Source organism: Bos taurus, chromosome 19 (assembly GCF_002263795.3).
Source record: "Bos taurus isolate L1 Dominette 01449 registration number 42190680 breed Hereford chromosome 19, ARS-UCD2.0, whole genome shotgun sequence".
NCBI classification, from domain to species: Eukaryota; Metazoa; Chordata; class Mammalia; order Artiodactyla; family Bovidae; genus Bos; species Bos taurus.
In genome coordinates, this window is record NC_037346.1 from 38,818,710 (window position 1) to 39,055,722 (window position 237,013).

A 237,013-nucleotide genomic window follows, 5' to 3' on the forward strand; every position below is an offset into this window, starting at 1 on the left:
AGTCCAGTTCATGGTAATCAAAATGTGTGGCTAGATAGCCAGGCAGTGGTGTATAAGGTTGCAAATGTTAGTTCCAAATATAGTGCAGTTCACATGGCCAGTGAGGAAAGAACATTGAGTGAATTCATTACATGAACCACTTAAACTAACTGAACCCAAGAGCTTAAAGCCACATTCTTCAAATACGTACACTCCACAGAACTGGCACTTAGCGTCAGGCAGTCAGGCTGATGAAAACATTTGTGAACCAAAGAATCTAAACAAGGAAGATTTTCTCAAGGTGTGCATTTGCCAACTGTCTTTGTTTTCCAGTCATCTTTGGTGGTGAGTTCCATGACTTAGAGCTTGACATCAGGGGTTGCAGGTGTATGCCTGGCATACTTAGATGCATAAGGCAAAGACTGAAACTCTGTGGCACTGGTTACAAAGGGGAACAGGCAAAGAGGGCACAGCCTGTCTTCGTACTAAAAATAATTAGATGCCTAGTGTATAAAAACATAGCTGGAAGAATATGCCCCAAACTTATCTGGCAAGCATGATTGTCTTCAGGAGGTGGATTTATAAGAAGGGATAGTCATTCTCTGGGATGGTTTTTTTTTTTTCATTTCAAAATTTGGAAAATGGATATGTATTACATTTGTGAACAGAATTAAAAATTTAAGGGGATACTTTGTTAGATGAATAGCAAATTGTTACAATGAGGTTGGTAAAAGCATGCATGCGTGCAAAGTCACTTCAGTCCTGTCCGATTCTTTGTGACCCCATTGTAGCCCATCAGGCTTCTCTGTCCATTGGATTCTCCAGGCAAGAATACTGGAGTGGGTTGCCATGCCCTCCTCCAGGGGATCATCCCTACCCATGGATCAAACCCATGTCCCTTATGTCTCTTGAAATGACAGGCGGGTTCTTTACCACTAGCGCCACCTGGGAGGCCCAAAGAAGAGCATGCTGCTGCTGCTGCTGCTCAGTCGCTTCAGTCGTGTCTGACTGTGTGAGACCCCATAGACGGCAGCCCACCAGGCTCCCCTGTCCCCGGGATTCTCCAGGCAAGAACACTGGAGTGGGTTGTCATTTCCTTCTCCAATGCATGAAAGTGAAAAGTGCAAGTGAAGTCGCTCAGTCGTGTCCGACTCTTCGCGACCCCATGGACTGCAGCCTGGAGTGGGGTGCCATCGCCTTCTCCGAAAGAGTGTAGACCATCTAATTATTCTCTACCATACACAAAACACACATTTGCACATACTGGGTATAGAACAGGGTGCTCAAATAGAACTGTCTTCGGCTATGGATATGATCTATATCTGTACTGCCCAACATGGCAGCCATGACTGAAGCGACTTAGCAGCAGCAGCAGGAGCAGCCATGGGTGGCTACTGAGCACTTGAATGTGGAACTTACTTTAAACTTAAATAGCTGCATATGGGAAACTTAAATAGCTGCATATGGCTGGTGGCTACTGTATTTGGACACACAGGTCTAGAATTTTCCATTTATAGGGAGCAAAATGTCAGCAGAGGCAGGGAAAGACCAGCTTTGGTAGCCAAGAGATCTTCTATAAGACATGCTGTCCATCCAGTGGAGATAGAGTCTTTTTGTTTCGAGGATGACATGAGAGGAGGCACTTCTTTACACTTGTAAAGGCCACAGCATTAACTTCATCCTTCTACATCCTTCATAGTCTCCTGACTTTAAATGCTCCATTGATAGAAGAGCCACTGACCTATTAGGAAAGCAGCAGTCATCTCACGCATCTTCATTCATGTCAAATATTTTTAATGTTTTGTATTTTTTTTCTTATAAACTGTTTCTCTCCACCTCTCCTCCACTATCTGGTATCCTGTGTTGTCTTAAAATTTCTCCTATTAAATCATCAGCCATTCAGTGTACTGTTTCCTTCTTAATGTCTTTAAAAGTCTAATAAGCATGAAGAAGAGTATATCCATAAGGATAGTATACATAATACAAGGTAATCAACACCTTAATGAAGCAGAGTGGGTTAAGATTGCAGTGTAATGTATACCTGTACAATTAGTCAAATTTATGATAAAGGTTAAGGTTGTTTGGAGGTGAGAGGAGGTGGATGTCACAGAGGACCATACTGGTATGATCAGCCAAACTATGGCAAAACTGTTTTTCCCTTCTTGGTTTTCACTGTAATTGGTGTATAGCATATCTACTGTCAGCTGGCAGCAGCTTCCTGAGAAAGCACAAGTTACAATAGATAGTAAGCTATGTTCTTTCTCTGTTGCTAGTTCCACCCCAGCATTGTACCAGGAGCTCAGGAGTGAAAGCTACAGCTGCCAGGTATCAGCAATTAAATGAGAGAAGCAGAGTTCTCTTTGGCTACCTTATGTGAAGAGCCAACTCATTGGAAAAGACCCTGATGCTGGGAAAGACTGAGGGCGGGATAAAGAGGTGACAGAGAATGAAATGTTTGGATGGCGTCACCGACTCAACGACATTCGAGCAAACTCCGGGGGATGGCAAAGGACAGGGAACCCTGGCTGCTGTGGTCAATGGGGTCAAGAGCCGGACACGACTTAGCGACTGAACAACAGCAAGACTTATGTACAAGTGGCAGTAACAACCCAATCAACTTTCCTTCCTGACACTACCATTCATCACAAAGTTAACCATCAAACCATTAGAAGGACCAATCATCCTCTGACTTGGTTTCCTAGGGAAAGGAAGTTATTTGGCCCACACGTTTCCTTACTATCAGGGTCCCCTGTCTCACTCTTGGATTAGAAACCAAACACCTTGACCACTTCACTTGTACTAGGATTGTTCTAAGAAGGCAGGTCAATTTGGGGTGGGTACTAGGATTGTTCTAAGAAGGCAGGTCAATTTGGGGTGGGTATTTTGCATTACCAGAAAAGATGCATGCTGAGTCATGCACTCTTTGCTATCCTACTCCATGGACTGTAGCCCACCAGACTCTTGTGTCCATGGGATTTCCCCGGCAAGAATACTGAGTAGGTGGTCTATCCCTTCTCCAGGGGAACTTCCTGAATCAAACCCGAGTCTCCTGCATCGGCAGGTGGATTCTTTACTACTGAGCCACCTGTTATAAGCCCACAGAAGGCAGAGTCTTATTAAAAACAACTCTGAGATCCTAAAACTAGTATCTAGTAACAGCAGATTTATTCTTCAGTCATGTATGATACTGTAAGTATAAAGTCAACATTATATTACCAAAAGCTTATTTTCTTGCTGAGAAAAAAATCACTAGCCCTACAAATGTGGCTCCAAGTCCAGGACTCATTTGGATAACAGAGTTGAAAGACTTGATTTAAAGCTATAAACCCCCTCATACTCCCCAAATTGCACACTACAGAGATACATTCTTTATAAAGGGGTTCCTTACTTCCTGAAACTCATTCTTAGAAAATGCCAGATAAGAATTCATCCACCGCTGCCCACTGTCCCAAAAGCCTCTACTGCTTCCCATGAATATAAAATAACATTTTCTATAAGAAACTAACACTTTTGTGTTTCTTCCCAACTTCCTCATTTCTAAAAATTTTAACCAAGGGATATTACAGAAAAGGGGTTTCCCTGATATCTCCATTGGTAAAGAATCCGCCTGCAATGCAGGAGACCCCAGTTCGAGTCCTGGATCAGGAAGATATGCTGAAGGGATAGGCTACCCACTCCTGTGTTCTTGGGCTTCCCTTGTGGCTCAGCTGGTAAAGAATCTGTGTGCAATGCGGGAGACCTGGGTTCAGTCCGTGGGTTGGGAAGATCCTCTGGAGAAGGGAAAGGCTACGCACTCCAGTATTCTGGCCTTGAGAATTCCATGGACTACTGTCCATGGGGTCGCAAAGAGGCAGACACAACTGAGCAACTTTCACAAACATTAGAGAAAAGGAGAATCACTAAGTATTTTTAAAGCTATTGCTTGTATCCATTGTGACTGCATGATCTTCTAATTGTGGAAACCTAACAATCAGCCGGAAGAACACAGGTTTGTGCAGACTGGCAAGCTTGAGTTGACCACTAGGACTGAGAGTTATTTGCTGTTTAACTAGCTAATTTTTCTGAAAGCTAATGCTTTCTCATCTGTAAAATGAGTATATTACCTAGGATAGGGAGCTATTTGGAAGGCAAACAATAAACTAAAACATCTGACAGGGAATTCCTGTGCAGTCCAGTGGTTAGGACTCCATGCTTTCAACTGCCGAGGGCATCAGTTCAATCTCTGGTCGAGAAACTAAGATTCCACAAGCTTCACGGCGCAGCCACATAAAACAAAACAAAATATCTGACATGGAAAAGGCTGGATTAAGACCTTTAGAGACCCAAAGCATCAAGACTATGATGCCCAAATCAATCAAGATATTAGTGGAAAACAGAGAATACACTTAAAACTGGGTAATTTGAGGAAGGTTTAATAAAGGGACTGTTCACAAAGACATGGGCAGAGTTCAGGAGCTAGTAAATAAGTGGTCCATTCTATCCCTACGTCTGGAAGCTACGGAGGGCTGCTTGTTAGGAGTCACAGTCTTTGGTAGAGGAACACAGACAACCTATGTGACCTGGCGACTTAGAAGCCAGGGAAATAAATACCCAGGCTTCTAAATATCCATTCCTCAGCCTTTTGATCTTCTGAGGGTGTTACTAATTGGATCAACACAACCTGAAGTCAGAGGCAACGGAACCTGTTGATGCAGTCCACGGGGGTCAAGACCTGGGACACCAAACAGGACGAGCAGCAGTTCTGAAGAGGAATGCAGCCAGCACCATCTCCTCCCCAACACGATTCAAACCACTCAACTGTTATATACACACAACTTGCATGTGTGCTAAAACTGAGACAACTTCTTTCCAGCATTTGATTGAGTTCTTTCATTAAAACAATGTCTCTTAGTCTGTTGGTGTCTTTACTTTGCTGGTACCATAAGCACATGCCTAGATAAAAGGAAGCCTCAGGACATAGGAACTGGCAGGCTAAGGTTAGCTCCTTAATGCTGACTCTAAGGAGCTATAAGAAGTTTCTGAGTTAATCCAGAAGTAATTTAGGAGGAATCTTAGGGTATTTCTGGCTAGGTACTATTCATTAGAAATTCAGCCACTGGATTTTCTTAGACTCAAAAAACCCCTATGGTAGTAAAACTTCTTATAATCCTACTGAATGACAGAAAAGGTTTTAGTTGCTTACCGAAGAGAATAAAGGACATCAGGACATCAATTTCACATTGACATTTTTATTAACGCCAACTGTTTTTTAATTATTATTTTTTTAAAACAATAGCACAAAAATGTTTCAAGGAAGCAGTCTCACAATCTGATGACCTTCTGAAATACAGTTAAGCCACACCAAATATGAATTCCTGTTAATAACACACAAAAATATTTTTTTTTTTTAAAGAAAAAGAAAAGAAAAAAAGTAGGGAAAGAGGAAAGGAATGAGATTTAGAGTTAAAAGTCACTGGATTAGGTTGGTGAGGCTTGTTAGTAGGATACACTGTGGAAGCAGAGTGGCACACACAGGCTTACAGTCTTTTTTTTAAATCAGTTACCACTAATACATGGGCCCTGCATCAGCAACCACTGACTTCTTACAGGCCGAACTGAACCAGAAGCCAGTGCTGATACTGTCAGAAAGAGGGTCAACAGTTGGCCTGTCATTTTTAGCAGAATAACTCCTTCAGAAAGGCCTGGCTGAAAACTTTTCATTTCTATTGTCTCACCTATATGCATTTCAGGATTCTTAAAAGTCATCTTAAAAAAGAAAGAAAAAATAATGTATATCAGTTTCTCTTATTTAATGTGGCTATAAAAGATGTTTCCTTATTATTTATCTCTAAGAAGGACACCGGGGTGGTGGGTTGGGATGGAACTAAGGGAAGGAAAAAACCCAGACCAGGATAGGTTTTGTTTTTTTCAAACTTTTTTTTTTTTTTCTTGCCAAGGGGTCACACAGAAGGGAAGGCAAGGAGGAAAACTACAATCCTTGGTTCAGATTGAGTTATGCAGGAAAATATATCTTCCTGATCAGTCCCCATGCCAAATAAACAAAAAACAAGAAACCCCACTTGAGATTATGCACAGACTCTATATTATACCAGCTATCAGCCTTTAATGTTAACCATTCCCAGCAATGGACACTTGGCTTGTAGGCTGCTTGGAGAACCCACTTCACAAAAATCCTCTTTACAGAAGCCTCTAGTTTCCTTTTCGTAGGTTATAAAAACAGAACATCTGTCATTAACAGGAGAGTGTTAAATACTTTTAACCACTGACAAGGCTTCAGGAAGTTTCACAGTTTCGTTATGCTCTATTTTATTACTATCATATTTACATTTTTATTTTTTTGCTGAATTGCTGATTTTCCTTTTTCAATAGAATTTAATTCTGGAGTGTGAGCAGGAACCAGTTAACTACATTCATTGTCCAACCCCCACTGGCTTGAAAGAAGACTCCAAATTCTTGGCGTGTGAATCAGCTGTCAGCCGCCCCACCTTCTCCCTGCACAAAGCAGGACCGCAGTGGCGGTGTGCTCAGGGTCACGCTGTGGGCGGCGAGGCCTTGCGCTGCAGGAGGTACTGGTGGATGCTCTCAGCATCGCGCTTTAGCCAAGCAGCATTCAGCAGGATATTTTCACAACACTGCTGGATGGTACGCTCAGCTGAAGGAGCTGGGTGACTCTCGAAGAAAGCCTGGCATGAGACAATCCAGAATGTAGGATCATTACTAGCAATAGTAAGAAGCTAATATCACAGGTCATGAAAAAATACCCACCGTCTATGAAGGATTCATAAGCTTCACTCATGAAAACTGACCACTGCCAGGCTAAAAGAAAACAAGCTGCACCTTAGACCTGCAGATTCTTCCCCTAATGTATTATATGCTAAAGAGCCTAATCACAGAGAAAGAACCTATATTCTTTAAGGTTCATTGTCCAAGCAGCAAAAAACAAAACAGAACGTTTATCAAGGACCAAGCCCCCTGTGTTACTTCATCTAAATGACGATCTTATCACCCAATTCACAGGGGTTAAAAAAACCTACTTGAAGTCTAGACTTTGAAATCAGCCTTGGGACTTGATCTAGCCCCCATTATGTACTAAAGTGTGACTGAGTAAATTAACTGCTCTGTTTTATCATCTATGAGAAAATATAATACTTGGCAGAGAGTAGTTAAGGATTCAACACATTTTGGCTACTTCCAATAAAGATTAATTTGTAAGGGATAATAAAACTAAGAAACTTACATTGCTGCCATATTCTAATAATTTAAAAATTTATAGACACATTTTCATACAGTAAACTACTTCAGAGTTCATTGTAATTATTGCAGTGCTTATTGATTAAAGGTTGAATAAACCATTTTCTAATGAAGTACACCTGGTTTCATAGAAAATATCAACCAGCAAAAGGATGGGGACCGGGGGGCGGGGGGGTCTTTCCTTTGAAAGAGTCATCACAGGTCTATAAGAGAGAATGACTAATTCATCAGATTAAGTCTAAACCTCTTAGAAATCAGTTACTTTATTGACATGGATGACAATGGCTCCTGCTCCAAGGCTCCTATCACAGTTGGGTTCTTAGGGCCTGAGTAAGACTTCTCATTCTATCTCAACAAATAGTACCACTGCTTACATATAAGAAACCCTTGACTACTTCCCTCTTCCTCCCCCAGATATGTTCACAATACAGACAAAACATTCAATAAATACTGGCTGTATTAAAGACTAACAAAACAAGCCCTGGAATCAAGATTGCTGGGAGAAATATCAGTAGCCTCAGATATGCAGATGACACCACCCTTACAGCAGAAAGCAAAGAACTGAAGAGCCTCTTGATGAAAGTCAAAGAGGAGGGTGAAAAAGTTGGCTTAAAACTCAACATTCAGAAAACTAAGATCATGGCATCTGGTTCCATCACTTCATGGCAAACAGATGGGTAAACAATGGAAACAGTGACAGACTTTATTTTTTGCGTCTCCAAAATCACTGCAGGTGGTGACTGCAGCCATGAAATTAAAAGATGCTTGCTTCTTGGAAGAAAAGTTATGACCAACCTAGACAGCATATTAAAACAGAGACATTACTTTGCCAACAAAGGTCCGTCTAGTCAAAGATATGGTTTTTCCAGTAGTCATGTATGGATGTGAGAGTTGTTGGGACTGTGAAGAAAGCTGAGCGCCAAAGAATTGATGCTTCTGAACTGTGGTGTTGGAGGAGACTCTTGAAGAGTCCCTTGGACTATAAGGACATCCAACCAGTCCATCCTAAAGGAAATCAGTCCTGAATATTCATTGGAAGGACCGATGCTAAATCTGAAAATCCAATACTCTGACCACCTGATGCAAAGAACTGATTCATTTGAAAAGACCCTGATGCTGGGAAAGATTGAAGGTGGGAGGAGAAGGGGACGACAGACGATGAGATGGTTGGATGGCATCACCAACTCAATGGAAAAGAGTTTGGGTAAACTCTGGGAGTTGGTGATGGACAGGGAAGCCTGGCGAGCTGCAGTCCATGGGGTCGCAAAGAGTCGAACACGACCGAGCAACTGAACTGAACTGAATCTCTTTCATTACTCCATCTCCTCCAAGCTACTTTATCATTTTTGCTTCCCAATATCTCCCCTTTCCAAATTGCATTCTCTATACTGCAGCCAGATTGAAATTCTTATCATATAAACCAGATTAAGTCACCCCTTTGTTTATAAGCCATTTCAAAAAGGGCTTCCCATTCTTAGGAGCATTTTCATATGGGCTACAAGGCCCTCTTCAGTCAGGCCTCTACTTTATACTAGCCTTAACTTGGCCACTGGCCTCCCCTTGAACTAATTATATGTATTTCTCCTTCAGGAATATTTATTACCTTTACAATAAAGTGATTATTTACATAATACAATGCATAATATTGAATCTTGATCTAGACTCTCTGTTATGTACTAACCTGTGACTGAGTAAATTAACTCATAATGTGAACCAAACATTATAGCTCTCAGAATTTCCAAATCCACCCCTGAAACCTTCTTGCTTTCAAGAATGAAAGTGGAAGTGACACTTAAAGGGCTAGGAGTAGAGTCCCTACGTACTCATCTTGTCTCTCTGTGCACATAAAAGACCTCTGAAAGGTATTAGAAGGGAAAAACAACTAATATGAAAGATCTACTATGTTCCAGGCCCCCTATATTACTTAGTCTAGACATCTTATCACCTCATTTTATGGAAGAGGAGACGGGCTCATAGAGTTTAAAAAGCCCGCTTGAAGTCACGCAACTAACAAGGGGCAGAGCACAGATTTACATCCAGGTTGACTGACTCTAAAGTCCACATTCTTTCAACCACTTCAATGCCCTCAAAGATAATTCCAACTCTAAATTCTTCAGGCCTTAAGGATACAACCTATCCTTTCTCCCAGAAAAACATGGAGACACTACTAAAGTACATCACCCCAATAATCTATGATTATAATTGATTAGTATTTTTATTTTCTGGATTGAAAATAATAATAAAAGTGAAATAAAAGTGAAAAGTAAACTGTATTTTCCTTACCTTAACTTCTCCAGCCATTTTATCAACTGCAAATCCCTCAACTGATAGCTGAAAAAACAATGGTTTATAAACAGTAAGTACAACTAAGAGGTTAGGAACAAACTTCCATTTACCATAAAAACAAATCATTCCACTCTTTCCCAACTTCAGTTTATTCTACAGGGTACAGGATGGGCTATGGAGAAACTGTTTAGTAAAGCTAGTAACTACTTAAGGAAACTTTTAAAAAGCAAAGACAATAATCTATGGGTTGAATGAATCATGAATGTCTGTCAATAATATCCATGATAAGCAAACTACTCAAACATTTTCACCTACCTTTATTAGTCTAGATATTAAGAATCCTCCCTGGTATCGATTATAAAGTTCTTCCCAGTTGTCCTTTATGAATTTCCAAGCAGCCTTCCTTCCATGCTTACTGCCTCCAGCCACTCCACCAATTACTGACACAGTGTCCTGTGGACGTACCTCTTCCTAAAAAAAGAGAACTATAAGTCTAGCGTATCCAGAATATTGTCTGATGCCAGAAAGGGCAAATGCTGTTGAGGTACCCAAGTAATCCCCTTCTTGTTTCAGGAATAACTGGCACCAGAAGCTTCTAGCAAAGAGGAGAATGTTTAACCTACAGATCAGCCAAATTGAGAATGAAGCACTGAGATGGGTACAATAGATGGCTGCTCAATAGATACCTGCTCTAGGGTAAAGAAAGAAGAGCCAGGAAGTAGGCACAGGGATGTGCCAACCTTACAGTTTATTTCGTCTCCCAACTATTCTGATTCTTACCGCTAGAGGGAAATACAGTGGCTAGTAACAAAAGCTTACTCCAGTTTTTCAAGAAAGAGGAAGCCTTTAGTCTAGGATTAAGACAGATCAAGAGAATACTGAATCAAGGACACTTGCTATAGATCAGTTGGTAGTAATTCCCTCTAAAAGCAGTTTTCACTGTAACTTACTGAAAGTGCAAACGTGAGGACTTTTTGAATCAATTCAGGTGAAAGAGTAGCCCCAAGGACTCTTTCAATTCGGTTTTTCTCTTCCTGCATATCTGCTTGTTTGTGAAGCTATAGTGAAAAAATACAGAAAGAGACAATTAATTTCTCCCTGAATAAGGTGAAACTTTTGCTTTACATTCTCATTGGCTAAGATTGCAGGATATGAAATTAACAAAAGAATATTTTTCAAGAGGTTTGAGCACTAAATTTGTCCTGTGCCCCTAGAGTAAGTCATTAAGTGTTAAGTGCTCACTACATAAATAGCTTGTCATCAGTTCTGAGCAGTTCAACCTCAGGATCTAAGGGGTGAGCCCGTCATGACCAAATTCTTTATTCATTGATGTCTGACCAATGTTCTATGTTAGATAGGCAAAATGATCATTACTAATACCACTGGAAATCAATTCAACTCATCAGTTAAAAAATACAGGAAGCATTATTGAAAGTAATATTTTGAGAATATTTGATGACATAAACATGCCACTGATATATTAACTGAAAGAAGAGATACAAAGCAAAATGGTTCTAAATTTTAAAAAATTTAATGAGAAGGGGAGACAAAAACCCTGAAAACACATCAAAATGTTAACATTAATAATGGTCTCTGATCAGTAGGATTATGCAGTATCACATTTTTAACTGCAAAGTATTATGAATGCAGAGCATTAAGAAAATAGAAAAGCATAAAGAAAAAATTACTATATTTACATTAACCAAATCATGAATAAGACCATATTATACATGCTATATTTGTGATCTTTTTAAAATTACAAGTAAGTTCTATTTTCTTCTTTATACTTTTCTAGCCTCTAAATCTTCCATAGTGAGTATACCAAAATCTCTTTTCATAATTAGAAACAAAACATTATTATGTTTTTTAAAAATTAGAACTTCAAATGTATATGAGATACTTCTCTAAGACAACTTAATTTATAGACTCTCTTGACCTTTTTTTTTTCCCTCTGAAGAGTTAACACTGACCAGTGTCTGGAGACCCCATCACAGCTCCCAGTTTCCTCTTCCTTTCCTTTGGACTCTTTTGAGCAGCAGTGTAGTAAAATAGATAGGAGGTCAGAAGACCTGGGTTCTAGACCCAGTTTTGCCTCTAACTAGCTGTGTGATCTTGACTAAGTCCTTAACCTCTCCAGGTCTCAGTTTCCCCATCTGTAAAATGAGCGGGGTGGACAGATGATTTCTAAGGTCCTTTTCAGCTCTAATATTCAAGGTCTGAACTCTGGCATTTAGGAAGCATTCCCCACCCCACCCCCAAGAGGACCTGTTATAGGAGTCCACTAGATGGCACCATAACACTACATTTCAAATATACTCTGTATTAGTTATTTAGCCTGCTTCATTATTCTTACACAAAATCCTCCTCATCTCTCATCAACTGGCTTTGTTTCCTTTAATTTTATATAGTATAGTTGATTTACAATGTTGTGTTTTCAGTGTACAGAAAGTGATTCAGTTATACATATATAATAATAATTTGCACCTGCTAACCCCAAACTCCCAGTCCATCCCTCCCCAACCTCTCCTAACTGGTTTCCTGAAGAACCCTGATTCTGCCTTCATTAGAGCTCTTTGCATAGTAAAGTTGAATCATTGTGGGCTCCCTTGTGTTAAGCAGATGCAAACTCTTATTAAACAAACACACTGGTATAAATTCTTAAACGTATGCCATGACATGAAAATGTCAAACGACCTGTCATGAAATTTTCAGAACCCTTATTTTTCCCATATCTTTATGGAATAGACAAAATATACCAACTATCTCATTTCACATGCAAAGAAATGCATGATTTATAGTGCACAGGTTCACAGAATATTAAGAGTGAGAAAGAGACCTTAATGTCATTTAGTTGAAAGGTAAACCCAAAGTATAATTTTTTATGTTATTAGAAAGGAAACCCTTATACAACATAGGCAGTTAACGCAATACAATTGCAATTTAGTTTCTTAAATAAAGTTTGTGTATTTTTAAAACATTCTAGTCATTTAAATACGATTTGTTTAAAACTAAAATACCAGAAGTTAGATTTGTAATTGTGATGCACTTGGGGTCAGAAAAGTATTCTGATTAAGATCCCTAAGTGTGGATCTTTTAATGAATGGGTCTGATGGATGATTTGGGTATTTAGGCACGTATTGCATGTTTTATTTGATAAGTAGAATCAGCTCCCTCCACCTCTAATGCAACCAGGTTAGACTAATAACTGCATGGATACAGACTGGAGACAGCACTTGTTCTACAGTATTAGGACTTTCGAACAGATCACTGCCATTATAAGGACATGGAAAGTTTTAAATATATATTTTTTCTAAGTCAGAGTTTAATTATATGCCAACCACCCTGGGAAACTACAAGAGGCTATGAAAGCAAGTGAATTAATTTTCTGTCTGTTCATAAGAGGCACCAGCCTAGACCAAATCCTTGAGGCACCTATTCATCTATCCCTTTCCTAAGCACAGAAATAAACTTAAAATGGGCAGAACCCTGAGTAAGTTTGCACTGATGGGAAAATTTTTAAGAACTGGACTTTTTAATCTAACTTAACATTTTAGTATTAAGATTTAAGATACATAAACTTGTGATTTATAAAAGTGAATAAATGAGATGACTTGGCATCTGTATTGGTAGTATAGATGAGCAGATATTTCTCCTGCTGCTGCTCCTGCTAAGTCGCTTCAGTCGTGTCCGACCCTGTGCGACCCCATAGACGGCAGCCCACCAGGCTCCCCCATCCCTGGGATTCTCCAGGCAAGAACACTGGAGTGGGTTGCCATTTCCCTCTCCAATGCATGGAAGTGAAAAGTGAAAGTGAAGTCGCTCAGTCGTGTCTGACTCTTAGCGACCCCATGGACTGCAGCCCACCAGGCTCCTCCGCCCAGGGGATTTTCCAGGCAAGAGTACTGCAATGGGTTGCCACTGCCTTCTCCAGATATTTCTCCTATAGCTTCCTAAATATATGCATGCCTACAGTATGCATATCAGCATATATTTCTTTTGTTACGACTTTTTTTTTTAAACCATTCAAGGTCATACTCTCTGTGTCAATTCAACTTCAAAAGCAGAAAATAGGAGCCCTTTCCAAATTTACTCACCTTCAGCATAATGTCTAAGGTAGTGCCATCACCATGCTTCAAAACAGTCAGATAGACCTACAAGAGAATACGGAACAAAAAAGAAGGCATCTGATTATATGTAACTTATTCCAAATATTCTAATGTTAAGACAGAAAGCAAGTTAAAAAAAAAATTGTGTGGATATTACATAGAAATTATGGCAACAATCTAAGAGCCCACTTGAACAACCAGAAAGGTAGATGGCAGGTAGTAACAGCAGAGCACAGGAGACTGTGCACCGATAATCACCTTTTAGTACCCTAGTGTGGACTGAGAAACTACACAAATGAGATGTTGCCTACAGGCTCCCTAGATGGTGTGTGTTAAGAGAATTAGGCATGATTTGTAGGTCAATACTTAGGTCTACTTAGGTCATTTTTGTTGTTGTTTAATCACTGAGTCATGTCTGACTCTTTTCAACCCCAAGGACTGTAGCCTGCCAGGCTCCTCTGTCAATGGGATTTCCCAGGCAAGAATACTGGAGTGGGTTGCTATTCCCTTCTCCAGGGGATCTTCCCAACCTAGGGATCAAACCCAGGTCTCCTGCACTGCAAGCAGACTCTTTAGGTCATTTTTGGTTATTATTAAATACATTCCACACTACACAGAATGATGCAGACACCTAGAAATCAAAGTACTTTATTATGAGCCTACCGGACTCCTCAGATCAGCGGAGAGAATCTGTTTCCCTTCTACATGGTCCTTAAACCGACGACGGGCTTCTTCTAATGTTGCCTTATGTCCTGCTTTTCCTAGTTTGCCCAGGACCAAGCCCCTCAGGAGTGCATCTAGGTGACCTGATTGAGAAGTAAAAGAGATACAGAACTACTTAAAAAGCTTAGTTTTTACAAATATGCCACCTGGATATTGTATAATTGTGTTAGACCACGCCTACAATCTTGAACAAACAAAATCAATTACCTTAGTACTTGAGAGAACACTTAAATTTATCAAACAATAAGAATGAAGTACGTAACACACTAAGATAGGCAAATACGCTGACTCTATGCCAACTGTATTTATTAAATATTTATTAAATGCCAACTGTATCTATTTAAATATTTATTAAATATTCTATCTAGGTAGTTACACCTGTAAGAATTATGTGTGGAAGGAATACACTTAGATCATACAGTTTTGACCCAAAATTTAGAGGAAGGCCACATACAGAACTAGTATGCCAGGGAGATTAAATTGGAATCTTAGATTTTTTAAATCAAAATCTGATGGATTATTCCAAAGATATGCAGGTGGCTGATAAGCACATGAACCAATACCATTAGCCATTGCTGCTGCTGCTAAGTCACTTCAGTCATGTCCGACTCTGTGCGACTCCATAGACGGCAGCCCACTAGGCTCCTCTGTCCCTGGGAGTCTCCAGGCAAGAACACTGGAGTGGGTTGCCATTTCCTTCTCCAACGCATGAAAGTGAAAAGTGAAAGTGAAGTTGCTCAGTCGTGTCCGACCCTCAGTGACCCCATGGACTGCAGCCTACCAGGCTCCTCTGTCCATGGGATTTTCCAGGCAAGAGTCCTGGAGTGGGGTGCCATTGCCTTCTCCCCATTAGCCATTAGGGAAATACGAATCAAGACCACAATGAGATGCCACTTCAAACCAATTAGGATGGCTAAAATAAAAGACAATACCAAGTGTTGGCAAGGATGGAGAGAAATTAGAACCCTCATATACTGCTGGTAGGAATGTAAAATGGTGTGGGCACTTTGAAAAAAAGTCCAGTAATTCCTTTTGAGGAATTAATAAACACAGAGTATGAACCAGCAGTTCCACTCTGGAGAAATGAATTCATAACAGTAAAAAAGTAGAAACAATCCAAGCATATATACACTGATGAACGAACAAAGAAAATGTAGTATAATCATGCAATACAATGAAATATTATTTGACTATAAAAAGGAAGTACTGATACATGCTGTAACACGGGTGAACCTTGAAAATACTGTAGTAAGTGAAAGAAGCCAAATAAAAAATGCCACACAGAGTACGATTCCATTTATATGAAATGTCAGAACAGGCAGATCTGTGAGGCACTAATCAGATCAGTGGTTGCCTGGGACTGGGTTGCCAGGGAGTAGAGAGTAACTGCCAACAGGTATGGAGCTTCTTTTGAGTGTAAAGACATTTTTCTAGAATTAAGATAGTGGTGGTGGTGGTCGTTGTACAGCACTGTGAGAAAAGACTGAACTGTATATTTAAAAGGGTGCATTTTTTGGTATATTGATTATATCTTAAAAAAAAAAGTTAATACTGGCACACAAACTGATAGATTCCAACAGTACAACAAATAAATTGTGATATATTCATACAATGAAATACCACTCAGCAATAAAAAGAAATGAACAACCTATATGTATCTCTAGAACATTATACTGAGAGAAGCCAGATAAAAGAACAGAATATATATTATGATCCCACTTATATAAAGTTCTAGAAGAGACTATATTAATCTAGGGTGAAAGAAGTCAGAATAGCGTTTGCCTGCAGGGGGTGGAAGGGGAGGGGGGTGGCAGGAACTGACTGGGAAGTAACTTCAGAACAACCTCCTGTGGTGACGGAAATGTGGTATGCATTTGTCCAGTCACTGAACTGAACGTATGCGTTTTGCTGTATTTAAACTGTAACTCCATAGAAGGTTTAAGGAAACCATAAGAAATCAATAGACAACACAACTAGAGACTAGTTAAGGTTCTTAAAAGAACCAATTTATAATTCTGGTGCTGATTTGCTGTGTTGATGTAGAATCTTTATTATTTTGCTATATTTGATTCTTCCATCTGTAAAACTGGAAAACTGAAGACATTCTCCCTATTTAAAAAAGGTGTTTTTGAGCCCTTGAAGTCTCACATATTATCATCATGAAAGAAAAGTGCAACACCCATCAATTTACCTCCATCTGTGTCCATCTACTTCCTGTCTTGTTCTTAGGGATCTGCTGTTTTACAACCTAAAGCCAACTCCTCTCAAGTATTCAGCCATCACTCCAGCAGCTACCTCTCTCTTTCACATCATGAATTTTTCTTTACTGTATCATTTTCATCAACAAAGACATATTATAAAATTCCCCACCATAAAAAAAAAAAAAGTGCCTCTTTGGTCCCACATCTCTCTCCTAGTCCCTTTTATCTGATTTTCTTTTTAGCAAAACTTTAAAGCTGCCTCCTTTTCCTCTCCTTCCATTCTGGTGGTGTTCACCACCACGCCATGTGAAGCTGCTCAGTCATGTGTGACTCTATGTGATCCCATGGACTGTGGCCTACCACACTCCTCTGTCCATGGGATTTTCCAGGCAAGAGTACTGGAGTGAGTTGCCATTTCATTCTCCAGAGGATCTTCCCAACCCAGGGATCAAATCCGGGTCTCCCGCATTGTAGGCAGATGCTTTACCATCTGAGGATGGGAAGTCCTCGTGGACTTCCATCATGCCATAGAACCCAGTTAATGTAACCACCAGTTCATCATCATTCTGCCTGACTTGGTACAGTATTGGCACAGTTGATTGCTTTTCCCCCTCTACTGCTTAAGGCTTCTAGGACACTCCTCTTCCTCCTAACTCTCCTACATCACTGGCCAGTCAGTCTCCTTTGCTGATTCCCCCTCTTCTACCCAATCTTTGAATCCTGAACTGCCCAAGGACCCAGTCCTCACACCTCTTTTCTCCACCTACACTCAAGCCATAGGTGGTCTCATCCAATCTTATGGCTGTAAATACCATCTACGCACTAAATGTACTACTCAGCCTGCACCTCTAGGCATGGTACTCTACTTGGATGTCTAAAAGGACCTCAAATTTAACATGTCCAAAATGAAACTCCTGATTCCCTTTTGCACCCAAACCTGCTTCTACAGAAGTTTTCCCTGTCTCTGTATATGATAACTTCACTCTTTCAGTTCTTCAGGCCAAAATTTGATGACTCCCCTCTTTCTCCACCACACAGTCAGGCCACCACCAAGTAGTTTTAGTTCCACCCTCAAAACATACCCAGAATTTACTACTTGCAAATGCTAGTCGCAGGCAGCATCCAGATGCATTACTCAAACAGCTTTCTAACTTGTCTTCCTACTTCCTCTTTTGCCTCCCCCGCTGCAGCCTGTTCTTCACACGGCTGAGTAAATCAAGTCATGTTCCTCTGCTTCAGACTTCCAAATGAGTTTTTCATACCACTAAATGTGAAAGTCCCAAAGGTCCTGTTGGAGCTGCTCTGCTCTCACCCTCCTCTCTCCCACACTTACTCTGTCCTGACTTTACCAGCCTCCGTGTTACTCTTTGAGCACCTAAGCATGCCTCTATCTCAGGTCTCTTGTACTTGCTGTTTTCGGTTTGGACCATTTCCCTACTACATAGCCTCACAGTTCTCTTCTACAGGTCTCGGCTTATGGTTAAATATCACCTCACTGGTTTTCCTGCATTTTCCCGTCCACTCTCTATCCTATAAAACAGTGGCTTATTACTCCTACTCCTGGCCTACCTTACCTAAACTTTTTCTTCATGATACTTGCTGCCACCTAAAATATTATCTATTGAATTGTTTGCTGTGTCTTCCCCCAGAATGAAAGCCACACAGGGCAACTTTTTATTCACTGTTATACTACCAGCTCTTAGTGTAGTACCTGGTATTTACTGGGTGCATAAGTGCTTGCTGAATCAGTGGAAGAAAGATATAGAGCTCTAGACAATTTTTACTATTATTCTTATTGCAAAAGACTCCCAGAACAAGAAGGGCAGGAGGAAATACAACATTCAGTTATTAGCATATGGTAGAAAATATATCTAAAGCCTGTACTCACTATTCCTAACATTTACATGATAGCAAAAGAATACATGATTACAGAAATAAAGAGAACACATGTAGAAAGCAAATAACTCCTTTAACGCAGAAAACTGGCCTCTGTGTCTCTCAACACCATTTCAGGTCGTACACAGGTGTCTGGTATTTATGGTAACAACAAAATAATCCAAAATCCCCTTTAGCTTTTCTTGATTAAAAATGGGCCTTTGGAACTCTGTACAAGACTTATTTCCACCATTTGCTCTGTGCTTAAATCATATTTAGCAACAAATACACATACTACTGTTTTTATGTTGGTTACCCATGTAAATTCACCAGGAGGCTTAAAAGTCCTAAGTCTTAATTTCTAGTTAGCTGAATACATAGTAATGTCCAGTAGATACAAAGATGATGTTACTGTTAACCACAGCTGAGTTTTCGACTCATTAGAAAAGACCCTGATGCTGGGAAAGACTGAAGGCAAGAGAAGGGGACGACAAAGGACGAGATGGTTGGATGGCATCACCAACTCTATAGACACAAGTTTGAGCAGGCTCCAGGAGATGGTGAAGGACAGGGAAGCCTGGTGTGCTGCAGTCCATGGGGTCGCAGAGTCGGACATGACTGAGCAACTGAACAACAACAACAGCAAATAGCTGAGGTAAAAAGGACCAATTTCTGATCAATTCTTTCCGCATTTAGTACATTCATTACCTTCTCCAGGTTTGGGGTCCCAGCCCAGTCTCTCCCCTATAGGTGAAAAGACATCTTTCACAAACTCTTGGATTTCCTCATAGAAGTCTGTGTGGGACAAGAGAGTTGAGAGAATCCCCAGGTTACAGCTCAGGTCGCTCCATACAGTATAATTGGGCTCATTCACAAAAGCCTCCATGACTTTTAGAACCTCTACAGTGCTAATGATTCCAGCTCGAGCCTGGGATAGGAAAAAACATAAATCAATCTAATCTTCAAACAAAAACAAAACAAAAAGCACAAGCATGCATTTTTGGCACTGTCTTATGCTAATTAGTCATTCCTTAGGGAAGAGACTAGACTATATAAGTTCAGAACACTGTAGAATTTTATAAAGTAAAAACTGTATTATGACATTCCTTACTTTTTTGCTATTTATAAAACAGCTACTTTTTAAAAATGTTAAAATTTCACCAATTTAGAAAGAACAAAGAAGAAAGAGAACAGTTAACTTCCTATTTCTATTCAGTTTCTAGGGTCTTGGTATTGTTTGTCTTTTGAAAATTTTCATACTGTCAGAAAAGGTACAAAAACAGTTGGGGCTTTGGTTTTTGACAGAGGCGCTTTCTAAACTGGAGCTGCAAACTGTGTCAACTTCAGCCTGTCCTTTACTCATTTCTAAAAGAAGACAAACTGGAAGGTACTACAAATTCATCCCTTTCAGAATTAACTAACAGAGTTAGGAAAAAGAACTTCTGTTACAGCAGCCAACTGCACAAACACACCACTCTCCTGGGACAGGTCTCTCTCAGCAATGAGCTCAGCAGATGTGAGGTTTTGTGCATCAATGCTAATCTGTGTTTATACAAAGGAGGAATCCAAAACCAGTTACTATAGACGGGAATGAAAATTTCAAGTCCAATTAAAGGAACATTAGGAGGAATCTGACAATTTTATCACAAAGACATCTAGAAATTATCTAACCTATGTTTTGGAGTTATAAAGATAATACTACTAAGTGCTCCTTTAAATTTTTTCTTGAACAAAGCTAAATATAAATATCATTTTAGAATGATAATGGGCTATTATAATTTGAATAGTAATGGAATGTTTAAAAAATTCCAGAGTCTCCCAGCAAAGTACAACCACTATTTTAGAAAAATATAAATCACTGAATTATTTTTAAAAAATCATCAATAGAGAAATCTCTTCAAGGTTCATGTCTGTGTCTATTGAAAAGAATTTATGCCTTACAAATGATTGGTTATGTACAGTTGCAGAAAGCTGGCTTAAGAAAGTGAGATTTGTTTCTGGAAAATTATATAGGTTCAATCTTGCATATCAATTAATAATTAGTCATTTTCTTTAGTCCCAAAGGCACGCACCTCTCAGGAAGAACTATATTCTTCTAATTATGTTCTAGTCAGCCATTCCAGGAAAAACAAAACCATTTAATCAACAAAATCCATCAAACTACTGGAGGCTCACCAAGGAGAAGAGGTCATTCTGTAGTCCAAGTCGATCCACTGGGGGGAGAGAAAGGTCTCGAATCCCTGGTAATAAACTCTCCAGCATGGCTGAGCTGTACTGGGTCCGGTAAAACCCGACTGTTCCCAGGTTTAACTGAAAAGACATCCAACAGGTATTATTAAACAGTTGCAATTATTTTTTAAATCAGTTTTTTGTAGATATGAAAAGAGTTTTAGCTTTAGTACACCTGGATGAAAAACAATGAAGCTCATTTATGTTAATAGACAGGGAATAAAATGAAACAACACATAAAGATAGTAATCACTTGTCAAAGATAAAAACAGAGGCAATACAAAACAGAAACTTGACATAAGTGAGAGGCAAAGTGAGTGACAGTGGAAAGAACACAGCTGAAAAGGAGGAAATAATCGGGCTAATTTTCTAATTTCAGTGGATAGTTTTCAGTTCATAGAAAATATTTACTGTATATAAAAACTCTTGGATAATAAAGTCTCCAAGGAAGACTAAACCTTTACAAACATTGATCTGCTGAACCCAGAGTCTCAACAGAATAGCAACTGCCAGGACCTAGATTTTAAAGAATTATATGGACTTAAAAGGCAACTTCATATGATTTTTGGAGTGAGGTAATCATTGACTATCACTATTTTCTATGCTCAGTCAGTAAAGAGTCTGCTTGCAATTCAGGAGATTGCCTGAGATGCAAGAGACCAGGGTTTGATCCCTGGGTCAGGAAGATCCCCTGGAGGAGGAAATCACAACCCACCCCAGTATCCTTGCCTGGGAAATTCCACGGTAGCAAGAGTCAGACACAACTTAGTGACCAAAGCATTATTTACCAACACTCAAAAATATGTTTTATAATACTTACATACAAAATATTTTAATGATAAAATGACAGTATAAGATATACGTATTTTACTATTTATATGTATTTAAAAATCACTTCACATTTCTAATACAGTAATTGTTTTGATTCCCTGTATCTTTTACTATAGGAAGAATACCTTTATTTACCTAATTATAACCATACTGTACTTTTCTCTTATAAGAAAAATTTCATACTGCTACATATGCTCCAGGTTATAATTTCAAATGGCAATATAGTAGACCACTGAGAATATTTTAAAATATATTTAAAACAGAGTAAGAAATAGTTCTGCAAGCATGAAAGGCTGAGACAATATGTAATTCTATTGCATGTGTGCATGTTTAGTCACTTCAGTTGTGTCCAACTCTTTGACTCAATGGACAATAGTCCGCCAGGCTCCTCTGTCCATGAGATTCACCAGGCAAGAATACTGGAGTGGATTGCCATGCCCTCCTCCAGGGGACCTTCCCAACCCAGGGATTGAACCTGTGTCTCCTGCATCTCTTGCATTGCAGATGGATTGTTTACTCACTGAGCCACCTGGGAAGCCCATAATTCTTATCAGGAATCTATAATTGGGAGAAAAATTTGTAGCAGATATTTTCATTATGAAAGGTAGAGTACAGAATGATGAAAAATAATATTTACTGTTATTTTTGTGAAATGCCTTTAAAACACCAGCTAAAAGGAACTTCCCATTTCAGTGACACAAACTGATTATTATGTCTGATCTCACTTGATTATAGTTGTACACACACAATGACAACATATCACTGAAGTTAACATGTCACTACAATGACAGGGCAGTTTGAAGTTGCAAGACTACAAATGTTTTGGTTAATGCGACTTTATACAGAGACTACTCTTTTTTTCATCTTTAATCCTATCCCTTTTTAATTGCTTATTGACCACTCCCTTAACTGACATAAAGGCAAATATCTAAACAATACTAAATTTCACATAAGAAAGTTTAGAAATGTCTTTTTCTTTTCAAGTCCTAGACCAAAATGAATCAGTAGAATTTAGAGCCAGCCATAAAATGCATACAGGAAATGAAAGAAATAAATCAATTTAGTTAAGATAAAAATGGAACGGCCTTTCTGGACTCACCTTCACCCACTGGTCTGGTTTGACATCTTTTAAAACTATATTCATCTCTGGCTTGTCCATCAGAATCTTCATTTTGGCATGGCTGGAATCTTCACTAGTAGAGATTGTGATAGGAACCATCCATTGGGGACAGTCTTCTCCTTAAGCAAGAGAATAACAAACAGAAAACTTGAAAATAATTTTTCACTGGAAGAAATGTAAAGTAAGGTAGAGAGGGGACTGGTGTCCCATGTATGGGCTTGAACCTGTTAAGCCAACAGCTCCTTTTTAATGATGCATGAACTCTTCTAGGTAACCTGAGTAATAATGAAGAAAGAACTTACTAACAAAATCATAACAGCCTATAAAAAAGAGAACAACAGAATCTGTATTTGTGTAAAATCACAAATACAACGATTTTGTTGTTTTTCCCTTTTCAGAGCAATATTACACTTAGTCTGCTTAGTCGTGTCCAACTCTTTGTGACCCTATGGATTGTAGCAATAGAGATAATGATTTTAATGATAAAAGACATTTCGAGTGGGTTAAATCTCTCATACAGCACTTAAACAAACTCTAAAGTGCAGTCCTTAATAGGTATATATACTGCTAAGACACTGTGATAGGATACACCTTGGGAGCTGTTGGATTCCGTCACTGAGGAGTCATAGCTAAAAGCCAAAGGTTTTGTAAGACAAATACATATACTCTCTCAAGTATTAGCAAAACCAGATTTTGCATTAAGATGCCAAACAAAAGAAAGTCATAGCCCAGTACATTAATGGAACTATCTTAATCACTTAAATAGCTTTATGCTATCAGGCTAAACCACAAATGAAAATTCTCTCCTGATGCTAGGATAATTCAGGTTTTAATACAGCCTACAGTGGTCACAGAGCACTAGAAAAACCCGCAAAACCTGTCGGTCATACAGTGCAGACTGCTGGTATATGTGGAAAATAGCATCTGCGATATTATTTATTTAGATAATAAACCTGTCGTCGGACTTGTCAGACACATTTACTAAGACAGCAATTCTCGATGCTGGCAAGGCTAAGAGTTGAAGGCTGTAACCTTGGTAGAGTGCATCATCATTTGGTGGGTCGAACATGAAAAGGCACTGGTGGTTCTGATAAACCTCTCTCCCTGTTGACAACGATTTTAAAGGAAGTGAGAAAGGTGCATAAAAATACTTCTTAATTTTTCAATTTATCTTTAATTCCCTGGGTACAAGAGTCTACTGTCATGTAGAAATATTTGAAAAAGCACAGTTGAGTGGCAGTTAAAGAGTATAAACTTATATAACGCCTACTCTTTAACTCATTATATAGGTGATCCTGGACAATCTAACTTACCTAGCTATGCCTCAGCTCCCTCATTTGTAAAACAGAAATAATACGACCCACTTAGTAGGGTTGCTAAGAGTATGAAATAAGGATCGGCTATAGTGCTTACTAGCACAATGACTGGTACAAAATAAATCTAAATAATCATTGGGCTTTATCTGCTTAGTTACTTACTATGACCAAGAGTTTTTTTTTAAAAAGTCACTGTGTATACACTGGGTACACAAGTATACCAAATGTACTTAGCACACAGGGGCATAAGACTTGGTACAAAATTGCATACCAAGTTTTCTTTCAGGGATTCAGGCTAGAGACATCATTTCTTGATGTTCATATCTTTATCTATTCATTATAGCCTCCAATAACACAGAGAGACGCAGAATACTACAATACCCCATGAACCTCCTTTTCCTTCCCTATCATTTTTATTCTATTACCATTTCCTTGTTTCTATTTAATTCTATTATTTTTACATGGATAATTATTTATTATTAGTTTGAACACTACTGGTATAGTATCCAAATTTACTGATTAGCTCCCATGTATAGCCATTTGCTTACCAACATATGGTCCACTGGCACAGAACTTCTTTTGGGACAACCTCAGTAATCTGTCATCTTCTACCTAAAGAAGCAAAACAAAACAAAGGTTGTAGGAGCATTAACACTTTTTTTCCTTAGAGGAGACATTTCTGTGACAAAGCAGAGGTGAAACCAGTACAGCCAAATGGCTCCCGAATACACAAAATGCAATGGTGATAAACATGATGATACTACAGAATGGAAGAAAACTCACTATTTCTCAGTAAGGTCTCAAAATAACAATACTCTAAAAATAAAAGGCCAGGTACTGAGTAATATTGCCCATGAGAACAGAGATGTATCCAGATAAGAACTTCAAAATTTCAAAAGGCAGACACAGTTAACTTATGAAGGAGGGTTATATGTTTAGTCTTTTCCATTTCCAAAAAGTGGCAACATTAAATTAGCATGTGGATTCAATATTCAAAGTTATTTAGAATAGATACATGTATATGGATGGCTGAGTCCCTCCAGCTGTTCACCTGAAACTACCACAACATTGTTAATTGGCTTTACCCCACACAAAATAAAAAGTTTCAAGTTTGGGTAAAAAAAAAAGAATGGCAAACATGAAAGCAGAACACAACCTATTTCAAAGGATAAGCTTTGCAAAGAAACACAAAAAAGGCAGGGGGAGAGACTGCAATCAACTAAAAAAACAGAAGCAACAAAACCAAGTACATTAAAAAAAATACTTCAACAATACTCAATCTTTTGCTTATTGTTTGTTACTATACTGTAGAACATTTTAAATAACACAAGCTATAACAGATTTAAGTTCACCTGAATCAAATGTAAAGTTGGGTCAATGACCTTTATAAAGGGATCAACTAGAGATAGAACTGAAAACTTAAAAATCTGAGTGGGGAAGCAATGGCCACTTCAATGCCATAAAGGACCTACTAATGAACTTAACTACATCACTGATTAGTTATGTATCACACAGATTTCCTTGAAAAAGTTATTAGGTAACCTTTAAATAGATTCAGAAATAAAGCAAAAATATTTAAATTTAGGGACTATAAGGTGAGAGACAGATCATAATCAAGATGCTATGTTGCAGAGCTCTCCTATTTGTAAAAGAACTAAGTCATAGGCATGCATTTTATTGTAATGTAAGAAGGAGGATGAATTTGGCTATGCTTGCAGACAAAAAAAGTGCAAAAAAAGTAGCTTGAAAGTAGCTTGATGTTTTAAGTTCCTTGAGTCTCAATAACATTGGGAGGAAGTGGAGTATTAGTATCTTCTCTTCTGATAAATTATTATGCTCTTAAAAGTATACTCTACTTGAAAAAATTATGGCCTTAGTTTGCTTCATGTATAATCATTAAATATTTTAATAGTTTTGAGGTGTTGACAGTTTTTGAGGGATAGAAATTCCCAGAAGTAAAAGCAACAATCATCTTTGTATATTATTCTTTAAACAGGTAAAATGAAAACCATCTGTCTATCTGTATAGAGTGTCAATGTCAAGTTTGATCAAGTCATCTCCTATAACAGACTAGTCCAAAGTGGAGAAAGAAGACTAGAAAGAAACAGAATGGTCACAATGGTAGCTCACTAAAGTTTTAGATATCTTTTCCCACCAAGCAGGATTAATTGTGTTATCTAAATTGCCTTTTCAAATGCTTGCAGCCAATCTGAGAGGTCCTCCAATGTGTATACTTTATTATAAAATACAGTCATATTTAAGCTTAAGATGTGTCTCTAAAAGGTTAACTTGCAAGCACTTGGGTGCATTCTGAGAGTACACGGGCTGATTTAAATGTCATCTAGATTCTTAAATTACAGAAAAGCAAATTTACTAACTTAAACTGCCACAATGAGAAGGCTTTGTAAAATATTAGCTTTAGGGACAATGCAGAACCACAAGGACAAACACATACAAAAAAAGAGCTATGAATCTTCCTCCCTAAAAATGAATAGAATTAATTCTCTATGCAGCTCATAAAACCATGGCAAAGAATTTTTTTTTTTTTTTTAGTTCTACCAGTTTATTGCTACCAACCCGTCACCCTCCACCCTCACGCACACATGCTCAGTCATGTAACCCCATGGACTGCAGCCAGCCAGGCGCCTCTGTCCATGGACTTTTCCAGGCAAGAATACTGGAGTGGGTTGCCATTTCCTTCTCCTATGGCAAAGAAATTTAAGAGAAAGATTTCACAATTTCATACAATTAAACTAAGTTAAGACAAACTTTCTGATGTGCATTATAGGATGATGTGTAATTTTCAATCCTTCTGGAGGACAACTCATTTTGAACTACACCTGCCTGAATTCAGATAACAGTTCAACTAATATGAATGTAATTCTAATCAAAGTCACATCACACTGCCATCCAATATTAAAAACTAATTTTGAAGAATGGTATTATAAATGGGTGTTGAATTTTATCAAATCTTTTTTATGCATCTAGTAATGCATATGGTTCTTCTAATTTGATTCTGTTAATGTAGTAATTATGAGTCAATATCTTGCTTAATTTGTTTAATATTAAACCAACTCTGCATTCTTAGAACAAATCTCCTTTGGTGATTTTAGAATTATATCAACAATGTTACAGTGTTTTCCTCGAGGACAGTAAGAGCAGACAATATTTTGTTTTCTACCGTACCCATGTATAATTTTAAAGATGTGGGGCAAACTTTTGGGTACAGAGATAATAAATCACTGAGAAAAGAGTGTAAGGGCTGGTTTAAATCTTACCTAGAATACTTAAAGTACAGAAAAGCAAATTTGTAACACCGACTGAATTTCATTTAATATATCAGACAAATTGAAGAACTTGGTAGAAGTTTACCTGTTCTGCTTCTACATAAATGAGAGGGAATCCCATTTGTTTGGTCCAGGTATTCATCACAGCTGCTATAGGTTTACCACTAGCATTTTCTAAACTTTCCCAGAGATCCTCTAGAAGATAAATACAAACAATGAAAATCTAAAATGTTTACATTTTTATTTTTGTAAACAAACCAGAAATTTTATATAACTCGAAACTGCATCATTGACCAATTTTGTATTTTTTTCAGGTTCAGGAAACAAACAGTGGACCAAATTAATGTTACCCCTGCCTTGCCATTAAGTGAACTATATTATAATTTGTTCCAATTTATTAAAAAATTACAGATTATAAACAAAAGACAAACAGGTGAGTTCAAACAAGAAACAGGAACAAACAAATGGAAACATATTCAAGAATACTACAAGATGATCATTCACAAAATTAAAACCATTATACCCATTCAACTAACGGAAGTTAAAAAATATTCAATGCTGATGAGGCCGAGGTAAAGTCCATATGGTCAAACAACTCTGGTGGCTGAATAAGCAAAACAACCATACAATGTAGCATAACTATAACAGAGGAATGAACAGAGGAAAAAGTCCTTAAAGAAAAATCCAAAGAATAAAGTTTCACAAGACATAATTTTTGTTCTGAATCTTGAAGAGGAGTTGCTCATTAGACAGGGGAGAAAGGAACATTCCAAATATACGGACTATATGTACAAAAAGGAAAGTACAGGGGAATTCCCTGGCCGTCCAGTGGTTAGGACTCTGCCCTTTCACTGCTGTGAGCCTGGGTTGGATCCCTGATCAGCGATCTATTAAATTCCTGATTGGGGATTCTATTAAACATTAATGACGTTACACAAATCTTCTTGCTTTTTAAACTATTTTTGTTCATTAAGGAACTCAGTTTCATAATCAATCAACTGCTGCTGCTGCTGCTAAGTCACTTCAGTCGTGTCCGATTCTGTGAGACCCCACAGACGGCAGCCCACCAGGCTTCCCCATCCCTGGGATTCTCCAGGCAAGAATACTGGAGTGGGTTGCCACTTCCTTCTCCAATGCATGAAAGTGAAAAGTGAAAGTGAAGTCACTCAGTCGTTTCCGACTCTTAGTGACCCCATGGACTGCAGCCTACCAGGCTCCTCCATCCATGGGATTTTCCAGGCAAGAGTACTGGAGTGGGGTGCCATTGCCTTCTCCGAATCAATCAACTAGTACACCTTTATTCTTCCTTTTGACTCTAATATCTAATAAATCATAGACTATCATAAAATTTTAAGAATTTCCTTCAATGAAAATCTGCAGTTCCACAAGTTCAACTCCTACAAATGGTTAATCTGCAGCTATTTTAATGTCCAATGGTCAATTAAGGGCAACAAAACCCACAAATCACCAAAAAAGAACAAGCTATGGTAAAGTAAACAGAACTTTTCAGACTCTTCAGCAAAACATTGAGCTGTGGAAAGCAGACTACTGAAGGTTGACCAAAAGGATAATAGGTCCTGATTCATACTGATCTATGATGTAACATATCTTCAAAAAAGTCGACTTTATTTCCTATCCATCACATGGAAAATCGAGTATTTAGAAAAAAATAAAATATCGTACTCTGGATAATGTGCCGACATTCTCTCCATTTCTACCTCAAGTTATTAAAAATTACCTGTGGCAGCATTCTTTTGTTGGAACTTGGTTAAATACATGTTCATTCCTTTCTTAAAGTCCTGAGAAAACACAATTTTTAAAATCCAGGAGAGTGAGAACTCAGAATTATAGTATATTTTGACTACAGAGTACTCAAGAACTAATTTACTCAAAATTAATTGAGTATTAGATTTACTAAAACACAGTAATGTCTATTGTCTTTCGTTTAAGAATGTATACGCTTTGCCTTCTACTTTTGCTTTTAAGTTTTATACCAGACTTCCACCAACCCCCAAAATATATTTGCAAGATCATTCATTTAAGAGACCAAAACAGTCAACATAAAAAGAAATAAAGATAAGCCAGAGTAATATTCTTATAGATTCTAGAAAAATTACTTAGGAACTTAACCTAAATAAAATCAAACTTTTCTTTTTCATGTAAAACTCTGTGGGATCACCATAAAAGAATTAATTATTTTTTTTTTTTCTTACCTTATCTCCAATGTAGTCATGTAGCATTCGGATGACAGATGCACCTTTGCTGTATGATATTGCATCAAATATCTCATCAACTTCAGAAGGATGGCCCACACTGACCTGGCAGACAGTATGATTCAAGGTTATAACAGGAAGCAGACAAACTGTAATAATGAATTACATAAAGAGCTTTCTAGGAAAACTCTTCTAACTCAATAAGATACTTTTTGCCTTTAGGTGACTCATACTGTGTAATTGTTTAAAAGGGTGTAATAACTAATACTAATAAAACAGAATACATAACACAATCCCCATCATCTCTTTAGGGCCTGGGTTCCAGTCTTGACACTGCTTTGCTGGAAGGCAAGTCACTGTGGATCTCTTTGGAGATAGGGAGGTGAAGGTAAGGAAGGGAGAGATGAAAAACATTGGACTTCTTGCACTTATTGTAATGGCTAACAGTTACATAGGACCCAGGTTAAATATGTCAAAGTAGACTGTAAGTCTAGCTCTTTGGAGGCAAAATTTATACATATAAACTAGCCAAAATAGGACAGATTAAGTAAAAAGAATTAAAATATATATAAAGCAATGACAACAACAAAAGAGTATGTTTAGAATTTTCTTTGAAACAACAGAATCCTAATATTACCCAACAGGTATGGTTCCCCCATTACAATTCAGTAAAAATCTATTCAGTGAATGTTTATGGATACAGAAAACTTGCTTCTACAAAGATACAGATTTTAAAATGAAATAGAACTAGAACTTTGTAGAATTTCAAGGGGATCTCCTTTGTAGCTCACTCAATAAAGAATCTGCCTGCAGTTTCAAGATGGAAATATAAACTATAAAAGTGACATCACTCATGCAATTTTCTTTTCAAAGAAAATTTTAAAAACTACATATTTCATTGAAAGTGAAAGCAAAGGCCAATGACTGAAAATTACGTCTCACTTCAATGGGATGGCTGTTATCTAAGGCGTCAAGCTCCTGAGCTCGTGTATAATCAGCAGAAACAAACTGAGTCCAGATATCATACTCTGGGAAGCAGTGGTCTACACACAGATACTCAATCCATGATGCAAAGCCTTCATTTAACCAAAGATGAGTCCACCATTCCTAAAAACAGAAGATGGAAATATGTAAAGAAAAGAAGATGCTTGTCACTCCACTAATATAAAAAACTCTTATGTCCCTTCCATTATACTCTAAAACTCTTGATGAGCTAAAATTCAATTCAAAACATTTAGTAAATAACTCACATCTATAAACAAAAGAATTGCCAAGAACAGCCAACTGGTGACACTCGCATTATCACCACTGCTAAGTAACTTTTTGGTACTAAAGGTAGAAGAGGAGGAGGAAGGGGGATGAAAAACACCCTCAAGATGGAAAATGGGAAGGGAGTGCATAAATGTGTGTAAGAGCTACACTGTCATATAAAATTCAGTTTAATAAACAACTCTCTTTAAGAAATCAGAAAGTTATTAGGACCAAACAAAGAAAACTGGGAACTATCTCCATAATGACAGGGGAAAAAATCATTGCTGAGTGACAAATTAAACTTTCTAGATAAACAGAAAAGCAGTATTGCTTATACAAGAATTGCATGAAATTAACAAAATGTCATAGCAGTAAGTTTAAATACAACTGGTATTTAAACATTTATAGAATATAAAATTCTCATTTGTCAATAATAAGAATAGTGGAGTGGACAAAGAATATAATGGGTCACAGACAAAATCAACTTTTTAAAATAGAAACAAACTTGCTAGAAAGAGATTTCAATCTAATTTTCATTACAGTTGATTAAATCTCTTATTAAAAAAGCAATACTATATGAATTCAAGATAAAGGACAAATGTAATGGTGAAAAACAAAAGGGTATTTAAAAATTCTGAAAAGATCAAATGTTTTCAATAAAGTGATAAATGGCTATCTGTCCACATGCTTTGCGTACTTATTTAACTAACAGACTCCATTGGGATAAGCTGGTACAAAGCTAGTAATTTTCCAACTCTCTCTAAACCCCTGTATTTCAGTTAATGAAAAAACTGACATCCAATAACTAGAAGTTACTCGAATACAACAGAAAGATGTTTAAAAGCAACATGAGAATGCACACATTTCCCCTACTAAAATTTAATACTGGAAGTTTAAAAATAAAATCATAAAAAATAAAATCTGCTCACACAGCAAAAAAAAAAATTGTTTGGTAGCAACAAATTTGCTGCGTTAGGAGAAAGGAACATTTCTGACATATTTGAACACAGGAACTAGCATACTTAATTTCATGTAAAAGTATATTTCAAACAACCTTTTCTTCTTTTTTCTTTTAACCCCTAAGCAAAATTTTAAACAACCAAAGCAAAAAAGAAAGGATTTACTTTCAAGGGCTGACTTTCCTTAGGAACTCTTTCAGACACATTGCTGTTTCGGTTGCTAAGACATGTCCAACTCTTTGTGACCCCATGAACAGCAGCACGCCAGGCTTCCCTGTCCTGCACAATCTCCTGGAGTTTGCTCAAACTCAGACATTTAAGAGTTGCTAAATGTTTTTCTTTCTTGCTTATTTCTGTGACATGTGGTCTCAACTAACATCCAAGTTGGGCTCTGCTCTTTGGCAGCCTAAAATGCCATCAGGGAATTTGGCTGGCTCCACAATCTCCAGTTCTTTCTTTGCAGAGGTACTTCTAGTTCACTTATTAAAAGCTGTGCTTCCAAGCTCTAACACAGTTGGTTGCTATAGATAGTACTCATTTAGAGTAAAAGGGAAAGGTCAAGACTAGAGGATAGAGATCATTCACTACAAACATTACAATAAACAAGGACTTCAATAGGAGAGCTGGACATTTTAATATTCTTCAGTTATTCTGTAGTTTCTTTGCCTTCATTTCTATCAAATATCAGCTTAAAACTTTAGGCAATGAAGAAAATGACCCTTAAAAACATTTCAACCTTATTAAAGATAGTTTGCTATTCATCAGGTTACTTTACAGCAAGTGACATATGACACAAGAAACTTCAGTTAGCCTGAATCTCACTGCATGGAAATTGTCTATCTAAGTGGAATCTCTTCCTTTCACCCAAATTAATATCCTGACTTGCCCCATTTACAGGCAGTATTTAGAACAGTTTAGGTAGTATTTTCTGTTGAATAAAAATTACCTGTATGTTCTTAATTAACATGGATATCCTGATAAAACCTTTTCAAAATAAAGTTTTTCTATCAAAAAAACTTTTTTGGTACAAATTGCCAGCCAAACCTGAAATACTATTTAGCCAACATAAGGTGTAGCAGGAAAAAAATATATTTGAGCACTTAAAAATATTAAATACCATAGTAACAAGATTTCCAAACCATTGATGGGCGAGTTCATGTCCCACAACCAGAGCAACCCACTGGCGTGATGAAGAACAGGAGTTTTTTGGATCAATAAGCAATGCAGTCTCCCTGTGTTTAAAAAAAAAAAAAATTTTTTTTTTTTAAATAAAAGTATTTCAATAAAAGCAGGCATGCAGAAGTGGGGGAGGGAGATTCAAAAAGTAAATAAGATGGTCAAGTTAGGCTTTAAAGATGTCAAGAAAACATTTCCTCAGAGTACACAGGATAGAAAAAGCTCTGCGAAGATTAAAGACTACTCCAATTGAATTCATACAAAAGAATATCAAAGATGTGACACAAGTTTAATTATCAGTTTGTTTCTAGGATAGCTGCCTGAAATTTTAGGAAAACTATCTAAAGGAATTAGGCATTACTGTGCTAGACAGAAAGAGAAGACAGTTCTTCCATTAAAAGCAGAGAAGTGGCAAGCTGGGGGAAGATGCATTCCACAGTCCCAAAAAGAACACTGAACACAGTGTCCAAAACTTAGCTCATCGAAGAAGGCAATTGAAAGTAGAAGGCCAAAACTTGTTTACAGACACTGCTTTTAAAATTATACAACCCACATGTTTGTATTGTGGTGACAGACATGTAAGAACTTGGCTGCTTCGAAGTCACTTCAGTTGTGTCCGACTCTGTGTGACCCCATAGACGGCAGCCCATCAGGCTCCCCCGTCCCTGGGATTCTCCAGGCAAGAACACTGGAGTGGGTTGCCATTTCCTTCTCCAATGCATGAAAGTGAAAAGTGAAAGTGAAGTCGCTCAGCCATGTCCCACTCTTCGTGACCCCATGGACTGCAGCCTACCAGGCTCCTCCATCCATGGGATTTTCCAGGCAAGAGTACTAGAGTGGGGTGCCATAGCCTTCTCAGAGAACTTGACTGCTGCTGCTGCTAAGCCGCTTCAGTCATGTCCGACTGTGTGTGACCCCACAGACAGCAGCCCACCAGGCTCCCCCGTCCCTGGGATTCTCCAGGCAAGAACACTGGAGTGGGTTGCCATTTCCTTCTCCAATGCATGAAAGTGAAAAGTGAAAGTGAAGTCGCTCAGTGGTGTCCGACTCCTAGCGACCCCACGGACTGCAGCCTACCAGGCTCCTCCGTCCATGGGATTTGCCAGGCAAGAGTACTGGAGTTGGGTGCCATTGCCTTTTCCGGAGAACTTGACTAGAAGACATTAAATCAGGGGAAGTTCTTCAAGCTGGATATGTAACTATGTAACTACCAGGAGGAAGAGAAGGCACTGAAATGAGAAACTCAGCCAAAAATACATTTAGAAATGCTACTAATGCCAGATGCTCACTTTAAAATCTTACACTCTCAGATAGTAGCACCAGAGGGTGTTCATCTGCATTCTTGAAATGTTCAAGGAAATGGGGGAAGGTAGGAAAATTTATGGCAGATCATAAAGCAGAAGCTACTGAACTGTAATTAGGAGTGAAGCACTCATGAAATCAGTGATTTAAAAGACAAGGTAGGGTAATACATCATTAACATACCTATAAGTAACAAGGCCCCAGTTCTCCATGGCACCTTCATAAAATAAAATACAAACATTTATTGATATTTATACATACTTCTTCTTGAAAATCATAAAATTCAAAATAAAAGTTATTACAATTTATCAATAAAGTGAAATTTACTTTACCAGCTGCAAAGTCTGCAATAGCAATGAGATCAATTTTAGGTAGAGGATAAGGAACATTGAAGTAGTCCTTATAAAAAGGCAGAGTTTTAGCAGCAACCTATAAAAGTATAAAGAAAAGAACCATCTGATAAATCCTATTGCCATTCCTACAGAAATCCACAAAGGAATCCAGTTGCAAGCCAAATATCTCAAGTTATAAGAAACCAACCCTGGGGGACCCCACCTCCAGAGACTGCTTTAGCCCTAAGCTTTGTATATGTCAGCCAAACTTTAATCCATTTATAACTCAGTATGAAAAGTACAATTATATATGTCCCCCCTCCCACTCTCTAGGTTAATAAATTCCATTCTAATATTCTCTTAATCATTATCTTTCAAAATGTTAACATCAAAGTTGCTAGTTCCAAGATTCTATTAAAAGTAAAACCAAAGTAGCACAAGATATTTCAGATTAGATTATAAATAACTGTACTAATAATTGATCAGAAATGTAAATTCCCCAACCTGGAGTTATGGACTGTTGGAACAATCCTCTTCAAGTACATTTACCTCTAACGCAAATTTTCCTTGCTCTGCTTTGCCAACAGGGGTGTAAACACGGACACACACACCATCTTTTGACCTTGTTTCTACAAAGTCATATTCACCCACAACAAATGCCACCAGATATGTAGACATGACAGGTGTGCGAGCAAACTTCACTTCCACTACATTTTCATCATCAGGGTATGGTTTCCGATCAATTACATTCTTTAAAAAAAAAAAAGGAAAATTTAACAGATTTACATTAAATACCTTAAAGCAAACACTACCCCCAAACTGTAGGCTTTGTAACCTTTTCTTCCCCCTTTCCAGCACTGCTTACTTCTCTATCCTAATTTACCCAGTACTATTACACTCTCAAGGCTTTTCCTATTAATAAAGAAAGTGAACTGATGAAGCATACACAATAAGAAGTTGGAGCTGAAGTGTTAAAACTACCAAGGATTTGTAAGGTAAAAGAAGCACCTTTTCTTGAATACCTATTAACATAACAGGTATTGGGATGTTTTAAGACTTTAATACTTTTCAAGTGAACGAAGGATAGAAGACAACAAATATTAATGAAAATAAAATGTAGTTGTGAAACTGGACATTTCAAAAGGGCACAGATTTCTAGATTTAGAGCATATTCTATATGAAGGTTGGCTCTAAGCAAATTTGTGACAAATCTCATTTACTTTGAGAGTTCCCTAATTTCCCTCTTTTTCCTATTCAGGCTCTCAGTTTCCTCAAGTTCTTGCTATTTTTTCTTCCAAGCAAGACTTATTCAAGAACTGATCTGATAAATTCATTTGCATTAAACTGCAAATGAACATTTCAGTGTAATTTATTAGCTTCCTCTCTAAGAACATTTGAGAAAAGCATCTTTAAGAAGAGAATCTACGGAATTCTCTCCACTAATAAAGGAAGCAAAAGCCAGTTATTTCAGGTCCAGTAGGTGTTTCCAAGTTCCCTAGACTCCTATTATAGTCTACCGGCTACTCTATGTCTTAAATAAGGCAGTCTTAGACAACACATTTCAAGTAGTAAATGCTTATTCTACTATGAATGACATTCAATGACATCAGTGAAGGGAGCACATCCAAGAACACAATCAGTTAAAACCTAAATATACTTCATTATGTGGCTGTAACTTTCGGCATTTAGTAACAGTATCAGATTTTTTTTCTCTCAAGTAATAGTTATTAAGTTCATTTCTTACTTAGATTTCCAAATTAAAGAAAGCAGGTAATCTTGTTAACATAGCTTACAAGAAATTTCTTCCAGGGTGCGGGAAAACTCCGCAAATGAGGCAATAAAAAAAAAGAGGGCTTATAAGAAACTAAGAACACTAACATTTGTGCTCCCATTATGTGTCAAGTACTGTGCTGGGTGACTAGGTAGTTCCATGCTATCCCATCTAATCAGCAAACAAAGTATGCTAAATGCTTATTCAAAATATAAGAATACTCATTAACACATACATACCATGTTTGATAAAGCTACTCTGTCTTTAGGAACAACCAATGAAATATCAAAAGTTGCTTTGATGGCAGGTTCATCCCAGCAAGGAAAAGCTCTCCGGGCATCAGTAGCCTTAAAAAAAGAATATGAAATATGAACTATCACTGAATGAACCTACCGGACTATTTCACGTAACAACCATTTCTATCATTCATTCATTCACTTTTTCAAATATTTATTTTCTACTTAGCACTAGGCAATAAGCTAGGCACTGATAACAAAGAAAATGCAAGGTAGCACTTTCATATACAACACATAAAACTGTCAGCATTTGACCTACTTATTTAAAGAGATCTCATTCTTTCTGTAAACATAAAAGTAATAAACTTTAAAACAAAATAAGATTTAGTGGTGCAGCAGAATATTAGTTATAAAATAAAGAATCTTTCATAAAATAGAAATAGAACCGCTGACAAGATTCTGTATCTTGCCCCTCAGTCACGTCCGACTCTCTGTGACCCAATGGACTGCAGCACACCAGGCTTCCCTGTCCTTCACTATCTCCCAGAGTTTGCTCAAACTCATGTCCATTGAGTTGATAATGCCGTCTATTCATTTCATCTTCTGTTGCCCCCTTCTCCTCCTGCCCTCAATCTTTCCCAGCATCAGGGTCTTTTTCAGTGAGTTGGCTCTTCCCATCAGGTGGCCAAAGTATTGGAGCTTCAGTATCAGTCCTTCCAGTGAATATTCAGGGTTGATTTCCTTTAGGATTGTCTGATTTGATCTCCTTGCTGGCCAAGGGACTCTCAAGAGTCTTCTCTAGCACCACAGTTCAAAAGCAACAATTCTTTGGTGCTCAGCCTTCTTCACGGTACAACTCTATACAGACCTTTGTTGGCAAAGTGATGTCTCTGCTTTTTAATACACTGTCTAGGTTTGTCATAGCTTTTTTTCCAAGGAGCAAGCATCTTTTAATTTCATGGCTTCAGTCACTGTCCGCAGTGATTCTGGAGCCCAAGAAAATAAAGTCTGTCACTGTTTCCACTGTTTCCCCATCTATTTGCCATGAAGTGATGGGATCGGATGCCATGATCTTCGTGTTCCGAATGTTCAGTTTTAAGCCAGTTTTCTCATTCTCCTCTTTCACCTTCATCAAGAGGCTCTTTAGTTCCTTTTCAATTTCTGCCATTAGGGTGGTGTCATCTCCATACCTGAGGTTATTGATATTTCTCCCGGCAATTTTGATTTCAGCTTGTGCTTCATCTAGCCTGGCATTTTGCATGAGGTACTCTGTGTATAAGTTAAATAAGCAGGGTGACAATATACAGCCTTGACGTACTCCTTTCCCAATTTTGAACCAGTCTGTTGTTTCACGTTCGGTTCTGTTGCTTCTTCATTTTTTTTTTTTTTCCCCTGAATAGCATGTGGGATCTTAGTTCCTCATCAGGGATCAAACTCATGCCCCCAGCAGTAGAAGTGTGGAATCTTAACCATTGGCCTGCCAGGAAAACATATACTTCTGAAAAAGGATTTCTTGGGGCTTCCTTGGTGGCTCAGTGGTAAAAGAATTCGCCTGCCAATGCAGGAGACAGGGTTTGGTCCCTGATTTGAGAATATTCCATGTGCCATGGAGCAACAAGCCCCCTGTGCCACAGCTACGGAGCCTGTGCTCTAGAGCGCAGGAGCCGCAACTACTGAGCCCACATGCTGCAGCTACCGAAGCCCAGGTGCCTTAGAGCCTGTGCTCTGCAACGATAAGCCATGGCAATGCCTGCACACCACAGCTAGAGAGCAGCCCATGCGGACCACAACTAGAGGAAAGCCTGCACAGCAATGAAGACCCAGCACAGCCAGTAAATAAATATTTTTAAAAAAGGATTTCTCGAAGGAAAAATGTGACATGTCTGACTGCACTGTCAAAGAAATTAAATAAATTATGAATTCTACTAAACAGTAAATAAGATGTTTGAAAAAGTAAGTAGACTGTAAGGAAAACAATACACAGAAAAATTCAAATTAGGAGTAGCACTAAATAAAATGACACAGATAGTAAGATCTAAGTTTATTTATCTATCTGGCTGCATTGGGCCTTAGTTGCTGCACACAGGATATTTTGGTGTGGTGGGTGGGCTTCTCTCTAGTTGTACCTAGTTGTGGGTGACCCACAAACTGGAGAACAATAATACCAAAGAAGTTCTTGCACTATGGTGAAGGTTCTAAACCCCAAGTAAGGCTTCCCAGCCTGGGTACTGGACAAAGGGACTGGGAATCCCCAGGAAATCTGGCCTTGAAGGTCAGTGGGATTTGATTACAGGACTTCCACAGGACTAGGGGAAACAGAGACTCCAGTCTTGGAGGGCACAAACCAAATCTTGCACGCACCAAGACCCAGAGGAAAGGAGCAGTAACCCCACAGGAGGCTGAGTCACAACTACCTGCTAATGTTGGAAGGTCTCCTGTGGAGGTTATGGGTTGACAGGGGCTCACCACAGGGACAGAGGCACTGGCAGCATCAGGCCAGGAAGGCCCCTCCCTTGGCATAGTAAACCCTCTTGGAGTTTGCCATTAACCCTACCATAGGGCAAACAACTACCAGGGAGGGAGTGCAACCACACCCATCATCAGATAATTGGATTAAAGCTTTACTAAGCAAGGCCCTGCCCACCAGAGCAAGACCCAGTTTTTCTCACTGCCAGTCCCTCCCATCAGGAAGCTTACACAAGCCTCTTAGCCTCCTCCATCAGAGGGGGCAGATCGAAGAAGCAAGAAGCACAGTCCCACAGCAGCTAAGACAAAAACCATAACCAAACAGAAAGTTAATCTCGATGAAAAAGCAGAAAGGTATATCACAGATAAAGGGACAGGATAAAACCCCAGAAAAACAACTAAATGAAGTGGAGATAGGCAACCTTCCAGAAAAAGAACTCAGAATAATGATAATGAAGATGACCCAAGATCTCGTGAAAACAATGAAGATACAAGAAATGTTTACCAAAGACCTACAAGAACTAAAAAACAGATGCATAATATACTAGAAGGAATCAAGAGCAGAATAACTGAGGCAAAAGAAGAGATAAATGACCTGGAGGACAGAATGGTGGAAACCACTGCTACGTAACAGAATATAGAAAAAAGGATGCAAAGAAATGAAGACAGCCTAAGAGACCTCTGGGACAACACTGAATGCACCAACATTCACATTATAGGGGTCCCAGAAGGAGGAGGGAGAGAAAAAGGACCTGAGAAAATATCTGAAGTAATAGCTGAAAATTTCCCTAACATGGGAAAGGAAACAGTTAACCAAGTCCAGGCAGCACAGAGAGTCCCAGGAAGGATAAACCCAAGGAGGAGCACACTGAGACACATAGTAATCAAACTGACAAAAATTAAAGACAAAGATAAAATATTAAAAGCAACAAGAGAAAAACAACAAATAACATATAAGGGAACTCCCATCAGGCTATCAGCTGATTTCTCAATAGAAACTCCACAAGACAGAAGCAAACAGCATGATATATTTAAAGTGGTGAAAGGGAAGAACCTACAACCAAGAATACCCAGAAAGTCTCTCCTTCAGATTTGATGGACAAATCAAAAGCTTTCCAGAAAAGCAAAAGTTAAGAAAATTCAGCACCACCAAACCAGGTTTACAACAAATGCTAAAGGAACTTTAAGAAGGAAACACAAGAGAAGGAAAAGACCTTCAAAAAATAAACCCAAAATAATTGAGAAAATGGTAATAGGATCATACATACTGATAATTACCTTAAATGTAAATGGATTAAATGCACCAACCAAAAGACATACACTGGCTAGGCAGATGAAAACATGTGCATGTACGTACTTCCACTTACATCACTGTGCTTGACCCCCCCAAACTGTATGGAACTATTTTATATTGTTAAGTTAATCATGTTCCCATTATGGCTTAAAATTATAATTATCTTTTATTTTTTGTCTGGCTATTGATTGGGAAAACTGATAAACACCTTAACTATGGTGATTATATAACTATTACTCACTTTATACCACTGTATCATGATTGGTCAACAGAAAATTAATTGAACTCTGTATCACCAAACAAAACTACAATTTTACAGAAAAACCTATAATCACTTTTTAAAATCCAGATGCTTATCAGAATTATCTTGAAATTTTTTGAAAAATACAAATGCCCAGGTATTGCACTTTTTCCTCCAGAGCTCAAGGTATGCTTCTAATGAGCAGTCATGTTTAAAACAACTGGACTACATGATGATCTTTTATCTAGTTTGTTTTACTTTTTCTATTTCACATTCAGTCCTCCCATTTCATTTAGTTTATGCTTTCCAATTTCTCCATCTTTTTCTTTCTTTTTAATGTTCTTTCTCAAGCCTTTATCAAGCATAGTAGAAAAGCTTATGTATACACATAAATAGTATGTATGACATATATATTTTAGAAAACTTATGAATTTTTGCCTAACTAAAAATGTATGATATTTTGATTCCACTTGTTTGACTTAGTATGAATAGAATGCTAGATTTCTAATTAGGAAGATGAAATAAGCAAAAAAGGTTTACTGTATAGCACAGGGAACTATAGTCAGTATTTTGTAATAAATTATAATGGAAAATAATTTCAAAAATAATATATGCATAACTGAATCACCTTGCTGTGCACCTGAAACACTGTAAGTCAACTATACTTCAATAATATACATATTAAGCAAAAAGCAAACAAACAAAGGACAGGTGATAAAAGCAATCACAGGTACATTTAGGGGACAGACACTAGAGCTAAATCTATTATTAAATGATGTTCCTGAAGAAGAGATCAGAACAGAAACATAATGAAGATGCAACAGAAGAAAATACTGCTATACTGATGAAAGATCTAAATCTGAATGTGAGTAGGGTTCACCAATTATTAAAAGTTAATGAAAAGTGAACACTAGGTACAAAGAAATAATTTAACAAGCAATCACAAAGAAAATACAGCAAAATTTTAAATTGTGTTACTCTACAAAGGGATAAGACACATTTTAGTCTGACTCCTCCTATTTGACAAAATGAGATGTAAAAGACTTTAGAACATATTTTGTAATATTTATTTTTATTTATTAATTAGGCTGTGCCAAAAGACAGAGAACTTATTATTAGCAGACCTGCCTTATAAAAAATACTGAAAAGAGTCCTGTAAGCTCAAGTGAAATACAGTAAATGGTAACTCAAATCCATACAAAGAAATGAAGAACACCGTGAAGGGGAACACGTAGGAATTATAAAGACAGCATAAATATTTTTATCTGGGTTTTGTCTGTTTTTCATTCTTGGCTGCACCACACAGCTTACAGGATTTTAGGTCCCCAACAAGGGACTGAACCCTGACCAGCTCCCTGTAGTGGAAAGTCCTAACCACTAGCCTACCAGGGAATTCCCATAAACATTTTTATTTGTAATTCTTTTCTGTTTTGTCTTTACATCTGTCTTTAAAAGGCAACTGTATAAGGTAATAATTAGAAAATGACTGACAGGCTTAGATGTATTAGTACTATATAAAGATCAAATTTTTATGACAATTACAGCATGAAGGAGTCAGGAGCAACAATGAAGCAAAGTTTTTATACATTAAAAAATTTTTCATATTAACCTGAACTATATTGGGTTTCTTTAATACTTACTTATTTGGCTGTGCCAGGTCTTAGTTGTGGCATGCGAGATCTTCAGTTGCAGCACATAGAATCTAGTTCCCTAACCAAGAATCAAACCTAGGCCCCATGCATTGGGAGCTCAGAGTCGTAGCCACTGGACCACCAGGGTGGTCCCTAGACCAACATTTATGCACCTCTGAAAGAGAAAAACTGTAAGCCAATTGTATCACTCTTACTGAAGAAGTTGGGCTTGTCAAGGGAAAACTCACTCAAAAGAAACTATGGGGTGTCTCAGTTAAAAGGTAAGAAACTACTATGTGATTTGGAATTTGCCTGAATGATTTGGAGACGATTTAAGGAAGAAAGAATTCTAAGTTGAGTGCTGTCAGAAAGTGGAGGCAATTTTACCAGCAAGTATTATCTTTTCTGTTAATATAAAGAGGGCAAACTAGAGAAAGCCTAAGACTGCATTTGGTAAAAAAAAAAAAAAAACAACCAGCAGTCACTCATTTTAACCAAGAAAGGGAGTTGTTTGTCTTTTGTGATGAACAAAATGACCTTGTTTTTGTCTGTGCCTGGAGGAAATTACGAAGGGTCCTTGTTTTGTCTCACCTTATCATGGTGTCAAAGTAGTAACCTTGTCTGAGGCTGGCACTTTGTCTACATCCAACAGGAAAACAACATCTATTAGCTTCAGTGCTAGGACAACTTATGTCAGGGGCTGCTCTTTCTTCCTTCCCCCTCCTCCAAACAAATCTTTTATATGTTCAGTAAAACTGGTTGTATATAAAGGCAAATGAAAGATTTTCTGATATCCCAACACTCAGGAAGTATACCACCCACATACTCTCCCTTTAAAAATCATTTGGAGACACACTGCAACAAATCATTCCAAGATGAAGAAGTGCTCAAAAGGGCTAGAGATAAGCACTGGAATCACACTCTCACATACACACACATACACACAGGTAACAAAATTATATTTACAGATATATATAAAATCCATATATATCTGTGTCTAGCTATATATGCATACATACAGGTAAAAAAAACTTCAACACCTGGATTGCTTTTATACTTTGTACCTGTGGCTTTTCCTACTAAATGAATACTGATACTGTTATAAAAATATCATTCCCCAGCCCACATCCCTAATTCTCTCCCCTGTATAATAGAGAGAACTGAATATAGAATAAAAATTCCAAAATCATTAATACAATTATGGTTACAGGCATCTAGCCTCAAATAATCAGGCAAATAAGAGAACAGACCTTTGTCAGAATGTCTCACTGAAGATCGTGATTTTTTTTGGCTGCCCTGGGTCTTTGTTGTGGCACACGGGCTCTTCATTGCTGATATGGGCTTTCTCTACTTGTGGCAAACGGGGGCTACTCTCTGGTTACGGTGTGCAAGCTGCCCACTGCCATGGCTTCTGTTACTGCAGAGCATGGGCTCTAGGGTGCTAGCTCAGCAGCTGTGGTGCGTGGACTTTGTTGCCCTGCAGCATGTGGAATCTTAGCACCTGGACCAGGGACCAAGCCCAGGTCCCCTGCATTGGCAGCAGATCCTTTCTTTCTGTTCTTAAAACAATAATTTTATTTCATTATTTATTTTTGGTTGTGCTTTGTTTTTGTTGCTGCACGGACTTTTCTCACGTTGTGGCGAGCGGGGGCTACTCTTTGATGTGATGTGCAGGCTCTAGGGTGCACAGGCTTCAGCAGTTGTGGCAGGCAGGCTCAGTAGTTGCAGCTCCTGGGCTCTAGAGCACAGGCTCAATAGTTGTGGTGCATGGGCTCAGCTGTTCCACAGCATGTGGCATCTTCCCAGATCAGGAATAGAACCCATGTCTCCTCCACCGGCAGATGGATTCTTCACTGAGTCACCAGGGAAGCCTCTGGCAGGCAGATTCTCAACCACAGGTCCACAAGAGAAGTCCCAAGATCATAATATTTTAAAGAATGCATGCGTGCTAAGTCGCATCAGTCGTGTCCAACTCTTTGCAATCCCACTGACTGTAGTCCACCAGGCTCCTCTGTCCATGGGATTCCCCAGACAAGAATATTGGAGCAGGTTGCCATTTCCTCCTCTAGGGGATCTTTTCAACCCAGGGATTGAACCAGCATCTCTTAATGTCTCCTGCATTGGCAGGCGGACTCTTTACCACTAGCGCCACTTGGGAAGCTCATATTTTAAAGAATACCATACCTCAAACTGTGTGACAGCAGCATAGCGCACCTCTCCAGAAGGGGTAGTATATTTACTTCTATAGAAACCCTTCATTTTATCATTCAGTTCGCCAACAAAATCTATCTTTAAGGTTCCTGTACCTGTGATTGAAGATAAATGAAAATACTTTCATGGAGATATTAAGTACAAGTTATCAGAAGTATGTCATTAAGCATTAATTCATAGCTATTGACAATGTTCAAATCATTCCTTCGTTTCTCAAACACTCTTCTTGGCAATGTAGAAAATACAGTATTTACTAAAGTAAATGGCAAACTAATCCTAAAGGAAACCTTAAAGTCATGTTTAGAGTGACTGCTAAGAAAGTTCTTTAATTTTACTAGTGAGTTTCAAATCACCAATACATGAAAAGCAGGAAAAGAAATAAATATATTCAATGTATGACCGGCTATTATGCACTGGTGCTTTAAAAATATTTAGTTAGGTAGGCATTGTCTCCATTTTGTGAGATGAAGAAACTAACCCTGAAAAGTTAAATAACTTGCCCAAGGTCACACAATTAGTAAGTAGCAAGAATGAGATTAAAAACTCAGGTCTGTTTAATCCAAAATTCATGCTCTCTGCCAATTATGCCATATACATTGATCCTTTCCTGAAATCTAAGAATATTAAAGAAATAAATTTAAACAAATAAGTATTAAATGCAAATAAAAATACCTGAATACATATTCTATTGTTATATAAGAACAAAATCAATTTAGATAAAATAGGAGGTTTTTTTTAAATTGAAGTATAGTTGATTTACAATGTTGTGCCAATCTCTGCTGTACAGTACAGTGACTCAAGTTATACACAGAGACATTCTTTTTTTATATACAAATTGAGAGTTTTTACAAATATATATACAGCTGACCCTTGAATATTATGGGGGTTAATCCACCTATAATTTATAGGTGCTTAGTTGCTAAGACGTGTCTGACTATTTGCGACCCCATAGATTGTAGCCCACCAGGCTCCTCCATTCATGGGATTTCCCAGGCAAGAATACTGGAGTGGGTTGCCATTTCCTTCTCCAGGGGATCTTCCCAACCCAGAGTTCGAACCCTGGGTCTCCTGCCTTGGCAGTCAGATTCTTTACCACTGAACCACCTGAGTAGCCCCAAAAAACATGGAACGATTCACAAATTTGCATGTTGTCCTTGCGCAGGGCCATGCTAATCTTCTCTGTATTGTTCCAATTTTAGTATACGCACAGCCTAAGCAAGCACAAGAAAAGCAACTAACGCTTCCAGAGACACCACTGGGACAGGGGTCTTCCATATCTGCAGTTCCTCCACATCTCCAAATTCAACCAACCTTGGAATGTGTGGTACGCTATTTACTACTGAAAAACATCTGAGTATAAGTGGACCCATGCAGTTCAAACCTGCGTTGTTTAAGCACCAACTATACTTTCTTTCATAACAGAAAAAACCTTATCACTATTATCTAGTGTCATCTACTAAATTCAGATGCACGACAAAACAATAATCCCATTCTACATTTTATAAATCCAGTCACAAAAATCCCCCAAAATGTTGACTTTTAATTGATCCCTTTAAAGTGCCTATTTATAAAAGAATCCAGAGCATGGGAATCTAACAAATCAGAGATATAGTATGACCATAAAGTAATTAGCCACTTAAATCAGAACTTTCATATCCTAATGCTTCAAACTGACATTTTGTAATGCTTGCAGAGCAATGACACTGACATTGTTCAAAACGTTCTTGACTTTCTGACATATCCTTTTCGAGGTTCACAAAGTCAAATCTTCACCTTCCAAAACTGAATTTGCTTTTTGGAAAGGTCCAAGTCATAAAAAGTTCAAGTCTGCAGATTATGTGAATAACAAATTGCAATCTATTTTTAGCCAAAACACTAATTGTACCTATTAAGTAATTAAGCTAATTTCCTAATATGCCTCAAACTGGTTCTGAAAGTAATTTCAAGTAAAAATTTCAGACATTTGCAGCAAAGTCACAACTAAGGAAAGTACCACATTCTGAATCATGCTAGGAAAATAAAACCAAATAACTCACCTGAAGGTCCACTGAACAGACATTTGTGATAGTATTTTTTTTTTAAATCGGACATTCTGGCTGAAGGTGTCAATAAATACATTTTTTTTTTTTAAAGAGAATGATAGTTACTGGGACAGTAAATATAAAAACAGTAAAAGAACCTGAAACAATTCTGACTGATACTAAAGAATTTAGCTATAAATAATATAACATTTCTCTATTTTCATTAGGAATTCATTGATTAGGAAAAAAAGGCATATGTGTTCACAGTAATCAAGTTTTTGTTATTGTTGTTTAGTCGCTAAGTCATGTCCAACTCTGCAACCTAGGCTCCTTTGTCCAAGGGATTTCCCAGGCAAGGATACTGGAGTTGGTTGCCATTTCCTTCTCCCAGGATCTTCCCAACCCAGGGATCAAACCCATGTCTCCTGCTTGGCTGGCGAATTCTTTACTGCTGAGCCATCCCTGGGAAGCCCCAATATAGTAAAGAATATCTATTAGACTATGAAAACCTCTTTAAAAATAGAACTGTTTGATGAAATTTTATGTTACAATTCCATAAATGGAATTGGTCAGTCTGTTTTTCAATAAGTCAACTATTAAGATGTCTTCATATTCCATGGCAAATCTACTTTTGACTTTTCCTACTTGGAATAAAAGTGGATTTAAAACTTTTAACTAAATAAGAAAGTCTGCTCACATTTTTACTCAGTCTTAAATCTCCAGGGTCATTAATACTATAACAAGATATTGACAATGACCATTTCTGAAAAGTGGCAGACTACAAAATACAAATTATTGGGAAGGGTTATTACCTGAAATTAAAAAAAAACATGTTTTTGTTTTTTTTTAAATATATTACTAAATTTAATTGGTGTCACATTATACAGTACTAATTATAGAATATTTGCTATTGATACAGAATTTTAGGGCAAAAACAAGAGGAAAAAGGACTTCATGATAAATTTCATCTGTCAATTTTATACCACACTAAAGAACCAATTGCCAGAAAGTCTGATTTTATACCTATTTTCACATATAACTGACTTTGCTTCCTCAAATTAGATGCCTTATTTGAATAGCCAAGGTATACAATATTTACCTTCTTGGGGTGATAAGCCTTTTAATACATATAAGCTCATTTATTAATTAAACAACTGAAAAATTAGGACTTACTCCAAAAAACTTTGGTTTTCAAAGCTTGCTGCTACTGCTAAGTTGCTTCAGTTGTGTCCAATTCTGTGCGACCCCACAGACAGCAGCCCACCAGGCTCCCCCGTCCCTGGGATTCTCCAGGCAAGAACACTGGAGTGGGTTGCCATTTCCTTCTCCAATGCATGAAAGTGCAAAGTGAAAGTGAAGTCGCTCAGTCGTGTCTGACTCTTAGCGACCCCATGGACTGTAGCCTCCCAGGCTCCTCCGTCCATGGGATTTTCCAGGCAAGAGTACTGGAGTGGGGTGCCATTGCCTTGTTGCAAAATCTGAAGTAACAAAATTACTAAAAATTATATTATAAAAAATTTAATGCGTCTAGCTATGAAATTTAAGACAGATTACTTTATATAAAGAGAATAAGTCTCTGACTTTTTGTCACCATTTCTTATGATCCTGTTTTCTACTCCTCAAAATGTTAGTATCTTCTAGCATTTCACAAATGATTGTCACTCTACAGGATCCTTAACCACTGATTCTAAGGTTGTTAGGCCTTACAATGATCATGGGAAGTTAACCAATATTCTAAAATGGTGCCAATTTCAGAAACGAAGATGTTTTACTTTGTTATATAGTATTTGGCACGACTGTTAAGTTTGAATTGGCTAAACACAAAGGTTACTAATGTCCTCCTGATATATGCTCAGTATTTATTACCAGAAGAGAGACCACTTACTGAAATTTGAAAAAAAAAATCAGGATTTTATTCTTAAAGCAAAGAATGACTAGGTAACTTTGACCCAGATATCTGAAGAAAATGTGAAAGCCAATGATTTTCAAACAGATATTTATATATATTCAATAATTTAATACAATCACATCTGTAAATGATAACTTTTAATTCTAATATTCATATTAGTTACTTAAGTATATCATATTAGCTAAAAATCTCCAAAACTTTGTCAAATATACTTTGTATGTGTGCGCTAAGTCATTTCAGTTGCGTCCAACTCTTATTTAGAGTCCCTATGGACCACAGCCCACCAGGCTCCTCTGTCCATGGGATTCTCCAGGCAAGAATACTGGAGTGGGTTGCCATTCCCTTCTCCAGGGGATCTTCCAGATCCAGGGATCAAACCTGCATCTCTTAAGTCTGCTGTATTGTCAGGCGGGTTCATTACTAGCGTCACCTAGGAAAAAAGTATAGTGTATACTAACTATAGTGTATACTATAGTGTATACTATACCAAAGTATAGTGTATACTAACGGTCATAATCTTCAATGACTTGTTCCTGCTTTTATTAGAAATGACTTAACAATTTACCATGTCTACTGTAAAAAGTCCTTATCAAGAATGATGTAGCTCTTATATACTGATAATGCTGCTAAGTCACTTCAGTCGTGTCCGACTCTGTGCGACCCCATAGACGGCAGCCCACCAGGCTCCCCCATCCCTGGGATTCTCCAGGCAAGAACACTGGAGTGGGTTGCCATTTCCTTCTCCAATGCATGAAAGTGAAAAGTGAAAGTGAAGTTGCTCAGTCGTATCCAACTCTTAGCGACCCCATGGACTGCAGCCTACCAGGCTCCTCCATCCATGGGATTTTCCAGGCAAGAGTACTGGAGTGGGGTGCCACTGCCTTCTCCATACTGATAATAAATGACCTCTTATATATAAAGGAGAAAAGAACGGTAGAGAATACACATGACATGCTAACTTCTGTGTTCTTAAATGGTATAAACATAAATGCTTATAAAAGCATGGAGCAGTTTTGAAAGAATACATAGGAAACTGATCACTTCAGAGAAGTGGAGCTGAGAAAAAGACAGGAATAGAACAAACAACAAATTATCACTATGTATCATTTGAATTTCAAACCATGTACATGTGTTATATTTTTTTAACATTTAAAAAATAAAAGGAGCATAATGTGGTAGTTAGTAGTACAAAGTTTTGAATCAAACTGCGTGTGTTCTATGACTGCCACTATACTAGCTGTTGACCTTGGGCAAGTTATTTAAGTTAAATACATCATTTGGTGCAATAGTTTATCTTTAAAGCGGAGATCATAGAATCTATTTCAAAACGGATTAACAAATGTTTATGATGCACATAAAACAGTACATGGCACAGATTAAGCACTCAGGAGATACATGTGTGAATATATAATACACACATATATTCATATACAGGTATACATCACACACACACGTACACATATACCTTCTGGGAGTTTATGTCCTTTCTTATCTGATGAGTTCCAGCAAATATATTCTGGCTTCTTTTGATAAACACACTAATATTTTTGATTTAAAAAATTATGTCAAATTTCCTAATGCTAAACAATTGAATCTATGCTATTTTTTTTCTATACATGCTAACTAGGTTTATGTATCTTCTTCTTAGGCTATTTTAAGCCACCTTTAAATATTTTTGCTCCTCTCTTCCTCATTTTTATTTCATTAATTTCTGCTCTTAAATCTTTCTCTTCTACTTTCTTCAAGTTATCTATTCTTTTTGTCTAACATTGAGCTTGATGCCCTCTTAATTAATTTTTAGCCTTTCTTCTGAGCTAAATATCCTCTCTGAAAATAATGCTTTACCTGCATCCCACATGCTCCATATGTAGCAATTTTATTATTCAGTTATAAATATTTTCTAATTCCTGTAACAAATCTTCGACTCATTAATTTTCAGAAGTATCATTTTTCCAATATATGAGAAGGCATTTTTTGTTCGTCTTTTGCTACTGACTTTAATCTTTTCACAGTATGAACACAGAATATAGTCTGTAATGATACAGATTTTAAATTTTTTAAAAATTTCCTATCATTTCTATCAAAATAATAGTTCACAGTTTTAAACCTCATATATCTGCCTGCAATGCAGGAGACCCAGGTTCGATCCCTGAGTTGGGAAGATTCCCTGAAGAAGGAAATGGCAACCCACTCCAGTGTTCTTGCCTGGAAAATCCCATGGACAGAGGAACCTGGCGAGCTTTAGTCCATGGGGTTGCAAAGAGTCAGACACGACTGAGCAGCTAACACACAATACAGTTCTACAGGCCCACCCATATAAGCTGCAGGCACGCCCAATGCTACTTATTCCCTATACCTGCCTCAGTAACAACTCTGTGATTCCTAAATACCTTGCTTATTTAGCTATTTTTTTCACTTTTCAATTTTCTTCTTACTATAACAAGTGAAGTTTGAGCTAAATTACATCTCCACTACTATATCTTTCACAAAGAATTAAAATTGTCTATAACTTCAAAGATCTGAAAATATTTTCTTTAACTTCATTGCGTGGCTAAGCACAGAATTCTAAATTGAGAGTCAGATTCACTTATAATTTTCAAGGAATGGCTTTATTAAGAGTCCAGTTTCCATTGTAAATCTACTGCTGTTTTGATATCTGAACCTTGAAGGTAACTTCCTCCTAACTCCCTGTCTCAGGTAGAAACTCTTTGAGAGCTCACTCTACCCCCTGAAAATTCTAAAATTTGCTTTGGTGTGGGACTTCTTATATTAATTGAGGTTCCTTTTGATAGTGTATTTTTTCAAACTTAAGGCTTCTGTCTCATCAGTTCAAAAAAATTTTCATGTTGTGTGTTTTTCAAAATTTCCCCTTCCCATTTTCTATGTCCTCTCTTTCACTAGCTGGATGTCTGGTCCTGACAGATCAGTCCTCCAATCTTCCTATTTGGAAGAGGCCTCTATTTCACCTCTCAAAACTTCTTTTGTTTTTTTTACTCCTAATATATTATAATTTCCAAAGGTGTTCTTACTCTATTCCATCCTGTTCTTATTTAATGAATGTAATATTAGTAATACTCCTTAGGATACTAATCTGTTTGGCTTTGGGGGGGCTTTCTTTTCATTTTTCTTTGCTTCTTTCAATTTTCTATATTTCTATTATACTTATTGCTTTCCTTTTTGCTTTATGTTTCATTTAGAAGTTTATCAAATGTCTGGTAATTGTTGCCCCAGTGACTTTGGGATTGGCCATGCTATTTGCTTTGCACAATGAAATGTGAAGGAACATCACCATCCACGTAGAATCTTTAAATGTTTGTGATTTGTTGCTGTCTCCAGCCCCGAGCTTCTCCCCTCTGCCATATGAGAGAATAGCATGCTGCACATAGCAGCTACTCACTACAGAGCCTGGCATCAATAGTCATATGAGCTCAGTGGAGTTCAGGGACCTTGGCAATATGTCTGCAGATGATCAGCAGTCCTCAGGGCGATGTGTAAACAAGAAATATCTGTTGTAAGCCACTGATATTTGTGATCCTATTTGTGGGTTAAAATGTACACATACACTTACGTATACATAGAATATTTCTGGAAGGATTCACTAGACAGTAAAAGTAGAAAATTCACTAGACAATAAAATTTCTCAGAGAGAGAAATTCTCTATTTTCAGGTTATAATCTTCAGTATCTTTTAATACAGGTTTATGGCAAACATTTGTTTTTATAATAATTTCACACAAAAATAATCCTAGTGAGAAAAAGACAAAATGAAAGATCTTTAAGAGTACCAGGATAAAACTTCTCCAATTTAAAATTTTTCTATAAATACTTTCATATTGAGGGAATATATTCTCAATATAAAAATTATGGAAAACAGAGAAGGGTATAAATAAGAATAAAAATCATCAATTGTCAACAACCAGACATATAATATTATTCATACCATTTTAGAGATATGGTTCATCACCTTGTATGTGTAATTCTGTATTCTGCTTTTCAATTTTACATTATAATAAGTACTTTACAGTGTTAAGAATGCATAAACCTCACTTTTAACTGCTGGATGTATTCACCATACATATATGTCATAATTAGCTTAATTATTCCCTTAGTGTTGGACAAATGTATTAATTCTAATTTTTTACTATCTTAGTAATGTCTGAACAGACACTTCTAGGCATAAGGTATTTCTTGTATTTATGACTTTTCTTTAGGATACTATATTCCTAATACCAGAACTTCCAGGTCAAAAGACATGAGTATCTTTAGGCTCTTAACAAATACTGCCAGGCTGCTTTCCAAGTAAATTACATGGATTTACATTCTTAGTAGTAATATTAAGGCAGTCACATTGAGATTCATTTTTTTACTTCTGATTACGTGACAGACAAAAACTGGTATTATCAGTAGCAGTTATTTTAATATTTCTCATTACGAGGAGGACAAATATCTTCACACACTGTTATTATTCATTTGCATTTTCTTTCATATTATCTGTGGCTTTTCATATGCTCATTTATCAAAGTCTCAGTACTTTACCAACTGATTTGTATATAATTTCTTCCATTATATTAAGCTCAGAACGTCTAGTTTCTTTGTGCTTTTAAATAGCACATATAGTAATGTATCAACGAATCTTTCCTTTCATGTCCTCACTTAGCATAGCATCTCTCTAATCTCTCTAACTATACCTCAAAATCAACTGTGGAACATTTGCCTCAGATATTTGGATTCAATTAGTAGAAGAACTAGGTAGATGTAATTTTAAAAAACTGAAACCGAAAAAGTGAAAACAATGCATTATGTTCTGGAATAGAATGACTGTCGTTTTTTACTTTTTTCTGGTGGGCTAAAAGTTGAAACGAACCTGACTGTTTTAAGCTCTGTCTTAATACTTTGTTATTGTTGTTCAGTTGTCAAGTAGTGTCTGACTCTTTGAGACCCCATGGACTGCAGCACGCCAGGCCTCCCTGTCTCTCACCATCTCCCGGAGTTTGCCCAAGATCTTAATACTTAATCTCCCTAAAACAAAGAGCTTTTTTTTTAAACAACAACAACAACAAAGACATGCAATAAATTTGGGGGGAAGAAGTAAGATGTCGCTATTCATTATGGGATTTAATAAAAGCCATGTCTCCTACCTGGTTGGAGAGTACTAGGAAAAGACAAGGTGACTTTTTCATCTTCATTTTGATAGTTAAATCCTGTAGCATGTATTTCTGGAATGGAAAAAAAAAAAATTACTTCACAGATCTGACTAGACCAAATCCAGGCTGCAGCAATTAACATTTTCAAGAGCAAAATCTCAAATAAAATTAAATATTCTGAATTTAATAAATTAAGCTCCTATTAACAAGAGTGTCATTTCAAACTAACCTATTTTAGACTATGTAACCTAAGTATGCTCCTTAAAAACAACTACATATCCTACATTAATTCGCAAAACTTCCATGATATAAGGAAATAGGGCTACTATAAATGTGAAAAGGTTTTCTACAGATTCCCAGACACACTGCATCCTTCTTTGTGTGATAATGATACTGCTTTATTCGTTGCAGTCTTACTCCTGAACATTTAAAATACAGAATAGGTTGCCAAGATTTCAGTGTCAGAGATATGTTAGTGATAAAGAACCTGCCTGCCAATGCAGAAGACACGGGTTAGGTCCCCGATCTGGGAAAATCCCACATGCAACTAATTTAAGCCCATGCATGCCCATGCAACACAACTAATGAGCCTGTGCTCTAGGGCCCAGAAACTGCAACTCCTGAGACCACGTTCCGCAACTACTGAAGCCTGTGCACCTAGAGCACAGGATCTGCAACAAGATGAACCACTGTACTGAGAAGCCCTCGCACTGCAACTAGAGAGTAGCCCCCGCTCCCCGTGACTAGAGAAAAGCCAAAGATCCAACACAGTCAAAAATAATTCAAAAAAATAAACAAAACAAAGAAACAGATTTATCAGTGAAAGTTCTGTTCTCCCACTCAAACACAGGTAACAATTCCAACAAGATGTAAGTCGTATTTCCACTGAAATTCTTTGTTGTTACATTTTATAGAAATAAGGAAGGTAAAAACAGGTGTGCGGATTAAATTAAGGTTTTGATTTACTCCCTACCAGTAGTAAGAAGCGGAGAAGGCAATGGCACCCCACTCCAGTACTCTTGCCTGGAAAATCCCATGGACAGAGGAGCCTGGTAGGCTGCAGTCCATGGGGTCGCTGAGGGTCAGACATGACTGAGCGGCTTCACTTTCACTTTTCACTTTCACGCATTGGAGGAGGAAATGGCAACCCACTCCAGTGTTCTTGCCTGGAGAATCCCAGGGACGGGGGAGTCTGGTGGGCTGCCATCTATGGGGTTGCACAGAGTCGGACACGACTGAAGTGACTTAGTAGTAGTAGTATTAGTAGTAGTAAGAAGAGCCTGCTTATTTAAATGATACTTCAGAATACTTAGTTGACACTTTAGGAAAAGAGCTAAGCAGATCAACTCCCACCCACATCTTCACTCCAAAAGAAAAAGTGCCCAAAGAGGTAGCCTTAATAAGCACTTGAAAAGATGTTCAACATCTTTAATCAATCAAAACCACAGTGTGATACCACTTCATACCCACTAGGACAACTATAACCAAAAAGACAATAATAAGTTTAGGGAAGATGTAAAGAATCTGGAACCCTCACACACTGCTGATCGGAATGTAAAAATGTTTCCAAATGTTCTGGGTAACAGCCTGGCAGTTCCTCAAAAGACTAAACACAGAATTAACTGTATAACCCAGAAATTAGGTATATACCCAAGAGAAATGAATAAATATGTCCACACAAAAATGTATACACAAAGGTTCTTAGCACTCAAAAAGTAGAAACAACTCAAATGTCCATCAACTGATGAACAGATAATATGGGATATACAATGGAATACTATGTGACAATAAAAAGAAGTGTTAATATATGCTACAATATGGACAAGCCTTGAAAACATGTTAAGTGAAAGAAATCAAACACAAAAGGCCACATGTCTATATGAAATGTTCAAAATAGGTAAATCCATACAGACAGAAAGTAAACTAGTGGCTGCCTAGGGCTGGAAGGTCATGCAGAAATGGAAAGTGACAGCTCATGGATACTTTGTTTTTGGGGTGATGAAAATGTTCTAAAATTGATTCTGACGGTAGCTTAAAAACCACTGAATTGAATTCTATAGTGTGTGAATTTTATCTCAAAAAGTTTTCATTAAAAGAGAGGCAGCCTTACCAGTCACAGGCTTAAGTTTGATACGGCTAACAGTGATTCAGATTTAATAACATTCTATGAGTCAGGCAAGATGCCCACAATTCACTCTCTTCTCATAAATTACCAAAGATTAAATTCCCAATGTTTCTAATATGATGGTTCAAACATGTTTTATAAAGCCAAAATCTTTATAAAACCAATAAGAATTTATAATATGTTTTTAAAAGAACTTTATAATCAATTATTCCTCATTTTACAGATGAAGAAAATGATGTATAAAAAGTAAATGATTTACTCAAGATCACACTACTGGACTAGAACTCAGTTCCTTTGCTATTCCTATTGCCAAAATTCTTTCTACTATCGTAAGATAGCTCCTAAATTTGAACAGAAATTCAAAGTTTGGTATATATACAATACTGATGAAACAAATCTCTACTGAACCAATGACTTTTGCTGGCAAAAATCTGAGATTTGCTCTAACTTGATCCCCAAGAATAGAATATTCCTTAGCCTACAGGGAAGCTAAAAAGCACTTCAAAGATTAAGAATGCACTTTTCTAACTCAGATATAAAGTAGCATTATGGTACCTCTAAGGTACTCTGCGGAGAAGGCAATGGCAACCCACTCCAGTACTCTTGCCTGGAAAATCCCATGGGCGGAGGAGCCTGGTAGGCTGTGGTCCATGGGGTCGCCAAGAGTCGGACACGACTGAACGACTTCACTTTCACTCACTGGAGAAGGAAATGGCACCCCACTCCAGTTTTCTTGCCTGGAGAATCCCAGGGACGGGGGAGCCTGGTGTGCAGACATCTATGGGGTTGCACAGAGCTGGACACGACTGAAGCAACTTAGCAGCAGCAGCAACAGCAAGGTACTCTGATCAAAAACTATCTCTATAAAAGTTTACTAAAACTAACTTGTTTTTATAAATGCACAAGCTTCAAACTGCTAAGAAATGAAGACAGAAAAGCAAAAGAATAGCAGTTTTTAAATGGAAACAATCAAATACTGTATTGCTAGATTATATCCTACTGCATATCCTTCCAAATGTACACATATCAACTACACCTGTGTATAAAACAAAGAGCAAAATTTCCTCCAAAATTCTCTCTCAGTAAAAAGAAAGTAGCCATATATCTGAATTCTTTAAAAGTCTCCTGGATTATGGGATACTCTTCTAATTGCTTCGCATGGACAACATACTACGTTTGCAAAAGTCGAGTTTGAAATAACCTCAGTCACTTGTAGTTTTGTACATCACCACCACTATTCAGTGGCGTGAGCCAAAAATAAGAAATCATCCTAACTGCCTCCCCCTCCATCTCTCTTTGTCTCTAACACCATATATTCAACAAGCAAGTTCAACATTCTTAATCCCAGAATTTTCAAGGTTTTACTTCTCTCCTAGGTCCCTATAATAGCTTCTTAACTGGTCTGTTTCCATTTTTGCTGCCTTATAGTCTACGTTATAGCAGCTAGGGTAATCGGTGAGATCAAAGCCTCTAATGGGAGTCCTACAATATTCAGAATGAAAATCTAAATCTGCTTGAGATGGGCAATTATTTCTTGGAGAGGATCCAAAAAAAGCACTAACCACAAAATAAAAAAACTGACAGATCAGATTTCATTAATATCCTACTGTATAACACAGGGAACTATATTCAACAGCCTTTGATAAACCATATGGAAAAGAATTATATAAAAAAGAATATAAATGTAAAAAACACTTAAAACTTGTAATTATCAAAAGACACTATGAAGAAAACGAACAGGCAAACCACAGACAAAGAGAAAATATTTTACTTTGTATAGATGCAAAAAACTTATATCCAGAATATACATAAAAACTTCTACAACCCAGTGATAAAAAGACAGGTAACCAAAAACATCTTTAACAGAATCTTTGACATTGGTCTCAGGAGTACAATATCTTTCTAGATATATTTCCTCAGGCAAGGGGGAAAAAAGCAAAAATAAACAAATGGGATTACATCAAACTAAAGGCTTTTGCACAGCAAAGGAAACCATCAATAAAACAAAATGACAACCTATCAAATGGGAGAAGACATCTGCAAACAACATATCCTATAAGGGGTTAATCTACAAAACATATAAAGAACCCATACAACTAACAATAACAGCAACAAAAACAACCTGATTTGAAAATGGACTAAAAAGAGGAACTATTAAATAGACACTTTTTCCAAATAAGACATACAAATGGCCAATAAGCACATGAAAAGATGTTCAACATCACTAATTTTTAGGGAAATGCAATTCAAAACCACAATGAGATACTCCCTCATGCCAGTTAGACTGGTTATTATCGAAAAGACAAAAAATAACAGGCCAGTGCTCTGTGACAACATGGAGTGATGGGGTGGGGAGGGAGGTGGCGTTCAGGATGGGTGGGTTCAGGATGAGGGGGACACATGTATACCTATGGCCGATTCACGTTGATGTACGGTCAAAGTCGCTCAACTGTGTCCGACTCTTTGTGACCGCATGGACTATATACAGTCCATGGAACTCTCCAGGCCAGAATACTGGAGTGGGTAGCTTTTTCCTTCTCCAGGGGATCTTCGCAACCCAGGGATTGAACCCAGGTCTCCCACACTGCAGGCAGATTCTTTACCAGCTAAGCCACAAAGAAGCCCTGATGTATGGCAAAAGCCATCACAATATTGTAAAGTAATTATCCTCCAATTAAACAAAATAAATTTTTTAAAAAAGGTAACAAATGTTGGCAAGGATCTGCAGAAAAGGAACTTTCACACACTGTTGGTGGGAATGTAAACTAGTATAACCACTATGGAAGACAGTATGGATATGCCTCAAAAATTTAAGAATAGAACTACCATATGACCCAGATATCCTACTTCTGGTATTTATCCAATGAATACAAAAACACTAATTCAAAAAGATATATGCATCCCTATGTTCATCACATTTACAATAGCAAAGATGTGGAAACAACTTACGGACCCATCCACTGGTGAATGAACTAAGATGTGGGATATACAAAAAATGGAATATTACTCAGCCATAAAAAGATGAAATCTTGTCATCTGCGACTACATGGACGGACCTTGAGGCTATTGTGTTAAGTAAAATAAGTCAGATAGAGAAAGGATACATACCATATGATACTACTGAGATTATATACATATAAAGTAATTAGGGACTTCCCTGGTGATCCAGTGGCTAAAACAACATGCGCCCGATGCAGGAGGCCCAGGTTCGATCCCTGGTTGGGAACTAGATCCCATACGATGCAACTGAGAGTCTGCATGCCACAACTAAAGGTCCTGGGACGATCTGGTGGTAAGCACACCATAAGGGCATACAGAAGTAGAAATACAATGCTGTGCACGTGAAAAATATGACAAAATGCTGTTGTCGATGTGGAGCAACAACTAGAACTCATATTTTGCCACTGATGCCTCACTGTTGTTCCTCAAAGACTGCAAGCATTCTCTAACCTCAGAGTTTCTGCAACTTCACGAAAAATTCTTTATCCAGTTACCTACACATTTCATGTCATTCAGGTCTCTGCTCAAATAATTTCTTTAGAAATCTGTTCCATCACCTTAAACAACAAGCTTCATTCTATATTCTGTTCCTGTGATTTCTGAGTACTTATCACTACATTCATTACATTACATTATTTGTTACTTATCTTCCCAAATTGAATACATGTATCTGGAATGTTGACTCCTAGTTTTGTCCACCACTCTACCTCCAATACTTGAATGATTTCTGGCACACAGTAGGTTTAGTAATCATCAGCAGAATGAATAGCTCACTTCAAAAACAACATTCTAAGTGATTACATCATGAAGATCATCAATAGTACCCATATAAAATATATTAATAAAAAGTACCTTTACTAATGATATATGAATAGGGATTTATGGCTAGAGAGAAAATTTTCAATTAAAACATAATACAGTAATTCAAAAAGGCCTTAGAAGATAGTATTTGCTCTGGAACAATCAGATTGTTCAAAGTGTGGAAAGCCATTAATATAATACTAAAGATACATGAAAAGTATCAATAAATATGCTTCAATAAAGTAGAGAAAAGGCAATATTACCAAATTAATGTTTACATTAATACAGTTATAATTTAAATTGTATATATGTAAATTGAGCATTATAAGTAGATAGTTTCCTACATCATGAATAAATAGTATCAATAACCTCATATGCAGATGACACCACTCTTATGGCAGAAAGCAAAGAAGAACTAAAAAGTCTCTTGATGAGGTGGAACAGGAAAGTGAAAAAGTTGGCTTAGAACTCAACATTCAAAAAACTAAGATCATGGCATCCAGTCCCATCATTTCATGGCAAATAGATGGGGAAACAATGGTAACAATGACAGACTATTTTGTTGGGCTCCAAAATCACTGCAGATGGTGACTGAAGCCATGAAATGAAAAGACGCTTGCTCCTTGGAAGAAAAGCCATGATGAACCTAGACAGCATATTAAAAAGCAGAGACATTGCTTTGCCGACAAAGGTCCATCTAGTCAAAGCTACGGTTTTTGCAGTAGTTATGTATGGATGTGAGAGTTGGACTACAAAGAAAGCTGAGCGCTGAAGAATTGGTGTTTTTGAATTGTGGTATTGGAGAAGACTCCTGAGAGTCCCTTGGACTGCAATGAGATCAAACCAGTCAATCGTAAAAAAAATCAGTCCTGAATATTTATTGGAAGGACTAATGCTGAAGCTGAAATGCCAATACTTTGGCCACGTTATGTGAAAAAATGACTCAGGAGAAGACCCTGATGCTGGGAAAGACTGAAAGCAGGAGAAGGGGATGACAGAGGATGAGATGGCTGGATGCAATCACCGACTCAATGGACATGAGTTAGAGGAAGCTCCGAGAGTTGGTGATGGACAGGGAAGCCTAGTGTTCTGCAGTCCACGGGCTTGCAAAGAGTTGGACATGGAGTATGTCAAGGCTGTATACTGTCACCCTGCTTATTTAACTTATAGGCAGAGTACATCATGAGAAATGCTGGGCTGGATGAAGCATAAGTTAGAATCAAGACTGCTGGGAGAAACATCAATAACCTCAGATATGCAGATGACACCACCCTTATGGCAGAAAGTGAAGAACTAAAGAGCCTCTTAATCAAAGTGAAAGAGGAGAGGGAAAAAGTTGGCTTAAAGCTCAACATTCAAAAAACTAAGACCACGGCATCCAGTCCCATCACTTCATGGGAAATAGATGGGGAAACAGTGGAAACAGTGACAGATTTTATTTTTTTCGGCTCCAAAATCACTGCAGATGGTGACCGTAGCCATGAAATTAAAAGATGCTTACTCCGTGGAAGGAAAGTTATGGCCAACCTAGACAAAATATTAAAAAGCAGAGACATTACTTTGCCAACAAAGGTCTGTCTAGTCAAAGCTATGGTTTTTCCAGTAGTCATGTATGGATGTGAGAGTTGGACTATAAAGAAAACTAAGTGCCGAAGAATTGATGGTTTTGAACTGTGGTGTTGCAGAAGACTCTTGGGAGTCCCTTGGATTGCAAAGACATCCAACCAGTCCATCCTAAAGGAAATCGGTCCTGAATGTTCACTGGAAGGACTGATGTTGAAGCTGAAACTCCAATACTTTGGCTGCCTGATGCGAAGAGCTGACTCATCTGAAAAGACCCTGATGTTAGGAAAGACTGAAGGCGGGGGAAGAAGGGGACGACAGAGGATGAGATGGTCTAATGGCATCACTAACTCAATGGACATGAGTCTGCATAAACTCTGGGAGTTGGTGATGGACAGGGAGGCCAGGCGTGCTGCAGTCCATGGGGTCACAAAGAGTCAGACATGACTGAGCGACTGAACTGAACTGAAGCTTAACCAAACTTAACCTTGACAAAAAAATCTTTAAAAAAATATTTTAAATGTGAAAATAGTAACCTTATAATCAGGCATATGCAGTTATTCAAATCTGAGCCTTCACTGTCACATCTATAAAATTAAAATCATTACCTATTCTTTAGTTATTTGAAGATTATATATAATGCACTCTATGTAAAGTGCTTAGCATAGTGTCTGGTTATGACCTTCAAAAAAACGAACACTCTTTTTCTAGATCACAATATATCTGACAGTTCTTTGTTAACTACAACTAATTCATTGTTGTTGTTGAGCCCCTAAGTCATATCTAACTCTGCAACCCCATGGACTGTAGCCCGTCAGACTCCTCTGTTCATTGGATTTCCCAGGCAAGAATACTGAAGTGGTTGCCACTTTCTTTTCCAGGGGATCTTCCGGACCCAGGGATCAAACCTGTGTCTTCTATTTGGCAGAAGGATTCTTTACTGCCACCAGGAAAGCCCACTAATTCATTATACCTGTATAAATAAGGACTCTTGCTGAAATTACTTACAACAGAGCACTACATTTCAGAAAAAAACTAAACATAATTGGCATTTTGAAATATGTGGACATAAACACACATATTTGAGTATAAGCATGCATGTGTTGAGTATGTATTTTAGTAATCAAATAAACAGAAGCAAAACTTGAATATAATAATAGCATGTATAAAACCATAACAAAAAAACCTTATACCCAAAACTACTAACAATATTCACGTTGATTAAAAAAGGTTATTCATGACAATATATACCTACAAAGTTAAAAAATAATTTGATATAATTTTGACTTAGAAGTATAAAGAATTTCGGAACTATATACACAAAATGCTATCATTTATGAGCACACACACAATACATACATAGATACAGATATATAGACATACATATCTATAGATATCTGTAGATATATAGACACACATGAACATATATGTCTATAAATGCTTAGAACATCTGAGGAAGGATACACACAAACCTGACAACTTTTTCTCTAGGCAGGAGAGATGGAAGGCTGGAGAGGGGGAAAGCAGGCTTACTTAGTACTGTATAACTTTTGAATTTGGCATCATGCTGCTACTGCTGCTAAGTCACTTCAGTCGTGTCCAACTCTGTGTGACCCCATAGACAGCAGCCCACCAGGCTCCCCCGTCCCTGGGATTCTCCAGGCAAGAACACTGGAGTGGGCTGCCATTTCCTTCTCCAATGCATGAAAGTGAAAAGTGAAAGGGAAGTCGTTCAGTTGCGTCTGACTCTTTGCGACCCCATGGACTGCAGCCTACCAGGGTCCTGAACATATTAATTATGAAAAATTTTGTAATGGTAAAATCTTTTCAAAGATACTCCTTCTGAGATCCTGATCAAATTTGTATAGCATGTCCATTTATCAAACAAATCTAATGATTATGTGTTCTCATTCTGGGCTTTTCAAGTATGGCTTATTAAGGAGGAGGCACTCTTGCCTAGATCTTTAGGACTCTGGTCAATCATAATTAAAAAACCACAGTCATTCTTAGAGAACATAAAAGGTGAAGTGGCTCATCCTGTTTTCACAGTCTACCAGTGCAAAAAGCTTTCACTATAACCAAAAAAAGGCAGACACACTTAATTACTGTACCACTTCAGTTCAGTTCAGTCGCTCAGTCGTGTCCGACTCTTTGGGACTCCATGAACCATAGCATGCCAGGCCTCCCTGTCCATCACCAACTCCCGGAGTTTACCCAAACTCATGTCCATTGAGTCAGTAATGCTAACTAATCATCTCATCCTCTGTCATCCCCTTCTCCTCCTGCCTTCAATCTTTCTTAACATCAGGGTCTTTTCAAATGAGTCAGCTCTTCATATCAGGTGGCCAAAATATTGGAGTTTCAGCTTCAACATCAGTCCTTCCAATGAACACCCAGGATTGATTTCCTTTAGGATGGACTGGTTGGATCTCCTTGCAGTCCAAGGGACTCTCAAGAGTCTTCTCCAACACCACAGTCCAAAACCATCAATTCTTCAGTGCTCAGCTTTCTTTATAGCCCAACTCTCACATCCAGACATGACTACTGGAAAAACCACAGCTTTCACTAGATGGACCTTTGTTGGCAAAGCAATGTCTCTGCTTTTGAATATGCTATCTAGGTTGGTCATAACTTTCCTTCCAAGGAGTAAGCATCTTTTAATTTCATGGCTGCAATCACCATGTGCAGTGATTTTAGAGCCCAGAAAAATAAAGTCTGACACTGTTTCCACTGTTTCCCCATCTATTTCCCATGAAGTGATGGGGCCAGATGCCATGACCTTAGTTTTCTGAATGCTGCGTTTTAAGCCAACTTTTTCCCTCTCCTCTTTCTCTTTCATCAAGAGGCTTTTAAGTTCTTCTTCACTTTCTGCCATAAGGGTGGTGTCATCTGCATATCTGAGGTTATTGATACTTCTCCTGGCAATCTTGATTCCAGCTTGTGCTTCTTCCAGCCCAGCGTTTCTCATGATGTACTCTGCATAGAAGTTAAATAAACAGGGTGACAATATACAGCCTTGATGTACTCCTTTTCCTATTTGGAACCAGTCTGTTGTTGTGTGTCCAGTTCTAACTGTTGCTTCCTGACCGGCATATAGGTTTCTCAAGAGGCAGGTCAGGTGGTCTGGTATTCCCATCTCTTGAAGAATTTTCCACAGTTTGTTGTGATCCACACAGTCAAAGGCTTTGGCATAGTCAATAAAGCAGAAATAGATGTTTTTCTGCAACTCTCTTGCTTTTTCGATGATCCATCAGATGTTGGCAATTTGATCTCTGGTTCCTCTGCCTTTTCTAAAACCAGCTTGAACATCTGGAAGTTCACGGTTCACGTATTGGTGAAGCCTGGCTTGGAGAATTTTGAGCATTACTTTACTAGCGTGTGAGATGAGTGCAATTGTGCGGTAGTTTGAGCATTCTTTGGCATTGCCTTTCTTTGGGATTGGAATGAAAACTGACCAATCACCACTTAAGTCTCTGACAAAATTTGAGAACCTTTCTCATATGAGTTCTTCTAGAATACAGAGTTTATTTTCTGTTTGATATTTGTGTAGGTATGCTATCTGGATCAGTACCTTTCCTTTAAAATGCTCACTTCCACAAAGAATACCAGGATTCTCAGGTCCCTTCATAAATCTACTTTATTTATGAACCTATCTTCAGGGCAGGAATAAAGACGCAGACATAGAGAAGTAAAGACAAAGTAGAGACATAGAGAACAGAACAGAGAACTCATCTGTGGACACAGCAGGGTGGGGAGAGGTGGTGGACGAACTGAGACAGCAGCACTGATACACACACATATGCTCTACCATGTAAATAGATAGCTCATGGGAAGCTGCTGTGTAACACAGGGAGCTCAGCTGGGTATTGTGCAATGACATAGAGGGGTAGGATAGGAGGGTGGTGGGAGGGATGCTCTAGAGGGAGGGGATATCTATATTCTTATAGTGAATTCACCTTGTTGTACAGCAGAAACACAATACTGTAAAACAATTATCATCCAATTAAAAATATTAAAATTAAAAATTTCTTCATTGTAATTTTCTCCCTTTCTGCTGGCCTTTCTCATTTTATCATTTAATGTGTTAATTCTGTGCTCTCTTCTGCCATAGTAGGCCTCAAGAGGGATACAATGCTTTTTATTTAGTAAGCACCTACCCCTATGTGGGAACCTATAGCTGTTAAGGCCAATTTGCATTAACAATGAGTAACACAATGAGGAATTATAAGTAATTCCTGTTTTCCCTATTAAAAAAATCTAGGTCAGAGTTTCTCCTAACTGAAAATTTCTAAATATATCCATATGCACTTACAATCCTGTATTTCAATTTAATCTTTTATTCCATCTGTACCATGCTACCTAAATATTAAAAAGTAAAGCATTAAATATAAAAAATAAAGAATAAGTAAACAGTTTCCTTCCTATTAAGCACAGGCTTCGTACAGGTCTCACTGGTTATCTGATCTCTTTATTGCACTGACAATGTAAACATAAAACATTATCTGGGAACTTCCCTGGCAATCCAGTGATTAAGACTCCATGCTTCCAATGTAGGGTGCACGTTTCAATCCCTGGTAGGGGAGCTAAGATCCCATATGCCATGAGGTCCAGCCAAAAAAAAAATTATTTAGATGCTAAAGTGACTCACTTTTTTTTTTTCAAATTTAAATAATACCAGTAGTCACATAAATTCCATTTTAAAGTAGTACTAAATCCACAGAAGGCTGACCAAGAACTTAATCAACAGATACTAAAGGTATCATTTCCTCCATGTCATCTACTAAATGGAACACTGCAGAGCAGTGGGGAAAGGATCATGTTCTCATAAGCAGTACTGAGACAACAGAATTCCCATTAAGGAGTAAAAGCCAAGCTTTGGGATCTGGATTCACACTGCACCTAAAAAGTAGATTATTTTTCAGTCGCTCAGTCATGTCTGACTCCTTGCAACCCCACTGACTGCAGCATGCCAGGCTTCCCTGTCCTTTACCAACTCCCAGAGCTTGCGCAAACGCATGTCCATCGAGTCCGTGATACCATCCATCTCATCCTCTGCTGTCCCCTTCTCCTGTCTTCAATCTTTCCCAGCATCAGGGTCTTATCTAATGAGTCGGCTCTTCGCATCAGGTGGCCAAAGTACTGAAGCTGAAGCTTCACCATCAGTCCTTCCAATGAATATTAAGGATTGATTTCAAGATTGAATGGTTTGATCTCTGAGCAGTCCAAGAGACTTTCAAGGGTTTTCTCCAACACCACAGTTCAAAAGCATAAATTCTTTGATGCTCAGCCTTCTTTATGGTCCAACTTTCACATCCATACATGACTACTGGAAAAACCCTGATTAGATGGACCTTTGTTGGCAAAGTAATGTCTCTGCTTTTTGATATGCTGTCAAAGCTCGTAACAGCTTTTCTTCCAAGGAACAAGCGTCCTTTAATTTCATGGCTGTAGTCACTGTCTGCAGCGATTTCGGAGCCCAAGAAAATAAACTCTGTCACTGTTTCCATTGTTTCCCCATCTATTTGCCATAACATGATGGGACCAGATGCCATGATCTTAGTTTTTTGAAGCTGAGTTTTAAGCCAACTTTTTCACTCTCCTGTTTCACCTTCATCAAGAGGCTCTTTAGTTCCTCTTTGCTTTCTGCCATTAGAGGTGTTATCTGCATATCTGAGGTTATTGATATTTCTCCCAGCAATACTGATTCCAGCTTGTGCTTCATCCAGCCCGGCATTTCACATTATGAACTGCATATAAATTAAATAAGCAGGGTGACAATACACATCCTTGATGAACTCCTTCCCCAATTTGGAACCAGTCGGTTGTTCCATTTCCGGTTCTAGCTGTTGCTTCTTGACCTGCATACAGGTTTCTCAGGAGGCAGGTAAGGTGGTCTGGTATTCCCATCTCTTTAAGAATTTTCCACAGTTTGTTGTGATCCACACAGTCAAAGGCTTTAGCGTAGTCAATGAAGCAGATGTTTTTCTGGAATTTTCTTGGTTTTACTATGATCCAACGGACATTGGCAATCTGATCTCTGGTTCCTCTGCCTTTTCTGAATCCAGCTTGAACATCTGGAAATTCTCAGTTCATGTACCTTTGAAGCCTAACTTGGAGAATTTTGAGCATTACTTTGCTAGCATGTGAGATGAGTGCAATTGTGCAGTAGCTTGAATATTTTTTGGCATTGCCTTTCTTTGGGACTGGAATGAAAACTGACCTTTTGCCGTCCTGTGGCCACTGCTGAGTTTTCCAAATTTGCTGGCATATTGAGTACAGCACTTGAACAGTATCATCTTTTAGGATCTTACATAGCTCAACTGGAATTCCATCATCTCCTCTAGCTTTGTTCATAGTAGTGCTTCTTAAGGCCCCCTTGACTTCATACTCCAGGATGTCAGGCTCTAGGTGAGTGACCACCCCACTGTGGTTATCCAGATCATTAAGACCTTTTCTGCATAGTTTTTCCGTGTATTCTTGCCACCTTTTCTTAATCTCTTCTGCCTCTGTTATGTCCCAAATGTTTCTGTCCTTTATTGTGTCCATCCTTGCATGAAATGTTCACTGCTATCTACCAATTTTCTTTTTAAATACATGAAAAAAATTTTTAACTTTACAGTATAAAGAAATGCAAAGTAAAAGCAGTGCAAAGTAACAAATTTTTTACCATCAGATTAACAAAACATCAAAAAATTTGAGAAGAGAAGCTGCTAATAAGCACGCTGTTTGGCTAACAAGCTGGTAGATGTTGGTACAATCTCTATAAAGTAAATCTGACAACATGATCTCTATAAATTTGACAATATCAAGCAAAATTATGACTACACCTCCTGACCCAGAAATTGCCTTCCAGGAATTTATCCTACAGACCTATTCACACGTGCAAAATGATGTGAGATATGTATACTACTACTCATTGCAGTATGGGTTCTTAATGATTTATTATAAATTCATTCCATTAAATCATAAAAAAGAGGAAGCTCTTTATGTACTGATTTACAACAAGCTCCAAAGTATAGACCAGTTTCTCAGAAGATGCTACATTTATATTAAGAAGGAAGTCTCAGTTCAGTTCAGTTCAGTTGCTCAGTCCTGTCCGACTCTTTGCAACCCCATGAATCGCAGCATGCCAGGCCTCCCTGTCCAACACCAATTCCTGGAGTTTTCCCAACTCATGTCACAATTAACAAAAGTTGGTACTTCACCAGTAAAATTTACCAGAAGCAGTAAGTTTTAAGTTTAGAACAACACCTCTTCTTCCTTACTTTATCTAACTTTTTAATATTAGTCTTCTACATACACATATATATTCTGTCTCTCTCTCTGCATTCAGAAAGTTTTCCTATATTAATACTTGAGCATGATAATCTTGGGTTGAAAGGTAATCATTAGTTGAGCCATGAAACTAATGAGCCAAGACCTAATAGGCCTTCCCCATTTGTATAAACATAATGAAATTTTTAATCACAGAAAAGGAAGTACAAAGAGAGAACTACAAAGTGGTACACTCAAGAGACCACATTTTTAAAAAGATTGAAATGGAAAAAATTATATAAAATCAGCCAAAGTTGTCAGTGCTTACATCATCTATGAAATCCATAATGGATTCTGCCTTCATATTATATTATACAAAATTCCATAAAAACATCTATTTCTGCTTTTCTGACTATGACAAAGCGTTTGACTGTGTGGATCACAATAAACTGTGGAAAATTCTTCAAGTGTTGGGAATACCAGACCACTTGTCCTGCCTCTTGAGAAATCTGTATGCAAGTCAGGAAGCATCAGTTAGAACTGGACATGGAACAACAGAGTGGTTCCAAATAGGAAAACGAGGGTGTCAAGGCTGTATATTGTCACCCTGTTTATTTAACTTATATGCAGAGTACATCGTGAGAAACGCTGGGCTGGATGAAGCACAAGCTGGAATCAAGATTGCCGGGAGAAATATCAATAACCTCAGATATGCAGATGACACCACCCTTATGGCAGAAAGTGAAGAAGAACTAAAGAGCCTCTTGATGAAAGTGAAAGAGGGGAGTGAAAAAGTTGGCTTAAAGCTCAACTAAGATCATGGCATCTGGTCCCATCACTTCATGGGAAATAGATGGGGAAAGAGTGGCAACAGTGACAGACTTTATTTTTTGGAGCTCCAAAATCACTGCAGATGATGACTGTAGCCATGAAATTAAAAGACACTTGCTCCTTGGAAGAAAAGCCATGACCAATCTAGATAGCATATTAAAAAGCAGAGACATTACTTTGCCAGCAAAGGTCCGTCTAGTCAAAGCTATGGTTTTTCCAGTAGTCATGTATGGATGTGAGAGTTGGACTGTGAAGAAAGCTGAGTGCTGCAGAATTGATGCTTTTGAACTGTGGTGTTGGAGAAGACTCTTGAGAGTCCCTTGGACTGCAAGGAGATCCAACCAGTCCATCCCAAAGGAAATCAGTCCTAAGTGTTCTTTGAAGGACTGATGTTGAAGCTGAAACTCCAATACTTTGGCCACCTGATGCGAAGAGCTGACTCACTGGAAAAGACCCTGATGCTGGGAAAGATTGAAGGCGTGAAGAGAAGGGGACGACAGAAGATGAGATGGTTGGATGGCATCACTGACTCAATGGAGACGAGTTTGGGTAAACTCCGGGAGTTGGTGATGGACAGGGAGGCCTGGCATGCTGCAGTCCATGGGGTCGCAAAGAGTCGGACACAAGTGAGCGACTGAACTGAACAAATGTAAAATCTAAACATCTCAACTTAGAAGCTCCAATTCAACTGTACTTGTAAGGTTTCTTTATAAACTGTCTAAGTGGAACTCAGAATGTTATTTCCTCCAAGCCATTGCTGTATGTAAGTAACAGGAAACCTAGCCTAAGTAGTTCTATATAGCCTTCATAAGCCTGTATAGTTCAGTACTAGATTAAACATGTGATGAGGTGCTTTTTTTTTTTTTGGCAAGCTACCCACCATATTATGTTTGTGGTTTTAGAAGCCATTCTGCTGTATGCACAGTTGCACTTCAAGCAATACCTATATTCAAAGTTCCGTATTTTGAAATGGATTTATATAATAATCATCCTACCCTATTAAGCAATCTAAAAATTCTAAAGAGAATTAGCCATATACCAAATACACATGAAACCCAAAATGACTGCTGCATAATTAGTTAAAATGACTTATCAGCAATGCAAGTATCAGAGTAACACAAAAACAGATTCTAGGCCTGGTTCTGCCACTGATTATGTGGTATTATAATACTACTTAAATCTCTGGATCTGTTTTCCTTATGTATAAAACAATTAGAAACTTTATTTCAAATAATGGAGTAGTATGTAAAGAAACTTTCCTCTTCACTTACCCAGCTCCCTTAAAACTAAAAAAGTTAAATGGGGAGAAAAAAAATCTCAAAGGTATGACAAAGAAACAAGATAAGGAAGCCAAGATGAAGAAGAAATAGAATTCCAGAAATAGGAAGCTCTTGTATGCCAGGCCACTTTTGTTCTAAAGTCACTTGCTGATCTGGTATACATGTCTTAAAGGCTGAGTCTGGTGGGCTCCTGGGACAAAAAGTGGAATCCAGGGTCTGTTAAGATTTCGGGGTGGGGGTCCAGGTAAACCAATTCCTCCTGTGGATCTGAACCTCAAAAGGTGATAACATTACAGTAAAGATGACTAAAAAAAAAAGTCCACACAGGAAACCACTTGGACTTCAGAAAATCTAAAGCCCTTATACTGGAAAAAGATTGTAACTGAGTACTAGTGACTCCCAGATAAAGTAAACAAAAGTCTTCCCTAGATGAAAAAAATATCATCTTATTTTGATGACACAATTTTCCTAATTGAACATCCAATAATCGAATAAAGCCTGGCATGGAGGACAAGACAAATTAAATAGAAACAGTTAAAACAATGTCTTTATTACTCAAAGACATGTAACTAGCTAAATATACATATGTAGCTAAAAAAATTAAACTATACCACAATAATACCATATAAATCAGAGGATGATAAATAGAGATTAAGTGCTCTAAGATACTTGTACTACCCAGAAGGGTAAAATGATCAATTAATACTGGATTTTTTTTTCCACCTGCAAAGTGTGGCATCCAGGAATTCCCTGACCAGGAATCAAACCTTGCCCCCTGCAGTGGGAGCATGGAGTCATAACAACCAAACCACCAGGAAAGTCCCAACACTGGATTTTTTTTTTAAGTCAGGGATGGCTGTTAATTCCCAGAGTATTGACACACATCCAAAAAACAACTACAAATTAAAAAAAAAAATTTTTTTTAAACTTTTCTAAAATTACATACGTAAGAAAATGGTACATAAAAAGCCAAATAACAGTAATTACATTAAATGTAAATAGATTAAATGCTTTAGAAGACAAAGATTTTCAGACTGGATTTTAAAAGGAAAAAAAAAGTAAAAAGAGCTGTTTACCTAAAACATAAAGATTTGAAAAGAGTGAAGGTAAAGAATGAGAAAAAATTGCATACAAACATTAACCAATAATTCATAAAACAAACAGGAGGAAAAAATTGGTAAAAAATGAAGATTTAAACAAAACTAACAAACGACTTTATAAGACATACATAAAAAAATACATCCAACAGCTATACTCTGTTTCAAGTTTTTTTAATTTATTTCTAAATTTTATTTATTTATTTTTGGCTGTGTCGGATCTTAGTTGCAGCATAGAGGCTTCTCTTTTTAGTTGTGGCTCAAGGGCTCCAGAGTGCATGGCTCTATAGGTGCAGCACATGGGCTCTCCAGTTGTGGCGCAAAGACTCAAGAGTTGCAGTGCCTGGGCTTAGCTGCCCTGCAGCAAGTGGGATCCTAGTTCCTGGACCAGGGACAGAACTCCAGTCCTTGCACTGAAAGGCAGATTCTTAACCATGGGACCACCAGGAAATCCCAGCTATATAGTCTTTTGAAGCACACACAAGCATTTTAAAAGTTGACCATATCTTAGGCCATAAAGCAAGTCTTATTGAGCACATAGCACACATACAGACAGCATACAGTAAATTAAACTAGAAAAATTTTAGGTACATATAAAAATTCCATAGACTAAAAATTAAAAAATATTTTTCACTGAATGATAAAAACTGAACATCAAAAAATGTAGAGGCAGATCAGTGGCTGCCTGGGGATAAGGAAAGGGAGAGAAACGGATTACAAAGGGGCATGAGGAAATACTGTGTGGGTGATGGCTATGGTCATGACCCTTGCATTCACAGGTCAAAAAGTATCAAATTATACATTTTCTGATATGCAGCTTATTATATATGAATACTGCATATACCTTCACAAAGCTATAAGGGGGGTGGGAGGGGAGAGGAGGAAAGGAGCACCAGCAATAGCAAGTAACAAGAGCTATAGTCATTGCCTGGAGAATTTTCCGCAAAACAAACAAATCCCCCCCCCCCCCCCCCCCAAAAAAAAATCCAAAAAACTGTGGGATATAGCTAAAATCAGGACATTTTTAGGAGGAAAATTTACAGCTTCAAATGAATATACTAGAAAAGCAATTAATAAGCCAAGCATCCATCTCAAGAAATTAAAAAAACCAAAAACTTAGTTGTTTTATAAACAAAGCCAAAGAAAGTAGAAGGAAATAATTAAGGTAAGAGCAAAAGTTAAGGAAACAGAAAACAAACATTTAATTAGGATTTTTAAAAAAATCAAAAGTGAGGGTTTCCCTGGTGGTCTTGATATTTTATTATAAGGATCTCAAAGCAAAGATGCCTTGCAATTCTAAAAATCTGAAACTATTCACAGCAGAGATTTTTCACACAATGTTCTACGGCAGTTCTATAGATTACAGGTTTGCCCAAATATTGATTCCTTGGCCTTTGGGTCAGCCAGCAGATCCTGAACAATGAGAGGCTCACCCTTCTGTGAGCCTCTCCTTTCCAGTGTACCAAGAAAATATCCTTTTCTATTAATATCTTGGGGGGGAAAAAGCTAAGAAGCACTGATCTGGAGAACAATTAACTCTTTAGCATATAAGAACAGCATATATATTATGAAAAAAGACAAAAGATACTAAACAAGTGGTGGCAAGGATATGTACAAAAGGGAAACTTGGTAATACTGTTGGGAATGGAAACTGGTACAGCCATTACAGAAAACAGTATAAAGATTCTTCAAAACATTAGAAAAAGAACTACTTTATAGGGACTTCCCTGGTGGTGCAATGGGTGAGAATCTACTTGCAAATGTAGGGGACATGCATTCTATCTCTGGTCTAGGAGGATTCTACACGACGTGGAGCAACTAAGCCTGAGGGTCACAACTACTAAGCCTGAGTGCTGCAACTACCGAAGCCCATGTACCCAGAGCCTGTGCTCCACAACAAGAGAAGCCACGGCAACGAGAAACCAGTGCACTGTAATGAGAACAGCCCCTGCTCGCCACAGCTAGAGGAAGCCCACACAAAGCAACGAAGACCCAGTGCAGCCATAAATAAATAAATGAAAATTTAAAAAAAAAAAAGAGAACTTTATAATCCAGCAATCTCACTTCTGTATACATAAAGGAAATGAAATCAGTACCTCCCAAGTTCATTGCAGTTTTACTTACAATAAGTATAACACAGGAACAACGTAAATGTCTGTCAATGATGGATGAATGGATACAGAAAACATGATGTGTTTGTGTGTGTGGCTGTGTATATGTGTAAACAGAATATTGCTCAGGTGCTTCAGCTGTGTCAGACTCTTTGTGACGGTGTGGACTATGGCCCACCAGGCTCCTCTGTCTATGGGGATTCTTCAGGCAAGAATACTGGAGTGCGTTGCCATCCTCCAGGGGATCTTCCTGACCAAGGCACTGAACCCTCGCCTCTTTTGTCTCCTGCACTGGCAGGAGGATTCTTTACCACTAGCACCACCTGGGGAGCCCTAAATGGAATATTATTCAGACTTAAGAAATTCTTGCCATTTGTGACAACGTGGATGAATTTGGAGGACATTATGCTAAATGAAATAGGCCACACACAAAAAGGCAAGTATTACATGACAGCACATAAGTGGAATCTAAAATAATCAAACTCACAGAAGCAGAAAGTAGAATGGTGGTTGCCAGGAGCTGGAGGGAGGGGGAAATGGAGAGATATTGGTCCAGGGTATGAAGTTTCAGTTATGGAAGATGACTAAGTTCTGGAAATCTAGGTACAGCAATGTGTTTGTTGTACTGCATGCTTAAAACTTGCTAGCGGGTAGATCACAGATGATGATGAAAATGGTGATCAAAATGAAGCAAGGAAAAGAAAAATGGTTAACTATGTGAGGTGACAGACATGTTAATTAGCACTGTATATTGTCACCCTGTTTATTTAACTTATATGCAGAGTACATCATGAGAAACGCTGGACTGGAAGAAGCACAAGCCGGAATCAAGATTGCTGGGAGAAATATCAATAACCTCAGATATGCAGATGACACCACCCTTATGGCAGAAAGTGAAGAGGAACTCAAAAGCCTCTTGATGAAAGTGAAAGAGGAGAGAGAAAAAGTTGGCTTAAAGCTCAACATTCAGAAAACGAAGATCATGGCATCTGGTCCCATCACTTCATGGGAAATAGATGGGGGAACAGTGGAAACAGTGTCAGACTTTATTTTTTGGGCTCCAAAATCACTGCAGATGGTGACTGCAGCCATGAAATTAAAAGACACTTACTCCTTGGAAGAAAAGTTATGACCAACCTGAGTAGCATATTGAAAAGAAGAGACATTACTTTGCCAACAAAGGTCCGTCTAGTCAAGGCTATGGTTTTCCCAGTGGTCATGTATGGATGTGAGAGTTGGACTGCGAAGAAAGCTGAGTGCTGAAGAATTGATGCTTTTGAACTGTGGTGTTGGAGAAGACTGCTGAGAGTCCCTTGGACTGCAAGGAGATCCAACCAGTCCATTATGAAGGAGATCAGCCCTGGGTGTTCTTTGGAAGGAATGATGCTGAAGCTGAAACTCCAGTACTTTGGCCACCTCATGCGAAGAGTTGACTCATTAGAAAAGACTCTGATGCTGGGAGGGATTGGGGGCAGGAGAAGAAGGGGACGACAGAGGATGAGATGGCTGGATGGCATCACTGACTCGATGGACGTGAGTCTGAGTGAACTCTGGGAGTTGGTGATGGACAGGGAGGCCTGGCGTGCTGCGATTCATGGGGTCACAAAGAGTGGGACACGACTGAGCGACTGAACTGAATTGAATGTACATGTATATCAAAACATCAAATTACATACCTTAAAAATAGATAGCTTTTACTAATTATACTTCAATAAAACTGGAAAAAACAATAGCACATAATACAGTATTATATAATACTATGGAATCATTTTTCTCTCCATTTAATCTAAAAAGTATATAATTTACAATTTTTATGTTCTCCGTTTCCTTAATAGTAAAACACCATACAGAATCTCTACAATTAGTAACTATCCTTTTTTAATTAACTTTAAACTTTTTATTTTGTATTGGGTACAAGACATCTTGATTGTATTCCTCAAAAGGAAGTAAAATACAAATTAAAGCTAATGAAAAATAATCCCAAATATAATTTTGTTACACATAAAGTCAATAAATAAGCATATGAAGAAATTCATGCCTAACAAATATGACAGACTTACTCTATTCTTTTAGACTCTGCTTTAGTTCACTCAATAAAAATTTACTGAACACCAACTATATGTCAGACACCATGGAAGACTACACATGAAAAAGAATGAATCATGGCTCTTAGACCTTAAGGAACTTAGATTCTAATAGGAAGCAGCACAGACACAAACATATAATTAAAATATGGTATGGTTAAATTAATGACAGGCTGTGATTTAAGGGCATGGACCCTAGGAGCCAATTTTATGACCTAAAAGTAACCTCTCTGTAAGGAGGAGTATCTGTATGGTTCTGTATTTAGTGCCTAGCACAAAGTAAACAATGAACTCATTGTTTTTATTATCATTACTATTAACATTATCATTCTTAAGAAAAATGATACCCTTGGTTGCACCTGGTCAGAAGGCTAGGAAACCTAACAGGAAGACAAATATACCTTGTATAATCAAACAATACATCATCTAAATGCTTAAATTAATAGTCACTAAAGCAATCTATATCACCTTGAAGCTGTTTAATGTTTTAAAACTCGCCAAATACAGATGATTTTTTCATTTATTATTTTTATAATGTTTCCATGAGTTTTGCTGGCTTTTTTAAAATTAGTTTATTCTTGGTTGCACTAGGTCCTTGTCGCTGCACACTGGCATTCTCTAGTTGCGGTGAATGGGGGCTATTTTTCCTTGCAGGACATGAGCGTCTCACTGCAGTAGCTTCCCTTGTTGCAGAACACAGGCTCTAGGCGTACGTACTTAAGTAGTCGTACCATGTGGGCTCACAAGCTGGGATGCGTGGGCCCTCGTGCTCAAGGGCTCAGTAGTTGGTGGTGCGCAGGTTTAGTTATCCCTCGGCATGTGGAATCTTCCCAGACCAGGGATCAAAACCAAGTCCCTTGCATTGGCAGGTGGATGATTATCCACTGCACCACCAGGAAAGTCCCCAAATAAAACTTTTAAACTATGATACACTCATATACTTTATATTTGTACATAGCCATATGGAAAAAACTATTCATTAGTCTTTCAATCAGTCACTCAGGAGGTGTCCAACTCTGCCACCCCGTGGACTGCAGCACACGAGGCTTTCCTGTCCATCAACCCCCGGAGCTTACTCAAACTCATGTCTATCGAGTCGGTGATACCATCCAACCATATCATCCTCTGTTGCCCCCTTCTCTTCCTCCCTTCTATTTTTCCTAGCATCAGGGTCTTTTCCAATGAGTCAGTTCTTCGAATCAAGTGGCCAAAGTGTTGGAGCTTCAGCTTCAGCATCAGTCCTTCCAATGAATATTTAGGACTGATTTCCTTTAGAATTCACTGGTCTATCTCCTTGCTGTCCAAGGGACTCTCAAGTCTTCCAACACCACAGTTCAGAAGCACTAATTCTTCGGCGCTCAGCTTTCTTCATGGTCCAACTCTCACATCCACACATAACTAGTTTGGAAAAACCATAGCTTTGACTATACAGACCTTTATCAGTAAAACAGTGTTTCTGCTTTTTAATATTCTGTCTAGGTTGGTCATAGCTTTTTTTCCAAGGAGCAAGCATCTTTTAATTTCATGGCTGCAGTCATCATCTGCAGTGATTATCTGATTTTACCAATTTAAACTCAGATTTTATCAGTAATCTGAAGTTACTGATATTTCTCCCTGCAATCTTAATTCCAGTTTATGGTTCATCCAACCCAGCATTTTGCATGATGTACTCTGCATAGAAGTTAAATAAGCAGAGTGACAATATGCACTCTTCATGTACTTCTTTCTCAATATGGAACCAGTCCACTGTTCCATGTCTGGTTCTAACTGTTGATTCTTGACCTGCGTACAGATTTCTCAGGAGGCAGGTAAGGTGGTCTGGTATTTCCATCTCTTGAAGAATCTTCCACAGTTTGTTGTGATCCACACAGTCAAAAGCTTTTGGTGTAATCAAAAAACCAGAAGTAGATCTTTTTCTGGAACTCTCTTGCTTTTTCTATGAGCCAACGGATGTTGGCAATCTGATCTCTGGTTCTTCTGACTTTTCTAAACCCAGCTTGAACATCTGGAAGTTCTCGGTTCACAAACTATTGAAGCCTCACTTTAAGAATTTTGAGCATTACTTTGCTAGCATGTGAGATGAGGGCAACTGCACAGTAGTTTGAACATTCTTTGGCATTGCCTTTCTCTAGGACTGGAATGAAAACTGCCTTTTCCAATTCTGTGGCCTGAGTTTTCCAAATTTGTTGGTATACTAACTGCAGCACTTTAACAGCACCATCTTTTAGGATTTGAAATAGCTCAGCTGGAATTCCATCACCTCCACTAGTTTTGTTCACAGTGATACCTCCTAAGGCCCATTTAACTTCATACTCCAAGATGCCTGGCTATGGGTGAGTGATCAACCATCATGGTTATCTGGGTCATTAAGATCTTTTGTGTTATACTTCTGTGTATTCTTGCCACCTCTTCTCAATCTCTTCTGCTTCTGTTAGGTTCATACCATTTCTGCCCTTTATTGTGCCTGTCTTTGCATGAAATTAGGCACTCTTATCTATCAGATCTAGTCCCTTAAATCTATTTCTCACTTCCATTGTATAATCATAAGGGATTTGATTTCGTCATACCTGAATGGTCTAGTGGTTTTCCCTACTTTCTTCAATTTAAGTCTGAATTTGGCAATAAGGAGTTCATGATCTGAGCCACAGTCAGCTCCTGGTCTTGTTTTTGTTGACTGTATAGAGCTTCTCCGTCTTTGGCTGCAAAGAATATAATCAATCTGATTTCGGTGTTGACCATCTGGTGATGTCCATGTGTAGAGTCTTCTCTTGTGTTGTTGGAAGAGGGTGTTTGCTATAACCAGTGCATTTTCTTGGCAAAACTCTATTAGTCTTTGCCCTGCTTCATTCTGTATTCCAAGGCCAAATTTGCCTGTTACTCCTGGCGTTTCTTGACTTCCTACTTTTGCATTCCAGTCCCCTATAATGAAAAGGACATCTTTTTTGGGTGTTAGTTCTAAAAGGTCTCGTGGGTCTTCATAGAACCGTTCAACTTCAGCTTCTTCAGTGTTACTGGTTGGGGCATAGACTTGGATTACTGTGATATTGAATGGTGTCAGACTTTATTTTTGGGGGCTCCAAAATCACTGCAGATGGTGACTGCAGCTATGAAATTAAAAGATGCTTACTCCTTGGAAGAAAAGTTATGACCAACCTAGATAGCATATTGAAAAGCAGAGACACTACTTAGCCAGCAAAGGTCCGTCTAGTCAAGGCTATGGTTTTTCCAAGGGTCATGTATGGATGTAAGAGTTGTACTGTGAAGAAAGCTGAGCGCTGAAGACTGGAAGCTTTTGAACTGTGGTGTTGGAGAAGACTCTTGAGAGTCCCTTGGACTGCAAGGAGATCCAACCAGTCCATTCTGAAGGAGATCAGCCCTGGGTGTTCTTTGGAAGGAATGATGCTAAAGCTGAAACTCCAGTACTTTGGCCACGTCATGCAAAGAGTTGACTCACTGGAAAAGACTCTGATGCTGGGAGGGATTGGGGGCAGGAGGAGAAGGGGATGACAGAGGATGAGATGACTAGATGGCATCACTGACACGATGGACGTGAGTCTGACTGAACTCCAGGAGTTGGTGATGGACATGAATCGCATGCTGAGATTCATGGGGTTGCAAAGAGTGGGACACGACTGAGCGACTGAACTGAACTGAACTTGCATGAAATGTTCCCTTGGTATCTCTAATTTTCTTGAAGAGATATCCGGTCTTTCCCATTCTATTGTTTTCCTCTATTTCTTTGCATTGATCACTGAGGAAGGCTTTCTTATCTCTCCTTGCTGTTCTTTAGAACTCTGCATTCAGATGGATATATCTTTCCTTTTCTCCTTTGCCTTTGGCCTCTCTTGTTTTCTCAGCTATTTTATCTTCTTTTCTCAGCTCATCAGTCTTTCACTATCATTCAAAACCAATTAAAGTGAAAGTGAAAAAATTCAAGCATGTACAATTGCAAACTTCATGTTCTTTATCTCTGATTTGTACTAAAAAGGAATAAAAGAGTTGGCTAAAGCTATCATTTGTTCCTTCTAAGATTTATTCAGTCTGACTCCAGTTTACTTTCTTGCCACACAGCAGGTCTTGTAGGATCTCAGTTTCCCAAATGAGTTCTCAGTTACCAGGGGCTGAACCTGGACCACATCAGTAAAAGCCCGAAATCCCAACCACTAGGCTACCAGGGAACTCCCGAAGACTACTTATTTTAAAATGGATCCATTCTGGGAGTTCCCTGGTGGTCTAGTGGTTAGGATTTGGCACTTTCACTGCCATGGCTTTCAATCCCTGGTCAGGAACTGAGAGATCCCACAAGCCATGGTGCTGCCAAAAAAAAAAAAAAAGATCCATTCTGTACAGAAAGCAGAATACAGTTCACAGATACACTCAGAAATCCCAACAAGATAAGGAATTAAAAATGTGACGTTTTATTTTATTGTTAATACCATATATAAGTTCTCTTGAAGAATATGTCATCTGTTTATCTCTATTCTTTTTGCAATTGCTTTTAAGTTTCTTGTAGATAAAGGATACTTCAGACATGCTTTCACACTTACCACTTAAAAATCAATATTAAATAAAAACCTGAAAGACTACACAACGGCCACTTAAGAAACAAAACAAAACAAAACAAAACTTTGACACTGGGGACAGAAAGGTTTCAAATAAATAATAAACTTCCTTAACTAATTTATCTGAAAAGCAAGCAGAACCTGAGAGATAGAGGGGAACTTTCTGCACATTACTTGCAGTTCCACAATAATCAAAGGTATGCAGGTGCCTCTAACATAATTAACATAAATAAATACTTATTTACACATCAGCAAGATTTAAATAGGAAATTCCTTGGTGGTTTAGTGGTTAGGACTCGGTGCTGTCACTGATGTGAGCCTGGGTTTGATCCTTAGTTGGGGAACTAAGATCCAAAAAGCCACACAGCATGACCAAAGAGGGGAAAAAGAAAAAAAGACTCAAATAAACCAAAAATGCTAAATGTTTATAAAGCAGCCACATAATGTAGGTTTGGAACCAGTGCTTAAATGTTAGAATATATATACCTTCAGAGTAAAATTCAATTAAAATAGAAAATTGCAAAATATTGGGAGAGAAAAAAAAAAACATACTTTCCAAAACTGTCTCTGAATTGCTTACAGTTGTCAAAGCACCCAAAACACGATCTGCAGGGAATTCCCTGGCAGTTCAGTGGTCAGGAGTCCAGCTTTCACTGCTGAGGGCCTGAGCTCAATCCCTGGTTGGAGAACTATGATCCCACAAGCCATGTAGCATGGCCAAAATAAAAAAAGTATCAACAGGTAATATATCTGGACTAAAAGGTACGAGAAAGTTTTAGTTTCTACTTGAAATGATCTCACTTTCACCTTTTCAAGGAAGACAGGATAGAAGAGTAGACATCTCATACTCAGTATAGTTAGTATAACACAGGACTTCCCTGTGGTGCTAGTGGTAAAGAATCCACCTGCTAATATGAAAGACCTAAACTAAGAGACAAGGGTTCACTCCCTGGGTCAGGAAGATCTTCTGGAGAAGGGAATGGCAACCCACTCCAGTATTCTTGCCTGGAGAATCCGTGGCCACAGTAGCCTGGTGGGGTATAGTCCGTGGGATCATAAAGAGCTGGACACAACTGAAGTGACTTAGCACATTGGCAGTTCAGTGGTTAAGACCCCATGATTCCAAAGCACAGGGCTCAGGCTTGATACCTGGTCAGGGAACTATGATTCCACATGCCAAGTGACAACAAAGCCCATGAGTTGCAACTAGAAAGCCAATGAGCCACAACTAGAGAGACGGTGTGCCTCAACTATAGAGCCTAAGAATTCTGGGACCTGTGTGCCACAACTAGAGAGGCCTCAATAAAAGATTCCGCATGCCACAACAAAGATCCTGAGGGCCACAAGGAAGACCCGACACAGCCAAAAATAAGAAAAGAGATGTATACCATATTAGCTTAAAAAAAAAGCAAGTTGTGGAGAGGAGATGGGAGGGATGTTCAAGAGGAAGGGGACATATGTATATCTATGGTTAATTCATGTTGGGGTCTGAGAGAAAACAGCAAAATTATGTTAAGCAATTATCCTTCAATTAAAAAATAAATTAAAAAAAAGCAAGTTGTAAAACATTATGCATATATATCATAATCTAACTTCTGTAACTACAGGAAAAAACTTGCATGTATAAAAAAGAATTCACATCAGATTATTAATAAGGGTTACTTCTGAGACTAGTGGGGTAGTACCACCTGGTATAATAAAGTGAGGGAAGAAGACTTTCACATCTCATATTTTCTATTGTTGGATTTTATTACAACAAGCATGTATTTCTTTTGTAATATTAAAAGACAGGCAAAACAATATATTAAACACCATGTCAAGAACACAACCTATAATTGTTCATTTTAAAAATTGTTCCTGTGCAATGTTTTTGAAAGTATTTTACACTTTAATAACAATCTTCAAATCATTAAACCATCATTTTAAAACACTTCCTAATGATCATGTGTGTGTGTGTGTGTGGGTGTGAGCACGCACGCACACCTCAACTCAGTTGTGTCCGACTCTCTGCGACCCCATGGACTGTAGCCTGCCATGCTCCTCTGTCCATGGAATTCTCCAGGCAAGAATATTGGAGTGGGTTTGCCATTTCCTTTTTTGGGGGGGATCTTCCTGACCCAGGGGTCAAACTCACAGCTCTCATGTCTCCTGCACCTTTAGTACTTTAAGTACTTTAGTGCCATTAATACCTTTAGTACTACCTGGAAAGCCCAAATGATCATCTGTATCTGGCCAGTAAACCGCTGAACTTACACAATCAAGTAAAATATCACCTTCTGCTACAGATTTCATAAGTAAATATATTTCACATTTTAAAATGATGAATCTAATTCACTCCAGTATTTTGCTTGGAAAATTCCAAAGACAGAGGAGATTGGCAGGCTATGGTCCATGTGGTCACAAGAGTTGGACACAACTCAGCAACGAAACAACAACAAACAGAGAAGTACAAAGGAAAAAAAACGATGCATCTAGACTTCCACTCTGGCTATTTAGCAGCTTAGCTAGTATTAGAATAACCGTAAATACTGAATTTTTAAAAATAAGTGTTTGAATGTGAGTCACACACAGATCAGCTCTAGATTCACGGGCTCTTTATTCCCTTGTTGGCATTTGCTGACTTCTAAGCAGAACATAGAGGCCAACAGAGAAAGCAGAGTAATAAAGCTTGCAATAATTTCACTAGGCTGAGGAGATAAAACTTGGAATTCAGGACTACCAAAGCAGTCAGTCTTCATATGGCCAGAAAAATGGAATAATAGATAAAGTCTAACATTCTTCATTCAACTTCCCCTCAAGATATTTACTGCCTCCTATATTACAGTAGTTTTATGATGGTAGACAACTAGAAGTTGGATTTCAGGGCCAAGAAAGAAAGGAAAAATCTTAGCAAAAACCTCTAACAGGGCTACAAACTAGAAAGAAGGGCAAATTGGGGGCAGCGGGGGGAGATTCAACAGGACCAAGATGACCTTGCTTAGTGAGAGACTGAAAGCTCTCCCCCTAAGATGAGGAATAAGGATGCCTGATTTTGCCACTTCTATTCAACACAGGACTAGAAGTTCTAGCTAGAGTAACTAGGCAACAAAAATAGATACAAGGCCTTCAATTGGAAAGGAAAAAGTAAAATTATCTGTTTGCAGATGAAATAATCTTGTATGTAGAAAACCCTAAAGGTTATATACATATACACGTTAGAACTAATAAATGAATTCAGTAATGTTGCAGGATAAAAAAATCAATTAAAACAATCAGCTGCATTTCTATACTCTAAGAGTAAACAATCTCAAAAGGAAACTTATAAAACTGTTCCACTTGCAATAGCATCAAAAAATCAAAATACGAAAAAATTTAACCAAAGAGGTGGAAGACTTGTACACAAAAAACTACAAAACCATGTTCAAAGAACTTTAAAAAACACAAAGATAAATGGAAAGACATCCTTTGTTCAAAGATTGTGTGCGTGTGTGGGTATGCATGCGTTCAGTCATGTCTGACTCTTTGCAACCCATAGACTATGGCCCATCAGGCTCCTCTGTCTATGGGATTTTTCAGGCAAGAATACTGGAGTGGGTTGTCACTTCCTTCTCCAGGGATCTTTCTGACTCAGGGATCGAACCCACACCTCCTGCATTAGCAGATGGATTCTTTACCGCTGAGCCACCTGAGAAGCCCCTGTTCGTGGATTACAAGACAATACTGTTAAGATTGCCACAAACCTGTGTGCTGCGCTTAGTCATTAAGTCATGTCCAACTCAGCCCACCAGGCCCTTCTGTCCATGGGGATGCTCGAGGCAATAATACGGGAGTGAACTGTCACGCCCTCCTTAAGGGGATCTTCCAAACCCAGGGATCGAACCAAGGTCTCCCACATTGCAGGCGGATTCTTTACTACCAAAGGAAATCTATGTTGTTGTTCAGTCGCTCGGTCAAGACCAACTCTTTGCAACCCCATGGACTGCCAACACGCCAGGCTTCCCTGTCCTTCACCATCTCCTGGAGCTTGCTCAAACTCATGTACACTAAGTCGGTGATGCCATCCAACCATCTCATCCTCTGTTGTTCCCTTCTTCTGCTTTCAATCTTTCCCAGCAACAGGGAAAGAGTTGCCTCTTCACATCAGATGGCCAAAGTATTACAGATTCAGCTTCAGCATCAGTCCTTCCAATGATAATTCAGGACTGATTTCCTTTAGGACTGACTGGTTGGATCTCCTTGCAGTCCAAGGGACTCTCAAGAAATTTCTCCAATACCACAGTATTGGTAAAAACATCAATTCTTTGGAACTCAGCCTTCTTTATGGTCCAACTCTCACATCCATATATGACTTTTGGAAAAACTATAGCTTTGATTATACGGACCTTTGTTGGCAAAGTAATGTCTCTGCTTTTTAATATGCTGTCTCGGTTGGTCACAGCTTTTCTTCCAAGGAGCAACCATCTTTTAATTTCATGGGCATAGTCCATAAGCAGTGATTTTGGAGCCCAAGAAAACCCTTGTCACTGTTTCCACTGTTTCCTCATCTATTTGCCATGAAGTGATGGGAACGGATCATGATCTTGGTTTTCTTGGCTGTAAGCCAGCCTTTTCTCTCTCCTCTTTCACCTTCATCAAGAGGCTCTTTAGTTCCTCTTCACTTTCTGCCATAAGGGTGGTGTCATCTGCATATCTGAGGTTATTGATATTTCTCCCTGCAATCTTGATTCCAGATTGAGCTTCATTCAGTCCAGCATTTTGCATGATATACTCTGCATATAAGTTAAATAAGCAGGGTAACAATATGCAGCCTTGATGTACTCCTTTCCCAATTTGGAATCAGTCCATTGTTTCATGTCTGGTTCTAACTGTTGTTTCTTGAACCTGCACACAGGTTTCTCAGGAGGCAGGTAAGGAGGCCTGGTATTCCCATCTCTTGAAGAATTTTCCAGTTTGTTGTGATCCACACAGTCAAAGGCTTTGGTGTAGTCAATGAAGCAGAAATAGATCTCTTTCTGGAATTCTCTTGCTTTTTCTGTGATCCAATGGGTGTAGGCAATTTGACCTCTTGTTTCTCTGCTTTTTCTAAATCCAGCTTGTACATCTTGAAGTTCTCCGTTCATGTACTGTTGAAGCCTAGCTTGAAGGATTTTGAGCATTATCTTGCTAGCATGTGAGATGAGTGCAATTGTGTGGTAGTTTGAACATTCTTTGGCATTGCCCTTCTTTGGGACTGGAATGAAAACTGACCTTTTGTAGTCCTGCGGCTACTGCTGAGTTTTCCAAATTTGCTGGCATATTGAGTGCAGCACTTTCACAGCATCATCTCTCAGGTTTTAAATAGTTCAGCTGCAATTCCATCACCTCCACTAGCTTTGTTCGTGGTGATGCTTCCTAAGGCCCACTTGACTTCACACTCCAGGATGTCTGGCTCTACGTAAGTGATCACACCATCGTGGTTATCCGGGTCATTAAGATCTTGTATAGTTCTTCTGTGTATTCTTGCCACCTCTTCTTAATCTCTTCTGCTTCTGTTAGTTCCATATCGTTTCTGTCCTTTATTATGCCCATCTTTGCATGAAATGTTCCCTTGGTATCTCTAATATTTCAACAACCTCTAGTCTTTCCCATTCTATTGTTTTCTTCTATTGCTTTGCATTGTTCACTGAGGAAGGCTTTCTTATCTCTCCTTGCTATTCTCTGGAACTCTGCATTCAGATGGGCATATATTTCCCTTTCTTCTTTGCCTTTTGTTTCTCTTCTTTTCTCAGCTACTTGTAAGGCCTCCTCAGACAATCATTTTGCCTTTTTGCATTTCCTTTTTGTGTGGATTGTTTTGATCACCACCTCCTGTAAAACGTTACAAACCTCTGTCCATATTTATTTAGGCACTCTATCAGATCTAATCCTTTGAATCTATTTGTCCCTTCCATTGTATAAATGTAAGGGACTTAAGTCATAACTGAATAGCCTAGTGGTTTTCCCTACTTTCTTCAATTTAAATCTGAATTTTGCAGTAAGTATACAGTACTAAGTAAGCCTGCTTTTCCCCTCTCCAGACTTTGTACTCCAAGGCCAAATTTGCCTGTAATTCCAGGTAGCTCTTGACTTTCTATTTTTGCATTCTAGTCCCCTATGATGAAAAGGACATTTTTTTGGTGTTCACTCTAGAAGGTTCTGTAGGTCTTCATAGAACAGTTCAATTTCAGCTTTTCAGCATTAGTGGTTGGGACATAGACTTGGATTACTGTGATATTGAATGGTTTGCCTTGGAAACAAACTGAGATAATGCTGTCATTTTTGAGAATGCACCAGAGTACTGCATTTCAGACTCTTTTGTTGACTATGAGGGCTACTCCATTTCTTCTAAGGCATTTTTGCCCACAGTAGTAGATACAATGGTCATCTGAATTAAAATAATCCATTTCCATTCATTTTAGTTCACTGATTCCTAAAATATAGATTAGTGCAATCCCTCTCAAATGCCCAACAGCATTTTTTACAGAAACTTAAAAACCCACCCCAAAATTCATACAGAATCTCGAAGAACCCTAGAGAGCCAAAACAATCTTGAAAAAAGAACAAATTTGGAAGTCTCACATTTCCTGATAATAAAGCTACAAGTCTGACTCTTTGTGACCCCCACAAACTGCAGCCTGCCAGGCTTCTCTGTCCATGGAATTCTCCAGGCAAGAATACTGGAGTGGATTGCCATTCCCTTCTCCAGAGGATCTTCCTGAGGCAGGGATCAAAACCCTGGTCTCCTGCATCACAGGCAGATTCTTTACCATTTGAGCTACAAGGAAGTCCCTAATAAAGCTAGTGTTAATGCCAAAAAGTGTGGTACTGGCATTAAGACAGACATACAGACCAACAGAATAGAATGAAGAGCCCAGAAATAAACTCTTCGACGTGCGGAAACAATTTTCAACAAGAGTGCTGAGACCATTCACTCATTCAATGGGGAAAGTTCAGTTCAGTTGCTCAGTCATGTCTGACTCTTTGCAGCCCCATGAACCACAGCACGCCAGGCCTCCCTGTCCATCACCAACTCCTGGAGTCCACCCAAACCCATGTCCATTGTGTCGGTGATGCCATCCAACCAACTCATCCTCTGTTGTCCCCTTCTCCTCCTGCCCTCAATCTTTCCCAGCATCAGGGTCTTTTCAAGTGAGTCAGTTCTTCGCATCAGGTGGCCAAAGTATTGAAGTTTCAGCTTCAACATCCGTCCTTCCAATGAACACCCAGGACTGGTCTCCTTTAGGATGGACTGGTTGGACCTCGGGGCAGTCTTCAAAAAATAGTATTTGGGAAACCAGATATCCATATGCAAAAGAACGAAGTTAGATCCTTTATACCATATACAAAAATGAATCAAAATGTGGGAATTAATGCTATAAAATGGACCTAAATGTGGAACTAACACTATAAAACTCTTAGAAGAAAATAAAAGAGAAAAGTTTCATGACATTGGATTTGGCAATAATTCCAAAAGCACAGGCAGCAAAAGGAAAAATAGACAAATTAGATATCATCAAAATTTAATGTATATTCTTCATGAATGGTAAACTTTTGTGCATCAAAGGACACAGAGAATTCCAGTGGTTAGGACTGCTGAAAGCCAGGTTCAATCCCTGGTCAGGGAACTAAGATCCCAAAAGCCATGCAGTGGGGCCAAACAAACAACAAAAATACACAATCAACCAAGTGAAAAGCCAACCTACAGAATGAAAGAAAGTATCTGCATAATATATCTGACAAGGGGTTAATATTCAGAGTATATGAAGAACTCCTACACTCTACAACAAACAAACAATCCAATTCAAAATGGCAAAGAACTTAAACAGACATTTCTCCAAGATACACAATTGGCCAATAAGTGAATGAAAAGATACTTAGTATGACTAATCATTAAGGGAATACAAGTCAAAACCACAATGAGTTACCACTTCAGACCTATTAGGATGGTTATTACCAAAAAAAGAAAATAATACATGCTAGCAAGGGTATGGAGTAATTGGAACCCTTGTATACTATCAGTGGGAATGAAAAATGGTACAGCCTGTACAGAAAACAGTATGGTAAAAAAAGTAAAAATAGAATCAGCGTATGATCAAGCCATTCATTTTGGAGTATATATCCAAAAGAATTAAAACAGAGTCTGAAAGAGATATTTATACACTTATGTTCATTTCAGCATTATACACAATAGGTAAAAGTTGGAGACAAACCAAGTGTCTATTGATAAAGTATACAAACTACATTTCCTTTAAAACGAAACACGCCGCAACATGGATGAACCTTAGAGACGTTACTGAAGTTAAGTTGGTCATGAAATGACAAATGCTGGAAGATTCCACTTATATAAAGTACCTAGAGTAGTCAAATTCATAGACAGAAAGTATAATCGTAGTTGCCAGAGGCTGAGGGATAGGGGAAATGGGTGTTATTATTCAATGTGCACTGAGTTTTGGTTTTGCAAGACAGAATCGTGGAGATGGATAGTAGGAATGATTGTTCTACAAGGTAAACATGTACCAATGAACTCTACGTTTATAAATGGTTAAGACGATAAATTTTGTTTTGTGAATTTTACCACAATTTTTTAAAAAAGATGACCTAGCTGTATTCTGTCTGCAGAAGAAAAGAAAATTCCTCTCTAGAACAAGTTAAAATCTGCTGAGAGAAACTAAGGAAGATCTAAATAAAGGGAGAAATGTATGTTCTTCATGAATGGTAAACCTCAATATTGCTCTCCCCAATGGAGTCAATGCAATTCCTATAACAACATCATTAGGCTTTTCTATAGAAATTGACAAGCAGATTTTAAAATGAAAATTAAAGGGACCAAAATAATTTTAAAAAGAACAAGTATGGAGCCCTCACACTACCTGATTTCAAGACTCAAAATACAACAGAAAGAGTCTAGAAATTCAAGGGGGAACAAATAACCTCTATAATAAATATTGCTAAAAAAAAGTAGACACCCATATACCAATAACTAATCAATTAATTAAAAATAGAACCTTTACCCTTATCTCATTACGTAAACAAAATTTTTAACTCAAAATGGATCAAAATATCTAAATGTAAAAGTTAAAGTTATAAAACTTCTAGAAGATAATCATAATGTCCTTGAATTCTGCAACATCTTAAGTAAGTCATTAAAAAAGCCATACACTGTAAAAGAAAAATTCAACAAACTGGAATCCATTGAAATTTAAAACTTATGCTCTTCAAAAAATAAAAAGGCAAATCACAGAACTTTCCTGGTGGAGCGGTGGATAAGAATCCTCCTGCCAATGAAGGGGACATGGGTTCAATCCCTGGTCCGGGAAGATTTCACATGCCGTAGAGCAACTAAGCCACAACTTCTGAAACCTGCACGCTCTAGGGTCTGCAAGCCACAACTAATGAGCCCCTGTGCTGCAACTACTGAAGCCCATGAGCCTAGAGGTTGTGCTCTGCAACAAGAGAAGCCACCACAATGAGAGACCCGTGCACCACAGCTAGAGAGTAGTCCCTGATCTCTGCAACCAGATACAGCTACACATAGCAACAAAGACCTAGTGCAGCCATAAATAAATAAATTAATTTTTTTTTAAAAAAAAAGGCAAGCCACAGACTGGGAGAGTATGCAAAACATATATCCACCAAAGACTTAAACATGGAATATATGAAAACTCTTAAAATTCACTTAGAAGATAAACAACTTCCTCCAGTTGGCAAAAGGTATGAACAGACACTTCATCAAGGGAAGATAATACAAATGGCAAATAAGGACTTTACATCAATAGCCATTAGGGAAATATTAATTAAAACCACAATAAGACACTACTACACAACCACTGGAATAGCTAAAATTGAAAAGATGAAATATAACAAATGTTAGTAAGGATATGGAGCAACTGGAACTCTCACACAGTTGATGGGAATATAAAATGGTACAGAGATTTTAGAAAACTGGCAGTTTCTTTTAAAATTCTCCATTTACCATATGATGCAGCCATTTTATTTACAGGTATTTACCCAAGAGCAATGAAAGCATATGTCCACAAACGGCACAGATTGCTTTTACATCTTAAAAATAACAACCTTTTATGTTGGAAATAAAATCACCAAGAGGATTTCTGATATCTGGTCACACATGTAAACATCTTAGAAGCTGACATCCCATCCTAAGACCACAAGTAAAAAGCTGGGAACTGGAGATCACCAATTCTCCTCAGATCCACCAGAGAAGTGAGGACAAATAGTAAACCACTGCTGAAAAATTGGAGACAGGCAGAAAATCACAACTTATCAGTGCAGAAACCCAAAAGAAGAAATCACCTCTGGCAACCAGTGCTGGGGGAGGAAAACCTGAACTGTAACTGAGGAAGTGCTGGAAGCTCAGTGTGAAAAGGTTTGAGAGTTTAAAATTCCAGGAAGACCTCGTCATAGGGGGACCTTCACGCTTTTGTGAGTCTTACCTCTAGGAGCTATACAAGGTCCTAAAAGTGAATATCAGGGAAAAATCCCCTCAAGCTTTTGGCAAGGGGAGGGGAAAAGAAACCATTCTGAAATATGCTGGCATACTCTGGTTCTTCTTAACAAAACCTGCTCTCAGGAGAAACTGTTTTATCCAGAACTTAACCTGCTAGGGTTTTATCAGAGCCTAACCTAAGGGAAATGCCTAACTCCAGCCCTTCCAGTCATCCTGTCCCACCTAAGGGGGTAAGAAAACTTGAGAAGCACCAGTGAAGCTCTGCCCGGGAGTACTAGCTCACCAAAAGAGTAAGATTTAATCATAGGACTAAAGAATGTTTCTCCTCTGCTCTTACCTCATCACTGCATTATTAAAGGTCTATTTATCACAGTTCCTTTTACCCAGGACGTCATGTCTACCTTTCAACAAAAAATTGCAAGGGATACTAAAAGGCAGAAAACACTATTTAAAGAGACTGAACAAGAATCAAAACCAGAATCAGATATGGGAGGATATGGCACAAATGTTAGAATTATCAGATCAGTAACCTTTCTAAAAACTGAAGCTCCAACACTTTGACTACCTGATGCAAAGAGCCTGCTCACTGAAAAAGACCCTGACGCTGGGAAAGATTGAATGCAGGAGGAGAAGAGGGCGACAAAGGATGAGATGGTTGGAAGATATCACCGACTCAATGGACACGAATTTGAACAAACTCTGGGAGAGAGTAAAGGACAGGGAAGCCTGTTATGCTGCAGTCCAGGGGGTTGCAAGGAGTCGAACACAACTTAGCAACTGAACAACAACAATAACATCTAATGATGGATAACACAAGCAGGGAGATGGAAGTTCTAAAGAAATAGAAATGCTAGAGATCAAAAACACTAACAGAAATAATGTCTTTGGTGGGCTCACAATTAGACACAGCTGAGAAAGGAATCTCTGAGCTTGAGGATATGACACTAGAAACTTCCAAAACTGAGAAGACAAAAAATAAGAAAAAAGCAAAAACAAAACAGAACAAAATATCCAAGAACTGTGAAAAAAGTACAAAAGGCATTGCTGCTGCTGCTAAGTCGCTTCAGTCGTGTTAGACTCTGTGCGACTCCATAGACGGCAGCCAACCAGGCTCCCCCGTCCCTGGGATTCTCCAGGCAAGAACACTGGAGTGGGTTGCCATTTCCTTCTCCAATGCATGAAACTGAAAAGTCAAAATGAAGTCGCTCAGTCGTGTCCGACTCTTTGTGATCCCATGGGCCACAGCCTACCAGGCTCCTCCATCCATGGGATTTTCTAGGCAAGAGTACTGGAGTGGGGTGCCATTGACAAAAGGCATTAAGTACATACAAAAGGAATACCAGAAAGACAAGAAGAAACAGAAGCAGGGGCTTCCCTGGTGGTCCAATGGTTAAGAATCTACCTTCCAATGCAGGAGACATGGGTTTGAGCCCTGGTTGGAAAAGGGGCAACTAAGCTCGAGCACCACAACAAAGAGCCCTTATGCTGTAAGGAAAGATCCTGTGTGCTACAACTAAGACCTGATGCAGCCAAATAAATAAGTATTTTTTAAAAAAGAAAGAAACAGTATTTACAGCAATAAAGAGTAATAATTTCTCTAAATTAATGTCAGAAACCAAACCACAGATCCAGGAAACAGAAAAGATAGAGAGAATAATGGGGAGGTGGCAGGGGGTGGAAAGAAGAGGGGGGAAAAAAAAAACCAACTACACTTAGCCATATCAGAGTCAAAATTTAGAAAATAAAAGCTAGAGAAAAAAAAAATCTTAAAAGATGCTAGAGGGAAAAAATACCTTAAGTATAGAGAACCAAAGATAAGAATTACATTCGACTTCTCAGAAATTATACTAGCAAGAAAAGAATAGAATGAAGTATTTAAAGTGTTGAGAAAGAAAAACTACTAACCTAAAATCCTGTACCTTTCAAAATCGTCCTTCAAACTGTAGGAAAATCTTTTCAATCTTTTCGTGAATCTAAACTGCTCTTAAAAAAAAAGTCTTTTTAAGTGAAAAGAAATAGACTTTTTCAAACAAAAATTGAGGGAATCTGTTGCCAGTACACGTACTTTCCAAGAAATGTTAAAAGTTCTTTAAAGAGAAGGAGAATTATGTAAGCCAAAAACTCAGATTTACGTAAGAAAGGAAGAGCATCAAAGAATGAATAAATAAGAGTAAAATAAAAATGTTTCTCTTATTCCTAATTCATCTAAAAGATAATCATTTGTTCAAAATACTAATAGCAGCAATGTATTTGACTATGTTGGCTTCTGTGTGGAAGCGTATGCGTAAGTGAAATGAATGACATCAATGATACAAGGAATGGGAAAGAAGAATTAGGAGTATATTATTATAAGGTACTCACATTACCTGTGAAATATTATCTTTTTATTTGAAAGTGGACTAGATTAGAAGTAAATGTGTACTGCAAACTCTAAGGCAATCACTAAAAAAATTTTTTTAAGTATAACTGATATGCTAAAAAAAGGAGAGAAAGTGGCATCATACAAAATGTTCAATTCAAACCATAAAAAAGGCAGGACTTCTGTAGTGGTCAATGGTTAAGAATCCACCGGCCAGTGCAAGGGACATGGGCTTGATCCATTTTCTACAATCTCTTACAGAAGACAGAGGCAGAGGGAATATTTCCAAACTCATTCTATGAGACTAGTCATTACCTCACTATCAAAACCAGACAAAGACATTACAAGAATATTATAGACCAATATCTCTTAGAGACACAGATGCAAAAATTCTCAACAAAATATTAGTGAATAAAATCCAACAATGTATATGTATATGTATGGCTGTATCCTTTCACTGTTCACCTGAAACTACCATTATATTGTTAATCAGCTATACTCCAATACTAAATAAAAAGTTTAAATTTGAAAAAAAAAATTATAAAAATAATTATGTACCATGACCAAGTGGAATTTAACCTAGTATGCAAGGCTGTTTCAATGTTTAAAAATCAATTAATGTACTCCATCACAGTTAGGCTAAAGAAAAACCACATAACCAAATGAATAGATGCACAAAAAACATTTGACAAAATACAACGCTCTTTCATAATAAAAACAATCAACAAACTAGAAATGAAGATGAACATCTTTAACTTGATAAGGAATATCTACAAACACCATACAGCTAACATACTTAATGAGAAACTCTGAGTTTTCCAGCTAAGATGAAGAACGAGCAAGGATGGCTCCTCTCACCTCTGCTTTTCAAAATCATACTGGAAGTTCTAGCTAATACAATTAAGACAAGAAAAGGAAAAAGTATACATACTGGAAAGGTAGAAATAAAATTATCTTTGTTCACAAATTATATGGTCATATAGAAAATTCAAAGGAATCAACAAAAAACACTTGCAACTAATAAGCCATTAAAGCAAGGATGCAGGATACAAGGTTAACACACTAAAGTCAACTGCTTTCCCATATACCAGCAATGAATAAGTAGTACCTGAAATTTTTAAAAAAGTATAATTTACATTATCACCCCACAAAATGAAATACTTAGGTATAAATCTAACAAACTATGTATAAGATTCATACAAAGAAAACTACAAAACTCTGATGAAAGACACTAAAGGAGTAAAAGAAGAAAAAGATATTCCATGTTCATGGATAAGAAGACCCAATATTGTCAAGCTATCTGTTCTTCCCAACCTGAACTACAGACTCAATACCAATTCCAATCAAAATCCTAGAAAGTTATTTTGTGGATATTTTTAAATTGACTCTAGAGTTTATATGGAGAAGCAAACAATCTAGAATGTCCAACTCAATACAGAAGGAGAAGAACAAAGTCAGAGGACTGACACTACCCAACTTCATTCAAGACTTAAAAATAATAAAGATGATGTGGCATTGGAGAAGTAAGAGAAAAACAGATAAATGAAAAAGAACAGACAGCCTAGAAACAGACCCACATAAATACAGTCAACTGATCTTGAAAGGGGAGCAAAAGTAATACAATGGATGTATCTTTTCAATATATGGTGTTGGAAACTGAACACCCAAATGCAAAAATAATAATAATCCAGGCAGATCTTACCTGTTTTACAAAAATTTACTCAAAATAGATTACAGTCCTAAGAAAACTCTTAAAGAGATGGGAATGCCAGACCACCTTACCTACCTCCTGAGAAACCTGTATGCAGGTCAAGAAGCAACAGCTAGAACCAGAAATGGAACAACAGACTGGTTCCAAATTGGGAAAGGAGTACGTCAAGGCTGTGTATTGTCACCCTGCTTATTTAACTTATATGCAGAGTTCATAACGCGAAATGCCGGGCTGGATGAAGCACAAGCTGGAATCAAGATTGCTGGGAGAAATATCAGTAACCTCAGATATGCAGATGACACCACCCTTATGGCAGAAAGCAAAGAGGAACTAAAGAGTTTCTTGATGAAGGTGAAAGAGGAGAGTGAAAAAAGCTGGCTTATAACTCAACACTCAAAAAACTAAGATCATAGCATCCGGTCCCATCACTACATGGCAAATAGAAGGGACAACAATGGAAAAAGTGACAGACTTTATTTTCTTGGGCTTCAAAATCATTGCAGATGATGACTGCAGCCATGAAATTAAAAGATGCTTGCTCCTTGGAAGAAAAGATATGACAAACCTAGACAATGTATTAAAAAGCAGAGATATTACTTTGCCGACAAAATCCGTCTAGTCAAAGCTATGGTTTTTCCAGTAGTTATGTATGGATGTGAGTGTGGGACCATAAAGAAGGCTGAACACTGAAGAATCGATGCTTTTGAACTGTGGTGTAATCCTAAAGGAAATGAGTCCTAAATATTCATTAGAAGGACTGATGCTGAAGCTGAAGTTCCAATACTTTGGCCACTTGATGAGAAAAGCTGACTCATTAGAAAAGACCCTGATACTGGGAAAGACTGAAGGCAGGAGCAGAAAGGAATGACAGATGACGAGATGGTTGGATGGCATCCCTGACTCAATGGACATGAGTTTGAGCAAGCTCCAGATGGTGAAGGACAGGGAAGCCTGGCGTGCTGCAGTCCATGGAGTAGCAAAGAGCTGGACATAACTGAGGGAGGGACTGATCAATGACCAAAGTGTAAAATACAAAGCTATAAAATTCTTGGAAGATAACATACAAGAAAATTTAATTGACCTTGGGTATGGTGAAGACATTTCACATACAACACCACCAAAGACACAATCCATGAAAGAAGTAAATAACCTGGACTTCATTAAAATTAAAAGCTTCAGGAACTTTCCTGGTGGTCCAGTGGTTAAGAATCTCCCTTCCAATGTACGGGACACGGGTCTGATCCTCAGTCCAGGAACTAAGATCCCACGTGCTGCAGGGCAACTAAGCCTGTGCACCGCAACTACAGAGCCTGCACTCTAGAGCCTGTGCACCACAAACCAGCTAGAGAAGCCTGCATGCTGCAACAAAGAACGTGTGCACCACAAATAAGACCCTATGGAGTCAAATAAATGTACAAACAATCCTTAAAACTCAACAATAAGAAAAAGAACAATCCAGCTAATATTGTTCTATTGTTCTTTTTCCAACTAATATTGTGCCAGGCTTTCCAGGTGGCTCAGTAGTAAAGAATCCGCCTGCCAATGCAGGAGACGGAAGAGACACAGAATTCGATCCCTGGGTTGGAAAGATCGCCTGGAAAAGGAAATGGCAACCCACTCCAGTGTTCTTGCCTGGAAAATTCCATGGACAGAGGAGCCTGGCAGGCTATAGTCCATGGGGTTGCAAAGAGTCAGACAAGACTGAGCACGCATGAATGCAACTAATGTTGTGCAAAAGACCTGAACATACCCACCAAAGAAGATATTTTGATGGCAAGAAATCATTACGGTCCTATAAATTAAAATAATGCCACACCACTACACATCTATAGAATAGCTAAAATCCAAAACACAACAACAAATGCTGGGGAGTATGAGGAGCAACAGGAACTCTAATTTATTGCTGGTTGGAATCCAAAATGATAAGAGTCCTTTGGAGGACATTTTGGCAATTTCTGACAAAACTAAACACACTCTTATCATAGGATCCAGCAATCATGCTCCTTTGTATCTAGTGAAAGGAGTTCAAATCTTATGTCCTCTACAGAAAGAACCCTTATTCATAACTGTCAAAACTTGGAAGCAACCAAGAAGACCTTCAGCAGGTGAATGGATAAATAAACTTATGTAGAGACAAGGGAACAGTACTCAGAGATAAAAAGAAAGGCGCTACCAAACAATGAAAAGACATGGAAAAATGCTTATTACTATATGAAAAAAGCCAACCTGAAAAGGCAACATACTGTGTGACTCCAACTAATGACAAACTGGCAAAGACAAAACTATGGCAAAAAGATTAGTGGTTGCCAGGGAGAAAGATAAGTAAATAGGCAGAGCACAGGAAGATTTTTAGAGTAGTGAAAAGATTCTGTACAATACTATAATGGCAGTGGCAGATACACGTCATTACATATTTGTCAAAACCCATGGAATGTGTAACAGCAAGAGTGAACTCTAAACTATGGACTTTAGGTGAGAATGACATCAATGTAGGCTCATTTACTGTAACAAATGTACCACTCTGGTTTGGGATGTTGATAGTGGGAGAGGCTGTACGTATGGGTACGAGAGAAATCTCTGTACTTCCTCATCAATTTTGCACTAAATTTAAAACTCTAAAAACTAAAGCTTTTTAATTTAAAAAATAAAATCAACATTTAATTCTGAAAACAAGCTGCCCTGATAGTTACCAGAGAACCAGGAAAATATTTGGTTCCTTAATGTAGCCTGGACACTATGGCAAGCTTATGCAATAATTTATCTATTCTTCAGAACAGTAACAGCACATAATAGACTTTATGTTCAAAATTTCCAAAACTTGGGAGCTCCCTGGCTATCCAGTGGCTAGGGTTTGGCACTTTCACTGCCACGAGCCCAGGTTCAATCCTGGTTTGGAAAATAAGATCCCATAAGTAGAGTGGTGCAGTCCAGAAAAAACAATAGCAAATAAACAAGTGGTGGTGGTTTAGTCGCTAAGTCAGGTCCGACTCTTGTGACCCCATGGACAGTCTCCTCTGCCCATGGGATTCTCCAGGCAAGAATACTGGAATAGGTTGTCATTTCCTTCTCCAGGGGATCTTCCCAACCCAGGAACTGAACCCAGGCCTCCTGCACTGCAGGCAGATTCTTTACCAACTGAGCTATAACTGAAGTCCCCAAATAAAAAAAAGACAAAATAAAAACAAGTTCTCAAAAATAATGCCATTTTAGTGTTCAAAAACTCTAAAAGCTACCTAAAAAAAGATGTTATGTTACATTTTGAATTTTTAAAAAATACATACCATGGAACTCATATCGCAAACTAAAACTATTTGCTTAACATATTTAATAGTAATAGCATATTATACATAATTTGTAACAGTTTCAATTAAGAACCAAGAAGAATCTAATAAGGGATTTTCCTCTTTTTAATGATACATCTATGCTCAAGTCTTATCTTCATGTCCAAGTGATAAAGAATATGCACAACACACCAGAGTTCCCTGAAATCCCTCTTCAGAGGTTGCAAAATCAACAGCATTCTGACCCACAAAAATGTTCTGTTTGGCCAGAAAAGTTGTTTAAAATGTTAATATATTTATGTGAGATACAGACTCTTCGGTTCAGCCTCTGCCCCGATTTCTTATCTTCCTACATCCAGCCCAATTCATTCAAGTTTGTTGAATGAATTGGTTTTAGGCCCTACCCTATATTGTGATTAGTATAACTAAAGTTATATTCAGATTTCTTTAAAAATTTTCATATGAATAGTGGTATCATATTTTAGTACATTTGTACTGGAAAAGGTACCTTCCCTTCTTTCACTCTTCCCGATTTGAGAGCTAGCACTTAATTAGTCACATATGTATTTTCAGAACAATGCCATAAACAATTCTATCACAAAGAGAAAGTGGTATATTAATGTTTTTACTAACCCACACATAATTGTATGGAAGAATAAAGGTTACTAATAATTGTATAAAAGCTTATAATCAAATGCGAGGAACCTTCTTGTTTTTGAATAGTTTTACTCAAAATTAATATTTGGCAATATTTCTGTTTGTTTTATCCTTTCATGAAATACACGTGCACATATGCGTCATACTGAAATACACAATTCTACTTCAAGAATAAATGTGTTAAAATTTACATGCTTTATATGGCTAAACCAAAGTGATGCTGGTGGATCTGAAACTATATAATAGAACTTTGCGTGATATGTAACCAACGGAAAAGCTTTTTCTTACATAGCTAATTCTACAAACACATACCTGACAGAGTATACTAAGGGAAAAGTTGGTACAAAACTTTCAAGTGATCATTCTCTATGTGATTATGCCCAAGCATCAACTATTAATGATAAATTAAAAGACTATTTACCTGTCAGGACCTGAGTTCAGGCACTCAAAAGTTTCGTATTTCTCTTGCAGAAGCTGATGACAATACTAATCCCTGCACTGTGTAGGGAGGTGCATTCCTTGCACTGGCTTAAGTGCTAATGATTTCACCAACCCTTGAAGTGCAGAACAGTAAAAAAACAGTTTTCAGCCGTTTTTCTTACTGATTTCTCATTTTAAAAATTACAAAGTAAGATTTCAAATAGGTTTTAAAATAAATTATTTCTGTTTAAAAGGCAGTGCCTTAGTTTAAAAAGACATGCCAATAGATCTATCTGGATTACTGCACATATCACAAGATGGCCTTTTTCATCAATTAAAAATTTACACACAGAAGCAACAATTTCATGCCTTCAAATAATTTTCTGATTTTACCTTAAAGCACCAAGATTTTGGCTACAGATACGTAAAGCCGTCTTCCAGAAGGCAATCATAAATATTAATAGGTACTGGATAAGATTAGCTGGGTTAAAAAATCCTATCTCTCCTATTGACTCATTTATTACCCTGCCACCGGCTTACAGCCCTGGAAGAAGCTGATAGTCAAGTTCATAACTACTAGTTTCTAAAGAAACAGTGCTATAGTCTCCCAATAAGATAAAAATCAAGAAATACTTCCATATCTAAGGGCAAAATTAAGCTTTGTATATATCTGGAAGGCCAAATCTGTTTCTGTCTCCTTAAAGTATCAAATTAATGTAACTTCCTATTCTGTTATACTCTAAAATTAAGTGGGTTTACACATGACTACTGCTATGAGTTGAGAAATGTACCTTAGCTAGTTCTGAAGAAAATATTTTATGTATCTAAAAACATTTAATGTTTTATATGAATCTCTCTCCAAATCCTATTGCCTATCAATTTTCCTTAAGAATACTAACACTGCTTCCTTAAGATTCAGATCTTTATGCACTTGGCACATTGAGTTACACATATTCAAACATTTAAATTCTCTGAATTCTTTTCCTGCCACTTTAGTAGAGGAGGATAAAAACAAACCTGAGCTGAAACTAGGCCAACTGGAGGATACACATTTATGTTGCTAGTTCTATCTAGCTAAACTTAACAACATTTTGAAACCCTGCATTGAATTTAAACGCTCTCTACCTACAACAAAGAAAGCTTGCCTTGATATGCTTACCTAAGGTGCTTCCATTTTTCCTCCGTTAAAGAAATTAAATAATCTCTTTCATTTACCAAAGATTTTTTTTTAAGTTGGCACTCAAACAAAGTCCATTTGAAGGATCTGTTCCTCTAACTTAAAATGGCAGCAGTTGACCTCATTTACAATCAACTGAACTTAAGTACTTCTTGGCAATAATATGCTCAACTGATACGTATCTTATCTTTCTATAGACAAGATAATTTAAGAAAAATTGAGGAGACACATATAGCCAGGCCTTAAAATGTTACTTGTATGCTTATTTTCAGTATACTATGAAAAAGGGAAATAGCAATACAGAATGTAAATCAAAAGGTCAAATTTCTAACAATGTATAACGAAAGAGAAGATTTTCTAAGAGGCAAAGTCTGAGTAGCAAAGACTAACCAATAAGCCATTTTAACAGGGAATGTCAAGTCAAAAGTAAAGCGCAATCCAGATCCAAAACTGATATACTTGTGAGTTCATGACAAACTTGGTAACTTTTTCAAAAGCAGTTTATGTGGAATAAGAATTCAGGCAGAAATGGATTATTCAGTTTAATTCTTATTGTAATTACAAGATCTAAAATATTTCTTTGTTAAAGATGCTGAGTTCCCACACATTCTATGCTATGTTTCTTTTCAACATTTTCTTCCTCTATAACTAACTCCATCATTTAGTTTCTAACCTTCACATTAGATCTCATAAAGCAAATATTTTCTCCCAATTATGAGTAACACTATCTCAATTTTAATCTATTAAGAGAATTAAAAAAAACACTTTAAGAAACTCACGTATAAACTAGTCTGCTCGAGAAACTTTTCATGTTCAAAGTATTTAATTTTTCAAAATAACTCTTCAGATCTAGGTGAATGGTATTATATTTATTTTACACTCATGAAAATGTGATCTGCCTAGGGTCACAAAATAACTTAATGTTTGAAGTAGAAATAAAATTGTGACATTTTCTTTATTTCATATTATTCAAATATCTCCTATAACCATCTAAAGAATTTTCCTATTTTGAAGATAACAAACATTGATATCTTAATCTGAAGTGTATGTATTAAACACACACACACACACCAAAGCACACACAAAAGTACATATTATACACAAACATGGAGACAGCAAACTAAAAAGGAAAACAGCGCTTACCTTCATCTCCTTCTGGTACATATGAAGCTGTAATAATGTCAATATCAGCACAATTCATCACAATCTGATTGGTTGCCTGCCTCACCTAAGATGGCAAAAAAAAAAAGTCAGCAGTGTCAGAAATAGCCTAGATTATTAATATGTACATCTTCATCTTGGCCTAATATATGTCATAGGCAATTTTTTAAAAAATCCAGACATGACTAAAACCTAAACTAAGTATTTATGCAACAATGGTAGAAATAAATGACTAGTTCTAAATATCCAAAGCAATTCACATTTTTGTGGTAATATTCAAAGCAATAACAAATACTTAGGTATTTCACAGAATTCAAGTATCTGACCAACGAGCTAAATAAAAGCCTTTTTTCCCCCCACTTAAACCTTGATTTAAAACAACTTAAATTTTTTAATTTCAAAAAAATTTTAATTAGGAAACCTTTCTTACATGTTGCAAATAATTATGTATCTCAACCTGCATATCATACCCATCATGAGTGTACGCTCTTTTTGTAAAAATAGAGGAAGAAATCTGGTATCGTAAACTATGTCAAAACTTCATAAAACACTCTTTAAATTTTTTATTTTCCCAAAGAAACATCTTGAATGTAACAGACACTAATGACTCACCACCAAGATTAAATAAACTTTTACAGCTTTGTCTTATTTGACTTAGATCCAAAAAAGTAAAATATAGGTACAAAGAATGCCCCTTCCTCTCTTCCTCATTCCTTAGAGATAACCACTATCCTAAGCTAATGTATATCTTTCTCATATATGTTTAGTACTTTTGTTAGTTATATAAAGAACAGCAATGTTTTTAATCTTATACAAATGATATCAAAGTGTGTATAACCTTTGCACTTATTCCATTGTTGTTTAAACGAGAATTTTTCTGATCGCTAGTAACATTAGTTATCTCTTTTGTTTCTTCTTTCTCTCTCTCTCTCTCCCCAACTTCTACAACCACCCCCCCCACCTCCCTTCTTCCCTCCCTCCCTCTCTCATTTTCTTTCTTTTTTGGCCCTTAAGTTTTTCCTCTGCAACTTATTCATAACCCCTGCTCATTTTCCAATTTGGTTGTAACCTTGTTTTTATATAATTGTTCAAATTCATTTTCAGACATTTCAACAGTCTAAATCTAAAATAACAAAAACACAGATGTCCTAAATCACAAACAAATGCCCACAGAGGCCAATGAAACAGGTGAGTACAGTAGGCCAGGTGAAGGCTATGCATAAAGGAAAGCTATGTGCAAAGGAAGGAGGAAGTAATTTCCTGGAGCCAACCAATTATTGGTAAATACGGGGGAAAAAAAACAAACAATGTTGACAGATCTTTCCATTTTAAAAAGCCACAAATACAAATTTTACGTGCAATCTCCCAACTTTTAACTAATGACAATTAATTCAGATTCTTTAAAAACACTGTGTAGATCAAACAAAACCAACTGTAGCCAACAGTGCCTTGAGGTCACTGAACAGACCACAACACTAAGTAAAGAAACAGAGTAATATAAAATCTGTATGAAAAACCTACCTAAGAGTAATTATTTTATTAGGAACCAATACATACATATGATTAATATTAAATTAAAATTACCTGGCCTAAATTATAGACAGTATGTTATTAAACTTATAACAGATTGTCAAAGTCTCTAACATATAAAGAGAAACTATTTTGGCTTATAAAAAACAAAATCTTCTCATAAATCTTCCTGTTTCTAAACAAAAATACCATTCAGTGAACAGTTTTTTAATTTTGTAAGTGGTAATATTCCTTTCTTCACACTGTTTATTTTGCCAGAACACATCTAAACAACACTAAAACTTTTAGTCCCAACTGACTGTTTATAGCACTACATTTAAACAAAAAGAAAAAAACAACCTTGCCTTTTCACAAACTGACTTTAAAAAATTTTTTCAGAAACACAGGAATAAAGCATTTTCTAGCATATGCACCAAAGGGTAAAATGAATAAAAAACTTTCCAGGGTTTGAAGTTAGCATACAGAATAACAACAGTGGTTTAGTTACATGTCTTAATCTTTACCTAGGCAACTTTTATTTTCATCCATCAACATCTACAATGAATTTAATGGTAGCCAAGCAATTAATCTACCATGTCAAGATACCTGTACTACACTACATATGCCAAATGACATTTATCTCACTATTGTACCGTTTTGAGGAAAAGTGTTTGTACTTTGGAAAGGCACAGGACACAACATCCAGTTACAAGTACATTCCAATTCCTCCTGGGTTTAGAGAAAACCCACCAGTTTGTAGAAAGGACAGGGAAGCCTGGTGTGCAGCAGTCCGTGGGGTCGCAAAGAGTCAGCCACGACTGAGCAACTGAGCAACAAACACCACGACCAGTTTATACTAATGAATTAAGCTGCTTGTTGAACAGCAACTAATTTTTTTTCCAGAGTACTGCCATTTCTGGAAGGCAATACTCAAATTTCAAAAACCAGACAGTATATTCTGTCTCATATTAGAAATGCACTTTATAGACAACAGAATAATCCATAGAAAGTATTTCTTTTACCACTTAGTGCCTCACACAAGGTAATCTTTTAATAGATGTTATTATTCAGACACATGCACAGAGAACAAGACTAAATGTGCTCTACTCATAAAGATATTAATCTGAATGTCATCTAACAGCATTCACCTAATGGTTTACAAAGCACTTAATCAAAAGGATAGCAAACTTAAGAATAATGTGCTGTATTATAAAGCACATATATATTATATTGGATATCAGCATACTCTTATGTATCATCCAAGGAATGTAATTTAAAACATCCAGGACTTAAGAATGCACTCAACTATCACACTGATCTTTTTGATGCTTTACCAACAAGAGCTCTAACCTGATGATTCAGTGATTTCTCACAGGTTAACATCATCATGTTACTGAATACTGCTTGTATGTTCCACTATCAAAAATACAGGTAATAATGTAAGTCAACTATACTTCAATTAAAAAAAAAAAAACAAAACTAGTAATAAATCAAAAGAATTTCAGCATTAAGATCTTCACTTTCCAAGCTTAAAATAGAAGCAGAATGTTAAAGGTGGGCATATAAATTGTTTTGATAACAAACTTACTTTCAACCTTTCCATCTGAATAAATGGGTTATTAGTGTATTCTTTCTTTAATTCAAACTAGGGCTAGTTAAGTCTTCTTGGGGTCCCATACAGACTGTATTTCAACTAAACCAAACCACCCTAAGTAACGTTTCTACTGAAGAGACAACTTGACCACTGGTAACAATTTTGCAATGGAAGTTTCCTAAGAGCGAGAAAGGGAGCCATCTGAGACAATTTTTTTCCTGAATGAGTCTTTACCACAGTCACTCAGGAACACGCCTTACGTGTACTATTAAGACTCAAAAGGGTTTTTTCCTGATTGCTAAAACCCTGAGATTTTAGTAAAAGGAAACTTCCAGTCTGACAATTCCAAAAACCAGTCAGTCTGAAGCTTGACAAGTTTCACTTTGCCTAACAAGCAATTTCATCATTAAAATTTTGTAATAATCATTGCCTTTGTGGAACAGTACTATAATTTCTAAAGACAATAAGGAGCAAATAATTAGTAAACACAAATTGAGCCAAGTTTTCTAACAAAAGAGCCACTAAAAACAGCAAGCTGCAGAAAGTCAAACAAGTAAACATACAGAACATTACTATTTATTGTTTATATACCATAAAACTTTAAAATTATACATAGAAGTAACAGCTACCAAAAAAGATAAATTACCGCTCAGGGTGAGGGTGGGAAGAGATGGAAATGGACTTTAGTGGTATCTGTGACATATTATTTTCCAAAAAACATCTAAAGTCTAAAACAAAGGGGACAAAGCACTAACATCTGCTAAATCTAAGTGGTAGGTTACTTCTCTGTATTTAAAATATTTCTAAATTTAAAATAAAATATCAAAATGATTGCAAATGGCCAAATAAACTGAGAACTACATACTTGTATGGTGTTCAAAATGGAATCTCCAAGATCTAGAGAACTAATCTCAATTAACAACAAAACAGCTATTTGAAGGCTCAGTCCTTTGACATCGACTCACATACAGATTACAGTAAGATTTACTTTACAGTAAGAACAGTCTCATTTATGTAGCAAAGTTCAGAGACGTCTCACTGATAATTTACTATTCAAGACCACATTTATGTAGGCTGCATTGTACAATATCAATTATCAAGAACCAGGAAGTTAAAAAAAAAAAATAAAGCCTTTATGGAAACCAGAAGTGATGACACAAAGTCCATACAATAAAGCTCATACCTTTCACTCAGAAGAGAATCCATCAAACACATTTAGAAAAAAATTTTAAGCTCAAACAAGCTTGTTTATTTGGTTACTTAGAGCTATTCAGATCAAATTTAGTAAAACAGAACAGGGAAAAAATTGCACAATAGGGAGCAACAACACACAGTAAGCAGCAAGTAATAACCTGAGAATAAGAAAAACAAAAAAACTTTATAAAGAACAAATATGAAACTAATAAATTATAGTACATAGTTCTGGGTAATCTATGGTTATAAGTATCAGTGACATATTGAGAATGCTTTTCAGTATTTAGAAAACCTAGAATACGAGCAATCACAGAGTTTAAAAAGCTAAATATTTCCATAGAATCAGTAAATATTTTTTAAAGTCTGAGTGTCTCAAAGAGTAAGCTTCATTTATCTGGAAAACTCACCGCAGAATTCACTGCCAGTTGATACTGGATAAAACTTACCAAACAAAACTTTCTTATACTCGGGGGTTTCCTCAATGATACATTTCAAGAAACATAATAGAAATCTGAACAAATTCAATTCCTTATGACCAATCTTTCAAATTTACTTTAAGACCATTTAGTGATCTAGCATAATGCTGGACAAAATTGATTACTTTTATCTTTTTTAAAAGAAAAAAAAAAAAAAAAACCCTACTAAAATGACTGCATAGAAAATCTGCAAAATTTGGGCAGAAACTTCTGTAACACAGGGCTGACAATAACATCCATTTAGGTGCCAAGTTTCAGTCTGCCAAACAATCTACTGTATCTGTAACTCTCCTCAAAGTGCCAATTTAGTCATCTCCATCATGAATATTTTGTTGGCAGAGGCCAGGGATTGTTTAGTATATCCTGACTCCTATTTCTCTGGCACAGGTAAACTATTTCCATAACACAATTACTGTATAAAGCACTATACACTCATAACCAGGAACTGTCACCACTCACATAAACTTGTAATCTATTTTTAAATGAATTACCTACAAAGCAAGAGAGTCAGAATTTGAAATAGCTATGAAAGTCTATTCCTCTCACATATCCTAATGTAAAACGAGGGGAAAGGGAATGTCCCATTTTTCTAGGCCCATGATAACACATTTTCAAAACCTGCTGAACTAGACCACACACACTTATGTAAAAGACAACTACTTTTTAAATCAGTGCACACTGACTAATTCATCTTCCCCAGGAGTCCACACCCAGGCCTGGTTAAAAATCCACTAAATTTCTAACATGTAACCTGTACAAATACTCTGGGCTTATTACAAAATTTTGTAACTAAAGCAACCAAGCAACTTGCATACTTTGTGCAATGTAATTCCAAACTGTTAGGGGACTGACACAATATCAGTTATCAATTTGGCTTCCAGAGATATAATTGTGTCCATATTTTTAGACTTCCACAATCAGATACCACCTAATCCCACAGGTTAAACTTACTGCTCCAATCTATTTCAAAAACATCAATATATGCTAACAACTGTTAACTTTTTACTAATGTTAACTCCTCTTTACATTTTCAAAAGCGGCAATGTGTACAATTAAAAAGTCCATTCTTCCTTTAATAAAACCTGTTTTCTTCCTTGTATCAGAGTAACAAGTCCCTGCTAATACCTTGTACATTACCATGTGCTCCCTCAGTGTCCCGAACCAGCCTGCCATATATTTCTCATTTCTTTCAAAAAGCCAAGTAGAAAATGGGCCAAGTAGAAAATGGATAAGCATGTCACTGCTTGCTGTTCTACCCTAACACTTAAATAAAACCTTTATTAGCAATTTTTTTCTGAAAATTTTCCCTATACCTCTCAAAATCATGAACCCATTATGGGGTATACCTCTCAAAATTATGAACCTATTAGGGTATACTTCTCAAAATTATGAATCCATTATGGGGTAAAACAACTATGGAGTTAAAAAAAAATGATTTTTTCAATGTTAGCCTTTTGACATAATGCGAACTCATTCATTGCTAGGTCCTTCTTCCCGCAGGTCTGCCAAGTCACAAGACACACTACTGTTTACACTCCCTCCCATCTGCCCCCAGCCAATATATATCAAACATTCTATAGTCACTTGGCTCAAACAGTCTCCCAAATAACCCTCTCAAATCCTAATTTAGACCCAGGGTGCACTCTTTCTGATTCATATTCTCAATGGAAAATTTTTTAATCACCTGACTTTCACAGGGGTAAGTTTCGTCTTTAGATGCAGAGCCCTCATGCTTTCCTACAAGCACCCCAAATCTGACAGTATACTTTTTAATTCTACACTTTTAGACACATTTTCAACCTGAGTACTCGGCTTTCAAATACAACTGCCAACTTTCAATTCATTCCAACGCTATGCTAGTCTACATTTCTTTTATTTCATTGCTACATACACCCTGTTCTTTAAGATTGAGGCCTACTGATTTTTCCCCCTAACTGCAGTAGGAAAAGAAATGAAACAAAATATATTTATCATCATTCTTTTTCAAGGTAACAAGACATTTAAAGCTATCGTTACAACAAGATATTTAAAGGTACTAGTAAACAGTTCCCATTTTTCATCAGGAACTTCACATAATACATCACATAACACGGTATCACAAATGTCTATTGTTCCTGACCTTTGTAGGGCATCAATACTAACGATCTCCAAAATAAAACAATACTTTAGATAATCTGCGGGGGGAGGGGCGGGGGAGCATGATTCACCAAAAACTGCAATGAAGAGTAATGGAATATTTTCACCAGTGGTATACTAAAACTAATGGCTTCTTTCAGAGGAGGGTACTGCTAAGCAACCATCGCTGTAGCAATAAATCCACCTGCTTCAAAGGCTGCAAAGCCAGAAGATGGGAGGAAAAGCGGAGACGAGGGTCCTCCTTCAGCTTCTCTAGAGGTTAGGAGAGAACAAAGTCACTGCTGCACTGTCACTAGAGGGGAAGGGGGAGGGGGCGGATCATCTTAGAAACCCTGCCCCTGGGCCGGAGCAGGCGGGGAGAACTCAGCTAGGCTGCACGGGATTAACATTCCCCTTCTCACTCTCTTCCCCCTTCTAGAATCCCCTCCTCTCTTAACGCGCGGCAGCCGGAGTCCCAGATGACTGTCCCTTCCAAAGTGTCCTCCGTGGAGCGTAGGGAGAACGACGGAAAAGGCTGAGCATGGACTCCGATGACCCCTCGGGCCTCCCCAACACCCTCCAGCCTCTCCCAGACCACGACCAAGCCCAGAAGGGCCAGGGTCTGGGGGAGGCCCCACACAGGTGTGCTGGCCCCAGAGGCGCGCGGCCCGGGCCCCAGCCCAGCAGGGCAGAGCACATAGACCGGGCACCCAGCGGCCGCCCCAGAGGGGCGCGCCCGTCCCCGAGCCGGCCTCCCCAGCCCCAGGTCCGCAGCGCCCAGGCCCGCCCGCCAGGTCGGGCCCCCAGCCCAGCCCGCGGGCGCGGCCTAACTGCTTGCCCGGCAGCTCGCCCCCGGCGCCCGAGGGTCGCCGTACCTGGGCGGAGGCCTCCAGCTTGCCCTCGAAGGTGAAGTCCAGCAAGTCGGGCTTGAGGCAGAGGCTGTAGTTGATGGGGGAGACGTCGGCAGGCAGCCGCTCGAAGGGCCTCTTCTCCGGCATCGCGGCGAGGCCCAGGCTGTGGAGGCGGCGGCGGCGGCGAGAGGAGCGGCTGAGGAGGAGAAGGAGGAGGGGAGGAGGCGGAGGGCCGAGGAAGAGCAGGCGGCGAGCAAGGGAGGGGGCGGCGGCTGCCAGCCACATCCACCGAGCGCCGGCGACCGCCTGAGGAGAGCGACCGGGGGAGTCTGGGGGCGGGGGAGAGACCCAGCCCGAGCGCCAGGGGCCAGCAGGGAGGCAGTGCGGGCGGGCGGGCTGGCGGGCCGGCTGCCTACGGGGAAGGGGGCGGAGGGGAGGGAAGGGGAGGAGGGCCAGCGGGGAGGGAAAGCGGTGGCGGCGGCAGCTGCGTGCGCGGCCCCGCGGGGCGGGCGCGCCTCCGCCGATGTGCGCGCACGCGCCGAGGCAGGGGAAGGAGCGGCGAGGGCGCGGCCGGCTGGGCGGGAGGATGCGGGTTAGCGAGCGAGCCTTGGAGGCGGGAGGGGGCTGCTGGCGCTGCACCTGTCCGCGCCGCCGCGGACAGCGGACTGCTCCCGGAGCCGGAAGAAGCCCGGAAGGGTTTGAGAAGCAGAGAAAAGGTGTGAGGGCTCCCTTATCACACCCCCACGCCCCCCACATTCCCTTCACCACCCCAATCTCCACCCCCCGGCCGGTCTTCGGAGTAGAAACCTATGCAGTTGGTCAGTCCAAAATGTTAAAATACCAATTTAGAGCAAAATCCCAGCCTAGATTTTTAGCTCCAGATCAACAGAAAGCCCTGACTGGAGTCTCTTTGGCCGTAATTATTCTTGTTATTTTCAGTGTAACTTCAAGGGATGATATGAAAAATTTTGTCAGAAAATCTTTTAATAATCCAGGTTACTAAAATCAGTAAGATTTGGACCTTTGGGCAAGTGCTTTCAAAAGTTAGAAGTTTTGTTTTCATGATTTCATGTTAAAAAGTAAGATATGTTTCACTTTTTTTCTGCTTTCATCTTTGTTTCTACTTAAAAAAAAAAAAAAAAAGACCTGGGAATTCCCTGACCGTCCAGTGGTTAGGACTCTGTGCCCTCACAGAGTCTGGGTTCTATCCGTGGTGGAGGAACTGAGATGCCACAAGCCCTGCAGTGCGCCAAAAAAATTATAGTCATAAAGACCTTTTACCAATTGTGGCCTCTTTAAAGGTAAATTAGCTGTGGCTCCCTCAGTTTTATAGCCATCTCACTGAGGCATATATTTTTTAATATATATTATACATAAATGTGTATATATTTAGATGTTTTAAAGTGTCAAGGATGAGGAGATTTTATCTATCCCCATGTTCCTTTATAAAACCTTCTTATATAGCACCCCTTGTCAAAACTCAGTGCTGAAGGCTGTACTGAACCAGCATTGTCCAATAGAAATATAATGCAATCTGGCTAACTTTAAATTTTCTAATAGCCACATCAAAAACAGGAAAAAGGTGAAATTGATACATCTTATTTAACCCAGTATATGCAAAATATTATCATTTCAGCATGTAACCAATAAAAAATATTAATGAAAGAGTTCCATGGTGGCCTGATGGTTAGGATTCCTTTCACTGCCATGGCCTAGATTCAATCCTGATTGGAGAAACTGAGATCCCACAAGCTTCGCGGCCAAATATATATATATATATATATATATATATATATATATATATATATATGCATATATATATATATGCATATAGTATATATATGTGTATATATGCAACTTTTTTTCCAAAATAAGAGTTTGAAATCCAGTGTATATTTTACATTTACAGTACATCTCAATTCTGACTTGGCACATTCTGAGTGCTTAACAGTCACATGTGACTAGTAGCTATTATCAATATATTGATCAGCACCATCTTGGACTCTAGGCCTGTCCTGCTATCCTCTGAATCCTACAAACGTTTTAAGACAGACTGAAAAGCTGCAGTCCTTTCGAACTAAGATGTGAGATGGGGCCTTTTGTTGCATGGATGCATTTCTGTGACCATTTTTGGCCATAAACTAATAATTCTAATATAATTTGTTAATCTAATAATAATGTATTGAGTGCTTACTAAACACTTTACATGTACTAATTCATTAATCCATTCAACAATTCTTTTAGGTCAACACCATTATCCCCGTTTTACAGATGAGAAAACAGACACACAGAGATTTAGAGACTTGCCCAAGGTTGTACAGCTAGTAAATGGCAGAGCTGGCATTAAGACTCAGCCATTTTTTTTCCCTCCTGGAAAATTTTGTTGCAGCTTCCCTATTTCCTAATTCTTCAGAACTATACAAAAAAGATCTTAATTACCCAGATAACCACAATGGTGTAACCACTCACCTAGAGCCAGACATCCTAGGGTGCAAAGTCAAGTGGGCCTTAGGAAGCATCACTATGAGCAAAGCTAGCAGAGGTGATGAAATTCCAGCTGAGCTATTTCAAATCCTAAAAGATGATGCTTTTCAAGTGCTGCACTGAATATGCCAGCAAATTTAGAAAACTCATCAGTGGCCACAGGACTGGAAAAGATGAGTTTTCATTCCAATCCCAAAGAAAGGCAATGCCAAAGAATGTTCAAACTACCACACAATAGCACTCATCTCACACTCTGCTGCTGCTAAGTCACTTCAGTCGTGTCTGACTCTGTGCAACCCCATAGACAGCAGCCCACCAGGCTTCCCCGTCCCTGGGATTCTCCAGGCAAGAACACTAGAGTGGGTTGCCATTTCCTTCTCCAATGCATGAAAGTGAAAAGTGAAAGTGAAGTCGCTCAGTCGTGTCCGACTCTGTGGGACTCCATGGACTGCTGCCTACCAGGCTCCTCCGTCCATGGGATTTTCCAGGTAAGAGTACTGGAGTGGGGTGCCATTGCCTTCTCCCATCTCACACTCTAGCAAAGTAATTTTGAGCTAGCTTAGCTCAAAATTCTCCAAGCTAAGCTTCAATAGAATGTGAACCAATAAATTCCAGATGTTCAAGCTGGGTTTAGCAAAGGCAGAGGAACCAGAGATCAGATTGCCAACATCCGTTGGATCATAGAAAAACCAAGAAAATTCCAGAAAAACTTCTGCTTCATTGACTACACTAAAGCCTTTGACTGTGTGGATCACAACAAACTGGAAAATTCTTCAAGAGATGGGAATACCAGACCACCTTACCTGCCTCCTGAGAAATCTGTATGTATGTCAAGAAGCAACAGTTAGAACTGGACATGGAACAATGGACTGGTTCTAAATTGGGAAAGGAGTACATCAAGGTTGTGTATTGTCACCCTGATTATTTAACTTATATGCAGAGTACATCATTTGAAATGCTGGGCTGGATGAAGCACAAGCTGGAATCAAGATTGCTGAGAGAAATATCAATAACCTCAGCTATCAGACGCCACCCTTATGGCAGAAAGTGAAGAGGAACTAAAGAGCCCCTTGATGAAAGTGAAAGAGGTGAGTGAAAAAGCTGGCTTAAAACTCAACACTCAAAAAACGAAGATCATGGCATCCGGTCCCATCACTTCATGGGAAATAGATGGGGAAACAATGGTAACAGTGACAGACTGTTTTCTTGAGCTCCAAAATCACTGCAGATGGTGACTGCCGCCATGAATTTAAAAGACACTTGCTTCTTGGAAGAAAAGCTATGACAAACCTAGACAGCATATTAAAAAGCAGGGACATTACCGCCCAAGGTCCATCTAGTTAAAGCTGTGGATTTTCCATAGTCATATATGAATGTGAGAGTAGGACCATAAAGAAAGCTGAGCGCTGAAGAATTGATGCTTTTGAACGGTGGTGTTGGATGAGACTCTTGAGAGTCCCTTGGACTTTAAGATCAAACCAGTCAATCCTAAAGGAAATCAGTTCTGAATATTCATTGGAAGGACTGATGCAGAAGCTAAATCTCCAATACTTTGGCCACCTGATGGGAAGAGCTGACTCACTGGAAAAGACCCTGATGCTGGGAAAAATCAAAGGCATGAGAAGGGGACAACAGAGGATGAGATAATTGGATGGCATCACCAATTCAATGAACATGAGTTTGAGCAAGCTCTGGGAGTTGGTGATGGACAGGGAAGCCTGGCGTGCTGCAGTCCATGGGGTCACAAAGAGTCAGACACAACTGAGCAACTGATCTGTACCTGAACTTCTTTATTTTCATTATGCAAGAACCCATGAGGCTCCCTTTTTCTGTTAAAGCAAATTTAATATATAACCATTTAAGGCTCTCCATGAGCTGTCGTTACCATTTTCTCAGACTTGTTTCTCTACCCTTTAACACAGATTCTCCAGTCTTAGCAAGCTAACCTGGTTCTTAGAGCTTGCTCACTATCTCTTCTTTACCACTGCTCATGCATTATTGCTTGGAAAGACCTCCTCATCCTTCTTGGCAAACCCATGCCCCTCCCTTCCTTCAAAACTCACCTCTTCCAGAAAGTCCTCATTGACTGACTCCACCCAGCTATAACCCATTTCCCATCATCTCTCACATACTGGCTTTTGCTGACTTATTTGTACTTGTTCTGTCATTTTGTCTTATATACATATCTTTTTGAGATGTAAGACGCAAGAGCTTGACTTCTTCTCCTGTAACTGTCAGGACTGAGCCCTGCACAAAGTACATCTCAATTGTTATTGACCTGACTAACCAGTTGACCAAGAGATAATACTTTACCCTTTGTATTGAAGGGTAAAAAAAAACCCTTTGTGTTGTGTGCTTCATAGAGAAACTATGTGAACCTAAGGTTAGAGGCAACCTTCTTTTATAAAATCACAGGAATTTTTGAAAAGCAAAACAAAAAACCTACCAGGGCTAATGGACTTCATGGCAACAGAAATTGTGACCCTGCTGAGGATAAAGGGGAGAAACTTACTTGGCCCCATCCCTAGTCCCATGACCCAGAGGTTCCAATGCAGCAAGTCAAGACTGAACCCAGGCCTCCTGGGATAGAGGAATGGAAGATAGCATATAGTTCCCATAAAAAGACTAAGGATCTGACATATGTTCCAGACAGTGTTCTTTGGGATAACTTAAATGAAGTTTAAGGCTCTCAGAAATTAATTTCCTTCCAATGGGGCTTCAGAAAGAATGGAAAAGGCAATATATCTCAAGGTCATTAGCAGCACTTCCAACAGATTTCTTGGCTTCTCTCTTTAACTGATAATAATGGCCTTAAAGCAGATAAGTGCATACTGTATACTTTTCTCAAAGAAATATATAATTTCTTATATATATTTCAAAAAGTATAATATACTTTTCTCAAAGTATATTATATTCACTTGTGGTTTGAGAATTTCTAAAAAAAAAAAATGTCATGTTCTTAATATCAGAATGATCTTCATAGCACCAGTTGGAGTAAAAGGATATACAGTTGGCACCTAACTGGACAACCCAAGTTTGAACTATGCTAGTCCACTCCAGTGTTCTTGCCTGGAGAATCCCAGGGACGGGGGAGCCTGGTGGGCTGCCGTCTATGGGGTCGCACAGAGTCGGACACGACTGAAGTGACTTAGCAGCAGCAGCAGTCCACTTATACTTGGGGTTTTTTGTTTTTTTTTTTTTCATTTAATACAAACTATACAACTACATGATCTGTAGTTGAATCCTCAGATGCAGGGGACTGACTATAAAGTTATATTAAGAGACAGATTTTTTTGACAGGAGGGAGTAGTCAGCACCCCTAATCTATGCTGTTCAAGGGTCAACTATATAGGGCAAATGTAAGTCATTGAAGATGTTTCACAGCAAAGAGAATATGAAGGACCTGGGTTATGGATCCAAAATATTCCCCACATTACATGAAAGTAAATCATTATTGTAACCATTTAGTTTCACTGACTTAGAAATTATAGGCTTCAATGTCAGTTTTGAACTTGTAACTCTAGTTCCACTAAGGAGAGTCTTACCTGCGGAAGATGGTGAAGGGGTTCCAAAAACCAGGGAAACAAAAAGTTGGAGAGCAATCCATAGGTAGCTGATGCCATGAGATCCCAGCCTTCACTCTTTTCTGTAACTTAAAATGGCTGTTGGAATGACCGTTGGGGAGTAGATAGAATGTTGCCTACCTATCCTGTGTTCTTCATTAAAGAGAAGTAGATTAATTCCATATGCTTTATTTAAAATGTGGATAATAACGATACGTAACAGGTGATATATGTATGTGTGTCTGTATGTATTCATTCCTTTATTTATTTGAGGATGGCAATATGACATTATATACATCCAAATATGGCCAAAGAAAGGCCCTCAGAGTTGGAAAGAGTTTTATTTCTCTTGGTATCTTTCCATCAGGAAGTTGAAAAAGTCATGCATTTCCACCTCCACCTGTCTTACTTCCTTTATAGCGCCTCTCCTCTTTTTTTTTTTTCCTTTCCGAGTACTTCTGCGTCCTTTTTCACTAACACCAGTCCAGGATTATTTACCAATCCCAAGTGACTGGGCAACTCTATGACTAAACGCACACCCTTTGTTGATGATCTTCAAGTTGAGATGAGCCTGTTTGGCCCTGTCCTCTCATGAAGGGTCAGTCACCAGGCTCTTGCAGAACATGAGTTAGAAAATAAGGCCAACGCCCTCTGCTGCAGGGAAGAATGCATATATCTGTGTCTGATACGTGGGCCCCTGGAATGCTGCTACATTTCCCTTGAAATCATATGTCTTTAAAGGTTACAGTGTTCTTCTGGAGCTGGCATGTTAGAATTAACTTAGCAATGGTGTTGCCTTGACTTCAAATCCCAAAGAAATAAGTGAGGGCTCAGATTGAACTAGACCAGTGAAGTAGCCAAGAGCATTGTCTTAGCAACTTAGCAACAGTCACATAGCCTCAGTTTCTCCACCCTTGGCTCTATTTCTTTTTGTTTTTTAAATCCCTGACAAGAATAATTTACATCAGAATTAGTCCTCCCTTAAGTCTTGACCCCTTACCTCAAAGAGAATAATCTCACCCATGTCTAACCCTAGGTTAAGGGTGGGGTGAAGAAAAGACACTCAAAATACTAAGGCCTGCCAACCTGCCTTTGAAATTTTAGCCATATCTTAAATAACAGGATGAAAATCTGCTGCTGCCAGGCTCCCTACAGAATTTGCATTGGAGTCAAGATAAATAAACACTTAAAAAGTGTAGGGGGAGCTAGTAATTAGCTTGTGGTCTGCTTATGCACAGGACTGAACTGAAAGTTATCTTGTTCTCAATAAAAAATGAATAAGATAATAATGCCAGAGGGGAAGAGAGATTGAAAGGTAGGCATCTAGTCCCCTTTCATTTGCTTTATTCTAGGAAAATAGTCTTGGAATATGGAGGCTAGCCTTTGAGATCTGGTGCCTGTTTTTTCCAAAATAAAATTTAGAGGGTATCGTCTCTGTATTGTGGATTGACTCAAGAAGAAGCCACAGAAACAAAAAGCAATTCAGACTATTCATATTCTTTAGTCCTTGGGAAGCCATACCAGCAGATTTCTAGATATGGTCTATTTTAGTTCAAAGTGCGATCACACTGTATAAAATATACATTCACTGAGAAGGAGGCAGAGCACAGATACCCTGGGGACCTGACATCAGAAATTAGGGCAGGCCAAAAAAAAAAAGACAAAACTCTTTAGGCAAAAAGGCACAATTCAGACATTCAAGATATATATATATATATATATATATATATTTATTTATTTATTTATTTGACTGCATCAGGTTGTAGGCTTAATTGCTCCCTAGCATGTGGGATCTTAGTTCCCCAACCAGAGACTGAATCCACGTTCCCTGCAGTGCAAGGTGGATTCTCAACTGCTGGACCACCAGGGAAGTCCTGGGAACAATGTGTGTGTGTGTGTGTATATATATATATATATATATATATATATATATATATATGTTTTTTTTCTTTTTTTGTCCCAAACCTAGATTAGCTACTTAGTAGGAAAACAATCTTAGGAACTCTACATCAGGAAGCCCTGAACTCTCTGTCCTGTTCTGATATGTCTCAGTGCCAAGTGATGCCAAAATATGACATCTTTGTTTGGCCCTATGTACTTTTAATAAAGTGATTCATTACTATCTTATCTCAGTTTAAAAGGCTATCATGTAGAGGGGAGGCTGACAGGATCAAAGGAGTTGAAAAGGTAGAGGAGGGAAAAAAAAGAAAAGGTAGAGGAGAGGAAAAGGAGTTGCTATTTTACCGATAGTGCTATTCTTACTGTTTGACAGGGTAAATCACTTTCTTTGGTTTATAAGCCCCTTTTATTTTTTCTGGGAGTTAGAATACTGCAGTTCTGTCCAGGTTGGGTTCAAACTTGAAGTTTACAAATTGCAGTCCTGAAAGCTGACACTTGTTTTATACTCCTAAACAAGAAATTAAAACTAAATGGTAAAATCTTTAAAATCTTAGTTTTCTCTGGCTTTTCCCACCCTCATGGTAAAGGGACAGAGAAGCCCAATATGCTGTATTACAAACACTAGGATTCAAACTTAAAGGATAGGCACAGTAAATTGAAAATAAGTTCCTTTTGCTTTGTTCTTTTTTTATTATTTTTATAAGGGATTTCAAATAAAAAGGATCAGAAAGTTACAGAGATAGATTTTTGCAGTTAATTTGGGGGAGAAATTTGCCCCAAATTAACTGCAAAAAAAAGCCATGAAGAGAATTTCTGATTCCCGGTCCTGTCTCCTTTCAAAATATCCATGCCATCATAGGTAACTGTCAGAGGACAAGTGCTGAAATATTAGGAGGACTGACTACATGTCCTAGATTTTACTGGACAGTCCTGTTTTCAAATATTCTCCATGGCTGTTGTCATAACCATGTAAATGTCCTAAAAATTCCAAAATTCTGGCATTTGAGTTTAAAGAAAATGAAAGAAGAATTGTGGGCCTGGGAGTCAAGATAGAGAGGGCACATGATAGCTGGTGTCAAGGCCAGGTAATAGGAAGGAGACAGAAAGATCTGATTGCTAGAATAACCAGGCAGCTCACAGCTCAAATGAAGGTAACAGAATCCCACACCATGGAGCATCAGCTAATGCTAAGAAGAATGCTCCCTCCATGAGCATTCAAAGCAGACTCAGAACAATGTTGCTGTTTTCAGCCTGCCTCTGGAGTACTGGTACTCCAGCCTCCATTAAACAGGGTGAGACCTGACAGAGGGAGATCTGCCATAGTAACAAGTCCTATAAGGTAAAACAATGCCAGGAATCCTTTAGTGAAAGAGGTGAGGGGGGATAATCTCATTAGAAAAAAAATATTTTCATGCAGCAAATTTGAAGTCTTCCAGGTGCTTTACAAATCAAGTCTGTTCATTCCTCAGGACTAGCAAACCTAACAAGAGAAACAAGTTCTCTAGGTTCATAAATCCATATGGTTAATCCTAGGCTCTCAGCCCCTATACAAACAAACTCTAGAGATCCAACTGAAGTATACTCTTTACTTAGTATAACTAACCCATTACCACTCTAAATAATAGGGACACATTAAATGTTTTTCACAGTATTTTTTGTGTGAGTGTGGGAATCTGTGGAGCAGAAGAAAGGTTCAGTTCTTTTTCTTTTATCATGACCATTGTTGTTTTTTGGTCACTAAGTCATGTCTGACTCCGTGCAACTCCATGGACTCTAGCCCTCCAGGTTCCTCTGTTCATGAGATTTCCCAGGCAAGAATACTGGAGCGGGTTGTCATTTCCTTCTCCAGGGGATCTTCCCAACCCAAGGATCAAACCTGCATCTCCTGCAGAATTGCAAGTGAATTCTTTACTGCTGAGCCCCCGGATAAGCCCCAACATGAGTGTTGCTAACCTTGTAATTCCATGCAATAACCCTCAAGGTACATTCTCATCAGCCAGATTGGCAGGCATGGGTGGGGGGTGGCAGGGGGCAAGGGAGGGCTCCTGTTCTGTGGAGTAGGCCAAGTAGCTTTCCAAAATACTAGGATTGCCAGATAAAGTACAGGACGGCTATTTAAATTTGATCTTCAGATAAAAAATACGTTTTTAAAGTTGTTTTTTAGTACAAATATGTTTTAGATATTTCATCAGATCAGATCAGATCAGATCAGTCGCTCAGTCGTGTCCGACTCTTTGCAACCCCATGAATCGCAGCACACCAGGCCTCCCTGTCCATCACCAACTCACGTTCACCCAGACTCACATCCATCGAGTCAGTGATGCCATCCAGCCATCTCATCCTCTGTCGTCCCCTTCTCCTCCTGCCCCCAATCCCTCCCAGCATCAGAGTCTTTTCCAGTGAGTCAACTCTTCGCATGAGGTAGCCAAAGTACTGGAGTTTCAGCTTTAGCATCATTCCTTCCAAAGAAATCCCAGGGCTGATCTCCTTCAGAATGCACTGGTTGGATCTCCTTGCAGTCCAAGGGACTCTCAAGAGTCTTCTCCAACACCACAGTTCAAAAGCATCAATTCTTCGGCGCTCAGCCTTCTTCACAGTCCAACTCTCACATCCATACATGACCACAGGAAAAACCATAGCCTTGACTAGACGAACCTTTGTTGGCATAGGAGCTGTTAACACTAAAATATGCAATATTTGGGAGGAACACTTATACTAAAAAACTGTTTACCTGAAATTCAAATTTAATTGAAGATTCGACTCTAGAGTTTTATTTGCTAAATCTGGCAACTCCACCAGTAGTCTACTTTCAGATTTTGAAGATGGCAGCCATGGCTTTTGAACTGTTTGATTTTATTAAAGGGAATTTAAAAGTAGCTTTGTGTGTTTGCAAAAATCTTTCTCTTGAGAGTCATTGGCATTCTGTCTTGTTTAATTTTTTAGGTTATGAAACCCCTAAAAGGATTCTCTCTCTTCAAATTTTCATATTCCCCAGGGTATTAACTTTACCTGGAAAGTAAAACAGCATAGGTTGATATCAGCTGGCTCCATAAAAATCAACTTGTCTCTTCAAATATTTCAAACACTTTAAATACTTTTTCTGAGATTAAATACCCATGTTCAAAATAGGGTGGTGATTGTGCCATATTTTGTAAGAGAAATTGCTTTGAGAGTGATGTTGGCAAGATTATGTGGAATAGCAGCCAAATGCTATCTACCACACTGGGAAACCAATGATGGTTTTTTTCTTTCTTTCTCCTACCACTGTTACTATCTTAATATCCTTTTAACGTTTCCACTCACCTGCAAATGATTCAGGCAGACATTATAGACCCGATTCTGCCACTTTGGGAGAGATCAAAGCTTAGCCATTTCAATGTGGGAGGGAAAAAAACAACTGTGAATAATAAATATTTACAGAGCTGAAATCAAAGAATATCTCAAGAGAATCACATCTTGCCATAAGCCAGGGAGAGAAATCTTTTCCATAATTATTAATAATTTGGTTCTTAAGAAAAATCATCTCTTCACCTGTTTATTAAACATTTACTGAATGCCTAGAGGAACTCATTGTGTGTGTATGTGTATGTGTGCACACTCAGTCGCTCAGTTGGGTCTGCCTCTTTGCAACCCCATGGACTGTAGCCCACAAAGCTCCTCTGTCCATCAGATGGTCCAGGAAAGAATACAGGAGTGGGTTGCCATTTCCTCCTCCAAGGGATCTTCCCGACCCAGGGATCGAACGTGTCTCCTGTGTCTCCTACATTTGCAGGTGGATTCTTTACCACCGAGCCACCTGAGAAGCCCCATGTATGTGTATAACTTGACTGAAATATAATGTTCAGGAATAAAATGGACAAATCTTAAATGTTTAGGTCAGTACTTAGTGACAATTGTAACCATTGTGTAACTACTAGTCAAAACAAGATACAGAATATTTTCATCACCCCAGAAAGTTTCCTCACGGCACTTTCAGTCAATCCCCACTCCTGCCCCTACTTCACCCACTTCACCCAAGCAACCCGAGGACTTCCTGCTTTCTGTCACCATAGATTTTCTTTGCCTGTTCCTGTACTTCATGTCAGTGAAATCATTTAGTATGTGTTACGTGTGTTTGTGTGTATGTGTGGTGTGTGGCTTTATACAACATAATGTTTCTGATCTACATGTGTTGTATCTGTACTCCATTCCATCATATTGCTGAGTAGTATGGTAGGAGGATACTGGAATTTATTTATTCCTTCTCTAATTTAAATGACATTTGTATTATTTCCAGTTTGTGGCTATTATAACTAAGGCTACTTATGAGGATTCTTATACAGTCTTATACATATATGTCTTCATTTCTCTTGACTACGTACTTAAGAATGCAATTCCTGGATCATGGGTTAAAAATATGTTTAATTTTGTAAGAAACTGCCAAACAATTCTCCAACGTGGTGGTTCCTTTTTACACTCCCACCAGCACTATATGAAAGTTCCACTTTTTCCACATCTTCATGGACATGTGGTGTTGTCAGTCTTTTTTTAGCCCTTCTAGTGGATGTAATTGATAGCTCCTTATGGCTTTAATTTGCATTTTCCTGATGGTTACTGGTGTTGAGCATTGTCACAGGTTGAATTCCCTTGGAAGCAGACTCATTGGGAGATTAGTTAGCAGTAGGTTTTTTCAGGGAGAGCACTTGGGTTCAACCTCTGTGCAAGAAAAAAGACAGAAGCACTATTGGACAAGGGATGAAGTTGATTTGTTGTACAATGGAGTCTCAGAGACCTCAGCTGACCTTAATCAAGAGCACTGAAAATGCACTTGAAAAAATACAAAATATTCTGAGTTTAGGCAAGTGGCTGGACTTCTCTGCCCCCATATTAATGGCCACTGTGACCTTGGGCAAGTCAGTGCTCTTCAGCATAGGCAGTCAATGAAGTGGATTGATTGAAGGCTGTTTCCTGACAGCCTCTCCAACATTGAAGAATAAGTCCTTCATTCCAAAGGAGAAAGGAGAATCAGAGTGGCATATCATAGCATTTGCTACAAGCACTTTTCATGCCTTATTGGCCATTTATATCTCTCTTTTTGTGAGGCATCTGTTCAAGTCTTTTGCCCATTTTTTAATTGGGTAGCTCAACTTTTTGCTGTTAATTTACAGGCACTCCATAAATTATCTGGATATGACTCCTTGGTCAAGTATATACAGTGATTACTATTTTTCCCAGTCTGTCATTTGTCTACTCATTTTCTTAGTGATGTCATTTTGATGAAGTCCAATTTTTCAATTTTTTTCTTTTACGGCTAGTGCTTTTTGTGTCCCGCTCAGAAATGTTTTCCTTCTTCAAATTTACAAAGATTCTCTTCTGTATTTTTTTCTAGAAGCTGTTCTTGTGCTATTTTAAAAACTAAGGTTTAAAAAAAATTTTTTTTAAATAAGGTTTACTGTAAGGAGGTTTTTGATTATAAAAGGATTACTTGATCAATGTAGGGAATACAGAAATTTTAGATGAGCATTAATAAAATAGTATCAGTAAATCTAAACAAAATCACTGTTAATAGTACACTGACCACCTGTATTTTTTCCAGTGATACACAACACATGCACTTACACACACACTTACCATTTAGGGATCATAACCAATTTCACTTACTATATCATTCATTCATTATTAAATATTCTCCATTATGACAATGGCTATAAATATATGCGAACTTATTTAATTAACTTATAAACTACTTAACTTATTTTCAGTTCAGTTCAGTTGCTCAGTCGTGTCCGACTCTTTGCAACCCATGAACCACAGCACGCCAGGCCTCCCTGTCCTCACCAACTCCCGGAGTTCACCCAAACCCATGTCCATCGAGTGGGTGGTGCCATCCAACCATCTCATCTGCTGTCGTCCCCTTCTCCTCCTACCTTCAATCCTTCCCAGCATCAGGGTCTTTTCAAATGAGTCAGCTCTTTGCATCAGGTGGCCAAAGTATTGTAGTTTCAGTTTCAACATCAATCCTTCCAATGAACACCCAGGACTGATCTTTAGAATGGACTGGTGGGATCTCCTTGCAGTCCAAGGGACTCTCAAGAGTCTTCTCCAACACCACAGTTCAAAAGCATCAATTCTTCGGTGCTCAGCTTTCTTTATAGTCCAACTCTCACATCCATACATGACCACTGGAAAAACCATAGCCTTGACTAGACGGACCTTTGTTGGCAAAGTAATGTCTCTGCTTTTTAATATGCTGTCTAAGTTGGTCATAACTTTCCTTCCAAAGAGTAAGCGTCTTTTAATTTCATGGCTGCAATCACCATCTGTAGTGATTTTGGAACCCAGAAAAATAAAGTTACCCACTGTTTCCCCATCAATTTCCCATGAAGTGATGGGACCGGATGCCATGATTTCAGTTTTCTGAATGTTGAGCTTTAAGCCAACTTTTTCACTCTCCTCTTTCTCTTTCATCCAGAGGCTCTTTAGTTCTTCTTCACTTTCTGCCATAAGGGTGGTGTCATATGCATATCTGAGGTCATTGACATTTCTCCTGGCAATCTTGATTCCAGCTTGTGCTCCTTCCAGCCCAGCGTTTCTCATGATGTACTCTGCATATAAGTTAAATAAGCAGGGAGACAATATACAGCCTTGACGTATTCTTTTCCTATTTGGAACCAGTCTGTTGTTCTGTGTCCAGTTCTAACTGTTGCTTCCTGACCGGCATATAGGTTTCTCAAGAGGCAGGTCAGGTGGTCTGGTATTCCCATCTCTTTCAGAATTTTCCACAGTTTGTTGTGATCCACAGTCAAAGGCTTTGGCATAGTCAATAAAGCAGAAATAGACGTTTTTCTGGAACTCTCTTGCCTTTTTGATGATCCATCAGATGTTGGCAATTTGATCTCTGGTTCCTCTGCCTTTTCTAAAACCAGCTTGAACATCTGGAAGTTCACAGTTCATGTATTGCTGAAGCCTGGCTTGGAGAATTTTAAGCATTACTTACTAGCGTGTGAGATGAGTGCAATTGTGCAGTAGTTTGAGCATTCTTTGGCATTGCCTTCCTTTGGGATTGGAATGAAAACTGACCTTTCCCAGTCCTGTGGCCACTGCTGAGGTTTCCAAATTTGCTGGCATATTGGGTGCAGCACTTTCACAGGGTCATCTTTCAGGATTTGAAATAGCTCAACTGGTATTCCATCACCTCCACTAGCTTTGTTCGTAGTGATGCTTCCTAAGGCCCACTTGACTTCACATTCCAGGATGTCTGGCTCTAGGTGAGTGATCACACCATCGTGATTATTTTATTTTATTAATTTCCTATTCTTGGATATTTAAAGTGTTTCCAATTATGTTTGCTGTTTTAAATACAATCCATAAAGAACCAAATGCTAAAGTCTTTGACTGTGTGGATCAAAACAAACTGTGGAAAATTCTTCAAGAGATGGGAATAATAGACACCTTACCTGCCTCCTGAGAAATGTGTATGCAGGTCAAGAAACAACAGTTAGAATTGGACATGGAACAATGGACTGGTTCAAAATTGGGGAAAGAGTATACAAGGCTGTATATTGTCACCCTGTTTATTTAATTTATATGCAGAGTACATCATGTGAAATGCTGGGCTGGATGAAAAGCAAGCTGGAATCAAGATTGCCGGGAGAAATATCAATAACCTCAGATACACAGAAGACACTACACTAATGGCAGAAAGCAAAGAGGAACTGAAGAGCCTCTTGATGAAAGTGAAAGAGAATGAAAAAGCTGGCTTAAAACTCAACATTCAGAAAACTAAGATCATGGCATCCGGTCACATGACTTCATGACAAATAGATGGAGAAACAGTCGAAACAGTGACAGACTTTATTTTCTTGGGCTCCAAAATCACTGCAGATGGTGACTGCAGCCATGAAATTAAAAGACACTTGCTCCTTGGAAGAAAAGCTATGACAAACCTAGACAAAATATTAAAAAACAGAATCATTACTTTGCCAACAAAGGTCAGTCTAGTCAAAGCTATGGTTTTTCCATAGTTACATATGGATGTGAGAGTTGGACCATAAGGGAGCCTGAGCACTGAAGAATTGATGGTTTTGAATTGTGGTGTTGGAGAATCCTCTTGAGAGTCTCTTGGACTGCAAGGAGATCAAACCAGTCAAGCCTAAAGGAAATCAACCCTGAATATTCATTGGAAGGCTTGATGCTGAAGCTGAAGTTCCAATATTTTGGCCAGCTGATGAGAACTGACTCAGGAAAAGATCCTGATGTTGGGAAAGATAGAAGGCAGGAGGAGAAGGGGATGAGATGGTTGTATGGCATCACCAACTCAACGGACACGACTTTGAGCTAGCTCCAGGAGATGTAAAGGACAGGGATGCCTGGAGCGCTGCAGTCCATGGGGTTGCAAAGAGCTGGACACAGTTGAGCAACTGAACAATATAAAACCAAGCAGATGGGTAGCCCAAGCTAAGATTTTAAAGAAACATCATTCCAGCATTTAAAAATAAAATAATCAAAGAAAAAGAGGAAAATGAGAACAAAGAAAAGAAAAAGTAAAAAAATTTTTTTTGGCTGCACTGGGTCTCCCTTGCTGCACATGGGCTTTCTCTAGTTGCAGTAGGTGGGCGTTATTTTTCGTTGCAGTGCACAGGTTTCTCATTGTGTCAGCTTCTCCTATTGCAGAGCACAGGCTCTGTAGTTGTAACACACAGGCCTAGTTGTCTTGTGGCATAAGGAATCCTCCTGGACCAGAGATGGAACCCCCTGTATCTCCCGCATTGGCAGGCGGATTCTTATCCACTGTCCCACCAGGAAAGTCCAAGAGAAGTAAATCTTTACTCTTAAGATAAAACCAAAGGAAGATTTCACTGAAGTCCTCTCTTCTCATCTTCCTCTTTCTCTTAATACTTAACTCAGAGGACAGTTGTTTGAAACTTTCTCCTAACTCCACTTTTCCTGGTTCTTCCATTTCCTTCCTTCTTTCCCCCATGTCTGTTTGTCCCCTGACACCATTCTGATTAAATTCTTCTCATTTTCCTATAAATATCTGCCTTTTTCAATATAAATTAAGTTGAAGCTCTATTGCATTTTCTCTAGGACCCAACCCTCATTTTACCAGTCTGGTAGAAAAACACTCTTTTTGCCTCTGGGAGAAATAAAGGTTGTGAAAATTCATACTGATTATATTTTTTCTGTCGTATAAAGAACCTATGTGAACAAACTCATATAGATTATCTTTTTCCTCCTACATGTTATTGTTTCCTTAGGCTCAATATCTAGAAGTGAAACCCTGAATCAAAGAGCATCGACACTTTTAAGGCTCTTAATACATGTTGTCAAACTCCCCTCCAGAAATGTACCAACTTACCTTCTTTTTAGCAAAGCATGAGAATATCTGGTTCCATACCCTCTAGCATCAGGCTGTAAAGTTTGTTTTCTTTTATCTTTGTTAATTCAGTAAGTGAAAGTGCTATCCCATTGTTCCTTATTTGCATTTCTTTGACTCCTAGTTAGGAAGCACTTTTTTCTTTTAAAGCTGGCCACTTTAATTGCTTTGGTGAATTGCTATGCACTTGATACTATGTATTTCTTTCACTTATCCCTCCAAGTACCACATGAAGCACATGGTATTCTCATTTTGGAAAACTGAGAAATGCATTGATTAACTGATTTGCCTGGGATTGCAGTGGGTAGTTACTGGCAGACCCAGGCCAACCTGACACAGAAGAGGCACTCTTTCCACCTCAACACTCAGTCTCAATGCGGGAGACCCAGGTTCGATCCCAGGGTCAGGAAGATCCCCTGGAGAAGGAAATGGCAACCAACTCCAGAACTCTTGCCTGGAAAATTCCATGGATGGAGGAGCCTAGTAGGCTATAGGCCATGGAGTCACAAAGAGTCAGACATGACTGAGCGACTTCACTTTCACTTTCAGTTACTGGCAGACCCAGGCCAACCTGACACAGAAGAGGCACTCTTTCCACCTCAACACTCAGTCTTCCTGTGATCTCTTTCCATGAACTCCAGGGTTGGTGTGATATAACCCAAAGAATGCCTGGAACAAGACAAGTCTAGAGCTTGAGTTCCCATTTAGTTCTTCCCTAATAGATGGTGCATAATTTGGTTTTAGAAAAGGCAGAGGAACCAGAGATCAAATTGCCAACATCTGCTGGATCATGGAAAAAGCAAGAGAGTTCCAGAAAAACATCTATTTCTGTTTTATTGACTATGCCAAAGCCTTTGACTGTGTGGATCACAATAAACTGTGGAAAACTCTTCAAGAGATGGGAATACCAGACCACCTGATCTGCCTCTTGAGAAATTTGTATGCAGGTCAGGAAGCAACAGTTAGAACTGGACATGGAACAACAGACTGGTTCCAAATAGGAAAAGGAGTTCGTCAAGGCTGTATATTGTCACCCTGTTTATTTAACTTATATGCAGAGTACATCATGAGAAACACTGGACTGGAAGAAACACAAGCTGGAATCAAGATTGCCAGGAGAAGTATCAATAACCTCAGATATGCAGATGACAGCACCCTTATGGCAGAAAGTGAAGAGGAACTAAAAAGCCTCTTGATGAAGGTGAAAGTGGAGAGTGAAAAAGTTGGCTTAAAGCTCAACATTCAGAAAATGAAGATCATGGCATCCGGTCCCATCACTTCATGGGAAATTGATGGGGAAACAGTGGAAACAGTGTCAGACTTTATTTTTCTGGGCTCCAAAATCACTGCAGATGGTGACTGCAGCCATGAAATTAAAAGACGCTTACTCCTTGGAAGGAAAGTGATGACCTACCTAGATAGCATATTCAAAAGCAGAGACATTACTTTGCCAACAAAGGTTCGTCTAGTCAAGACTATGGTTTTTCCTGTGGTCATGTATGGATGTGAGAGTTGGACTGTGAAGAAGGCTGAGCGCCGAAGAATTGATGCTTTTGAACTGTGGTGTTGGAGAAGACTCTTGAGAGTCCCTTGGACTGCAAGGAGATCCAACCAGTGCATTCTGAAGGAGATCAGCCCTGGGATTTCTTTGGAAGGAATGATGTTAAAGCCGAAACTCCAGTACTTTGGCCACCTCATACGAAGAGTTGACTCATTGGAAAAGACTCTGATGCTGGGAGGGATTGGGGGCAGGAGGAGAAGGGGATGACAGAGGATGAGATGGCTGAATGGCATCACTGACTCGATGGACATGAGTCTGAGTGAACTCCGGGAGTTGGTGATGGACAGGGAGGCCTGGCGTGCTGCGATTCATGGGGTCCCAAAGAGTCGGACACAACTGAGCGACTGATCTGATCTGATCTGAATTTGGTCCATGCAAGAGCAGATGTGCTTCCATCACCTGTTTCATTTAAATATTGAGAGCTGTACACAGCAGCAGTATTTACAATAGCCAAGACATGGAAGCAACCTAAATGTTCATCGACAGATGAATGGATAAAGAAGAGGTGGTGCATATATACAGTGGAATACTACTCAGCCACGTGCTGTGCTCAGTCACTCTGTCTCTGCGGCCCCATGGACTGTAACCCATTGGGCTCCTCTGTCCATGAAGTTTTCCAGGCAAGAATTCAGAGTGGGTTGCCATTTCCTATTCCAGGGAATCTTCCCCACCCAAGGATTGAACCCATGTCTCCTGCATTGGCAGGCAGATTCTTTACCACTAGCGCCACCTGTGTATTCTTTGCTTTGTGGAAAAATATCCCTATAGTCAAAGCTACGGTTTTTTCAGTAGTCACATATGGATGTGCCAGTTGGACCTTAGAGAAAGCTGAGCACTGAAAAACTTATGCTTTTGAACTGTGGTGTTGGAGAAGACTCTTGAGAGTTGAACAACAAAGAGATCAAACCAGTCAATCTTAAAGGAAGTCAACCCTGAATATACATTAGAAGGACTGAAACTGAAGCTCCAATGCTTTGGCCACCTGATGAGCTGACTCATTGGAAAAGACCCTGATGCTGGGAAAGACTGAAGGGAAGAGGAGAAGGGGGCGACAGAGGATGAGATGGTTAAATAGCATCACTGACTCAATGGACATGAATTTGAGCAAACTCCGGGAGATGATGAAGGGCTGGGAAGCTTAGTGTGCTGCATTCCATGGGGTCGCAAAGAGTCGGACATGACTTAGTGACTGAACAACAAGCACTACCTGGGAAGCCGTAAAAATAGCAAAATAATTCCAGCTACAGCAACATGGATGGACCTAGGGACCGACTGCCGTACTGAGTGAAATAAGTCAGACAGGAAGGACGAGCTATCATATGACATTCCTTTTATGTGGAATCTAAAGAGAAATGATACAAATGAAGTTATTTATAAAACAGAAATAGATTCACAGACTTGGAGAAGGAACTTATGGTTGTCATGAGGGAAGGATGAGGGGAAGGGAGAGTTAGGGAGTTTGGGATCATCACGCACACACGCACATATTTAAAATGGATAACCAACAAGGTCCTACTGTGTAAAACACAGAACTCCGTCAATCCCATGGGGCAGCCTGCATGGGAGGAGAGTTTGGGGGAGGATGGATACATGTAAATATATGGCTGAGTCCCTTTGCTATCCACCTGGAACTGTCACAACATTGTTAGTTGGCTATACTCCAATATAAGATAAAAAGTTTAAAAAAAAAATACTTCCTTCCTTTCTGACCTGCTTTTCTGTCCTTCTCACTGTCCTGTCTCCCTGATATGTTGCATTATTTTCCAAAGGATCTCTGACTGTGTCTATCTGCCTATTTCGCTCTCTGTTCCCTGCCCCCCCACCCAGTTTTGTTTCCATGGTCACACCCTCTGTGTTTCTACTTTTACCCTCTATCTTTCTCTAGACTCTCTACCATCCTCTTTGCATCTGTTCTCTATGTTCATTTCTGTAGAAGCTACAAGATAGTCATAAAGTCTGCAAACATAGAGAATAGTTTATATTTTTACAGATTGAACCCCCTTGATTACTTCTTCTGGGATATGTATGTTTATTCAGTGAAAAAAAATCAGAGATAAATTATATGAGATAAGGCATCACAGACTCATTTGCAAGGGATGGTAGGAACAGCATTAGCACTGTATGCACTGCAGCTTGGCCCATGGCATTGAACAAGGCATCTTTAGTGAGGAACATATTGTGTAATATTATTGAACATAGCATGTTTTGTATTGTAATATTCATAAATCTTTTATTAAGTATATTCACCCATGTTTCCAAATTTTATGACCATTTGTAGTTCATCAGTGCATTTTTTTTCTTGCCTTTCCTTTCTCTTTGCATTATCTATATTTCTTCATAAATATCCTCTTCATTAGAACTAGCCCCTGCTTTAATGACTTAGCTTTGGAATAGAACAAAATCCTTAAGTGGAAGTCTATTGAGAACCAGAAGCTGTAGAACAGTCGAGTTCTATTTTGGCCCTTTTATGTTTCTATCAATGGCCAGAATTTCTGTCCCAATTAAGAAGAGGAAATTACTCAAAAGAGGCCCCTTAGCAACACTCAGCACCCATTTAATAAAACAGCATATCAACCGTGGCCTTTTTATTTTACTGAAACAATCTGAGAAATTATTTTAAAAAGTAAAATATATCCCTATTGAGTACCATTTCCTGAGGCCTTTAAATGTTTATCTATTATTCCTTTCTTTCCTTTTTTGGAATATCATTGAGGGACAAAAACGTATTATTCCCACAGCACAAATGAGAAGTGGTGTACAGATAGGTTGTGAATTTCCAAGGCTCACAAAGATCTGAAGCCAGAAACTGGGTCTCTCTGCTGACTGAATCCCTTGGCCAGGCCTTTTTATCCTACAAGAGGCTGTCTAGTTAATGTAGAAGATGTGGCTTGCTTATTCATTTGCTCATAGAAAAATGAATCTCTTTTTTCATTCCTCCCTTCCTCCTACCTAGAAAGAAGTAAGGAAAGAAAGACAAAGAGGGAATTCCCTGGCAGTCCAGTGGTTAGGACTCCATGCTTTTGCTACCAAGAGCATGGGTTTGATTCCTGGTTAGGGACCTAAGATCCCACAAGCAAAAAGAAAGAAAGAAAAGAAGAAAGAGGGGTTGCCTGGTGGTCCAATGGTTAGGACTCTTGGATCCCACAAGTTGTGTGGTGGTTGGGGTGGGGGAGAGAAAGAAAGAAATGAGGGAGGAATGGAAGGAGGGAGGGAGGAAGAAAAGAAAGGATCCACAGCAGCCTGTCAACAACTGGAATGGCTCAGATGATAGCCAGTCACCCAGAGGCAGGGAAAGGGTTGTGGTCACTGGTGATTTCAGTGATTTTTCCCACCACCAGCTACCATCACAATTTCCAGAAAAGCTGCCAAGTAGGAATTAGCATTTCACAGATGCCCCTGCCCCCACTATTATGGATCTTGGAACTTTTCCTGACTGCCCTTTGCCTCATACCTTCCTACCCACAGATAAACAGGCTAGGTATTTGACCTCACCTGCATTTGAAGAACTAGAGTACTTGCAAAGGTGCCTTCCTTCTGCCAGAAATCCTTCCTGAAGCTGAGTTACTAACTTTCTAACTTTCCCTAATCTGGATTGTTTCCTTACAATTAAAACACCAGGGATACGCACTTTATCTGTACTTTCCATTTTCCCTTTCTCCTCTTGCCCTCCCCCACTCCAAACAATGCACTCAAGGTTCAAACTATTGAGATACCATGTTGCAGGTAATTGGTAATTGAAGTGCTTATCTTCACTTGTAGAGTATGTGACTTATGTTGTACCCTTACACTGCATAGGGTCTGGCCCATTGTTGGGACTCAAACGAATGTTAATTGAATAGAAGAACTTGCCTAAGTTGGCCTCAGGCACTCCTGGATTTCAGTGTGCTGAGTTCCAGGGAAAATTAGACTGACTAAGCCAACTGCTCCCTTCCTGTCTGGGAAGAACCACCCAGAGAACAGAACAGGGAGGCCGCACCTCTGCAAAGGGAGAGAGAGGGCTTGACTGCTGTCCCCTTTGCCTGTGATTCCACCCCATACTTTTTCCTCTGTCACAGGCTAAATAAGGCGGTTCTGAAACTCATTTTTTCCAGACACGTTTGTGGGCAGAGCTACTAATAGAACCTGCTGTGGGCTAGATAGGGATCAGGGTAGAGACCAGAGTCTGATTTATACCATAGGAAGCCCTAAGAAAGGTTAGAATTTGATAAGAACCTAAACAGACTAATCTCTCAGGAGAGGAATCTGTCTGTAGGGGTTTAGAGTGTGATCTCTAGAGACATGCTATCTAGGTTCAAATAGTATTTGTGCAATTTTTAAACTGTGTGACCTTGGACAAGCTACTTAACCTCTTTATACCTCAATTTCCTTACACATGAAGTAGGGATAACAACAGTATCTGCGTCACAAGGTTGATTAAATCAGTTAATACATGAACACGCTCAATATTGTTATTACTAAGAATGATGCCTTTGGAGGGAAGCAGGTTTACTATGCTGAGGTTTGTATGTGTAAATGCAGGGCTGGGGCAGAGTTAACCATCAGGGTCTGGAGACAGTGGAATGACTTTGTACAAATGAGTGAGAAGAATCTGGAGTTCAGGGTTGGGGAGCAATCAGAGTAAGGAGGAGAAATGAGGGAGAAGGGAAAAATTAAAAGCCATTTCAAATTTCCAATAGTATAATAGCAAGATATCTTTTAAGAACAAGATCAAAATTGTTTATGTTGCTGAGCTCTAAACTACCACTGAGGTAAAATGGTACAACTCCTTGGAGAGTAACTTGGCACTACCAAAATTAAAAGCTACACATCTGGAGAAGGTAATGGCAACCCACTCCAGCGTTCTCGCCTGGAGAATCCCAGGGATGGGGGAGCCTGGTGGGCTGCCGTCTATGGAGTTACACAGAGTCGGACATGACTGAAGCGACTTAGCAGCAGCAGCAGCAAAGTCACAAGATACATGCTCGATATACAAAAGACAATTGCATTTTTGTATACTAGCAATAGACAGTTGGAAATCAAAATTTTTAAAAGTAGTATGCAAATGGCATCAAAAATAAAAGAAAGAAAAGTCTAAGGTATTAATCTAGCAAAATATAAGCAGACTTTCTTTGGTAAGAACTATAAAATACTAAGAATTAAAAGAGGTCTAATTAATAGGAGAAATATTCTATATTCATCATGAGAAGTTTCAGTACTGTTAAGATATCAATTCTCTATAAATTGATTCAATGTCATCTCAAGTCACAATCTCAGCAAGAATTCTTTAAACAAATTGACAAGCTAAATCTAAAATTTGTATGGAAAAGCAAAACTCTCCAATTAGGCAACACATTTTGAAAAAGAAAACAACTGAAGAACTCACACTACCTAATTTCAAGACTTACCATAAAAACTACAGAAGTAATCAAATATTGGTAAAGCATCAACACACATACAATAAAACAGAGTCCAGAACAGTCCAATACTTAAATGGTCACTACTTTTTAAAAAAGATGCCTAGGTAACTCAACAATAAAGTATAGTCCTTTAAAACAACAGAAAATCCATGTGTAAAAATAGTAATTGGAAATCCATTGTGTAAAAAAATAAACCTCAACCCATACTTCATACCTATATGAAAACTAACTCAATGTATTACAAAACTGTAAACAATAGATTACAGAACTAAATAAAATGACTAAAAGTATAAAACTTGTAGACGAAAACATTGAAGAAAAGTGTGGCCTTGGGTTCAACAAAGACTTCTTAGCTAGGTTAGGCAAGGTATAGGCTCTAGACCTTCAACACAATTTAAAAAGCATGAACCAGAAACCTGCCAACGACAATATGTAAATGAATGGATATAGCTATGCTCCAATAAAATATTATTTATGGATGCTGAAAAAAAATAAAAAATAAAAATAAAAGCTACATATCTTTCGATCCTTCCATTCTATTTCCAGGTATTTATCCTACCTTGGTATTTGCAAACAGACTTATGGCCTCTTTGTAATGCCAAAATTTGGGGAACCACCTAAGCGTCCGTCAGTATTGTCTATCTATGGAATAGAATACTATGTAGTCATTAAAAAGATTGAGGCAAAGTTACACATGTTATTTATGGAATAATAGCCAAGCTAAATAAAAAAAGAGCTCTATCACAGGCAGAGAGAGAGCACCAAGAGCCAAGTGGAGGAGCAATGATGAAGTCTAAGCTGGAGTCTATATCCTCGAACACAGAGACATCATGTATGGAGTGGGTGGTGCGGGTAATGAGAGTTGGGAATGACAAGTCTCTGCAGAGTTTCACAGAGGGAAGAGCGGCATGACAACAGGTGGGGAATTAGCAAATGGAGAAGTCACTGATAATACCTTTAAAAGCTGCTGGTGTTTGTAGGGCCCAAAAAGATCTGTACTTGTGTGGTGCCTGAGTGGTTCTGGTTTGCTTAATGGACTAGGAACAGATCAGAGAAAGGTAGTAAAGGAGCAGGTAGATAGGGCTAAGAAAATGAGCCTGAAGCAATGTGGGTGGATAATCACAGCTATATAGATTTTTAACTAGCTTATCAACTGAGCTCAAAGGATACTGATTTAAAAATTTGATATCAATAAAGAGAGGGACTTCACTGTCGTATTGTTGTTCAGTCACTAAGTCGTGTCCAACTCTCTGTGACTCCATGGTCTGCAGCACGTTAGACCTCTCTGTCCTTCACCATCTCCTGGAGTCCACCCAAATTCATGTCCATTGAGTCCGTGATGCCACTTCATCCTCTGCCACCCTCTTCTCCTTTTGCCTTCAGTCTTTCCCAGCATCAGGGTCATTTCCCATGAGTTGGCTCTTTGCATCTATTCAGGGTTGATTTTCTGTAGGATTGACATGGTTTAATGTTCTTGCAATCCAGGGGACTCTCAAGAATCTTCTCCAGCACCACAGTTCAAAAGCATCAATTCTTTAGTGCTCAACCTTCTTTATGGTCCAACTCTCACATCTGTACATAACTACTGGAAAAATCATAGCTTTAACTATCCAAACCTTTGTCAGGAAAGTGATGTCTTTGCTTTTTATAGGCTGTCTAGGTTTGTCATAGCTTTTCTTCCAAGGAGCAAGTGTCTCTTAATTTCATGGCTGCAGTCACTGTCCACAGTGATTTTGGAGCCCAAGAAAATAAAATCTGTCATTGCTTCCACTTTTCCCCCTTCTATTTGCCTTGAAGTGACAGGACCAGCTGCCATGATCTTATTTTTTTGGATGTTGAGTTCCAAGCCAGTGTTGCACTATCCTCTTTCACACTTCATCAAGAGGCTCTTTAGTTCCTCTTCACTTTCTGCCATTAGAGTGATATTATCTGCATATCTGAGGCTGTTAATATTTCTCCCAGCCGTCTTGATTCACACTTGTGATTCATCCAGCCCAGCATTTTGTATGATGTACTCTGTATATATATTAAATAAACAGGGTGACAATATACAGCCATGACGTAGTCCTTTCACAATTTGGAACCAGTCAGTTGTTCCATATAAGGTTGTAACTGTTGTTGCTTAAGCTGCATATAAGTTTCTCAGAGACAGGTAAGGTGGTCTGGTATTCCCATCTCTTTAAGAATCTTTCATAGTTTGTTGTGATCCACAAGTCAAATGCTTTCACGTAGTCAATAAAGCAGATGCTTTTCTGAAATTCCCTTGCTTTCTCTATGATTCTAGCGAATGTTGGCAATTTGATCATTGGTTCCTCTGCCTTTTCTAAACCCAGCTTGTACATGTGGAAGTTTTCAGCTCACTTATTGCTAAAGCCTAGCTTGAAGGATTTTGAGTGTAACCTTACTAGCATGTGAGATGAGCGAAGCTTGTACGTTCGGTAGCTTGTACATTCTTTGGCACTGTCCTTCTTTGGGACTGGAATGAAAACTGAGCTTTTCCAGCCCTGTGGCCACAGCTGAGTTTTCCAAATTTGCTGACACATTGACTGCAGCACTTGAATAGCATCATCTTTTAGGATGTGAAATAGCTCAGCTGGAATTATATCACCTCCACTAGCTTTGTTTGTAGTAATGCTTCCTAAGGCCCACTTGACTTCACATTCCAGGATGCATGGCTCCAGGTGAGTGACCACACCATCGTGGTTATCCTGATCATTAAGACCTTTTTTGTATGGTTCTTCTGTGTATTCTTGCCACCTCTTCTTAATCTCTTCTGCCTCTGTTAGGTCCCTACTGTTTCTGTCCTTTATTGTGCCCATACTTGCATGAAATGTTCCCTTAATGTTCCAATTTTCTTGAAGAGATACCTAGTCTTTCTCATTCTACTGTTTTCTTCTTTTTCTTTGCATTGTTCATTTAAGAAGGCCTTCTTATCTCTCCTTGCTATTCTCAAACTCTGCATTCAGTTGGGTATTATCTTTTCTTTTCTCCCTTTTTACTTCTCTTCTTTCCTCAGCCATTTGTAAAGCCTCCTCGGACAACCTCTCTGCCTTCTTGAATTTCTTTTTCTTTGGGATGGTTTTGGTCACTGTTTCCTGTATAGTGTTATGAACTTCTGTCCATAGTTCTTCAGGCACTCTGTCAGATCTATCCCTTGAATGTATTCATCACCTCCACTGTATAATCATATAGGATTCAATTTAGGTCATACCTGAATGACCTAGCAGTTTTCCCTACTTTCCTCAGTTTAAGCCTGAATTTCACAGTAAGGAACTCATGATCAGAGCCACGGCTGGCTCCAGGTCTTATTTTCACTGACTGTATAGAGCTTCTCCATCTTTGGCTGCAAAAAACATAATCAATCTGATTTTGCTATTGACCATTTGGTGATGTCCATGGGTAGAGTCATCTCTTGTGTTTTTGGAAAACAGTGTTTGCTATGACCAGTGTGTTCTCTTGGCAAAACTTTGTTAGCCTTTGTTCTGCTTCTTTTTGTACTCCAAGGCCAAAAAAATGAAAGTAAAAAGTGATAGTGTTAGTCATTCAGTCGTGTCCAATTCATGGAATTCTCCAGGCAAGAATACTGGAGTAGGTAGCCATACCCTTCTGCAAGGGATCTTTCCAACCTAGGGATCAAGCCCAGGTCTCCTGCATTGCAGGCAGATTCTTTACTATCAGAGCCATCAGGTAAGCCCTTGAACCATCAAGCTTGCCTGTTAGTCCAGGTATGTCTTGACTTCCTACTTTTGCATTCCAATCCCTTATGATGAAGAGGACATCTTTTTTTGGTGTTAGTTCTAGAAATCATGTTGGTCTTCACAGAAGTGGTCTACTTCAGCTTCACTGGCATCAATGGTTGGGGCATGGACTTGAATTACTGTGATGTTGAACACTTTGCCTCAAAAACGAACCAAGAACATTCTATCATTTTTGAGATTGCACCCAAGTACTGAATTTGGACTTTTTTGTTGACTATGAGGGCTACTCCATTTCTTCTAAGGCATTCTTGCCCACAGCAGTAGATATAATGGTCATCTGAATTCAATTCACCCATTCCCATCCACTTTAGTTCACTGATTCCTAAGATGTCAATGTGCACTCTTATCATCTCCTGCTTGACCACGTCCAATTTACCTTGATTCATGGACCTAACATTCCAGGTTCCTATGCAATATTGTTTGTTATAGCATCAGACTTTACTTTCACCACCAGACACATCCACAACTGAGTGTCATTTCTGCTTTGGCCCAGATGCTTCATTCTTTCTGGAGCTATTCGTAATTGCCCCCTGCTCTTCCCCAGTAGCACAGTGGACACCTGCTGACTCATAGTCCCGTGTCGTATCTTTTTGCATTTTCATACTGTTCACGGGGTCTCACGGCAAGAATACTAGAGTGTTTTGCCATTCCCTCCTCCAGTGGACCACATTTTGTCAGAACTCTCCACTATGATCCATCAGTGTTAGGGGCCCTGCACGGCATGGCTCATAGCTTGAGTTACACAAGTCCCTTCACCAGGACAAGGCTGTGATCCATGAAGGAATCACTGGTGTATTAGATATTTTTAAAATCAGTAGCTTAGATAGTGATCTAGCTGGGAAAGATAATAGAATGGATGATAGAAGCAGATTTATTTATTTATATAAATATTTATTTATTTGGCTGCATGGGGCCTTAGTTGTGTCATGCAGGATCTTCCTTTCATCATGTGGGATCTTTCGTGGTGGTGCACGGACTGTCTAGTTGTGGGGGGCAGGTTCAGCAGTTAGAAGCGAGATTTAAAATGATCTTAGACTGACAAGTATCCTATGATACTACTTATATATGAATCTGAAAAGAAATGATACAAGTGAACTGATTTACGACACAGAAATAGACTCACAGATACAGAAGACAAATTCATGGTTAGCAAAGGCAAAAGGTGGGGAGGGATAAATGAACAGATACAAAGTACTATATGTAAAATAGGGAAGAACAAGGACCTGCACAGAGAGCTGTACTCAGTATCTTGTAATAACCTATAATGGAAAAGAAATATATGTATAACTGAATTGCTGTACACCTGAAACCTTGCAAATCAACTATCCTTCAGTTAAAAATGTTTTAAAATAAACTCATCTTGACAGATTAGAACAAAATGCCAAAATCAAGCAAATGAAACTTGACAAGGATAAAATAAAACCCCAGATGTAGGGGACTTCCCTGGCTGTCCAATGGGTAAGACTCTGAGCTTCCACTGCAGGGGGCATGGGTTTTATCCCTGATAAAGGAACTAAGATCCTGCATGCTGGGTGGTGCAGCCAAGAAAAATCAATTGTATAGGAAGGAGTGGGGCTGCCTTGACAGCATTTTATATGAAAGATTTAGGATTCACCAAACCAAATGTAGTCACAGTTTCATGAAAAGACACAATGTCGGATAAAAAGAGATCTGTGCTTTAATTAAAAGATATTTTACCCAGATCTGACCGGTTCTGGGTACCTCATGTTTAAAAAGCTATTGATGGGGACTTCCCTCTTTTGGTCTAGTGGCTAAGACTCTGTGCTCCTAATGTAGGGGGCCCAGGTTCAGCTCCTAGTTGGGGAACTAGATCCCACATGCCACAAGTAAGAGTTCAAATACCACAACTCAAGATCCTGCATGCCACAACGAAGATCAAAGACCCCGTGTGCCGCAACTAAGACCTGGCACAGTCAAAATAAATGAATGAATGAATATTAAAAAAAAAAAAAAAGACACTGATGAACCAGTGTATGTCCAGGGAGAGATCAGGTTGAAAAAGGATCTAGTAACTTCCCAAGTAAGGAAGAATTTGATGGAGTTTAAAGATATTAGATATTGGGAAGAGAAGAGCAAGGTAGATAAATAATAACTGTCCTCAAATAACTGGCTTTTTTCAAGCACAGGCTAACAACATGAAATCGCCAACCATCCTACTATCTTGATTTATAAAAACGCAACTTCATTTGGTTCAACCTAATAGAAGGCAATGTCAACTCCTTTTGCTATGCTGCGGAAGGTAAATGAGAATCAATGGTTGAACAAGGGAAGCAATTACATCAGTATAGGAAGGAATTTGTCACAATCAGATGCTCAAGAATACAATGAGCTGCTTCACAAAATTCTCAGTTCTATCTCATTGAAAGAGCCCAGGCAGAGCAGTCTGTTAGGAATATTAAGCATTTCTGTATTTAGTGGGAGACTGTCCATGATCTCGCCTAAGAATCCAACCTCTCCACAGTACAGGGACAACACACCAGACCACTCTGACAGCAGCCCAGGCCATCCTTGTGTTGTCTTACACTGCTGTGTCTTGGTGCGTGTCAATCCCCATGCTTCGAATTGCACATCTTCTTGCTATGTATCCTGCAAATTCTTACTCATCTCTCCACACACTACCCGAGCATGGCCCCACCTGAACTCTAAATAATGTGTCATACTCTTATTTATTTTTGGTCACGCTGGGTCTTTGCTGCTGCACTCAGGCTTTCTTTAGTTGTAGTGAGAGGGGCAACTCTTCGTTGTGGTGCACAGGCTTCTCACTCTGGTGGCTTCTCTTGTTGTGGGGTACATGCTCTAGGTGCGTGGGCTTCAGTAGTTGTGACATATGGGCTCTTATTTGCTCGAGACACATGGAATCTTCCTCGACCAGGAATCAACCCAGGGCCTCTGCATTGGCAGGTGGATTCCTAGCCACTGTGCCACCAGGGAAGTCCCATACTCTCTTTTATACCCTGCACCTTCTGCAGTGGGACTTAATATTCTTTTGCAATGTTTTTGTGTACTTCTTTCCTACTAAATGCAAGCCGCTTGTGGACCAGAAATGTCTCTTTTCATTTTCCATAGTCCCAGTGACCAGAGCAACATCTATGGTAACTCAATAAATATTCATGAAATGAATGAGATTAGATGTTTTGATTTTATATATAAAAATAACAAATTATCATACAAATACATTTTGTATCACATTAATCAAAACTAGTGTCCTTACTACATGTGATACACATTGATATTTTCTAATTTTTTTTCATTTTAAAAAATAGAATTATTCTAGTTTCCAAAATTAACTTGGGTTCTCAGCTTTACACTGAAACACACTGAACTACAGGGTCAAGAGGCAGGGATCTGAATGGAAGATCTAAGAACTTGATTGGAGCTCTGGGCCTTCTTCCAGAAAGATGCATATATGCATTAAATTAGCATTCAATTTCAGAGGCTCTCTGGACCCACTGCAGTCCTTCCATACATCACAGGTTGTGAGAAAGTTCCTTCTAATGCTTCAATCTTATTTTTGTGAGATGCATTAAGAAGTAGTCTAGGAGTATTTTAGAGTCACCCATAGGGAGAGCACAAAACTGGAAGGGAAGTACATAAAGAACAAAGAATAGAGGGAAAATTCTGAGATGGGATAGGCAAGACAGATAAATACACGTGAAAAGTTAAAGGAATAGGGAACAGAATAAATCCTGGCTAAGGGTGAGGAGGAAGGGGAAGGTAGGAGCTGCCAGGTCAGGGTTTCAGGCCTGCAGAATCTGATATTCTTTGCAGACAATGGAACTTGGGGTTCCAGCCCTGTAGCTTTCATCTTCCCTCCCGAGGGCTCACTATGCCTTCCTCCCCTTTTTTAGGCAGACCTTATGGAAACTCTGAAACTCTTTTTCTCTTTTCTTCCAGATGGGAAGCTCTGGCAGAAAGAATGTTCTGGCCTGTGTGCAATGACTCCATTCTCTCTGCCAAAGGATAAAGCGAAAATCTGCTTTCTTGGAAACCAGCTCCTGTCTTCAGGAAGCATGACCCTAGTGAGGGAGTGACTGGGACCTTTGCGTAAAGGGGAGGTAAGGAAATAATCGTCAGCATCCGCTAGCACGGTGGCACAGAAGGACAGTAATAGGTGAACACCAACGAATGATTTAAAAATGGAATCTCCTGTCTCCAAGATCTCAGCTCACACAGATAACTTACTACATCGCTCTTTGAATCTTAAATAACTCTGACGTGTTTTCAACAGTCTGTTGAGGAGGAAACAGACATACAACTCACATTTCCACAGGACAAACAGTGAGAGGGACATGTAAGAAGTCTAGAAGCTCCTATTAAGCTCTCAGGAATCTTGGAGATTTTAAGAACTTCTGTGAGGGTCCAGAAAACCTGGAACATTACAAAAGTCCAAAAGTAACTAGACTGAGGCAAAGAGAATGGAATTTGGGGTGGGGTTAGGAGACCTGAGTTAGTCCCTATATAGAATCCTGACTCATTTTGTGATAACAGCCAGTCACTTCCTGGCTCAGTGTTCCAGTCCTCGTTCACCTCATCCACCCTTACCCCAGCCCCTTCCCCTGCCCAAGAAAAATAAAATCATAATTTTATTCTCTCTGGAAAAAGTTAAACATGATTATTTCTGTAAAGCAAAAATAGCTGATTTCTCAGGGTGAGATGATTTTGTTTACTTTATAACCAGTGTAACCTCCTGGGTGGTATATAAAGCCATGAGAACGGCAAACTTATTTGTTGTTGGGATCCTCAGATGGGCATGGAGTTCATAGGTGGTGTGCTTGCTTCTTCTGTTTTCTGGGATGACACTGTTGTGTTGTAAAGGCCTTTGGAGAAAGGTTTGGGAGATAACTGGGTAACACCCAACTAGGTCAGGGAATGAGTCAGGGCTCAAGGACTCGATACCAACCTCTCCCACTCCTGCCAGGAAACCTCTGGGGTGAGAGAGAGATGAGAGAGGAGCTGAGGGGCGGGCCTTACCGCTGCCTGCCCTGGGGCCTCTGGCTTGCGGTTTCACCCTGGTTTGCCCTGCAGCTGTAACGTGTCTGCTGACACGCAAGCCCTGACATGCTCGCCCTCCCTCTTTCCCAAACTTCTGCTCAGTCTCAGAAACAGATGGTACATTCCACCCCAGAAATGTCTATAGGAGAGATGAGAAGGGAAGAACAGAACCAGGTGGAGAGGTGGCTCTTCAGAAAACGCAGGGCAAAATACAAAGGACTTTTTGTCAAGGAAGTGAGGAGGAAGTAGAAAATAAACTCACCTCCAAGGAAATCAAGATGAGAAAAAGGCAGAAGAGTGCCATGGCTGGGCTGACACAGAGAATAGAATAGGAACGAGGGCGGAGGCTGGGCAGGACCAAGAAGCACAAGCCCGGAAACTTCTAAGACTCAAGAGCAAAATGGCAAAAAGTTACATTTCTTGTTTGGAGGTATACTCGGCTTCCAAAAATTCACCTTTCTTTCCTCAACACCATTCCCTGTTTGTGGCAATTCTGAGGACTCTACACTAGTTAAGACACAATTTTATGTACCTACTGTGTACCAGTCACAAGTTTTCATATAGGATTTTAGTGTTCACAACAGCCCTACACGGTAAATTTTCTTATTTAAAATAGTAAATTTTATTATCCCCATTTCACAGATGGGTACATTGGGCCTCAGAAAAGTTAAATAATGTGCCCATAGAATTCCAAAGTAGTGGACCCAGCCAGTTGAATTCCACTATACCAAGCTGCCTTTGATTTGATGTCAAGTTAAATCAAAATAATGTCAAGAGTGGAGACTTCTTAAGCCTTCCAGGAGCAGTAAGAAGCAGACCAGGTAAGGAATAATGAATGGAGATCTCTTAATCTCTGAATGTAAGTACTAAAAAAACCCTGTAACTGTTGGGTTTGCATAGGCCTCTTTGTGATCAGAGATGCCAGTGAAACCTTGGTACCCTCTAGTGGAAGTTTCCTGCATTCACACAGCTTCCACCCCGAAGAGCTGGAACTGGAGAGCATCCCCAAAGAATTGCCAGGTAGAAGATACATGTTCATACGTCAGGGCCCATAGAGGGTAAAGGAAAGAACAAAGACCAGAGGGAAGGTGTGTTGAGCAATTGGTTCACAAGGGTCCTTAAAGGGAGTCTTTGTCAGGCCTTTATGCATTATTAATAGGAGCTCAACCCTGGTGGCTCTCTGTCAGTAAAGAATCCACCTCCAGTTCAGGAGACTGAGTTTGATCCCTGGGTAGGGAAGATCTCCTGGAGAAGGAAATGGCAGAACACTCTAGTATTCTTGCCTGAGAAATCCCATGGAGTGGGCTACAGTCTATGGGGTCGCAAGAGTTGGACATGACTTAGCAACTAAACCACCACCACACATCAGTAGGGACTGTAGGTTTTTAGGACTCTGGAGTGCTATTTTTTTTAATGGGGAAAATTAGTGATCAGCGATATGAAGTGACTCCCAAGGCCACAAGGAAGTCAATGTCAGGAATGGTGAGACTAGAACCCATGTTTCCTGCCTCCCAAGCCAGAATTCTTTCCATTATATCACACTTTCTGTTTGTTGGGAACCCAGACTATGAGAACAAGCGCCCGGGCTCCTGAACCTCATGCCCACACTCTGCAGGCACTGCTGGAGCTTCTTCCGCAAGTTCCCAGTGCCAAGATGCAGATTTATTTCTGTCTCTCTCCTCCTGCAGAGGTAATCCCTGGGAATGGAAGTGGGTTAGAAACAGATTACTCTGATCCAGGGGCTTTGCTCTCTCCTCCCTGAACGTGGCGGGTAGGGAGCGGAGAGGGGAAGTCACAAATAGCCTGAAATTCCCTTTCAGGATTATCGCTTGATTTAGCCAGCTGGGGTGAAAGTGGAGCAAGAAGAGGGGAGGGATTAACTTGAGACCTCACTTGAACAGCAGGATGCATGGGCTTCTTTTCTGGCTGAGCCAGGACGAGCAGTATCTCTTCCTAAACATACCTTTAGAAATAAAGAGTCTGAGGCAGGCAGAAAAAGATAAAGGAGAAAGCCTTTGTCTTCAGCTTCAGGGATGAATGGAAGGATGGATGAGACAGAATAGCGAGGAGAAGAAAGTCATGCAGCACAGAAATAAGGAATCACCTTGGGGTATGGAAACAATCTACATTTTGATGGTTTTAGCTTTAACATAAGCTCTTCGCTTTTCCCTAACAAAAGAGACCTAACACAAATAAGGCTTCCTGAGGATCTCCAATTCATACCCAGGTTATGGGCTCTTTTGCTTTAGGGACACTGTACTGGGGTGGAATCTGGGACCACTGATATTATCTGTGTCAGCACAAGGGGCAGTTCCACTTACCAGGACCCTGCTGCTGCTGCTGCTGAGTCACTTTAGTCGTGTCCGACTCTGTGCAACCCCACAGACGGCAGCCCACCAGGCTCCCCTGTCCCTGGGATTCTCCAGGCAAGAACAAGGGAGTGGGTTGCCATTTCCTTCTCCAATGCATGAAAGTGAAAAGTGAAAGTGAAGTCGCCCAGTCGTGTCCGACTCTTAGCAACTCTGCTAGGCTCCATCTATCCCTTCCACGGCTATGATGGGGCTTGGAAGCAGTTACCCTAACTAACCAGAGCGGGACATGTATTAACTCATTTACTAAGTTAGTAACAATTCTATGAGTTAGGCACTTAATTACTCCTTTTCTATAATGAGGAAAAGAGGTGGAACTAAGATGTACAGTCAGGCACCATTACATAAGAGCTTTGTCAACTCTCCAAGTGACGTAAAAACTCTGCTAACGTTAGCTAAAGATCGGTTGAGACCATTTCTTAGAAAGTTAGAAGTCACGGTTTATGTCACCTTACCTTGGACAGTTCACTCCCTTTGCTCTTCATGTTCTCATCCAAGGGAGGGAAGTACAGTATAAACACATGGCAAGCCTACTGCTCACTTCAATCCAAGTGTCATATTGTTTACTGTAATCAATAAACATATTGTAATCAGATTCTTCCAATCCTCCAGAAGTATTTTCCTTGTTCAAATCAACAGTGCTTCTCCTGGAAAGTAGGTTAGTGTTTAGTTGCTAAGTCGTGTCTGACTCTTTTTGTGACTCTGTGAACTGCAGACTGTAGGGCTTCTCTGTCCATGGGATTTTCCTGGCCAAGGATACTAGAGTGGGTTGCCATTTCCTTCTCCAGGGAATCTTCCTGACCCGAGGATCAAACCCATGTCTCCTGCATTGGCAAGCAGATTCTTTACCCACTGAGACAGTAGGGAAGCCCAGAATGTAGGTCTACCAGGCAGAATTTCAGAAGTTCCAATCTTTGACATCATCTGCCACTGTGGTGGTGTGTTGGGCAGGGTGGGGAATGCAAGCACAGTGTATGTCCCACTGCTTATGGGATATCCCATCCTCTTTGGATCCATTTAGAATAAGACAATGAGTGATCCCAGGAACTCCCTATATTTGGGGAAACACAGAAATCAGCTTTGCCCTCTGCCTCATGACAGTTTATCTGGCATTCTACTGATTCACTTATTTTTTTCCCATGATCCACTTAATGAATAAATATTTGAGTGTCTACTATGTGCAAGACTGTTTCTTTGCAAGGCTGAGCCCCTAACCACCTTATTCCTTCCTCTAATTACAAAATGAGTTTCCTTTTCTTGTTCTTATCTTGATTTTTCTGAAGTGTGAACTTCTATGTTTGTGGAATTAAGAAGTACCCTTTTCATGTTAACATCCCCAGGTAGACAGCTCCCAATTTTCCATGCAGTTAATGAGACAGGAAGATAAAATGAATTTTCCAAAGAGCAGCTATAAAACCCACTTACAACTGATCTCAAAATGAATTAAAAGCAATTGACTCCCCTTATTATTTCATCCAGGTTGATATGAACAAGTTTGTGTTCCCTGAGAAACTGACCAGAGGGAAGGCGGAGACGATCTAGGACGTGTTGGCTACCATGTGAGACAAACATAAGACTCTACAGTGAAGCAGATAATTCCAGAAAGACTGTATCAATGTTCTGCATTAATAACCACTCATCATGGAGTGGGGTTTCCTCACTTTCAGGAAAAGCAGTTAAAACCAATTCATGTTCTATTTTGGGGAGCATAGAGTAGATAGGACTTTGTTAAGAAATAACTATTTTTATATATATCTCACTTAAATGCTTAATATATTCTTTAGCATATACATATAACACCTAATTTCATGTCACTATTAATGTGTCATGCTATAGGTTCAAGGCAATGGTTAAGACTTATAAGAATATTCTTAGCCTTGAAGACTATATAGGTACTTTCCTGGCAGTCCAGTGGTTAAGGCTGTGTTTCCACTGCAGACAGCACGAGCTCAATCCCTGGTTGGGGAACTAAGATCCCACAAGCTGCGGTGAAGCCAAAAAATGTGTGTGTGTACACACAGTATAGTCAAAAAGTCAAGATTTAAGACATCAGATCCCCAAATCCAAAAGTAATCTCCCTTTCCTTTGACAGTTGTTAGTATTTTACTTGGACCTTTGTAGCAATTCTATTGTACAGCTCATAGATCCCAACTCATTGCAAAATACCATAGGTAAGTGTTCAATAAACATTAATTGGCAGAATGAGATAAAAACCTAAAGGGTAAGTATGAAAAGTGCTTATTATTCACCTATGATTACAGTACTGGATTTTCCAGGATGATCCCAACAACATGAATCCTTTAACCACTTAATGTTCAGAAATACAGTACAGTAGTCAGTGCATGGGTTCTGGGGTCAGACTGTTTGAATTTGAATCCCAGTTCTGCCGATTATCAGCCGTGTGATCTTAAATAAATTATGTACTTATTTTCAAGGCGGCACATCTTATTGTTATATACAAGAATATTACTCTTGTTTGTGATGAGGATTGAGTTAAAATATATAAAATTACTCGGAAAATTGCCTGGCATCTGTTAAATTATTTCTAAGTATAAGCCATTTTTTGTTAATAAAACCTGTGCCTCTGTCCCCAAATGGCAAACAAATGCTTTTGTCAGTCCACGTGTCTTTTGCTTCAATAAACATAGTTGTCATTAATCTCCTTAATTCGATAGGATATTCTTCTCACAGTATAGACTGGGAAAATTAGAGCTCTGGCTAAGGTTACCCACCATATGGGGATATACACCCAGAAGCTAGACATTTTCGTCCTTCCTAAGATCCAAGTAGGCACTGAAGAAAACACTTGTCTCAGAAGGGAAACACCTTTTCGTTCTTTACGGAATGGAAAAAAGGTGCAGCTCCGTCCCAAACCTGGAACGCAGTAGCTCCTGGCCGCCAGAAACCCTGGTGCGCAGGCGCAGTTGCGGCTCCACGCTCTCCGCCCGGCGCGTGACAACCGTGCTTCCACCCTACCCCCAACTCCATCTGACTGCGCAAGAGCAACCCGACTCCACCCTCGCTCCCTCCCGAATGCGTACGTGCGCGTTCGCGCCTTTCACACTTGGCGGAGGGCGCGTGCCCTGGAAAATTCCACGCCCGAGCTAGCTCCGCCCTATGCGCCTTCTTTCCAGCCTCCGGCTCTTCACAGTTTCCTTCCCAGCTGCCTTTGCGTGAGCAAAATGGCAGCCCCCTTGCCGCGGAGTTTGTCTTGCTTATCCAGGGCTGTAGGATGGTGGTCTCGGCAGGTGGGTAGGGGTGGGGTGGCTGGAAGTCTGGGGGCTGGAGGAGGACAGAGTAGAGGGAAATACTCATTTTACGGTTGTCCTTGGTGAACTTGGGCGATACAGATCGTGCCTAGGTAGGGAGCAGTTGAGGTAGGCGAGACACAGTTATTGTATAGCTATGTGGCTGAGTGGGGAGAGCCTTGGTAGGGCTATCAGGGCGGGCAAGTTCTCGGGGATTAAGTTTCTCCGGTTTGCCCTGGATCTCATTGGCGTACGGGTGTTAAATGGGAAAGAAGTAATGGTTTGGAAGATGGTCTCGCTTCCCGTTGATTTTTTATAAATGTTCTAAATTGGTCAGTAGCTGTAAAGGAGGGAGAATCGTTCCTGCCTGAACAAACTTCATGGTCAGCGAGAGATCTGGCCTTTAAGGAGCTTATTGGTTAATTGGAAACTAGAACGACAAAATAAAGTTTACGTTGAGGCTCCCAATAGAATGAGCACAATGTAATCTGAGTAAATGTAGAGATTTCTGAGTTAAGGTAGAGCAGAAGAAAAGAGAATACTGGGTTGGTGTTTAAGTTCCCCATAGACTGAGCGTTGTTTCATCAGTCTGATCAACCTTGCTTTTATCAACTTTCATCAACTCTGCATTCTTGAGTTGGCATAGCCCTGTAGTATGAAAAGTACTAAAATAAAGCCTTTAGTAAAGATGGAGTGGTATTAGTATTAGGAAAAGTTGCTAACTGGCTTTTAGTAAGAGACAGCTATAATTGTTAAGATAGAAGCATTTCCCCGTTATGTGTGGCTTTATAATTGTTCCTAAGTCATTCTTTGGTTGTGCCCTTTCTATCTTTGCTTACAGTTTGTATAAGATTTTTTCCCAGGTTACCTAACCTTTTTCTGCTATCCTCCAGCCAATCCTAATGACTCAGTCCACAGCAGTAGTTCCAGTGAGAACTAAAAAACGTTTCACACCCCCTATTTATCAACCCAAATACAAAACAGAAAAAGAGTTCACAGAATATGCCCGGAAAGCAGGACTGGTGATTCCTCAAGAAAGTTTGGAACGTCCCATACATCTGGCCTGTACAGGTAAAGCCCTAACCCAGTCCCCTTCTGTCAAAGGTCTTCTTGAAAAGTGGAATGATTTGGACTGTGAATGATAGCATTTAATTAACCCCCAAATCAGTTCAGCTTCAATAATTTGTATACATTATGTTTCATGAGGTCATCTTTGATCTTGTTTTCACAATATTCCTAGAAGACCAGAGTAAAGTTTCTCCCTTTTGTACAAGAAGCAGCTAAGACTCTTTTGAAGACTAACATTATCTTACTCTACTTTTTCTAATCCTGCATGATTTCTTCTGCATGGAAAAGTCTGTTCATAATCTATTTTGTATCCAGGAGCCCTCCCAATTTTTTATGACCTCAAGATGACTTTTTCTCAATCTTGCAATGCTTTCTTAGTTTTCTCCTTCTCTCTTTACAGCTAGTATCTTTGATGCCTATGTTCCTCCTGAGGGTGATGCCCGAGTGTCATCTCTTTCTAAGGAAGGACTGGCACAGAGGACTGAGCGATTGAAGAAGAATGTGGCATCACAATTGTCGTAGGTATCTGAGACAGCTGGGAGTTAATATTAAAATAAAAATTTCTTGTTGCTACTTAATCCAGAGAGGCCATCTTGGATTAATTGTGTATAACTCCTTTGATAACTTGACAGTATATTCTTTCCCTGAAATAGACTTAATGGATAATAGTATGGACATTCTGAATCTTAGCATCTCAGCCTTGACTTGTCATTTTTGTCACGTCATTTAGGAAGTTGACATTGAAGTTTGTAGGACACTTTTTTGATCACATATTTAACAATTTAAAGTAGTAATAAGAGAGAGCATATTTATAAGAGAAATACCTGAGATTTTAAGAGAGTAAGAAAAACCAAAAAGGCTTAAGAAGACAGACCTGTTCTAGGGAGCTAACTGCGCTTTAGTTAAGGAGCAGAAGCCAAAACTGTCTTCTTAAAGAGATTTTCAATAGCTGTCACTCTGGCTCTGACTATATCTAAATTATAGGCTCTTTAAGGTCATATATACATTTCTATGCATTAGTGTATTGAGTTAGTGTCAATTCTTCATGTGGCTACAACATTCCTCTAAATACAGATCTTATCATATCAACACCTCTGCCTCAGACTCCTTGTGGCTCCTTATTATCTGAAGAATAAAATATAGATTTCTTCAGTGGTATTCAGGGCTTTTTAAAAAATAATTTGCCTCTTACCTTTCTCTCCACCATTGTCTATTTCATTTTTCTCATCCTAAACTTTAACATTTCCAAACTAATTGCTAGTTCCTTGACAATTGCTGTGCTGTGTCTCTTTGCACATCCTTTCCTTTGTCTGAAAAATGTCTTTTTTCTTCAGGCATTGTGTCTGCTGTTTTTTGTTTTTTAAAATATTTATTTATTTTTGGCTGTAATGGCTTCTCTTGTTGTGGAGCACGGCCCTACACCCCACACTACATGTGGGCTTCAGTAGTTGCTGTATGTGGGCTCAATAGTTATGGCTGCTGGGCTCCATAGCACCGTAGCTGTGGCACAGGGGCCTAGTTGCCCCCAACATGTTGGATCTTCCCAGTCAGGAATTAAAATGGTGTCCCTTGCATTGCAAGGCAGATTCTTAACCACTGGACCACCAGGAAAGCCCTGGTTTTTTTTTTAATAATATACCCCCAGTTCTTCCCTCTCCTCTCCCTTCCCCCCTTGGCCACCACAAGTCTGTTCTCTTTGTTTCTTTGTTGTTGTTCAACTGCTAAGTTGTGTCCAATTCTTTGTGTCCCCATGAACTTCAGGACACCAGGCTTCCAGGTCCTTCACTATCTCCTGGAGTTTGCTCATGTCCTTTGGGTCAGAGATGCCATCCAACCATCTCATCCTCTATCGCCCCCTTTTCCTGCTCTCAATCTTTTTGAGCAGCAGGGTCTTTTCCAATGAGTCAGCTCTTTGCATCAGGTGGCCAAAGTATTGGAGTTTCAGCTTCAGCATCAGTCCTTCCAGTGAATTTTCAGGGTTGATTTCCTTTAGAATTGACTGGTTTGATTTCCTTGCTGTCCAGGGGATTCTCAAGAGTCTTGTCCACAATCAAAAGCACCAATTCTTCAGTGCTCAACCTTCTTTATGGTCCACCTGTCACATCCATACTTGACTACTGGAAAAACCATAGCTTTGATTATGTTTGTGTTTTATAGATGTTTCTTTCTGCCCTTTTTTTTTTTTTGGCTGCACCACTCAGCATATGGGATCTTAGTATACCGACCAGAGGGATCAAACCTGTACTTCCTGCAGTGGAAACTCAGGGTCTTAACCACTGGACATCCCTGTGTTGTATTTTAGACTCCACATATAAGTGATATTATATGGTATTTGTTTTTCTCTTTCTGACTTACTTGGTTAAGTATGATAATCTCTAGGTCTGCTTTTAATTTCTGTGTCTGCTTTTAAGCCTTCCCTGACTTTTTTTGGAGTTGCCTTTGTTATAATTATAACTGTATGCTTATTTTTACTGTCTCTGGTAACTCTATATTCTGTTGCTCTCCTCTCATGTATTTCTCTCCTGGCTTGTGAACTCTTTGGTGAAAGAGTTCATGATGTTGATGAATACAACACTTATTGTCTAGGGGAGGAGAACAGTTACTGATTGTACACACATAATTACAGATACAATAAAGTATGAGTGCTCTGAAAACACAGGACGGGGAAAGATAACTTTCCCCGTCTGGGAGTTCAGAGTAGGCTTCTCTAAGAAAATGACATTTAAAGCTGGGATCTAAAGGGTTGCTTGGAGTTAGCTGAGTAGAGAAATGTGGTGAGAAATAGCATTCCAGGGAAACAAAACAAGGCTTTGAGGTGAAAAGAGTGTAAAGAAGTTGATTTTGTCAAATGCTTTTTCTCTGATCATTGACGATAATGTGATATTTGTCCTTTATTGTATTGATATGGTATATTACATTAATTGATTTTTTAGTGTTAAGCCAACCCTGCATTCCTGGGATAAATTCCTCTAGGTTATGGTGTCCCTCATCCTCTTAATACATTTTTGGTAACACTGATTAGATCAGAATTCCCTGTTTACATTATTATAACTATGAAAATGCTGTTGACAGCTGAGTCATGCAGTACATTATTATTACATTTCCTTTCCTGCATAATAATTTTTTATTTTCCTGGCATTAAGTGTCTTTTTTTTCTCATTTCCTTATAGAACCCCTGGTTGTGTTAATTTTCTCTTACTGTGTAGAAAACATTATTTTATCAACCTCATCATAAAGACGAAAGCCCTTCTGGAGCCTTCTTACCTTTTTCAGTCTGGATTGGTCTCTCTTCAGGCTCACTGTACATTGTGGAATCTGCTTTTATCATCATCCTGCTAATCCATTTGCCTTGCTCTTATATATATTCCCTGTTTCCTGGATTTTATGTCTTTCTCCTTCATGGTACATTCAGTTATTTTGGTGGTACACATTTCCTCGCAGCTTCCTGAGAAAGAGTGGAAGGTAAATAAGTGAAATGTTGCAAGGCTAAGAAAAAGTCTTTCTTTTAGTCTCCCACTTCATTTATAATTTGCCCATAGGCTTCCCTGGTGGTCTAGTTGTTAAGACTTCACTCTTCCCCTGCAGGGGGCACAAGTTCAATCCCTGGTTGGAGAACTAAGAACCTGTCATGCTGTGCAGTGTGGCCAAAAAAAATAATTTGCCCAGATATAGAATTCTGGACTGGGAGTCATTTTTTTCTTCATCAAAAATACTCCTCCATTGTCTTTCTAATCTTTCTAACTTCTGATGTTGCTAGTTAGAAGCCCAATGTCTTTCTGACTCTTGAACCTCTGTATGAAACCTGTTTTTTCTTCCTTAGTGCTTATAGGATATTTTCTTTGATGTCAAAATTCCAGAAATTCACTATGAGAAGCTTTGGTTTTTCTTTAGAATTAAGTTAGGAGGCTGAATTTATAGGACTTGGCACATTCAAAAAACAATTACTGAATAAATGAACAGACATTAATGGAGGTAAAGTAAGCTGTTAAGTTATGGAAATTGAATGACATCTTCTTTAAAATGATTCTCATGCTTAATTTTACAGAATCCGGAGGATAAAAGAAAGTGATCCTAATTTTAAAGTAAAGGACTTCCCTGAAAAAGCCCAGGATATCTTCATTGAAGCTCATCTGTGTCTAAACAAGTATGTGAACTCCCTGTCTTATACCCACTGTGTTCTCAGCAGCTATTATTCTAGGTGTGTTTTTTTTCCTTCAGGTGAGAATTCTAGAGTGAGAGACCTTCCTCTTTGGGAAATAATTGGAGCCTGGAGCTATCCTTGACTTCTCTCACTGCGTCTGGGAATTTTCACCATTTGGTCTGGCTCAGCTCCACTGGCAAATGTTAGGACTCTGCTTAATGGCAGCTGTTTTCACCCCACCTGATCCCTAACTCATCCTGATCCTTTCTTTGTGTCTTTTGGTCACTAAATCGTGTCCAACCCTTTGCAACCCCATGGACTCTAGCCCGCCAGGCTTCCGTGTGTTATACTATCTCTTGAAGTTTGGTCAGATTCATGTCCATTGAGTCAATAATGCTATCTAACCATCTCATCCTCTGTTGTCCTCTTCTCCTTTTGCCTTCAATCTTCCCCAATATCAGGGTCCTTTCCAATGAGTTGGCTCTTATCATCAGGTGGCCAACATATTGGAGCTTCAGCATCAGACCTTCCAATGTCTAATTGATCAGACCTTCCAGTCTCTGATTACTCAAGATTGATTTTCTGTAGAATTGACAGCTTTGGTGTCCTTGCAGTCTAGGGGACTCTCAACAGTCTTTTCCAGCATCACAGTTTGAAAGCATCAATTCTTCAGCACTCACCTTTATGGTCCAACTCTCACATCCATGCCTGACTACTGGAGAAGCCATAGCTTTGACTCCATGAACCTTTGTCAGAAAAGTGATGTCTCTGCTTTTTAATACGCTGTCTAGATTTGTCATAACTTTCCTTCCAAGGAGCAAACATCTTTTAATTTCATGGCTACAGTCACTATCTGCAGTGATTTTGGAGCCCAAGAAAGTAAAATCTGTCACTGCTTCCACTTTTTCCCCTTCCGTTTGCCATGAAGCTATGGGACTGGATGCCATAATCTTCGTTTTTTGGATGTTGAGTTTTAAGTCAGCTTTTTCACTCTCCTCTTTCATCCTCATCAAGAGGCTCTTTAGTTCCTCTTCACTTTCGGCCATTAGAGTGGTATCATTTGCATATCTGAGGTTGTTGATATTTCTCCCAGCAGTCTTGATTCCAGCTTGTGATTCATCCAGCCCAGCATTTCACATGATGTACTCTGCATGCTGCTGCTGCTAAGTCGCTTCAGTCGTGTCCGACTCTGTGCGACCCCATAGACAGCAGCCCACCAACCTCTGCCGCCCCTGGGATTCTCCAGGCAAGAACACTGGAGTGGGTTGCCATTTCCTTCTCCAGTGCATGAAAGTGAAAAGTGAAAGTGAAGTCGCTCAGTTGTGTCTGACTCCTAGCGACCCCGTGGACTGCAGCCTATCAGGCTCCTCCGTCCATGGGATTTCCCAGGCAAGAGTACTGGAGTGGGTTGCCATTGCCTTCTCCAGTATTCTGCATAGAAGTACATAAATAAGCAAGGTGACAATATACAGCCTTCAGTTCAGTTCAGTCGCTCAGTTGTGTCCGACCCCATGAATCGCAGCACGCCAGGCCTCCCTGTCCATCACCAGCTCCCGGAGTTCATTCAAACTCACGTCTATCAAGTCGGTGATGCCATCCAGCCATCTCATCCTCTGTCATCCCCTTTACCTCCTGCCCCCAATCCCTCCCAGCATCAGAGTCTTCCAGTGAGTCAACTCTTCACATCAGGTGGCCAAAGTACTGGAGTTTCAGCTTTAGCATCATCCCCTCCAAAGAACACCCAGGGCTGATCTCCTTCAGAATGGACTTATTGTATTCCTTTTCTAGTTTTGAACCAGTCGGTTATTTCATGTCCAGTCTGTTTCTTCTTGACCTGCATGCAAGTTTCTCAGGAGACAGGTAAGGTGGTCTGCTATTCCCACCTCTGAGAGTTTTCCAGTTTGTTGGGATCCACACAGTCAAAGGCTTTAGCTTAGTCAATCAAGGAGAAGTAGATGTTTTTCTGGAATTCCCTTGCTCTCTCTATAATACAGCAAATGCTGGCAATTTGATCTCTGTTTCCTCTGCTTTTTCTAAACCCAGCTTGTACATCTGTAAGTTCTCAGTTCACATATTGCTGAAGCCTAGCTTGAAGACTTTGAGCATAACCTTACTAGCATGTGAAATGAGCACAATTGTTTGATAGCTTGAACATTCTTTGGCATTGCCCTTCTTTGGGATTGGAAAGGAAACTGATCTTTTCCAGTCCTGTGGCCACTACTGAGTTTTCCAAATTGCTGACATATTGAGTGCAGTGCTTGAACAGCATCATCTTTTAGGATTTGAAATAGCTCAGCTGGAATTCCATCACCTCCACTAGCTTTGCAATACTGAAATCAGATTGACCATATTCTTTGTAGCTGAAGATGGAGGAGCTCAATACAGTCAGCAAAAACAAGATCTGGAGCTGACTGTGGCTCAGATAATGAGCTCCATATTGCAAAATTCAGGCTTAAATTGAAGAAAGTAGGGAAAACCACTAGGTCACTCAGGTATGACCTAAATCGATCCCTTATGAATTATAGAGTAGAGGTGACAAATAGATTCAAAGGATTAGATCTGGTAGACACAGTGCCTGAAGAACTATGGGCGGAGATTCATAACGTTGTACAGGAGGCGGTGATCAAGACCATCCCCAAGAAAAAGAAATTCAAGAAGGCAAAGTGGTTGTCTGAGGAGGCACTACAAATAGCTGAGGAAAGAAGAGGAGTGAAAGGCAAGCGAGAAAGGGAAAGATATACCCAACTGAATACAGAGTTAAAGAGAATAGCAAGGAGATAAGAAGGCCTTTCTAAATGAATAATGCAAAGAGAGGAAAGCAACAGAATGGGAAAGACTAGAGATCTCTTCAAGAAAATTGGAGATATCAAGGGGACATTTCATGCAAGTATGGGCACAATAAAGAATAGGAATCATATGGACCTAACAGAAGCAGAAGAGATTAAGGACAGGTGGCAATAATAGAAGAACTATATTTTAAAAAGTTAATGATCGGGGGTGGGGCCGCGAGTGGCATGGAGGAGGCGGAGGCCGTGGTGCTCCCGGCCGAGATGTGCGGGCCCGAGTGGGGCTTGAACGGGACCCGGGCTCCTTGAGATACTGCTGCAGGCATGGGTTGTCCAGGACAGTGGTGACCCCCCAACATACGGCATGGACAACTGGAAGCCCAGCTCTCTCATCAAGCCCTTTGGGGCGTGAAAAAAGTGGAGCTGGTATCTGACCTGGAAGTATAAACTGACCACCCAGTGGGCCCTGGAGGTTCTGTCAGGAGCCGTGCTTTTCCTACTGGTGACCGTCATCGTCAACATCAAGTTGATCCTGGACACACGACAAGCTGTCAGCGAGGCCAGTGAAGACCTGGAGCCAGAACAAGACTATGATGAGGCCCTGGGCCGACTGGAGCCTCCAAGGCGCAGAGGCAGTGGTCCCCGACGTGTCCTGGACGTGGAGGTATACTCAAGCCGCGGCAAAGTGTATGTGCCAGTGGACGGCACCACGGTGCTGGAGGGTGAGGCCCAGGAGCAGGGCCGGGGCAGCCAAGTCATCGTCCTCAACCAGGCCACGGGCCATGGATGGCAGAGCGAGTGTCTGACACCTATTCACCTCATGAGGATGAGGCCGTGGTGCTGTTCCTCAACATGGCGGCAGCTGGCCGAGTGCTCATGTGCACCGTCAAGCACGAGGGCTCCTTCCTCCTCAGGGACACCGCCAGGGCTCTGCTGAGGAGCCTAGGCAGCCAGGCTGGCCCTGCCCTGGCCTAGAGGGACACCAGGGCCTTCGTGGGACGAAGAGGAGGTCCTTTGCTCGCGGAGAAACATTATAAGTCACCTGCCCTCTCCTCCTGGGGGGATCCAGTTCTGCTGAAGACAGATGTGCTGCTGAGCTCAGCTGAAGAGGCAGAGTGCCACTGGGCAGACACAGAGCTGAACCGTCGCCGCTGCTACTGCAGCAAAGTTGAGGGCTACGGGAGCGTGTGCAGCTGCAAGGACCCCACACCCATCGAGTTCAGCCCTGACCCACTCCCAGACAACAAGGTCCTTGATGTGCCTGTGGCTGTCATTGCGGGGAACCGGCCCAATTACCTGTACAGGATGCTGCGCTCTCTACTCTCAGCCCAGGGGGTGTCTCCCCAGATGATAAGTTTTCATTGATGGCTACTGTAAGGAGCTGATGGAGGTGGTGGCGCTGCTTGGTCTGAAGGGCATCCAGCACACTCCCATCAGCGTCAAGAACGCCCGTGTGCCTCAGCACTACAAGGCCAGCCTCACTGCCACTTTCAACCTGTTTCCGGAAGCCAAGTTTGCTGTGGTTCTGGGAGAGGACCTGGATATTGCTGTGGATCCTTTCAGTTACCTGAGCCAATCCGTCCACCTGCTGGAGGAGGGCGACAGCTTGTACTGTATCTCTGCCTGGAATGACCAGGGCTGTGAACACACGGCGGAGGACCCAGCAGTGCTGTACCGTGTGGAGACCATGCCTGGGCTGGGCTGGGTACTCAGGAAGTTCTTGTACAAGGAAGAATTTGAGCCCAAGTGGCCCACACCAGAAAAGCTCTGGGACTGGGACATGTTTATGCGGATGCCAGAACAACGCTGAGGCCGAGAGTGCATTATCCCTGATGTGTCCTGATCCTACCGCTTTGGCATCATTGGCCTCAACATGAATGGCTACTTCCATGAGGCCTACTTCAAGAAGCACAAGTTCAGCATGGTTCCAGGTGTCCAGCTCAGGAACGTGGACGGTCTAAAGAAGGACGCTTATGAAGTAGAAGTTCACAGGCTTCTCAGTGAAGCGGAGGTTCTGGACCACAGCAAGAACCCTTGTGAAGACTCTTTCCTGCCAGACACAGAGGGCCACACCTACATGGCATTTATCCGGATGGAGAAGGACAATGACTTCACCACCTGGACTCAGCTTGCCAAGTGTCTCCGAATCTGGGACCTGGATGTGTGTGACAACCACCGGGGCCTGTGGAGACTGTTTCAGAAGAAGAACCACTTCCTGGTGGTGGGGGTCCCAGCCTCCCCATACTCGATGAAGAAGCCACCATCAATCACCCCAATTTTCTTGGAGTCACCCACAAAGGAGGAGGGAGGCCCGGGAGCTGCAGAACAGACATGAGACCTCCTCCAGGAACCTGCAGGGCTGCGTACTGTGTAGCCCCAGGCAGGCTAGCCCTTTATCCAATCCTGTAGGATTTTGTAGACACTGGCAGGGGCTAGGTGTGGTTTTTTTTAACATGAAACTTAATTACTAACTCCCAGGGGAGGGTTCCTCTGCTCCAACACCCCTGTTCCTGAGTTGGAGGTCTATTTATTTACCTTCTTGTTGGGAAAGGGCAGGAGAGTACCTGGGAATCACTGGGATCCCTGGGCAGCCCATTCTGCCCTTTGCATACTCCTTCCTCCCAGGCCTGACTGAGAATCTAAGGTATTTATTGACTGTCCTGAGGGTCTTGGAAACAGCTGAAGCCTGGAGGGCCTTGATTCTTTTTTTTTTTTTTTTTTTGGACTGGGGTGCTGCCCTGAGGGTGGGGCAGGCTCTTACTCAGGAAACTGCTGTGCCCAACCCATGGACAGGCCCACCTGGGGCCCACATGCTGATGCAGACTCACTCAGAGACCCTCAGACACTGAACCAGGCCTCTTCTCAGCCTCCTCTTTGTCCAGATTTCCAAAGCTGGATAAGGTGGTCATTGATTAAAAAAGGAGAAAAGCTCAAAAAAAAAAAAAAAAAAGTTAATGATAGAGATAACCATTAGTGTGGTCACTCAGAGCCAGATATCCTGGAATGTGAAGTCAAGTGGGCCTTAGGAAGCATTACTTCAAACAAAGCTAATGGAGGTGATGAAATTCCAGCTGAGCTATTTAAAATCTTAAAAGATGATGCTGTTCAAGTCTTGACTCAATATGTGAAGCAATTTGGACAACTCAGCAGTGGCCACAGTTGGGTTGCTATTTTGTTATTGGGTTGCAGGAGCTCTTTATGTGTTCTGAATAGTAATCCCATGTCAGATATATGCTTTATAAATATTTTCTCCCATTTCATGGGTTTTTACTTTCTTGGTAGTGTACTTTGAAATAAGAACATTTTAATTTTTGTTAAGTCCAAGTTACATGTGTTTTCTTTTGTTGTCTGAGTTTTTACTGTCAAATCTACAAATCATTGCCAAATTCAGTGTCGTGGAATTTTTCCCTAATGTTTTCTTCTAAGAGTTTTATAGATTTGGTTCTCACATTTTGGTCTTTGATCCCTTTTGAGTATGCTGTAATGTAAGCATCTGACTTCATTTTTTTTTTTTTCTAATAATATCACCTATGTATTTATTTGTTAATTTTGGCTGTGTGTGCTGGATCTTTTGTCGCTGTGCTCAGACTTTCTCTAGTTGCACCCAGCCAGGACTACTCTTTGTTTTGGTGCGTGAGCCTCTCGTTGCAGTGGTGTCTTCTGTTGCAGAGCGAGGGCACTAGGCACACCGGCTTCAGTAGCTGGGGCTTGAGGGCTGTAGAGAATGGGCTCAGTCGTGGCACACAAGGTTCATTGGTCCCAGGCGTGTGGGATCTTCTGGCACCAGGGACTGGACCAGTGTTGCCTGAATTGGCAGGCGGATTCTTAACCACTGGACCACTAGGGAAGTCCCAGTGGTATAACTTTCTGATTCTCTTCTTTCCTTTTCTATAGATTTTTTAAAACTTATTTTCTTAATGGTTACTTTGGGGATCAGAATTCGTATCTTAACCGTCTAGTTCGGATAATATCAAAGTTTCAATAGTGTACAAGCAGTCTGCTCCTTCCCCTTTGCATTGTTACTGCCGCTGATTATATGTTTATACACTATGTGCCCATAACATAGATTTGTAACCGATGTTTTATGCATGTGCCTTTTAAATCAAATAGGAAAAAAATGAGGAATTACAGATCAGAAGGACAGGAATACTGGCCTTTATGTTTACCTATATAGTAACCTGTACCTGTGCTGATTGTTTCTTATTGCTTTAAGTTACTGTCCAGTGTCCTTTCATTTAGGTCTGAAAAACGCCTTTAGTATATCTAATAGGACAGATCTCCTGGTAATAAACCCTCCCAATTTTTGTTTATCTGAAAATATCTACAATTCTCCTTCATTCTTTTTTCTTTCTCTTTTTTTTTCTTTTGCCATACCTCATGGCATGTGGAACTTCCCCGACCAGCGATTTAACCCATGTCCCCTGAAATGGAAGTGCATTAACCACTGAGCCACCAGGGAAGCCCTCTCCTTCATTTTTAAAAGATAGTGTTTCTATCTATAAAATTCGTAGTTGACAGATTTTCTTTTAGGCCTTTAAATATATCATCCCACTGCCTTTTGGCCTCCATAGTTTCTGATAAGAAACCAACTGTAACCTTTGTAAGGTCCCTGGTATGTGACAAATTACTTCTCTTCTGTTGCTTTTAAGATTTTCTCTTTGTCTCTTGGTTTTGACACTTGCACTGTACTGTGTCTCAGTGTGGATTTCTTTGAGTTCATTCTGCTTGGAGTTTGTGGAGTTTCTTGGATATGAACATTCATTTCTTTTACCAAATTTGAAATGTTTTCAGCCATCCTTTCTATTCTTTTTTTTTTTTTTTTGGCTACACTATGCGTTATGCAGGAACTTCCCCGGCCAGGGATTGAACCTGTGTCCCCTGCAGTGGAAGCACAGACTCTTAACCACTGGACCCTTAGGGAAGCTCCTTCAGCCATTATTTCTTCAAATGTTTTTTTTGCCTCCTCTCTTCTCCTTCTGGGACTCCTGATATGTGTGTTCATGCACTTGACGGTGTCCTGCAGGTACCTCAGGCTCTACTCATTTTTCTTCATTGTTTTCTTCTTTTTGCTCCTTAGATTGGATACTTTCAATAGTTTTATCCGCAAGTTATGGGGCTCAGCTGGTAAAGAATCCGCCTGCAATGCAGGAGACCTGGGTTCGATCCCTGGGTTGGGAAGATCCCCTGGATAAGGGAAAGACTACCCACTCCGGTATTCTGACCTAGAGAATTCCATGGACTGTATAGTCCATGGGGACGCAAAGAGAGGGAAACAACTGAGCAACTTTCACTTGCTCCTTAGATTGGATGCTTTCAATAGTTTTATCCTCGAGGTAACTGATCCCGTGTTTCTTCCTGCTCAGATTTGCTGTTCAGCCCCTGTAGTGAATTTTTTTTAAGTCTTTATTGGATTTGTTACCTTATTGCTTGCTTTTTTTTTTTTTTTAATGTGTTGGCTTTTTGGTCAGGAGATATGTGGGATCTTAGCTCCCCAACCAGGAATTGAACCTGCACCCCCTGCTCTGGAAGGTGAAATCTTAACCACTGTACTGCCAGGGAAGTCCCTAACCCCCGTAGTGAATTTTTAATTTCTTTCACTGTATTTTGCAGTTCTAGAATTTGTTTGGTTCATTTTCACAATTTTTATCTCTTTACTGATTGATGTACTTATTTCGTAGATTGTTTTAGAATTTCCTTTAGTTCTTTTCGCCTGGTTGCCTTTATCTCAATGAGCATGTAGGACAGTTGATTTAATGTCTTTGGCTAATAATTCTAATGTCTGGGCTTCCTCAGGGATAGCTTCTGTCAAAAATTATTTTCTGTAAGTGGGCCATAGTTTCATGTTTCTTTGTATACTTTGTAACTTTTTGTTGAGAATTGGACATTCTGAGCATCATTATGTGGTAACTCTGAAAATCAGATTGCTCTGCTCCTCAGAAATTGCTGACTTTGTTGATTAGTGCCGCTGCCATCCATTTGTGACTTTTCCAAACTAATACTGCCAAGTGTGTATTCTTTGTTTCGGGTAGTCGTCAGTGAAGTTTCCGTTCCATTACCTCTGCAGTCGGCCAGTGACCTGACAAAGATTTCCTAAATTGTCTGACTGAATAAAAACAAAATAGGTGTTCTTTTCCCTTTATCCCTTTATATCTGTTGATGGGAAAAGCTGCTGCAGCCAGCAGGGCTGAAACCGTGGCATGGTTTGTGCTGGTCTCTCTGCCATCCACCAGATTGACCAGAATGTGCAAACTCAAATTTTGGAGGGGAAGGTCCCTGCTGCCTGCCCAAGTACCAGCCATCCACTCCAGAACACAGACCGCTGTCCCGCAGTCATGGCAGGGCTGAGGGAAAGAGGAGGGGAGGTGGTTTGTACATGTTCTTAAATCCAGGCTCATTGGCTTCTTCCTTCATCAGGCACTCCCCTGGTTGTTATAAGTATCCAGAGTTCTGAGATTTTGCTTTGCTTATTTATCAGTTACTTCAATGAAGGGACCCACCCCTAGTGCTTCCTGGTCTGTTGTTTTGCTTGATGTCTGTGTCTGTTGATTGTGCTAGATTGATTCCAGGTCTGTTTTGTAGTGTTGATGATGGAGTGTGTTTCTTCTGAGGGAATTGCAGACAACCTAAGTTATGAATATGCTCCCAGAGAGGTTTTCTCTGTGTGTTTCTGCCAAATCCTCTAGGGATAGCATTGGCAAGGTATTAGTTTTTATGTTAATTTCTTAGTTTAGGAATTCTTGCATCATAGAGATACTGTAAATTTTGTGTCTACATCTGAGTATAATGTGTACTTAGGGCTTTAATTTTTCAGTTTTCATGGGGTTTTTTGGTTGCTGTTGTTTGTTTTTTAGATTTTTTACCCCTGCTCAGAGCCCTAGACAGAGGGAAGCTTTGTCTCTAGGTTGGTGGGCTGTTTTTCTAGTTTCCTTTTCCTGCGCCTGCCAGACTCTTTTGAGGGTCACAGCTTTATACAGGGATTTCAGTTCCAACTCCCTGTCCTTCCAACGTCCTGGGTTTTAGGAAAAGTCAAGCTCTAGCCATCAGATCCTATTTCTGGATCCTTAAATCATCTCTTACCTGGTTGTGGTATCAGGTTATGTTCTTTCCATTCTACTTTTAATTCGCTCTTCCTCTCTGGCACCTATGGACTTAACTTCCTTTCTCGTGTACTAGGCTAGAGATTTAAAAATGTGTGTGTGTCTGTGTTTATTGTATTCTGTCCAGCCTTTCTGGATGTTTACAGTGGGAGGGTAAATTTTATTGCAAACTTACTTATAGGATAAGTTCTATTACAAAATACCGAGTCAGCTCATAAAAGGGGGAGTTTATTTCTACTGAAGATTTCTAGGCCAAGATAGTGATGAGGCAGAGTTCATTCGGAGGTGCCAGGTGTGGTGGCTGTGGTATCTGTCACCACAACTTGGTGTAGTCTAGTCTAGAGCTACAGTGAGGGGAAATGACTCAGAGTCTTTTTTATTTGGAATAGAAGTGGAAGTGAAACAGAATTAACCTATCACCCACTCTGGCATTAGAGACACAGTTTTTCAAAGAGCAAGACTTTAACCACTTAGGAAGTGTTAAATTGCAGAAGATAGAAAAAAAAAAGAAAAGAAAAAAAGCAACAAAAAAAATAAATTGCAGGAGAAAGTCATGAATGTGTATCTGAAAGAAACTAATCTGTGGTCTTAGGTTTACTTGAAGACTACTTCAGTTAGGAACCCTCCTAAAATCTTACATGTACAAGAGCTTGGGTTTGTTGTTTCATTTTCTTCCTGAATAGAATCAGCATAACTTGGTCACTCTGGCAGCCACAAAGATGGGATGGAGGGACAGTTTGTTTGGAAAGGACCAGAAATGACAAGTTGTTATCTTTTACTTTTTCTAAACCTTAAGCTTTTTATTTTGTATTGGAGTATAGCCATTTAATGGAAGCCGTTGACTTCCTTGGTGGCTCAGACAGTAAAAGCATCTGCCTACAATGCAGGAGACTCGGGTTGGATCCCTGGGTCAGGAGGATCCACTGGAGAAGGAAATGGCAACCTGCTCCAGTACTCTTGCCTGTAAATCCCATGGATGGAGAAGCCTGGTAGGCTACAATCCATGGGGGTCGCAAAGAGTCAGACATGACTGAGCGACTTCACTTTCTTTCCATAGCTGTTTAACAGTGTTGTAGTGTCAGATGAACAGTGAAGGACTCAGCCATACTGGTTATCTCTTGGCTGGGTTCAAGGATGAAAGTGTAAGAAATAAGGCTAGGCAGTTGGTATTGATGATGTATCCATGGTAAGAAGAGATAAGTTGAGCTTTTGATTGTTGTTTGTGTTGAATCTTGTTCCAGCTTAGAACAGAAATCAGTCCCCATGTCCCAGTGAGGGTCTCTTACCCATCTCAAGGATATCTAGTAATTTCAGAGAAATTTCTTTCTGCTCCTGAAATTCAAACACAACTTTACACTGCTTTTAGAGCTCATGGTTTTCTGAGAAATCATGTTATTCTTCATCTTTGTATTTCTAGGACTTAGTATATTACCTGGCTTATAGTAGGTGTGCAGAAAATATTTGTAAAAATGAAGGGAATGATTTTCCATTTTCAGGGCCATTTTCAACTTTCATATAGTGTATCATAAAAGCAGTAGTCAGTGATACAAATTTCTTTCCTTTTTAGCTCAGACCATGACCGACTTCATACCTTGGTAACCGAAAACTGTTTTCCGGTAGGTTCTCATCTTCCTTAGAATTGTGGGATGCCTGAGTAGACAGATTCTAGATAGCACCTCAGTTTTCTTAAGGATCAGTTTTGAGAGTACAGGAAGTTTAAGGCAAAAGGCCGAAGTTCGTTATGTTTGGCTGCATGGTAATGACTTGGTATGGAGTCTGGTAAAGGCCGTGCAGTTGCAGATAGAGGAGGTCCCTGAGCAAGCAGTACTGAGACTGCAAATCCTGAGGGGAGGGGATGGTCACATTAGGCCAGCCCTGCACATGCCTGGGCCACAATAAAGGACTTAAGCAGTGTGCTTGAGGCTTACACTGTGTGGTAACGAGGGCGCTAGGTACTCTGGGAGACTCCTGACAATGAGGACTTTGTGGTTTAGTTAGAAGTTCAAGAATAAGAATTTCAGTTGCTCCCAGTTCTGCCTCATCTCCCCAGGCACAAGTATAGCTATCCTAGTCTAAGGAGGTTATTAGCCTTTATAAAAGTCTATAAAATTCCTATAAAAACTGCCGAAAGGTAAGAGGAAAAAAACAAATGTGCAGCCAACAGAAATGCACGCACTAGCGAGCAGATTATGACAGTGTGTGGGAGGGATAACATATTAGGTAAGCTGGCAGTTTGGAATGCGGTCTTCATTGATTTGGAGAAGGGTTCTCCAGGTGGTAATTGGCTCTTGAGTCATGATTTAGAAATGAAAAGAGAGTTGTTGTAAGGTGAGCTGAAGCAATAGCTTAAGCAAAATTTAGAAAAGTGAGAGAAAATAAGCACCACAGCGCATTTGATGGGAAACGTTGCATGTTGACTGTGGCATTGCAGGAAGAGGAAGCATGGAAATAAGCACCCACTTCCCTAAGGGGGCGGGGGGTGCGGGCAGGAATCCAGTTGAACTCTTCTCTGCCCTCAGGACATGGTCTGGGACATCAAATATAAGACTGTCCGCTGGAGCTTCGTAGAGTCTTTAGAGCCACCCCAGGTGGTGCAGGTTCGCTGTTCGAGTCTGGTGACCAAGAGCAACGCGTACGGCCAGGTCACCGTCCGCATGCACACCCGGCAGGTAGAGGCACCAGTCTGCTTTCCTCCCAGCTTTTCTTTACTCTCAGGTTGAGCACCTACCTCTGAGTCCTGGGTATAGCTACCAGGACTGTGAGTTCTAAGGAAAGGCTCGCCATGGTCTTTCTGGGCTTGTCACTGCACCCTTCCCACTGCTGTATGTTAGCTGTGAACACAGTTGTGGGGATATTATTCCCTCCCCTTCCTGGGATCCCTCCTACCTCCTTCCACTCCCTCCACCCTGACCGCCCTCCCCACCCAGTCAAAAACCCTCTAAGAGTAAAGTGTCAGTGGTTGATCAGTTAGTCTGGATTCAGAATTAAACAACTCTGAGGACTAACCAACTTGACGTGCTTTCATCTTTGCAGACTCTGGCCATCTATGACCGGTTTGGCCGGTTGATGTATGGACAGGAAGATGTGCCCAGGGATGTCCTGGAGTATGTTGTCTTTGAAAAGCACCTGGCGAATCCCTATGGCAGCTGGAGAATGCATGGCAAGATTGTTCCCCCATGGGCACCCCCTAAGCAGCCCATCCTTAAGGTAAAGCAGCTCTCACGGTTTAAGGTGTGCTAAGTTGCTTGAGTCTGATGTCCAGCTCTTTGCAACCCCATGTACTGTAGCCCACCAGGATCCTCTGTCCATGGGATTATCCTGGGAAGAATACTGTAGTGGGTTGCCATGTCCTCCTCCAGGGGATTTTCCCCACCCAGGAATTGAACCCCCCGCATCTTACGTCTCCTGTATTGGTGGACGGGTTCTTTACCACTAGGGCCTCCTGGTTTAAGACGTGACATCCTCAGCCACTCCTGTTGGGCACCTCCTAGTGGAGAGGGAGGGTGATGCCGCCCCAGGAAGAGGAATTCTTTGCGGATGGGCCTGGAGGCAGGCTTGAATCTCCTGGGTAAACATGGACTTGGATAATAGATAACTTAGCTTCCTGCTCTTTCAGACGGTGATGATCCCTGGGCCCCAGCTGAAACCTGGGGAAGAGTATGAAGAGCTGCAAAGAGAGGCCCATAAGCCTCAGCTAGCGTGACGGCAAGAATGATTCCTGGGGTGAAGCATGGGTGATGAAGCAGCTGGAAGCTGTGAAGTCTGGGTGTCCGGAAGCTGTGAAGTCACCTGTCTTTCTTCATGCTGTAGAAAGAACTGCCTTTGTTCTCTCTTACCCTGCTTGGGTCTTTTAAGCAGTCTTATCCTCAATAACAACTGCTGCTGGTTGGGCCCTGGTGGGTTGGTTCTATGCACAGCAATGGCTCTGCTTCTTTTTTTCCATCTTAAATCTAGTTTCTAACTCCAGATGAAAGATGGTATGTTTCAGAGAACATGATACCAGCTTGCCCAAAGCAAGAACTGTCAGGAGCAAACTGGCAGGACTTTCTAATTACAGGGCAGGGATCAGAGTTGGAAATAAAACACTTATCAAGTATTAGACAAATTGTGGTGGGTTCTCTACATTTCTCCTGGTTCAGGCTGGAAGTGGACAAGTCTTCAGATGGTAGACGTGGAAGTTAACTATGACTGATGACTTACAGGAAATCCAGACTTGAGAAAAATAATTAGTGTTTATAAAAGTGATGTCATTTAAGAGGGTCTCTTCTCATACACTGATTCACTAAATCAGTATCTGTATTTCACAAATGAATGTAAATCCAAAGACATCATTTAGTCCTCAGCTTTTAGATTTTGTTCTTAATTATCGACTGTATCCTGATGTAATCCCAGGAGGCGTTGGTAGAGGCAGGGGCCATGGAAGTGTGGATACATTTGGGAAATTCATCAGTAAGACTTGGTTCACTGATTTCTAGCACCTTTTGGAAATGGTGACTATTTTTGCAGCCCAGATTTGGAGGCAAAGATTCCAGGATATGAACCTGTGGAGAGGGAAACAGCCCAGCCCCTACTTGTGCCTTAGCTCCAGCTGGAGGAGGATGTAGGACTTCACATACTCATGTCCTGGGTCATCTGAGGTGTGACAGGGAAGTCACTGTCCCAGCAGCAAGCTTGGCTTGTAGCACTATTACACTGATCAGCCCATGAGGTCTCCCCTTAAAAATTAGAACCTTATTTCTCATATTTCTGTGTTGTTTTTTTAAATTTTATTTATTTATTTTATTTTATTTTATTTTTAAACTTTACATAATTGTATTAGTTTTGCCAAATATCAAAATGAATCCGCCACAGGTATACATGTGTTCCCCATCCTGAACCCTCCTCCCTCCTCCCTCCCCATACCATCCCTCTGGGTCGTCCCAGTGCACCAGCCCCAAGCATCCAGTATCGTGTATCGAACCTGGACTGGCAACTCGTTTCTTATGTGTATGAGACAGCAAAAGAGACACTGATGTATAGATCAGTCTTATGGACTCTGTGGGAGAGGGAGAGGGTGGGAAGATTTGGGAGAATGACATTGAAACATGTAAAATATCATATTTCTGTTTTTTAAGTCTAGAGTTTTCTTTTAAGGAGTTTATCACTTGGCTAAGGATTAATCTGTTCTGACCTTGAGAGTAGAGTCCAAAGAAATGAATCAGGTTGAGAATAACCTGACTCCTCTCTGTAAAGCTACCATCTCAGCAAAGCAGCAAACAGACCAGGCCTCACTAGGGAGAACTAAGGTTTTAATAACAGCTGCCAAGTGCAGACCACAGAAACAAGATGTGTATGCTTAGGGGAGAGGCAGCACTAGCGGGTTAATCCAAAGCAGCCACTCTCATCAGGCTACTTAGTCTCAACCCTTTTGGCTTAAAAATGTACATCAGTTTCCAGCATTGCTGCCCAAGTGAGGTTTGGCCATATCCTATTTGCCTGAGCCCCGGATTAAGGCAAAATGAGAAGGGAGGTGCTTTCAGTAGGATCCACAGCTGGGGGGTGTGTGGAGTAAGGGAGAGGCAGTCCTGGGTGGGACAGGGAGCAGAGAAAGCACACTTAATGACCAAACAGCATTTTGATTTCTATGAAAATATTTAAAGCTTTCAAATAAGCTATTTCACCCCACTCCCCTAGATCTGTCTCAGGGGTCTGTAGATAATCCTAAATAGCAGCTAAGCAATAGCTGCCACCAGGGAGCCAGAGGATAAGTGCAGTTTTCATTTCCCCTTGGGGTCAAATCCAGCTGAGCGGATGGCCCAGATGTACAGGATTGGCTCGAAGGGCTGGGCAGAGACCATCTGCAGTGCTAGCCATGTAGCTGAACACTGGCTGAGAATTAGCCAGACCGCCCCTTAGTCTCTAAGGCTGCAGTGTGGCTACCAGAGCAGCCACTGTCTTTTCCTTACCTGTCTACTATTAATGTTTAGAAATGTTGAAAAAATAAATTTACCGTAACAAATAAGCTAGAAACAACTACAGTGGTCAAGAAAGCATTCTTTATTTTTTCCCCATGGCTTATTTCACAGCCGTGATTACAGGGACGACTTTTCTGTTCCCAGCTAGTCCATTCTCAGTGGGATTGTTTTCAGGTGCAGAATTTCCATTGGTTCAGAAGCTATGAGGGCTTCCCATGTGGCTCAAGGGAAGAGAATTATTGCCAATGCAGGAGACACAAGAGATGCGGGTTTGATCTGTGGCTCCGGAAGATTCTCGAGTAGGAAATGGAAACCCACTCCAGTATTCTTGCCTGGAAAATACTATGGACAGAGGACCTGGTGTTCTACAGTTCACGGGGTCATGAAGAGTCGGATACAACAGTATACACACACACACACAAGCTGCGAGGCTGAGAATTCAGCCCAGGGAAAGAATACACTTTAATTACTGCTCTGGAAGCCTGGGGAAGGGCTCCTAGGTAAGAGGGAGAGCTTAGATAGGGAACAAGGATGTCTGGTCTCTGCAAGTGGGTTATTCCATGCTTTCTCCTCCTTTTTGGACATGGAGCACTTTTGCTACTTTCTGCGAAGCCCTGTAGCTGCCCAGAATATTTTATTTACATGCAAACTTTTTTTTCCCATTGGGTATTTGGTTGCCTTTTGTCTTTTTTCCTCCTTGTGAATGGCATCAGTATCTGTCCAGTTAGAAGGTGGGTCCCTGCCCAGCTCTGCCGTGTTTACTCTGCCTATTTCCACCCCCTCACCTCTGCCAGATCTGGGATGTCTGTGACCAGTGTTTTTCTCCTTTCTCATTTCCCTTTGGTAGTATCACCTATTTCCAGCACTCTTGTTATCTAGGACCGCTTAAGTAAGAGTAGCCTGAATTGGCTTGAAAGAATAGAACCAGAAAGAGCTCCCTAAGAAAGGAGGCTTTGTACTTAAGGATGCCCTTTCCCTGGCTGTTGGGCTCTAACCTGCCCCCACCACGAATCTTTCTGAGGGCAAGTACAGTGCTGGCTGTAAACAGGACCTCCTTTCTTGCTCAAGCTTCTTGGGAAAGAGACTGATGTGGGCCTCTTGTTAATGAGCAGGTGAGCTGGAGTGGTTCTTGTCTCAGAACCAGAAATTCCCCAGGCTCCCGTTGCATTTGACAACAGAGAGGAGTCCCTTTGATGACAGTACTGAAAGGCTAGGAGAATGAGGCAGAGGGGTGAACTCTGCAGACTGTCAAAAGATGGGGCAGGAAGAAGGGAAGGCCATCTGAGAAGGCTAGCAAGAGGCATGCTTCTTCAACTGTGAGACAGTGTCTGGAAAGGAGAGCTCTCCCTCGGCCTGCGTGGGCAGGACCTGGAGCCGTTGCCTTTCCCTTTACACTCTGTGTCTCCTACGTTGCTTTGGACGCCAGATGTTGATATGGACATAAATGTGCTTGATTGACTCTACTTCAGCAGTCAAGCAGGGCAGGTAAGAGGATCAATAAAACAGAAACTGGGGGTCCAAAGTCAAAATGACAAGATCTTTAAGGCATTACAGGGACCTCTTTTGAGCCATTTAAGTTTTCCTCTGATTTGCCTTTGAACTTGAATTAAGTAGCTTCTAAACTCTCTGTGGTGACCTTTTATAATCTTCAGCCTCTATGTTGCCAATGCCTTGAGTGGTTTAGTTTCTTCTCAAAAATTATCCCTGGGAGACTTCAGAGAAGAATGTGTCTACCTTTGTGAAAGTGTGGGCCGGGTACAGCTGACTCCCTTTTGTCATTAACATTAGCTTTACTAGTGATGTCACAGATGGCTTGTGTTGAGTACTCTAGCTGGATGGGAGGATTAATTAGAAGCAGAAGGTCTGGCTCTCGTCCTCTGGAGCAGGAAGGAGAACTGGAAGTAAAGAGAGGCTGGTACTTCCTTTTGGAGTCTGAGTTGCACCTTTCTTGTACAGTTTGCCTTTGGAATGAGTTGACTTCTGGCCTTCTTAGAGAGGGAAAGTGGCCAAGTTTGTGAAAGGGAAAGGAAAGGGAAAGTGGCCAACCAACCTTTAGGTTGTTTCAGTTTTTTGGAAACACCTAGAACTTGGAAAGAACCTTGACTGTTCTGAAAGCTAGCCACCCAGTGTATGACCTCACTGATGCAGTTGTTACTCCCAGTCCCAAGGATAGACAGTTGGAGGGGTGAGTTCTTCAAGTTGAGTTTCAGAAGCTACTTCTAGGTCTTCAGTTAAGGAAGAAGACTTCTGAGTCATAGCTTCTTGGAGGGTTGGCTCTGGGCCTAAGCTGGTCCTCGGCCCAGGTTCTGAAGGGACTTGGAGTTCTCTGACACCCTCCAGAGTAAAGGTGCTGGCTGGCTTGTTCACTTTGGGGCGGGGGCTTTTGCTGTCTGGAAAGAAGCTACCCAAAGGTCTCTGGACTAAAAGGCATGGTGGGTTCTCAGGGGCTGTGGGGCAGAGCATTTGCTTCTGAGTTGCTGTTAAAGCCAGGAGACCAGATTCCTCAGATGGGGCTCCAGTTCCCTCCCAGAGACATGTGTCGATGTCTGCCATGGTGCCTGTTATTTTATTTCCTTCGGGATCTGTGACTTCCCATTGACACAGCTCTGCCACCCGGCTCCCCATACTGCTTACTCCATGGGGACTGTCTTTGGGTTGGTCCGTGGCTGGAGCATCTGGCTGAGGAGAGAGCCCTTCTGACCTTGTACCTTCCCAAGGGCAGATTGCCTCCATCTCTCCGCTGACTTTTACTTCTTCTGAAGAGTGTTCTTCAGTCCCTCCAGATTCTGCCTTTTGCAGGAACATTACTCTTTGCCCTTGAGATTCTCTGTCTACCTCTTGTTCACATCCCCCTTTCTCTGCTGTTTCTTGGCTCACCTCCCAAAGGCAGATTTCTGTTTTCTTATCAGGGGGAGCTTCTTGCGCTTCCTGTGGACATACTTCTGCTACTCTGGCCCCCACACTGCCTGCTGCCTTGGGACTTTCTTTGCTACTGTCGGAAGCTTGTGGGGCTGGTTCCTGCTTTCCATCTGCCCTCTCAGGCTCTTCCTGAAGGGCCACAGCTTTGTGCTCTGGTTTTTCTGGGGCTTTCCCCTTCTCCTCTTGAGTTTCCTCATCTCCATCCTGTCTTGACGCCCCTTCCTCAGGGGTTCTTTCAGTCACTTCCCAGGGACAGGTCTCAGCTTTGGCACCGCCGTCAGGTTTGGGAGCGTCTGTGGCGGAAGCGTCCCACAGGCAGACCTCAGCGAGCCTGTCCCCAGCGCTGGGCAGTGTCTGAGAGCAGGCTTTAGGTTGGTCAGGGCACTGACTATGTGGGTGGGAGGAGGAGTCCCTGGGGGCTGTGCTCTCCTGGAGATGGACAGGTTGTAGTTCACTGCTCACTTTTTCCCCATCTTCAGCAGTGACTTCTGCTTTTTCTGGGGCTACGTGTTCTGGGGAGGAGTCCATCTTTGGGTCTTGCGTCAGGCCCCCTTTCTCTGCTGCCTCATCACTTATTTCTAGGGAGGGCTCCTCTACCCCTCTGCTGGACACGTCTGAGACCTCAGGGGCCTGAGCAGTGGGTGCCCTCAAGTCCTTCTCCCAGGGACACACAGCTTCCTGCTCTTGACTCAGTTGTGTTTTCCATTTCGATCTGTCTTCTCCCAGGGAGGTGAGTCTCCCCTTTTCTAGCATTTTCTCCCTCTGCCCCACTGAGTCCGTTCTCATCTCTTGTTCTAATTCCTTCCCAGGGGCTCCTTCATCCACCTCCCAGGGACAGACCTTGACTTTTTCACTAGTAGGTGCTCCCTCCACTTCCCAGGGACATACCTCCACTGGTCTGCACCCCACACGGTCCAGCTCCTGGACCCCAGGTTTTGGCTTGGCAGTGCCCAGAGTGTCTGAATGCCAAGAGGAGCCCCCTGGATCCATGCTCTCCCAGGGGCAAGCCCGTTCCCGCTCCTGGGCCTGCCTCTCTGGAGTACCAACAGCTCTCTCGCTAGGTCCAGAATCTGCAGAAGGCTTCCTCGTTTTGCTTGAAAATTGCCTAATGGCCTCCATTCCCAAAGCCCTTCTCTCCCCAGCTCCAGCACTCACCTCCCAGGGACAGACCTCAGCCTTCTCAGCAGGCAGGGTTTCCTCCGCGTCCCAGGGACAAATCTCAGCAGTTTTGCTTTCCACACTGCCAGACATCTGGAAACTGGCTTTGGGTCCACCTGTGTCTTGAAGACCAGGTTGTGGGGTGAAGCTGACAGGGTCCACACTCTCCCAGGGACAGACTGCTTCCTGCGTTGGCATCTGTTCCTCAGGCTTTGCCCAACTTGGGCTAGCTTTGATGCCTGATATTTCAAGCATCTTCTCCTTGTCCTTTTGAGATTCTCTTCCTTTTGGTGCCTGCCCTGATGTCCAGTCCTCTGTCGTTCTCTCATTCACCTCCCAGGGACAGACTTCTGCCTTGGCAGGTGTTGCTCCCTTTCCCTCTGACCTGAGATCTGGTGGGCAGACCTGCGCTGCTCTACTTCCTTTATTGCTGAGGAGCTGGCCATCAGCTTTGGATGAGGAATTGTCTAGATGTGGGCCAGAGTGCCCAGCAGCTGTGCTTTCCCACGGACACACTGACTCCTGCTGTTGGCTAAGTTTCTGCACTGCTTTCCCAGTCCATCCCCTCATCTCTCCAAAGCTCCCTGTTCTGGAGGTGTCCCACTTTTCCTGGGGAGATTCGCCACCTGGCCCCTGACTCAGCATTTCCTTCCCTACTATCTCATCACCCAGCTCCCAGGGACAGATCTCTGCCTTCCCAATGGCAGGACTGTCTCCTGCCTCCCATGGACAGACTTCAGTGATGCTACTGCCCAAACTCCCTGAGCAACCGGGGGTTCCTGGGGCCTGAGTAGAAACCACTGAGGGGCCCCGGAAATCTGTCCTTTCCCACTGACAAAGAGACTCCAAGCCTTCACCCAGTTTCTGTTCTTTCCAGAAGATTGTTTTCTCGGGGGTTTTCTGCTTTTCCTGGGGGAGTTTCTTTACTCCCTCCTGGGATGGTTTCCCTGTCTCTCCTTCACTTGCCTCCCAGGGACACAGCTCTGCCGTGGTGATGTCAGATGTACAAGCTCCTGGGCCAGGGGCTTCCCACCGATGCGTCTCCACCTCTCTAGGCTCCACACTGCCCACTGCCTCAGACCGGCCCCTGGTTCTGTCCGAGTCCTGAGGGGCTGACCCAGGAGACACACCCCCAGGATCAGCACTCTCCCAAGGACAAACTGCCTCCTGACCCCTGACCAACCTCTCTGGCTTTTTCCGAGCCACAACAACCACATCTTTGGGCTCAGATTTTTCTGAGGCTTTCTCCTTCTCGCCTTGGGAGGCATCTAGATATTGCCGTAGGGCCTCCTCCTCAGGGATTCCACCCACCTCCCAGGGGCAGATTTCAGCTTTGTTGCTACCATCAGGCTGACACAGTTCTGACTCGGTGACTTCCCAGGGGCACACTTCTGTCACCCTGGGGTCAGCACTGCCCAGGGGCTGGAGGCCAGCTTTGGGTAGTTCCTGCCACCCCACAGGAGCTTCTTTTGCTTGCTTAGCATTTTTGTCCCCAGCTGTGCCCTGCCTGAGTTGCTTCAGTGTGGCAGGGCCTGTTTTACCTGCTCTCTCAACCTTCCCCTCCCCTAGACACTGGGAAGTCCTCCTGCCTCTGTCTTCTTGTTCCCTGCTGCTGTCCCGGTGACAGACTTGGAGCATCCTGCTGGTGTGAGCGTTCTGTTGGTTCTGGAGGGACTCTTCATCATCATAGGGGCCAAGTGCCGCCTGCTTACTCACCCCCTTGGGCCGGCCTGGCCTGGGAGATCTGGGGCATGCCCCCACACCCTCTCCAGAAGCTCGGCCCTTCTCCTTCTTAGGACTCCCTTCCCCACTCTCCTTCTCTCTGTGTGTGCTCCGAGAACGGGTCAGAGCTTTGATAGCCAGGCCCAGACTGCGCATGGAACCCTGCTGGACAGGGGTCTTGAGGCTGTGGGATTTAGAGAAGACCTTGGGCCTGTTCTCATCCTCCTCAGTTTCCCCCTGGAGATGCCCATCCTCTGTGTCCATCCCATTCTCCCCAGGCCCCCTCTTCTCTACTGCCACAGAGAGGGCCCTCCAGAGACGGGCCCGAGCTGGGGCATGAGATGGGTTGCCTTGCTCTGGCCCCGAGGGGCCTTCCTGAGCCACATTTTCTTTCTTTACCGGCAGTTCTGCATTCTCCCACGGGCAGATGTAGGTAAGTAGGTTGGGGCTTTGTGGGGGTACTGGGATGGGTGCCAGGGCAGGGGCAGGAGCTGGCATCAGAGCTGGGGCCAAAGTGGAGGTGGGAGACAGCATCCCCGGCTCCCCCAGGCCCGCCCCGGACGTGGCCATGATGGGTGTGGAGATCTGGTGCTGGATGGGCACGTGCGGCAGCCTTCTGGCTGCCTCCTCGTGCAACCGTCCGGAGACGTGGGAGCTGTCCACGCTGCGGCTCTTGGCCGGGGAAGGTGGGGCCGACACGGGGGCTGCTCGAACTCGCTCCAGCCTCCGGGCCGAGGGCCTCCGCGCTGGGCTGGCCAAGGCGGCCTCTGCCTTCCTTCTCTCCTCCCGCTCCTTTGCCTGCCGGTAGGTCTCCTCCAGGTAGGCCTGGCTGGCCACGAGCAGGGCCTTTTCCCTGGCGCCGGCCACGACGCTCAGCGACTTGTGCAGCGAGGCGGGCCGGGCGCGGGGCAACCGCTCGCACACCGTCAGGTTGTGGGCGCTGGCCGACCTGAAGCCCAGCGCGGGGGGCCCGGCCGCCGACTCGCCGGACTCGCGGCTGTCGGATCGCGGCCCCTTGCGGGCCAGCTTCCTCCGCAGCAGCGAGTCGACCAGAGGCGGGCTGTGGTCCCGTTGGGGGTCACAGTCCTGCTCGCAGGTGCTGCGGCACTTACGCAGGCCGGGCGGCGCGGCGGGCTCCCGGAGGCTGGCGCTGAGCAGCCGGCGGCGGGAGGAGCCGGGCAGGCTGCCGCGGCCCGCGGAGCCCGAGTCCCGGGAGTGCTGGCGGGCCAGCGCCTCGGGGAACTCGGCCAGGTACCTCATGAAGGAGCGGCCCAGGCCCTGGCGCCAGCTGGCCCGCTTCTTGGGCAGGTGGGGGTTGTTCGCAGCCATTTCCTTGGTCTTATGAACCTCGAGCTGGGCGTAGAGCTTCTTCAGCTCGTCCTGGGGGCCGGAGAGCAAAGCCGCGTGAGGACCATCCTCTCCATCCCCTGGCGGGCGCTGCTCTGCCCCTCAGCTGGTGCTGAGACCCTTTTTTCTGGGGGAACGCTTTCCCACCAAGCCGTGTCCCTTCCTGGCTTTTAAAACACTTGGAAAAGTCACTTCTCCGTTTCTGCAGGGCCAACACCAACCTAGTTCTGAGCCCGACCCACTCAACCCTGAGGACGCAGGGCCCTGCCTTCTACCCGGCACTGTGGTCTGGTGGGCGGTCCCAGCTTGGCGCACAGGAAACGTGGGTTTGAGGCTGCTGACCTATGGTATGCCTCAAGGCTATTTTCTTGCCCTCTCTGAGCCTCTACTTCAATAAAGGAAGGAAATCTGACTGCCTAGTGTTCACTGCTTTAAAGAAGTGGTGCGATCAGTGGGTGTGAAAACGGCCATTGTTGTTTTTGTTGTTAAGTCGCTTCAGTCGTGTCGGACTCTGTGCGACCCCATAGACGGAAGCCCACCAGGCTCCCCCGTCCCTGGGATTCTCCAGGCAAGAACACTGGAGTGGGTTGCCATTTCCTTCTCCAATGCATGAAAGTGAAAAGTGAAAGTGAAGTCCCTCAGTCGTGTCCGACTCTAGCGACCCCATGGACTGCAGCCTACCAGGCTCCTCCTTCCATGGGATTTTCTAGGCAAGAGTACTGGAGTGGGGTGCCATTGCCTTTTCAGGTGTAAGTGACAGGATGGGGCTTTGAAAGCTCTTCCTACTTTGGTGCTCTCCCCACAGTGAGCATAGGGAGAGCACACCCACTGCTGATCCCCAAGCTGGAGGGTCAAGGATGGCATGGCAGTGGCCACCTGCCTCCACTTAGGCCTACCTGATAGATTGGGGTCTCAGTTAAACCTATCCCCAGGAGGCAGGAAACGCAGAACTCAGATGGTGAGGAGGACATGGGGGCAGTTGAGACAAGGAAGGAAGGAATTGGGGGATGTAAACAAGTCAGATGTGGAGGGGGCTTCAGGGAAGGTGGAGGGATGGACCCAGTGGCTTCCTGGGACTGTTCCCACTGTAGATTCTATAAAACAATGGGCTTTACTGCCAGTCTCTTTATTTCCTAACTCTCTGAGCCTCTCATCAAGGTTCCTATCACCATTATGATATTCTTAAGCAGAAAAATATAGTAAGGATGCTCTCCTGATGTAAGACTCAGGAAGCACTTCCTTTCTGTAACACTGCTGAGTCCAAGGAAAGAGGATCCTGGTATGGAAATCCTTGGTAGCCAGTGGCTGAATTACCCAACCCTGATGGCCCTAGGAGCACTAACTGCTGGGTGTGCTGGGGGCTGAGGGGCTTTTCAGTCTGCCACTCATGGTGGCCCTGTTGAGTGGAGGACACAGGTGATTTGAGCTCCACTCATGGTTCTGCCTCCCTTGCCAAGTGGGTCAGGAATGTGAGTTTCGGTATTTGGGGGGATCTTTTCACATGTGTGGTCTCCTTTGTGTAGAAGCAGGAGAAGCAGCTTGGGGCAATGGTGGAGAAGAAAGGGATGCAAGACTAGGGGGAGGACAGGGGACCTTCAGTGGCACACAGCCCGAGTGGCAGGGCATCACTGCTCCATGTCCAGTCCCTAAGTACCATCAAGAGGAGGTCAGGAGGGCAGCACCTACCCGAATGTCTCCAGGGTCCAGGCTGCGCTCGCTCCAGGCTGAAGTGATGCTGCTGTTGAGGTAGGAGCCTGAGCGCTGCAGGTCCAGCTCGTCTTCGTACACCTCATCCAAGATCTCCTCTCGGGGAGGAGCCCCCGGCTTCCGGAACTGGCCAGGGTGGGCATGATCAGGAAAAAGACTCATGTTGGCTCCCTACCCTGTGGCATATGTATTTACTCCATAAATCCTCAACCCCTTCTGATTTGGGATTCTGGAGGTCAAAAGAGTATTGTTCCATCTCATCCTTCCTGATTTTCTCTAACTTAGAGACCAGGGGTCTCTAATGCCCTGTGCCCACAATTCCTAGCCATGTCCTTCAGCCCCCTCACCTATCTTCTGTAACTGCTTCCGAGTTTATTTTCAGAGTCTGCCAACCTTCCAATTGTGTTACAAGGACCCCCTTCAGCTCTAGCTCTTATTACCCTTGCCCAGGGATTGGAGACAGAGCGTCCTTCCCCAACTCCTATATGCGTGCTAAGTCGCTTCAGTCTTGTCCAATTCTTTGCAACCCCAAGGACTGTAGCCTGCTAGGCTCCTCTGTCCATGGGATCCTCCAGGCAAGAATACTGAAGAGGATTGCCATTCCCTTCTCCAGGGGGATCTTCCCCACCCAGAGATCAAATCTGGGTTCCCACATTGCAGAGGGACTCTTTACCATCTGAGCCACCAGGGAAGCCCTTAGCCAACTCCTACTGCTGCTACTGCTGCTGCTGCTAAGTCACTTCTGTCGTGTCCGACTCTGTGCAACCCCATAGACAACAGCCCACCAGGCTCCCCCGTCCCTGGGACTCTCCAGGCAAGAACACTGGAGTGGGTTGCCGTTTCCTTTTCCAATACATGAAAATGAAAAGTGAAAGTGAAGTCGCTCAGTTGTATCCAACTCTTTGCGACCCCATGGACTGCAACCTACCAGGCTCCTCCGTCCATAGGATTTTCCAGGCAAGAGTGCTGGAGTGGGGTGCCATTGCCTTCTCCGAGCCAACTCCTAAGTGGGCTCCAAATCCCTCTGGGCCCAGGTGTCATTCTCGCCCTGACCTGGACAGGGCACTGTGGACACAGCAGGTCCACAGTGCCCCTGGCCAAGGGGCCGGGGTCACCTCACTTGGAGGCCAGAGAAGACCTCACCTTAGGGATGAAGATCAGAGCCAGCGTGGCGGTGACTGTGCTGTGAGTGTGAAAGAAGAAGAGGAGGAGCGTCCAGTCCGGGTGCAAGGAGGGAACCAGCACAAACCTGGGGGTGAGGTGGTAGTGGTGGGGTGATGGTTAGCTGCGGGTGGGAGCGGCCTCTTCCCTCTCACCTGTCCCAGTGGCTCTCCCCCCAACCCCAGCCCTGACCTCCTGCAGGTGCTCAGTGGAGTGAGGAAGGCACTCTTCCTTCTTCCTGCCCTCCCACCTCAGGGCTCATGTTAATCCCCACTTCCAAGAAGCCTTCCCAGACTCCTCCAGCTTGCCTTCTCTGGCTGCTTATAGCACTGTTATGAACCGCCCCGTGGATTGGTTCTGCCTTCACCACAGGGCCAGGTCCTTGTGGACACGCACAGCAGGTCTGCTGCTGGGACGGCTGAGGTATGAGGGGAAGAAGGCAGGGAGAATGGAGCCCGTGTAGGGAGGAGAGCAGTAGGGGATGGAATGGGAGAGCACTTAGGGTGTTGGGCGAGACATAGGGTACAGGAAGGATGTCTGTAGGGTAGGGAGAGAACTCTAGGTGAGGGACTTTCCTCACCTTGCTGCGGTGTAGCGGGTGTTGCCAGCAGGATTTTGGGATGGGGGTACCCTCCCCTGGGAGAGGTGAGGAATGGTGTTAGGGTGGAAGGCGTGGTGGGTAGGAGGGCTTGTCCTCACCTGGCTGCGTGGAAGGCGGCAGAAAGCAGCAGCTCGTTGTGCAGGGCGATGCCCATGTATCGTGGCTCGTGGAAGGCTGAGGGAACAGCCCGGGTGGCGTAGCAGAGGAAGCTGCCCCAGCACAGGAGCAGCATCTCAGCTGTAGGGAAGGGAGGGAGGGACAGAGCCAGGTACCACCTCAGCAGCCATGCCACCCCTTTCTCTGTAGAGGGTTCTGGGGGGAGCCTGGTCCAGGTACAGGAGGAAGAACCCTTGGAGGTACAGGGCGGGGGACCAGAGTGAGGCTGGACTCTGTGGGAGTAACTCACCCACCACCATGATGTAGTCCCAGCGGTCGTGGTGGCAGAGGTAGAAGTGGCGTCCCGTGTGTGTGTGGCCCCGTGTTACCAGTGACGTGTGCTGAATTCCTGGCTCCAGGACCCCTGCCGTCCACACAGCCAGGAAGCCCAGCACCAGCAGCAGGAGCAGCCCCAGACGCCGCAGCAGCCGCCCGCTGCTCAGGTGGGGGCCTCGCTGGGCCGTTCGAGACAGAAAGAGCTGGAGCACTCTACAAGGGTCAGGGTGTGGCTGGTAGACGCAGGGAGAGGGGACGCCTCTGGCCATTGCTTCCCTCCCCTCCACACATCCCTATTCTCCCATCCCTTCCATGGGTCACTGCCTCCTCTTACCGCCCCCCCAAAAAAGTTACATGGTGGGGAGGGCTACAGTGACGGGAGCAGGCCTTGGAGGCCCAGAGGAGCAGATTGGATAGGGGGTCTGGCGGTGAAGAACTCCATCCCATAAATGAGTTGGGGTGGCCTGGAGGGAGCCACATGAGAACAAGGCCCTACCCAGACCCTACCTATAAAGCTTGAGTATAATGGTGCCGTAGACAATGGCAAAGCCCAGCAGCCGGACCCAGCGGAGGGCGATGCAGCGAAAGACACTGGGCTTGAAGTACAGGATGAAGACCTGGTGGGGAAGGGGTAAAAACAATTGCTGTCCATTGCACTTGCACTGGGTGCCAGGCCTACGCTAAGCACCTTGCTGATCCTTCTAACAGCCTCCCCACAGAGACATCATCACCTCCATTCTGCAGAGGAGCAGCTTTCTTATCAGAGAGGTTAGATAACTTGTCCTAAGTTACACAACAGGTCATAGAGCTCTTTTAAGCCTCACTAGGCCAGCCTGTCACCTGTAGGTACGAGCAGGGAGATTTTGAGGTCTCTGAATCCCCCCACAGGATACAGAGGACAGATTCCGGGGTGTGGAGGGTGCCAGGTTGGGACTGGGGGGATCCCAGGAGGTGGGGTCAGGCTCTAGCCACAAACTCACAGGGAAGTAGAGCAGCAGGGATCCGAAAAGGATGGCTTCCAGCAGTACCACTCCAGATGCTCGGATCCTCTGTGAACCCAGGAAAGAAAGATGCACATAAGCAGGATAGCGAGAGGATAGAGCCTGGAGGATGGTGCAGGAGGGTCTCAGGTCTGTTTGAGGGGTCACTCTGTGGCCCTGAGCTAAAGCTACCCCCTATAACTTCAGCTGTGCCTTCTTCATCCACAGGCTCTTAGCTCCACTGGCACTAAGCCTAGCTGAGGCCAAGGTTTCACATAGCCCCTGCAGCCCCATGCCCCTCCCAATCTCACCCTGGGCCTTGCTGCAGACCTGGGCTGGAATTGGAGGCTGCTGGAGCTAGAAGGGATCTCAGGCTTTCCCCCAAGCTTTGGGTCAGACAGCTCCCTTGCCTAGAAACTCCCTTCTCTGTCAATTGACCAAACTTGGCTCAAGTGTCATGTTCTCCAGAAAGACATCCCACACCATCTCAGGCGGGATGACTGGATCCCTTTTCTGACCTGCCACAGCAGCTGGCACCTCCATCCTGGCCCCTGTCTTACTGTGCTGCCATTGCTTCTTCCACTCAACTGGGAGCTCCATAAGGGACCAGATCACTTCCCCTAGTGCCTACACAGTGCTTTGAATCAAGTCCAGTGACTTCATTGCACAGGTGAGGAAACAGGTCTATGGTGGTGAGGTCACTTGCTTAATGTCAGAGAGTGAGTTAGATTAAGGCTCAAACTTGCATTTTTCAAGTTCTAGCCTTAGGTAGTCTTTGGTCTCCCCCTGATGCTAGAGATTCACGATGGGTAGGACATGTGCAGAGAAGAGAGCTGTGGGGCCTTGCTTGCCTTGCTCTGGCGGCAGCGATAGGAGACCAGCATGCTCAGGAAGACAACCAGCATGCAGCACATCTGACAGGCCAGCACCGCTGCCCTCAGCCTGGGGGCTTCCTCCACCAGGCACGGCGTGGCATCCAGGCAGCTGGCACAGCCCTCGGCACATGGTTGGCAGCGCAGCAGCCTCCCGGAGCTGCCTTGAGGGGACCCAAATTGCCCAGGAGGCTGGACAGCACCCTCCTCTGAGCCTATAATGAACAAGATGGGTACAGGGAGAAGGGCGTGGCTGGGGCATCCTGAGACCCCAGCCTTCTCTCCTCATGGTTGGCACAGTTCTTATCCTGCCCTCTTAGGGTCTGTGGCCCCTGGGGGAAGGAATGAGGAAGTGAGTACTTGCAGGGGAAGGCAGAAGAAGAGGTGATACCAGGCTAGGACTCACCATGAGGTCAGCTTGCATCAAATTGCCATGTTTTAGGCTCAGTCTCAGAAGGCATAGACACCCCCAAATTGGACCCTGCCTGTGTCTCCTGCTTCTCTCGACATTCTGCCCTGGCCCCACAAGTTTTTCTCCCAGTATCTCACCCCAACCTGCCTTTCTTCCGCAGATACCCACCTCCAATCAGCCCAGCCTGTAAAACACCTGCCTGTCCCTCACCACTGTTACATACCCAAGGAGTTGCTTGCCCCGTAGAAGCCAGGTCGGCAGCGGCACAGGTAGTGGCCAAGGACAAAGCCCCGACTCTCCAGGGGGACGCACTGTGGGGCCAACAAACACCATAGGTATTTATATGGGGCTTTCCCGCCGGGGAAGAGTAGGAGGGTCATCTACCCTCCTATCCACAGCCCCTGGGTCTACACTGGGGAGCCCCAGTCCTGGGGAAGCCATCCCTCCCTGCAGACCCTACCCTGACCCCACCATTGTCTCTCTTATCAAAGAGACCTCCAAACACAGAGTTTGGAGATGGATCAGCCTTTTATCCAGACTAGCTGTGACAGGAGCCTCATAGGTCCCATTTCCCAATCCCCAGCTGTTGCTAGAGCAAGGTGCTGGGGCGGTGGAAGCAGAGAGAACTCTGAGATCAACCACACCTGTGTGCCTACATCCTGCTTCAAAGTGTCAACATCAGCCTCCCTCTTTGGCACACAGGTGGGTTGAAAAGGCACCCACAGGGGAGCAGCTTCCTCTATTAAGGCCATCTGCCTTTGGTGTAGGACTGCTCTCCCCAGCCCTAATGCCAGGCTAATGCCAGGCTGGTGGGGTGCCAAGGCCAGCTCTTTATTCCAACTCCACCCACTGATGTTTGCCCAGCAGGAGACAGAGCAGACCTCAGAGCCAGGCAGCGAAGATAAGCACGTGGATGAGGTCAGATCTACTGTAGGGAGTGGCCAGGAACAGATAGCAATGGGGCAAAGGAAGGAAGATTCCATATCCAGCCCTGATTTCACCTAAAGGGTGCTTATGAAATCGTGGCCCAACTTTCCCCTCTGCTCAGATTGCTAGAAAATGCTCTGTTTCTGCCACAGTCTGCACCATCAGACAAATGCATACCCAGAGACATGAATGTGGCTGGGTTTAAAAGTGCATTGGACAATGGGAGCCTTTATGCATCCCTGGATGTATAGCTTCAGACACATGTCCCCTGAAGAGCAGCAGATGCCCAGACCCGCTCCACTTCCCAGCAGGCTGCGGGGCTCGCCTTGGCTTTGGTTCAGCTCAGGAACAAGCATGCAGTCAGTGTTGCTGTGGAGCGGATTAGTTCACTGGCCTCCCAGTTTCCCAGTAGTGGGTTTGCAGGATTACCAACCATTGCTTTCCATTATCCAGATTCTCCTGCATCCACGGCTTTGATTTTGCCAGCACCTGGTCCAGGTTCCATCACCTTTACCAGTTCCAGAGCTCTTCAAGCTCCTTCTCTGGTTAGTCTCCTCCTACATCTCAACTTTTTCCTACATTCCTCCTACATCCCAATTCCACTTATTTCAACAAACACCCAATAAAGCATCCTTTGTGGGTTAGAAGGAGCCCAGAGCTCTGTTGACATGGAGAATGTGGTTCAGGAGAAGGAAAGGGGTTGATTAATAGAGGCTCAGGAAGTGGTCCTGGGAAGGGATCCTGAAGCACCCAGTACCAGAAGGGAGAGCAGACAGGGAGGCACATTGAGATTGCAAAGGAATGAAGGTGGCTGTCTCCGATTGGGGATGGGGCTAGGCTGTAAGTGTCCTCACTTTTAAATAGCCTGGTATCTCATTTCTATCTGTCTCATCAATAGGGACTTCCCTGAAGCCCTGAGAGGCTGATGTGCCTTCGTCAGCTGCTCCTGATGGCATGATGGGAAAGGGGAAGGGAGGTAGGAAACCCGTACCCCACTCTCCGTATCCTTACCTGGGTGCTGTTGAGATCACACAGGTGTGTGTTAGAGTACCAGCCTGGGCCACTGGCACACTGATTGATGTCCACGCTCTGAAGGTCTACGTCCATCTGCACCTGCCCCCTAGGGCAGTGAATTGGCAGTTAGGGGTATAGTGAAGGGTGCCAAGGTGGACATGTATCCTTGGATCTCAGATCATGGTGCAATGCAAGCTTTACGCACTTTAGCACAGTGGCTGTAGTGTGCCAGGAGAGAGGGCACACAAGCATGCCACTTCTCCAATGCTATTAACCCTCACTGTCTCTGCAGCAACAATCCTCCTCCCCCTAGATTTTTCCCTTGCCCCACCCCCCATCCCTCAGCTTTTCAACATCCTAGCATTTCCTGATTTCTATCAATGGGTAAAGGGAGTGGGCAAGATATATGGGAGCTGCGGTTCTGATGATCTGTCTGGAAGGGATTTTCACACTTCCCCACTGCGTGTATACACACTTATACTCAAACAGGCACACAAAGCACAGATATTAACAACGCCCCACTCTGCCCAAACCAGGTCTGAATTGATCATAGTGAAGGAGATATGAAATAGAGGGGCCCAGATTCAAGAGCTGCCTGGCCTGAGGGCTCTCAACCCTGGCTCTGAGCCAATTGGGGAGAGAGCTGGCAAAAAGCCAGGCTGCCTGTGGCCAGGAGAGGAACTCTGCTGGGGACAATGAATGGGGACACAGAGCTGGGAAAACAACGTTGATTGTTGAATGCCTAGTGGTATAGTATCCACCTGCTCCCTCCTTCCCATCATGGCTCCCATTCAGCTCTTTACTCCGGTTGAGGGAGGAGGTCAATTATTTGAGGAGCATCACAGGCTCCTGGGTCAGGACTTGATGTAAGAATACAGCCATGGGAGTGATACTGGGACCTGGACAACTTCTGGGCAGAAAGGGCCATGGTTCCAAGCCTCCCCCCAGGTGTTTTCCTTCACTTGCAGAAGCCTCCTTTTCCAGTTCTAGATTGCTAGAGAGTAGCGGATTTCACTCCTGGGACACCCATCTGACTCCTCCGAGAAGCCGGTACACAGATTGTAACGGCTATCCCTGCCAAACCCTCTCCTGCATTGTACCCATTACTCAGATCTGGGAACCAGGACCTATGCCCAGCTGTGCCCCCCATCAGTACATACACACACGTGTGTATACCTATATGTAAATGGATCGATCATACACACACCTGTATATGTTAACACATAGTTAGAGTCCTAGAGTCAACTGCAAATATACACAGCTGAATGCAAATACACACATCTGTGTCCTCCAGACGCACATGTGCATACCAAATAGCCTATGCACAGCTAGGACCCCCCCCTCCCCCGCCACCTCCACAGATCCACAATAGCATCAAATCCTGCACAAACCCACTTACCTGACCTCCGGACTGAGGTCTGGCTTGAGTCCATAGAAGGTGGCTGAGAGTGTGATAAGCCAGCCAGGACGCAGTCGACCCTCCTGGCATTCCAGGAAGGGAGGAGACAGTCTCACGTGCTGCACGTCCCCGACATATCCATCCCCCTGTGGCCACTTGGGGCTGCCAAGGCTCCCTAGGTCATTGGTCAGCACCCGCTTTTGCAGGTCAGCGGGGTGCAGGGCTCCAGTTGAGCTCTCCTCCTGCACCCTGTTCCCGGACAAGTCCTGAAGGATGGTCTCCTCCCCAACCCGGGTGGCCTGCAGGGCCAGCTGCAGGTGGCTGGCCCCCGGTGGAGGGTTAAAAGTCAGCAAAGCCCGGTATGCCCTTGGGTCCCCCTCGGCCACACTGCGGACTAGTGCCTGGTACCATTCCACGTCCTCCTCCACACTGGACTCCCGGATGTCGTTGGCTTGCAGCAGCATGTTGAGGAAATTGGCGGCCTGGGTCACAGCACCTGCTGCTCTCCATAGGACTGGGGGGAGCCCTGGTCTGGCTCCTGCCCCGGGGGCTTCATAGCGCTCACTGCAGTTAGCCCCAGACAGGTGTTGAGCATCTCCAGAGTAGAGAAAAGCCAGGGCTGCCTCAGCCCCCTCTGGGGGCACCCAAATGGGTACAGACCCTGGCTTGATTTTGGAGGACAGTGCGGGCAGAGAGCGGAGGGTCCTTGGAACCCCCAGAGCCCAGCCAAAGAGGAAACAGCAGCCTAGCAGCCCTGCCGCCGGAGAAGGCATGGCCACTGCCCTGGTGTCCATCCTCAGGGCAGCCTGCAGGGCCCTGGGGTCCAGGCTGCCTGTGGGATTTGGTGGCTGCAGTGCTTCCACACCTCGAATCCTCGAATCCTCCTCGTTTCCTCTCTTCCTCTCTCTCATGCTTACGCTGTCTTGCTCCGGGTTTTTTTTTTTTTTTTCTTCCAACATCATCATCTGGCTTCTGGACGTCAGCATGAGGGCTCTGCTCCCTCCCCTCTCAGTGTGGCCCCTCGCTGCAAACCCTCTTAATCCTGGCACACCACTCTTCCCTCCCACTCTTATCCAATATCCAGGCTCCCTCCCCCTACTCTCCACCGTACATCTGCTCCAGAGAGACACAGAAGGGAGGGGAGACGAAGGGACCAGCAGTTCTGTCTCCCTCCCTCCCTCCCTCCCTCTGCCCTTTGCTCCATTAGGAGAGATGGGCAAATCCAGGATGGGGCGCCATAGCAACCGCAGATGAGCCGGTGCCCCTCTCTCCACTCCTCTGCTCCACTTAGCCTCCTGGCAGCAATTTCGACGGCCATGATAAAGGGCCAAGCTGCAGCTCCCCGCAATCTGCTCTAGCTGCCTGTGCCCCCCCTCACCCTGACACCGTGCTGCTAAACTGGAATTTGAGACTAGGGATGGCGAGGGGTGGGCCAGAGAGCTCAATAGAACCATAATTGGTGTGTGTACAGACTGTGGGAGTGTACAAAATCTTTTTCATGTGTGTTATCTCAATGAATCTTCCTCATACCCACCTGTGCTGAATGTTCTTATCCCAATTTCACAAACAGTAAGGCTCAGAGACTCACTTAGCTGCTCCATTTAAGTTGAGACTCAAACCCAGAGCTCTGACTCCCCTACAATGTCCCAGCTGAGACATTGGTTTTTCCCTTGTCTTCAGACCTGCAGTCAACTTTTCCTGAGTACTGAGCCTGCTGCTCTTCAGACGAGAACTATACCCCTGGCTTTCATGGTTCTCAGGCGCTCAGACTCAGCCTTGAATGGCTGCCACAGCGAAATACCATACACTGGGTGGCTTAAACAATAAGAGTATATTTCTCACAGTTCTGGTGGCTACTGAATCCAAGATCAAGGTGCTGACCAATTTGACTCCCTCCTGAGAGCTTTCTTCCTGGTTTGCAGATGTTGCTGTTTGTAGAGACCACGTGTAAAGCAAGGGAAGGGTTTAGCAACCACCACCCAACCCTTCCTACCTATACTCGGGGATCTGGGGCATCAAAGGCTTAAGAAGGGGGGTGGGACAGAGTGAGAAGGAAAGAAACTACCAGAAAACACAAGCACAGGAGCCAAATCACTGGGTGACAGATCAGCAATGGGAAGGTGGTGGAAGAGGGGCAGAGAGGAAGGCTGAGGCTCTGTTTTGTGGCTGACTTCAAGAATCCGCAGTCTTTTGGATCCAAAAACATCAACCCCCTACCATCACCCTGTTATTCATCCTTAGAGACCTCAAGAAAGCCTCACTATAGAGGAGGAAAGCAAGGACCAGAGCTGAAGCACCTTCCCTAGGATCACGCTGTTGCTTGTGATGGAGCAGGTGTCCACTACCCTACCCAGGGGAGCCTTCCTTTTCCTGCATGACAATGGTTAAGATTCTGTACTTCCACTTCAGGGAAACAGGTTTGATCCCTGCTCAGGGAACCTCTAAGAAACTCTAAGATCCTGCATGCCAAGCAGTGTGGCCAAAATGAAACAAAACAACAGACAACACACGCCTAGGGGTGGGGGAGTCCTGCTGGGGGTGGAGTGGGCTAAGAGAGTAAACAGTTTTCCCTCTGCTTCTTTCACCTTCATTTTCTCCTCCTCAGCCCTGTCTTCTTTCTTTTTCATAAAGGCAGTGGCTAACCTCTCCTGCTTTTCCCAGTCTTCTTACCCACCACATCCTTCTCCGTGTTGGACACAGTAACTGGAAAGCCCAGAGTTAGCACTGTCTGAGGCAGCCTCCTTGGATCCAGAAGGGTGTGGATTCTTGAAGTCAGCCACCAAACAAAGCTTCAGCCTTCCTCTCGTCCCTCTTCCACCACCTTCCCGTTGCTGATCCGTCACCCAGTGATTTGGCTCCTATGCATGTGCTGGTAGTTTCTTTCCTTCCCACTCTGCCCCACCCTCCTCAAGTCTTTGATGCCCCAGATCCCCGCGTATAGGTAGGAAGGGTTGGGTGGTGGTTGCTAAAAATTTCCCTTGTTTTACATGTGGCCTCTACAAACATCAATTCTGCTTTGGAACCTTCATTGGGAATGTAAAGGGTGGAGGAAGAGATGGAAGCTAGAGGACAACCCCTCACAAAATCCCTATAATGTTAGAACTGAACGTGCCTATAGCAAGTGGTCACTGCGGTCAGACCGTATCACACATCTATAGTTCCCTCCTTTGCCTCTCTGATTCCATGTGCTAACAGAGAGAAGGATGGCAGGGGGCAGGCATGGTGAGCAAGTGCCCCATCCCATGTTCTTGGTATTACTGGTTACTGTTAGCCAAGAGCCAACAGAACACTTTTGGTGAAGACATAATAGTTGTTTTTTCCTCCAAGAAGTTATGGCATTGAAACATGTATAATATCATATATGAAACGAATTGCCAGTCCAGGTTCGATGCATGATACAGGATGCTTGGGGCTGGTGCACTGGGATGCCCCAGAGGGATGGTACGGGGAGGGAGGTGGGAGTGGGGTTCAGGATGGGGAACACGTGGACACCCGTGGCGGATTCATGTTGATGTATGGCAAAAACCAATACAATATTGTAAAGTAATTAGCCTCCAATTAAAATAAATAGATCTTTTAAAAAAAGGGGGAAACAAAAAAGAACTAATGTCTGTATAGCACTGTAGCATTTGTTTCCCAGGTGGCACTAGTGGTAAAGAACCGACCTGCCTGGTGGGCTCTAGTCCACAGGGTTGCAAAGAGTCTGACACAACTGAGGTGACTTAGCACACACGCACGTGGCATTTGCAAGTTTTCATTTAATCCCTACGATAGCCCCATCAAGAGGAGATTGACCTATTTTTACAAATGAAACATAAGTTCAAAGGTGTTTAATTATTTGCTCTTGGTAATATGTTCAGGAAGTGGCAGGACTAGGACTCAAACTAGATGGCAAACTCCAGAGGGGCAGAGACCATGCCTGTTTCACTCATCACTGCACTCCTGAAGCTGTTGCTGAATGACTGCGTGAACTCAAGACTGGTTTAGATTCTCTGTGTTGTTCTTTGCAAACCTTTAAAACTAGGGTTCTACCACTGTAGAGACAACTTATATAGCCCTCAAGAAAAAGGTATCTGTGGACACAAAATCCACCCAACACATACTCACACAAATCCAACTCACACAAAAATACACTTCCTTTGCTGCTGCTAAGTCGCTTCAGTCGTGTCCGACTCTGTGCAACCCCATAGACGGCAGCCCACCAGGCTCCACCATCCCTGGGATTCTCCAGGCAAGAACACTGGAGTGGGTTGCCATTTCCTTCTCCACTTCCTTTACTTGGAACTTAATTTTTGATATTTTTTCCAGGAACTGGGCTACAGGCCTGGAAATTAAGGGAAAGGGAGAAAGGCAGCATTCCTTGCCCTGGCCTCTGTGTGCTCTGGGCTGGTGGAGATAACCCAGGGGGCAGACATGGCCGGCTTCCCTCTGGGGCCAAGAAATTAGCTGGACAGCAGAGGGTGCTGCAGAGCTTCAAGACCTTGCATTGATGGGGTAATCTGTTCCCCAGCCAGAATTTTCTAGAAATAACCAGGGTCTTGTTTGGATGGTCTTCTTAGGCCTCTGGTGTTCTATGATCCTATAACAATTTCTCTTCTTTTCTCCAGAAACTTAAGTGACACCTAAGAGGGAGCTGAGGGAGAGAGGGTAGAAAATATACTCTTTGGGATCAGAACTGGTTTTGAATTCCATTGCACCTTTATGGACTCTGTGACCTTAGGTAAGTAACTTCAGTTTTTTTCATGGGCAAGGGAGGTTATTAATTCTGTTGTGCAGAATCAGAGATCAATTTGTATCAGGAGTCTCTTACAAGCATGGAACAATCATTCCATGTATCAAGGGCCTACTCTGTGCCAGGCAGTCCTTGGCATTGGAAAGTCCATGATGGACAAAAAGCAAACTAGACCCCTGCTCTCACGGAGGTGATGGTTTAGTAGGGAAGACAGACTTTAATCAAATAACTCCACAGACAGGTGACAAATCACACTTGTGCAATTAAGTGCAACAAAAGAGTAGTCTTAGAACTCAGTGAGGAGGAATTACCAAGGAAGGAGATTTCCCTGAGGTAGAAAGGAGTAAGTTTAACTTGAAGGATGAGTAGGAAGCAAAAAATGGAGGGAAAAGGCCTTTCAAGAAAAGGGAATCACTTATGCAATGGCCATAACGTGTGAGCCTGACCCAGGGAGCTCCTGGAACTGCAGGGCAGAGAGAACAAGGTGGAGCTTGGTGGAAGATGAGGCCAGAGAAGCAGGGGTCGGATCACACAGGACTCCATAGGCCTCCTTAAGGAGTTCTATCTTTAGCCTAAGAACGATGGGAAACCACAGAGGGTTATAATCACAGGTTACTGGCGAATACAGTTTTAAAAGGTCTCTCTGGCTGTAAAACTCAGAGCAGATGGCTAGACTATCGACCCCTCAATGCACCTTCAGGTACTAAAGTTGCTCAATACTGCTAGATGATCCTTCCTCCTTATCCTTTGCATCCCTCAACATCTCTTCATGGGATGATTGCAGAAACTGGTCTCCCTGCCTCCAGTCACACCTCCTCTACACAGGCTTGATTTTATTTGATCTTCACAGCATGCTTGCAGGTAAGCAAAGGAGCAATCCTTATCCTGAGTTTGCAGATGAGAAAACTGAAGTGTAGTGGTGATGTGGGACTGGGTTGTGAAAGACAATTGTTAAAATTTCAGAAATTTTGTAAGCCAGTTGTTAAACACAGCCAATTATTGAAAATCAAATCATACAAACTTATAATTAAATGTATTAAAAACAAAGGTAATAAATTCCCCAAACTCATCACTTCTTAATAATCTTACTATTACTATTTACCTATGCTCTTGAGGCTATTTGTATTACTGTTTCTACTACATAATATGAAACTACCACATAATAGTATTCTCTATATTCAATAAAGTCAGGATGGTAGACTGAAACCAGCCTTGGTGGGAATCTTTGCACCATAGAATTGGCAAACACTACAGAAAGGGACTTGATTTATTGTTTCTTTCTTTATCTAGATTTAAGAAACTGATGAAGAATAATAATTCAGATTTTAAATGAATGTATTATGTCTGTAGCCATTATGTTCTGGATAGACAAAGCTTGAGGAAACATCCTTTCAGTTATTTAAAAACTGTTTTCTGATCAGCAAGGAAGCTGCTCCCATATTTGACAGTTAAGACGTCTTTGTTTATTCATTTTTTTCTTACACTGACAGAGGACATCAACCAATAACCATGTCGCAATTACATTCCCCGCCTCAATAGAAACCAGTTTGGCTACCCATATAGGAGTTTGGCAAAAGCCAATGAAAGTATTCTGTGAGAATAAATTGGTTATAAAGAATTTGCAAGTGTGCATTATTATTTGTAAATTCTGTTACATATCCTTTACATCAGTACAATTTATGATAAATTTATGTACATATATATGCATACATTCCCCTTTTCTCCCAACAGTCGGCTGTTCAACATTTATCAGCACAGCCCTGGCTCTAGAACATATTCCTCACGTGTCATTCTATAAATATTCATTGGATGCCAAGGCGGGGATACAGTCAATGAACAAATGACTCGGCCACGGTCACACGTCGCAAGCTGCATAGGTAGGACCAGAGCCAGAGGTATTGTCCTCCCAAGGCCAGCGGCTCTCTCCCAGGACGATACCAGGCTTTCCAGGGCCATCCCACCTTACCCTCACCCGAAGGGGTGGTTTCGCCCAGAGCGCCCGGGAAGTGAAAAACTAGAGTCGGGTTGAGGACTAAAGGCCAGGCGAGAAGCAGCTCACGACCAATAGCGGCCCAGGCTTCGCGCAACGTCACTCTCTGAAGAGGCCAGGGCGAGCAAGCCCTGGGGGAGGGGGCGTGACCACCATCTCCCGGAAGTGACGCCATCTGGGGGTGGTGCTCGGTGGCGGCGACGCGCGGCCTGGGCTCGCGCTGGGCTCCGCGCGCCCCCCGCCCCCTCTATGAGGCAGAGGCCGCGGCGGCCGTTAGCGCTGTCGCTCCGGGGGCCGCGGCGGGCGGGGCTCCGGCGGGGCCCGGCCTAGTCCCCACCCCAGCCCGGCTCCCAGCCGCCCGCCCTCCCTCTCCCCGATGCAGGGGGCCGAGCTCCGGGATGGCGAGGCGGCGGCGGCGGCCGCTTCGTACCGCGTCCTGAGCCGCCTGCTCGGCTATGGAGAGGCGGCCCCCGAGCCAGGCCCGCCGCCGCCGCCCCCGGGCCATGGCCCCGCGCCGCCACCCTTCCTCGCGCGGCCCGGCCCGCGGGGCTCCAGGCCGCCTCAGCTGATGGTGTTCCGCAACGTGGGTCGGCCGCCGGAGGAGGAGGACGCGGAGGCGGCCCAGGAGCCGGGACCCTCGGAACTGCTCTGTCCCCGGCACCGCTGTGCCCTGGACCCCAAGGCCCTGCCGCCGGGGTTGGCGCTCGAGCGGACCTGGGGCCCGGCGGCTGGACTAGAGGCGCAGTTGGCCGCTCTGGGGCTCGGGCAGCCGGCTGGGCCGGGGGTCAAGACGGTCGGCGGGGGTTGCTGCCCGTGCCCGTGTCCCCCGCAGCCGCCCCCTCCGCAGCCCCAGCCGCCTGCTGCCGCCCCGCAGGCCGGGGAGGACCCCACGGAAACGAGCGACGCGCTGCTGGTCCTGGAGGGCTTGGAGTCGGAGGCAGAGAGCCTGGAGACTAACAGCTGCTCGGAAGAGGAGCTCAGCAGCCCGGGCCGCGGAGGAGGAGGGGGCGGCCGGCTTCTACTGCAGACCCCCGGCCCTGAATTACCCCCGGTGCCCTTCCCGATGCAGGACTTGGTCCCTCCCGGGCGCTTGAGTCGAGGGGAGCAGCCGCAGCAGCCTCCCCCGCCGCCGCCGCCTCCTGGGCCCCTCCGGCCACTCGCCGGCCTTTCTCGGAAGGGCTCCCTCAAAATCCGCCTCAGTCGCCTCTTCCGCACGAAGAGCTGCAACGGTGGCTCTGGCGGTGGGGATGGGGCCGGCAAGAGGCCTTCTGGAGAGCTGGTTGCTTCAGCTGCGAGCCTGACAGACATGGGCGGCTCTGCGGGCCGGGAGCTGGACGCGGGGAGGTGAGACCGGCTCGGGGGCATTAGGGTTGGCTGACAAACTTCCTTTTCTCTTTTCATTTCCCTTTTATTCTACTGCTAAAAAAAAGATCCTGACGGTTCTTAACGTGTGGCCTTCATCAGGAGGCAGAGACTTGGGGCTAAAGGTGGTAATATCTTCCAAAAGGTCAGAGTTGTTTGTGGGAGCAGCCTTCACTACCCCCCCCACCCCCACCCCCACTTCTCAGCTGGTTAGCATCTCTCTGGGCGATGATTTGAAACCACCCCACCCCGGCCCAGCTTTTAAAGTTTTTTCAAGGTTTGTGTCTACCATTACCCCTGGCAGGAAGCTTGCTGGAAAGGTGTGGCCTTTGGGGCAGAAAGTTTGAGTTTGACCACCTTGCTTATTCTTTCTGTGTACCAGCACCCCCCTTCACACTCATGCATGCAAATGATGTGACAGACTTGTGTAGTTGTAGGCCAGCAGTCATCTGGGCATCTCTAGTCAAAATTTTAATGTTTTCTTGATTGGTTACTTAGACATACTTGATATCTCAAGCCTGTGTGCTAACCACTGTGAGAATAGAAAATAGCCTTGTTCTCAAACCTGTATGAGAATTCTAAGTATGATGTGCATGCATACTCAGTCCTGTCTGACTCTGCGACCCACAAGGCTCCTCTGTTCATGGAATTCTCCAGGCAAGAATACTGGCATGGGTTGCCATTTCCTGCTCCAGGGGATCTTCCCCACCCAGGGGTCGAAACTGCATCTTTTGCATGTCCTGCATTGGCAGGCAGATTCTATACCACTGGGCCACCTGTACATGAATTCTACCCCAGTTGATGAAAATTCCAAACTTAGACATAGATTTTTTTTCTGCATTTCTGAAGTGCAGACAGCTCTCTGACATCCAGTGTTAGATTTTCTCTTGTGGTAACTGCCATTGTGGTTTGCACTGCTGAATGGGTTCTTAGAACGTTTGGAATTGGTTTTGGTGCAGCTCATAAGATTCACCAGTAGCCACAACCCAAGGCTGAAAAACAGGTAGACAAATTGAGAATTTTACTGTGCACCAGAATCACGTGGGGAGCTTTGGGAAAAGATCAGACGGCCCCAAGATTTGAATTAAAAAAAAACTCCCTCATATGATCTGGACTGAAAATCACTCATCCATGGACTTCTCCTTTCAAAGGAACTTTTACTCCAAGAGGAAAGTATGGGATCACTTTTTTGTTATTCTTGTTGGCCGCATGGCCTGGGGGGATGGAACTTGTGTTCCCTGCAGTGGAAGTGTGGAGTCCTAATCACTGGACCTCCAGGAGATTCCTGGTCAGTTTGATTTTGTTGCCTTTTCTGAACAGCTTGCCAGGGTCTCATCTTGGGATCAGAAAAAACCTAAACTCCCTGAAGAAACCAGTAAGTTGAGGCGTGTTGTCCCTTCAGGTAAATGTATGTTTCACCATTTGCCTCCCAATAAACTCACGCTGGGAGCTCAGGTCTGAAAAAGCATGTGGCTGCTGAAGCAGCTTTTTTCTGGTAGGCTCTTCATTCGATGCTCCACTTAGCGGTGTAGATGAAATTTTCATTTGCTGGGGGCAGGGCAGGATTGAAGCTGTGGGTAATGACCTAGGATAGATTGCTAATTTTCTTGTGGTTTGTCCTGCCTTTGTTCCATATTGACCAGGACTTGGTCTAAGATTCCAGAGACACCAAATATGAGGTGTGGCGTGAAATTAGCTGCAACATCTAATAGATTAGGAACAGGAAAAGGTATATAACATTATACGGTTTTTTGCCTTTGGAAGCAGAATTTAATGGTCATTGGCTGCTCTGTCACCAACCCTCACGCTAAGCACAATACCGATTTCTCCTGCAGAGCAAATTGGTCTGTAGCTCTGCAAAGAAGCTTAGTTCAGGGCACTGGAGAATTACATTTCTTGGTCCAAGAACTTTTTCTGATGAATTGGAGAAGAGCTAGGTATTCATGTATGAACGTTTGGTTTACTGCTGTTAGGAGGCACATGTTGTACAGAGAATGTGAACATCTGGATTCCATGTAGGACTCCAACATCACCTGTGAGATGCAGCCCGATTTTGTTTTCTTCATGCTTCCCTCCTTTTTTAATCTGTAAAATGGGAGTGATTCCTGTCTTGTTCCTGACCTTATAGGAATAGAGTGAAGACAAGAGAAATTAAGATGGGATATTTTTTGCCTTTGGAGGAGAGGTAGTAAAATAGAACTGGTGAAGTTTTAAAAAATGCTTAGGATTTACTGTTAGATTTTCTCGTTAGCTTTTCCATAGCTTACTATGTGCCAGTCTTGCTGGCAGTCTTGCAGCTGTGAGAAACTTGATAAGTCTGGCCAGGGTAGTTGTGATTTCTGTGGCTCTACACCTCAGTAAGTCTGCCCTGTTGGGAGGAAGGATAAGTTTGGATTTTTAGCTTGTTCTCTTGTTTCGATTGGTAGGACCAGGAAGCCATGAGAAATGTCAGCCCTTTGCCAGAAGGTGTATCCCTGGCTTCTTATTGTTGGTTGGAGTTAATTATGAGTCTCTGCAGTCTTTGCTGTATAATTTGGGGATTTTGCAGTAACCTCTAGGCATGATTCTCTTTGCTCTTCTCAGTATTTGCCTTTCCCACAGCTGTCACGAGAAAGTATCTCCAACAGTCTTTTTTTTTGGCTGTGCTGTGTCTCCATTGCTGTGCACGAGCCTTCTCTAGTTTCAGTGAGTGGGGGCCAGTCTTCGTTGCAGTGCACAGGCTTCTCATTGCAGTGGCCTCTCTTGTTCCGGAGCACAGCCTCTAGGCTTCAGTAGTTGTGGCTTGTGGACTCTGGAGCACTGAGTCAGTATTCGCCTCAGGGTATATGGGATCTTCTCAGAGCAGGGATTGAACCTGTGTTCCCTGCAGTGGCAGGCCGCCTCCCAACCGTTGGACCACCAGGGAAGCCCTCGTACAGTTATTTTAAATTTTGGGTTTTTTTGGCAGCGCTGCATGGCATGCAGGATCTTAGTTCCTTGACCAGAGAAACTAACCTGCACCCCCTGCGGTGGAAGCACAGAGTCTTACTGAACCACAAGGGAAGTCCCCCATGATCATTTTACAAGACTTAACAGTTTCCATATTAAAAAAATATATATATTTATTTATTTGGCTGCTATCTTTAGTTGCGGGACACAAGAATCTAGTTCCTTGACCAGGGATTGAACCCAGGCTACCTGCAGTCTTAGCCACTGGACCACCAGGGAAGTCCCTCATATTTTAACATTAAACAAGACTTTAGTTCCTTTCACATGCTTTGGAGTCTGCTAAGTTGACCTTCCTGGATACACTGAGTCTTAGGTCCTGAGGTCTAGTATGAGTTCACCTAGAGAACTCTTGAAGTGAAGGAATACATGGGCTCACCAGCTAATCAGGTTTCTGTTCTGGAGAACTGGGCTAGGCTGTGTAAGACACATATGTTGAAATTCAGAGAGCTGGGCTTGATGCCTGTGGGCTTCGGTGTTATATAGGATTGCTATTTCAGGAAAACCAGTTAAGTTCCCTTGTCTGGTTCACATACGTTTAGCTGATTGTCTTCCTTTGTATTTGGTGAGAAATAGCATTCAACCCGACTTTTTTTGAAGCATTCCATAATACACATTTGGTTGGAAATGGGTACCTTGTTCATTTCTCAAGGGTTTTTTGGTTTTTTTTTTTTATCCTACTTAACGATTGAGGCTATTGCTGGCTGTCTGCATAGTTGTGAGGTGGAAAAATGGAGAACAGTTTTGTAGTGGTTTCCTATCTGTTTGTTTGGGAAAAAAGATACAGTTTTGGAAAGAAAGGCTGCCTTGGCATCAGTTTGGGGCCCTGCTGTCTTGGATAGACCTGGCAGACCCGAGAAACCCTTTTCTCTGTTTTCTTGGGTCTTCAGGTCTAAGAGAGTCTTTTTGAGAAAGAGCATGACATACTGAGAGAAAAATGATTTTATGGTGTGGTGAAGAGGGTCTGCCTTTGTGTTTAGGTTTTGGGTCCATATTCTGTTGATCTTTTCAACTATTTTTCCATGAAGTGGTTGTGGTTGGCAGCTCTGTTTTGGAATGAGCAACCTGGCTTTAGAAATCTCTGTCCCTTTGAGTCTTGTGTCTTTTACTCCTTTACATTTTGCCCACTGACATCATTTCTAAGGTTTTAGACCTTGGGCTACCCCTCTGGGCTTTTCCCTGGAAGTTCCCTCCATAGGTTCTTTAGTTGGTTTATGGTGGAGTTTTGGATCTGACCTTGTTGCACAGATGTCTGTGTATTGGAACTAAAAACGAGCACATGGTTTTTGTGCCTGTAGCACATGAACAGACACTGGCTTGTGATGTGTTGGAAATGGCACAGGCTGGCGGACTTGGCACTGTGTGCTTTAACAGGGGCAGAGGTAAATTGTGGCTGCAAAACCTGATACTTGGATCCTACATTAAAAGTTAGCAAAGGACATGTGTAAGTCTTAGGACACTGTAGAGGGGATTTATGGACAAGAGAGAAAGAGCATTACTATGTCATTGTTTGTATTTTAGGTTTCAAGGAATTTGAAAAATGGCCAGTAGTTATATCAGTGTGTTGTCAACCTGTCTAGTCTAATGTTTTTAACTCCTTTTATCCCACAGATCTGTTGCCATTTAATTAGTAATTTGCAGAGTGGAAGTGGACAGAGACATCTTATGTCTTTGTTACCCGCAGCATAAGCAGTGCATAGCTGACACAAAGCACAGCTAGCCGCAGAGAAGACCTAAGGTCTTCTGCTTGCCACCTGAGGCATAGCCCACCAGTCCTACCCGACATCATCCTTCAGGTCTTTCTGCTGCTAAGATGCAAGTAGTCCACTGGCAGAGTTACAGTGGCTTAACTTTGTACCCTAATGCTTGTCAAGGTGATTTGGGGAGGAGGAGAATAATATGGAATGTCGTATAGAAGGGTTAGTTAAAAATTTTACCTGGAGCCATATCATTCTTGTTGCTTTCCAAAAAACAGCATATCTAGCTTAGAATGATTATCATTTTAAATGTTTCAGATATACAAAAAGAAATTTATAAAATGTATATACTATAATAATAATGAAATGTATATTAGGTAACCATCACTAAGCTTAACAAATAACATGTTATCAGTTTGAAGACCCCTGAGTGTGGCTTCCTGATTACAACTCCCCCCTCCCCCGTGTGACCACCATCCTCAATTTTATGTTAATCATTCCCTTGCTTTGTTTTTTATAGTTGTCTAGATTGGTCTTTCCATGAATGACTGCCATTAGAATGCTCTCAAGATCCTTGAGAGGGAAACTGCTTTGGATTTTTAGTTAGACAATATCTCCCCAAAGAGAGAAGGAAGCACTTATATTTGTTACTGGCCTTTCAGCCTCTTAGACCTTCTACCTCTCTAAGCTTCCTTATTTGTCCGAAAAAAACCGTTCTGAGATGCTCAAATGGCTCTGCCTGGGTTTAGAGTCATATATATTTCTTTTTCTAGATCCTAGAAACTATGATTTTCTTCTTCAAAATGTCGGGGATGGGGAGAAGAGCTGGAGTGAGGAGGCCTCGGCAGGATGTGTGCATTGGGTGCTGCTGTTCTTCAGCGCTTGGCACCGAGGAGCTTCGTCCTCAGCATGGGCAGATGGCAAAGCATTGCAGCTTCCTTTGAAAAGAGGCAACCAGCCAAATGGCTGAGGTGTGAACCCTCTGAGAGGCCAGTGCTTCAGGTTTCTGCTTGCTGAGTTTAATGTTGTATCTGCAAGTTACCGAATAGAAATCAGCTTGGACACTCTTTAGTCTTAAAGTTAATGTCCAGTGGAATTCGTTTTCCATCCCAGACCTCTGGAGTGTTGGGACTAAGCTGCAGACTGCCACAAGCAACTTTTATAAATAGAGGGACTGTGTGTGCGCCTGTCTTTTTTTGATGCAGCCACCTCTCCTGTGTGTGCTGTGGGCGGGGCGTTCACAGTCGGCACCGTCATTAGACTTCTCAAGTCTCAGCATGGAGGCGGCTACAGAGGGAGTGTGAGATGGGTCAGGAATCCAGCATCTCAGCTATTTCTGAGTAAGGTCTTCACAGTATGGTTTTGAAATTCTGTTTGAAGTGAGTTCTGAGAAGCACAGACATCTGCGTTAAAATATAAATGCATAAAGATCATCCAAAGTCAAATAATTCAAAGTAGGATTTCATTTTGGATTTTCTTTGCTTTTCCCCATCTCTTGGTGCAGTTGAAGTTTTATTTAAACCTTTGGGTGAGAGTAATTTTGGAAAGTGAGCCAGCTCTAAGGTGTAGAGTCAGGCATTTAATTTGGTGGTGGATTTTTTTTTTAAAGGCTTATTTATTGAGATACGATTTATATACCACCTAAAAGTCACCTTTTTTTAATTGCTTAGTTCTGTTAATTTTGACAGATGTCAAAATCATAACCTCTTCCACAATCAAGATACAGCATATTTTCATCACCTCCACTTCTTTCTCTTATAGTCAGTTCAGTCATCCTGAGGTGATTAGCACATTTCTATCAGAAAGACTTTTATCAGTCTTTTGGATTCCTTTCATTTCATTTCTCACCCAAAGCCAGTTGAAATTGGTGCAATGTGAAGTTACCTTTGGTGTGTCTTCAGAGATCTGGGTTTTCCAGCTGGTTTGGGAGCAGCATCAAGAACAGGCATGGGGTGGTGGGGGGTCTATGACTGGCAGCTCAAAAAAGAAGAGGCCACCTTCTTTGGGTGCCAGGCAGAGCATCTTAACTTGAAGAGGCTCCCTTGTTGGCTGTTGGCTTTGACCCATGGCTTGGGGGCATTTTGCAGAAATCAGAGGCCTTACTGGTTGAAGATTGCATGTATATCCTGTAGTTCTATTCTCAAATCCAAAAATCCTGCCTGGTTCACTTTGGGATCTCCTGCTCCTAAGAGCAGGCCCAGAGGGAAAGCTGGTGCTCTGAAGTGGCACCTGTTCAGATTAAGAGCCTTTGTCTTGGCTTTCCTGTGAGAATCAACTCTGCATCTGAATTCCTTCCTCTAGAAATGGACTTACTAATTACCACTCAAGATGTTTTACTCTTTTAAGGTGATGGGTGTGGAAAGCTCCAAAGAGATTTCTTATTGCTTTGTAGGCTGGTGAATTCTGTAGCCAAATCTATCTAAGGAATCGCCTTAATTATTTTTCCCTCTTTAAATTTTAGTCTTTATTACAAAAGCGTGGTTGACAGTGACTCGGGTTTGCTTTATTTTTCAGTGCATCTGGGATTGAGCGCTGCAGTGATTTAAATGCATGTGTGTGCATTCTCCGCCTCATTCTCTGTGTGCTTTCTCGCCCCTCAGGAAACCCAGGTTGACAAGAACTCAAAGTGCCTTTTCTCCAGTCTCCTTCAGCCCGCTGTTCACAGGTAGGTGATCTGTTTCTTCTTCTGTAACGTCTAAAAGCAGGACTGTTCTGAGACGTGTCAGGAAACACTTGCAGATGCATCGCAGAGGGAGCTGCAGGCATGTCTGCAGTTATTTTCTTCATTCCCTGCCTGCTGGGTTTGGGGTGACGCTATTTTTAAGTTGTGGAATGCGTTCTTAACTTTGGATGCTTTATAGGTTGAGGTAGAGACTGCTTGCTGGTAATTAGGTGGCCCTGGCAGTTATGCAGGCTTTAGTTCAGGGTCATCACGTATAAATTAAAAGTAGGAAATACAAATTTATAGGCTCATAGCACATAAAGGACTCTGGAAGTCATATAGTTCCTGTGCCTGCTTCCAAAGGGAGTTCATGGATTATCTAATAAACATGATCCACGATGATCTGGTCTATTTTTAAAGACTTTGGGCAAAGGGGAATCACATGAACTCTTGTCTTACCCATTTTGGGAGCTAACAGTTCTTGCAGCTGTTAAGAGTTCTTATTGGATCTAATTTAAGTCTCTCCTCGTGCAGCAGGGAACACAGTTGCTAAAGTAAGAAAGTGGTCAAATATCCTTTCACCTTCTTCTTTGAAGGGGAGCTTTTTCTGAGAGGGAAACCTTTTGTTCTGTGAGTCAGGTGTGGAGTTTCTGCTTGAATGAGCTGTAGAAAAGGACATCTGGAGCACACAGCCTCAAGTTTCAGAAACTGAGTGCTCCTCACTGGGTGTGGCTGAGAGTCCTTTAACCTGAATCCTAGTTTCAAACTCTGTTGGATATTGTGTCCCTTGAAAAAGATGATTACAAGAATTATGATCTGGGACTGGACATTTTCAGGAAAATGTTCAACAGTCTAGTGGAACCCCCATTACTGAGTAGACTGCTGTGAACTGTCAGAACAGGTGAGTTTGGTGCCTGTAATAGGCACCGGTGGAGAAGGAGGACCTCTGTTCTTAGCCCAAGCAAGGAATTAAAGGATCTTACCCTGTAGCAGAATGTCTTTCTAGTTAGTAGTTGTTTCCCTTTTAAAGTAATGAAACCCACATTTGTAGTTTCAGGTCCCATGTTCTTATTCCAAAGAACCTTAGCTGTCTTGAATTATTTCCTTTAAGTGCTATACTACCTACAAGCTAGACCTCTCTGACCCTTCCGGAAACCTGGGCTCATTGCATTGCTCTGGGCAGCTAAAGTGAAAGTAAAAGTCGCTCATTCCTGTCTGACTCTTTGAGACCTCATGGACTGTCCATGGAATTCTTTAGGCCAGAATACTGGAGTGGGTAACCTTTCCTTTCTCCAGGGGATCTTCCCTACCCAGGGATGGAACCCAAGTGTCCCACATTGCAGGCAGATTCTTTACCAGCTGAGCCACAGGGGAAGCCCTGGGCAGCTAGGCCCTCAGTAATTAAGCTGTGTGATGAATTCCTAGAAGTTCCACTGATGACTTTTGGAAGAGCTTTTCTGCTTATCTTAGTGTTCAAGACCTTTGTTGGAGGAAAAAAAAAAAAAAACACCACAAACTGTATTAGATTCTGAATGTCCAGTTTCTGGTCTTTTAGAGATATTTGTTACCTCATTTTCTTAACTGGGAAACATTAAGATTCTAGCTAGGGGCTAATTCAGCTTCCTACAAAAGAAAAAGGTGTTGGAAATAACACCCTAAGGGCCAAATTAGAGAAATCCCAAATTCTGACTTGTGGATAAGATCTACCAAAACAAACTGACTCTTTGCGACCTTCAACAGAAGGTTGATAAAATAGCCTTCATTCTCTGGTGATTCATGAGGAGAGAGGGTAGCTGTGCTGGGTGGCAAGAAGGAGTGAATGTGGTAGAGAACAGAACTGCATAACATGCTGAAAAGTAAGACAAACCATGTGTACCTCCCTCTGCCCCAGTTCCTACTGAGAAGCTTCCTCTAAGCTTACCTGACTTTTGCCTGACTGTGGAAGTAATTAATTATCAGGGTTGTAAATGTACTTCTCAGCCTTTGTAGCCTCAAGTGTTAGGAATTAGTTGATATCTGACATGGTTGGGCCTCTTAGGAGTGACTATTCTGGAAAATCTCTATGTGGAAAACCCCATTTAGGAAGAAGTTGGGGCTAACATTGGGACCTTTATCTGGATTCAGCTTAACAGTTCTTATATTTTAATAGTGCTTGCTGTCCGTGTCCATTTGGGCTTGTAAAAAGTTGCTAGCCTTGCTCCCCGAGGCAAAAGTTGATACACAAATCTGTAAAAATAAATGATGTGGGTTCCATTTGAATAAAGAAGACTTCTTGTTCAAGGTTGTATCCTCAGTGGCAGAGCCAGCATTAGTTGGCTTTTCCACTGTCAATCCCATGATTTTGTCTTAAAGATCCTTGATCTGTAACAGAGTAAAGGAATAATGGAATTTAAAATTGACTTCTCAGGTGTCTGGACTAGGGGGATTCCAGCCGTGGGAGCATTAGATTTTGAACTTTCTGAGAGCCATGGACCTCTGGCGTCCCTTGCTTGCTCTCTGCCTCCCTTTGCTTCCTGGCCGTGGCTTTGGGCCAGGTGCTGCTGTAACACGCTTGCTCCGTGAATCCCTCAGGTGAAACAGTGTCTCTTGTGGACGTGGACATCTCTCAGCGGGGCCTGACCTCTCCACACCCTCCAACTCCCCCTCCTCCTCCAAGAAGAAGCCTCAGCCTCCTAGGTATAGTTTCCTCCCCTCTTCCTTCTTGCCCTGTGGGAGGGTGAGCTCTGTCGACCTGTTGTTCTTTGCCAGGAACCAAACAGACTCCTGGGTTTCTAATGATGACCCAGTTATTATATTTCTTGTCCCATTCTCAGCACCCCTCTCATTTCCAAAGTGGTTAAGTGGGTATCTTACCTGCATGCTGTAACATCTACTGTCCATATATTATTTCAATCTTTATTTATTTATAAAGAGTATTTATCTTGTTCTGAATCTACTGCCAGTGGGCAGCTTTGGGGATATCCTTACTTTCCTACTTTCAAGCAAAGGAAACCAGATTAAGATGATTGTGGCCCTCTGTGCAAAAAAGACAGGGTGAAGCTCAGGCCATTTTGCCCCTGAGGGCAGCCTGATGATCCTCTTCCCTCTCCTCTGCCTTCCCTGTGCTCATTCTGTGCCCGTATTTCTGAACCTCTTGCTTTTGTTCTCTCTTCTAGATGATATCAGTGGGACGCTGCCTACATCTGTCCTTGTGGCTCCGATGGGGTCTTCCCTGCAGTCTTTCCCCTTACCTCCGCCTCCTCCACCCCATGCCCCAGGTTAGCTTAGCTTAGAGGCAAGACTTGCAAGAGTGGGGAGAACAAAGTGAAACACTTTTGAAGGATGGGAGAGATCTATTTATGGAAATAAAAGAACTTAGGAGAAAGCTTAAATCATATCCCCTTGGCTGGACCAGAATTCCTTGGAAATGAGGCCAAGCACTGGTTATTTTAGCCTGTTTTCTTTATGGAGGCAAATCTGAGTTTTGGTAGAGATAAAAGACTGTTGGATTTTTTTTGTCTCTTTGCTACTGAAACTTGTTTGCAATCCTCGAGTCAATATCACTTAGGAAACTGCCTTAATTTCAGTAGAGTGAGGAGGTTTAATATGTTGCTGGTTTTCAAAGTTCTGTGATCTTTCTAAGCTTTTAGCATTTACTGCAGCCTTGTAAATAAGTACCAAGCATTCAGTAGCCCATACCTGCTTGACCAGCCCCCAGTGCCCAAGGAATAAAATGAATGAAATCAGCATTCTTTTCTACTTGCCTGACAAAATCTACTTGCTTGGCAAAATCGTTGCTCTTCCTGGGCAAGTTAAGAGAGTCACTATTTCCAAGGCTGCCTTACCGGCACTTCACCTCGAGGTGGGAGAAGTTGGAATCGCTCTAGGCTGGTGCAGGCCCTGAAGTAGTCGCCTTAGTCAGGTTAGTGAGCTGCTGCCTCCCCCTTTCCTGGGGCTAAACGCCCCCACCCACCCTTCACAGCTTACACGAGCCCACACAGCTTTGTGTCCCAGCCCATCCAGCTCTTCCGCACTGCTTTGGCTTCCACCCTTTCCAGCTTAGCTTCTAATGCCTTGCCCGTCTTCAGTTAGCATCTCTGTTTTGGGGGGAGGGAGGGTCTACTTGAGGTTGGGAATGATAAGGAGCAACATGTGACCACTGCGCTCTTGCCCTGCAGATGCATTTCCCCGGATCGCTCCCATCCGAGCAGCCGAATCTCTGCACAGCCAGCCCCCGCAGCACCTCCAGTGTCCCCTCTACCGGCCTGACTCGAGCAGCTTTGCGGCTAGCCTTCGAGAGCTGGAGAAGGTAGGTGGTACCTGAGGACTGGCAGCTTGCCTCCTCTCACATTCTCCTAATTCTAAGCCAGGCTCCCCTTTTATTCTTTTTAGAGGAAGAGTAGTTTTTTTGCTTCTGTATTTACAGTGACAAAACAATATGTTGCTATCATTAGTTCTATGAGATGTTGTAAAATTGAATCTGAAAAAAACATCTGAACCTGGTGAGAAAAGTTATGGAGAAATATTTACATAGTCTAAGCTGACCTAGGTCCCTCATCTCTTCTTTGTAGGGCTTTGGTAATGGAACTGTAAAGTTTTTCTGTTACTTTGAAGGCCTGAAAATGTGATGAACCTGATATTGATTGCTAATGGTTGAGGCACTCCTACCAGCTTCTACCTACTGCAGTGTTTTGGAAATGGGGGGTTCTTGTGGTCAGAGTAATTGTGCTGAAAACTTTGATGTTTCTGTGTTCTAACACCTTGCCACTTCTTTGATAGTGTGGTTGGTATTGGGGGCCGATGAATTGGGAAGATGCAGAGATGAAGCTGAAAGGCAAGCCTGATGGTTCTTTTCTGGTACGAGACAGCTCCGATCCTCGTTATATCCTGAGCCTCAGTTTCCGATCACAGGGTATCACTCACCACACCAGAATGGAGCACTACAGAGGTGAGAGGTGCTGGCATTTGAAGGAAACCTTCTTTCCCCTTTGGCTTTTTCTACCTTTGCTATCTGACTTTCTCATTGGAAGGATTCACGGAAATGGAACTGTGAGTAGGTAGGAAAATCTCAGGGACTCAACTGAATATTGATATATGGGCACTGATTTCGATCACGAGAAATATTGGTGGGGATGGTGAGGAACATACATGTTCCATTTAAAAGTTTTCTCAGCATCTTGTCTCTTAAATAGAGTCTGAAGAAGACTATTGAAGAACAGAATAAAGCCAGTAAAACTCTCTTCGTAGCAGGAAGAAATAACCTAGGACCATGAGACAAATTCTCCCAAGCTTTGGTTCATGATTAAACTTACCATCTAGAGATATTAGTCATGTATATAAAGAGGAGAATTTGTTGATCCTGTGACTGTTCTGTTCTGAATTTCTTTGCACGGCAGTCACATCAATGATAATTATGTCTTTTTCTGGTCAGCTTTGTAGTCTTGTAGGAAATAGTCATCAAAACTCTATGAGAATTTGTGGAATCAACATACCGTCTGTCTTCCTCTGTGGTCAGGTTGTGCTTAATATTCCAGTCATGTCGAGAAGCTGACTTGTTCAGTACTGCTGTCTGGATGGACTTTGCATCAGGACATTTGGTATTTGATTTGGGCCACGAACTTGTAATGGTTATTGGTGGCGGGGCTGGCTAACACATACTTTGTCAAAATACCTGCAATATGCTACAAATTTTAAAAATGTGGAGAACTCTGGGGAGTTTTATGGACTTGCCCCTCCGATTCTTCTTGCTCTTCCCACATGTGATCAATCTTAAATGAACTGTATGAGATACTGCATTTCATGTAAGGGGCTCTTTCATGCTCTTCTCAGGCACCACTGTATCTTTCCTGCTGTCAGCCGCGTTCTGCTGAATTAATTTGGTTTGCTTCTCTTGTTAGGCAAGAAGTAGCTGTTTAGGTCAGCATAGCTTTGTCCATGGTTTCCTCTGCCCCCACCTCTGCTTTCAAGATGCATGAAGAGAAAGGAACTTCAGTCCAAAGACTTGAGAAAATTAGAGAACTGTGGGGTAGACTGCTACTTGTTTTCCTGCTGTTCCTAAAAGCAAAAGTCGAATAAACAAAACAAAACGCAAAACATAGCATTTCAGAGTGAAGTGCTTTTATAAACCTATTGAAATTATAAATGACTAGGCCATGGAAATGATGAATAAATGCTTGACCTCTAGGTTCCCGATAGGCGAGATGCCTATCCCAGAGTATTTTCAAATGGTTCTCCAGTTACTTTTTGTTCAAAGGAACTTTTCTGCCTTGAATAAATGGAACTTTTCATAGAAGCCCTGGGCCTTTCAGCTGCCAGTTTGCACTGGAACATTTGTCTTCATCTTTTTAAGTGATCCCGAAAGAGTAGCCAAGGTTCTCAAATCTGCAGTTCTCTTGAGTGATTAGTATCCCTTTTGTGACTCTCTTGGATTTAGTGCTTTAGTTGCTGAAGTTTTTTTGTTGTTTTTTTTTTAAGCTATGGGAGTTCAGATTGCTTTTTGCCTTTGGGATTCTAAAGTTTGGGGTGGGATCTTTGTAACATGTTGGGGTGTGGGATTTTAGAAGTTACAGAAGGAAAAGACTTAGAATTTGATTTTTATGCTTAACATATACATGAATGAGTGAGATCCACAAAACTGCTGTTCTTGTCTTTCCTATTCTATGCATACTTGAAGATTTAAATCTTCTTGAGGAATGTCATTTAAACTCACTTTAGCATAGCTGGCTTTTCTTTATGGTCTGTGGTTTAAAGATTAATGTTCATACTCAACAAAATCTTTTTATATCTTTTTCTGACTCAAATTTATTATTGTTTAACAGAAACATTGTAAGACCTAATTTATGTATTATTAAAAGCAACATCTTTCTTTCCATTAGTTGTAGAACAAGCAGGAACAGGGACCTCTGACTCAGCTTGACCACAAGCTACCTTTCCAGGAGGGAAAATCATTAAAATGTTCGAGCCAGCTTCTCAAGTCTTCCTAAAGTAAGTTTTGCATTTTTACCTCTCCTCAACTTTCCATGGCAGGAACCTTCAGCCTGTGGTGTCATCCCAAGTTTGAGGATCGCTGTCAATCAGTGGTGGAGTTCATTAAGAGGGCCATCATGCACTCCAAGAATGGGAAGTTTCTCTATTTCTTGAGATCCAGGGTTCCAGGTAAGGCTATCGTTACATTAATTATTTAACTTACTTGGGTATGATCAAGCATAATATCCACTCCTCACCTCTCCCCTCCCTCTTCTCCCACAGTTATTCAAAGCTTTATATTAATTATTTAACTTACTTGAGTATGATCGTGCAGGATCTCTACCTCCACTCCTGCACCCACTCACCCAAAAAACCCCCAAACCAGAAACACTTAAAGCTTTTTTTCCTGGCTCTTGTAGCATCCACTCTTCCTCGAGCCTAGTGGGTAATATCCTGTCCTTATACGTTAATCCGCCAGGAGCCTGGTGGGCTATAGTCTGTGGGGTCACAAAGAGTTGGACACTAACACACATATTGAGAAGGAATCTTTGCTTCTCTGATCACGTGAATGAGAAAACTGATCCTGCCTCTGATGTCTGGGTGTCATGTATTCACGTTTAACTTTCAGAGGTCTTTCCTTGTTCCTGATCCAGACATCTCACATTTACATGTGAAATAGAGAGCTCTCGGGTCATTTTCATGGGAAACTGGGAAAGTAAAAGAGTCTTCACTAGAAATGGGAGTGTCAAGGAGGCTGAATTTAATAGCAGTCTGCCCTGGATTCTGTGCATTTGTACTGAAATTTTTGTTAGAGTACTTTGTTGTGTCCTGTATCCCTGCCAGTATTGAATTCAGAGACTAGTCTCAGTTTGGGAGCACTGGCAGTACCTATCCTGCCCACTAAATAGGGGGTATCTATATCATCTCTGTTGAAGGCTGGGGCGAAGGGATGGTTTGGAGGAATCTGCTTTTATAATGTTGGAAAAAAGTAAAATGAGGAATTTGTAAGATAGAAACAGAACTTAAAATGAGAACATCGTGCTTTCCCACTGAATCAAATTAAGAATCTTAAACTAGGTGTCAAGAAATTGCTCTAAAAAGAAGTTATAGGGACGCCTCCGGCGGAACATCAGTAACATCTGATGATATCAGGAACATCAGTTGAGCCAGGTTACAGGAATGTGTTTTATAATCTTGGTGATTTCAGTAAGGCATGACAGGGTGTGAACTGTATTAATTCTCACTTCATTAACTACTTGCATCAGTGCTGTCAGCACAGTTGGGTCTCATGCAGTTGACTTGGTTAAATGGAAAAAGTTAGAATCCTTTCTTATAGGAACTGATTCTGCCTAGCCATTTTTAGAGTTTGTGGCTTTTGGGGGGTGTTTATTTAATAAACAGTATCAAATAAACTCAGTATCAAAAATAAGCTACTTCTCCACCTCAGGGATTCCCAGGTGGCTCAGTGGTAAAGAATCCCCCTGCCAATGTAGGAGACACAGGTTTGATTCCTGGGTTAAGAAGATCCCCTAGAAGAGGAAATGGCAACCCGCTCTAGTATTCTTGCTGAGAAAATCCCATGGACAGAGGAGCCTGGCAGGCTACGGCCCTTGGGGTCGCAAGAGTCGTATGCGACTGAGCACGTACACTACCCTCAGAGAGCTCTTAGCTTCAAAAAGGGGTCAGGTAGGAAGAGAAGGCAAGAGCCCATGTTAAAGTCTATATAAAGCCTGGTGGCGATTGACAGGAACAGGGTGGGTAGTCATCTCTGTTTGTGGGTGGATCCTCTCAGAGGATTCTGGAGTCTGGAGCATGTATCACTTGTAGAGTATCGAGAGACTTCATGGAATCTTAGACTCCTCAGGTATAGCTCATTTCATTCCACAAATGTGCCTTGTCTGCAGAAATTTTAAGTAAGATTTTTAACACTGCTGAAGGTCAGTACCTGCAGGGGTTGCTGCAATTTGTTATGTGCCTGCCTACCATGTGCCAGGTATTTTGTCAGGATCTTTATTAAATATCTCTTAATTTCTTGCAACAGCCTCAAAGTTAGCTAATAGATTGGTCTCTTGAAAAAAAAAGTTTGTTTTTTTTTTTAAATTTTGTCAATGAAGAAACTAAGGGTGTCTCAAAAGTGAAGCCACTTACTCTAAAGGTTACCCAGCTAATTAGTGCTGAAGCCAGGATTCAAACCAATGCCCAGCTGACTCCAACTCCTGTGCTTTACTTCCCACCTTCTGCTATGGGAAAAAAAATAGCAGTAAGCAAGTTGCAGATTGAGTTTCCTGGCATAAAGGGAGGACATAAAGAAGTCAGAATTGTGTTTATCTGTGGATAAACACAGTGGAGAGTGGAGAGTGTCTTTCTAGGATACAAGTAGGATATCTATTTGCACTTAAAATTGTAATCAAATTGAGAAGGGAAAGCAAATTAGTATTTGCCCCTAGACCATAAGTGACTTCTCTTTGGAAGATTGGGACCAAGAAGACCAGGTCAGCGTTCTCCTTTACCATTGTTTGCTGCCTCCCTTTGCTTATCAGTGGTCTAGGCATTCTGTAAGGCTGACTTTATTAGGGGAGAGGATTCCCGTGAGGAGGTGGTAGTCATTAGATTTAGGTTGAGCTCTGTCAGTTTATACCAGGGATTATAACTCAGGGGATGGTAAAAGGAGCCCTTTTGTTTAGACTTTAGGTTGCTGGTAACTGCCTACAAGGGGCTCATACTGTTTCATTTAACCCTTATGAGATCCCTTGAAGGAATGATACAGTCTCTCCCTCCTTTTTTATCTTTTTAAAAATACAGATTAAGAAACCGATGCACAGTGAATTACAGAGTCAAGATGCAGAGTCAGGTTTTTCTGGCTCAAATCTAGAGCTGAATGTACTAGCAGCATATCCAGCCTCGTGCAAAAGGAGGCCAGGGATTATAGGGATTATAAAGCCAGGCCTAATGAAAGTTCTAGATGGCACCAAGTGAGGAACAGAAAGAATTTAATAAGTAGAATAACTAGCAATTGGGGGAGGGATCATTGGTCAAAAGAATGGCCCCTGAGCTTGGTTTGTCTCTTATCTCTTCTCATGACAGTGTTGGAGCATGATCATGATAAATCTGAGGTTGCCGATTACATCTCAGTCTGGTCCAATTCACAGTAGTAAGCTAGACACCTAACACCAAGCAGCAGTCTCCAAAAGAGAATGTGATTGGATTAGCACAAAACTTCTGATGCTGTGAGAGCCAAACTCAACTTGAATGTGTTCTTCTTAGTTGGAAGAATCTCCATCATCTCTGAAGTGCCTGAAGAGAAAATATTTTTTGTTTTTTTAATCACACTTTGAGTCAGACACTCTAAGGAAATCAATTGCTTCCTCTTTTGCACCATCATTAAGACTATACTTAATTGTTCAGTGATATATTTTCCTTGTAGCTCAGATTTCTCAATTCAGTCCTGTTAACAGACATTTGGGGTTGGTCTTCAGGGAATAGTTTCTGGTCTTCAGGGAATAGTTTGTTGTGGGAGAAAGACCTGGGTGTTTGGGTGCTCAAGACTGGAAAGACATTCTATTTACTTTTTTTCTGAAAGAGATTCATCATGCCTGTGTGCATGCATGCTAAGTCGCTTTAGTTGTATCTGACTCTGCAACCCCATGAACTGTAGCCCATGAGCCTCCTCTGTCAGTGGGGTTTTTCAGGCAAGAATACTGGACTGGGTTGCCATGCCCTCCTCCAGTGGTTCTTCCAAACCCAGGGATCAAACCCATACCTCTTACATCTCCTGCATTGGCAGCTGGTTTCTTTACAACTTGAGCCACCTGGGAAGCCCTCATGCCTAACCCTGGTCCTTTTAGGGGAAAGAGAAAAGAGCAAAGTGGCTGAAAATTGGATTTGTGCATGGCATCCTGGCATGAGGACAGAGGAAAGTTCTTCATGACCACTGTTGTATCTTGCTTTTCCCTTTCAGCTGCACTGGTGTCTTATGTTGGACTTATCTCCATTTCTGACCTCTTCTGTGAACATGCTTTGGATATCAGAGCTCCAATGGTTTGCTGTGTTTGGGGGCAAACAGTGAACAGTCAAGTTGACACTAGGGAATATCAGAGAATTAACAGGTTTCAAATTGCTGTTTGTGAACCTAAGTCTAAAAATAACACAATTAAATAGGCAAGTATATGTGGTCATTAAAATTTAAGTAAGCAAACAGTCAGATAATTGTATGCTACTATTATCCTGACCTCTTTAAGTGCAAGTCCTATAGTACTGTCTTTGGGAATAAATAATTAGGTACATAAATTACTTTTGTCTCTGAAACGTCATGTTGAATTTAGCAGTATTACCCCAACCTTCTAAAAGCTTTCTGTTCATCATAGTGTAATTTACTAAAGACTATATTTAAAGCATATGAGTGAAAAGGTAAAATTCAAAGAGGCATTTGAACCCAGAATCATTTTAAAACCACTTGAGTTTAAATATATTCAGGAGAGAAATCCATGTGTGAATTTTTTTTTAATGGTATATGAGGAGAGGGCCAACCAGTGGTGTATGTGGGTGGATGAGGGCTTTTGTTGTTGTTCAGTCGCTAAGTCATGTCCAACTCTTTGGGGCCCCATGAACTACGGCACACCAGGCTCCTCTGTCCTTCACTAATCTCCTGTCATTTGCTCAAATTCACGTCCGTTGAATTGCTGATATGATGTAACCATCTCATCCTCTGTCATCCCCTTCTCCTCCTGCCTTCAATCTTTCCCAGCATCAGGGTCTTTTCCATTGAGTCATCTCTTCGCATCAGGTGGCCGGAGTATTGGAGCTTCAGCTTCAGCATGAGTCCTTCCAATGAATATTCAGTGTTGATTTCCTTTAGGATTGACTGGTTTGATCTCCTTGGTATCTAAGGGACTCTCAAGAGTCTTCTCCAACACCGCAAATTGAAAGCATCAGTTCTTCAGCACTCAGCCTTCTTTATGGTCCAACTCTCACATTCATACGTGACTACTGGAAAAACCATAGCTTTAAGTATATATGGACCTTTGTTGTTAAAGTGATGTCTCTGCTTTTGAATAGACTGCCTAGGTTTGTTATAGCTTTTCTACCAAGGAGCAAATTTCTTTTAATTTCATGGCTGCAGTCACCATCCACAGTGATTTTGGAGCCGAGGAAAATAAAGTCTGCCGCTGCTTTCACTTTCTCCCCTTTTATTTGCCATGACGTGATGGGACTGGATACCCTGAACCTAGTTGTTCTAATGCTGAGTTTTAAGCCAGCTTTTTCACTCTCCTTTTTTGACCCTCATCAAGAGGCTCTTTCGGAGAAGGTGATGGAACCCCACTCCAGTACTCTTGCCTGGAAAATCCCAGGGACAGAGGAGCCTGGTAGGCTGCAGTCCATGGGGTATCGAAGAGTCGGACACGACTGAGCGACTTCACTTTCACTTATTACGTTCATGCATTGGAGAAGGAAATGGCAACCCACTCCAGTGCTCTTGCCTGGAGAATCCCAGGGACGGGGGAGCCTCGTGGGCTGCCGTCTGTGGGGTCACACAGAGTCGGACATGACTGAAGCAACTTAGCAGTAGCAGTAGAAGAGACTCTTTAGTTCTTCTTTACTTTCTACCATTAGAGTGGTATCATCTGCATATCTGAAGTTTTTTATATTTCTCCTGGAATCTTGATTCCAGCTTGTGATTCATCCAGCCCGGCATTTCTCATGATGTACTCTGCATAGAAGTTAATAAGCAGGGTGATAGTATACACTCTTGTCATACTCCTTTCCCAATTTTGAACCAATCAGTTGTTCCTTGTCCAGTCCTACCTGTTGCTTCTTGACCTGCAAACAGGTTTCTTAGGAGACAGATAATGTGGTCTGGTATTCCCATCTCTAAGAATTTTCCATATTTTTTTGTGATACACACAGTCAATGCATTAGCATAGTCAATGAAGCAGAACTACATATTTTTCTGGAATTCTCTTGCTTTCTCCATGATCCAACAAATGTTGACAATTTGATCTCTGGTTCCTTTGCCTTTTCGTAAACCCAGCTTGTACATCAGGAAATTCTTGGTTCACATACTGCTGAAGCATGGCTTGAAGGATTTTGAGCATAGCCTTGCTAGCATATGAAATGAACACTGTTGTTTGATAGTTTGAGCATTCTTTGGCATTGCGTTTCTTTGAGATTGGAATGAAAACTGACCTTTTCCAGTCCTGTGGCCACTGCTGAGTTTTCTATATTTGCTGGCATACTGAGGGCAGGACTTGAAGAGCATCATCTTCTAGGATTTTAAATAGCTCAGCTGGAATTCCATCACCTCCACTATCTTTGTTCATAGAAACACTTCCTAAAGCCCACTTGACTTCACACTCCAGGATGTCTGGCTCTAGGTGGAGTGACCACACTATTGTGGTTATCTGAGTCATTAAGATCTTTTTTGTATAGTTCTTCTGTGTATTCTTGCCACCTCTTTTTAATCTTTTCTGCTTCTGTTGGGTCCTTACTGTTCCTGTCCCTTATCATGCTCATCCTTGCATGAAATGTTCCGTTGATAGCTCCAGTTGTTTTGGAGAGATCTCTAGTCTTCCTCATTCTGTTGTTTTCCTGTTTCTTTGCTTATTCATTTGAGAAAGGCTTCTTACCTCTCCTTGCTATTCTCTGGAACTCTGCATTCAGCTGGGTGTATCTTTCCCTTTCTCCCTTGCCTTTTCCGTTTCTTCTTTCCTCAGCTATTTGTAAAGCCTCCTCAGACAACCACTTTGCCTTGTTGCATTTCTTTTGGATAGTTTTGGTCACTGCGTTCTATACCGTGTTACGAACTTCCTTCTATAGTGCTTCAGGCACTCTACCAGATCTAATTCCTTGAGTCTATTCGTCATCTCCACCGTATAATTAAAAGGGATTTGATTTAGATCATACCTGAGTGGCCTAGTGATTTTCCCTACTTTCTTCAATTTAAGCCTGAATTTTGAAATAAGGAGCTCGTGATCTGAGCTTGTGTTTCCATCGTGTAGTGGTTAGCAGGTCAGTTTTACATGCAGAAAGTCCTTGTTTCGACCCCCCGGGGAACCAGCCCCTGAGGGTGAGGGTTACAGTGCTTTAAAAATATAAGCGTTAGATTTAAAGAGATAGGGGTGAGAAGTCAAGGACTAAGAGAGACTGGTCCTGAATCAAGAAGCTGTGACTGTCTTGACAGCACCCCCCGTTAAGACAGTCACACGGGCAGATGCTCTGGAAGACTCCTGGAGAGCCCTCCTTTGAGGTTCCCTGGGCTAAACTCTTCCTCAGACAGAGCAAGTGCTCAGGGAAGGCCAGCTCTGTTGGTTCTGTGCTGTGAGCAAATTCTCTAAGCTCAGTAGGCCTCAGTTTCTTCATTGTGCAGTGGGGGGTAATAGTGGTATGTGTTGGGAGCACAGCTTTGAAGACTGAGGTAAATGATTTTAAGATAAGCTTACTTATATAGCATGAAATGTATTTCAATTTTTTTAGAAAGTCTGTTATTAACAACCATGAAAAGGCTTTGGGAGACAATCTGCAAGCTTTAATTTTTTCTTCTCATGGCTTCAAACAAAATTTTAAAACTGTTTGAAATTAAACTCCCAAAATATTTTATTTTCCAACAAGTTGTGTCTACAGAGTTTGATTTGATTCAACAATGGTTGAGAAAAGAATTCTTTCAAAGGTTTTGCAACTCAGATTCTTTCTGAGAGCAGTTTGCTTACCTTCCATAGTCCTTTGTTTATTGAAACAAGAGTATTCTTTATTCTCTTGAACGTGTTTCAATGTCCCTGCCATTGTGGGTGTCTCCATTCTGTGGCATTGACCCCCGGGGGCTGGAATTTCCCAGCATGGAGCCTGCTGATACTGTGATGAAACATGAGTGTGGGGCTTCCATTGGGCTTGACTGGCCTTAGTCAGCAGGCACTTGTACACAGAACAGTACCAACTCCAGCTTGCCCAAGCTACTGTAGTTGCTTTTCTTTTAAAAGTATTATCCTAGGCTTCCCAGGTGGTACATCCTGGGCTTCCCAGGTGGCGCAGTGGTAAAGAATCCACTTGCCAAGCAGGAGACGCAAGAGATGCTCATTTGATTCCTGGGTCGGGAAGATCCGTTGGAGAAGGAAATGGTCAACCCACTCTAGTATTGTTGCCTGGAAAATTCCATGGACAGAGGAGCCTGGTGGGGTACAGTTCATGGGGTTGCAAGGAGTTAGACACAACTGAGCACACACAATTAAAGTGAACCTTTAAAAAAAATAGTTAACCAATATGAATATTATTTGGAAGCTGTTTATCTAAAAAAGAAAAAGTATTATCATCTTTTTTTCTGTTCCTGTACCCAACCTAAATTTTCAGAAGTAAGAAGGGTGGTTGGTGGGGGTGGAGGATTGACGGGGAGTAAAAAGTAGCTAAACCTGATTGTCCAGGCTTGAAGTAAGTGACTGTGTGACCGGCCTGTAAAATTTGATCCTAGCTGCTGCCTTCTGCTTACTGTCTCTCAGTTGGAATTTGGTGGGGACCCCTCTGAACAGCCTTTTTGAGTCCTCACCTTCCAAGATACTCTAGATGCTACACAAGTATCTCCCATTCCCAACAAGGATGCCTTTGACTGTTGTCCTTGGGCCTGAGATTGGCCACTTGGCTCCAAGCAGAGTCTCTAGCTTGACATTTTTCACTGAACTGTTTGAAGAGCAAGACTCTCAGTTGTTAGAAGTCAGGCTGGGGAAGCCCCCTGCCAGAGGATAGGCTCCCCTGAGTATGAAATATGGTAGCAGTACTATGGAAACCAAGTTTTGTGGAAGGGCGCTTTTGTACAGAAGACATATGTGAACTGTAAAGAAGCACCATTTCCCTTCCCTGGATTCTCTTCATGAGGAAGATTATATATAGTTAGCTGCCTTGTCTCATCTGAATATTTCTCTCGGTTTTTGTTCTTGAAGGACTGCCACCAACTCCAGTCCAGTTGCTCTATCCAGTGTCCCGATTCAGCAATGTCAAATCCCTCCAGCACCTTTGCCGATTCCGAATCCGACAGCTCGTCCGGATCGATCACATCCCGGATCTCCCACTGCCTAAGTATGATGGGGTCTTTAGAGCCGGAGCAGGAATGGAGGGTTACTTAAAGTGTCAGTGAGGCCTGCAAGTGGAGTGTACAGGCAGAGCCTGGCAACTCCCAGGCGTTCATTTTTCACTTCTCCTGCGTCTTAGCACCTACCTTAGAAATGTCACAGTACAGCCAAGAAGGAGGAAGGTGTGTGCGTGTGTCACTTTCCCTTGTGCAGACTCTGTGAAGAGTAGAGTGGAGATGGTAAGAGTGAGGGAGACAGAACTATAATAAGTGAGAACGTGGGAATTTTCTCAAGTTGGCAGAGACTCTTTGGTGTTGTCTCAACCATATAGGGAATGAAAACAAGGGAGGGTTGAATAAAGGTGATCTTTCTTTTTTAAGTTCTGTATAACACTTGTGTGTACCCTTCTTTTGTATTATTCGTAGGCCTCTGATCTCTTATATCCGAAAGTTCTACTACTATGATCCTCAGGAAGAGGTATACCTGTCTCTAAAGGAAGCGCAGCTCATTTCCAAACAGAAGCAAGAGGTGTTGGAACCCTCCACGTAGCGAGGGGCCCCCTGCTGGTCACCACCAAGGGTATGCATACTCCACCTCACTGTCCAGCCTGGTCTCTTCCTGGGCAGTTATCCTGCACTGGGCCTTGCCCCCTTCCTCCCACCCCATGCACATATCCCAATCCAGGCATCTGTCCAGAGAGTTGCCACATCTGATCACGGAGTCCCAGGGGGGCACATACCCCAACAGGGAGAAGAACAAATAGACAAGAAAGGCTTGAGTATTTGCAAAGCAACATGCATGCTAATCACTGAATATATATAAAGAGGAGGACATAGAAGTGCAGCTGTTGGACAAATGACATGTAGAGCAGGAAACCAAAGGGGAAGAAAACTTCATCAAAGGGAACACAAAATGCCCTTAATTGCAACAGGCATGCACTTCAGTGAGAGTTCTACTATCCCATGGCTTGGAATATGGGGATGAGGGAAAAACAGCTTGCTCTTCTGTTTAAAATTCCATCTGGGCCACCGAAAAGTAAATTGGTGAAAACAATAAATGAATTAACTAAGGGATTCATTTATTTAAGAGTGTATCCCATTGCTATACTGAGTTTTATTTATTTGTTTTCCCATAAAATACCTTGGAATACTGGTTTGTACAGGTAGATTCTAATTAGTCTTGGGGATTCCCTGGTGGTCCAGTGGTTAGAACTGTATGCTTCCAGTGCTGAGGGCTCCAGTTCGATCCCTGGTTGGGGAACTAAGATCCCCACATGCCTCGGAGCTCAGCCGAAAAAAAAAGTCTTCTTAAATTACATTAATGTGAATATTGAAAGTAGAGGTAAGTAGGGAACAGAATTACCAGAAAGTGGTGATTTTGGTAGTAAGGGTTACGTGTAAGATCTCACGTTCTAGTGATCTACTGCTGGTGTCAAAGACTACCCTTACCCCCTCTCAGTGGGGAGTGTCCTTTCTAAGCACTGAATTCTTCTAACCTCATCTGTTTCTAATCCCATCCCCCATACAGAAGAAAGGGGGAAAACCCATAGGTGGGACAGCTTTAGAGTGGAAAGGGGGCTTTAACTCTTCCCACCCTCTCAGCTCTCTTCATAATGGGAGAGAGTGACAACTGGTGTTTTTGTTCCGTGGGTGTTTTGGGGCCATGGCTCAGATGACCCCAGCTATGTGTCTCCTCTTGGCTCTGGATGTCTCTGATCCTGTGCTCTTGAGGGGAGAGCATGTGAGCCAGGACTAGCCAGGGGAAGAGGAATGAAGAGAGATCAAGAAATGGTAACTCCGGGAGGCAGTTAAGTTTTAACTTAAAGGATCCTGGGCTGGATGTGCAGTTTCTGTGTCAGATCTTCAGTTACAGGCATACCTGGGAGATGTATCACAGGTTCTGTTCCAGACCACTGGAAAAAAGCAAATATCACAGTAAAGCAAGTCACATGATTTTTTTGGTTTCCCAACGCATATAAAGAGTTTTGTCTACACTATACTGTGGTCTGTTAAGTGTGCACTAGCATTATGTCTAAAAAATCTACATACCTTAATTTAAAAATATTTTATTGCTAAAAAATGCTAACCATCATCTGACAACGTGGAGTTCCCACAAACCTTCAACTTGTAAAAGCGCAACAAAACAAGTTAAATGAGGTTTGCCTGTATTGGCAAGTTTTGTGCACTCAGAAGTGTCTCCTAAAACATTTAAGGGCTCTTTTGTCTAGGAGGGTTTCTCTGTTTGGTGGCTTTGCAATGATTAGGGTAGGGAACTAGGGGGACCCACCTACTCATCTGCACTGTTGAGGAATAATTGGCACTGTTCAATTAGAGCACTGCTTCTGTAGGTGCTGTGCCTTAGGGGGAGCCTACACAAGCACATGTATATTCAGAGAAAGGTTAGGGATGGTGGGGACTGTCCACACTTCATAATGCAGGGAATAAATGATTATCATGGACCAGAGAAGTTTTAGGGTGAGAGGGGCTTGGAGGCCAAAAGAAGTGTTTGATAGATTTTCCTAAGAGTAATCAAACTTATTCTGTGTGGTTCCAGGGGGCAGGGCAGGAACACAGAGTAAGTTATAAACAGAGTTCAGTCTCCAGCTTTATTTCTACTTTATTTTGTTTTTGGTCGCACTGCGCAGCATATAGAACTTTCCTGACCAGGGATTAAACCTGTGCCCCAAGCAGCAGAAGCTTGGATTCTTAACCACTGGACTGTCAGGGAAGTCCTCAGTTTATCTTTAGAAGAACCTTTTGAACAGATCCAAGTATGGAATGGTTTTCCGCAGGAGTTAGTGAGTTCCCCATTTGTTGATTCAGCAGACCTCTATATATTAAGTAGGCAGTATGAATTGAGAAGAGAGTGCTGAACAAGATAGTCAAAGGCCCTGTTCTCACGGAGCTGCAGTTCTTTAGGGAGGATAGCAACAAGTGAGTCAGGGAATAGGCTAGTTTCAGTTGACTGTGCATGTTGTGAGGGAAATTAAATTGGGTGAAGTTCAGTGGTTAGTGGTAACATGTCATTCATACTCAAGTTTGAATGATCAGGGAAGGCTCTTGTGAGGAGGTGGCATTTTAGCTGAGATTTGAATATCAAGGAGTTAACTGTGAGAGGACTTGGGAGCAGACATTCTAGGCAAGAGATCCTCTAAGTACAAAAGCCCTGATATGATCAGGCATAGGCTGGGGCTGGCCATTGGTCATGAGCGTGGAGGGGCAGTCATATATTAGTAGAGGATTGCACTGAACTCCTGGGGTCTCTTTTTTGCTGTGACACTGGGGTTGTAGCTTGTAGCAGAGAATAAACCACCCTGCTGTGCTTGCTCTGAGGACCTCTTGAAAAAACAAGGAAGTTCTCTTGGGAACACTTCCCAAGGGAAAGGCCTTTTAAGCTATGAAATTTGGCCATTAGGATTTCTCGTTGGTCAGACTTGTTTTAATTTCAGAGTTCTTAGTGGCCACTTGGTCTGTGCATGCTGTTTCCTGGAGAATTTCTTGCCAGGGCGCTTGGAGTTACGGGACAGAGTGACAGCTGGCACAGTGCCCTTCTTGAATCGGAAGGTTAATGCCACACCGGCCTTTGTGACGATATGTCAGCCCTCTTCACTGGCCAGAAGCCGCAGGCTTGCAGCTGTTTCTAGCCTGACTCGCCAGGGATTCCTCCAGGGACCCGGTTCCTTTTTTTGGTCCCTAGAGCAAGTGGGCCTTAGGGGAGAAGCAGAGGGGAAGAGTGAATGGAAAATGAAGGGGAAAGGAAAAGAGAGAAGGGAAGCGGTGTGAGGGGCATCTTTATCTGTCATTTTAGGACCTTTTTTGGTGACCAGGTTGTAGGCTGCTCAGGTCTCCATGACAAAGGCCACGCTGCATCCCCAGCCACCTGCAGTGTTTGTGGAAGCACTGGGCTCTCCAGGCTCCATTCTCCCTTTGAGCTGTGCTCCTCTACCTCCAGAGGCTGGGCTGTGACTCCGTTTTGATTCCACTGTATTGAGCCACTCTAATTTTCCCCTTTTTTAACCTAGGCATTTGGTTGCCAAGCTCCAGTTTTAAAGAACCAAATGAAGCCACCATGAAAAGGAGAGTGAAGAAAACACGAGGGAGTAGGAAGGATTGGGATCCTCTGTGCAAGAGACTGGTTCCCCTCACCACCCTGGGGCTTGGATGAAGCACACCAGCGGACTCTGAGCAGGGCTCCACCATGTCACATCCAGCCCTGTGCTCCTGGAGCTGGATGAACTCCCCGGGAAACCGGAAGAAGTCTCAACACTGTTCCTTTTTCAGAAGTTTTGTTTTGTATATTTGCATTTCTCGGTACAGAAGACTCACCCTAAAGGCAACTGGGGTTTGTGCCCATTGGATTGGAAGTGGTGCTGAGGGTGAGCAGGTCTTAGGGAGGGAAGGAGAGGAGAGCAGGTTGCCAGTGATGATCATTCAGCTGGTCCCAAAGGCAGAATTCCAGTCTTCACATTGACCTTGAAGAAGGGGAAAGGAGTCAAGAGTGCAGATCAAGTTGGGAGTTTCTAATTGAGGAGAACCTGCTTCTCTGTAAGCATGGGTAGCTTTAGCAGGAACAGGAAAGAAAGGAGGGTGGATAGTCTTAAATAGAAATGCTGGACAAAACCTGGCACATGGCCCCACTGGGGAAGTAGTGACTCCTCATATACCTTCCTTCTAAGGTTTAGGAACCTAATTTCAGAATCACCTCTCATAGAAGCTATATTCGTTCTGTTTTACTGAATTCTATGACTTCATGTTAGCCCTGTTTCTCTCCCCTCAACCCCTTCCCTCGAGATAACTTCATTTCACTCTGGTCATGGTAACATCATTCCTGTTGCTTCTACCAGCTGTCAAGGCAGTAGTATTTTCATCACCTGAGCAGTTCAGAGCTCCAGTCCCGGGCTGCTGCCGTTAATGGAGCGTGCTTCCAGATTCTTAATGGCAAACGGTACCCATGACTTAGGAGTCAGTGTTCCTTACCTCCATATGTCTGTCAGCTAGTAAGAGGGAATGTGGAGGAGGGTGAGAAAGGAAACTATTGTGCTCTTCCTAGAGAAAGCTCCCTCATGGCTCAGCTTTAATGGGATGTTTGAGATCAGGGAGAGGGAGGAGAGCATTACAGCTCATCTTAGGTTGGTCTGAAACAGGAGGGAGCAAAGGCTTGTTTATTTTCCTGAGTTCTTTCTAGCAACTCAGACATTTTCCTGAGTTAGATCTTGTTTGCCCTCCTTTCATTGGGAAGTCTGTCAGATGCTGATTTGAGAGCTGCCTCTTTTCCAGATAGAAGTAGAGGAAGAGGGAGAAGAATTCCAGTGCTTTTCTGAACTGGGCCATTGTCAAATCACATAGCAGTATGAGTTTGCTTTTCTGTAGAGTTACTCTGGGGAGAAGTTTGTTATTAAGATGTGAAAATTGAGCTGTTTGATCTTTATTACTCTTTTGCAGTAAGTGTTCCAGTACACTGCCTCTTTTGGTTCCCCTGTGTTTAAATCTGCCTCATCTAGTGAGATAAATAATGTCAGGTTTGTGGTTTCCTGATGGTTTAGGGTGAGGCCCCAGTGTTTTGGTGGTTTATAGGACTGCCTCACCTGGAGGCATCGACCTTCTGCCTTACGTCCCGTGTGGAATGACCGTTCCTCCTTTTAGCTGAATAGGGTGGAAACTTGCATTGTTACCTGGCTGTCAAGAGGTAATGCACAAAATGAGCTTTGTAGCATAAACACAGCCCACCTCTGCTCTGTTGTTTGGCCCCTCTGCTCTCTCTGGCTGTCATGGTAGTATTACCAACCAGTTAAGATAGTGATCCCAGGAATTGGCTTAACCAATGGGTCTCACCTCTTGAATGTGCAAATTAACTTGCCATCTTGCAGAAAGTGCCACCCACCTAAAGCCTACTGACTGGAATCTGTTGAGATCCTCAAGTGGCTGTTTTGCAGCTATCTGAAATCTTTTTTTAAAAAATTACGTTTTAGTGTGCACTTGTGTGGCTCTAGGCTAGCTACTGTGGAAAACGCAAGAGGTGGAAGACATATTATCTGGCCTAAGGGAGCTTTTAGGTGATGGCCACATTTAGAGAATGACTCAGCGCAGCAAAGGAGAATCGAGGGCTGGCTCTAAAGAAATTCAGAGTGGCTAAGTTCATGGAAGGCCAGATGGTCTAGGAAAGCTCTGGAGCTGTGGGACTTTGGTTTTTAGGTGAGGGGAGGACACTGAGAAATGCAGGAACAAGAGCACACAAGCAGATACCTGCACAGCGTGTACTGAACAGTGCACAGCCCCAAGTTAGAGCAGTGGCATCAAAGAATCCTTTTTCTGTGCTGTGATCTAGACCAAAACTTCCTAGTCATCAGGTAGATGTGAATGCTGAGAGGTTATGATGGCAAGGTGGAGCCCAGAGCCAGAAGTCAGCCAGGGGCCCCTGCCCTGCCCGTGGCTGGGGGCTTCACTGCTCTCAGCATAGCCAGAGGGAGGGAGGCAGAGCCCTGGACCCTTTGTGGTACCAGCGGTTTCCACTGGAGGATCTGTACTCAGGTACAAAACCAAACCAGCTGAGGAGGCGTGACCCACCCTCAACCACCGTTCTTTCTCCTGCCGGGAAGGGTAGTGTTGACCATGTCTGTGACCTGTCTGTGCATGAGTCACAGCCCAGGCTATACCCTACTTCTTCCTCAGTAGAGTGGCTACAGAAGAGAATTGTGCCGGAGGAGACAGGCTCCATCCAGAGGTGAGGAGGAAGGGCACCGGCCCAGTCAGTCAGCAGAGGGAGCAGGAGCAGCTGGCCGTCGTCAGCACCTCCCCTTCACCCGCCGGCCGTGCCCCTGACCCTCTGCCAGTTCTGTGTGGTGCTAATTGAAAAGCAGTCTGCAGGAGGAACTCATTCCTTTTTGGTGGTTGCATTTTCAACTCACAGACTGGAAAAGGCTCTCACTTCTAGGGACCCGTCATTGGTTGTGGCTAGGTGATGTCAGTACCTCGGATCTGCCTGTTTAACCTTTGCTTGTTTATGACTGATCTACTGTAACCTTCCTCAGGACAGGTGTGAACCACTGTGATCTAGTGACAGTTACTGCTACAACTTGCTATTACTTGAATTTCGTGTGCTGTGGTCACACAGGAGTGAGGAGGTATGGGGTCTTTGGTGTGGGACTAGATAAATAGGTGACGACTAGGTCTTAGGGACAGTTGGCAATGACCTTGGTCTGGTTGCCTGCCTGTGCCTAGATACAGTGAGTGTGACATCCTGGAAAGCCAGCCCGGGGTGGCAGCTCCCAGCCTCGTGAGGGCAGAGGCGTAGTGGGGAGCCCATCACCACAGTTTCTTCTGCTTTCATGCTTGTCGCTGGGGCTGATTCCACAAGCCCCTTATTAAGGTTGGGAGTGACGTGGGGATGGCCACAGAACCCCTATGCTTCCAGAAAGAACTGGCGAGAGGCAGGGTGGTTAGTGTTCCCAGATCCAGGGTGAGAGACTACAGCAAAGCTGGGTGCCAGCCTTGAAGCCCTCACCCCGGGACCCAGAAGAACATGGCCTGCTTGAAACCCTTGACCCTGGTAGGAAATGGCAATTGGAGGAACTTGCCCCCTAGGTTAGATTCCCCGCTGCCCTGCCACCTCTCCCTAGGGGTTGAGCCCTGAAGTTAGAGGCCTCAGCACTGGGATGTACAGCTCTGCTGCTGGAAGGAGGTCTGAAAGTCTGTGTGTGTGCGTATGTGTGTGTCTTTATTTGCAGAAGTCTTGCCACTAATGGGGGTGTGGAGAGCATCTCCACTGAGGGGAGACCTGCTGTTTGTTGTCCACTTCTAAGAGAATTACATGCCCCTGTCCCTAAGGGAGGAGCTTTTGAGTTAGACATTTTCCCTATGGGAATCCTCTTGGTTTGGTTCGTGGGGAAGGGGGAAGTGGAGAAGTGATTTTTAGCTCTAATTGTCGACACAGCTGTTCTTACACGGAATTTGTGCTATTGCATACATGGAGCCATCTTTCTTTTCACTGCAGCAGTGTTTATCAGTAGTTCAAAATGATTTATTTGCTCCTGGGGAGTAAAACCTTTTTTATTAAAAAATAAAAAGAAAAAAAAAAGCATGCCCCTCTCCCCCCATGATAGCTATAGGATTATTGGGCCACACAGCTCAAGAAGGCAAAGTCAAATCTGCCAGTCCCCGCGATCTATCCTGTTTTGACATTAAAGTCTTCATGCTCAGCACAAAATGGCAGGAGGCCTTGATAAGAGTGAAGCCTTGGGAGGTGTGAGGTGAGAGTTGGAGCATAGAGACAGAGGCACTGGGGACTCAGATACTACAGTTAGAAAAATAGAGTAAGGAACTGTATTTAAATTATCGATTCTCTATAATCTGCCAGGGAAAGACCTTTCTTTACATGCAGATTCCATATTGTCTTTGTCTTTTTCATGCTTCTTGACCTTCCTGGTAGGTGCCCCTGAATTCTTCCTGTTTTCCATCTCTGCCCCTTCTCCCATTCCTTCCCGCTCTGGTCCCCCTCCCAGGAAGCCAGTCCTGCATGCTGAGTCTGTGACATACCTCCATGCCCATTTCATCTTCTTAAGAGGGTACCTGGAATTGCTTCCTCCCCCCTCCTACCCCCTCTTTCAAAATGCTGAGGGGCAGGCAAATGGCAGCCAGTCTGGGCAGTGAATGTCTGCTCGCAGCTGGACTGCGATCCTAGTTGCTCCTGGAGATGGAGTGTAATTGAACTTAGGACACTTCTGGTCAGAACCCAGGAGATCACAAACCACACAGCCCCGCACTGAGCTGCATCCTAAGCCCCCTACTCAGCTCAGGTGGAGCGGGAAGGCTGGTCTGACTACTCCATCCCTGGTGCTCCCTTGATTGAACAGGGACCTGCCCCTCACTGTTAGGCCCAGAACCTTTTCCAAGGGACAAGCATAATCCAGGCACCGCTCTGTGGGCAGGCCTGTTGGAATGCCCAAACTGGTGCTGCCCGTGGCACAGCCACTGCTGTACATTTTTTGGTTGTTTTTAAGGAACTCAATGAAGAGGGGTGTCAATCTGGGCTCGGGGTGGTTGCCAGTTCTTCACCAGAAGGGGAGCCACATCCCCCTGCAACCACTTCCGTCCTCTTCTGCCACCCCACCCTCCAAGCCAAAGCGCAGCCTGGCTTTTGTCTTCCCATTTAGTTTTTCTCCTTTCCTCAACCTTTTTGTGCTTAATTTATTAAAATATTTGCTGTATAATTTATTTTCATAAACTATAAAAAATTACTAAATGGTTAAAATAGACTTGCAGGCCAATCTTAAATGGGGTGGGAGGGTCTGAGGGTGGGGTGGGGAAAGGGAAAGATGTTTTGATATAAACAAAACAAATGCACTTTGGATGTGTTTTGGTATTTTTCTGGGGCTAGATGGGGGGTGTTGGGATGTCCCTGTAGATTAGTTCCAGAATGGGGTGTCTGTATATACTGTATTAATAGGCATGTTGACTCTTGTAAAGGGACATTAGTAGCTGCTGCAGGTCCTGTTTGGAAAACTCATGTACAATTCCCGGTTTTTTGTAAAGTGTCAGTGCGGGAGACATTTGACTCTTGTGTTTGTATCTCCTTTTTATGATTGCTGTACTGACCCATGTCTTTTTGCGGAAGGGGTGAAAAGAGATTTGAAATAAAAATGTTTAGAAATTATTTCATGTTATTTGGGTGGTGGTTTCTCAGTCCCTCTCTCATCTCATGACTCCACACCATAACGACCCACTTAGGGTCAGATGGCCCACCCTGGCACTCAGGGAATCCCTGTGATGTCAGCTAAACAGATCACATCCAGAAGTGCTCTTGTCAGAATCAGAGAGATTGGAAAATTCTTGAGGCTGATGGCCATTGCTCATAGCTACTTTCTCCTTCCCTAGGAAGTGCAGGAGAATTTCAGACAGCTTTCTGGGCCTTTCTGCTCTATTTTGGGAGAGTTCATACTGCATACCATAATGGACATTCCTAGTTTATGTCTAGACTGGCAGTCAAGGTTTTTCATGAGTTTAACCTGTGTCCCTCCTGTCTTTCTAGCCTACTCCCTTTTGAGCGGTCCTCTTTGGAGAGGAAAGGACTAGAAATGTTTCTCTGATTGTGGCTACTTGGAGCCACTCAAATCTTTCCTCTTAACTTTCTCACCCAGTCTGTCTCCAAGTTCCCCACTTAGAAGGCTGGTGTGCTAACCTTGGCACATTTTGGAGAGTTTTCTGCAGTTTCTCTGCATCCTCATCGTGGAAAGCACACTCAAGTGAGCTGAAACCCTGGTTCTCAGCTGTGGCGTTGTCTTAGGGTTGATTAGAGTGCCCCAGGAAGGAGTCTCAGGATCCCCGCTGGCCCCACTCAGCTCACTCCCAAGTCACAGGTCCATATTAGGATGAAACAATGTCTTAGCAATGTTGATAGCCATTCTGTGAAGGCATGAACTCCTGATGAAAGTTCTCTTCCCTTCTCGAAGAAAAAATGCTCCAAACTGTGAAGTAAGAGGAACATTACAAAGGAAAATGCTTAACTTGGAATCAGTAATTCCAGTGCTCTAATGTCCCCCATTTGGATACAGTTTGTCGATCATAAAGATCTTTGCCAACACCAACAGTCAAGAGTGTTAGTGGGCATTTCTTGAAAGTGAAGACATAGGTTTTCATCATTTCAAATCAACACTGTTCATATTAGTGACGATGTGTGAGGTTCGTTGGGGAAGAGGTACTAGTCCTCTCTGGCTTGAGTGATAAAGCCATAGAAGAAAAGGCATTCTTTTGGAAAGAGGAAGCCCCAAATAAAATAGTCCCTTCCCTCCCTCCTCACCCCCAAAACCTGAAACCACCTCCTTCAATTCCTGTGTTTCTTGTCTGCTTTCAGCTTCCACTTTCATTCTGTCTCACCTCAGTTGTGTCTTACCATGCCTGTTCCTAACCTACTTGAATTCAGTTATAAGCACATGGCAGTAACTGTGCAGGAGATTTCCTCCTCCATTGCATCTGTGTCCCCCCATTGAGGGTGAGATGGGAAAAGTGAATTTTCTATTTTGGTTCCTTTCCAGTCTCTTAGAGTGCAAGCATTTTGTGCCATACGGATTCTGAAGACCAATCGTTTTCTTCTGGTGCTCAGCCAAAGGCACTAGAGTTCACTCTAGCTCTGAAGAAGTACTAAAAACCAAGTTATTAATCTCTAATGGAACCCCTTCCCCAGAGGTTCTCAAGAGGAATTTTGACTGCAATTTCACTCTTGTTCACAATCCCCACTGAAGCTGGGACCTGTCATGCACCCCTCCTCCGTTGCCATGGCCTAGTTTAGACCCTTCCCCTTTTTCACCTGGACAATTTCAGCAGTTCCCAACTGGTCTTCCTGCTTCCTGTTTCCCCTCTCCAGTCCTTCCAGAATGAAGATGTGCTTAAGTCACTTCCCTAAATCACTGATGACTTTTAAACTAGATACGAAAACCTTAACTCCTCAACCTAAGATTCAAGGCCGTTTCTCCTGCTCCCGCCACACTGGAGGCACTTGGTCACAATGCATGATTTGAGGTTCCCAGATCATGGCATCTCTTCTCCTGACACTCCATCTTCCCTCATGCTGTCTTGTCTACCTGGAGGATCATTACTTCTTACCCTCTTCACCTGAAGAACTGCTATCCTTCAAGGATTTCCCTCCAGTCACCTCTAGAATTTTCACCAGCCACTCTCAGCCAAACAAATGCTCCTTTCTGTGTTAAAATATTTGTTCATGTGTCTGGAGTTACTTGACTATAATCTCTGGTCTGAAGGACAGAACCTATGTTCTATTCAGCTGTCTCCCTGCCTCCGGGCTGGCACAGTGCCAAGGTGTTGGTGCTTGAGGAAAGGTGAGATCAGCCCCCCTCCCAGGAGTGCAGCCTCATTTTCCTAGTCAGCCAGCCTTGAACCTGGATTTTCATCGTTTGCACAGGACAGTTTGGTTGTATGGAGTCATGGGGGTGGGGGGTTTAGACCCTAAATGTCAGGCTTCTTGAGAATTTTAAGGAAGGGATTGGGCTTTTGGTGGGTGGAGTAAAAGCATGGAGTAAGTGATGTAGCTGTAATGTAAGATATCTCAAGGGGGATGTGGACCGCTTCCTCCTGCTGTCAGTGGTGTCAGAGAGAATGACAAAGATGCTGCCCTCTAGGTGGAAGAAGCTGCCAATGTAGGGTCAGCAGGCTTTGTCCAGTGACCAGAGGTTGCACTGAACCACACACTGGCCCCTACTGGATAAGAAAGCCTGCGGTTAAACAGCTCAGCTCAGACACCTCCTTTTTTAGTTTTATTTTATTCCATTTTAAAAAACTGTGACTGCAATGGGTCTCTGTTGCAGCATGTGGACTCAGTAGTTAATGCTGCATGGGTTTAATTGCCCAACAGCACATGGGATCTTAGTTCCCCTTAGTCAGTCAGCCATGTCTGACTCTTTGCGACACTACGGACTGCAACACACCAGGCTTCCCTGTCCATCACCAACTCCTGGAGCTTGCTCAAACTCATGTCCATTGAGTCAGTGATGCCATCCAACCATCTCATCCTCTGTCATCCCCTTCTCCTCCTGCCTTTGATCTTTCCCAGGATCAGGGTCTTTTCCAATGAGCCAGTTGTTCACATCAGGTGGCCAAAGTATTGGAGCTTCAACTTCAGCATCAGTCCTTCCAATGAATATTCAGGACTGATTTCATTTAGGATGGACTGGTTAGATCTCCTTGCTGTCCACGGGACTCTCAAGAATCTTGTGCAACACCACAGTTCAAAATCATCAGTTCTTCAGCACTCAGCTTTCTTACGGTCCAACTCTCACATCCATACATGACTACTGGAAAAACCATAGCTTTGACTATACGGATCTTTGTCGGTAAAGTAATGCCTCTGCTTTTTAATATGCTGTCTAGGTTGGTCATAGCTTTTCTTCCAAGAAGTAAGCATCTTTTAATTTCATGGCTGCAGTCACCATCTGCTGTGATTTTGGAGCCCAAGAAAATAGTCTGTCACTGTTTCCATTGTTTCCCAATCTATCTGCCATGAAGTGATGCCAAGATCTTTGGTTTTTGAATGTTGAGTTTTAAGCCAGCTTCTTCATCCTCCTCTTTCACTTTCATCAAGAGGCTCTTTAGCTCCTCTTCACTTTCTGCCATAATGGTGGTGTCATCTGCATATCTGAGGTTATTGATATTTCTCCCAGCAATCTTGATTCCAGCTCGTGCTTCATCCATTCTGGCATTTTGCATGATGTACTCTGCATATAAGTTAAATAAGCAGGGTGACAATATACAGCATTGACGTGCTCCTTTCCCAATTTGGAACCAGTCTGTTGTTCCATGTCCAGTTCTAACTATTGCTTCTTGACCTGCATACAGATTTATCGGGAGGCAGGTAAGGTGGTGGTCTGGTATTCCCATCTCTTAAAAAATTTTCCAGTTTGTTGTGATCCACACAGTCAAAGGCTTTAGTGTAGTCAGTGAAGCAGATGTTTTTCTGGAATTCTCTTGCTTTTTCAATGATCCAGTGGATGTTGGCAGTTTGATCTCTGGTTCCCTCTGCTTTTTCTAAATCCAGCTTGAACATCTGAAGTTCTGAGTTCATGTACTGTTGAAGCCTAGCTTGAAGAATTTTGAGCATTACTTTGCTAGTGTGTGAGATGAGTGCAATTGTGTGGTAGTTTGAACATTCTTTGACATTGCCTTTCTTTGGGACTGGAATGAAAACTGACCTTTTGCAGTCCTGTAGCCACTGCTGAGTTTTCCAAATTTGCTGGCATGTTGTGTGCAGCACTTTAACAGCATCATCTTTTAGGATTTGAAATAGCTCAACTGGAATCCCATCACCGCCACTAGCTTTGTTTGTAGTGATGCTTCCTAAGGCCCACTTGACTTCGCATTCCAGGATATCTGGCTCTAGGTGAGTGCTCACACCATTGTGTAAGTTATCTGGGTCATTAAAATCTCTTCTGTATAATTCTGTGTATTCTGGCCACCTCTTCTTAATATCTTCTGCTTCTGTTATGTCCATACCATTTCTGTCCTTTATTGAGCCCATCTTTGCATGAAATGTTCCCTTGGTATCTCTAATTTTCTTGAAGAGATCTCTAGTCTTTCCCATTCTATTGTTTTCTTCTATTTCTTTGCACTGATCATTTAGGAAGACTTTCTTATCTCTCCTTGCTATTCTTTGGAATTCTGTATTCAGACGGGTGTATCTTGCCTGGAGAATCCCTTGGACAGAGGAGCCTGGTGGGCTACATACAGCCCATGGGGTTGCAAGAGTTGGACACAACTGAGCGACTGATACACACACACACACATCTTTCCTTTTCTTCTTTGCCTTTCACTTCTCAGCTATTCGTAAGGCTTCCTCAGACAACCATTTTGTCCTTTTGCATTTCTTTTTCTTGGGGATGGTTTTGATCACTGCCTCCTGTACAGTGTCACAAACCTCCATCCATAGTTCTTCAGGCACTCTATCACATCTAATCCCTTGAATCTATTTGTGATTTCCACTGTATAATCACAAGGGATTTGATTTAGGACATACTTGAATGGTCTAGTGGTGTTCCCTACTCTCTTCAATTTGTGCCTGTGTTTTGCACTAAGGAGTTCATGATCTGAGCCACAGTCAGCTCCTGGTCTTGTTTTTGCTGACTGTATAGAGCTTCTCCATCTTCGGCTTCAAAGAATATAATCAATCTGATTTCGGTATTGACCATCTAGTGATATCCATGTATAGAGTTGTCTCGTGTTGTTGGAAGAGGATGTTTGCTATGACCAGTGCATTCTCTTGTCAAAACCCTGTTAGCCTTTGCCTTGCTTCATTTGTGCTCCAAGGCCAAACTTACCTGTTACTCCAGGTATCTCTTGACTTCCTACTTTTGCATACCGGTCCCCTACGATGGGAAGGACATCTTTTTTTGGTGTTAGTTCTACAAGGTCTTGTAGGTCTTCATAGAACCATTCAGCTTCAGCTTCTTCGACATTAGTGGTTGGGGCATAGACTTGTATTACTGTGATATTGAATGGTTTGCCTTGGAAGTGAACAGAGATCATTCTGTTGTTTTCAAGATTGCACCTAGTACTTCATTTCAGACTCTCCTGTTGACTATGAGGGCTACTCTGTTTCTTCTAAGGCATTCTCGTCCACAGTAGTAGACGTAGTGGTCATCTGAATTCAATTCACCCATTCTGGTCCATTTTAGTTCACTGATGCCTAAAATGTCGATGTTCACTCTTGACATCTTCTGTTTGACCACTTCCAATTTACCTTGATTCATGGACCTAACATTTCAGAATCCTACATAATACTGTTCTTGACAGCATTGGACTTTACTTCTATTCACCAGTCACATCCACAACCGGGCATTGTTTTCACTTTGGCTCAGCCTCTTCATTCTTTCTGGAGCTATTTCTATACTCTTTTCTGGTAGCAAATTGGGCACCTACCAACCTGGCAAGTTCATCTTTCAGTGTCATAACTTTTTGCCTTTTCATATAAAAGTTCCCCTATAAGGAATCAAACCTGTGTCCTCTGCATTGGGAGGTGGATTCTTAACTACGGGACCACCAGGGAATTCCTCAGGTGCCCTTCACACAGGCTTCTCATCTCATCCGTGGCTTTCCCCCTTCCCCCTTCTGAGAAATATGGCTTTGTTTCTGGGCCTTAATTCTGCCAGTCATGAGGGGTGATGGGATGAGCAGGAAAATAGGGGAGGCTCATTAGATTTATCCTTAGAAAAGGGTAAATTATCCTTAATTAATTGATTAATAATAAATTATTATTAATTTATCCTTAAGTATGAGAAGGTTCACAGCTGAGCCTGAGGGAGTTTGGAAGATGTGGAATGGAGCAGGGGCATCGGGCAGCAGCTATCTTGTTTGAGAGACTGGCAGAGAAAGAAGATTTCAAGAAGTTTCACTGTGGATTGGGTGTCATCTCCTGGTGCCCCTTCCCTGTAACTGCCACCTTTTCCAATGTCCTAATGTGACGAAAACAGCAGTAGAGATGGATATCCTTTTCTTCTGGATATCAGGCTATTTTTTAAATGGGACCCCATACGTAGAAGTGATGGGAGGACCAGCTTTAGACAAATGAAACACGGAAGGAGTGTTTTGTGTTGTTCATCTTCAACTTGTCCTCCACCCCTCAACCTAGTGGTGTGCCAGCATACCGAGAGATGCCCCCATGAATGTTTGTGAAAACCCTGGAGCAGGCCAAAGGCAGCCAGGCTGGAAGTGGAAGCAGCAGTGGGGAAAGGCCCTCTGGGCTGGGCTTGCCTTTGGGCCTGAATGGGGCGCAGTCACACTGCCCTGTGAATGCAAGGGGAGCGCCCAGAATGCCTTGTGGAGCCTGGAGGAGAGCCAGGGGGTGAGGGTGCCGTGGTTCTCAGCCAGGGAGGGGTTTCTGTGAGCCTGAATCACTTGTGTAAAGTTTTAAAGCCTCACACTCACCCCAAGACTAAGGCACCCTCCTAGAATCTCAAGAGGTTGGGGAGGGGAGAGGGGGTGGTAAGGACACAGCTCAGATGCATCCGAGGGGTCCTTCCCCTCCTCCCCACGCCTACACCCACTAGATAACACTCCCAGGTCAGGACCCTGGGTTTGAGAGCAATCTATTTATGCTTTCTCTATCTCCTCTTGAAAAGAGAGAGAGGTGTTTTTGTTTTTTTACTTACCTCATGTGTGAGTAGATAAGATAATGCATGTGAAATGTCTGGGACCCCTCCAGCACTCAAACAATCACGGGCACTAATTATTATCATTGCTATTAGTGGCATTTCCCCTTCCCAAAGGCAAAAAGGAAGAATGAAGACTTCAGGGGCCCCATCATGGGAGGCAGGAGGCACAGTGAGGATGGGCTGGAGGGAGGAGAGGGAAGAGAGGTTGTGGGTGGGTAGGTTGTGGGGATGGTGGTGGGAGCAGGTGGTGGGAGCAGCTGGAGCTGGCTGAGTTGCTGGGCTTTTCCTGCCGCCTAGTGGCTGCTCTGGGCTAGGCCACCCAGCTGTCCCCTCGGGTCTGGGTGATGGTGGGGGGAGGTTGGGCTAAGATATCCTGAACACAGTTTCAGCATCCTCTTCTGCTGCCCCCATTTAATATGCACTGTCCCCTTGGGGACCCTGGCCGGTGACCCATCTTCCCCATGGCCCTGGAGGATGGGACAAGCCCCTTTTCTCCAGGTGGAAGAGGGGGAAACCTTTGTTCTCTTGGCTTCTAGACAGAATGGGGAGCTGAGGCAGACACCCATCAAGGTTGGGGAGGCACCCTCCCACCCCACCCCCACCCCCAATGGCTTGATGGCTGCTCATGGTACAGCTGCCCCAGGGGGATGCCAGGGTCTCTTGGCATTGGGAACCCAGACCTGGATCACTGTCTGCCTTGGGTTTTTCTTTAATTCTATAAAAATGTACTACTTTGTGCAGGGCCTGGGTGAGATTCTCCTGGGTCTTCCCATCCCACATTCTCTGGAGGATTCTGTCCTTTGTCTCCAGGCAGGAAGGGGACACTGAGACTTGCAGCCCCAGGCCTGCTGGTGAAGGGCCCAATGGGGGCTTCCGAGTCAACTTGGTGTCTGGGTCTCTTGTCATCTCCCGCCCCTTGTGGAATGATGTCTTCGTTGCATCATGTCTGCCTCCTGCACTGAAGGCAGCTGTGACTCTTTGGGGCGGAGTCTGACCCTGGGTGTGGGGCTTCAGGAGGCAGCCAGGAGCCACAGGAAGGAGTCACATGTTGGGAAGGGAACCAGAGCCCAGCATCCATAGGGCCCTTGCATCTGCCCTGCTGCTCCTGCTCTCCCCACCCCCCACGCCCACTTTTCCCTCTCAGGGCCTTGTAGCCTCAGCTGCATGCACCAGGCCAGGATTGCATCATTCTTGGCTTTGTTTGCAGAGCAGCAGGTGGAGGAGCGAGGCCCCCCCACCCCCTGCCCCCCTTCCCTCTCATCTCCTGCTCTCTCCTGGGTACTCCTCCTCCTTCCTCTCTTCTCAGGCCCTTGGCACCCGGGGATTGTCTGCCTTACCTGGTGACTCTCAGCTCCCTTTCCACTCCTTCTGCTCCCCAGGGAGCCCTGGAGGCTGCTGAGGCAAAGAGAAGGAGGCTGGGGGGCAGGGATCAGCACCAGGCTGGAAACCGCCCTTCATTTCTGTCCCTCCACCCAGCTGAAGACAGGTGCCACCTGGTTGTAGACAGCATTTGGCCTCCTAGAACTTGGGAACAAGGTCAAAAATTGTCACCGGCTGAACTAAGGCTAATAATAATTGACATGAGATTAATTCATTCAGCTCTTTGTAGACGGTACTTAACTTTTATTGATCATTTATGGGGCCTTCAGGGGACCGAGCATTTTATACTCCCATCTCATGTAATCTTTCATCGACCCCATGATGTGGAAGCTGGAGCTCAGAGAGGCGAGATTACCTGCTCGAGATCACAGGGCTACTGAAGAGCGGACCCGGGACTGGAATCTCAGTCTGCTTCCCCTGGGCCTGACTTCTCAATGAGACGGAAAGGAGGGCGCTGACCAGACTTGGATATTTATTTTTACCCCCTAAAAGGAGGTTTTTGCCCAAGACACTCTTCAAGAGATAAGAGTGTCCTCTTCTTAATCTTATGAAGCAGATAAAATAAGACAACCTGAGCTAGGCCCCGGCCCCCAACCCCCCACCCAGAGGTACTGCTGCTGAAGGTTCTTAACCATGTCCAGTGTAGAATCAGGAATCGGAGTAGGAGCTTGTCAGAGATCCAGCCTGCCAGACAAGAGGGAGGCCTGCACATGTGGACCCCGAAGGCTGGGGCAGAGACAGTGAGCAGTATCATCCCTTCCCTTCCGTGTACTGGGATTCTCTGTTTGTGAAGCTTCCTATAGTGCTCAGGGTGCATTGATAAAATAGCTTTGGTGTCTAGCAATCTAGACACCATGACTTTGGCCAGCAGAAGTCCACTCTTTAGGGCCAGATGAGCATCTTTGGGGACAGACAGTTCTTAAACTTGCAAAGCCCAAGCCCAGAACTTAGGCCTGGCCAAGCAACAGTTGTTTCAGAGGCCAGCATGGGCGGCTGCTGCTGCTGGGCCATCTACTCTGCCTCCTAATTTTTACTTTCAGTGGCTACTTCGGCCCTGAAAGAGAACCAGAGGGCTCTGGGAAGAATGGAGCCTGCCTTCCACAGCCTAGAGCCCAGCTCCACCACAGCCTGGGAGAGGCCAGGTCAGGGTCTGGGCGATATGCTTCTCTGTCTCCCATCTCTTTAGCCCAAGACAGACTCCATTTGAAGGGACAAAGGGCCCCATTGACCCCATAGCCTTGTGACCTCACCAAGTCTGTCCCTCCCTTCCCCTGGCAGCCGGCAGGGCACTCACTCTGGTAGCAGACAGGGCCACGAGGCCGCTGAGAGGGCATAGCTGGGAAGCCAAGAGAGTCTGCTGCCAGCTGGGTGGGGCAGACTGGGAGTGTGTGGGTAGTGCCCCCCAGATCCGCAAAAGGAGGGGTGGCCAAGGATGAAGTTCTGCCGGGACTCCTGGCTGCAGTCCCAGGAGCAAAGCAGCAAATGCTCTGCAGGGCCAGAGCATGGGAGGGCAGGGGGCATCCAACTCCAGCCCCAAACTGGGCTGCCCGGGGGTCTCAGGGCCTCCCCAGCCTGCATTCCTGAATTCCTCCCCCTAGCATGCCCCCTACACCCAGCCTATAAAGCCCCCTTTGTCTGGGCCCACTGAAGATCTTAACTCTCCCCATCTCGGCTTCCAGCCCTCTGCTCCCTCACCCTGCTAACAAAGAGGCCAGGGTGCAGTGGGAAGCGTGCAATCCCCTTCATGCCTCCCGGCACTGGCCCAGGGTGTTGGGCCACCAGTCCCTGGACACTGATGCCCCAGCCCCACTGCCCACCTCAGGGCAGATTAATTCCCACCCCTGTCCACCCAGGACTCCACACTCCTGTCCTGGGCAGCATGCCTGCGTCTCACATGCCTGTGCATGTGATAGCCCCTTGGTGTGGCCCTGCCCTCACAGGGGCAGGACAGAGGGGCAGCAGGCAGTCATCAGCCACCCCTGATGGGGTAGGGGGGTCTCAGTGTGGGAGGCAGGCTTTTTGCCACCTCCTTGGCTTTCACCAGAATTGGTGGCTCCACTGTCCACAAGGCAGGTTCCCAACTGGCATCTGGAGCTTCAGATGACCCTTCTTTGGCAGTAGACAAACAGTTCAGCTCCTCCTTCTTCTTGGCATATGCCTGGGGCAGGGAACACGGTAGGCGAC

The 237,013-nt window shown here is 42.1% G+C and overlaps 4 protein-coding genes, 1 long non-coding RNA gene, 1 other non-coding gene and 1 pseudogene across 16 annotated transcripts; 3 read left to right on the forward strand and 4 right to left on the reverse strand.

Annotated features, from left to right (window-relative positions):
* Window positions 1-5,187: 5,187 nt before the first annotated feature.
* On the reverse strand, window positions 5,188-115,186 carry NPEPPS (aminopeptidase puromycin sensitive). Of its 5 annotated transcripts, XM_059878125.1 has the most exons (24): window positions 115,065-115,126; window positions 109,060-109,231; window positions 101,279-101,363; window positions 53,355-53,432; window positions 44,261-44,382; window positions 36,448-36,555; window positions 34,987-35,187; window positions 34,438-34,534; window positions 34,289-34,322; window positions 32,745-32,859; window positions 30,360-30,524; window positions 29,418-29,522; window positions 28,943-29,003; window positions 27,290-27,399; window positions 24,466-24,529; window positions 22,581-22,720; window positions 20,597-20,731; window positions 19,130-19,349; window positions 14,286-14,428; window positions 13,611-13,667; window positions 10,467-10,574; window positions 9,832-9,987; window positions 9,514-9,561; window positions 5,188-6,662 (listed from the first exon to the last, which is right to left on the reverse strand). In XM_059878125.1, the coding sequence occupies exons 1-24, from the start codon at window positions 115,124-115,126 to the stop codon at window positions 6,510-6,512; spliced, it is 2,739 nt and encodes a 912-aa protein (XP_059734108.1). In that variant the 3' UTR covers window positions 5,188-6,509. The 5 variants fall into 5 exon arrangements, with proteins under 5 accessions (XP_059734108.1, XP_059734106.1, NP_001180088.1 ...); XM_059878123.1 differs by lacking the exon at window positions 109,060-109,231 and having other exon boundaries at window positions 115,065-115,186; NM_001193159.3 differs by lacking the exon at window positions 115,065-115,126 and having other exon boundaries at window positions 109,060-109,320.
* Window positions 45,405-45,508, reverse strand: LOC112442769 (U6 spliceosomal RNA). The gene has a single exon (XR_003031064.1). It is a non-coding gene; the product is annotated as a U6 spliceosomal RNA (small nuclear RNA).
* Window positions 115,187-118,625: 3,439 nt separating the features above from the next.
* LOC132343064 (uncharacterized) lies at window positions 118,626-147,508 on the reverse strand. Its single transcript, XR_009491742.1, has 3 exons — window positions 147,166-147,508; window positions 144,889-144,999; window positions 118,626-119,990 (listed from the first exon to the last, which is right to left on the reverse strand). It is a non-coding gene; the product is annotated as an uncharacterized lncRNA (long non-coding RNA).
* Window positions 147,509-147,598: 90 nt separating this feature from the next.
* Window positions 147,599-166,878, forward strand: MRPL45 (mitochondrial ribosomal protein L45). Of its 3 annotated transcripts, none has more exon segments than NM_001035100.2 (8): window positions 147,599-147,681; window positions 148,575-148,752; window positions 149,150-149,267; window positions 152,795-152,893; window positions 164,341-164,389; window positions 165,293-165,442; window positions 165,807-165,980; window positions 166,390-166,872. In NM_001035100.2, coding segments are annotated over 8 exon segments (921 nt in total). In that variant the 5' UTR covers window positions 147,599-147,615; the 3' UTR covers window positions 166,477-166,872.
* Window positions 155,898-158,623, forward strand: POMGNT2P (protein O-linked mannose beta1,2-N-acetylglucosaminyltransferase pseudogene; annotated as a pseudogene).
* Window positions 166,879-170,878: 4,000 nt separating the features above from the next.
* GPR179 (G protein-coupled receptor 179) lies at window positions 170,879-186,172 on the reverse strand. Its single transcript, NM_001191244.1, has 11 exons — window positions 185,379-186,172; window positions 183,977-184,085; window positions 182,262-182,349; window positions 181,606-181,841; window positions 180,755-180,823; window positions 180,282-180,391; window positions 179,749-179,987; window positions 179,441-179,579; window positions 178,724-178,829; window positions 177,560-177,706; window positions 170,879-175,906 (listed from the first exon to the last, which is right to left on the reverse strand). Exons 1-11 carry the CDS (start codon window positions 186,170-186,172, stop codon window positions 170,879-170,881), a joined length of 7,065 nt encoding a protein of 2,354 aa, NP_001178173.1.
* Window positions 186,173-192,273: 6,101 nt separating this feature from the next.
* On the forward strand, window positions 192,274-221,083 carry SOCS7 (suppressor of cytokine signaling 7). 5 transcript variants are annotated; one of them, XM_005220607.5, is made up of 10 exons: window positions 192,274-193,444; window positions 200,745-200,809; window positions 203,378-203,482; window positions 203,962-204,063; window positions 204,964-205,094; window positions 205,565-205,733; window positions 207,812-207,940; window positions 216,673-216,808; window positions 217,227-217,380; window positions 220,823-221,083. In XM_005220607.5, exons 1-9 carry the CDS (start codon window positions 192,477-192,479, stop codon window positions 217,348-217,350), a joined length of 1,929 nt encoding a protein of 642 aa, XP_005220664.3. In that variant the 5' UTR covers window positions 192,274-192,476; the 3' UTR covers window positions 217,351-217,380; window positions 220,823-221,083. The 5 variants fall into 5 exon arrangements, 4 of the variants coding, with proteins under 4 accessions (XP_005220664.3, XP_005220665.3, XP_005220666.3 ...); XM_005220608.5 differs by lacking the exon at window positions 203,962-204,063; NM_001206013.1 differs by lacking the exon at window positions 220,823-221,083 and having other exon boundaries at window positions 192,669-193,444; window positions 217,227-217,350.
* The last annotated feature ends 15,930 nt before the right edge of the window (window positions 221,084-237,013 follow it).

Coding starts and splice junctions, on each gene's coding strand:
- GPR179 (NM_001191244.1), bottom strand. CDS start 186,172: ATGGACACCAGGGCAGTGGCCATGCCTTCTCCGGCGGCAGGGCTGCTA. Junction 181,842..182,261: donor CGGGGCAAGCAACTCCTTGG/GTATGTAACAGT, acceptor TGTTCATTATAG/GCTCAGAGGAGGGTGCTGTC. Junction 175,907..177,559: donor TGGACCCTGGAGACATTCGG/GTAGGTGCTGCC, acceptor TCCGGCCCCCAG/GACGAGCTGAAGAAGCTCTA.
- MRPL45 (XM_010816129.2), top strand. CDS start 147,616: ATGGCAGCCCCCTTGCCGCGGAGTTTGTCTTGCTTATCCAGGGCTGTA. Junction 149,268..164,340: donor AATGTGGCATCACAATTGTC/GTAGGTATCTGA, acceptor TTTCCTTTTTAG/CTCAGACCATGACCGACTTC. Junction 165,981..166,389: donor CTAAGCAGCCCATCCTTAAG/GTAAAGCAGCTC, acceptor CTGCTCTTTCAG/ACGGTGATGATCCCTGGGCC.
- SOCS7 (XM_005220607.5), top strand. CDS start 192,477: ATGCAGGGGGCCGAGCTCCGGGATGGCGAGGCGGCGGCGGCGGCCGCT. Junction 203,483..203,961: donor AAGAAGCCTCAGCCTCCTAG/GTATAGTTTCCT, acceptor TCTCTCTTCTAG/ATGATATCAGTGGGACGCTG. Junction 205,734..207,811: donor CAGAATGGAGCACTACAGAG/GTGAGAGGTGCT, acceptor TTTCCATGGCAG/GAACCTTCAGCCTGTGGTGT.
- NPEPPS (NM_001193159.3), bottom strand. CDS start 109,320: ATGTGGCTGGCAGCCGCCGCCCCCTCCCTTGCTCGCCGCCTGCTCTTC. Junction 53,433..101,278: donor TGTACCAGAAGGAGATGAAG/GTAAGCGCTGTT, acceptor TTTCCATTCCAG/AAATACATGCTACAGGATTT. Junction 44,383..53,354: donor TCCTAGTACTCTCCAACCAG/GTAGGAGACATG, acceptor CTTCAATCACAG/GTACAGGAACCTTAAAGATA.